This window comes from Ascaphus truei, chromosome 21, assembly GCF_040206685.1.
Source record: "Ascaphus truei isolate aAscTru1 chromosome 21, aAscTru1.hap1, whole genome shotgun sequence".
Lineage (NCBI taxonomy): Eukaryota > Metazoa > Chordata > Amphibia > Anura > Ascaphidae > Ascaphus > Ascaphus truei.
In genome coordinates, this window is record NC_134503.1 from 31,180,630 (window position 1) to 31,468,987 (window position 288,358).

The window sequence follows — 288,358 nt, forward strand, 5'->3', positions numbered from 1 at the left end:
TGCCTGGCCCAAGAAAAATAACCTTAGTCACGAGGGTGAGAAAGGTAGAGGTGTCAAACACCCCTGGAGATCCTTCAGGACACCAAACCTGGAGTCGGGGAGGGAACAGGGCATAGGGCTCGACACCCTCCACGAAACAAAACGTGCACCACTTGTTTAAGACGAAAAAGCAAAACAAAATAAACTCATTTGTTATTCTGCAATAATCCTCAGATGTCTTATTTATTCACGCTTTTCACACTCCACCCTGGGGGCTTGAAGCAGCCATGTTGCTTGTGGCAGGAAGCTCCAACCGAGAGACAGAGAGATAGACACAGAATCAGAGAGAGACAGACTGTGTAACTTTCATTCTAGCTACTACTGAAATTTGGGGGGGGGGGGGGACCTTATATTCAGGGTTGCCCTATAATCAGGCAAATACGGAAAATATATATTCACTTCCGTCTTTGACTGAATCTGTATGTATCTCAGTAATGGAAGTCTGTAGTCAGATTTTTGATGTTTAATGTTTTAACATTGGACATTTTACACATTATATACACAGATTCAAGATTAGACCCATATCCAAATGCTATAATAAATCCTGTTACCTGGTTCTCATTCAAGTATCTTGCCCATTACCTCTTTGATATGTATTTGTGCTACTGGTTCATGCAATACTTTAACCTTTTCCCATGAGTAACATAAGATCCATATTGCTGTTAAATGACAATTTTAGGTAATACCTCCTCTCCAGGTTTTTTTGTACCATATGTTTGTTATAGTATTTAATTGTGCTTATGTTCTATTATGCCTCTATCTTGTAAATGTTTCCCTGGTCAATACAGGCAGTCCTCCGTTATCAAACAGAATCCGTTCTAGCGTTGGATAGTGAAACCGTTGTAAAGTGAGTCCCATGTTAATCAGTGGTGGTGAGCATTGGATTACGCATTCAGGCATCGAAAAATGGCCCGTAAGATTGCATTGTAAATCCTTGGATATGCCGTTCATTGTAAAGTGAAACGTTGGATAACGAGGACTACCTGTACAGCTTTCATGTTTGAGACACAGGGCATCATTGTGGGATACTTTATTTTTTTTTCACATAACAGTCAATTAACGGCATCAATCAGTTTCCATTCACAATACATTGACCATGTTAGACCTGTCCCGATAATCAGTTCCTGTTTTATCCAGAACTCTCCTACACCCTATCTTGTAGATATTATATATTCAGATTCAAGATTCGATCTATATCTAAATTCTTATAGAAATCTTCTGTATTTCCTGGTTCTCGTTCAGGTATCAGGCCCTTTATCTCTTTCCATAAACCAGTAGCACAAATCCATAGCAATGCTTCAGCCTTTTCCATGTATGACTAGATACATACTGCTGGCCAAGGTACATTCTATATGTATCCTTGATTTATAGATCTTTCATGTCAGACATTGGTTAGTCTTGTGTGATACTTGTTTTTCCATACAGCCACCAATTAATGACACCAACAAGTTCAATAGTATTTCACAATACAGTCACTGTTAGACCTGTCCTGATAATCAGTTCTAGTTTTATCCAGAACCCTATCCTATATTCACTCCATTGCACTTACTCTGCCAATCCGTTTTGTGCCTTCTGTGGATATTGTCTATTTGGTGACAGCCACTTTAAACTGGGGGTATTTGAATTTCCTGTTCATCCCTCCATCTTAATACATCCTCGGTAATGAAGCACTGTGGGCAGCATGACACGCATTAGGCTACTTTTCCTGTGTGTTGGGTGCATGTACACATTATGGGTGTTTGTCAAATACAGCTTGCATATTTTTTTGCAATGCACTCAACCTGGGAACACATCTGTGACAATTTGAATTTGCCTCTTTGCACGGAGTGCTACATCTTCTACGCCAATACATAAGCTATGGGAAGCGGCAAGCATAGACGTCAGCACAAGGAAGAAAACCATGAGCCATGCGGTGGAAATCGGAAAAGTAATGGCAAGTGTATACCAGCGAGTACCACTTTTTAAAAAGTATGATTTATGGGCTATGGAGCGCCAAACCTCCTCTATAGTGCTGGAATTAAAGCATCACCATCTGCCATGTTGTTGAGTCTTCAGGACTGTCCATGGGACTCGCGCTTATGTCAAAAAGGAGCTTTAGGACATGTACAGTGTAGGCTGGGGCTCCTCCACTGGTAGTGCAGACACTGCTCCTGATAATGTCAGACTAGCTGCTTAGGCAGAAAAGTGCAGTTTTTCACATTGAAACATCATCAGTCAAGTAATTAAAATGGTACGGCTGTTCTAAAAGCTTAGGGTGTTGAAATATAGTAATTAATCTTTAAAATTACATTACAATAAGCTTGAGGCCCTTCTACACCTAAATGTTTTCTGATATGTGCCCTTTGGGGAACTAATTGAAGAGTCCTTATGTAGGGATACCCTTTCAAACGTTAATAAAATGGTGACAACCCTACCATGTCACGATATCGATTAAATGTCACCACGTTTTAAATGATCACAATCACAAGTAAACCAATGTCCATGCAAAACAAGTCTTTTTTTCCCTTCTTAAAACCAAACAAATTGAGGCAGACATTTTTTCATTTCAAATTTTTTTACATAGCATTTAAAACAAACAAATTTACATATAAATAAGAGGTTATGTACATTTATAAATTAACATTGTCAGAATTTAGTAATACAAAGATGCAAAAACATTTACAGATTCATGTATTACAGAAAAGCTAAAAAAAAAAAAAAAAAAAAAAAAAAAAAAACAAGTTGGGGTGGAATGTTTCCAATTATACCACAATGAATATCACAGTACAATGCCACAAGTATAATTAACTGGAGACAAATTAACGAGAAAAAAGGAAGTCCTGGTGGTAACCATATACCGGTGTTAAAAATAAATAAATAAAAAAAAACTGAAGGTATTTTCATGTTGAATACCTTCAGTTTACTTAATTGTTAGCATATACTGTAGATTTAAAAAAAGCTGCCCACTAACATTTTACAGGTTACAATAAATCTCCTTGGAGCTGGAACTTTATAAATTGAAATCTAAGACAGTAGAATCAGACAATACATCAAAAACAGAGGCCTACTTTGTATAAAGTGTCCGATTCTTTCAATGAAACTTGGTTCTCTTTGTAAAAACCTCTTTTTTGTTGGGTACGCATATTTAAAGCAAAAGCATATTTTAAAATAAGACGTTTTCATGTTCTGGTGTGGTGTTGTAAAGAGCGATTTACAGGTTCAAACAATCCCTATATAGTCTACAAAACTATTTGTAAACATCGAAACTTCGGAGTGGAAATTCCCCATTGTGTTCCTATGCAATATCGACAGTAATTAAGATACTACTGTATAGCATTACCATGTTGCAGTTTATATGATAAAATATGCCCCACTTGCCAATATTATAGTATATGAGAGAGGAAGAGGGAGGTTGGACGCTCTTGCAACAGTCTGACAATTGGTGAACGGTGCCAGGTTGACAATATTAACCAAGCACCGGCAGCTTTTCTGCCCGGTGGCAACACTAAACTACTCCTTTCCATATGGAACTGTGAATAGCGCATGGAAAGGATATTCCCAAGAGCTGCATTCTTGTGACATTACATCTTGGGGAACAATTCAGCTTGCGCCAAAACAGACACTACTGGCGAGGTTGGAAACCAGTATCTACACTAAAAATGGACGTGCTCCATTCTTACTAATTCAGATTGGTCTGTTCATGTTAAATAGGGAAGCTGGTTTGTATCCCTCCCCCCTGTATGTTTCAATTGCATGTTCTGGGAAATAAAAAGACCACTTGTGAGCACATTCACATGTCAGACAGGTCTGCAACTATGCCTCCCAACCCCATCATCTCTTAGCATACAATCCTTCCACTGCAGCCAGGGATTCTGGGAAATGACATGCAAATTAGCACAAATGGTTTGAAACTCCAGCATGAACCCAAAAGAAAGCACAACGTACAATTTGAGAGAGTTTATGAAGACACTGCAGCTTTAATCATTTAGTTCCCCCCCACTCTCCCCATCTTAAAGCAGCAATCTCCGCACCTTTTTTTTTTTGCCCCGTTATCCTCCCTTATATATTAGTAAGAGGGTTGTGAAACATGGGAGCCCCCAAAGAGGAGCCATGCTATTTTTAGCTTGGTGGACGCTCCAGTTCCGGACATGTTTGCCGGAGGACTTGGCGGGTTTACATCTCACTTAAAAAGGAAAAAATGATTTCAAATTTTCAGGCCAATCGGAAGCAGCAGCCTCATTGGTTGAGGCGTTCTATTGGACAGCCAGTTATATCCCCATTAAATACTAGGAAATAATAGTGGTAACTTCCCCTGCAATTCGCCTCTGGGGAAATATAAAGACAATCTTTGTAAATATTCAGTATCATTCTGTAGTTCACAATTCAGTATGATTTTTTTTCCCCCCAGAGACCAAAATGGGGTAATATCCCAGTTTCAACACAGGTGGCTCAATCAGTGGCTCACGTCTTCAACTGTGCTGGAGCTGGGATATCCCCTTTACCTGACCTGTTTCTTTTTTTTTTTGGTTGGGGGGGAGGGGGGGGAATCTTGAGAATCCTGGGGAAGGAGTTTTGCAATACGCCCCTACTGTTACATTTTACAAATTAAAGATGTATATTGATTACTGGAATTAAACTGTTGAATTTTGCAAATCAACTGATGCCATATTGCTCCCAACTTACATATGAATTAATGGCAGATAAATACCCAACCAGTCCATTGAAGTAGGAAAAAGAAACTGATGTTCCTAAAATGCGGCATACGCAACAATGATCTGATTAAAGCCAGGAAACATTTCACACCAGTGACACAACTTCAACAATGTGTCATTGAAACGTCATTATTTTACCCACGTACACATTCTGCAGTTCATTTCCACCGTCACTTTCTTGACGTTGAAACGCAAAATCATACATTTTTTTGCGGTTTTACAAATCTATATTCTGCGTCAACATCGACTTATGACTGATCACCAATTCATTGCCCATGCAAATTCAATGTCATATAGAAGGGTTAAATTAGCTGCAAGGAAGCCAGGAGCCTATATAATAGCAATGTTCCAGAGTTAATAACAGACAACCTGTATAGGACAGTATGCTTAAGGCCATTCCCGCCTTCCAGACCTCTTCCTACTCATGAATCCACGTCATCTCCCACACCTCCGCTGTCCCGAGCGCCTGCAAACAACCAACGCATAGTTTTTGCCCAAACTTTCCGCGCCTGAAGCAAATTCCTGCCATTTTTCTGTACTTCACCATTTCCCTTGCCTGTCTTTCAGAGGATAAACGGTCTCTAATTTTTGAAAACATTGTTTTGTTCTGTACCCTGAAACGGTCTTCTGCATTCCTACAAGGTTTTGCTAATCTGAAAGTCAAACTCCGCTAAGTGCGAACAGCACTATTTTTTAGGAATGCATTTTCTCGTGTTGCTCTTTTTAAACCCATCATAGGTTTGTTTTTTTTCAATTTCTTATCACAGATGAATGGAATTTAAGGCGCATCTTAAAAGCAGCTTTTTATTAAACTTTCTACGTCTCTGATACGAACGCCAGACACATTGGACCTCCCTGACTGCACTTCTACTCCAGTGTCCAAGCCTCCCCACAGAACACTGATTGTAAACTCTTTGGGCAGGGTTTCCTTTGCCTGATCATTTATCTGTTGCACTTATCCCGTCGTTTACAAAAATGTCAATACATGGTCAATTACGAAGTGCTGCGTACACAGGATTAAGTTGCTTAAGGGTGTGACAGGAAGTTACATTTTAATGGCAAAACATGTTAAATCGATGTTGATTTAGTTACATGAGGAAACCACCTGTACGTGGTATGAGGCAGCTTGGTTTGCTAGATTTTTTGTACAGCCTTCCATTGCCTTTTTTTTTTTAAATTACCAACATGTGCTTCCATGAAATCCTCCATTAGTTTGTATGATAAAAGTGCTGGCCCTCGGTGGGAATTACTGGGAAACATTGAATTACTGCATTTTTGGAATATATCCTGCACTTCCTTCTCTGGAATGTCTAATTATTAAAGAAATACTAGTAATGAATCTCCTTCATACTATTCTTCAGTGATCTCTTTTCTAAAAGAAAGTCATTGTTGCAATAAAAAGTGACCACGTTAAATGGATTACAACATTCGTTAACATAATCCACAATGCATAGGACTGACGTGGCTGTTGACCTGGAAAAAGATTGGACATTTTTTCCCCCCGTGATAAGAAAAGATGGATTAATACAATATTTAGAAACATTTGTTGGACAAATTCAAAAGTATAAGACTGGCAAGTTAAAGCCAAGGTATTTATCCTCTTCACGAAAGTCAACATTATGAAAATGTTCCTATTAGGCAATATCGTGCTTCTGATAACTACGAACATGAACCTTTATAGTGCCGGGTGCTTGCCCGGAAGGACTCCCATGTTACGTGAGCACGATGCGGCTGGCACCGTTTCAGGAAACGGAAGTGGAGTGGGCTCTGTTGGAGCACCCCCAGTAAAGCAAGTGGCTATGCCATGTCTGGCACGTTGCCAAAGTAAATATATTTCATGGAAAAAACGCAGTGGTAACTGGGAGTCCAGGTAGAATAGTTTCTAATGTTTAGCCAACAGACGTCGAACAGCCCTCCTTTCTAATTTCTCATTACAATTACAGACCACTAGAATGGGAATATGGTTAGAAGTTATGTGATGTAATTAAACAGCTCGAAGACACGAGTCTGAACGAACATTATACTGTATTTTGGACTTTCTGAATGAGAAATCTTAATTAAATTACTCTTGCATTTTAATCTCTGACCCAGGCTTTCCAGCAATGAGTCAGCAACGCCTATGACTTGGCCAGAAAAACACTGCTAAACAGCAGTTGGAAAGAAGGAATTTAATTATAGTGCCCAAAATGCACCTGAATAGAAATAGGTTGAATATTAGCAAAAAAGGAAGAGACTGTGATAGAGGTCACAGACCATCACAGAAGATTGGGTTTATGGTGCATACCTGGGCAATTAGAACTTAACTTTTATTAAGTAAAATTAAAAAAGGATGGCAAATAAGTGATTACACTTGTGCAATATACTTTATTAATTGTCAAAAAAAAGTAAAAAAATAAATAAAATTAAAAAAAAAAAAAAAACACACGGTAGGTGTAGAGCTCAGATTATCCAATGGCAAATACATACTGGCTAATAAGTCTGTTATTACACAGTGACCATCTAGGTAAGTAACCCTTATACCAATTATTTTAATAGGAACAAAGGCAAAGACATCCAATGGATCTGGTAACAAGGGACACGCTTTGTCTAGGAACATACTAGATTCAAGAGGTGTAATTGAATTCCCTGTTCACCTGAGTAAATATCTTATTTGCCAATTAAGTAACTGAACATGGAGGCAGAGATATAGAACCTGAACAAGTATGGGCAACACAAGTATACCTGTTCCTAGGTTGAGATGGTGGGGATAAGTAGCTTGTTTTCCAAATAATTTATGGAGAGCAGGCATATAGGTATGTATTAGCCTGAGGGCAAAGAGAACCTAACTAACCACCACCTTGCTGAGTGGATCACAGTTGAGAGGCAGCCACGGCAGCTCCTGATTTCAGAGCCAATAGTATACAACAATGGCGTTAGCGAGTGCCTGTTCGAAACTAATGTTGCCAATGCCTGTGAGTGCGATCAGGAATAAACAAAATTAACTTTCACTTGCCCTGTCACAAACATACTATCCCTCACTGCTTCTTACTGAGCTACTATGCACTTCCTGATTAAGACATCACACCTTACGCGTTTCGCTCGCATATGAAGCTCTGTATGTGAGCGAAACGCTTTATTAGCTCGCCGTTTATTAGTTACCAAGAAAACCATTTTGAACACAACTCTGTGGTATGGGTGCTAGGATAATCACACGTGTGCTGGTCAAATAAACGTCATAATATGAAATATTTCGGTATTTGAACATTTTGCTTGGTTATGTGCAGGTTTGTGTAGTATGCCAGTTTGCAACATACCATTTGCATAAAATGTTTGAACACTGGACCTATCCACTAAAACTGGAGTGAGGAGCAAGACTGAAGATAGGAATGACTCAAATCAAGACCTCAAAATCTAGGGACAAGGGCTCAAAGATTTTAGTTCTGTCATTGCATTGAAGAAAAACACCATTATTAGCTCAAACTAAAACCAGGGATAGCAGGTCACAAATTTGGCATAAGTATTTGATCCCCAATACCAAACACCAGTTAAATAAATAGTCAGCCATTGTTTTAAGAAAAAGAACAAGGACTAGAGAAATCTAGGAAAACTAAATACATGTCAAACACAAATTAAAACATGAGCTGAAGACCCAGCTACAGCCACGAGCAGGTTACAGTATTAATAAAATCAGTAACCCCTCAAGAAATAAAAATCTACATTTTAACATAGCTATCTTTTTTCTTTTTACAAATAGATACAAATGCTAGGTTGACATGATATATTCTACAGAATTTATACAATAATCAGGGTAGAATATTAAACCTAGTTTTGTTCACTATTTTACATCGAGCCCTGAGTTGTATTGCAACCTTCCCTTTACAAAGTATGCATACTGCCCCCATTAAATTGTCCCAAATTAAAAATGACCCTCAGACAAAATGTTCATCGTTCACATTTTGTAGTCAGAGAAATGGACTGTTTTTATGTCTAAAGGAAGAGAAAACAAAAGACTTCATATCCTACAAGTATTTCACAGGCAACTACTGATTATGGGCAAAAATGGAAGCAAAATTTAAATCTACATTTGTGTATTTCATAATACCATTTAAAGGCGTCCATATAAAAATATACTTTGTCTCATTTCCAGTCCATAGTAAGACTACACTCAATAAGTCTATAAAGAAAGATGAGAACCCTATTTAACAAGTAACGTGAACGTTATCCAAAGCTCACATCTTATGGAATTCCCCTATTCATTGGTTAGTTACTTCATGAACGGTGATCTTCTGGAAGTCTATAACATCCTGTTGGTATCAGTTGCGCACGGATGTACCAATGAATACCTGGGGGCCCCTTAGACTTTATAGTTGTGTATGGGAGTTGTGAGTGAGAGCTGACCATTTGGTGCCATTTCACTCGCATCATCTTCCAACAGACCCGAAACATCAGCATTGGGGATGCTGTCATGGTAACTGCTGAAGCTGATGTTGTCTTCTTTAAGTTCAATGGTCCAAAATGGAGCATTGAGTTTCCGGCTCTGATATTCTCTGTACGTGTACACAGCTCCAACAAATCCCATCAGCAGAACCACTACGATAATAATGACAGTCAGGATGATAATGTTGAACTGAGTCCATGATACATCCGCCAACGTGGAGGTGCTGTTATCCGAGGAGGTGGCTGTGAATAGCGTTTGTACAGTTGTTGGTATTGGAGAACTGCTTGAAACTACATTTTCCACCGTTGTTGTAATAGTAGCTGTTGTGTTTGGGGTTTCATATCCATCAGGTCCAGGCGCTGCGGTAATCTCTGGAGGAAAAGGGAGACGGGATAATTAAACGGTTAATCCTAGATCATTATCGTAGGCACTGGTTACGTTTCTTGAAAATTAAGTCTCAAATCAGAGGTAGCCCACTGAAGTCCTCAAGGGCCACCAACAGGTCAGGTTCTCAGGATATCGCTGATTCAGCACAGGTGGCTCAGTCTTTGACTAAGCCCGGAGTCGCCTATGCTGAAGCAGGGATATCCTGAAAATCTGACCTGTTGGTGGCCCTTGGGGACTGGAGTTGGCAACACCTTCCTTAAATGAAGACCCTCATAAGGACAATGCATATCTATCATGTTCATACTGCCTTTGAGCTAACAACGCAATAGCAAAAAAAAAAAAAGCCACATAAGAAGGGGAAGGGCACAGTGTTTAGCAGGGCAGTATGTATGCTTCATTGCCAATTGCCACAACATCTAGTGTGCCATATTTTTACTGGAAATCCATCCTGAATGGACAAAGTGTCACTTGGCTGTATTGTCTTCAAATATGCTTCTTGTTTGGAATTAAATGACGTCTCAGTGGTAGAAGAGGGGCACCTGGAAGGTATTGACTTCAAGACAAATTATTATAGAAATAGGTGTGAGAGAATGCCATACCACTGCTTGGAAATTTGTAAAAAAATAAATAAATAAATAAAAAAAAAATGGCAATATTTCCTCCTGGTGCTCACCCTCTGTTGATCCTGGCATCTCAAAGCTGGATCCACATAGTATAGATGAGTTGAAAGTAGAGGAAGCACACAGGAGCCTTGGTTAGAGTTCAAAACTTCTAGTTATATTAAAGCATCAGAGCAAGTGTACAATTAGTGACGTATCTGGACAACCCTGTCCATTTCTCAGACCATACACCTTACAAACCCTGTGTAACAAAACATATATAAATACCCCTGACTGTTGAAATATCACCTTACCCCAAAATACCTATGCTTACAAGCCGAGATGCCTCTATAGCTTGATTACTTCATATACCTATTGAAAATGCCCATGCGGCCTGGTGTAGATTGGCAAGACAATCAATACATTAAAGGAACGTAGCTCACAACATAAGAGTAACAAACACATGTCAGATACATCTGTGGCACGTCACTTTAGACAAATGGGGCACAATTGAGATAGAGTGACCATGTGAAACCCCTCCAGAGGGGTGGTGACAGAAATTGCTCTTACAGGAGGCGGCAAAATGGGCCTTTGTATTAGATACAGTATCCAAGGGGCATGAATGAGAGACTTGAACTTAATTGGTTCTTGGGATAAGGTCTGCCTCCATTAGAAACCCTCTCACATGCAGGTGGTTATACCAAGGACTTGGGTTTAAAATCCTGGGTACCTTGGCCCATGACTGCTAAGGGTCTCTATACGTACACATACTCTCGAATAATATCTATTCTTTTAAATCCAATCTCTCGCAGGTGGATAGATCAAAGATGCAGCTCCATATCTGCCACTCTGAACCATGACTGCTATGGATTTCTTCACATATCTACTGTCATTTCAAAATTGGTATGTATTGAACCATTTGCTGCTCTGTTTACCCACACGCCTTAAAGGGCAGTTTAAATTTAAATTCTTATAATTGGTAATGGTCTGTTTAATTTTGAAATTATCAACTATTTTGATTTGATATACGTTTTTAGGGGGCCGTTTGTCTTTAAGACGTCCATTAATTTTGCTCTATTGTATAAAGCTGTTTGTACTGTTTTTCACTTTTATGCACAACATGGTTATTAATCTCCTTTTTTTACAGCATTTGAAATTCTTGAATACTGGACTGTGGCGAAAATGGGCGTAATCAGCGCATTAATAACGGCAGTGTGCTCAGCTGGTTACCCCTATTTCGTATTGGGGATGAAGGGGTTCATTTTGCATGCACTGTACATGTCTTATTTGTCCCTCTGTCCCTTGTTGTCCCCATTTTGCAGGATTGTATGTGCTTGCAGTAGAGTACACCCCAAGCACACACATGAAAAATATAATTGTGAGATAAGGGGAACATGTATTTTCAATAAAGTGTATTTTTGCTACAGGTTTTAACAGGGACAAGCAGGAGGAAGTTTTTTTCTCCTGTCATTAAAATGCACACAAGAACCAAATGTTTTGACACCTATGAGCTGGGTCACTTTCCTATGCAAGCTTCAAAGGTAACATGCTGGGCCTACACCGGTGAGTCTCTGGAAGTTGCATATCAAAGACCCAGAGTCAGGTGGGTGTGAATTGGCCAGATGGATGCTAAATAAGAAATCCTGTTGACCCATCTGGGCTAGCTCAAACCCCTGAGTTTCCCTTCCCGCCTGAGAGAGGCCAGGTAAAGAGGGGAGTGCACCTATGCGAAGTAGCCACAGTGGCATTGTCACACATGCTCTGTGTGAACAGGAAATCCCTAGTGCCCACTCTCCAAACTGTGGGCAAGTAGGGGATTGGGGAATGAGAACTTTCCCATGAGGGGGATTGGGTGGGTATGCTGGAGATAGGCTCTCAAACCTTATATACATGCCACCCAGGCTATCCCAGTGGTCTTTCGTTTTTTATTATACCATGTGAGCGAATTTCAAACACGCTTCTAATAGCGGATAAGAGCAGCAGCACATTCTTGGAACGCAAAAAGTCTTATTACATCGGAACCAATGACAAAACTCTGCGTTAGGAGACTGTGATTGCTGGGGGTTATCTGATTAACCCCCATGACCAGAAAAGACTTTGCACATTCACAGAAGGATTGGGCTGGCAATTTATGCCCTTGTAAAAGGACAACATTTTAAAAGACAATCTTCTGGTGCTTTGCACCTTTCTGGACATTATCCCCTGTTCCTATATCAGTAAGTGTAATTATTAAGTGTATTCTGCAGTTGTCGTGTGTTTGCCTATCAAGGGAATAAATCTCAGTTTATTTTGCTCAACTTGTTTTGCTCAATTGGGATCCACAAAATATAAATTTGTTAATAAGTGCGTCCATCGTGACATGGACTGTTGCAATCATTGGAAAAGGAACACAGAAAAGCTCCACAGGGCTCCTTACAAATACTCTGAGGATTATTGACTCTTGAACTATATTTAGCACTCTACAAGTGCTATATATGCATAGTCCTGCCCTCTAGGGTATACAGCTACAATACTGGATGCATTATGTGCTCTGTGGTCTCCCTATGACTATGTTTACATGTCATGCACATTGCCTAGCAACGTGACATCGCGTCATTACGTCAGCAGCGTCATATGACGCTGTGATGCACGATGATGTCAGACGTACCAGGAAGTAATCAAGCTGTAGAGGCATCTCAGCTTGTAAGCAAAGGTGTTTTGGGGTAAGGTGATATTTCAACCGTCAGGGGTATTTATATATATGTTTTGTTACACAGGGTTTGTAAGGTGTATGGTCTGAGGAAGGGACAGGGTTGTCCAGATACATCACTAATTGTACACTTGCTCTGATGCTTTAATATAACTAGAAGTTTTGAACTCTAACCAAGGTTCCTATGTGCTTCCTCTGTCAACTCATCAAGACAAATTATTCACATTGTACACTTTATCTACCTTTACATGCGGAGAACACAGTAACATAGTAACAGGCATAACGGAGGGACCGATAAATATGGATTCAGTTACTTGGTAGTATTATTACTGGGATGAGTGGCTCGTAAAATCAATGTCTGACGTGTTGAAACGCTGATGTGGAACGGTGTATTTAGGAAGAATTTCAGTGTTAAATTAGTACCATTAAGCAATGAGAAAGATAACCAAAAGATGCAGATTTTTTGTTTATTACAGTATACCTCCAGGCCCATTAGATCTCTCATAGAAACGTAGACCGGGGGCAGATAGAACCACGCCCCCCTTATAGCCTGCCCATTACTTATAAAACCACAAATCCTATTGGATCTTTGGCTCTGATATTTAGGATGGCCTCATGCCTATGCCAAGAATGTTTTAATTCCATTAAAGCCAGAGTTCTCAACTCCAGTCTTCAAGAGCCAACAACTGGTCAGGTTCAGGATATTCATGCTTCAGCACAGATGGTTCAGTCAAAGAATGAGTCACTTGTGCTGAAGCAGAGATATGCTGAAAACTTGACCTGTTGGGGGATCTGGATGAGTTGAGAACCCCTGCCTTATTGTATTAGCCCCTACCACTTCCATTGGGAGCTATTGCACGAATCCAGCCCCCTTTGCATGAAGTACGTCCTCACATTTCCCATTAGCCTGCCACCCTCCCGCTTCAGAGCAGGACCTCTTGTTTTAGCACTTCTCTTGATCTGAAATACGCTTCCCTCTTATACTTCAAAACACTATGTGGAAGTTCCAACAATCACACTCCCTTTGACCCTAATATCCTCTAAGTCAGGAGAGGCCAACTCCAGTTCCCAAGGGCCACCAACACTTGACTGTGCTGAAGCAGGGATATCCTTAAAACCTGACCTTTTTGTGACTTTTTGAGGACTGGAGTTAACCATTCCTGCTTGAAGCTGAACGTTGGGTCCTTTAGTCTTTCCTAGTAAGTCTTGTGTTTAAAATCATACACCATTTTAGCAGCTCTTTGTACAATCCTCTCATCTGTTACATACCCCACCGCCTTCGCCCTGGACATCATTTCTTCTCCCATGTAGGAAGAGTCATGGAATGAAACAGTATGTGCGATACATCCACACTCCCACATACATCACTCTGCCATGCTTTACCTGTCTTAATGCAGTTCCCTCCCATAGGATCTCCGGTGTAACCATCCAGACACTTCTCGCACCGGTTTCCTTGCGTGTTATTCACACAACGCGAGCAGATCCCGGTCGCTGGGTTACATATTTCGGGGGTGTCTACTGGATCGACATTGCCACTGCAGTTACACTTCACACAAATTGTGTCATGATCATAATAGCCTTTATCACACTGGTTACATTTAGGGCCCATGTATCCCACGGAGCACTGATCGCAAACCACTTCAGCACTTCCTTGGAAACAAAAGAAAAAGAAAATATTTTTTATAAATGGCCAAACAGAATATTCTTCATTAAGGATGTCGCATAGATTTGCTTTAAAGGATCAATTCCTCCAACAGAAAATGTCTTACTCCTGTGCCACGTTAAATGCTCCTTTCTCCCCCAGCATAGGCTTGGAGGTCGGGGGTCTCAGGAGCTGAACCAGGGACACCCGGCTCCTGAGATACCGGAGAAAGTGCCGCCAGGTCCTCAGATACGGGGGAAACAAAACGGAGGTTTAAATTCACCCACATTACATGGGCCAATAGGAGGCCGCAACATCATTAATCACACAGGGGATTTAAACCTCCATGAAGAACCGGCGGCACCTTCTCTGCTGTGCATTGTTAAACCACAGTCATTTAGTTATAAAGTAATCATGCCATAATTAGCCAAACAGGTAAAAGTGGAGTGCGGTATGTATGTGAATGACACAGGACGCAGTGAAAATATTAACACTCCTTTTCACAGGAATCAGATAGAAATGGCTACCTGGCGGGTGATTGAATCTCATGGAGGAAGACAACTACATTGGTTATTATATATTTATTTGCCCGGTACACCATTAGTTATAGCTGTAGTAAAAGCTTAAAGTAGGAATTGATGTCAGCAGTTGGAGACATTACTTATCAGCCCCCCTGGGTACAATGTGAATGCAGAGAGCATGCGAGAGACAGGACCTCAGTGGGACTGCACCATTAATGGCCTGATATTCATGTCTTACCAAGATGGCAGGTTCCAGTGGACATGAGCAGAGAGCATGGGCACTTCACACATTCCTCTGTAAGAACACCGACTGGTCTGTAGAATCCAACTTTACAGTTCTCACATCGGTCTCCCATCGTATTACCTTTGCAAAGCAAACAATTACCTGTGCGGAAAAGGGAGAATTGCACAGTCAGCATAAAACAAGCCTCCACACAGCAACCCCACCTATCTCCTCTCTCCCAATCCTTTACAGGATTTAAACTAGGGGCCCTTCAGATCTCAACCATTTTAGCTCCAGGGACCACCCCCCAGATCAGGAGATACTTACTGGTATTACTGTCTGACTTAAATGGACTTCCAATAAAAATAGTACTGCAAAACTACAAAATGAATGCTCTGGAGGAAAAAAAAAAAAAAAAATCAAAAACAAAAAAAATCAGGGTGTCCCACACTTAGAGTGCCTCGGTTAAGATCCAGGGCACACTAGTTCATATAACAGAAACACCCAAATTGAAAGCAGCAGATTCACAGATTGCACCAGTATCACCATGTCAGCAACGCCGTACAAATAACTTACCCGTTGAGACGTCACATTTCTTGGACTGATTGTTACAATTACAAGGGACACAGGCGGACCCCTCGGTGTCTCTAAAGAAGCCATTGGCACACTGGTCACATTTCAGTCCCGTTACGCCAACGTTACACTCGCACTGTCCAGAGCTGGAAAAGAAAATAATGGGGTGTAATTGGGATACAGCTTTCTCAACATATGGAGTGAACACTGATTATGTTATATTAAACCAAAAGTAAGAAAAAATACGGTGTATATAGCGCTAAAAGTGAATATAATAAACCTTAAGTGAGGTGATATAAAGTGATTCTACACTATACAATATATAACATAGGCTGCCAGGTGATACTAACCCCAAGACACAGTTAGTAAAAAAAACAAAACATAAACAATACAGACCGGCGCCGCAATAGTCCAAAGGGGATAATAAAGTCCAATGGTGTAAATGTCTCTAGTATTGAATATCTGTAGATATGATGCGATATTCCAGCCTTCTCCAAGATGTTACTCCATATACATAATGAGGCAGATGCGGGATCCGGTGTTTTAAACCAGAATCCTAACAACCGGAACAGATACATCCTATCCTCTGCTTATGATCTGTGGCAGTCCTATAAGTAGGATTCTGGTTTTAAAACACCGGATCCCGCATCTGCCTCATTTATATATGTGTAATAAATTAACTTTTTAATATAGTCAGCCTTACTTGTTTTATGTAGTGTTTGTCCCGTTTTGTTTGTCCTGTATGTTAGTATCAGCATTGTTGCACTATGATGTGTTTTCTTTGTCTCTTTTTCTGAATATGTATATGGAGTAACATCTTGGAGAAGGCTGGAATATCGCATCATATCTACAGATATTCAATACTAGAGACATTTACACCATTGGACTTTATTATCCCCTTTGGACTATTGCGGCGCTGGTCTGTATTGTTTATGATTAAACCAAAAGTACTGAAAGGTTCAGTATTGCAGGCGTGTGGGGTGGGTGTGCATACTGAGCAAAGCTAATCTTTCAGTATACTACACCTGGGGAGCACAAATTGAGCTGCGCCCCCCTGCCAACACCCCCTCCCTGGCGTGTGGCATTAAATGAAGTCACGGAGTCACGTGACCGCCGTTTTCATGGAGACTGCCGTGTGACGTCCCCCTGCATGACAGCAACGCGTCACCGCGTCTGAATCAAGTTAAGTTTTATTGTTGCAGATGCCTCATGCGATCCCCCGGGATTTAATTTAAATTAAATGCCTCGGGGAGGAGCGCGGTACCCCTGCAAGTGTCCGCATCCCCTCCCAAAAAAATCCAGTGCCCCCTCCCCCACTTTGCGCACCGCTGTACTACACGACTTATTGCCACATACATAAAATAAATCACCTCCAGTTAGGTCCTTGTGAAACTCTTAAACGGTTTCTATAGACTAAGTTCTCTATCGAAAGTTTGTTTTTTGTAATATGCATGAATAACAAATCTGTTTAGAGCATAACCCTTTCGCTGCCAGATGGTTCCATTTGGTCACACTGGATTTATCCTTGCTGATTTTGCTTTGCATCATTTGCAGTAGAAGGGTCAATCACTCCTAGGATCAGTGTACTAATGGCCGGTCCCTATTTGGTCCAAAGTGTACTAATGGCAGTGACATGCTTAAGGGGCCAGTCCCTCTTAGGATCAGTGTACTAATGGCAATGACAGGGTTAAGGGGTCACAACTGGCTGATTGGTGACGCTTACCAAAATCAGGCAAGTATTTTAAACCAGTTATTCCCCCCCCCCCCCCCCCCCCCATCATGAGAAAACATGGGGAGCTGGGACTTTGGGAGGGGTTTCATTTCCTCTGGCAGCTTCCTTTCATCTGAGGTCACCATGTGAAACAAGAGTTTGCACAGGCAAAGCAGAGTGGGCCAAGGGTAAAGAAAACACTGCTACATCACCAATATATGCTGTTAAACGAGTCAGCACACTTAAATATTAAGGCTGTTTGAATTGTTCTGAGCTGGATCCAACAACCAATAACTGACTGATGAGACAATCGCCCTTCATTATTTCAGAAAGATAAAGCACCGGGGTGGGTCTCAACTCTAGTTTTCAAGACCCCCCACCATAAAAAAAAAGGTGAGATTCAGGATATCACTGCTTAAGCACAGGTAGCTGAATCAGTAGCTCAGTCACCTGTGCTAAAGCAGGGATATCCGTAGCCGCCATGTCCTGAGGTCTGGCTCTCCAGGGGGCCCATGTTCCGACTGGGGAACAGAAGAGGAAGACTCCCATCGCAGAGAGCCGGTGGGGTCACGATTCGCTGGAGCCGCGGCCCTTCTGCACACAAAGGGTTTAAGACATGCGAGGGTGGTTTGATTTCCTCTGGCCACGAACTTCTGTGATCTTGCAGCATTCACCAAGACCGTATACTGTTGTGTACTGTATGGAAATACAGCTGTTGATCAATATCCCTGCTATCTTCTGAACCATTCCAAGAAGCCAGGCATCTGGCCAAAAGGACATACGCCTCAGCTTCCTGCGATTACTGAAGTGCAAAAGTCAAATGTAATAATATACCCTTTGGGATATTTCCTTTGGCCTAGGAATGAGCTATAAAAGCTTTAAATATAAAATCAAAAACATATTTCCAAGTACAGCAGAAACAGAATAGGAAGCCTATTAATCACAGTTGTGAAACCTCCAAGTGGATCAAATAGGATATGAAAACGCAAGTGTTCTGTTCTTTTTCAAAGTGTTGTGAAGCCTTTGCCACCTCATTAGCGAAGTATGCAAACCCATTCAAGAGCAGGAGAACTGGTCAAAAAGGTCTTTACATCCTGTGCAGATGAAGTCCGCTCTAAACTTTAGGCACCAGTATTGGAGGTCCTCTTCCCTCCCAAACAACCGGTATAAGAGCCCTCAGTCAAAATAGTGACCCTATGACAATGCAACGACTCATCTACCCTCTCCTCCCCCTGGACCAGCAACCTACGTTTAGGGAGGTGCAGAGAAGACATGCAGAGAGAGGCATGCATCCGAAGACGCGTCCCATAATGTATTGCAAAGCCCTACACAAGGCATTGTGTGGTCACAACAACATTATCAGAGCTGTACCTCTACCACGGTCTTCCTTGACACTTGGCCTTTCCCTACACCGTACTCTGGCACCATGGTAGAAATGTTAGCCGCCACGGCGACCTCTGACCTAGAGTGGCGATTAATTGCTTCTGATCAAAACATGGCTGAAGTAGGGGCCGAGTGGTAATTTCACTGCCTCTGAAATGGGTGAACCCGGATTCAAATCTATGACCACTCTCCTTGTAAGCCACCATCTCACATGCCCCAGGCACCAAAATCAGATTATGTTGGGCAATTTCAGTCAAAAACAGATATGATAGTTCACTATTTATTTACAGATATATACTTATCCCATCAAAATCTTAAGAAAAATAAGAAATAATTGTTTCATTAAAGACCATGCCTGGTTATATACATGCTCAGGCGTATCTCTACATCTGCCTTCCCAGCCCACACAGCACTGTTATCCCTCAAATTAAAAAATAGAAAAATCTGACTATAGACTCCAGGAAACAGAACCTATGGCTATGTGGAGCCAAATGAGATAAATAATAAAGACGGTGCACCAATGGGGTTAAAATGGAGACGAACCCTGCAGTTAGTAAGAAGTAATATGAGGGGTGGAGATAAGGTACAGATCCATATACAGCAGACTTGTTGCACTGAGAGGGTTAGTTTAAATGTCTGGTGTGGAGTAACTCTTACTCACGATCAGACACCAATTCCCTCTCCTTAAAAGCAGCGTGGTGCACCCAAGATAGGGTGATCCGTGTCCCCTGTGGCGTCTCTCCGATCGTGAAGTGATGAGCAGGAACACAAATGATTAGTGATACTGCCGTCCCTAATCTATGCAGAACTCACAAGTGAGTTCTGCATAGATTAGGGGTGGCAGTATCGCTGATCATTCGGTCAAGTGCCGTCTTTGGGGTTCAGGCTACAGCCTCTGAAGTTGGAAACCACAGAACAAGGCATTTGTCAAGGATATGTGATGTATTGCCATTACTCATTCAGGACATCCGATGCAGATTTGTACAAATGGAACAAATAAAGGTGAACCCTGTGTCAGATCTCCTTGTGACCTGGAGCAGGGTCACTTTACCTCCCTGTCCTTTAAGCAACTAAAATTAGATTGTTAACTTGGGGGGGGTGGGGGGCATGCCTGCAAAATTGTATGTGCATACAACATGCACTAGCAGATATTCAGAAAGGAAGGCAAGTGGGAAATGTATGCTGAATTCGTTTTTAGCATTCCGTTGTAATTCGTATAAAACTATATACAGCTCAACCCCCTCATAACGCTGTGCTTGGGGACCAAAGACTCACACCGGGTTATAAGCGGATCGCGTTAGAAATACAGTAATGTACAATTGTATGCATTGTACAATAAGGTAGTTAAGATACCAATAATCGTGTTGTAAAGTATTCATAAATATGAAAATTGGGAGTCACGCTTGCGTCGCGTTAGAAGCGGATTCGCGTTATAACGGGGTTGAGCTTTACACATGTTCAAATATTTTTCACTGCCTATTTATATTATTGTGATTTCCAATTGCTTACAACATGCTCTGGCCTGTCACAAGCTAAATTCCCTAAATGTGTGCTCTGTATGGAACATTAAAAGATGCAGGCTCCCTCTATGCCCCATTTTGAAAGGGAGCTCCTTGAAGGTAGATTATGGTCTTTTAAAAAGGCCTGCAGTCGTGTCCCCACATGCAAACTCCCACGGTTTATGGCCACTTCTTCGGAAAAGGCCTGGTCTGCGAAGGTTTTTGGATTTCTACCGTTACTGCAAAACGTGTTGAATAAACTCCGAGTTTGGTGGATCACTGCGGTTACAGATTAAGCGTCAAGCGAGACGGGTCATCAGCAACTTTCATTTAGGTTTTAGGCTCATTTTTAGATATAAAATACGGTTTAAAAAATAATAAATAAATAAAGTGACTAGGGAAAACACGAGATGAACACAAACCTCGTCATTGCCCAGTATGCAGAAGAAAGGTTTAATAAAATGCTGAGGGCCACTTTAGGATTCTTGTAAACCCAATATACCAATTTATGGAATGGACAATTAAGGAATGTCACAAACCTCAGACGGACAATTACATGAGGCCCACAAACCATTAGGAAATAACCAACTGCACTAACCTTTGTGTTACTAAAGTACGCAATAAAGTACCCCTATTAATAAGCTGTATAAGCATTTTATGTATAGCTTGCAGTAGGTTATGATACACGTGATAATGAATAAGCACTTATGTAGGGAGTACCGTCTTATTGGATTTGGGAAACAGATTTCCGACAAGATAGTAAGTGCTGTACCTTTTTTTGCTATGACCGAGATTTAAAAAAAAAAAAAAAAAATAAAAAAAGGGGGGGGGGGGGGGGGTTATTTGGCATCTGCAAAGCTTGCCAAAAAAAACCCAGTACATTTTAGGATTAAGTACAGAGGAGCAAAACAATATTTTATTCATAAATCCTAATCTAGTTGTGTTTTGAGAGAGGGGAGGGTGGGGGGCGGGAATGTCAGATAACAGGACACTGGCAGAGACACAAAGTTATCGCGACTAAATAAAGTAACAAAATCACTCCACCGTACAGCAAATAAAAATAGAAATACCCCTTTAGCACATTCACATATCTTTGGGCTTTGGTGCTCAACAGGTCAAAAAAAAACAAAAAAAACACCATGATCTCTGGTAATTAGGACAATAAAATATTTCAACGTATCAACCAACCACAGCATATACTACTCTCTTGAGTTGTGAATGTTTTATACGCTGTGTTTAAACACCAAAGTCTTGATTTATGTTCAGATCGGATTATTATATGCCTCAGTTTTCTATACCGATTGCTAATGCATTTGTATGTACAGTATTACTGCTGCAATGTCAGTGTCACAATTTTCAAGTTACATATACTGTGGTTGAGACTTTGTAATATTTTAAACATGTAACTGTTCTATGTTTCTTGTATCCAAGTGCTTTTATAATGTAATTACCAGGTCCCCCGGCCCTTAAAGGGTTAAATTAGGCATGGGCTGTATAATGGCCCCTCTGGGGTCCCAGCAGACCCTTATCATGAAGTGACCCGCGTAGGGTGGTACGTTAACGCTGTGAAGGGCAGGAGTAAGATCTCGGGCCGTGACGTCATTCAAGGACCGGCAAGGGATTGCGACACACACACACACACACACACACACACACACACACACACACACACACACACACACATTGTGTGAGAGCTGCAGGGACCCACGAAAGCTTCTCTCCACCTCAAACCTGAGCGCCAGCACTTACACCAGATCTGACTCATTCCTGTTGGGACACTTTGTAGTTTTGTTAATGTACTTTTTCTACATGTTCATATTAAAAAATTCTCCTAGAGACATTTTTGCTCTTTTATCACCTGAGGTGCCCTAGTGAGGTTGTGACCCATTAGGCATTCACCCCAAGGGTGATTAGTTAGCCACTTGGCCACTCTCCCAGACTATTTAGGCCAGGGGTCTGCAACGTCTCAAGAAGAGCATGCATGCATACATACATACTACAAATTATTCGGAGAGCCGCAACACATGCATTAATATTAACACCCCCCCCCCCCCCCCAAACACATACATATACTGTACACACTAATAGTGTATACTGTATAAGCATTAACATACAAATATATACATACATACATACATACATACACTTCAATAATCAAAAAATAAATAGATGATACCGTTCTGTGGCTAACGAAATGCTTTTATTTGTGCGAGCTTTCGAGATACACTGATCTCTTCTTCCGGCGATGTTACAATGAATGAAGCAAGCAAAAGCTATACTGTAAACAGTGTCTATTGGAATGTTATATGTGCTGGTCCTTCCCCCGGTGTGGATGTGTTTTATGGCTGGAGGTGTCAAAAGGTTCCTGAAAGCAAGTGATGAAAGAGTGTGTATGTGTATCAGTGTGAATTAACATGAATGGAGAGCCCACAGTATATACAGTGCTTTACAAAAGGTGTGTGTGGAGTGGGAGCGGATATACATGGTGTGGGTGTGGAAATGTGAGAGTTAGTAGCATAACTAAAAGTGTGTGTGGATACTATGTGGTCCCTATTGGTGTATAGGGATGGAAAAACAGCACAGATAACATTCCAATAGACACTGTTTACAGTATAGCTTTTGCTTGCTTCATTCATTGTAACATCGCCGGAAGAGGAGATCAGTGTATCTCGAAAGCTCGCACAAATAAAAGCATTTCGTTACCCACAGAACGGTATCATCTATTTATTTTGTGATATTATATTATATTATATAATATAATATAATATTATATAATATAATATATATATAAAATGCATCTCAATAATAAGTCCATTTATTTTGTTTTCCCCCCATTGTTTTTCTGTGCAAAACTGTCATTTACACACACTACACACACACCTACACACACTACACACGGGGTAGAGTGTATATTGGGGGGGGGGGGTCATGTAGGTGTTTTTGGGGGTAGTGTATGTATGTATTGTGTATTTGTAGAACACACACACACACACACACACTGTCCTGCTGGTGGCTGTGGGAGGGGCTGGCCAGCTCTGGCTGGGCCGCTTGTTGCTACCAAGCCCGAAGTCTATCCAGCTGCTTGTCGGCCTCCCTTCTGTACTGTCCCACGCCGGGCTCTGACATCGGCTCGCGCCAGAAGTTGCAACACGCACTTCTGGCGCGCATCGTCGTGGGACAATAGACAGCAGCTTGGGGTTGGCAACCTACAGAGAGCCACATGTAGGAGCGGAAAGAACGGCTCGGGAGCTGCAGGTTGCCAACCCCTGATTTAGGCATTATTGCTTACATTGAGGACACTTCATCCAGGGAAAAAATACTCGAGGAACAAGAATATCCGTAAAGAAAAAAAAAAACACGCACATGCTTTGATTCAACGCAGTTGAATTGTGAGTACAGGCATACCCCGGTTTAAGTACACTCACTTTAAGTACACTCGCGAGTAAGTACATCTCGCTCAATAGGCAAATGGCAGCTCACGCATGCGCCAGTCAGCACGTCCTGAACAGCAATACCGGCTCCCTACCTGTACTGAAGCTGTGCGCAAGCGGGGAGACTATAGAGTCTGTTACAAATGCCTTATTTACATCAGTTATGCACGTATATGATGATTGCAGTACAGTACATGCATCGATAAGTGGGAAAAAGGGAGTGCTTCACTTTAAGTACATTTTCGCTTTACATACATGCTCCGGTCCCATTGCGTACGTTAATGTGGGGTATGCCTGTATTCACTTTCTAAACACTATTCCCAACTGTGGACAGACTGCGTGATGTGCCTTTTTTCTGTCTTTTGTTCCCCTGCATGGAGTAGACCCAAAGCAAAGATAAAAGCCGAGTGACCATTGATGCTGCAATATTAATTTTCCATGCATAAAGCTCAAGACAAGTAAAATGCGAGTGCAAATTCTGTAGACTGTACTGAAAAAGTGTGCCAGTCATGCTGAAACATATTACGCTGCATGTTTTTCCCACATATTATCTGAATCCTCCACCCGCACCCAAGAGAACCTACGCCCTTGCAATAGCCCCATCACCAGACAAACGAATGGAGAAGCAGATGAGAGGAGACCGCTAAAGAAAATGCTTTAGCACAAAGTACAAGGGCTGAAAAAAGGCACCACTGAATAACGGACACTTTAATTAGCAACATTTGTATTGATATAGATATAATGTTGGAGCCCAGGGAGATAGAGAGGAACATTCCCAGGGTCACAAGGGAAGCAAACATTGGGATCCAAAACCAAGTTTATATCGTACAAAAGGCATTAACGTAATCACCATGCTAATCCTCCAAACGTGCAGACTACCATTGGTCTTCATAGCAGGCACAAAATCTCCAATCAACCCCCCTCCCCCACAGGTCAGGTTTTCAGGATCCCAGCTTCAGCACAGGTGGCTCAAAAGCTGGGATATCCCAAAAACCTGACCTGTTGGGGGAGCTCGAGGACTGGAGTTGAGCCCCCTGAGGCAGATGATGGATCCTGAAAGGCTTTGGTCCAAATATTAAAAAAAAAAAAAAATCACTCCTAAGAGATTATTAAAATCAGCATTTATTTTGCCTGGGAGAACACATCTTATAATTATAGTTGTATAGCAGGAATCTCAGAAATTTAGCTAGAAGAAAAATAGTGTCTATCTAGTTCAACCTTTGCTAAATTCAGAGCACTGAAAAGGTATAAACAATGTATTCCCAATTAGTTTATGTGCACACAGAAAATAGAGCTTAAAGTGTAAATACATTTTGCATATTTCTTTGCGTGTGCTTTTCAGCATTAGGGTTTCCCAGACCAAACTTACAAATGATTAAATGTAAAAGAAATTGTTGGAAGAGGTTTACACGGGTGAACGTCCTCACTACCACAAATACCAATACTGGTCACAACGTGGGAATATCCTGAAGAAGTTTTCTGTATGGTCAGAAGTTTCCTGCATTTTTCACACAAATCCCAGGTGAAAAACAAACTCTTTTCGGGGCTGACTTATTCCGAAGATCTCTACAAGTGCTTCGAAAGTCCCCAATAGTGAGAACCAGAATATGCTTTACAAACATCGGCTTGTTCAAACACACACTAGAAAAATGGCCCAGCGCCGGTATCCGGCTCGCTTCTGTCATAGCTGCAGGCAAATTCATTATATACACGAGTGCACAGGACGCCCAACCAGATGTCTAAACCAGGTCAGGTTTGTATCAGCAGTGAACAATATGGTTGGGGGGTTAAAAGCGGTTTCCCCATCCCCCTATAATCCTATTTTACCCTTTAAATGCAATGTATTTTTAAAAAAAGGCGATTTATTTCTCATCTTAAAAACGCAACATGGCCAGATCAATCAATTTAAATCTGCAATCTGCTTCTCTAGAAAGATCACCCACAAAGAGGCAATTTGACACTGGGATGCTGGAAAAAAATCAAGTCTGCTCTACTTCTCCTAAAGCAGGAGTGGCCAACTCCAGTCCTCAAGGGCCACCAACAGGTCAGGTTAAGGATATCCCTGCTTCAGCACAAGTGACTCAATCAGTTCCTGCTTCAGTATTGGTGGCTCAGAGGCTGTCGATTGAAAATCCTTAAAAATCCTTTAGGACTGGTGTTGCCGCGCCCCCTCTCCCCCTCCTACTAAAATGCCTGCTCATTAGTGACCCGTGTTTCGGATTGACCAACGAATCAGAATTACTTCAAACAAAAACAAACCTGCAGATTTTGGGATCGATAGTCTTTGTTTCATCGCCAAATTTTTTTTAGGTACAGATTGTAAAAAACGCACAAAAACCATTTGCTTAGCATGATATTAGCATGTCTGCTGCCAAAAATCTATGAATTTCAGACTGTAAATAAGTAAAGACATTACACCCAGTCCTCTTCAAAACAAACATTTACAGGCAGTCACACTGACATACCATCACAATGTGCTCAGCACAATCTGACATTACAAAGACCCGTTCAAAAAATAGTTATATTTGTGTAGAACAATCAACAGCCACAAACAAATGTTATTAGATACTGCAATGAATAAATCAATTTTCCAATGTAATGTTTTTTTGTTGGCGGAAACGTATTTAATTCAGTGTGACAAGCTGCTACGTTGATGACCACTCATGTCAAGCGTGATCCAAAGGAAAGGCTTCGTTTTTACATTGTGTGATAGAGGCTGGAACCCTCTGTGGGGGCTTTAAAACCATCGCATATGCTCAGTGTGCGCAACGGCAGTAACACCAACTGCACTTGGACATCGTTACATTGCTACATAAGTTTTAACCACTTTATTACTAGAGGGCCAGCAACGCATTACTCCCCAATGGGATTTCTTGTACATACAATACTCTGCATTCATACACTTTCACATCATAATAAACACTAGGTCACAAGACAGGACCCCAGCAATGTTTATAAGAGCTGAAACATTTATCACAAGGCAATAAACCTTATGAACATTGGTGGGTCTTATGAAATCTTTGTATTATACAGTATTCTGCCTTTGTATAAGGGATTACAGTGCACCCCACTACTCATTAACAAACTGCCCTGCTCCACTCAATGTCTCATATAATATAGAATGGTTAAAGAGGAGTGTAACTCAGGGAGTAGTTAAACATACAAGTGGAAATAACAGAAGCCTGTGCAATGCTAAGGCCTGGGACATAGTTAGCGCTTAGGTGCTGCTGCTCGCTCTTGCTTGCTGCCGCTCGCTCTACCAGGAGCTTTTTGCTGTCCTGGCAGAGGAGACAGCAAGTGCGCTTGGGAGGCGGGTATCACTGTGTGTGTGTCACTTGGTAGCTGTCAGTGTGTGTGTGTGTGTGTGTGTGTGTGTGTGTGTGTGTGTGTGTGTGTGTGTGTGTGTGTGTCACTTTGAAGTGGTCTGTGTGTCATTGGGGAACCTGTGTGTGTGTGTGTATGTGTATGTGTATGTGTATGTGTGTGTGTGTGTGTGTATATTATATAATATTTTAAACATTTTAAAAAGAGACATGTGAGAATAATTATTAACATTGTGCAACTTTGATAAATATATTCACACACGTGCACACACGTGCACACACACACCTCTGTGCTGCCTCTGTCTTGTCTGGTAGTTACAATGCCAGACCGGCTGCAGACCCATTAGATGGGAGCGGTCACGTGACCGCTCCTCCGCTTCCCCGAGCGGCAAATTTCAAACTTCCCTGTCTCGGGGAAGTTTCTCAGCCTCCGCACGCATCAGCACGCATGCGGAGGGAGAAACTATAGCTGCGCTGGTAACAGATGCAGGGGCTTTGTGCATCTGTTCAGCGCGGCTCAGCGACGCCGAGTTCACTATGTCCTGGGCCTAAGAAAGAAGAACCCCCTGGTAATGGACTCAAAATAATAACTTGATTGTACAGTATATCAAAAACACAGTCTAAAAAGAAAACTTGGAGTGAGAACTCTGTAAATATTGTATACAACAGGCCTGAGTCTGCTAGGAGTGGTAATAGTATGCCAAGCTCAGTAGTTTGTGGTGAACCGCCTGTGTGCGCAGAAATAGAAGGCGATATGTACCTCAGTGATCCATTGACCGAGTCCCCACAGAGAAAAGGGATCCGTTTTCCCAGGGTATACCCAATGTTAGTGGTCTCTCCTACTTCTCCCTTGTGTGCAGGGAATGCACAACACACCCACAACAAACAGAGAACAGAATCCATACCGAACAAAAACAGGTCACTGGAGTTGAAAACGTGTGGCATAGGGCACACACACACACACACACACACACACACACACACACACACACACACACACACACACACACACACACACACACACACAGAGAGATTCAACAGGAGCGTGTTGACCATTGTATTCAGAAGTTTCAGACAAAACGCAAAGTATGGAGAGATGCATGCTGGGTGCTACCCAAAGAAAAGGTAAAAGAATGAATGGGTTTCGAAACCAAACAAAAGCCTGTGACATCACAACGGGGAAGGAATTACAATTCTGTGGGCCAGACAGATCAAAAGAAGAAATAAGTGTTGGACAAAGATGGTACTTGACTGAATTTCAATAGATTAAAAGACAAAAACCAAAAGATTGGAGGATGAAATCCCCCAAAACTTTTCAGAGTAACGAAGAGACTTGTCACGCAGTTCCCGGGAGGTCAGATCATAATTACCTTCATCCCAGCAGTATAACAGAGTTGCTCAAAGGCTTACGGTACAAAGATGGCAGTTTTCTTACCCGTCACAGAGTACGTGAGATGTTCCCTTGGCACTGCAGTTACAGGGAAGGCAAAGTCCCCTCGTTGTGTTCTGATAAAATTCCTCAGCACAAACGTCACAAGATAGTCCTACGTAACCCGGAAGACAGTCACACTGACCCGTAGCGTTGCACACACTTCCGATTGTAGTACAGTTGCAAACTACACCTGAAATAGAAGAAAATAATATATTACAGGGGGAAACGAGAGAAAATACTATGCTTCTAAGTGTAGTTTTCAAAAAGTCTTTTTAGGTGGCATCATCATTTAAGAAATAGTGTGTACTAGCAGAAACACTTAAATAGCCTTGCTTCAAAAAAATAAGCTCTGGTCAGATTCTTCCAGAAATATATTTTTTTTACAGTTAGCTATGAAAGAAAACATTACACAAATAAGCAATATATAGGACAGCCTTGTGTGAAAAACCTACACCTTTTAAATCAGTTAATACAAAAAAATAAAACAGTATGCCACCATTTAGATATAAAAAGAGACGTGTTTGTATGCAAGCTTTAACAAGACACATGCATTATACACCCACGCTCAGTACCGTGAGAAGGACGCGCCTCGTGGCTACATCAACGTTCTGAAGTTTAAATCCCACTGTCCGCTCCTTGTGACCTTGGTCAAATTGTTTGGATAAAAAAAAAAAACGTTCAATCCTTCAAGGGAGCTGGTCACACCTGACAGAGCCTGGGGAGGTTTGAAAGCTTGTATTGCTTTATTAGACCAACCTCTTAACATTTTATTAGGTTGACACAATAAAATGTTAACATACTACCTAGTAATTTATCAAATTAATTAATGGACCAATACTGCCTGAGCTCCATGGCTGAAACTCTACACCTGATACATAAAGCATGGCCCCCTGCAGACACTTACTAGAATGCTCTCCTACAGTCTCTGCACGTTCTTCCTACCTACCAATTAGATTGTAAGCTCTTCAGAGCAGGGACTCCTTTTCTTAAAATGTTACTTTTATGTCTGAAGCACTTATTGAACTGTTATTTGTATTTGTTATTTAAATGAATGCGTGTGTATTACTACTGTGAAGCGCCATGTACATTAATTATTTATATAGCATCAAGACATGCATACATAGTAGATGAGGTTGAAAAAAGACATAGGTCCATCAAGCTCAACCTATGCTAAATGTAGACAACAGATACTTTATCCTATATCTATACTTACTTATTGATCCAGAGGAAGGCAAACAAAAACCCCATTAAGGGGAAAAATTAATTCCTTCCTGACTCCAAGAATTGGCAATCGGATTAATCCCTGGATCAACATCCTTCCCATGTATACTTATTTGGTATATCCCTGTATACCTTTCCCATCTAAAAAGATGTCCAACCTTTTTTTTGAACAAATCTATTGTATCTGCCATCACAGTCTCCATGGGTAATGAATTCCACATTTTAACTGCCCTTACTGCAAAAAACCCTTTCCATTGTTGCTGGTGAAATTTCCTTTCCTCCAACCTTAAGGGATGGCCCAAGTCCTTTGTACTGCCCGTGGCATGAATAGTTCTTTTGAAAGCTCCTTGTATTGTCCCTGAATATATTTGTATATAGTTATCATATCCCCTCTTAGACGCCTCTTTTCTAATGTAAATAAATCTAATTTAGCTAGCCTCTCCTTATAAGTTAGAATGTCCATCCCCTTTATTAATTTGGTGGCTCTTCTCTGCACTCTCTCTAGTTCCATAATGTCTTTTCTTAGGATTGGTGCCCAAAATTGTACTCCATATGCAAGGTGTGGTCTTACTAATGCTTTGTAAAGGGGCATAATTATGTTTACTTCCCTTCCATCCATTGCCCGTTTGATGCAAGATAAGACCTTGTTTGCCTTTGCAGCTACTGCATGACATTGGGCACTATTGCTAAGCCTGCAGTCTACAAGCACGCCTAAATCCTTCTCCATCAAGGATTTCCCCAATATATCTCCATTTAATTTGTAAGTCGCCTTTTTATTCTTACATCCCAAATGCATAACCTTACATTTATCTGTATAAACCTCATCTGCCATTTACCTGCCCACGTTTCCAGTCTCTCCAAGTCCTTCTGAAGAGAAATTACATCCTGCTCTGATTCTATTACCTTACACAATTTAGTATCATCAGCAAAGATGGAGACTTTGCTCTCGATCCCAACCTCAAGGTCATTAATAAACAAGTTAAAAAGCAGGGGTCCCAGTACTGATCCCTGGAGGTACTCCACTCACGACTTTAGCCCAACCTGAAAAAGTTCCATTTATGACAACCCTCTGTTATCTGTCCTTTAACCAGTTTTCAATCCAGGTGCATATTATTACTGAGTCCAATTTTCTTTATTTTGTACACCAACCGTGTGTGAAACCGTATCAATAGCCTTTGCAAAATCTAAGTAGACCACATCAACTGCATTACCCTGGTCTAAATTCCTACTTACCTCCTCAAAGAAACAAATAAGGTTAGTTTGGCAAGATCTATCCTTCATAAATCCATGCTGACTATTACTAATAATTTTGTTTTCCATTAGGTATTCCTGAATATTATCCCGTATTAAACCTTCAAGTAGTTTCCCTACTATTGAAGTCAGGCTTACAGGTCTGTAATTTTCCGGTTGTGATCTAGCTCCCTTTTTAAATATAGGCACCACATCTGCTTTACGCCAATCTTGTGGTACTGAGCCTGTGAAAATGGAGTTCTTGAATATTAAATATAATGGTTTTGCTATTACTGAGCTTAACTCCTTGAGAACTCTTGGATGTATGCCATCGGGGCCAGGTGCCTTACTTTAATTTTTTCAAGTCGCTTATAAACTTCTTCCTCAGTTAACCAATTGTTCATTAATATGGAGGTTGTGGCTTCCTCCTGCGGCACTACTATTGAACTTGATTCTTCCCTGGTAAACACAGAGGCAAAGAATTTGTTTAATACCTCAACTTTTTCCTTATCTCCAATAATCTGCCTACCCATCTCACACTGAAAGGGTCCTATATTTTTCTTCTCATTTTTTGCTATTAAGGTACTTAAAGACCTTTAGGTTTGACCTTACTTTCTATTGCAATCCTTTTTTCATTATCCATTTTTGCTAATTTGATTGCCCTTTTGCAATTTTTGTTACATTCCTTATAATTCTGATACGATGTCTCCGTCCCTTCTGACTTAAAGAATCTAAACGCCTTCCTCTTCTTGTCCATTTCCTCCCCTACCTGTTTATTTAGCCACGTTGGTTTTGACTTATTTCTTTTATACTTATTACCCAAGGGTATACACTGATAAGTGTGCTTTTCTAACAATGTTTTAAAGACTGCCCATTTATCTTCTAAATTTTTCCCTGCAAAAACATCATCCCATTGTATTACTACTAGATTAGACCTCAGTTTGTTAAAATCTGCCTTTCTAAAGTTTGAAGTCTTTGTTGAACCCAAGTAATCTGTTTTTTTGATAATTTATTTCAAATGAGACCATGTTATGATCACTGTTACCAGGACTTGAATATTTGTTATTACTTCTACATTGTTTGATATGACCAAATCCAAATCCAGAACTCTCTCTCTCCTGGTTGGTTCCTCAATAATTTGGGACATATAATGGTCTTTAAGCACCCCCAAAAACCTGTTTCCTTTTGTTGTAACGCTAATCTCATTGCCCCAGTCTATGTCTGTATAATTAAAATCCCCCATTATGCAAACATGACCCAGTTTTGATGCCTTCTCCATTTGCAAAAGTATTTTCGCTTCCTCAATCTCACAGATATTTGGTGGTTTATAGCAGGGGGGCGCAAACTTTTTTCCCTGCGCCCCCCTGACGGCTGTCTCCTCGCTCCCGCGCCCCCCCCCAACCCCAACTTACCCGCGCTCCGGCGTAATGACGTCACGTTGCCATAGCAACGTGACGTCACATGACCTCGCAGCGTCATTTTGACGCCGCGTTGCCATGGCGCCGCAGGGAGGAAGCCGCCGGAGCCACGGTAAGTTAGGTTTACAGAGGCCCTGCAGCTCCCCCGGCACTTAATTTAAGTGCCTTCGGGAAGCCCGCGGGGCCTCTGTAAACCCCGCGCCCCCCGTCGGCAGTGTCGCGCCCCCCCTGGGGGTCGCGCCCCACAGTTTGCGCACCGCTAGTTTATAGCATATTCCCACAAACATTTTCTTTATACTTTTACCTCCGCTGCTAATTTCTATCCACAAAGTCTCTACATTTTCATCATGCCCTTCATAGACATCATCCCTTATAATAGGTTTTAGATCCGGTTTAACATATAAACATACTCCACCTCCCCTTCTATTTGTTCGATCCTTCCGAAAAAGAGAATAACCCTCTAAATTAACTGTCCTGTCATGAGTTTCATCCATGTTTCAATAATGCCTATATCATCATACTGCTCCCTTGCAGCTATTAATTCAAGCTCCCCCATTTTATCTGTCAGGCTTCTTGCATTAGCAAGCATGTATTTTAGTTTGTTTTCAGCCTGTACTATTATCTTATCTGCTCCTTCCTTTCTGCGCCCACTTGGTTTAGTCTTTAGAAGTTTTCTAGTATTATCTCTATTTACTATGGGTGTCTCACTGCTTGTCAAACTTGCACTTGCCCCCATTCTACCGCCATACCACCTTGTATCCTCATCTATTCCATTTAGTTCATTATCTGTTTTATTCCCCTCCCACCTCCATCCTAGTTTAAAATCTCCTCCAACCTTTTTAGCATTCTCCCCCCTAGCACAGAAGATCCCTCTTCATTGAGGTGCAACCCATCCCTAGAATATAGATGGCACCTCTCAGAAAAGGAGTCCTAGTGCTCTAAAAACCCAAACCCCTCCTTCCTGCACCACTTTCTTAGCCATGCCTTAACCTCCCTGATCTCGGACTGTCTCCCTGCGGTAGCGCATGGCACTGGTAGTATTTCAGAAAATACTACCTTGGAGGTCCTAGCCTTAAGCTTTTGGCCCAGATCCCTGTAATCATTTTTTAGGACCTTCCATCTTTCTCTATCTTTGTCATTGGTGCCAACGTGTACCAAGACAGCCGGGTCAATCCCAGCCCCCCCCCCCAACAATCTGTCTACCCGATTCGCAATGTGCCGAACCCAAGCACCCGGGAGACAAAATGTTCGGTTCATGCGGTCACGGAAACAGATTGCCCTATCTAACTTCCTAATAATGGAGCCCCATCTTTCTTTGCATCTGAGCATCCCGAGTCCCCACTGTGCTGGAGGAACTATTCCCCTGGCTGCTAGAAGAATTAGTCTCCCCCAGCCTTGCTATTTCTGCCCCAACATTCCCAATATCTTCACTCAACATGGCAAATCTATTGGGATGTGTCCGCTCAGAAACGACCTGCCTCTCCCTATTGCCCCTGCTTCCCCTTCTGTCACCCAGCTACCTACCTGCTCCTCACTAACAGCGCCACCATCTGCACCACTAGTCAAAGCAAGGGCCTGCTCAGTGAGCTCTGAACCCCTTTCAAGATTGCCAATGTTCCTCAATATTGCAAGTTCCCTCTTCAGATCAGCAATCTCTGATTCTAAAGAGACCACCTGCTCACACTTCTCACAGCGGTATGCTCCTTGGAACAGCTGCTCCAAGTGCACATACATGTGGCAAGATGTGCATTGAGTGGCATTTTCAATCCTGCTCAATCTAACAACTATGAAGTTTAGAAGTACTAACAGTAAACTGTACTTCAATAAACTATACCTTGTTTAACCGCTTCCTTGTTCAAAATGCTTCTGGTGCTAACTGCACACACTTTAAACAACCAGCACTTCAAATCAACCACACAGGTCAGTACATACATCTCTATTGCACACAGAAATCCAATGCATTTACATTTTGTCCTAATGTCATTACGTGTTCAATAATGGGATATCCACTATGCCAAACTGTTCTGAGTTACAAATTCTCTTCTTCCAGTGCTTTCTATTATATATTCCATTGTACAACCAAATTGTGTTCCAACCCCTAGCTATGTTTGTGGATAAATTATTACAGCCACTGGTACACAGTCTACACTAGACAACCTTAAAGACACCACGGACTTCTTATCCAATAGCTGTAAGATCAACATACGAGATATCGTTTGGCTCTGTACCCTAGATGTGCAGAGCGTGTACACAGCAATCCCACATGCAGATAGTTGCTGTTACACTAAGGGAGCGTTACAGATAAGCACACTACCTGGGCCACTGATAGAGTTTACACTTGCACTCTCCTTAAGACAATACAAACTAAAAATTATTTCAGATAGAATACTCTACTGTATGAACAGGTACAGGGAACGGTGTTGGGAGCAAACATGGCACCCACATACACCCACCTATTTATGGCAGACGGAGGCTAAATCTGTCTTTAAGAACATTCAGTATTCAGGCAGTAGCCACACCTGGAGGTGTTGCATTGACGTGGAAAGGAGATGAGGCGAAATGAAAATTTATGGAAGACCTAAATGGCCGTCATGACACTTAATTTCACCATCAATAGTAGAGAAACTGAATTTTCTGTTTGTTAAGCTTTCTGTAAAGGAAACAAGCTTTTTATATAAACAGACAGACTATCTCATTTACGGGCAGTTTCAACCCCCACGGATTAAAAACAGGTTTACCATTTAGCCAACTACTACGAGTTAAGCGGATAGTAAATGATCCGAAATTACTACATACCCATGGAAACTATGCAACAGAAATTCCTCACTTAGGCTACGCTTATAGTGCCGGCGATGTCCTGCTATGTCGCTGGAAAAATCAAATTGAGATTACTTCCAGCGATCGCGACCAAGCCGTCGCTCCGTCGCGTCACTGTTACTATAAGCGCATGCGACGGTGGCAATGCATTTGTTTTGATGCGGTCGCGTCGCTGTCGCAGGCACTATAAGCGCAGCCTAAGGGATATTTTTAAAAAAAACTATTGAAAACGTGCTTACAAAAAAGAGAATTAATCACGGGCAAACCTGCTTTGTCCCTAGGAGGAGGAGGAGAAGAAAAAAGAAAAAGAAAAAAGAAGTAGCGGGAATCCCCTTTGTAACTACATGCAGTGTAGCGTCTAAGGATTCTGCTCGATCTGTGACGGGTTTTGCTGCCAGTTCAGCTTTTCCAGACTGCTGTCCTTTTTTGCTCAAACTGGCCATTTTGTATACTGGCAGCCTGCTAAACAAGGCTGCAGTTCCTGGTGGGAGTCACTGAGCAAAGTTCTGCTTGCTGCAGCTCCGGTTGATCTTCGCTGTCACACATTACCCTTTCGCCTATTTGGAATCCCTGTTGCTGACCCCGGACCGTGACCCCGACCTCGCTGCCTTCCGCCTGCCCTGACCTTTTGCGTGTCGTCTGGACTCTGCACCACTGCCACCAGCCCTGACTTCTGCCTGCTTACCGGCTACTAATACTCTTACAGGACTCTGTCCCTGGGCTCTGGTCAGTTATTCTGCATCCCTTTGGGCAGTTTCAAAGAATAAGACGGAACTGCACAGAGGTTGCCACCTTTCAGGATCAAGCAAAAATTCTAGAAGAAAGATTTAAAGAAAAAAAATTATGAACCAACTATGATACAAGAAGCAAAAAATAGAGCTCTAAATCAAGATAGAATAAGTCTATTAGGCAATTCAAAAAAGAAACAAGCAAGTGATAATTTCATACCATTTATTACACAGTTCAATAGAGAATCAGGTAAAATCCAGAACATTATTCGTAGGCATTGGCATGTTTTAAAACAGGATGCTATTTTGAAGGACTACCTTCCAGAATATCCGCAGGTGGTTTTTACAAAGGCAAGAAACTTAAAAGACAATATAGCTCCAAGTGCCCTAAGAAAAGAGTTAGGTAATGTTAATAATACATGGTTACCTGGAAAACCCAAAGGTTTTTTTTTTAAGTGTGATAAATGCAAGGCCTGCAGATTTGGGGTTGACAAAACGGATACCTTTATTTCTACCAATACAAATGAAATTATAAAGATGAAGGGATTTATTAATTGCAAAACACATATGTAGTGTATATTTTGACTTGTCCCTGTAATTATCAGTATGTGAAAAGAACTATCCGCCCTTTGAGGGTGAGAATATTAGACACATACGTAATATAAGTATTGGGTTAGAAACACACAATGTGTCTCTCCACTTCAAAAAATGTCACAATTCAGACCCCTCCGGACTTAAATACATGGGGATTGAACAAACAACCCACTGGAGGGGAGGAAATAGAGTTCAGTCTTTATCCAGAAGAGAATCCTTTTGGATTCATAGGTTGAGAACGCTGCAGCCAAGAGGTTTAAATGTCGATTTTGACATAAATGCATTCTTAACCTAATTTAGAATTACATATACTTTCTAAATTCCTGAGAATTGTTGATAACTGTTAACCTTTTTTGGTTCGCTTTTATGTTTGTTTTTGTGTCTAATTATTGTATTTTTTATTCTAGATATACTCAACCTTGGATCCATTAACAGTTAATGTTATGTAGAAAGGGTTAATATCAGTGACCATCCTTTTGTCAGCGTTTGTGCAGGTTTATTAATTAACAGGCACATGTGTTGACACATGAATGGTTAATATTTTATACGACATTTTATATAAAATATGCCCTTAATACTGTTATTTACAATGTGATTTTCATGTATAATACTGTGTGTGTTTGTTTACATGGCATCATGTTTGTTATAATGATAGCCATTTATCTATGCATTATGTAATGTTAGAGTAATGTGTATGTTTATGATGATAGCCACTTCTTATTTTCTATTATTCATGCCATATGGCATATTAATGTAAATATATAATATAATGCGCTATGTTAGATTGTGCGCAATGACATCATTCATGACGTTTCGTTATATTAACCAATTGTATGGTGTTTTTTTTCTACTGTCTGCTTGTACCTAGTAGTTACAAGGGATGTTCATGTCAAGGCTCCATAAAGTTTTGGGTTGTTGATGGTCACGTGACGACGCGTCACGTGGATCGCTACGAATCCAATCACAAGATGGTGGATTTGTATGCTAAATATAGGGTAAAGATTGGCCAGCACACCTCAGGACTTTGTAAAGTTTTGAGATATTGAATATGTAAATAAGATACATGACGATGCATCACGTGATGCGTCGCGTGACGTGATGACGTTATCTATGACGCTCCGCAATTTGAAAATTAATGCGGGGGGTTATTTAAAGGAGGGAAACATAGAGGGAAGTTAGATTAGCCCCTGATAAAGACTTTGCAGTGGAAACGCGCGTTGGGTGAATCAGTGATTACTAAGAAGCCCTTGTTGATGACATCCTGAGTGGAGGACAACTTTAATCAGCCCAGTATCTGCTGTGACAGCCGTGGAGCGGATGCTGTTGCTGTAATACTTTTGTCTGACCCTATGACCCAGGGTGGTCTGAATGCTCACAAACAAAGGCACTTATGTAAGTGGAATACTTTGTGTTTTTAACATTAAAAACAGTACTATACTATTTTTGCTTCCCCTTTTTTGTATATGGACTTCCCCCCCTCTATATGGATCTGGAGTACCCGTCTGGAAACATAAGTTGGTAACTTTTAATAACCACAACGCTTTAATTTCACGTTAAACACGTGAGTGCAAATTTTATAGAACCTTCAACACTGAAATTATCTGCTGAGGGTGACAATATTGCACTATTTTGTGTTTTCACTTTCCTTTCATGTCCTGATGTGATTTGCACACCTGTTTCTCCTTCGTTTGCTGATTGAATCTGGTTTGAATTCTACATCTGGAGCTGCACTCATTAAGGATAGTATATCATCTGTGTTACTTTGATTTGTTAGTAATATTATTTGCGCTTGTTTTTCTTTTCACTAGTCTGCATCCCTACCTGAGCCCTGCGGTCCGCTTCCTGATTCAAGACGAGCACCGTCACAGCATCTAGGCATATTAAGAAAATGGTGTCTAAGAACTGGCACCTGTTAGAGAGACCACACGATAATATCCAATTTTTCCCTATAAAAGACCAAGGAATGTCAGGGATACCATTATCAAAGAGGACTCACTCAAGCAATGCAAAATCATTCCTGTCTAATTGCTCTGTTGGGACAAACCCATGTAGAAGCCATCACCAATGTAATAGCTTAGAGGTGAACATTTCGCTCGCACACAGGCAAACCGTTTAAAACAAAATGTCTTCTGTACCCAGTTAAGCTCTTATAATTTATATCCTAAAATTCCAGTGTGGCCTTTTATACATAGGCAAGACTATTAAACAGTGTTAACGAAATGGTTGCCCAACAATAGGAATCAAGAATGTGATGTCAGAGACTTCCGGTGGGCAGGCCTTAGCAATGGCCGCATGTTAGAAGCTCTGCGCAAAGCCCCCTGCATAATACCCCAAAAAACCACCCCAAAATATCAACAAAGCAGGAGGGGAGCAAGAAATAAAAACAAGGCAAACAAAAAGAACAGAGCGATTCACCGGGAGTCAGATCGGGCAGTCTGCCAGGAGGAAAGAAGGGAAAAAAAGGGAGGACCGGAGAGAGATCAGAGGCAAGCCCCGCCGGCACAGGGGTAAGGAACCAGCTGCAGGAGGAAGCAGGCTGCCGCGGACAACCCGACAGCAGAGCCAGCAAGGTGGGAGGTCTTGGAGCGGAGGGAGTCACGGACGGCAGCACAGACACCAACACAAGCAAGCTCACAGCCAACTGACACGCTGCACACCCCCCTCCTCCTCCCCCCCTCCCAGACACAAGAGACACTAGGAAGTGAGTTCTCCAGGCAGCAGTGCGAGGGAGGCTGGGGGCTGCGGCTGGACAGAAGAGGAGGTAAGGCGGGAGCCCCTGGGAATACTCCCCCTCACCCACACACCAAACAACACTGCAAACAGACCAGCTGGGCAGTCCAGGGGCAGGCAAACTTTGAACAGGGTCAGAGGGGAGACAGGAGGGGAAAACATAAGGAAAGATACAAAATGCATTTGGCTGCTACTATCCTGTGTACCCCAAGAAATCAGTGAGGGAGGCTGATACAAGCTCCAGACACTCTACGCACCCCCCCCCCCAAAAAAACCCCTGGTCTGCCACCATCTTAGATTAGGCTGCAGTGAGCTTCCTTCCCCCCCCCTCCCCCTCCCCTAGCAAAAGCACCCAGCTGAGTGCAGCATATAACGGTGTGCAGGAAAAGGTAAAGGCAACACACATCTCAAAATTGACAAAATATATAGATAAAACAAGTACCAGGATCAATAAGTAAAAAGACAAAGAAACAAAAAGAAAAACAGGTGCCCCAGAGCCACAATCGCCAGATAGATCTGAAAGAGTTAATACACCACCGATAACCCAAGAACAGGAAATGACTTCGGCGGAGGCCATAGCCAGAGAGGTGCTGAAGCTGATCTCCCCTCTCTTCGAGGAAAAAATATCCGAGCTTAAAAATGTTATACAGGAGACGCTGGCACAGCTGGGCTCGCACGGGCAAAGACTGGAAGAATTGGAGAGCAGAACCATGGTTTGTGAGACAGAAGTACAGCAGCTGCAAAGCAAGCTAGAGGCACAATTTAAAACCATAGTATCTATACAGGAAAAACTGGATGACCTAGAAAATAGAAGCCGTAGAAACAACCTGCGCATAATAGGGATTCCAGAAACTGTGAGGGGGACAGGTCTGACCCAGATGCTATCAAAATGGCTGCCGCAGGTGCTGGAAATGCCAGGCCCAGCAGAAGATCTGAAGATAGAGAGAGCTCAAAGACTAGGACCAGAAAGAAACCAAGACAAAGCCAGACCGAGACCGGTCATCGTGAGGTTCCTAAACTACGCAGACAGAGCAAACGTGCTAGCAGCCTACATAAAAAGGTCCGATCTGCACTACAAAAGGCAACAAACTACTAATCTTTCAAGACTTCTAGGCCCAAGTATCACAAAAAAGGAGAGTTCTCCCCATTATGCAAATAGTTATACCAGAAAGGGAAACAATTTGCATTACTCTACCCGGCCAAACAGTCACGGAAGGCTCCAAGACATTTCTATTTGAGTCACCAGAAAGAGCGCACGCGCACTTTAAAAAAAGTGGGACCAAATCCACGACCAAACGATTCATGAACTAAACAAAAGGCAATCTTGGCAAACCTAGGCCAGCAAAAGCCAACTAAGTCAGCCTGGTTGGTGAGAACCCACAAGAATTGCCACACAAAGCCCACAGACACAGCCGGTTGCTGCTTGTTAAGCTGGACCAAACACGACATGACAGGAAAAGTCCACCAAAAACTCAACCAAAATCGAAACTTCCTTCAACTCCAAAACACCAAAAACCTGGAGGGGGCCGCTCGCTGGGACGGCTCACCTCCAATGGAAAGCAAACAAAACAAAGATTATAACTCCACAGAAGGAATTGGATAGATGCAGCCTCAAGATGACGCTAAAGTAGAAACAGAGGATTCCCAAATCCGGATAAACGACCTCAAGATGGTCTCCTGGAATGTCGGGGGCCTGAATTCACCAGCAAAAAGAAGGAAGATACTCTCCCACATCAAAAGATCCAAAGCACAGGTGACGCTCCTCCAAGAGACACACCTCCTGAAGGAAGATACCAAAAGACTAAAAGCACCATGGATCCAAGAAACAGTTGCGGCACCATATACGGGAAAGCAAAGAGGAACTGCAATACTAAAACAAAAATGTGAAATACACCATCCATAAAACTCTGAAAGATCCAGGAGGAAGATCTCATGGTCGACATCACCATAGAAGACTCGAGACTGTTGTTGGTTAATGTATATGCTCCGAACTTGCCTAACCAATTGTTTTTCACAGATCTCTACCAAAGAATTTTGGAGTGGGACGCAGGGACCGTGGTTGTAGGTGACTTCAATGTAGTGGAGGACTGGACACTTGACAGATCAAAAAACAAAAAGGGTACCGCACCACGGGGAACTTTAAAATCCTTCAGGGAGAACCTAACACTGGTTGAACCCTGAAGAATTTTAAACCCGCTAGAAAAAGATTTCACTTTTTTTTTCACACGCACACAATATATTCTCAAGAATAGACCGGTTCCTAATCTCAACCAATTTAATGCAGAGAATAAACTCAGCTAAGATTGAAATTATTATATTTTCTGACCATGCACCAATATGGATCAACTTAAGACTCAGTAAACCCAAAAATATCTCGCGAAGCTGGCGCATGCCCAGGTATCTAGCCGACTCAGAGTTCAAAGCGTATCTACAAAACCAGTGGTCCAATTATGAGATGGACAACCAGCAGCATACTGTAGAACCCATTCTGTACTGGGAAACATCTAAAGCAGTACTTAGAGGCCATATAATTGCTTACAGTATTAGGAAAAACAAAACCCTCAACACCAAACTGAACAACCTAAACACACAGCTAACACAGGCGTTACAAATATACAAGGCAGATAACAGAACAAAATAAGAAGCAGTATTTAGAAACCAAAGAGTTGTACGAGGCACTGCTGACAAAGAGCACAAACCCAATTTATGTATCAAAAAAATAGCTATTTTAGATTGGCCAACAATTTCCCCGGTTTATTGCCCCATCTAACAAAAGAAACAAAAAGTACTAAATCAAATAGTGTCAATTAGCACCAAGGAGGGTGGCAGAACAACAAACGCCAAAGAACTTTGTGCAACATTCCTTAATTACTACAAAAAACTCTACACAACTATCTCAGATGAAAAAGAATTAGGAGGAAAAGTTATACAAGAAGCAAACCTTCCTCAGATCTCCCAAGCAAATAGAGAGGTCCTAGATAAATCTATAACAACCCTAGAAGTACAAGAAACTCTCAACACACTTAAAAATAACAATCACCAGGACCAGATGGCCTCAGCGCAGAATACTACAAATTATTAAACCCACAAATAGCAATATCACTAACCAACCTATACAACCATATAAGGGAGGAAAAACAAATACCGCAAAATTTTAATCTAGCGAAAATAATTGTCATCCCAAAACCAGGCAGGAATCTGGAACAACCATCGTCATACAGACCCATTTCCCTGTTAAACCAAGATTTTAAAATTCTAACAAAAATTTACACAAATCGCCTAAAAAATATACTCCTCTATATTATATCTCCAGAGCAAACAGGTTTTGTCCCCGGGAGACAGTCAGTTACGAGTATAAGATCAGCTGTGGCTCCGGTGGTGGCAGCAGGACAGACCAAAGGCAACAACAAATGTAAATCTCGACGCTGAAAAGGCATTCGACAAAATTACATAGGCACACATTACCAGGACTCTCCAGGCACAAAACTTTGGGGAGAATTTTACAACATTAATCCAAACTATATACAATTCCCCCAAACGCCTATATCACAGCTAATGCACTAAACTCAGAACTTTTCACGTTACAACGGGGAACAAGGCAGGGCTGTCCCCTATCCCCAATGTTATTTGATATAGCACTAGACCCCCTAATTTGACACCTAAAACAGATGAGGAATTCAAGGGCATTCAAATAGGTGGCAAAGAACTAAAAGTCGCAGCACTTGCGGACGATATGCTCCTTTTCATTTCAAAACCTCAAAAGGCAATACCCGCTATTATAGAAGCAATACAAATATATGGCAAAGTCTCGGGTCTAACCATCAACTATGAAAAATCAGAGGCACTAGCTCTAGACTGCAATCAAAAGAGAGTGGAAGGGCCCCTTCCCATTTAATTGGTCAAAAAAACACATCAAATTTCTGGGGGTACTCATCCCGAGCGATATCCATCAATTATATAATATTAACATTAGACCCCTGATAGAAAACATCACACAAACGCTCCGAAAACAGCAAAACTTAAGCGTAACATTTCTGGGGAGATGCCATCTGGTGAAGATGACAATCTTCCCAAAAATCCTATATACACACACTGCAGATGTTGCCAATTATAATAAGAGACAAAGACGAAAAAGCTCTAAACAAAGCATTTCAAATTTTTATATAGAAAAACAAAAAGCCTAGATTTAGTATGGCAAAACTACAGCAACATAAAAGAAATGGAGGTGTAAACCTCCGCTCACTTAAAATTTACAACTTGGCCGCTCTTGAGATATGTGGGAGACTGGATAAACCACACAAACTACTTCACAATATATGAAATTGACCAACAAATGTGCCCAGATATAAACTTGGCATTATTGTTACATATGCCATCTCACGAGTTCCCACGGGCCATAAAAGAGAACCCATTACTATTCAGCACATATAAAGCGTGGTACAGAGCCAGGAAAATACTATCTTTACAAAAGGAACCAATCGCTATTTCTACCGTTCACTAAAAACCTGCGGTTTCAGGAAGGGAAGGCGAATTACCTTTTGATGCCTGGGAAAAGAAGGGAATCCTTGGAATAGGGCAGCTCCTGCATAAACTAAAAATCACAGAATTTACTCATTGAAATGCACTATTGAAAAGCGCTATGTACATTAATGGCGCTATATAAATAAAGACATACAATACAATACAATTCCAGGAACTGAAAGATAAAAATACGCACTACCCAACACACAATTCTTTGCATACCTACAGGCCAGGCACTACGCGCTGACATCACTAAACGACTTACCAACAGCAGATAGAGACAATCAACTGGACGCTCTCTTCCAAAGGGCAAACTATGGGAAAATCTCAATATCAAATTGTTATCAATGTCTGAAGAAAACATTACGTTTTGATGGCAACACACCGGGAATGGGAGCTCGGTTAACAGACTGCCGAAATCTAAATATGGAGACTATCATGAGACAGTTTGGGAAATCGTTGAAAATCATCCCATCCACAATATACCAAGAAATGCACTACAACATTTTACATAGAACATATACTACACCCAAATTCAGATACAAAGCAAAATTATCTCTGGACAGTAAATGTACAAAGTGTGCAGCGCCTCAGGCAGATCTTATGCACTGCCTATGGAACTGCCCAGTGGTCCAAGAGTTCTGGTCACGAATGGGCGAGTACTGCAAAGATTCCCTGAATACAATAATCCATATAGATCCCAAATATGCGATTTTTAATATCATAAACCTAAACGCTGAAGGGGCAGCAGGGGACCAAACTGATAACAGCAAACTGAAACAAATTATAGCTATGGCCGCAAGGAAAACAATCTTGCAACAGTGGATACATAACACTCCCCCATCTCTGCAGCTGTGGAGGGAAAAAATGTTTAGTATATTCACATTAGACTGGGGAGAAGCCACAACGCAAAAAGGAAAAAAAAGCGGAATGATTCTTCCAAATCTGGGAAAGCTTCATTGCCGCACAGACGAGACAAAGACAAAAATCAAAGAAAACTTTAAACACACAACATGGTATGCAACACACACACACACACACACACACACACACACACACACACACACACAACATGGTATGCAACACACACACACACACACACACACACACACACAACATGGTATGCAACACGCACACACACTCACAACATGGTATGCAACACGCACACACAACATGGTATGCAACACGCACACACACACACCCCCCCCAACATGGTATGCAACACGCACACACACACATCCCCAACATGGTATGCACCACGCACACACACATGGTATGCAACACACACACACACACACACATGGTATGCAACACACACACACACGGTATGCAACACACACACACACACACACACACACACACACACACACACACACACACACACACGGTATGCAACACACACACACACACACACGGTATGCAACACGCACACACGGTATGCAACACACACACACACACACACACACAACATGGTATGCAACACACACACAACATGGTATGCAACACACACACACACACACACACACACACAACATGGTATGCAACACACACACCCAACATGGTATGCAACACACACACCCAACATGGTATGCAACACACACACACACACACACACCACATGGTATGCAACACACACACACGCACACACACGGTATGCAACCCGCACACACACGGTATGCAACACGCACACACAACATGGTATGCAACACACACACACACACACCACACACAACATGGTATGCAACACACACACACACACACACACACACACACACAACATGGTATGCAACACACACACACACACACACACAACATGGTATGCAACACACACAACATGGTATGCAACACACACACACACAGTATGCAACACGCACACTAACCAGGAATCCCCCAATAAGATTCTGAACACTACACCATCAATAAAAAATAAAAAAACAGACCGGGGGGGTAGAAAAGTACCCAATAGGACTGTGGACGATACCATAAGACTAGTGAAATAAATACCTCAGGATATCAGACAGAGGTGTATGGGTCGAACAGGAGTTGCGAAAAGAGTACAAACATACTGAAGGAGGGAAGAGCCCTTATATAAATGACTTGGTTAGTCTGTCAGAGGTTGAAAACAGAAGAAGCAAAGGCTGGGGTATACTATCAAGAGGGAATAAGTTGAAGCTAAAATGATATAACAGATTGACGTAGTACAAGTTAATGTTTACACGTTGAGTTGAAGGTTCAAGTGTTACTATATTAAAAATAAAAAGGAAATAATGCAAAACAAATATTGTATGGAACATAAAGAGATACCTGTATAAGAATCTGCTACATTATGCATGTTAAAAATATACTGTATGTACAAGTCTGCAGAATTTCCAATAAAAATATTTTACAAAAAAAATAAAAATAGAATGTGATGTCAGATACTTCTGTAGCACGTCACTTCAGACAAATGGCACACAACTCATCACAACTAAGGTACCAGATTATTGACCATATTAAACCATTACAGAGCGGTGGAGACAGAGAAACGTATTACAAAGAGAAGTGATATGGACCTATATACTTGATACAGAAGCCCCGAGGGGATTGAATGAAAGATTAGTTCTTGGGATAAGTTCGACTTCAGTTTAAATCCCAAATGTGCGGGGACCTGTTTAGGCATAGTGATTAGTCTCATAATACTAGCTCCCGGTCCACGACTTCTAGGGGCTTATTTTAGTGCGCTTTTTCTCTCCCCCTAAGATCAGCCTCGTTTGTGTTTTTTTCCACTGAAATCACATAGGATATGTTAACTCCATTACAAGAATCCCCTTGGTCACCAATAGTCTAATAATTCCCTTTATCACAAGTATGTGGATCATTATTCATTTAGGTTTAAATTAGTATGTACCCGTAAGTACCTGAAGCACTCTTTCCTTACAGCACCAATACTCTAAGGCTGGGATCCTGTTATTCTGGCAAGAAAACAGAGGAAATATGTGCCTTTCTATCCACTTTATTTCTGTTAGAAAACACTGAATACTATAAATGATCATTACTGAATTGGTTATGTGTATTACTGCTCTAAAACGGTGTGTATTGCTGCCCAAAGTGTATACCCTGGACCTGTTGGGTTGTATAAATTGCCTGTACTGGTATTGCAGCCCGTACTTTGCACAGCCTGCCCCAGTGCCACGTTTGTTTGGTGTCCACGTTGCTTAGTTACGCGACATCATCGCGTCACATGCATCGGCCAATGTTGCGGGATGCAATGACTTCAGAGGAGGATGGAACCGCTCCCCTTCTCATTGCACAGGTGGTGGTAATGGGCGAGTAATTAACCCCCTAGGGGTATTTATATGCGGTTGTCAGTCAAAATACACATGTACGGTCTGAGGAAAGGGCTTTGTGCCCTGAAACGTCACACTATGATTGTTTCATCCATTTGTAGAGCAAGTTTTTTAAAGATTTTTTTTTAACATTTTTGATTCCAGAGCGCTTCCTTCAAAATTGCCGACACGTACAACTTTGTGTAGCCCCGGTTCCCCTGAGCTTCTCGAGATCCCCCTCCTTGCGGGCAGCGCGGTCGCGAGTGCCGCCGGAGTCAGCGACGGACCCGCCCGCTGCTTGCAAGGGTGGGGGCCGGAACAGGGAGCGCTCCGGGTCCTGGGAGTCTCGGCGGCTCACCCGGCTAGCGGGGGCCGCCATTACAAAGGCGCGCGCATGCGCAGTGGTCGTACTTGCACAGAAGAGACTAGGGAGTTGCGGCGGCCATTAGGAAGTCGCACATGCGCAGTAAGAGCACGCACGCGGCCCCAATGCAGCTATAGCCTCCGCGGGACTGCAATTCCCATGAGGCCTAGGGAGGAAGCCCCAGGTGACCCAAAACAGCCAATAGGGCTCAAGGAATCTCAGCAGTTGCAGTTGGCAGTTGGGAGTTGGAGCTGGGGGAGTTAGGGTGTGTGCAGGGAGCAGTAGCCCCTAGCACTAGGCCTAGTTACCCCCAGAGGTCCCAGATAAGTTACCATTCCCCAGTTTGTGGTTGGTTCAGGGACAGGCCCTACGTAAGGAGATCTGCCCCTTTAGCTATTTGGTTAAGTTATGACACCCTCAGTGTCGAGCAGCCTGATTGCTGGGTCTGGGCTCAGACCCCTCATTTACATAGAGACTATCTTCGTGGAGGCCCAGCCAAGCAGTGACTGTGGCCTGCCGGCTACAGGCGGATCCCCGTCAAGGTACAGACGGTGTGGAGCTGTGGTGATATTATCCACGCTGGAAGTCACCCCACGCGTAGGAGGACATCACGTCGGATCAGACGGATCCATACCGGTTGTATAGCGGTACCCGCGGGCTGAAGCCCCGGGCAGGTATCTATAAATAGTGCACCAACACGTCCAGGGATAGCGCTATCTCCATCACACGTGGGTGGGTTTGGACATAAGGTACTCTGGGGAATACTTATGTTGATGTGTGCACCCGGAGCACTTCTATGTGTACGGCTATATGCATTATTCTGTGTGGTACAGGTACCGAAGTTATTAGTATTAGCAATAGTAAACAGTTATTAGCATACACTGTGTGAGTGTCTTATTATTGTGATTCCTGTAAGAGGACCATCCCACTCAGGTGGGAACCCTTACAGGTGGAGGCGCTGTGTACGACGAATCAGGTAACCCCAGGCTCCCAGTGGCGGAGGTTCAGGTCTCCTGTGAGCCTCAGGTAATGCACCACACCAGGTAACATAAGTGTAGATTTCCCCACATGGTCCCCATCTGCGATAGGGGGGGGGGGGAAAGGTGTTACATTTACTATTCTGTATATCAGCGGTGCGCAATATGGGGGACGTGAGATTTTCAGGGGGGGGGGGCGTGGCAGCTACAGGGGTCCTGCGCTCCCCAAGGCACTTAAGTGCCAGGGGGACCACGTGAGGCCTCTGCAGCTTCTCCTACCTCCTCTTTGGCGACGCGTCGTCGTGGTTACCGGCATCAAATGACGCTGCGGGGTCACGTGACATCACATTACAATTGTAACGTGACATCACTTGACGCCGGAGGAGGAGAGGGGGTAAGAGGCAGGAGGTAAGGAGTCAGGGGGGTGGGGGGGGCAAGTTAAAAACTTTGCGCACCCCTGCTGTATATCATACGGTGTGCTTATTCTGTAACACCCAACCCAGCAAGATAAAAAGGTGTGGAGTTTAAATGTTTACAAATTCATTTCAGTCACTTGGATGTTAATGTTTGTGCTTGCATACTAAGCGGATGCCAATTGCAGCCTCTCTTCATGTTTCTCCTCTCACTCAATATTCTATCCTTTCATATTGAAATCCCCATTTTCTTGTCAGATGAAAGAAGTTATTATGCTTGCCCTGTTTAAGGCAGAACAAAGCACAGGAAAACCCACAGTTTGTTAATTTGTCCAATTCATGTAGGCAGGCCTCAGAACACACACGTGATTGTTAGGCAAAATTCTGTTAAGAACAAAGAGCATATGCATATTAGAGACCACACGAAACCATAAAGCTCTTTGGGGGGAAACGGCTCTACAATCATTTGTAAATATAACACTGCAGAGAGAAGTTGGGCCTTGTACAGTCGGATTCTAAATGCCGACTACCTATATTCATTGCTAAAAACAACCCTCCCTCCACCGTACCATGTATTGGGCTCAGGCAATATGAAGTCACGTGAAAACATTGCACTGTAGAACCTCAAACCCGAATACTGAAAACCAGAGGCAATGTAATCAGGAGCTCAGCATTAGAATCTCGCTTACATCACCAACGCCAATGTACTCTGGAATTGAGCAACATACTACTGATATGTACACAAATCTATTAAATACATTTTAAATACTACATAGATCAGAAGAAAAAAAAAATCAGCAAATAGGGCCACATGAGTTCAGTCTTTGTAAAATCCCAATAGGACGAGTAACTCCAAGATTTATAGTTCTATTAATCCACAGGAAGCAGACACAAACCACATTAAACCATTTACCAATAATGTCTCAAAGGGAAAAATGCCTTCCCGATTCCAGTAACCGTAATTACATTTCTCCACGGATTAATGCTCTTCCTATTAACTTATTAGCCATACAGTATCTACCAATACTTATGCTTTCTAAAAAGGAGATCCAACCTTAAAAAAAAAAAGCTACCATCAGTCGCCATGGCTAGTACAATGTCACGTTATCATAGTGAATAAGTGAGGAAAAAAGTGCGCAGCTAATGTTATAAGTGAAGTGATGAATATATAAGGTAAAATACGTGACCTTAATTGAACAAATCTGAGCGTCTGCAGCTGCGGTATAGGGAGGGCTCAGGAACCCCCTAAACTAGCAGATAAAAACACAAAAAACACAGCGCACAACGCTCATAGTGCATTAAAAATTATATTGACAAACAATAAATAAGGTGAGTATTGTGCGTACATCAAGATAGTTTTAAACAAGCATTTTCGGGATATTGTTACCCAAACACCACGTGGAAGCCGGATCAGATGTCCTCGCATGTGTGTGGAAACTGGTTCCTTGGACACCGGTTCCTGTTCAGGTAAGTATGGAGTCTCTGATAGTTCTTGCTCCCATAAACGAATCAACACGTTTGCAGCTCTACCAAAGGTTGCTGCTACAAGCGGAGCTCCACGCCAGCTGAGATCCCCTCTCTCCCCTCCGTTTAGACACTTCCGGATTGGTGACGTCACCGCGGGGTTCTCGCCGATATTGGCGCCGATTTCACTGGGTCAGCTCGCCGTACTGGGGCAGTACAGTTGACCTCCGCATGAAACTTGAACATGCGGAGGAAGAAACTCTCTCCTGTATCCGTCAGAGAGAGGAAATGGAAAGATTTTCTGTTTGAGAAATATAGATATATAAACTTAATGATTGGTGCCAGTTACAGTAAGAGCTCAGGATGGTCAGCCTCACCTGAGCTCTTACTGTAACTGGCACCAATCATTAAGTTTATATATCTATATTTCTCAAACAGAAAATCTTTCCATTTCCTCTCTCTGACGGATACAGGAGAGAGTTTCTTCCTCCGCATGTTCAAGTTTCATGCGGAGGTCAACTGTACTGCCCCAGTACGGCGAGCTGACCCAGTGAAATCGGCGCCAATATCGGCGAGAACCCCGCGGTGACGTCACCAATCCGGAAGTGTCTAAACGGAGGGGAGAGAGGGGATCTCAGCTGGCGTGGAGCTCCGCTTGTAGCAGCAACCTTTGGTAGAGCTGCAAACGTGTTGATTCGTTTATGGGAGCAAGAACTATCAGAGACTCCATACTTACCTGAACAGGAACCGGTGTCCAAGGAACCAGTTTCCACACACATGCGAGGACATCTGATCCGGCTTCCACGGGGTGTTTGGGTAACAATATCCCGAAAATGCTTGTTTAAAACTATCTTGATGTACGCACAATACTAACCTTATTTATTGTTTATGTCAATATAATTTTTAATGCACTATGAGCGTTGTGCGCTGTGTTTTTTGTGTTTTTATCTGCACGTTATCATAGCCCTTCCTACAAAAAGAACCCTTTGCAGCAGTTCCGAACCTTTAATTACCCTGTGCACCACGCTAGAAAATATTTGCTCCGCAAACCCCTAATTAATAAATCTTATTGCAGACTATTGACTAACAGACCTGTGTGACCGATTCCAGGCAGTATGGTATCCTGAGCTCGTGCAGGCAGCATGCGAGGGAAGGGGGGGGGGGGGGGGGTTTAGCCATCACACCCTGTGGGAGCTTCCAAAGTCTCGCCCCACAAAGCCTTGCTGCTGTGCATGCCAAGCATTATGGAAGCTTGTGCTGTGACAGCTATACCACGCACACAGATGCAGTTTGGGCCCAATTGCACAGTCCCCACCCGAGCTCAGAAACCCAGTATACGGGCTGGAATCCGACTCTACACATTTTGGAGAACCTCAAGGTTTCTGAACCCCGTTGTGAAATCACTGATATAAGATTTTAGGGAAAGTGAATGACAGTTTAAGATGTGACCGCTTCAGAAAAGGCAGAGCAGTATAGCGACAACCCTTGTGGATAGCAACACCCCTTCACCCGCTATCCACTTGCCCTCTGATCAGCTATAAGGAGAAGCTCATGGATTCATATGGCATCAAATGTAGAAAAAAAAAAAAAAGTTGTTTCCAATTAAATTAACTATTTAGGCATTACCCCTAATTTCCAGAGGTACATCACAATAAATCTCATTATAAATCTGTTAATATAGTGGGACATGCTTTGTTATTGCCCAGTTCTGGTTTACTCTAGTTTACAATAGTAATGGAATTAGGAATGGATTTAAATCTCATGTAGAATTGGGGTGTGCGGCATCTGGAGCCGTGTCGCCATGGCAACGTGGAGTAAAATGACGACACTGGTCACATGGCAATACGTCGCGGAAAAGGTATAGTGGGGTGCACAAGCCGCAGAAGGGGGGGGGTGGGGGGCAGGGGGTTAGGAGAAAGAAACCAGGCAGAGGGGTGCAAAGCCTTAAGTTCATTGAAAGGTTAAATGTGATATTCACTAGCTCCGTTTAGGACTGAGCCAAGACAGGACTTCGATGGACAATGGACTTCTGCATCTCCACAAACATAGCCTCAGCTGTCACATTTCAGCAGTCTTAAAACGCTGCGTCATGTTTACATTATTCCTCAATGTTATCCCAAATGTGCGAAAAGGGATCACATACTGCCCACTGTTCAAAGCTCCTGCACCCCAATAGGAAGCGGTGACGTAATCCTGGTGCTGAAATTAATGAGATTAAGTGTCACCCTGCTTTAATCTTTTTAGGGGAAAAGGGGAAACCTGTTTGGATTGCCGCTTTAAATCCAGACAAGAGTAAGAACGTACAAATATCCAGATCTCTCTTCACAGGTCTCTTTAGCAAACAGTCAGCATTAAAAAAACAAAAACATATTGTTCCTGGCTTTTAGGTGTAGCCTAGCTGTGGTAGTAACCAGAGCAGAGAGGGGGGGTCTGGGAGTGGAAACAAAATAATGCAGAGCCTTCTCTTTCCCAGAGAAGTGTTATCCGTTTGAACTGGGCAGAGCATGTCCAGCCTGTGAACGGACATCCGTGTCTGGGGCTAAAGTCTAATTAACTACTCTCTGGTCAAGGTAGTCGGTAATAGCTCTGATTTCCAAAAAGGTGACCAAATAAGCCAAGCACTATGGTGCCGGATACATTATGACATCCTTTGTAATTTTTTGTTTTTAAAAGGAGCCATCCCTGAACTATTCTACATGTGTTACATAGTTACATAGTAGATGAGGTTGAAAAAAGACATATGTCCATCAAGTTCAACCTATGCTAAATTTAGACAACGTATACTTTATCCTATATCTATACTTATTGATCCAGAGGAAGGCAAACATTTTTTATAAATCAGTTCTCGGTAATACTTCCCACTTGTTTTTTCAATTAAACATTTGTTTTAATATACTGTACTTAGCATCCTTTGATTTCAATAGCAGGTATTAGCCACCTCCCCAGCAGTGCAAGATTTTTGCAACACTTTCCTGTATGATAATTGTTGCCAATATCCCCAGCAGTTTGAGCTGCAAATTGTAACAATAGATAATGTTACCGTAGTCATTATAAGAATACATTGTAGCTGCAGAGTTACCCTGACTGAAGGATTGATTTGAAACTGAAAAGGCAGTCGTTTAGTGGGAAGCAGGATTTTGCTGATCGCTCACGGGATAACTAATGTATCGGCAGCCTCGGTAATTCGTTTTCAATAAAAAAAAGGTAATCAAAGGATGCATATATTAATTAAAAAAAATTTTTTTTTTAAAAAGGCAAGTCTGGGTGGTTGCCGCCTTTTTACCAAAATATCACACCGATTTTTGTACGAGTGAAAAAAACCCAGAGTGGAGACTTGGGAGCGTTTCCACAGACAACAGCCCCCTCATTACGAGTGTGGGATAAAGGTAGAGGAAGTTAGTGATTGACACCCCTCCCCTATTCATGGGAACCTGAAAAAAGGGGATTTGTGCTCCGTTTCTAATAAGCAAAAGTAACCACGAGATTGGTAGCTGACCAAAAACATTATAACCAACAGACAGTGTATGTTCAACAATGTACACCCCCGATACCCTGCTCGCCAAAGCACTAACTCCACTTTATAACACTCCTGAAAACACACTTTAAACCTGATTGGCTTACTGTGCTTTCCATTCGAGGCAAAGAGGTGAGCTGGTCTCATAACTAAAGGTATATTTCACTTGTAAAGCAGCATTTCTGGACTAACATTTCCCCCAAACTGTACCATGTTAATTTCAGCTCCAGGGAAGGTACCGAAGGTTACTGTCACCTCCAGGGGAAACAAAATGGAAGTTTAAATCTACAGGCATACGGGCCAACAGGAGGACGCATCACTCCGTCCTACTGGCCTGCGGGGGATATACACCTCAATGAAGAACAGTGGCATCTTCTCAGGTTAGATCTCCGGAAACTCCCCTCTTCCCAAATTTGGGGGGCGTGGTAGGAATGGTGGCGAGCCTGGGGCAAATTACGGCTTTAATATTCTTACGTCATGCAACACAAGACCTTATGCAGAGAGGAACACGGAGTCCGACGATGCAGGCAGGAGTGTAGTCCCAAAGCAAGAAAACTTCCCAAATTGCAGTAGTCTGACAAACAAACAAACATTACTTTTTTGACCTTCAACACAATTAAGAAGGAAAGAATGCATCAAATTAAACTGCTCCACTCCTCCTACAAATCCCAAACCGCTCCCCATGTGTCTTATTTAAGGATACGCTTCTCCAAAGCAGATGCTTTTTTGCAAGAATGGCATTTTGTTGCAACAGTATTAATATCCGTTACAAAAAGTCTTGCATCTGAGGTGTCACTAAACAGAACTGAGCACATAGGAAGTTGCTGAAGAATTTCTCCTTCCCCAATATGTTATGTGCACAGTCATAGCATACAAGGTTGTGGGATTGCTGCATGTATAGGTGAAGGGAGAAGCAGTGCTTAGTGCCTGTTGGCTGGCGTTCAGATACATGGGTGCACTCACGTCAATGCCATCATCACTTCCGGGAGCGGACATCTCATTTTTGTTCTTTGTCTAGGTGTTGCGTCAATCCCTATAACCTTTAGGATGCCCAAGAACATCTTCTCCCTTCCCAGGCAGATTGAGCTGTGGTTCTTTGGGAGCCGTGAATGCAATCTGAATGGAAGAGGAAGACTTTCCCTTCGGTTTGAGATGCCATGAGGCAGATAATAACCTTGTTATGGGGACTGCGCAAGCCTTTCAGCCCACAATGTTAATTGATGGGCCAGCCATTACCAAAACCCTTCAGATGCATATCTGATGCCAGCTACAGTGCTCATTAAACTCTAAAATGATAAGGTGTGTTATTATATCAACGCTCTGTAAACCCATAACAGAGTGGTTAATACAGGTACCCATGATAAAGTGCAGTCTACCTGAACGGGCAAACAGAAAAAGCAAACCGTGACTAGATCAGGCCGCAAAGAAACACTGAAGAAAAGATGCAATCATGACGCAGCATACACATGATCCAATACCTGGAAACCAGAGGTAATCCCTCCTAAAAATCAAAGCAGAGAGATGTTTAAGGGGTCCCATCTGGGCGATTGATGCCTTTTTTTAAAAATAACTTTAGGTTTGTAAAGATGGTGGCGAGTGGAGACTTGGGAGGAGTGCGATTTCCTCTGCCTTTTGATGCCAGTGTTCAACAAGAGTTTGCACAGCCAAATCCTGACCCCTCCCCCCTTATCACTCTGCCCTGACTCCACCCTCCCCCCCATATTGCCAGACACTCAATCTAGTGTGTTCTTTATCGTTGGCTGTCAGGCAATATGCTTTTCTAAAAACTAAAAAGGAAAGGCACCATGGCTCCATTTGTTCAGGAAAGCCAGGTAAACGGTTCAATTCTTCAAAGGTTTTACCAGCTTGCACCTTTAAGCAGAATAAGACATTTGGTCACGGCCATTACGCTGCAAATGGCCACCGACACTTCGCCACAACTCACCCCACCGCCGACCAGCAGCTTCTAATGTAAATTTTATTACGATTTAGGATAGGGGGTTCATTTAAGGGGTTTTAGCCCAAGAGTGTTTTATGCTAAGGCACTTGCCTTAGTGGCGAATTGGCTGGTGGCAAAAGCGGGGCGAGTCGCAGCAAAACGCCCGTGACAAATGTCCTATTCCCCCCTCTGCTTGCAAGTTCCAAAAGGCTTGCAAATAACCCCCACTTGTGCGCACATTCATGTGTCCGACAGGTCTGCTACCCAGTCTTTCCCATTATCGCTTCGCATACAATACTTACACTGCAGCCAGGGATTCCAAATAATGACATGCAAATGTGTCACTTTTTGCTTATTGCCCATTTTAACACGGACCCCTATTAAAAAAATAAATAAAGTATGCTTGCCTTCTTACACAGCTTTTCAGTACAGCCTGGGTTAAAAATATGCATAGCTCTGACCGTGGCATTTACAGACTGACACCAGACCAATGCAGTCCCCAGTAGCAGCAAACCACTCGGTCACAGGAAAAAGCATTTCCACTTCGAACAAACCAGCGAGCCTCTGAAACTTCACACCACCACCACTTTACTTTATACCTGCTTGCAAGAAGATAACTATGCTGTAGTTACAAGGAGAGCACATGCTCCCTGCCTACCGGATACAGAGCTGGTCCTCACCAACAGATCAAGGACATCTTCCTTCTACAGCATATGGTTGAAGCCATCGACCAGATGATTCCTTCAATATCATCGTTTCGCTTTCTTAGCAGAAAATTACTGCAGAACAAGACTAGGAACGTCTTTAAAACACTTAACCACAAGTTATACAAACCTCTTCTACATTGTGAATGATGGACTGTCCGTTAAATATACACATTTACTTTGAAAGACAAAAATATTGTAAAGTATCTCCATTGGGTTGAACATTTTTGGATCAATTTCCCGCACGTGCCGATTGAATTCAGGCTAAATAATCCTTCCTGATTTGTACTCGATTTGTCACATTTTAGTCTCACAATCTGCAAAATGACTACACTTTTATTTAAAGTTCAGATTACTATTACTGACTTGTTGAGCGGTGTTACAAGCCACCAGAACAGAAGCCTAAAATAAGCATATCGCTTCACAGAAATCTGAATGAAGAGAGACAAAAAAGGATGAAGACCATATCTGAGAGAGAGGTAGAATTCTAAAGAATTAACAGCTGATAATTGATGGAGGGATAGATACCTCCCTGGCGACTTGTGGTCCTGAAAACTTACACTCTAACCAGGAGTTAGCTCTTAAAGGCATCACTTCTACCTTACTTCATTCTGTTTCTCTAAATCTATATTTGGTGACCAGAAGCGAAGTGGACGCAAGAAAACCTAAGCACACAATCAGCAGTGTTAAACATGCAGTCCCACCTAAGACCAATATGAAAAAATTAGAAATGTTTTAAAAAAAGTAAATTGTGTCCAATTGAACTTGAGGGAAAAGGGGAAGAACAAACACCTAGAAGCATGTTAAATAATATTGTAAAATCAATTTATAAATAGAATATATGTGGTCATGGTTTGATGGGATTCTCCCTTGTGACATCCCGGGTGTTGTTACAAGACTTTGCACAGGTAAAGACCCCTTCTCTAAGGTTTGAGGAAGTACTTGACCGAACAAGCAGATGCTCCAATCAGACGCCCTAATATCTTCCACCCCGAGCATGCCCTGCTCTACAATAAAAAAAGCATTGCGCTCCATCTTCTCATATTTCCATGGTAACCATTAGATGGCTTGGAGCTCTGCAGAGCTTCATTTTAACCTCCCGGGCCAAGGTGTGCATTTTTAAAAAGAAAACCACATTAGAAATGGCAAAAAAAGTATACTTTAAAGTAAAATGTAAAAAAAAAATGCAGGAGAATAGCACAGACTACCGCTTTCCCTTTACAAAGCCGGACTTGCGTGTTATGCTCGCAGACTGCTCCAATGTTACTCTCGAGAACACGGATGTTTAGAAAGTAGAATTTGTTGACTGGTCTTACCAACAAACCATGGATTCTGGATACATTTAATCTTACAAATGCGCTGGCTTCCAATTAATACAGAGGTGGCCAACTCTAGTCCTCAAGAGCCACCATTTTCAGGATATCCCTGCTTCAGCATAGGTGGTTCAATCTTTGACAGCACCACCAGTGCTGAATCAAGGATATCCTTAACCTTACCTGTTGGTGACCCTTGAAGACTGGAGTTGCCCACCTCAGAATAAGTAGATCAAGCAAGTAATACCCGGAACTCAAATAAACAAAGTTTATAAACAGGAAAGACAGCCCCAGAGGGTAATCCGGTTATACAATACTCCAAGCAGTTGCGCCTTGATGTCCTCTCAGCCCTGCTCCACCTCCAACAATACTGGACTGTGATGTAACTGATGACAAGACTAGTTAAGACAGCAAAATGTGCATGTAGATAATTACTAGCCCTTCTGTCTTCTGATTCTTGTGGACGGTACAGTACAGTACATACCTGTGAGCACATGACATGCATATGGGACAGGGGCTAATACACAGCTCTCTTGCTGGCCCACTTTTCACCTTCCGCAAAGATCCTTCATGAGGCTGCGTCCATAGCACGGGAAGCCGTGCTGAGGCATGCGGACGCTCCGCGCTGAGCCCCTGCATCCTCAATGAGGATGCCTTGAGAGGGGGCTCACGCGAGCGTCCGCAGGCGTGCTGACGAGTTGGAGGTTTCAGCCGAGCGCCAAGCTGTTTTTCAGCGCGCTGTCGGCTGAAAACCTCCAATCACAGCACAGCAGCGTCAACGTCACGGCGCCGTGATGTCGGCGCCGTTACATTGACGTCAGTGCGTCGCAGGCGATTGGCCCAGCGACGTCACTGCCCCGCCTCCAACCACCTCCCCCCGGCTCCCTTCGCGCACGCTGGCTCGCCTGCAAGTCCGTGCAATCGCGCTGACTGAAGCAGGCGAGCCTCAGCGTTAGCGCGCCTCCGCTCTCCCCACACCTCTATGGCCCGGGCCTAATGTGCAATATCTATCTATTGCCATATACCATCTGACACGAACAGCACACAAGTGAGCACGTGACTTAGATGTGCAACCAGGGTTAATACACTACTGTAGCCAACTCGCCTTTCTCCACCGCAAGGTACTTCAATTAGTTAATGTTAACCCCTTAATTGCAATCTTGTCTTCCACCACCCAAGAAATATTCAAAAATATGAAATTATATCTGCCAGGGTCTCAGGTCTCTGTTTATTAAAGAATAACTATGACCTTAAAGCTGCAGACCAAGCAATATCCTACATGTGTTTTTTTTTTAATAAATCAGTTCTGTACTATGATAAAGTACTCGTAACATTTAGAAAAGCAAATATCTGAATTATATTTGTAATGTATAATATAACAAGCATTTTTTGTTTCCATAGCAACCATTTACAAAGTCACATCCCTTTTCTATTCTGAAACAGGCTCTCGCACCCTTTTTTGAGCCCTGCCCGCTATAGCAGTGCACCAATTGTATCTAGTGACTGCCTGGTCACAGGATCTTCCCCACAGGACTTTGCACCTTTGGTCCTCATCTGCTGCACAGACAGCCATTTAGTGAACCCCTGAGCCAAATAACCGATCGATCACAGGAGAACGGGTCGATCGACAACTTAACTAATTACTTAGCATTGTATTGAGGCACATATTAAAGGGGGGAGGGGGAGAGGAGAGAAGAGAAAAAAAACAACCACATTGCAGCTTGGACTGCTGCTTTGACACAAATCTGTTGTAGCAAAATGTGTCCAAAAATGTACTTTACTTTTTACACAGCATGCAACAGCTCAATAAGAGCACAAAGCATCACTAAGGCCTGGGACATAGTACGGTGAGCCTTGCTGAGCAGATGCCCTGCATCTGTCATCAGCGCGGCTTTAGCAGCCGCTTCCGCATGCGTGCGGGGCTCAGATATTTTGGAGACACAGGCAAATGTTAAATTTGCCGCTCAGGGGAGCGGAGGAGCGGTCGCGTGACCGCTCACATCCAATGGGAGCGAGGGACTAGCCCCGCCTCGCCTCCGTTCCGCCTCCAAAGCGTGCTCACTGCCTCGCCTGCCAGGACAGAAAAAAGCTCCAGTTTGAGCAGGCGAGGCAGAGCAGGAGCGCGGATCAGCGCGGCCCGAGGCACCAGGCCCGAGGCCTTATTAACGTTTGGCTTTAATATACAAAAATACAGTGCTGTGGTTACAGAAATATTACTACAAGAACATAGTTACAATAAATGCAGACTTTTCATTTTAAGAAACTGGATTAAAAAAAAAAAAAAAACATCCCTGTGTTACCACACGTCAGAAATTTTTTCCAGAGGTCACTTGAGCAGAAAGGTGAAAATGTACGTGTCTGATCCCAAACACGCCTCTATTGAATTCTGTTTTTCTATTAAAAAAAAATGTCAACATGTATGCCCAGACCTTCTTGCATTGAAATCCATATATGTAAAATCAGCAACTTGGGTGACATTTATAGAAAAACCTGGCATGATGCCAAGACGACTGCGGCACCACAAAAATATAATGAAGCAAAGAGGATGACAAAAAACGATTGTTAAAAAAATAATAAAATATAAAATAAAAAAAAATCCTCATTTGAATAATCTTAACAGTTTTAATAGAATTTAAATCCATACCTTTTAGAAATGCATAATGATTTCTCCAACACTGTCACTTTCTGGTGGTCAGAAAACAAGGGAACAAAAACGATATTTTGATTGTATATGAATCATTGTGAATTTATAAAATGTATGGATTCAAATTCTATTAAAACGGTTAAGATTATTCAAACTAAGAATGTGGTGATTGTTAATGGGCCAGTGGCAACCTTGTAGCTATACATCCACATAGGGGGTTCATGCCTGCAGCTATAAATCCACATAGGGGGTTCATGCCTGCAGCTATAAATCCACATAGGGGATTCATGCCTGCAGCTATAAATCCACATAGGGGGTTCATGCCTGCAGCTATAAATCCACATAGGGGGTTCATGCCTGCAGCTATACATCCACATAGGGGGTTCATGCCTGCAGCTATACATCCACATAGGGGATTCATGCCTGCATGGGTCTATTACTCGTGAATCAGAATATATTTTGCTTATTATTTTTACTTTAATATATGTTATTATTAAGTGTATATTGGTGCAAACTTTGTTTGCATTAATATATTATATCTTTATATATAATTTCAATGTCACTGTACATCTATATGAATAATGGTGGTGTAAAGAGTTCTGTTAATGTTATTTGAGTTAATCCTACCCCTATTAGTATATTTTGTAATCACTGGATTTTTAATATATTTCTTACTCAGTCTATATGTTTAGTAACAATTTACCAAGCATATTTCCTTGAATGTGCTTTTCTGACATATGGACTGTGTTTTAGTAAAGTTTTGTGTTCAGATCAATATAGTTGTTGTTTTATCAAACAGGGTTGACATGACGACGCTTTTGACGTCATCACATTGGTGCGTATGGCGGGAATCAAGGAATTCAGTTCCGGGTTCGGCGAGCATACAAAAACCCTTAGAGGTAAGATCACATCCACTTTGAGAAAGCCCTTTTGGGTGAAAACACGTCAGTGTAGTCTCTCCATTTTACAATAAATCGTTTTTTGTCATCCTCTTTGCTTCATTATACAGCAAGGCCCCGCTTCTCGGCACCCCACCGATACAGAGAATGGGGCCGCCATGTCGGCAGAACCGGCCGATACGATGTCATGCATGCGCAGAACGGACCGGTCCATGGTCGCGCAGGCGCAGACTGATGCGCATGCATAGTGCGGCACATTGCCGGTCTGCGCATACGCACATAACGAAAATCGCCGGTTCCGCATTCCGCCGATTTTTGCTTTGCGGTGGGTTCTTAAAACGGAACCCGCCGCATTACTGGGGCCCTGCTGTATTTTTGTGATGTAGCAGTCTTGGCATCAGGCCAAATTTTTCTATTTGCTCTTTCCTGTGTGTGCAAAGCATCAGTTTAAACTACCCTGCAAGTGAAAAACACCTACTGCTGTAGATTCCACTAAGGAGTAACATGACATCTATTTGTGAGTATCAATCCAAGAATACTTGACTGTCTTTGTAATATAGGAGGTTCTCTCTATGTGTTGGGACAGTTTTAAAAGGTGCAAGATATACTCTAATTAGGGTGGGACCGTAGTCCAATGCCAACACCTCCAGAAGACTACTCTCACATCTCATTTGATTATATGCATGCTAAAGGGTTTCTGCATTATTGCGTATCAATTCTTATAGAAAGTATACTGGATAAACTATTCTTTTATTTGGAAGTGAATCCCATATTTTTGGAGCCCCATTTTTTTCCTCCTTTCTTTTCAGGTTAGGAGATATCATCCCATTGGGTGACATTTATGATTTAAGGGGGAATTTTTTTTTTTCTTCCAACGTTTAAAATCTGATTAAAAATATATAAAAACACTCAACTTAATTTCCCGAATACTTCAGATGCCATCTTCACGGTTGCGTCTGTGCTCTCCACATGCACCTAAAATTTGACAACCTAACGTCTACTTTCGCAGGGTAAACAGTTCTGCCTTTTGGCACCTCTCACTCATGCAGTGTGTGGTTTGATTTGACAGATAATCCATACGGTTATGATTTGCCAACAGGCCAATTTTTTTATTATTATTTAAAGTCCGCCAACTAAGTCATGACCTGTTTGTCACCTCTCTCTGGGATACACAAGTGATAACTAAAGACTGTTTTCTTGGAGGCTGACAGCCCAGGATCTTGCCATCATCCCATGCCTACAAATCTCCACATTTCACTTTGCGAGTCATCCGTGAAACCCCCCAATTAATCCCTCTTTGATTAAGCCTCTATATCAGCACAGACACAGGAAGGGTCTTGACCTGTCAAACACAATATCTTGTAAGTAAGACAAACTGTAACCAGATTAAAATACTAAATATTCCTCGCCTTTTTATAGCATGACTAATCGCAATCTACTCCAGCCTCAATGTCAAACATCTCCAACCACAGTCGCTGCCTCCCACTCGTTAGGAAAATCGGAAACGTATGCATTTTACATTGGCACAAATACAGGAGCAATCTCACATGGATTAAGCCATACTCTGTATCAAAATGTACTCTCCCAGTTCCCCATACTGAATATTTTGGGGTCCGATTCCCTCACTGATCCCCTTTGAACGATGCCCTTATCGAGAGTAGCTCTAATAAGAATAGGGTGGGCTTCAAGTCTTCATTATAAATGAAATGTATAATTTCCACAGAAACAAAGGAAACCAATTTGCTGCTTTTAACATACTTCGATTAGTTGAATTGTGAGATGTTAAATTGTTTACAATTTTTTTTTTTGGCCAGCTGTGTGAGATTACACCTTTAATAAAAAAGAGGGTGTAGTCCACCTTCAATCCCAGCGGTTTCAATGGTACAAAGGGTGTCCCTTTTCAGCGCACGGTGTCCGCACCCCACAATCAATACCCTGCTGTGCCACACCTCCTGACTGTTCGTACAGAACACAATAATGCTTCTGCTACAATGAAAGAGAAAGGTTGGCTCCATCCGAGGAGACAGAAACAAAAGGAGAACCAGGGTGGGGCAGAAACCCACTGACGTTTTCTGTGTGTCTTTGCAATTATTTTCTCTCCTCACCATGGAGTTAACACGGTACCCTGCAATTACACTGAACAAAAGACAGACTACGCCATTCCCAACCCTCATCACACATACTCCACTTCTCTAGCAAAAAGGGCTGCAAGAAATACAGTGCAGGTCCCTTTGGAAGAGTTGCCAAGCTGTCAGCATCACAGTAACTTAACAGCTGCACTTCTCAAGTAAAGTGCATGTAATTTGCATTAAACTACCAGCTGATGACAACATTGTAGGGACAAAAGGATGGAAGTAAAGTGGATGGGTGTAACCTGGATTTTACACACACCTTTATGGAGAGATGTGTTCACTAAACATGCATTCCACACCCCACTGCTAAATATTCTAGCTATGCAACGCACCCATATATTGCTACTGTATATGCATACACCCTCTCACACAATGGTAGATTTAGAATGAAAGAACACCGGCTTCAGCTCAGCCAGAACCTCTCACCCCGTGCCAGACAGAAAAGTCAGAAGATTGAAGACAAATCAATCAAATGTTTGCTCAGACTTTGATGGTGTTTATGTAGGTGGCTTCAGGGTAACCAAATGTTCTGAGAATAGTGAGGGACAGAGCAGTAATTAGGATTTATTGTCTCTCGTTTGCATAAAACCATTTAGCAAAGGGATTGATTAGATCAGGGGTTCTCTACTCCAATCCTCAAGAACCCCCTGCCCCCTCCCCCACCGTAACAGCTCAGGCTTCCAGGATATCCCTGCTTCAGCAGAGGGGGCTCATCCTGAAAACCTGATCTGTTGTGGGGGGGAGGGTGTTGATGACTGGAGTAGATAATATTTTACCTCCACTGTACACACAAACCCCAATACGGGGGTGGGCGCAGCTAGGGCTGGCTGGCCAGTTATACAAAACAGAATATATAATGCCTATTCCCGACACCAGAGACTAACATTTAGAAATGGCACCAACATTTTGGTTTTAGGAGAGGCTGCAGGTTTAAAACTATATGTCAGCTCTAAAAGTCTCAGGGATTGAAAGGGTTATTATAATCTGCTAGCTTTATCCTTCTTATATGAGCTGTTCCAGTACTGAGAGAATTAACTCACTATGCTAGTTGTAATCTTTATTTACTTCTGTTCTCAGATTGTCTTTTATACAATAGCACAAGAGCAGTAAAATGTCCCAAACAATACAGCTACATGCTCTTGATAAACATTCCTTGTATTTCTCTTTGTAATGTAGAAGTAGAAACTGTCGGCCAAACACAAGCAAGATGTAGTGATTTACTAATGCTTTGTCCAAAGACACAGATGCATAACCTCTACAGAAACTTGTTATTTCTCATTGTTAAACATGATATGTTATGTATTAACATGCCCTTGGTTTTCTGTATAAATGTTGGGGCACAACTGAATAAAAACTTTGAAGTGTGGAAGCAGCAGCCCTGTTGTCTGACTCCTATCTTCCCGAGCTCGTATTTGTCTGTGTTTCGGAGACTGCTAAACCAGTGCTGTCCAAATCTCCCTAGGTTGAGTAAAGTGATTCCTACCAAAGTGAAAAAGTAACGCTTTCAGATGGTGGCGGGAATAGGCAATATATACAGTCCTCTGTTATGTGTAACGTGCCAGCCAGCCCTAGCTGCCCCCACCCCCCCACCTTGGTTTTGGGTTTTCTGTCTGGACAGTGGAGGTAAAACATAACCTAATTCAGAGTTTCTCTATTCCAGTCCCCAGCAGATCAAGTTAAGGATATTGCAGCTTCAGTACAGGTGACTCTGTCAAAGACTGCACCCCGTGCTGAAGCAGGGATAGTCTGAACTTGACCTGTTGGGGGTTTGAGGAGTGGGAGTTGTGCACCCCTGATCTATTTTACCAAAATAACAGATGGAAAACAGAGAACCCAGGCACTAACCTTAACCTCTAAATCCAACAAAAGAATGAGTAAAAAACGTTACCAACATATAGTAAAAAGGTCTCTCCAGGCAATGAGAGATGACCTATGAAATCCCTTCTGCTTCAACCCCGGGAGGGACCATCCAATACCCTTAGCATAAGATAAAAACAGGAAACAGGGGGAGCAAGGGGTTAAGACAATCAAATACCCCAAAAATGATAAGAATTGGACTTCCAAAAGGAGGATAAGACCTCCTAAGGGAGAGGGGGGAATGGGGATATATAAAAATGGAGTACACAATACTTACACGGCCTAGTTTAAGTACGGATACTGAGTGTGGTATCTGTGGGGGTCCCACCCGTCCACACCGGTCAACACGACAGGGATCAGGTGTTGCTCGTAGGCAGGGTTCTGGCAGAGGAATTCCTCCGCTTAGCAAAAGCGTCCTGATTACTCCCAAGTGTGGCAGAGTAAATCGGGATGCTTTTGCCAAGCGGAGGAATTGACCGGTGTGGACGGGTGGGACCCCCACAGATACCACACTCAGTACCCGTACTTACACTAGGCCGTGTAATTATTGTGTACTCCATTTTATTTTTCCCCAGTCCCCCCTCTCCCTTAGGAGGTCTTATCCTCCTTTTGGAAGTCCAATTCTTATCATTTTTGGGGTATTTGATTGTCTTAACCCCTTGCTCCCCGTTTCCTGTTTTTATCTTATGCTAAGGGTCTTGGATGGTTTCCTGTTTTTACCAAAATAACAGCTTTAATTTAAATGGATATTCTGAACAGATTTAAGCAGTCACAGCGAAGCGTTACCGTTTGTGTATGGGCAACAGGGTATATTTCTTATGTGAGAAATAGCCTGGAAAGTAGATTGTTGGTCTATATGTTGTCCGTCGAGCTTTCGCATTTCCCCATTTTTTTGGTGAAGGTATAACAGGAGTAGAGAGGGAGGGCACGGCAATTTCTGAACATCAGGTACATCGCACAAATCAGAAGCGTTCACATCAAACCGTTCCCAAGCTTCAGCTTTCCATGTTTACAAACTAGATTTGAAAATCTAATTAAAGCTGCAGTTCAGTCAATATCCCGCATGTGTGTTTTTTTAATAAATCAGTTCTGTAGTAAGAAAAAATACTTTAGCATTTTCTGTTTAAAAAAATAAACAACTTTGAAAGACCAATTTTCTTGTATTCTATTTTAACAACCATTTACTAAGGCACTGCCCCTTCATGCCCTGTCACAAGCCCTTGCACACCCCTTTGTCAGCCCTGCCCACCCTCTTGCACATGTCAGTGCAGGAGTGCTCATGAATATTCATGAGCTTCCACTGAGTGACAGAAGCAGAGGAAAAACATATCCCTTATCTAAAGATGTTGCCAAATTTCACCGATCAATACATGGAGAACGAATTGACTGTCAGCTATACAGTTCTTTAGGTAATTAGAGATTGCCCACATGAAACTATTGAATTAAAACAATAAACTTATACTAATACTGTCTTAACACACATTCCCAGCTAGCTCAAACTCCCACACCCACCACATCATGAATATATATTTGTCTCAAAAAAAAAAAAGTGTGCTACTGGGCGTGACAAATGTATACAACAAAAGACAGGGGTGTCCAATGCTACATCCAATTGACAAAACATATAAAGTAATAAGTATAAAGTTTGAATACTTCAATAATATTAATAATATTTACTTGGTTATTTAGTTAAACCCTTTGGCCAAAGCGTCATAAGCCTGCATACCACGTCAAGGTAAACCAAAATTAATGCAGGTCCTACACTACACTGTGAACCCTTCCCTTTACCTCTGTATGAGGGGAAAGAACCATAGTAGATTCTGTTCTTTGCAGACAGTTATAATGGAGGTAGGTGGCACCTCCCCCCAGAGCTCACTCCTCCTCACCTTTTTAACTTGGGAGGACTTTACAGTTTGCTGCAAAGAACAGAAGGGTTCACAGTGTAGTATAGGACCTGCATTAAAATTTGTTTACCTTGACGTGGTATGCAGGTTTATGACGCTTTGGCCAAAGGGTTTAACTAAATAACCAAGTAAATATTAAGTATTCAAACTTTATATGTTTGGTCTATTGGATGTAGCATTGGGCACCCTGTCTTTTGTTGTATCCAGCCAAAATGCTGCTGCAAGAATCATTTCACTTTCTCCACAGAGAAAAGAAAGAATTGCCGGCGCCAAATCAGTCCTTTAAATAAGAATAAATCCGAATAAAGACCAAACCGTCTCTTGCAAAGTCACAAAAGTGTCCTTGAGCAAACAGGCAGTGAAGGGGTCAACGAACGTCTCACACCAAAAGATATTGCACTATCATTTGGTGTGAGCCGTTCGTTGACCCCTCACTGCCTGTTTGCTCAAGGACACTTTTGGGACTTTGCAAGAGACGGTTTGGTCTTTATTCGGATTTATTCTTATTTAAAGGACTGATTTGGCGCCGGCAATTCTTTCTTTTCTCTGTGGTTCATTTTCTGACTGTACAGTCAGTATTTGCCAGGCTGCCTGCAATATTTATTTCAAGTATTGTCATTATTTATATTTTTTTAGCGCTGTTTTGCACCGTCTTTTTTCGTTAAATTTCACTTTCTCCAACTACAGTCCCTGCTCATCTCCTCCTTAAAGCTGCAGTTCAGTCTTTTTTTTTTTTTTTTACATTTATTTTTTTACTTCAATAGTTTTGTGTGCAATCTCTAATTACCTAAAGAACAGTATAGCTGCAGCTCAATTCGTTTTCCATGTATTGATAGGTCGAAATTTGGTGACATTAAAAGCTGGCATTTGTTTATAATCTGCTTGACTGGCAGTGGAAGCTCATGAATATTCATGAGCATTCCTGCACTGACAAGTGCTAGAGGGAGGGCAGGGCTGACAAAGGGGTGTGCCAGAGCTTGTGACAGGACATGAAGGGGCAGTGCTTTAGCAAATGGCTGTTAAAATAGAATACAAGAAAATTGGTCTTTCAAAGTTGTTTTTTTAAAAACAGAAAATGCTAAAAGTATTTTTTCTTACTACAGAACTGATTTATTAAAAAAAACAAACATGCAGGATATTGACTGAACTGCAGCTTTAAATCCCGCTCCTGGCTTCCCACACAATTTTGGATCACTTACAAAGTTCTCATCCTTCCCTTTAAGGCTCTCCACTCATATGCTCCTCCCTACATATCAGCTCTGATCTCTCGTTATACCCATGCTCGTCTCCTGCGCTCTATCCATAACCGTCTCCTATGCACCCCTTTCACCTCTCTCCAGCTATCTCACCTTAAACATTTCCCTCACTGCCCCTTACCTGTGGAACTCATTCACACTCAGTTTACGCCAAGCACCTTCTCTCCCCACCTTGAAGACAAAACCTTAAAACTCACCTCTTAAATGAAGCATCCCAATAGCCCAGACTCATGCCTACTGTCCCACACTAACAGTCACTTCTACCACCCATTATGCCCAAGCACTGCCATCTACTGAACTTATTACCTCACCAGCTGGCTATAAAAATCTGCCAACATACCACTAAGGCTGCGCTTAGTGACAGCGACGTCACGTCAAAACAAAATGCATTGCCGCCTTCGCGTGTGCTTATAGTAAGCGCGACGCGACGGCTTGGTCGCGATCGATGGAAGTCATCTCTATTTGATTTTTGCAGCGACCGCAGCCTGACGTCACCGTCGCTGTCACTATAAGCGTAGCCTTAGGCTACGTCCATAGTGCAAGTGACGGAACGAGCTACGTAGCTCACGTCGAAACAAACACCAGGACTACATTGTGTGAATACATCGTGCGTGCGTGCGTATGCGCTACGGGGAGACCAGCGCTTCGCGCTACAAACAGGTTTGTATTTCCCACCCAACGGTCGGGATACGTGAGCGATTCGTCCAATGAGGGAGAACCAGCTCTGTGACATCACGGCCACTCCCCCCTGACGCCTCTGCCTGCAGGACAGGATATATCTCCTGCAACAGGCGAAAGTGCGCAGCGTCGAGGAGCGTGGAAGCCAGCGCCTTCCACTATGGACACAACCTTAGAGTGTAAACTAACCGGGGCAGGAATTTTCTTTCCTATTGCCTGACTTTATTGCATTTATTATAATTCCCTGTCCTGTATTGGCTCTTTGTAAAGCACAGAGCACACTGTGGGCGCTATATAAATAAAGACATACATACAATGTGAAACAGGTTTGAATGGAAGGAAAAGTAGAGGGAAGTATTAATTCTTGGAAGCAGTTTGTAACCTTTTTTAGTTTGAGTGGATTAAATGATTCCATAACTAACCCTGGCATTACAGATTCAAAAGCTGTAGCCGGGCCAGAACCTGTCTGTTTTTCTGCTGGCACATCCGATACCTCTCGGGGCAAATACAAGGAAATAGTTAGGCCAGGGGAAGCCCACGCCAATCTTCACGGGCCACCAACAGGTCAGGTTTTCAGGATATCCCTGCTTCAGCATAGGTGGTGCAGAATAACTGAGCCAACAGTGCTGAAATATACTGAAAACCTGACCTGGTGGCCCTTGAGGAATGGAAGTGCGCAACGCACTACACAGCTATTCATAACTTTGGCTGGAGATTTAAAAAAAAAAAAAAAGAAAAAAAAAAGGATAATATTATACACATTTTATTGGAGTTAAAAACAACATCAGATACATTTCCCAACGTAAATGAGAGTGAAGTACTTATACGTCAATCAGCAGTCCACACCGACCACATTTTTTTGCATTTTTTTTACTTGGAATGGGCGAGAAATTATTATTACCAGTATTCGTGACGTCACGGCATGCAAGCTATTTTATCTGCTCTGAATAATAAGCCTTGCACTCATTAGGAGGCCATTTAAATGAGTAACGAACATTAGGTATTGCAGTGGTGACCAGTTACATTGCAAATAAATTCCATTATAATAGATTCAAATTGCATACAAGGCGTGCATAATAAATTGAAGCCTAAAAATACATGATACAAAAGGCATTTTCATAGACAAGGTGAGTAAAGGCGACCATGGTCAAAATAGTGTTCATCACGGAGAACAGGTAAACGGGGCGCAGACTGAAAAATGTGCGCACCCCTATGTTAGAGCAAAAATATATAATACAGATCAGGAGTGGCAAACCAGTCCTCAAGGGCCACAAACAGGTCAGGTTTTCAGGATATCCCTGCTTCAGCACAGATGGCTCAGTCAGAATGACAGTCACCTGTGCTGAAGCAGCGATATCCATAATAACTGGTCTGTTGGTTGCCTGCGAGGACCGGAGTTGGCCACCGCTAATCCAGACCATGGAAAGCTTGTAGGGCCGGTTGGAAAGCACTGTCCTCGAACTATTTCAGGCCTGCACAAATCCAGTCCTCGAGGGCCGCAAACAGGCCAGGTTTTCAGGATATCCCTACTAAAGCACAGCTGGCTAAATTAGTGGCTCGGTATGACTGAGCCACTAATTGAGCCAGCTGTGCTGAAGTAGGGATATCCTGAAAACCTAGCCTGTTTGTGGCCCTCGAGGACTGGAGTTGTCCAGGCCTGAACTAGAGTGTTATCCATAAGTCAGGACAGACAGAGATATTATATAGTCAAATATAGACTGGTCACAGCGCGTTCACTCATTAAACCATGCCCCCCGCATGACAAATTACTGGTAATAATTTTTTTTTAAAACACACTTTTTTTTTTTTAAACCTGTTCACCATCCTACCCGAGCCAGTGTATACTTATAATTACTGTATTCAGTGCTAACCAATTACGACTCAGCTTTGTTTGTAATATTATTATGTGAACAGAAACATTTATGGCAAATACAAGCTAAGCAAACTTCTGACTTAATTACAGAATTTTTTTTTTTTGTATATAATTTATCTTACACACAAACCTGGGTGGAATTGCTGCACTATTGTTTTTATTTATTTATTTATGAATAACCATAAAACTTGTCAGTGTTTATTTAACAATCCACACTTTGGCTGTATAAAAAATTCTGACCAAATGCATTAGTCCAGGTTATGCAGGTCCACAGGCAAAAATTACCCACATTAATGTGAAACGCCAAGAAGAAACAGGAAGTTTGTCCATGTGCTATAATTAGAACTGTATCAGAGACATGTCACTGCATGTAATCTATTTTATCTGCTCTGAATAATAAGCCTTGAACTCATTAGAAGACCATTTAAATGAGTAACTAACATTAGGTATTGCTGTGGTGACCAGTGACATGGCAAATAAATAAATTCCACTACAATAGATTAAAATTGCATGCAATGCGTGCTTGCTAAACAGCCTAAAAATACATGATACAAAAGGCATTTAAACAACACTAGACAATGTCAGATTACACAATTAACATTTCACATCGTGTACATAATTGCAATCCTGGCTGCTCGTTAACAATGGTTTTAAATATTTTTGATATGATTCAAAGCAGGGCGTCCCCGGAACTAAAAGTGCAATATTATTAGCTATTGGACAGAGGTTTAAATGCCATGGGCAGGGGTGGCCAACTCCAGTCCTCAAGGGCCACCAACAGGCTAGGCTTTAAGGCCATCCCTGCTTCACCACAGGTGGCTCAGTCATTAGGACAGCACCATCTGTGCTGAAGCAGGGATATCCTGAAAACCTGATGGTAACCCTGGAGGACTGGGAGTTGGCCATTCCTGTCCTGTCCTAGGAGAAACACTGATAACGTCGCCGGGGCGCATCTGAGGAACCAGGTGAGTTTTACTCCGTGGATCACACAGTTCAAATCATCTTAAAAATTTTTTTTAATACAAATAGGTCAAATAAAAAAAAATGACTGGGTTTCTTTAAGTACTAGAGGTAGACTTTATACTCCAAGGATAAATTAATCTTTAGGATTGTACAATAGACATGAGAAGCTACCAGTTATACACTACCAACAAAACGCTGCAGCTCTCATGGTGTGGTGATGGGAATCTCGCCTCTTCAAAAACTTTACTTATGGGATATTATATTATGTGGGTTATTACAGAACAAATAACCCCTTTGCTGACAGAAATGCAATGTGAAGGTGGCGATATCCAGCAGTTCAAATAAGAGGAAATACTGCATCCCAGCAAAAAAAAAATTAAAATAAATAGTACCTTTTAATAGTACACGAATTTGGAGAAAATGGAAATTAATTTAATCTCAGTTATTCAGAAAATGAGAGATTACATTTGAGTAGGATTCGTTGTACACAAGTGGCCAAGCCTCACTCACGTGGACTAAGGCCTGGAACCCGCTGCCTACTGCAGCGCCCGCTGCACGGACGAGAGCACTCAATGGCGCCGGGCCCGCAGCGCTGTGGCGAGAGTTGCTCCTGCTCTCAATAGAATTGAGAGGACTCGCGGCGGAGCGATAAGCCACGCCTACCGGTGGTTCAGCCAATGAGGGCGAACCTGCCGGGTGACGTCAAGGCCGTGCCCCCGTCACGCCCCCCCCACGGTCTCTTCCTGCAGACCAGGGAATCAGCTGCACGCGCCGCCAATCTCGCGGGCGCGCGTTGCAGCGGAGTTACCGGGGCCTTAGCCTTAGGCCTGGGACATAGTTAATTGAAGCTCGCTGAGGCGGGCTGAGCCGCGCTGAGCAGATGCACAAACCCCCTGCATCTGTCATCAGCGCGGCTATAGTTTCCCTCTCTGCATGCGCGCTGATGCGTGCGGAGGCTGAAAAAATTGGAACAGACAGGGAAGTTTCAAATTTGCCGCTCGGGGAAACGATGTGAGCGGTCACGTCCAATGGGAGCGAGTGACTAGCCCCGCCTCCCGCTCCTGACACGCCTCTGCCCCGCCCCCAGAGAGCGCTCACTGCCTCGCCTGCAAGGACAAGAAAAAGCTCCATTTTGGAGTAGGCGAGGCAGAGCAGGAGCGTGGCTCAGCACTGTTTAATCCTCTATGTCCCAGGCCTTAGTTTCCTGCATTGAACCGCACTGGCAATGGCTTTATGAATTACACTATTGTATAAAGTTTTTTTTTTTTTTAATATGTTTAATCGCAGAGAACCCCAACGCTCACTTACCCATCTCTCTCCTCTCGGATTATAAAAATCTACTCTACCCGTGTACATTACCGTCATTTGATAACAGCCTTCACACCAAAGTGCAGAATATGTTGCAGTGTTTAAAATAAGTAATAATGCTAATAGTCCAGCACATGTTGACAGCTATGAAATAATATTCTAGCTACAGCTCCAAACAAGTTACATTTTGGGATTCTAGGCCATGATAACATAATTGTCACATAATTACAATATTCTCTCAGACCTCTCAACAGGGACTGCCAGCCTCGTGTGGTTGGTTTTCCTTACAATGTGTCAGCGAACAAAAGCAAAAAAACGCACAGGATCTACATAGCACATATTGACAGGTTGTTTTGTAATCGTGGCCTAGGTCCCCGAGGACAGGCGAGAGAGAGAGACCACACTGGTATTGGAGAGTCAGACCCTGCAGATAGTCGGAATGAATGGAATAATCAATACATGGAAAATAATCTCCCCATGAGCGGGACCTATGCGAGTGGAAATCGGACTGTGAGTGCAGCAAACAAGACTCGCTCACCCAGCACAGCTACTTTGGCATGTGTCAAGACACAATCCAGTTGGGCGCCAACAAGCGAGACGCGTGAACCGAGCTAGAATACCGCCATGAGTGAGACTTGCTGCAAAATGACTGCAGCTGCCTTGTAATAAAAAACCACTGCTGAAGTGAATTAATATCCCTGAGGCTGGCTGCGAGTGAGTGAGACTCGCCACCAGTAATCCCGAAGGAGGTACACCATTACTGTATATGCATAGTGTCATGTGAGTGGACTTGCTGTAGCTGAACACAATTACCTGAGACAGGGTGTACGGGGGTAGTTATTTCCGAATGGGTCATACTTCAATGATGCTGTGACCAGGTAAGACTCAAATAAAAAATTAAGCAATAAGAGCCTGCGCCATTCATGGGTGTACTACAGCCCCCCACCTGGATTTATACATAATGTTAATGGATGTCTCACACACAAAATATATATATATATATATATTATATATATATATATATATAATCCTGGTGCCGTTATTTAGAAGGCTTCCGACTAGTGAGACTCCATTGAAGCACACCGGGTCAGTGAGAAAACATCACAGAGTACCTGCAGATGAGTAAGGCTGCGTCCCCGCTGGCGCTGACCGCACTCATGCTTTAAAGCGGTGACGTCACCAGCTCTCCAAGCATGAGCGCCAGATGTCCTTGCTATTTCAGAAGCTCGTGGGGGGGGGGGGGCGCTTTGCGCTTTGCAGGCAAATTGAGCACGCTCGAAAGCTAAAAAAAAAATTTGTTTACCCAAGCGTGTGTGCCTGTGCATGAGTGCGAGCGTGGATGCGACGATCCACATTGACTAAGGTAAGCGTGCTCAGCGCCAGCAGGGACTCAGCCCAAGACTCCAGTGGAAGCAATATTTTGTTAGGTCCAGGCCAGTGAGTGTAGTAGCTATTAACCAAGTAGAGCCACCGATACTAAGAATGAGTGAGCAACACTCACCAGTAGATAGTGAGAGCACTTCATTCTCAGTGACCCGTTTCAATCTCCTTATTAACCAGACTCGCTCACAATGACTATAATGAAACTCACTAAGCGAGTGGATAATGCACCACAGACTGGCAGCGGTCTCATAACGGAGTGAGACTCGGTCATCTGCCGAGTATTACTCTCACCATACCCAGAGAGTATTACTCTCACCATACCCAGAGAGTATTACTCACCATACCCAGAGAGTATTACTCTCACCATACCCAGAGAGTATTACTCTCACCATACCCAGAGAGTATTACTCTCACCATACCCAGAGAGTATTACTCTCACCATACCCAGAGAGTATTACTCTCACCATACCCAGAGAGTATTATTCTCACAATGACACGCTACCTCCTTATATGTATGAATGGGGGACCCCCCTCTCTCACTCACCTCCAGTCTCTGCGCTGCTCCCCGGGTCCGCTGCCGGGGAGGAGAGTACCGATCGCGCACTACCACCCGGTGCTCTGCTAGATAGTACCCCCGGTATGCTCGGTGTTGTCCCCGGTATGCTTGGTGCGGTCCCCGGTAGAACACCCGGTATGCTCGGTGCTGTACCCGGTAGCGCCTCCGCTATGCTCGGTGCTGTCCTCGGTACGCTCGGTGCTGTCCCTGGTAGTGCCCACGGTGCTGTGCTCGGTAGTGCCCCCGGTACTGTGCTCGGTAGTGCCCCCGGTGCTGTGCTCGGTGCTGTGCTCAGTAATGCGCTCGGTGCTGGTGTCCCCTGTACTGTGTCCGGTGTCAGGCTCCCGGTTCCCTCTCGGCTCAGCGCGCAGATAAGAGCCAAGAGCAGAGCGAGCCCGGCGCGGGCCTCCATCCTCTTCCTCAGGATCCCGCGCACCGCACGGCCCCCGGGCCTCCCCGCTTCCCGCGCCGCATCCCTCCAAGTGACAGCCCGCAGCGCAGCAATCCTCTACCTCAGCGGTCACCTGCGCCCGACTGACAACCACCGCGTCCAATCACAGCACCGGACTCAAAGCTTCGGCCAATGGGTATCGGACTACCTCGAACCGCGGTGACGTCAAAGATATTTCAGCATCCTCTCTCTCTTCCCCCCACCTTACATCCTAGCAGGTCACCTGCGCTTCACTGACAGTCGCCTTAACCAATCACAGCCCAGCGTTCAGCAAACACGAGGATGAATCAGCCAATACACGAAGTGCTAACTCAAGGAACGTCGGAGCCCTCACAGTGCATCCCTCCCCCTCCAACCACCTGCTCCGGACTGACAGGTGCTGTGCCCAATCACGGCAACGTTGTCCAACTCCTATGCACGGATGAGCCAATTATGATTTCCCTGTGACTTGAGAGCCCTCCCTGCCTAGCCGGCCGGGCTGAAGCGCGATTGGCGCATGCGCAGAACGAAATATTCGCTGCAATTGTGTCTGTGGTAGCAGCGACTCATTCACTTACAGTGCCGCCATTTTAAAGCCCCACAATTGCCAACACTGAAGTTACCATGAATTGAAAGAACTCCGCCATGTAACCTATTACAATTTATTTATAGTAGGTGTCACTGCCCAGGGTACACATTTTGAGATATATATATATATATAATCCTATGAGAGACTTTCGTCTAGGGTTGCCAGGTGGCTTCGCCAAAAATACTGGACACAACGGTAAAAGGTGTGACGCAATATGCCCACACACACACACACAGCTCCATGCTCTTTCCTCCTCTCCTTTGCCCCACCCCCAAGCTTCTGACACCTCCTCCTGATTACCCAGCAGCCGCCAATCAGGACAGAAAAAGCTACCCAGCTCCTTACCAACAGCCCTGCTCTCCCTGCTCGGGGAAATCCTGAGGCCCCCCCAAGCCGGTCATTCACTATGTCCAGAGAGGTAATACCGCTATACACATACACGTCCAGAGAGGTAATACCAGGCACATACATGTCCAGAGAGGTTATACTGCTATACACATACATGTCCAGTATTACCTCTCATTTTATACTGGACAGAGCGTCCAAATACAGGACAGTCCGGTTCAATACTGCACACCTGGAAACCTTATCCGCATGAAACCTATATGTAACCCCAATATTCACAGTGTATATATGCTATTGTGGGGCCTGTGATTGTCCTCCCTTAGTACACCATAATTGGACCTCTTTCATATGTTAATAGACCAATGGGAATATTCCTATTTTTAGCTCCTCTATCAGATTTGCGCCGTTTGGACATTTTTTTGTGGATTTTTGAGAAGGGAATGAAGTGTGGGGAATTTGTCACTTTTGTTTTTCTATTCTTCTTTTTAATCACATTCTCTGGGAAGATATTATTACTTAGGCTGCGCTTATAGTGCCAGCGACGCCGCGTCAAAACAAATGCATTGTCGCCGTCGTTGGCGCTTATTGTGCAAGCGACCAAGCAACAGCGCTACCAAAAATCTGGTAGTCACTGTTATTTGATTTTTTTCGGTGACGGTCTCTCCTTGTGGCCAATCAGAGAGCTTTTCCGTCCCTCTGCCTTCCCCTTTTGTGACTTCACTGGTCTTGTAGCCAGCGGCGTCGCCTAAACTTGAATTACAACTATTGCAACGGCGATGGGTGACGTCATCGGTCACATCGCCGGTACTATAAGCCCAGACAAGATATTTTTTAACAGAGTTATTTGAAATTCAAGATTTAATATTAGGAAATCCTTGAAAGCGCCATGTTTCCTTTATATATATATATATATATATATATATATATATACTGTATATATATATATATATATACTGTATATATATATATATATATATATATATATATATATATATTGTATTGCCCCTAGTTCCCTGATACCACATCTGTATAAATTCACATACTTTTGTTTGCCCAACACAGACCTTCGAATTAGCAAGACTGTTGATGCGTGAATTCTGCAGAACTGAATGTAAAAGGTGCATGCGATCATTAACAAGGTAAGACTACCCCCTCGCACCTCGGTCAGGCATATTGATTTGGAAAGTGCAGGTGTGGGGTTGTATCAGAAAGACGGAATTATTTGTCCGATTTGGGTGTTGACATTTTTAATTCGGCATGCAGGATGGATTGGAGCGGGCTTTCGATTGGTAGGGTCATCAAAGCCAATTTAAGGTCTGGAATGGTAGTGTCCATGGCAGGATGCGGTCTTGCCAGGCTGGGCTTTAGGGTGGTCATTGAGATTTTTAATTGGAGGACATCACTCCAGAGAACAGGGTGTGGAGGGCTGATCTGGGTGTTGCTGGGTTGAAGGGCCTGAAGGTTGTCCTCCTTGGCTGGTAACAATGATGAGCCGTGTCTTGGAGAGTGTACTGCCAGTCTTGTTTTGGCAGTGGTTTATTTCTTGGGGAGCGGTCATTGTATACCTATGCCTGAGTTATTCTTCAAGGTTCAATCTTGCAGGCCAATGCTGGTTGTTTGTAATCTGTTTTAATAAAGCTATGGCCTTTTTCTTATGTGTCTGTTTATTTTTTGGTTTTGGTAGGCACTTGGGTTGGTGGTAGTTGAGAGGTTGTCAAGGTCCAGGCAGGTCCTCTTGCGGCATTCTAAAGTTAAGCGGTCCCCTGCAAATATTATGGGGAGGGGGTTCGTGACTGTGCGCTGCAGGGGTTTAGGCTGGGCAGGTTAGGAATAATGGGGGTTTGGGTTAGACTTGCAGACACACTTACCAGGACACCCTCCTACTGACTCCTAATGTTACTTTTATGTCTCAAGCTGCTTTGAGCCCTAAGCGAAGGGCATCCATGACCAGGGGGCCAGGCTCAACTCTTACCTTTATGTTGGGTCTCCCTGGCCTCTCTCCACAACCCCCGCCTCCGTGCGATGGAGGTGACGCAGTCGGGGGGGGGAGGGGGGGAGGGACCAGGGAGGTTATTTAGGTCATCTGGCAGGGCGTGTACTCAGTCTGGGCACTTATACCCACAGCTGGGATTTGGGACGTGCAGGTTAAGCGGGGGGTTAAGTGCAGGGTTGCCACCACTCGGCCACGTATCTCTGGACTACGGGTTTACCTGAAAAATCTCTGTGCGGCATCTCCCCCTGCAAATCCAGTCAACATGGCTGCGCAACAACAAATGGTACCGCGTTGCCATGACAACGGGGTGCTACGTGACATCACGGCGTCCCGTGACACCCATTGCCATGACAACCACATACTACATGACATCACGGCATCAAGCGTCATCACGTTGCCTTGACAATGGGGCGTCATGTGATGCCTCGGTGCAATAAGCCGTCTTTTTGTCATGGCAACTTGACTTCATGTTGTCATGCTGACTGAACCTTGCAGGGGGAGATGATGCCGGGAGATGCCGCCCGCTAAGAGAAATAAATATATAAATAAGATAAATAAATGTAAAAACATTTATTGAAAAAAAGTCTCTGGGTTTGCCTTCAATAGATGGTGGCAACCATGGTTAAGTGGAGCAGGCTGTGGGGTCACAGCTGCCAGGGGCCCCTGGAGTGGCGAGCCCTGGGGGGTCTGCACAGGCCCAGCAAGGGGAGGAACCTGCGGAGGTTAATGTGGCAATGGTTTTAGGCTTGGCCGCAATGTTAAGGGGTGTACATCAAGCCCTTGAGGCGAAAGGGGGGATCCCTCTTGAGAGGGGTCAGGCAGCGGTTCCCAATATGGCTGGGCTGGGTTCATCCTTAAGGGTGGCGGTAGCATGGGGTGCAGGGGTAACACAGTCAGTGGCTGCCAGCTCGACACCGGCAGGGGCTATGTATGTCGTGGGGGCCAGCCAAGCTTCAGCAGGGGTCATGCAGTTTGCGATAGCCAGCCCCGGCTCCCGCAGTGGTGGTGACGGTACCGGCAGAGAGGTTGGGACCGTGACGGCGGGAATGTACATACACGTGCCATGCCAGCCCTCTGGGGATGCATCTGTTAGCCGAGGTGAAGGATATCATTTGGGCGGGGAGTATGTTGAATTGCTACTTCAAACCATCCTGACTTCGATGCCGTGACTAGAGGTTCTGTTTAGGTCCGATGGGGCACACTTGCCAGACATTGGTTTCGATGTATTTAACAATACCATGCAAGATGTGCTAGTGGCGGGTCTGGCGGTACGGGGCTAGTTTAATGGGAATTAAATATCCCTATAGATGGCGGCATGGGGGGCAAGTGTTCTTATCCTTGCCAGAAGGGGCTCCGTACTTGGTAATGCCCAGTGGGAGTGGTGAGTGGGCGGGGCTCATTTAAATGTGAGTTCCGGGAGCCCAATCGCGTCAACGGCCTGGTCACGTGGCCCCAGCTTGGGTGTCACGGGTCATCGGTTCAAGGACCTTTGACCTTTAACCCTACAGTATGAGCGAGCACTCTGTAAGGGGGTAGAACTTACAAAATTATTTAATGGTTAAATAAAAAGCCGCAGCCTTTTACCTCCAGACCTTGTCTTGCAGTTATTTATCTGGGGAGCTCCCTCGCAGTCTCCCGGGTCAAACGCGTATTCCCATTATGTGTCATATTATTATGTCACGTGTGTTACTGCTGTGAAGCGCTATGTACCTGGATGGTGCCATATAAAGATATAGATACATGCATACTACGGTTAACTAAGGACTTGGGAACAGGTGGTCAGTTTACACAAGCTAGCATGGATGGAGGAGAAGGGGACAGGGGTGATGTGTTAGGGACTCGGTGGGAACCTTCCGTTTAGGTCCTGTATTTCACCACCCCGTTTTTTCCCTTTTATGGTTTGTTTTGTACTTTTTTTTTTTTTTGTATATTTTCTTTAACATTTTTTATTAAAGAATTATTACAAAACAAGAGAAAAAATAAGATAGACAATAAATAAATATACACGTTGTTTTTATAAATGTCTATGTTAAGAAAGGCAGTGTATTGGGGAGATGCGAAGGTCGTTCTCCTTTGTGGGAAGCCATGGTGAGCCGTGGAGTGCTGTCAGGCTGGCTTCGGCGGCGGCTTATTACTTGGGGTGCGGCCACGTTTTTTATTAATCCTTTAAGGTCCAGCTCCTCTAACTGCTCTCTATAACGCCTCTATAATTTTCCTATACCCACCTTTAAAATCGCCCACTGGCGCATGCTGAGCAAAGTTCGCACAAAGCAGCTTGATGCATGAATTTAAATTGACTTAGAGTCAAAATGACACTCACCTCCGTCTCTCCTCCATCTCTCTGACATGTCCCTCTCAAAGACTACAATGGAGTCTCTGAAAAAAATCTGCAGTTTTCAAGTAAAATATATTTTGATCCTGAAACCCCAAATCGCACTGATTTCAGTTCGTGGAGATTGACATTACTGTATATGATCTTGTGTATGGCTCTTGCTGGTATCGAAGCTGAAATCTTTTTCTCTAAAATGTTTCTAATTTCCCTTTTGGGTTTTGGCTGGTTCAGTCTGCTGCCGACAGGATGTTGACATGAGGGAAATTGTGATCAGTGTGATCGTTTTAAATGAAGCTACCAGACGGAAGTTCCAGAATTAGCTTAACCTTGATCTGTCTTCAACAAAACCAAATAATCTAATCAACCAGACAACGGGTTACCTTATTGCTGAATCTCTGCTGTGTAATCTTGAAGTCTGCATAAAAGGAATTAGGAAATGGAATCTTTATCCTACAAATGTAGTTATATTCCAAGAACAAAGGGGTGGAAAGTCTACTCTTCCAGAGGTTTATACCCACATTTGGTGCTCTTAGCTACAGACTCGAACTGGCCTCTGTATAACCGGTTGGTCGGCCAGCATCAGGTGGGACCTCAAAGTCCACACTAATTAAGTCTTCAAGAATTACTCTCGAAAGCTTAGAAACACAGAATTTGATGGCAGATAAGAACAAATTGGCCCATCTAGCCTGTCCACCTTGCTAAGACTTGGGAGACTGGCTGAATGTCCCATGGTAATCTGAATATAAGCGAGGGCAAATCTGTGTTTCCAATTGTATAGTATGAGTTTTTCTAAGGGGTTTATCCTATATCAGGCGAAGTGACCAATTGGGCAGTTCACGGACAAAATACCCCATTGTATTCAATGGGGAACTGTGTCTGAAAATGACCAGTTCGTCCGCTTTGGCTGATATAAAATAAGCCTCTATGTGTGTATGTATGTGTTCAAACGTATATGCATTTATGCATATGTAACCCCCCTTTCGGGACTACTAGTTAGTATAAGGGGTTAATATCCTTAATGGGTTAACTGTGTGGGATCACTCAGGTTACTCCCCTGCCCATCATGTGGTGTAGGATGTGACCAGTTATATCACTATAGGGAGATAGAAGGGTCTTTATAGATCTTCCCTATGTTCTAGAAACAGGTTCCTCAGAGTTCAGAGTGAAGTCTCACCATGAGTCTTGTAAATAGGTTTGTGTGCATAGTTATGTGTACTAAGCATGTCTTGTCACCATTTATTGTTTTCAGTTAAGGAACGTGCTGCATATAGTTAGAGCCGATAGTAATGGACGATGATTGTTCTCAGTCGGGATGAGGAGTGAGCATGTGCTTAATATGAGTTCTCAGAGTAGTAACTCCTGAGCATAATCGGATCTGCCCCACCGGAAGGTCCTTAGTAAACATCCAATCCAATATGCATGGTTGAAGTAGGCTGCACACAGAGTGCTGTATACTGCTCTGTGTGGACTGAATGTATTTCCACCATAGGCCAAATTGAGATGGGGCATTATTGACACTGGTTTGAGATTGCCAATCTAACTTTTACTAAGGAGAACTAGAAACAGTACCTCCCCAGTGTAGGAGTGAGGGCTACAAGGGGAAGGAGCACAGAGTAATCCTATTATTTGACACCAGTTAATGTCTGAAGTGAAGTCTGTTTTTGTGTGGTGAGAATTATTAACGGATGTTAATAAAGCTCCTTAGCTCATACCTGAGCTGAACTAGGAGACAGAGCAGAGATTCCTTAGTCCACAACTGGGCTGAACCAAGGAAGGACAGATGTCTTGAGCGACCAGCTGACCACAAGACAAAGGGGACAAGATTCTAAACTTGGAGCCTGACATTGCCTGTGCACACAAGGGTGCGGTTCCAAGAGAGCAGAGAAGCTTCCCCTACAGCAGCCCAGCTAACAGATAAGACTTTTAATATAAGACTATTATCTATGTCTATGTGTATTGATAAATGTCTCCATGATTTGGGGCTGGTAAACAGCTTAGCTAACCAACCCAGTCAGAGAGGGCTGAGCTACATGTGTAGATAGTCTCCAAAGCAGAGATAGGTTTTTTTGTTTGGCTTATTTTCTTATGTTGATTTTTGCTGTGTTTAAAGCGACAGGCACAATAAAGCCTTGTTTTAATATCACCGTAAAACAGTCTCCATTGTGTACCTCTGCACATGTCCTCCTACATATGGTGTCAGAAGTTTGGGATGAGAGGTGGCCTTTGAAGTTAAAAGTGCCGGAGATTTCCTGTGGAATTTTTTTTTTGTGCTTTCTGCCTACAAACAGCTTGAGCAACATAAACAATCACATGCAGCAGAGATCAGAGTTAAGCGACACACCCAGGCAGGAAATTTACACTGCACTGAAACTCACAAAACCACAGATGGACTCTTTTCCCCAATCGCAAGAGGAGAGAGAGAGACTGCTGAAGCAGGTAAACCTTATTTGCCTATCACAATAAAGTGTAATATGGTCATTGAAATAGGGGTTTTGCCTTCCAGCCATAGTCAGGGTTCAAGAAGTGAGTTAACCCTTAAAAGGGATAGGCGTTTGTTGTTTTCAAATGTTTCGCTGAAGCAGTGAATACAGATGGTGACCCACGAGCGGTACTGATTCTGCAAATAAAGGTTGCCACACCGCATAGGACTACCAGCTATGAATGGAGTATATGCAGAAAAGTGTGAAAATTGATGCAAGACTGTGCTGAAGCAGGGGAATTTTCAGCAAACAAATGCTGAGTGTAAAATTGCCCTACCGGGGAAAAAGGGATTGCTGAACTGTGTAAAAGGTATTCCAAAGCCAATTGCTGAGTGTTGAGTCACCCTGCCGGGAGTGAAAGAAATATTCCACTGCAAAGAATGTTTTTTTTTCTGCAAGTAAAAAAGTCTGCCTATGTATCTTGGGAGTAAAACAGGCACCCAAAGTGTGAAGAGTGAATGCCATAATACCCAAAGATGAGACTGAAAATTACTGAACTTAAGCAGAAAACCAAATTCTGTTGCTGAAGCGGAGGGATTGCACATAGCAAGTAAATAGTGTAAAGCAAATGCCTTTGCTGAAGTCAGAAAATGGGCAGCTAGCAAGCACTGTATTTAAAGAAATAGAACCCTGGGAATTTAAAATGGCCACCAAGCTGAAGTCAAATACAGACTCTGTAAAAATAGGGAAGAAAATGTGTTCCTGGTGTAAAGAACCCCACCACACGGAGCAGTGTCCCTTCAGGCCTTATTCAGACGACGAGAGTGAATGCATGCACAGTAATGCTAATATTGTAAAACTTACCCAAGGGAAGAAAAAGTCTACAGAGAGGCCTGTGAGAGCTACGACCTCTACAAGCAAAATATGCCCACCTGTAGGACTACAACCATTTGGGGTTCTAGCAAATACACTGGCAAGAGCTGCAATAGCGCCTCCTGAGGTCAGGAAGAAAAATACACCTGATAGCCCCAAAATGGAGGACAAGATACAGCGTTCCTGTAATGAACCCTACCCCACGGAAGAGGGGCCCTTCCAGTCCAATGAGGAGGAAGACATCTCTTATGGGGAACCCAAACCGAGTCACACCCACAATACACCCCAAGAATGGTGGGGGTGCCTGAACTCGGTACGAACCAAAAAGTCCGCTCCCTATGATGACGAATATGATCAGCAGTTGCAAGAAAAGCCAGGTGGATCCAGTGATGCTGCTAAAATTTCAAATGAAGATGGAGACCCCAGTATCCTTGAGGGGACGGTGTCATCCAAAACAAAAAGGCGAAAAAAGAAAAAGAAAAGCGGTTCTTCACTTACCGTGGAAGGAACAGACACATCTGCAGATCTTTCGAAGGAAAAGGGGGTCCAAAATGCCCTGCAGCCTAGAGAAAACGGAGAAGTCGTCCTGCAAGGTCTGCATACGCACCTCCAGTATACCGAGGAGAAGTAGCAAACGCTGCAGGAAGAAAAGCTGCAGGCTGCTAAAGAGGTACAAGCGCTGCAGGAACGTCTGAATACCCAGTACGTCCCCACAGAGCAGTATGAGGAGCTAAAGGCCACGCTGCATGTCTTCAGAGCATCATTGGAGACGGAGCTTCGATACCAGGTGACTCTGTATGAGAGGGAGCGTGAGAAGGCTCAGAAACTGGAGCAAAAGCTGGAGAGACAGAGAGACTGTTCCATTCCCTTGAGTCAGTACACCAAGGAGAAAACAGACGCAGCGGCAACCTTGACGACAAAAATTACAGAGCTCCAGAATATGAAGGAGACAGTGATACAGACTCAGAGAAAGCAAAGTGCGCAGATAAATTCCCTGAGAAGAGACTTGCAAGACGCACTCAAACAGGTTGAGACTCTGCAGGCCAGTAACTTACAGATTCCTCCAATACGGAAAAAGGTATTGGCTCTGCCCAAGCACCGGTATCCCACAGTAACTAATGCCTGTGAGGACAAGGGTACAGTGAGAGTTGGGGACTCCACGCACCTTCAAAACAAGATTACGAAGTTTGAGCCACCTAAGAAAGCACTAGCCAAACCTACAGCTGCCCAACAGGCAACAAACAGAGGTAGGAGTGCAGAATCAAAGCCAGAAGAATCCTTAGCTGAGGAAGCTGAAAAGATAGGACGTTCTCTGGAAAGGGAGGTGGAGGTGCAACTCAGTCCCAAAGAAGCTGAACTGGCGACTCCATTGTGTGGAGGAGGTGCAGAAAGACCGCTTCAAGAGTGGAAAACTCTAGGGGCTAGTCCTAACTGCTCTACAACTGTTGTCATACAGTTTGTCTACAAAAAGAGGAGTGCCCGACGCAACGGAAATCTCATGATCGCGGACTCGGTAAAAAGACTTTACTTGGAAAAAGTCCTCCTCGAGCGACTGAGGAGTGCTGATCTCAAGCACCTTCGGGAGGAGACAAAAATAAACTGGAGAAAGGGCTCCAATCCCAGCGGGACAGAGGGTTCTCTTCCTCCATCCACTCTCATTCAAGTCACAGAAAGATCTCGAATGAGAGTGGAAGGATGGACATTGGCCGTGGTAAGCCCGAGCTTCCCATAAACAGGGGAGGTATGTTACAGGGGACTTATCCCTGTTCACAAATGTGCCTCTAATCCAGCAGTGTGGTGGTTAACTGCTGGTAGGCAATTAACTAACACCACCTGGCTGATTACAGGTGGTAGAAAAAGCCTGCCTTTGAGACAGGAAGTGAGACTCCTTTGCTCACACCTGAGCTGAACTAGGAGACAGAGCAGAGATTCCTTAGTCCACAACTGGGCTGAACCAAGGAAGGACAGATGTCTTGAGCGACAAGCTGACCACAAGACAAAGGGGACAAGATTCTAAACTTGGAGCCAGACATTGTCTGTGCACACAAGGGTGCGGTTCCAAGAGAGCAGAGAAGCTTCCATCAAGGGCAGCCCAGCTAACAGATAAGACTTTTCATATAAGACTATTATCTATGTCTATGTGTATTGATAAATGTCTCCATGATTTGGGGCTGGTAAACAGCTTAGCTAACCAACCCAGTCAGAGAGGGCTGAGCTACATGTGTAGATAGTCTCCAAAGCAGAGATAGTTTTTTTTTGTTTGGCTTATTTTCTTATGTTGATTTTTGCTGTGTTTAAAGCGACAGGCACAATAAAGCCTTGTTTTAATTTCACCGTAAAACATTCTCCATTGTGTACCTCTGCATATGTCCTCCTACACCGCCCATCATTAATCTATCTGCATATACACGTCCAGCCTGCACCTACCTAGCACCCTGACTAGGTATGAGAAACTGACCCAGCCAGCACCTACCCAGCACCCTGACCAGATATTAGAGACTGAGCTCAGCCTGCACCTACCCAGCACCCTGCCCAGGTCTGAGAGACTGAGCCCAGCCTACACTGACCCAGCACCCTGACCAGGTCTGAGACTGAGCCCAGCCTGCATTGACCCAGCACTCTGACCAGGTCTGAGAGACTGAGCCCAGCGTTGCCATGGAGAAGCGTGAACTGAAGCCAGTAAGTAAATTTACAGCAGCCTCGCGCTCTCAACTCGGGGCCTCTGTAACCGCCACCCCCCCCCCAATAAAGTCTTGCTTTCCTCCCTGGGGGGCCCGCCCCCCCAGTTTGCGCACCGCTGTATTAGTGAATGCATATGTAAATGTACGCATGTATGCACAATTTAATGCATGTCTGAACCTGTGTATTTATTTAATGTAAAATCTATTATAACCTTTTTCTCCATAATGGCCTTATAATCTGTTTCCCTCAAGAACACTTGATATCCCAGCCTGTCACTGCTTACTTATGTGTTATATGAATGTCCGGCATAAAATGTTATATGTTCATACATACCCAACACTTATTGTGAATTAGCCTACATTATCTCTTTACCTGTTACTTCTGTCTGAGGTGTCCTTTTAGTGTAGAGTTTATTTTTAATCAAGAAAACATTCTTTATAGGCTCTTCAAGCTATGATCTCACAACAATGAATGACCTAACCATTGACTGACTCCGCTTGTCAATGACTTTGGGAGAGCTATTATCACACTTCTTATTTTGAGATGTCAAGAATGGAGTGGGTCACTCCCTATCTGCAAACTTTGTTCAAGCAACCTGCCAAAAGCATGTTTTCCAGTGTTGGAAACAGGGTGTAAGAGGTTGTAAATAGAGAATAAGCAATTAATAGTCTGTTTTCACATGACCAACCGAGTATGATAGAACATGAATATTTTTTTTCCACTGAATTCTTAAATTGACGTTTTTCCAAAATATAGAATTTTAAACCCACTCTGAGCTAGGCCCCTTACCAACAACAAACATAATAAACAAAGGGTAAACGTAGTAAACAAAGTGGAGGTCAGTTACCTTGTTCTTGCGTAGGATTCTGTAAGTCGTTGTGCAGGGTTTCTCTCCATAGTGGTCCACTACCTTACAGGCCAAAGATAAGTAGTTCCTCTGATCTCTCCAGCAGTCCAGAGTGTTTTCATGGACCAGAGATCCCCTTGCAGTGAATGCTGCAGGCTTTTTAAAGGACCTAACCAACCAGCTAAGCAGGTTAATTAGGACAGTCTGATCTGAATTAACCTGATCAGTGCGGGGCCCAAGTTCTCCACACAGGTTTTCCTGCAAATCTACTAAGACAGGGAAGGCACCCTGTTGCAGTTCCAAAACCTACTTCATCTCATAGTCACATCATGAGATTCTGGGTAAGGACATTGTTACGATGAGGGTTGATCGGACTACCAGGGAATGTACAATCACTAGACAGAATGCAAGTGTTTAATAAACCAAAGTTTATTTAGATGGAGCTAAACGTGAAACACACAGTACAACATGTACAAAATACTTACCCACAACGGGAATATGGGGAAAACTCCAGGTTAGCTAAGTGGAAGGCGCTGGTGAAGATGTTCCTCCGGGATCTTTCACAGGAGAAGCAGCAAGAAACATCCATGTTAGTCTCAATCACTGAGACTAACACACTGTACAGGGTCTAGCCAAAGACCACTGCACTTACAGCAACTCTGCAAGAAAAGTCACCAAGATTAACGTTAGAAATCTGGTGGGCGGCACTGGTTATACTTTTTTCCCACTCGAAGCTGCCGGGGAAAACAATACACTTGATTCAGCATCCATAGTTTCTCCCAGTGGGGCGCTGATTTGCCTGGGCTCTGCACACGGCCGCGGTATAGTGATTCAATTACCGGGGTGCCATGGACCCGGAAACAGAGGGGCGACATGTCCAAACATGGACATGCCTATCCCCAGCATAGACCACCGGATACATGAAGCATAATACACATGGGAAGCAGAGCTGCCGGGGTAAGCACTACATTACAGTAACAACTCACCGTCGTTCTCACACAAAAAGAGGGTCTATGTGAGCCCAACCGTCCCAGACACTAAGGCTCAGGTTCATTAAGGCATATATAACATGGCGGGTTAAGTAACCCGGTAATCACAGAGGAAAATAATGCAGTGTTAATCATGGCTTACTTTAGCTGAAAGATTGGTGTCAATTTTTACACCCGGTATATAAAAGTGGATGCAAATCATAGTCACCTCATATTCAATAAACAATGCTATGGTTAATACTGTGAAATAACCCAATGTTATTTAATTCATATCTAATTCTGGCGTCATTGACAAATCTGCACAGATCCAATAGATGTATTGTAAACTGTTTATAATACATCTACTGGATCTGTGCAGATCCGACAGGGTGAGCAATGCAGTTGCCCTGGTCCCCGTGCCTTCGGGGCGAGCCCCACGCTCTCTCTTACTGTCGGCACCGGGCTCCAACATCCGCCCGACCAGAGGAGGGAGCTGGAGGAGGGAGCGCAGGACCCCCAGAGAGGTAAGGGGGAGAGAGGTGTATGCATGTGTTGGGAGTGGGGGTCTTATCTTCTCTGAAACGGCCCTCCTGCAGTATCGTGTCATCATGTTGACCTGACGTCAAATTACGCTGCGATGTTACCTATCAATGTGTTTCCATGACAACGTGACATCACCTGACGCCACGTTGCCATGATGATGCAACATCACATGACGCCGTGACATCATTACGCCACTACGCTGCAGGATGAGGGCCGCACTTCAAAGAATTGCCTGGGCCGGCGAGGTAAATACCCATACATATTACAACAGGTGAGGGGGGGGGGCCGCTGCCAGCGTGCCACCTTGCACCCCGCAAAGGGTACGGCATTGCCCTGTAACATGTTATAAATGAAGGCCTCGGATATAATACATGCGCGTGCGACAGAACGTTTGACGTCACACGGGGGCGTGGTGAGGGCGTGACGGAAGTGTGCCTGTGACGTCGTGTGAGTGGTTCGCCCTCATTGGCTGAACCGCGCACGTGACCCGGCCTTCGCGCAGCCAAATAAAAAAATGTCGTCTCGCCAAGCATCGCCCGCCTCGTCGTTCTTGCGCACGGGCGCACTACTGCCATATGCAGTGCCTTCTTGTTTTTTGTTTTCGGCGTGCGTGGCATCGCTCATACTATGGACGCGGCCTTAAAGGAGCACACAGGGATTCACAAAACTATCAATAGCGCATCAAAGCCGCAATCCCAATGTCAGAAAAATACTTCATCCGTTTCAATGGTGAGCTCCTACCTCTTGGGTAACCGTAATAGCACCAGCTTATGCACCTTATTCTCCCCCTTCCCCCTCCCCCCCCCAAGTAGAGATGGGCAAAGGTGTGGAAATCAGATTCTCTGGTTTTCTTCCCATTTCTAAAAAAAAAATTTTTGGTAAATTCTCAAATATTTTTTGAACGTCCAATAATTTTTACAGAATATTTGAACAATCTCCAATTTCCATATTTCTTTCCAGTTCTTTTTAAATTTTTAACCAATTTTTGAATATTCTACAATTTTTGAAGTGAAACTTCTTTTGTGGCACCTCATTCCTAATGGGACAAAAATGGATTGTGGGGATAGAAAATGAAACGGATGTGACGTCAAAGTGCTGACGTCACAGTGCTGGCAGTTGAGGCCAGGATGTGTTCTGGCAAATCATATGCCGCCGGCGCCGCTCCTAACCATCTTTGCTCCCCCCCAAACGGTCCCCCCCACCCGCTCAGCATTTACTCGCCGCCGCAGCTCCTAACGAGCTCTGCTCCCCCCACCCGCTGACATGCGGCGGCGGCAGCGCTAGCCCTCAAAATTTAATTGCCGCCACTCCCTGCTGACCACCCTCGGCCGAGGCATGGAATGGGGGGGGGGGGGGGGGTAGAGTGAGCTGCGTTCTCCACAGCACCATCAGAAGGGGATCGCTGCAGCGCTCCCCTCGAAGCCAGCTCCCGCTGACGATGACGCGCTGCCCCCCTTCCCCCGCCGACACTGCCTCTGCCCACGCAGCACTTCCGGAGGGGGGGGCTTTATTAAGGTATCTGCCCGGTGCCCGGTGTGGCCGCGTCTCGCCGGGGGGTGGGGGGGAGGAGAGACTCAGGCAGAGCCGCCGCGGATCCGCAGCTCTGCCTGTCTGTGAGGGGGGGTGTGTGAGGGGAGGAGGAGAGTTTAAGGCAGAGCCGCCGCGGGTCCGCAGCTCTGCCTGTCTGTGAGGGGGGGTGTGTGAGGGGAGGAGGAGAGTTTAAGGCAGAGCCGCCGCGGGTCCGCAGCTCTGCCTGTCTGTGAGGGGGGGGGGGGGAGGGGAGGAGGAGAGACTCAGGCAGAGCCGACGCGGGTCCGCAGCTCTGCCTGTCTGTGAGGGGGGGTGTGTGAGGGGAGGAGGAGAGTTTAAGGCAGAGCCGCCGCGGGTCCGCAGCTCTGCCTGTCTGTGAGGGGGGGGGGGTGTGAGGGGAGGAGGAGAGACTCAGGCAGAGCCGACGCGGGTCCGCAGCTCTGCCTGCCTGTGAGGGGGGGGGGGAGAGACCAAGACAGAGCCGCCGTGGGTCCGCAGCTCTGCCTGCCTTTGAGGGGGGGGGGAGTCAGGAGAGAGGGGGCAGGACACAGAAAGAGAGACACACATATACTCACAGACACACACACATACATATATACACACACACACACACACACTGACTGACACACATACACACACACACTGACTGACACACATGCACACACACTGACTGACACACATGCACACACGCTGACACACATACACACACACTGACTGACACACACACACACACTGACTGACACATACACACACACACTGACTGACACACATAGACACACACACACACTGACTGACACACATACACACACACACACACACTGAATGACACACATATACACACACACACACACTGACTGACACACATATACACACACACACACACTGACTGACACACACACACACTGACTGACACACATACACACACACTGACTGACACACACACATACACACACTGACTGACACACACTAACTGACACACATACACACACACACACGCACACTGACACACATATGCACGCACACTGACTGACACACATACACTCACTGACTGACACACATACACTCACTGACTGACACACATACACTCACTGACTGACACACATACACTCACTGACTGACACACATACACTCACTGACTGACACACATACACTCACTGACTGACACACATACACACACTGACTGACACACATACACACACTGACCGACACAGAGAGACATTCACACAACACAGAGAGAGAGACATACACTGACACACACACACATTGACTGACACACACACACACACACACACACACACACACACACACACACACACACACACTGACTGACACACACACACACACACACACTGACTGACACACATGCAAACACTGACTGACACACATGCACACACTGACTGACACACATGCACACACTGACTGACACACATGCACACACTGACACACACACTGACTGACACACACACTGACTGACACACACACACACACACTGACTGATACGCACGCACACTGACACACATACACACACTTACCGACACAGAGAGACATTCACACAACACAGAGAGAGACATACTGACTGACACACACACTCACACACTGACTGCCACACACACACACACACTGACTGACACACACACACATTGACTGACACACTGACTGACACACATGCACACACTGACTGACACACATGCACACACTGACTGACACACATGCACACACACTGACTGACACACATGAACACACTGACTGACACACATGAGCACACTGACTGACACACATACACACACTGACTGACACACATACACACACTGACTGACACACATACACACACTGACTGACACACATACATAATCTCTGACTGACACACATACATACACAAACATACATACATACTCTCTGACACAAATACATACTCTCTGACTGACACACATACATACTCTCTGACTGACACACATACATAGTCACTGACTAACACATACACTGACTGACACATGTGTGCCGAGCACGCGCGTTATAAGTCAATTTCTGTGACAAAAGTCAAAGAAGTTTCACTTACTATGCGCGTGCACAGCACACACAGCTTTTTTTTGAAGTTTCCCTTTTTTCCACCTTCAAATATTCTCCCATTTCGAATTTTTCCCATTTAAAAATAAAACCTAAAATAGGGACGACTTTTTCGAGAACTCCCCAAAACAACCAAATATGTATGTAACTCTCCCTGCCCGGCTATAAGGGAGTTTACGCAAAAGTCTTTGCCATTGGCCACTCAGGGTGCATAACCTTTGTCAGGAGTATTGATCAATGCAGGCTGGGTGTAATTGCAGATGGTAAAAATGGGCACCAGGAACTTTATAGTTAAAAACAGGACAGGCTTTATTTATACATTTTAAGTTGCAACTTTTCCGGGTGCATCCCGGAAGAGGCACATTCTTTGAACTGGTTACAACATCAATACCAATATAATAGATCTTCCCTTAGTACTGCATTGCTATTTATTCCAGTGTCCCTACTTGGGATATCCTGAATATCCCCTCTGGGGATAACGGAATGCTTGTTTCTGTATTATTTCACTCTCTTTCACGTTATCTGAATGGGATAACAGAGAGCTTTGTTCACTTTTCCGGACTTATTTACTTCCCATGGGGTTGCTCACCACAAGCAGGGCCGGTTTTACAAATGTTGCGCCCTTAGGATCTCACCTTTTTGCCACCGCCCTCCTCATTCAGTGGCACAGCGTCATTGTCACATGGTGTCAAATGACGCCGCAACGTCATGTGGAGACGCCTTTTTTCATGCCACCGTGACTCTGCGTAGTCATGGCAATGCATCGGGTGGCTACATGGTACCAGTCTTACGAAATCTTCCAGAGGTGGCAAATGGAAGTGGCGGGCCGCTGAGATCCCACCCCCCTCTAATTTTACCACCCTACTCCCGGGTCTAGGGGACTTATTGGGTAATACGGGCCTGATCACAGGGACATTATATCTTACATCATTCCCTTGCGGGTGCTCACCACAGGGATACTCTGGGCCTCATCACTCCCTTGCGGGTGCTCACCACAGGGATACGCTTGTCCTCATCGCTTCCTTGGGGGTATTCACCACAGGGACAAACCTTCAGGCGCCTACCTGCTTCCCTGTCAGGATAGGCCCAGAGTTAGAGATTGGGCAACTCCTACTGGACACAGGTCTCCACTTTCCTCGTAGTCTGTACTTATATTCATACTTACTCTAGAGAACCCAACTACTGTACAAGGGCACTTCCCTATCAAAAAACAGCAAAAGGGCGACCTACCCTATACTATTTATTTACATCCCTATATACAGGTGAGACCTCTCCACTGTTTCTCTTCCGGAGGTCTGCGGGTGGTATCCTCCTGCTCTCCTAGTTGTCATCTCCCCGTCACTCCATGTCTCTGGGCAGAAAAGGGGCAGAGCTAATTATATGCCTTCTCATTGGCAAACACCTTGTCTAGAGGGGCACACGTTTAGCATATAACTCCTTTAACCCGCATAGTAACCCCATCAAAGGGGGTGTGGGGGGAGGAGGGGGGGTTACATTTGAAAATACGAACAAATGCCATATTCACAGCACATATAAAAGTTGGTGAACAATTCATCCCCCAGGGCCAAATTCACGACCCTCCCTTTGAATTCTCCGAGGCAGCTTTGCACTGGAAAATGCCGCCAGAATGTCAGAAGCCAGATTTTTATACATGATCCCTCTGTCTGCACACACTATTTTAGGGGATGGGTACACAGCACTCTGTGTCTTTATTTCCCAGCGTATCTGCTCAGATATCCGGCTCTGTCACTATCAAGTGGAAAGAAATGAATTCATTCCATGCAGTTCCAGCCAAACAAATAAAGCCGTTTCTGGGGGATAAAAAGCCATCTGGTTTTATAAATGGTAATATGGAAGATTCCTTTTTGGTGCTGGAGGTCCCGCACCGTGTGATCATATTTTGTACCATTTTGCATGCCTGAAAAAACTGCTACTTTTTTATTTAATGCAGTTACACTTTTAATGAAAAACGTATTAATTTTTGAATGCCTCTCCCTGTTACAAAGTAACAGTAGATTAAATTGAAAAAGGGTCGGTGTCCATCAAGTTCAACCTTTGCTACATTCTAATTGGGAGGGATACTTGTCCTATATTTCTAGTTCTATTGATCCAGAGGAGCGCAAACAAAAAAGTCCAGTGAAACAATTGCCAATTATTTCTCATAGGGAGAAATAAATTCCCTAGTTATGGCAATCAGATTTCTCAGTGAATCACCACCCTTCCAATGTTTAACTTATTTGGTGTATACACATACACCTTTCCTTTCTGAAAAAAGATGTGTGAACTTTTCTAAAAGATATCGGGGGGCTATTTACGTAGCAGTTTTAGCGTTCGCATGCTTATCGAAAGCATGTTTGTAGTACTGTAAGTATGAAATCCTGAAGAAGTCACATTCTTGTGACGAAACGCGTTGGTCCACGCACAGTGACGCTCTTGACAGGACGTGAGCAGAGAGCAGGGAGCACGCTGGAGGAACAAGCTGCTGTTTTTATACTCAGCCAATGCTGTTTAAGCTCCTTTTGGGACTTTTGTGCATTTTCAAAGAGCTCTCATCATCATTTGACTTAGAGTGCGGTGTTGGGTTATGGTTACTCCTGTATGTTCCCGCGAATGTGGCGTCCTGTGTTTTCAAGAGTTTTATTTTTACACGCCCTTTATTAATCTCTCCTTGTGTATACTGGAACCAGGGTCACGTATGATGTATGAATAATCCCAGTTAGCTTAACTCATGTCTTCCCTCTTCCAAAGCATCACAAGTCCTGATTGTCTTTCTTAACTTTATTGCAGAAGGAGAAAACAAAGGGGTGCTTGTAGGTGTAATGTGAGTAGAAAGAGCTTCTCTATCTGGAATGCTTCTATGAGGTAGACTATGGTAAAACAGAAAGGCCTTGCCAGGGTAGTAGCAAGCAGGTCTGTACTCACTGTGTTCTTGGGTGGAAAAGGAAGTGAGGAGCAAGGATCACACTAGAAGTGAGATGGGACAAACTAACTGTCAGCAAGGCAGGGGGAGGGCAGAATAGCCCATTCTGAGAGAGATCTCAGAGGTTGCTATAGCAACTCACAGACCTCATGAACAGAGGCAGAAAATGCAACATATTGATACATCACACAGGCACTGTGTGTGTGTGGAACAAATACATGCAGCTGAATTTAAGGAACTGACAAGCAGAAGCTGCAAAGAAGGGGGGGGGTGATCAGAGAGAGCAGAAATGGGCTTACTTGTTCCATGACACTCCCTGTCTGATATCTGGAGATAGCACTATATAACTGGAATATGTGGATCATATGTGCAATGCATGACAAAGATAACATCGTATTCACAAAACAATGCAAAAGTCCATGTCCACACACAGGATGTGATACCGCCCGGTATCACTGGCTTCAAAGTCCCTTGGCAAAGGTTCTTTGGCAAAGGATGCCAAGCGGATGCACCGGTCCAGGTTAGCTGGGTGCACCACAATGTCTTTCGCAAACGTCTCTGGTCCTGTTTCTTAGATCTATGAGAGAACAGTCCTTTTATTTCCGTAGTTTTCTCTACAGAGGGCATCACCTTGTGGATGTGCCAGTCGTGATAGTCTGTCACTCTATCACCTGGTGTTTGACGGATGGTAATGGCTTCTGGCTCCTTGCGAATCAGCACTCCTGGAAGACTGTCTGACAAGTCTGGTCCAGTGAGTAGGGCGTCGTTTGGAGAGGCTTCCTGGTGCTGAGCATTGGAGCTGAACGTTGCCCAGATCTGACCGGGTTTCTGATGGTGGTGGACACCAGATGATGGAAGGTACCGACATTCTTCACCTTCCTTCAGTGAGGGTGCTGGCTTAGCGTGGCCGCTAAGGAATGCCTTCTGGATGAAGGCCACAAAGTTATGTTTGGTCTCCGGTTTCCTTTGTAGGTCGCAGCAGATCGAAGTGAGCCTAGAGATGGCATGTACTCTGTTGTTTGGGAGGCATCTTTTCGGTGAACGGAATGGTAGCGGGGTCACCCTAATGCCTGATCTGTCCTTGAAGAGCTCCTTATTCATTAACTTCTGGATTTCTCCATCTTCCATCGATGGTGCTTGTTTGTTACCGTCCCTTGTTGTCTGGAACGCTGTGCACCCTAGGCCGTTGGAACGTTTCTCTTGCACGAGAACGTCTCCACGTATTTTGGTGAAAAGCCTTTTGTGTCTCTTTGTTAACTGCCGTCAGGAGGTTGCATACTCCCTGGACATAACGAAGAACAGTCTCTTTTGTCCTTGTAAATCCCTTTATGAAATGTCTCTGCGACCGTCTCTTTTTAGACGTGTGAGAGGACAGTCTTTTTGCCCCTATGGCTTCACCTGCAGGGTGCAATCTTTTGTGGCTATGCCAGCCGTGGCAGCTGGCTGCTCTGCCACTTGGTATTTTGCGGAGAGGAAGGACTGTACGTCTTAGCTGGGCCATTGCTCGCAGGGGAACCGTCCGATTGTTTCTTTTCCTTTGGACGATCCTTTTGTCGGTCACCTTCAGGAGGTTACTTTCGTCCTTGAGTGGAGTCGACTCATCATCCTTAGTGGTCTGGACTACTGAGCATCCTAGGCCATTATCACATTCCCCTGATGCGAAGATGGTTTTGTTGATCTCAGGGGTATGACCTTGTCTCTTCTCCTCACTTGGCCTTCCTGTCACTTGGAGATGGCCAAGACATGGTCCGGAGGGGGATGTGTGTCCGCATTCTGTTATCACCGTTCTGCGGGCGTCAACATAGTCTGGTTCGTGTCCTTTATTATGTGGCAGGACGGCCTCACTGCGGGGTCAGTAAGACGCTAGACACGATGGGAGACTTTCAACTATAGTGGTTTATTAGCCACAACCAAAATAAAGTACGGGTGCACTGTCCCTTTAAAAACTACTTTCTAGAAATTAAAGCCTATTCCCGTTAGGGAAACTAACTCACTTCTTGAGCCCTTACTAACAGGGCAGCCAGCTAATCTGGTTATGCCCAAAACATATGCTACACAAAGTATAACCAATAAGTATAGTAGCAAAGTCTTATCTGCAATGCAGCTCCAACAGCAAACAGGAACACGGTTCAGAGGAGCAGGCTGTGTCCAGCCTCGCAGCAATCTGTATCTTTTTCCTGGGTTGGGGTCCCAGCTGGTCCCAGCAGCATAGCTCCTCGCAGGACTGGGGGACCAGAGCAGCAGCTATGGCTTCCTAGCCGGGAGAGGTCTCTCCACCCTCACGTATAAAAACAAGCTCACCTTGTGTGAGCAACTTCCTGCTTTTTAAAGCACTTGTTTCCCTGATGAGTTCAGCCCCTGTTTAATCCGTCTTCGGCTGTGCTTTCTCTGTCTGAGGAGATTAACACTCTGTGAACTGGCTGCAGCATCTCCCCATTCACTGTTCCAGCCTACTGAGTCAGTGACTCTGTCACATATCCCTCTCCCCAGCGAAACATTGTCCTGTGGAGCGGCCCGTGCACCATTCCCGTGCACCGCATCTTTGTCAAAAATGTCTGACGTCGGCCCTTCCCTCCCCCTTTTTTTTTTCTTACCTTCCAATTTAGGCATTTTCCTTTTGGGGTAATTACCAGGCCATCTGGGCTTGAGGACTGGTACCTCACTATCTCCTTGTGTTGTGCCAGTTTAAGGTTGATGCTCTACTTTTGTTGTGTCTCTTCTTGCAAAGGTTCCTGAGCATCCTGCTGTCTATTGGCTCTCTCTGCCAGGACTCTACGCCACGCTGTGACTTTGATCTGCAAATCCTGAAGATGCATCGTTCTCTTGTGCTCAGAGTCTCCCTTACTCTGTAGAAGACCCTTGACCTCGGTCAGCTCATTGCATACACTCGCCAGTGACTGTTTGGCCTTCTCTTGTGAGGATAGCAACTCTGTTTTAGCGGTTATGGCTTTTGGACCTTTCTCCCTCAGTGTACCTTCAGTGTTAGGTTCCACAATATTTATCCTTAGTACTTGAACTTGGTCGGGATTCTTATTAACCCGAAGTGCACCCCATGGCACCTCTCTTTTACCATCAGCAGACTCATAGGCTTGGGCCTTTCTGTCTTGACTCTTTAACTTACTCTGTTGAGAGAGTCGCTGGACAATCTGTGCGGTCTTTCGCCTCATATGATCACGGGCACACTTCCATCTCATTCGTGACTGTCTCTTCACAGTGGCTGCCCTCATGGCAAGGAACCCACTTTGGGTCCCCTGGGCACTGTAGTATGATTGGATTCTTACTGTTCTTCTGCATCGCCACTTGGCCTTCGCCTTCCGTGCTTTGTGGAAAGTAGACTGTAGTACTGCAAAGGTAGCACGGTCATGCTTCCTGGTGCGTCTCCTTTGCTTTATCTCTACCGCCACCTTTTCCTTGGACTGCTTCAGTGACCCAAACGTCTGTCTTGGGGTTGTAAGCTTTTCCACCAGCTTCATCTGAGAAACCTCCTGCTGGGTAGCTGTAGAGTCCAACGTAGCGTCCCGCTTAATCTTCCGAGCCTCGAGCTCCTTGCCTAGGTCACACTTTTGTTTCTCCGCCATCTTGCGGCCAGCACACTCAGACTCCAGGTCCTTCCTCAGGTCTTGAAGCAGTCCTTATGCCTTTCTTCTTTCACTCAGTGCGGCTGCTAGTTCATCTTCTTTAGATTTGAGTCGCGTTTCTACATCTCATAGCAGACTCAAAGCAAGGCTTAAATCTGTCTCTGTTTCTTTATTCTGGACCTGCAGCTGCTGGTGCTCCTCACGGACCTTGTCCAGCTCCAGCTGTAGCCGGGCCCCCTCAATGGTCGTGTAGTCCAGCCGCCTGTGGATATCAGCCATCTCGGTTTCATGGTGCAATGACAGGCAGGCCACCTGACGGACGGACACCTCCTCCCTCTTGGCGCTGCATCTCGCGCTCAGCCATCTGCATCTGCAACTCTTCAATCTGATGCTGCCAGTCCCCTCTCAGGGCCTTCACCTCTTCCCGGTGCTTACTCTGGGTTTGCATCAGTGCCTCCTTCATCTTTTGGAGCTCTGCAGTTCTTGTTGCTAGGATCGCTGCTGCTTCTGTTTTCCAGGCGTCTTTCTCCTTGGTATACTGACTCATTGGGATGGCACTGCCTCTCTGCTTCTCCAGCTCTTGCTTCAGTCTTTGGACCTTCTCATGTTCCCTCTCACACAGAGTCACCTGGCTTCTAAGCTCCGCCTCCAGCGATGCTCTTGTGGTGCTCAACGTGACCTTCAGCTGCTCCAGGGCGAGGCATTCTTTTTCCAGCATTTTCTCTGCATTCTTCAGTGTAGCCTGTACTTCTAATTTTTCTTGCGCCAATTGCGTCTTCAATTTCTGTGCTTGGTGAAGCTTCTCAGTCCCATCACTGACCTGACCAGTCAGGTTTAAAACCTCTTCTTTCAGGTGTACATTCTCCATTTTCACAGTCTCTATATCCCTTAGGACCGTCTCATTGGCTTTCTTCAAAGTACCCAGCTCTGTAGTTAGACAGTGGCCCTCCTGGCGTGAGAGCTCCAGCTCTGTTTTGAGCATGCAAGCTTCTTGGTGAGAAACTTCTAAGTCTTTGATGAAGTTTTGCACATCTCTCTGGGACATCTGATAGCATAGTTTCCAGTCAGGACTTGTTCTGTCTGATTCCATGGTAGCAATTGCGGTGTTGGCCTTATCCAAACTTGTCGTCAGCTCCTCCAACTCACTCCATAAGAGACGGTCTGTTTTCTTTAACGCCTCATATTCTTGTATACCTGGGAGTATTCACCTCTGTACCTCGGCGTTCGCTTCTCGCTCCCTATTCAATTGCTCCTGCAAGACATCATAATCACGGTGGGCAGTTTGGAGTGCAGAAATTAAGGCCTCCTTGTCCTTTGCCACCGTTCCTGTGACAATTTTGCCCATCACTCCAGTCTGCAGCACATCTCGGTGCCTTGCTGACTCCTGTTGTCCTGGTTCATGCCGGGCCCAGCATACTGAATCCTTTAGAAAGTCACCTGGTTTCCTTCTAGCCGGCACGGCTCCGAACTCCTGATCACCAACTCCAAGGTTATGGGGTCCTGCGCTCTGGACACTGGTCACTTTTGCAGCTTTCATCTGCGGGTACGTCTCTCTTCTCGGGGCCACATATGCGTCGTCATCATAATCATCATATGGCCTGAAGGGACACTGTTTTGTATGGTTATGTGCATTGCAAAACTGACACTTGACGGTGGCCATTTTAAAACCCTGTTTTGTTTTTTTTCACACCCGACGAGGCAGACTTTGCACAACACACATAAGTTGTACGTGCTTTACAACCTTTGAACCTTCTGGGTTTTTCTTAGGGCAACATCTTTGCTAAAATCCATTTTCATTTTCTTTTATGCCAGATAGGGCAAATTTTACACACAGCACTTGCTAGCTGCAAATTCACTCGCTTCAGCAAAAGGCATTAGCTTTACAAGGCAATCCTTTCATACCCGATGGGGCAAACTTTACACTCAGCGCTTGCTAGCTGTAACTTCAATGCTTCAGCAAAATAACGCTTTTTTTTCCCGCTTGAGTTTAGTGTCTCAACACATCATCTACTGACCCCCAGAGGCATAGCATCCCACTTCTGACACCACCTGTGGCAGGACGGCCTCACGGCGGGGTCAGTAAGACGCTAGACACGATGGGAGACGTTCAACTATAGTGGTTTATTAACCACAACCAAAATAAAGTACGGGTGCACTGTCCTTTTAAAAACTACTTTCTAGAAATTAAAGCCTATTCCTGTTAGGGAAACTAACTCACTTCTTGAGCCCTTACTAATAGGGCAGCCAGCTAATCTGGTTATGCCCAAAACATATGCTTCACAAAGTATAAGCAATAAGTATAGTAGCAAAGTCTTATCTGCAATGCAGCTCCAACAGCAAACAGGAACACGGTTCCGGGGAGCAGGCTGTGTCCAGCCTCGCAGCAATCTGTATCTTTATCCTGGGTTGGGGTCCCAGCTGGTCCCAGCAGCATAGCTCCTCGCAGGACTGGGGGACCAGAGCAGCAGCTACGGCTTCCTAGCCGGGAGAGGTCTCTCCACCCTCACGTGGAAAAACAAGCTCAACTTGTGTGAGCAACTTCCTGCTTTTTAAAGCACTTGTTTCCCTGATGAGTTCAGCCCCTGTTTAATCAGTCTTCAACTGTGCTTTCTCTGTCTGAGGAGATTAACACTCTGTGAACTGGCTGCAGCATCTCTCCATTCACTGTCCCAGCCTACTGAGTCAGTGACTCTGTCACAATCAGTACACACGTTGCCACTATCACCCATCCTAGGTCAAGTCTTTGGGCGAATGGTGCGTTGTGGGGTCCGTTGCGCTGTTTACGGACTTTGTGCACCCTCAAGATGTCCCTACCGAGCAGCAGCAAGATCTTAGTGCCTTGTTCTACCGGCGGGATGTAGTTGGCTATTCCTCTGAGGTGTGGGTGATGGCTTGACACGTCTGGTGTGGGAATTTCGTCCCTGTTTGCAGCCATGTAGTTGCACTCGATGAGTGTGGGGAGAGCTATCTTCACTCTGTTGTTCACTGAACGTATAATGTAGCCATTCGCTCTTCTCCCTGTTGTCTCAGTTAACCCTACACAGGTTCTGAGGTTGTAGGGTGAGGCATTGTCTTGCGCGTTGAATAAGTTGAAGAATTCCGTCTTCCCCAATGATCTGTTACTTTGATCTTTGAGGATTGTATACATCCGAATAGCCTTGTCAGGTTGTCCCTGGGGGTGCACTGTGATAAGGCATATTTTGGAGCAGGACATTTTGTCACTTCCTTTTCCGCAAACCTCGGTGTGCTGAGACGTGACAGATGTTGGCTCTCCTTCTCCTTCCTCCGCTACGGAGGATGGGTTGTTGAGTTGGTGGAGTGTCAGTGCCTCTGGATGTAGAGATGTTACGTGCTTGTCACTTTTGCACAATGCACATTTGATGGCCTCTTTACAGTCTTTGGCTAGGTGAGTCATGGAATCGCAGCACCTGAAGCAGACTCCGAATTCTTCGAGTAACTTCTTGCTTTCCTCTAGCGACTTCATCCTGAACCCAAAGCATCTGTTAAGTGGGTGTGACTTCTTGTGTATGGGACATTCCCTGTTTGGGTCCCTTGGTTTCTCGTCTCCGGCGACCGACTGATCGGAAGTTGATTGGGTCGTGGGGGACACGTCCGTCCTGTGGACCGAGATGGGTGTTCGAGTGTTACCGTATCTCGTCATTGGTCTCTCATTCCTCATGTCGTTTGCACTGTGTGTGGTCTGCGCACCCAAGATGAAACTGGGATCGTTTCTTGTCCTCGCCGCTTCGCGGATGAAGCTCAAGAAGAATGAGAAGGGAAGGAAGGCGACTTGCTTCTCCCTTTTGTATTTGGAGCCTTGTGAAATCCATCTTTCTTGGAGATTGTAAGGTAGCTTCTCCAAGATGGGTCTCACTCCGCGAGCTGAGTCTAGGACGTTGAGACCTGTTAAGGAATGGTCTTTTCTTGCAAACTCCAGCTCTTGCAGCAGGTCCCTGAGCTCTCGTAACTTCGAGTAGTCTTTAGCTGTGATCCTGGGAAAGTTGTTGACTCTCTTGAAGAGTGCATCTTCGACTGCTTCGGGGCTACCGTAGCACACTTCTAGCCTTTCTCATACTAGGTCAAAACCTACTTGGGGGTGGTTCGCGTTTGCCGTCCCGAGTCTCTTCGCGTGTTCCCTGGATTCTTTCCCCAGCCATTTGGATAGCAGGCTGAGCTCTTCCCTTGCTGAGAAGCCCAGGCTCTTGATTGCATCCTTGAACGTGAGCTTCCACATTCGGTAGTTCTCAGGATGGCCGTCAAAGTTGGTAAGTCCTGTTTGCACCATGTCACGCCGGATCATGTACTTGCCCATGTCTGTCAGGCCTGAAGCATCGGCATAATGGTCGCGTTCTGAGGTAGCTACCGGGAGGGTCCTTGCGGTCGCCTCTTCCTTGGCGTGGAAGTGTGATGACTGCTGGTCAGTGTTAGGGGCTGTGTTTTCCCGTGTGGGTGTACCTGGATTGCGAGCCTGTTGTAGTGCATCTGTGTGCGCGCTGGCGTGTGGATCACTGTTGCGGCTGTGGTATCCCAGGTAGCGTGTACCCTTAAAGGAACAGCGTCTTCTCCACGTGTACCTAGCAAGTCTTCGGTGTCTGTGGTATCACTCCCGTCGTGTTGAGATGGTGCACTGGTGTTTACACTGAAGAGGTTCCTCACATAGTCCTCAGTGCATTGGACTGGATCCTCTGAGGCTATCCGTCTGTACGGTTGCTCCCAGTCGTCCTGTCTCGCAGCTGCTTCTAAGACTTCGGCTTAGGCTATGGCGGCGTCCTCTTCTTTGCTTAGAGCTTCTAGATCCGCGTCCAATTCGGCCCTTCTGCATGCAGCAGCATTAGCGGCGGCGGTGTTGGCAGCGGCGGTGGTGGCAGCGCCATTGGCGGTGGTGGCAGCGGCGTTCTGCTCCTCCTCTTCTATGCGCGCTCTTTCTGCCCTTACGGCTGCCTCTCTCCAACCATATTCGGCTCTGGCACGTGCGGCCTCTGCGGTGGCTCGCGCCTTGGTAGCGCTTGTGCTTGCGTTGAATGCGTTAGATTGCACTGACTTGGCTGACCTTGATGTGCGCTTGGATGTGCTGGAGCGTTGTGATGCGGTCTCCAGCAATAGGTCTTTTCTCTTACTCTCGGCTTCCGTGATAGAAGTTCGCACGCGCTGTCACGTGTCAAGTCAATATTATGCTGTAAGTCCCTTTCTTGCAGGCTTTCGCCAGTGTTAGCCCTGGACAAGTAAGTGACGTATGCCTCTGACAGCTCTTGGTAGCATGAGTGATCTAACTTTAATTGAGTTATTGCCTGCTCGAGCTGTTGTACATAATTGCCAGCGCCGGTGACATTGTGTATTCCAAGTGTGGTAGTTTCCCAGGCCTTCTCTAATTTAGCGAGGTGCGCTTCAATGTCAGTCTCATATTTTTCGCGGGCCTTTTGTGTCAGTGTGACTATCCGTTTAGGCCTTGCATCTGCCTGCGCCTGTTGCAGTTGCGCAGCGGCCTCTGTGTCTGAGTGGTCACTCTCCTTCCTTGTGTCTGGTGGGGATCTGAGTTCTGCCATGCTGCAGGTGTGTGTAGGCCTTTAGCCAGTGCATGTGGCGTGCGGTCTGTTAACTGCGTCAGCGATGGGCGACTGTCTCAGATGATGTCGAGCGGTGTCCTGCAGCGTTCAGCGTAGGGGTAGCTGTACTCACAGGTGTCCGATGGCTCTGACCCATGTCCTGGCGAGTGTTTGGTGGCGTGGCCCTTGATGGCGCTAGCCGTGGGGATGTGCGCAGGGGTAGGTGAGATGGTAGCTCCTCACTATGGAGCTGTGCAGAGGGTGAACTCAAACAGTATAAGGTAATCAAAGTTCTGTGTAATGTGCACTGTCTGACTGCAGTGCTGCTGCCTTGTGTGAAGTTGCAGGCTCTGTGAGCAGTATAAATCTGCTTGCTTGTTTGTAAGGCTTGCTGTAGAAAGTCTGTGCTCTTTATTAGCAATGTAAAGCTGCTTGCTTGTCAGTGTGCAGACTGCTCTGTATCAGCATAAAGGCTGTGAGTGACAGCTCGGCTGAGCATAAGCTTCCTGTTCCTGTGCTTACCCCTCCTGTCTCCTAGATATCCTGCCTTGTCTTGCTTGATCTCCCGTTCTCTGGAACTCTGACCTTGGCTATCCTCGACCCTCCGCAACTCTCCTACCCCGAACTCGGCTCTCGGACCTCGACCATTCTACCTTCTCCAGCACCGACCTCAGCGACTAGTACCTCCTACGTTCCGGACTTCTCCTACTCTCACCTTGGCAAGTATTACGACGACTCTACCCTCTCCACTCCTGACCCGGTGAGATCAACGATCCACACTCCTGACCGGACCCCCATGCCTGTCGGTAGTGTTATCCCTACTCCCACCTCAGTACTGAGGGTTTCATTTTGTTTGTGGTGAGCACAGCGTGACAGTATGCTCAGCCCCACAAACATAGACCCCTCTGAGGTGGGAAACATCTTGGCGTTGCATGCCACCATGTTTTCCAAACTGGAGAAATTCTTGGATCAGTTCAGCCGCCGCATGGATTCCTTACAGCAGGATCTTCGATCCCTTACGGTGCAGGTGCAAAATATCTCCGCTCCAACTCCCTTGACTCCTCCCACTGAGCCATTAGTAGGAGCTTCGTCTTCGGAACCCCGACTCCCAACTGATATTCTGGAGACCCCAGGGAATGTCGCGGTTTCTTAAACCAATGCTTCATCCAATTCGAGATGACACCCTCTCGATTCCCTTCTTCCAGATCCAAAATAGCATAAATTGTCTCCCTACTTACAGGTGATGCCTTGGCGTGGGCCTCCCCCATCTGGGAGCAGAGGACCGACCTCACACAGGATATCGGACGATTCGCCAAGGAATTTTGTCGTGTCTTCGACACCCCTGGGCGAAGAGTGATGGCTGCCTTTTCCCTCTTTTCACATCACACAAGGGAACCGCCCAGTAGCCAGGTACACTCTGGAATTTTGCACCATTGCCTCAGAGACGGGCTGGAATAAGGAGGCTCTGTCGTACAACTTTTGGCAAGGCCTCTCGGAACCGCTCAAGGACGAACTTGCTGCTCAAGAACGACCGTCCGAGTTGGGGAGCTCATTGCGCTTTGCATTCGCGTGGATCAGCGCCTCCAGGAGCGAAGAGCAGAACGTTCATGTCACCGACAGCCTCCTATCAGACCTCATGCCTTCCATCTCTCCGCTTCAGAACCCCTTACCTCTGATGCTCCGGAACCCATGCAACTAGAAGGCAACAAGCTATCTCCTTCCGAGAAACAGCGCCTTCGCTCCTCCGGACTCTGCCTCTACTGCGGCAACCCCGGTCACCAGTCCCTTCGCTGTCCCCTCAAGTCGGGAAATGCCAGCTCCCAATGAGACCCAGGGGAATCTCATTGGGAACACTCTCTCTCTCCCCCATTAAAAAAGAAAAAAATCCTCCCTAGTAGGACCTTGATTCCCGTTTCCCTTAGTACCGAGACCTCTTGCATCCCAGCCTTGGCCTTCATCGACTCCAGGTCTGGAGGCAACATTATAGACCAAGAATTCGCCAAGGAGAACAACATTCTCCTCATCAAGAGGAAGAACCCTGTGGGGTTAGAGGCTATCGACGATCAGCCACTTTAACCGGCTTTCATTGTCCTTCAGACCATCGAACTGTCTCTCTTGGTTGACGGTACCGACATGGAGAGGATTTCCCTTGACGTCATCCACACGCCCTCCGTAGAGGTTATCCTGGGGCTTCCGTGGCTTCAACGCCATAATCCTCTCATCAACTGCATGGACAAGGGATCCATCACTTGGAACGCCCAGTGTGCCACGTTCTGTGCTCCTCCGGTGCAACAGATTTGCAGCTTGAAGACACCCTGTAGAGGAGCAGTCCCCCTTACCTGAGGTCTACCTGAATTTCCGTGACGTGACGAATCGCAAAACCGCAAAGCGGATACATTGTCTGAAAAAGAGCTTTCATCACTGATTAGTCAAGTTCAACGTCAAGTGGCATGGGAATCTTAGGTTCTAGGGCACCCAGAAAAAAATTTCTTTTTGCCCCTAGTTCCTAGGCCTCCCCTCACTCAACCACCACCGGGTCCCAGAATCCAGGATCCCCGGAAAGGGTCGTGCTGGCAGAGCGGGTCGCGCCATAGGTTCCAATGGCGGCGGCAGAAGCAGCACGAGAAAACGGCTAAGTCCGAAACCCTACAAATCATAAGCCCATATCTCCGGTTTTGGAGAGTCCAGAGGGCCATGGTTTGGGGTGCCTGTAGTCACTGCTCCGGCATGGCTGCAGAACCATTCCTGACCCTCTCTGACCAACCCGACGGAGTATGGACCACCATAAAGGTTTGTGAGTTTTTCCCATAGACTTCAATGGCGGCCGGTTCCCATTGACCGGCTATGACGGAGAAACCCCATAGGCTTCAACGGCGGCGATGCCCCGTTGAAAGTCTATGGCGGCAGACTCCCATAGCCGCCAATGGCGGCAGATTACCATTGAAACTCTATGGTGGCGGAGCCCGTTGTTTTCAATGGGGATTTAGTGAAAAACCGTGATTTAATTTACAGCGGAGATTTTTGTATTAAAGTATGAAACGGTTTAAGTGGTATTTGTGTAACTCCGGTTTTGAAGGTCGCAGCGGGCTGAAACTTGGACCATATGGTGTCCCAGTTCCGGCATTAAGATCTGGAAAGTTTGGACCCACTGGACCTAACGGAACCGGATATTTTAATATGTTTGTGTTTTAACTTTAATAGTGTATTCCAAAGCGGGGATACACTCCCGCGAAGATTCCAAAACACAAAGGAATGCAAATGGTCAGGGGGGCGACCCAAAGTCTAGGAACCAAGAACTGATCAAAAGACTCTGCCACTCTAACTGTTTACATGAGGGCTGAGAAGCATACAACTGGAGTGGTTTGTAAGTGTTATATCTTACACCTACAAACAAAGAAGATCCTGCCAGATACTTCATTTGGTAGACTGGCCGGCGCCCCTGATTTAAATGTGGGGCTACAGAAATGAGACCCTCAGAGTCCCAGTGCGCATGGGCTAACTAGCTGGGGGGCATGGGTTAAACTGTGTTCCCACGTTAGAGATTGGATACAGATAATTGTTCTCCAATGGTCTGTATTCAATGTTAAGAATAGGGTTACAAAGGTATATAAACTGTTGTCAACCCTACAGTCTTTGTCTTCTAATTACATCTTGATTGTCACCTGATTGCTGGAGAATTGCTATCTGATACTTCTTCAACCCCAACCCTAAGTAAGTGTTATCTTCTTGCCTGTTAATTGTACTATTTTGCTGTGTTCACCTATTTAAGGAATAAATATACTTTATTATATTTATTTATTTATAAAATATTTTACCAGGAAGTAATACATTGAGAGTTACCTCTCGTTTTCAAGTATGTCCTGGGCACAGAGTAAAACAAATAATACATGGTTACAAGTACAGTTACATAAATGAACAGGGTATACATTATATACAAGACATTGCGTGCACAGTTAAAGAAAATATATATTATGAGCGTATGAAACAGTTACAGACCAGGTTAAAATGTGAGACAGCCTTAGATTTGAAAGAACTTAAACTAGTGGTGGATGTGAGAGTCTCTGGTAGGTTGTTCCAGTTTTGGGGTGCACGGTAGGAGAAGGAGGAACGTCCGGATACTTTGTTGAGCCTTGGGACCATGAACAGTCTTTTGGAGTCTGATCTCAGGTGATAAGTGCTGCATGGGGTAGGGGTGAGGAGCTTGTTCAGGTAGCTGGGTAGCTTGCCCATGAAGAATTTAAAGGCAAGACAGGAAAGGTGAACTTTGCGCCTAGACTCTAGTGTTGACCAATCTAGTTCTTTGAGCATTTCGCAGTGATGTGTGTTGTAGTTGCATTGGAGAACAAAACGACAAATTGAATTGTAGAGGGTGTCAAGTTTGCTAAGGTGGGTTTGAGGTGCCCAGCCATATACTATGTCTCCATAGTCAATAATTGGCATTAGCATCTGCTGTGCGATACGCTTTCTGACCAGGAGACTTAGGGAGGATTTGTTCCTGTAAAGTACCCCTAGTTTGGCGTAGGTCTTGGTTGTCACTGTATCAATGTGCATCCCGAATGTTAAGTGGGAGTCAAACCATAAGCCCAGGTATTTAAAACTAGTGACAGGTGTTAGGGTGGTGTTAGCGTTGGTTCTAATCAGGAGCTCAGTCATATCTAAGCCTCATTCAGTTCAACCCAGTTATTTTGTGTATATTATATCTTGTCATAAGTTACAGTGACACTGATATTTTCGTCAAAGAGGTCTTTCGTCTTCATGGAGTTCCATTAACCATCGTGTCCGATCGGGGTCCCCAATTTATTGCCAAATTCTGGCGTGCTTTTTCCCAAAGGCTAGGCATCTCTCTACATTTTTCCACTGGGTACCACCCACAGACCAATGGTCAGACGGAGAGAACCAACCAAACGCTGGAGCAGTACGTACGCTGTTTTATCTCGGATACACAGGATGATTGGGTGGATCTTCTCAACTGGGCTGAATTCGCCCACAACTCCCTACGGAATGAATCCACTCAAAATTCACCTTTTTTCGTCAACTTTGGTTTCCATCCATCCGACTCCCTATCAACACCTCACCTTCCGGTGTTCCAGCTGCAGACGAACGGATCATGTCCTTACAAAGATCATGGAGAGGAATCCAGGAGAGCCTTCAGACAGCCATCTCCAGACAGAAATTCCAAGCTGATCGCCATTGTCGCAGGACTCCTGAGTTTAAACCAGGAGACAGGGTATGGCTTTCATCAAGGAACATTCGACTCAAAGTACCCACTCTCAAGTTAGCACCTAAATACCTGGGTCCTTATCCCATTCTGGAAAAAATCAACCCTGTGGCTTTCCGCCTACAACTTCCACCCGCTATGAAGATTACATCCATCTTCCACGTATCACTCCTAAACCCTGCATTCCAGAGTACTCGTTTCCCAGATCCTTCTACCTCTCCTCCATCCCCTCGACTCATACAGGGTCAACAAGAGTACGAGATCCAGACCATTCTTGACTCAAGAATTTCTAGGAAAACTCTACAATACTTGGTTCACTGGAAGGAATACGGACCTGAGGAACGATCCTGGATCCCTCACCATCATATCCATGCTCCTGATCTCTTCAAAAGGTTCCATCAGAGGTTTCCCCTCAATCCTTACCGGAGTCGCCCGGAGGTCGCTTCTGAAGGGGGGGTACTGTCAGGAGCCAGGTGCCACACGCCGCCGCACGCAGGTGCACGGCTCTCCTGCCTGCTCCTGCGCCCCTTGCCGAGACCCCGGACTCGCGCAGTCTCACGCGCGCTCCCGCCCCCTCCACACATGCGCGCGGCTCTTCCTTCCACCGGACGGCGCCACCACGCGGGCGCACGCATGCAAATGCCACAGCGGGAGCCCCCACCTCTGGATTGTGGCGCGCATCATCTGCGCGGCACACGCGCGTGATGCACGTGCAACGCACCCGAGCTCCGTGGCAACAGAGCCTGATTGCTCCAAACACCTCCACGTGGCTTTCCTACCTTAGCCTATTGCAGGCTCCGCACTGGCACTCCCCGGTTCTGCCTCCTCCTTGGATTGGACTGCTTCACCTATTTAGGCTCAGCTGTACCACTGGCACGTCGGCTGAGCATAAGCTTCCTGTTCCTGTGCTTACCCCTCCTGTCTCCTATATATCCTGCCTTGTCTTGCTTGATCTCCCGTGTACTGACCTTGGCTTGCTTTTGGACCACCGCTTCTCCGGAACTCTGACCTCGGCAATCCTTGACCCTCCCCAACTCTCCTACCCCGAACTCGGCTCTCGGACCTCGACCATTCTACCTTCTCCAGCACCGACCTCAGCGACTAGTACCTCCTACGTTCCGGACTTCTCCTACCCTCACCTTGGCAAGTATTACGACGACTCTACCCTCTCCACTCCTGACCCGGCGAGATCAACGATCCGCACTCCAGACCGGACCCCCATGCCTGTCGGTGGTGTTATCCCTACTCCCACCTCAGTACCGAGGATCTCGTCTTGTTTGTGGGGAGCACAGCGTGACATTATGATGTCACGACGCCATGGTATCATGTGACCTAGCAGTGTCATTTGATGCCATGTTGCCATGGCCACTGAGGCCTTCACGCTCCACTGGCATTTAATTTAAATGCCTTCGGGAAGAGCGTGTGAACTCTGTAACCGCAGCGCCTCCCGCAGAGAATCTTGCGTCCCCCAGTCCAATGTACCAGCACAGCAGTTGAATAAAAGGGGTCATTTATTGGTCTTGAATGCAGACAAAATGTAGACAAAAGCCCAACATTTTTGGATCCTAGGTGGACTTTTCTCAAGGTCCCCTGGGGACCGATACTCATTTAGTATTAAAGCTGCAGTTCATGCAATATCCTGCATGTGTGTTTTTTTAAATAAATCAGTTCTGTAGTAAGAAACAGCAGGGGAGGGGTAGGGAGTAATCACAAAACCATACTAATTGGGTTATTAAATAAATAGATAAATCAGGTAATCGAATAGTGGATGCAAACTGTGAACTGAAAAAGTGAATCAGAAAAAGGAAGGGAACAGAGTGATTGTGACCCTCAAAGAATTCACTAAACTGCACTCCACTAAGTGTAAAAAATAGCTTTTATTAAGTTTACTTAAAACATATATTACCAAAGAATCGTGTAACGTGAATTAAAATTGAATTAAATCAACAATATCGAGCATCTATGTCATCAAATAGATATAATTAAACTATCCCAATTACCCAGCTAGTGATGGTGGGATATAGGTGGCATATGATGCTATAAGTCAGGGTATAACCCCCTCTGGATCAGCTTGCAGACTAGATGGTAAATTTATAGTCAGCGAGAACAAATGAGTAATAATGGAAGAATATCCAATACTCCTAGTCTAAAGGTATATTGTTACACACCTCAGTAAGTTACTGATTAGTTTGAGTGGTGCATATGATGTGAGTGAAAACCTGACACTCACAGCAGCAATAGTGGTGAATTCACAACACATACACTGCAAAGACACATAGGACACTAGGTAGGGGCAATAATAGCAAAACTCACTGACTAGAAACACTGGACTCTAATTAGCCAAGTGTAAGGATCTGTACATACTGAACCAGGAAACTACAAACACTGCATTAAAACATCTCCAAGTAGGAGACTGACAACATTGTGTGTCCAAAAATACTTTTAGCATTTTCTGTTTTAAAAAAAACAACTTTGAAAGACCAATTTTCTTGTATTCTATTTTAACAAGCATGTCGGTTCCTATAGCAACCATTTACATTCCCCAGATTTAAAGATGTCGCCAAACTTTGCCGATCAATAGATGGAGAATGAATTGACCGGCAGCTATGCAGTTCTTTAGGTAAGTAGAGATTGTCCACATGAAACTATTGAAGTAAAAAAAAAAAAAAAAAAACGCAAGCTTGAACTGCAGCTTTAATAATAATAATAATAATAATAATAATAATAAAAGTTCGGGCTTGGTAATAGTGTTATTAACCTGTTGAGGCCCTTCCAGCACTCTGATCACGTGAATGCATCTCCAAAAAAACACAAGGTAATATAGGAAACAACCCCCATCTACTGAATCTCCCATCACAGACTCCATGGGCAATGAATCCCACATTGTAACTTCCCTTACTGTAAAGAACCCTTTCCTTTGTTGCTGGTGAAATCTCAGCTTTCTCCACTCTCAAGGGATGACCCTGTGTCCTTTGTACTGCCCTTGGAATTAAAAGTGCCCTTAAAGTTTCTTGTATTAAGAAAGTGCAGAATAAGTGAGTATTCAGTATTAGGTGACACCTTTATTATTTGGACTAACAATTGTTAGTCCAAATAAAAACAGTATCACCTAATACTGAAGTACTCAGTTACTCTGCACTATCACCACTGGACTACTACTGTTATTTCTACTTAATTTATTGTATTGAGAACAATGCTGTCATAATAGAATACTTTTTAAAGGGCATTTCTACATTTAACAGCAATTTGCCCAGAATGACATAAAAAGGGCATATTTGGCCCCCGGAATTCACCGAAAGGTTTTTGAGGGCGTACAGCAGAAAATCAAAGGAAAACTTCAAATTCTCTCATGTTTTTCAAATCAGGAAATGCCAGCACTCATTACTGCTTCTATTTCATAATGGGATCAATAGAAACCTTGTACATTGAGGGTGGAGGCAGAGACAGCAATTTGCTGAACTTCAACCAAGTTTTTGTTCATGTGTTAAGAATTGTGAATAGAGGCTTTCTCTTAAGCCTAACACAATATGGTATTTGATATGCCACTTGTTTAGCCACGTCTTAAGAGATTTCTAATTTAAGATCAACTTCTCCACATCAACTCTTCCCCACAACAATATAGCATTTGCTGTCTGAAAAATTCAAATGCGTGCATTCCCATTTAGAAAATAGGGTTAAAATCTGCGTCGTATGTATGGAGACTTTATACATACTGTATGACACACAATGCGCTTTTTGCAATGATTTTTATCGCATCATTTTGATGTAATTCCCCCCCCAGCCCTCTTGTGGGTTTACAAGTGTACTATATGAAGTTAATGGTGATGTAGCAGATTCTGAGCGCCACCCTGTGGTGACAAAGCAGAGTATCAATTATTAGCGTAATATTAATAGTTCATATCTGTGCGCCAAAACAAATGAAAAAATAATTTCTGACACAGCTGGAGTAATTTGAGTTTAGTATATAGGTGCACATAATCCCAATCGCATATGACATGCGCTAATTTTGTGCTAGCAGTGTGTGAAGCTTGGAACATAGGCTCTATAATCTTGGGGTTGGTATTTTAAGATAAATTCGCGCTTGCTTTATTTTTGAAACATTAAACATGTATTTCTTTTAGTAAAAAGAAAATGATAAAGATTAAGATAAATTGGCAGATTCGTATGTCAATGGTTGCCATGAGGAGATGGCAGAAAGACATTGATACAAGACTGGAGGGACAGGAGGACAGGAGAGGTCGATTTGGGTATCATCAGCATAGAGGTGGTCGTGAAAAATGAATGACTGTTTTCATTCTTCAGGGTAAGGGGAAAAGAGTAGAGGTCGTAGAACAGAGCCCTGGGGTACACAAACCCGGGAGTGGGAACGGAAGCGGTCAGAAAGAGGACAATGTTACGCAGGCCAATTTAATGGAGGGTGTGTAGGGGATGGTATAACGGTGCTCGTCTCAGGTCAGGAAGTGGACCCGCAGGGCTAAGGTAGTGGTATATAAAGTCACCGACTAGAGCCAAGGGACAAAGTCCTTTTAGAAGGTCCCTCTGAAGACCGAAACGTCGGGATACTTTAGAGTTCTATGGCGTTTTTGTTATTTCATTCTTGCCGGTGCCTGTATTTGGTGTATTTGACATTGTGACAGGGGGAATTGACTATCCCAACACTATTGGGAGACCTATGTATAGGTCTGGAGTCCATAAGTGAACTGGTTAATCCCAGCTGCCTCGTTAATGGGCTTTAGGAACCCAGAGCTCCCACTTGTTCCTGGTTCCTGTCTGAATCAGAGAAGCACATTCTGAAACGCTGGAGGGGAGACCAGTCTGCAGCAAGGTCTGTCACAGTGGGACACTTACCCTTGTTCTTTGTTTTTTTCTTGGACTTGAATCGCCCTTTCTGGGAAAAGGGCAAAGCCCTGTTTTGGACTATTGACCTGGACTGTTGTCATGGAACAAGTAAGCCCATTTCTGCTCTCTCTGATCATCCCCCGCTTCTTTGCAGCTTCTGCTTGTCAGCTCCTTAAGTTCAGCTGCATGTATTTGTTCCACACACACACAGTGCCTGTGTATTACGCCGGAGTAGCCCGCAGACCAGACCTGTCCCTAGAACTAAGGTGGCAGGTATGAATACACACACCGACAGAGCGAGGGACGTGTCCGGGTTGTGGTATTAGATGGTGCCAGACCAGATGGGGTGTATTGCGTGAATACTTGCCTGTACCGTTTTCCCAGAAGAATGGTCATTGCCGTTGCCGAGATCAGGGGTAGGAGACGTATGGAGGGATCGAGATGAGTGCCGTGGTCGAAGGGAGCCAGAAGGTACGTAAACAGGAACAATCCGAAGTCGAGAGCCAAAGGGGGTAGTCTGCCAAGCCGCGTCAAAACCGAGAGAAACAAAGAACAAGCACTGTGAAACACCCATACAAAAACTATGACGAGCAAGGAAGCACAGAACAGAGAGGGTATATAAAGCTGGAACAGCCAACCAGGAGAGGGGGCGTGCCTGGAGGAGCCCAGGGAGTTTCAGTGCATTGGCTGCTGTTCTTAGAGCTCAGGTGACACTCAGCAAGAGCCAGATTGTAACCATGCGGTGTTTGGGGGCAGAGCCTGAGTGGGGATAAGTTCAAGGGCTTTTGTGTGTGCACTGTAAGTCCGACGTGTGCATGAGAGGAAGCAACGTGGGGTGCGCACGTGCGTGCGGGGCGGCGATTCCGTGCCGACGGCTGCGGCGCAGAGCGTGGAGGAAGAACCTCGTGGGGTGTCCCACCATGCCGAGGGGTAAGTGATGAAGCTGAAGGGGGCTTGCGTGGTTGTAGTGGAAGAGTCTGAGCAGTGTAAGGAGAGAGCCGTGAGCTCCGCCTGAGGCGCTGTGTGCTCACATTCCTAACAGTACCCCCCTCTTCAGGATCGGCCTCAGAACGATCCAAGAACAGCTTGTCCGGAAATTTCCTCCTAAAAGTCTTCAGGAGGCTGGGCGCATGGATGTCTTTGAGCAGAACCCAAGACCTCTCCTCGGGTCCGAAACCCCTCCAGTGGACCAAAAACTGAAGCTGCCCCCTGGAGATGCGGGAGTCCAGTAAGGCTTGTACCTCGTATTCCTCGTTATTGAGTACCGTGACTGGATCTGGCTTGCTGGTCTGTTTAGAAAAGAAACGATTGGCAATGTGGGTTTTAATAGCGAGGCATGAAAAACGTCTGGGATCCTCATGGAGGGTGGTAGTTTAAGGCGACACGCCACTGAGTTAATCTGCTCCACGACGGGAAAGGGTCCCAAAAACCTAGGAGCCAGTTTAGGGGAAGGGACTCTCAAGCGGATGTTTCTTGATGAGATCCATACTAAATCCCCTGGCTTGTAGTTGGGTGCCGGCCGACGGTGGCGATTGGCCTGAAGTCTAGCAGTATCGGCGGCCTTGTGGAGAGACTTTTGTACCTTGGACCAAATGTCTTGGAGAGTGGAAATCTGTTCGTCTACCGCCGTTACCCCAGAAGCCAGATTGGAAATGGGTAGGCAGGGAGGGTGAAACCCATAATTGACAAAAAATGGAGATTCTCGGGTGGATTCACTTCGGGCCGAATTGACCGCGTACTCTGCCCACGGGAGGAGTTGGGACCAATCGTCCTGGGAATCGGAGATGAAACATCTGAGGTATTTCTCCAGCGACTGGTTAGTTCTCTCTGTCTGTCCATTGGACTGGGGGTGGTATGCAGAGGAGAAGGAAGAGACAATTCCCAGTCTTTTAGTGAAGGTCCTCCAGAACTTGGAGACAAACTGGGATCCTCTGTGTCTTGTTCTGGGCGCATACAGGACAAGCGCGAGTGTATTCCGCAATGTCTTTAGACATACTGGGCCACCAAAAGTTCCGACGAATTAAGTCTAACGTCCTTCTGAAGCCCGGGTGACCTGCGGGTTTAGAAGAGTGTCCCCAATCTAGGACCTCTGGAATGAATCTGGGCGAGACGAAGAGCCTGTTAGAGGGGATCGCCGTGTTTGAAGGGATCTGTTGCTGGTCCCTTTTGATCTTGTCTAGCGATTTGAAGGTGGAAGTAGCCAAAATTCTTTCGGAAGGTACTGCACCGACACACTTTATTCGAGCAAATACCCAGTATGTACCTGGCAGATACCTGGAATGCGCCGCTCCTCACCTCTGACAAGCCCCGTTGCGTTTGCCTTCCCAGCCTGGGTTCATGCCTGGCTGACGGGCGGCTGATCTGTTAAATGATAATGATTAGGATTTAATAGGCTGCAATGCTTCGCGTGTCTACCAGATGGCATTAATTCATGAATTGTAATGCAGTATATATATATATACTGTGCAGTATTGCAGCCAGCGGGAATAAAATGCTTCAATCCCTGCCTGGAAAATACCTCAATGCACTCGGGCAGAAAACAGTCACAAACCTCAATACACCCGGGTATACCCGAATTCGTGGGACTAGCCGAGCTCGAATAAAGTGTGTCGCCAGTGTAGGATAGGTTCCAAAGTTGCCTCAGGCCTGTCTTCCGAGGAGTATTGTCTGGACAACGCATCTACCTTCACGTTCTTCGTTCCCGGGATATAGGATAGGTGATAGTTGAAGCGAGAGAAAAAGAGTGTCCAGCGAGCTTGTCGAGGACCGAGGCGACGTGCTCCTTCGATATAAAGTAAATTTTTGTGGTCCGTTAAAATAGAAAATGGCTTCCTTGACCCTTCCAACAGATGTGTCCACTCTTGTAGTGCCATTTTAACGGCCAATAACTCTCTGTTGCCAACGTCGTAATTCCTCTCGGCAGAGGAGAATCTCCTGGAGAAATACGCACAAGGGTGAAGTTTATCCTGGGGCGAGTACCTCTGTGATAGTACAGCCCCTGCACCGCAGTCCGATGCGTCAACTTCTATTACAAAGGGAAGATCCATGTTGGGGTGGCGCAGGATCAGTGCCGTGACGAATGCCTCTTTAAGGGCCTGGAAGGCGGAGATAGCTTCGGCGGACCAGGCAGAAGGGTCAGCCCCTTTCCTAGTCAACGCCGTGATGGGGGCCATTCGAGTGGAGAAATTGCGAATGAACTTCTGATAGTAGTTCGCAAATCCTAAAAAGCGCTGGATAGCCTTGAGAGTTTCTGGTCTGGGCCATTCAGTAACTGCCTGGAGTTTACCTGGATCCATCAAAAAGCCTTCATCCGAAATAATGTAGCCCAGAAATTGGGTAGAGCGTTGATGGAAGGTACACTTCTCTAGTTTGGCGTACAGGTGATGTTTGAGTAGACGTGAGAGGACGTACGAGGTGTGACGAATGTGATCCTGGAGATTCTTGGAGAAGATCAAAATGTCATCTAAATAGACAATAACAAAGATGTTGAGCACCTCCCGAAATACGTCATTAATAAAGTCCTGAAAGACAGCCGGGGCGTTACATAAACCAAAAGGCATGACGAGGTACTCATAATGCCCACAGCGGGTGTTAAAGGCCGTCTTCCACTCGTCGCCCTGCCTGATGCGGACCAAGTTGTAAGCCCCACGGAGATCCAATTTGGAAAATATCTTAGCCCCACGCAGTTTATCGAAGAGTTCCGTGATCAAGGGGAGAGGATAGCGGTTCTTGATGGTGATACCGTTCAAGCCCCGGTAATCAATACATGGCCTCAGAGTACCATCCTTTTTCTTCACGAAGAAGAACCCTGCTCCCGCCGGGGAACTGGAGGGCCGTATGAATCCTTTCTCAAGATTCTCCTTTATGTAGTCTTCCATGGCTTGAGACTCAGGTATCGACAATGGGTAAGTCTTGGACTTGGGCAAGGTGTATCCTGGGACCAAATCGATGGGGCAATCGTAGGACCGATGAGGAGGCAATTGTGCTGAGCGGACCTTGTTAAAGACCTTGCAGAAAGGGTGGTACACAGGGGGAGGAATGGAGTCCTGAATCATTGTGTTAGCCAAGAGTTTGGGAGACTTCCCTGACCTCGGTTTCCAGGTGATGGGGGTAGGTGAGACCCAGTCAATTGGAGGGTTGTTCTTCTGCAACCAAGGTAGCATGGATGGCGTCAAGGACCAGGGTCTCGCTGTGGGAGGAGGTAGATAGGAGGAGAGGTACGGTCTGTAGCGAGATAACGGCTGGAGACAGCGACCGACCGTCAATCCCAACCAAGGCAATAGGTTGGGCCTTCTTCACCAAAGGTATCCAGTTCTTTGGCGAAAACAAGGTCTACAAAGTTTCCTCCAGCACCGGAGTCGATAAAGCGCCTGCGAGAGAAATAGGAATCGTAAGTTTCTTAGGCAGTGCCTCCTTGGGGAGGGGACGAGAAGAGATAACACCCAGTGAGAGCCCCTCCATACTCACTGAGTGTTCCCATTTCCCGGACGCAAAGGGCATGCACGGACCAGATGTTCAGGGGATCCACAGTAGAAACAGAGTCTGCCGGCGTAGCGGTGTTGTCGTAGTGGATTCCGGATCTGTTGCACCCCTAATTGCATTGGCTCGGGAGGCACCAGTGCCAGCTGCTGCGAAGGAGGCGGTCTAGGAACCAGAGGAGAGTTGGGGAAGGGTGCTCGGAAGGTTCGTGGCCGGGCATGCTGATGCTCCGAGCGTCGTACCTGGATGTGTTGATCAATGCGTACGGCCAAGTCGATGAGCGCCTCCAATTGGTCTGGCCTGGGTTGCCGAGCAAGATCGTCCTTGATGGACTCCGAGAGACCTTGCCAGAAGACGGAGACGAGCGGCTCTTGTCCCTAGTTCGTCTCGGCGGCGAGTGTGCGAAATTCCACCGCATACTGTGTCACCGATCTTCGCCCCTGAGTTATCTGGAGGAGGGAAACAGACGCCATCTCCCGGCGTGCAGGGGAATCAAAGACTTGTCGGAACTCACCCTTGAAGGCTATGTAGTCTTGTGTCAGATCCGGGCGCAACTCCCAGACTGGCGAGGCCCATGCCAGCGCGGTGCCCGTCAGTAGGTTGTACACGTAGGCTATCTTCTTCCGACCGGTGTCGTACTGAAGGGGTGCCATTTCAAATTGAACCTCGCACTGGTTAAGGAAACCTCTGCACTCCTGCGGGTTGCCAGCGTACGGCTTGGGAGGCGGTATCTTCACGTCCTGACTGCTGGGTCTGACTGGTTCTGCAGCCTGTGGAGAAGAAAGAGGAACAGGTGCTTCCGGTACCAGAGCCGAAAGTTTGGCCATTTGGCGTGCTAGGGCCACAATCTGATCGGCCATGGCCTGGTTTTGCTGTATCAGCGTAGAGATTGCTTGCCTCAGTTCGGCCTGGTCTGCGTCTTGTGGGCTTGTCATAATGTTACGCCGGGGTTGCCCGCAGACCAGACCTGTCCCTAGAACTGATGTGGCAGGTATGAATACACACACCGACAGAGCGAGGGACGTGTCCGGGTTGTGGTATTAGATGGTGCCAGACCAGATGGGGTGTATTGCGTGAATACTTGCCGGTACCGTTTTCCCAGAAGAATGGTCGTTGCGTTGCCGAGATCAGGGGCAGGAGACGTATGGAGGGATCGAGATGAGTGCCGTGGTCGAAGGGAGCCAGAAGGTACGTAAACAGGAACAATCCGAAGTCAAGAGCCAAAGGGGGTAGTCTGCCAAGCCGCGTCAAAACCGAGAGAAACAAAGAACAAGCACTGTGAAACACCCATACAAAAACTATGACGAGCAAGGAAGCACAGAACAGAGAGGGTATATAAAGCTGGAACAGCCAACCAGGAGAGGGGGCGTGCCTGGAGGAGCCCAGGGAGCTTCAGCGCATTGGCTGCTGTTCTTAGAGCTCAGTGTAAGGAATCCGCTCCACGGTTTACTGGTTACCTTACCTTGCAGACCGGTGCAGTTCTGGAACAGCTTTCCTGAGGTTTGCTGCAGCCTGGATTCACTCAAAGCAATACACACTCTCTCTGGTATCTACTGCAGCTGTGCAGCCTTTCATTGCAAACTATACTTGCATTCACTCATTAGGGGCAGTACCTTCACACCCCCGCCGGGGATTGGCCCGCTGGCCTTTAAGTATTGCTTGCCCATAATGCTCCTCGCCGAGCATAGTCCTAACTGGATGTCATCTGTTTTGCCACAAGCTCTCGCTTGTTCCCCTTTGCTGATACCAGGTCACGCCCTGCGTCCTTCAGCTTCCTTCAAGCCGCTTGTTCTCCCATGCTGATTCCAGGTTACGTCCTGCATCCTTCAGCTCCCTTCAAGCCGCTTGTTTCCTTGTGCTGATACGAAGGTATTCCCTGCGTCCTTCAGCTTCTGTTCCCCTGTGCTGAAGCAGAGGTTTCGTCCCTGCGTCCTTCAGCCTCCTGGATTCCTGCACTAAAGTAGAGGTTCGTCCCTGCGTTCTGCAGTCTCCTGGATTCCTGCACTGAAGCGGAGGTTTCCCTGTGTCTACAGTGTCCTGGTTCCTGCGCTGAAACAGTGGATTCCCTTGCCCGCTCAGGACTTTTGCGTTGTAGCACTGGTGCACCCGTACAGCAAGACGGTGTGCCATTCTGGTCTGCCTACCATCTCCTGTGACCAGCACCATGGGCCATGGTCGTCGCTCGCGCAAAGGCCAACCCCGCGCTCCTAAGCTGAAGCGGGTCTCTCCTATCTCCTTGTTGCCAAACTCCTGCATGGACAATGTTTATCCTGACGTCTCCTGTTCTGATCCTGGCTTGTACAACGACGACGCTGTCTTCTCCAATCCTGATCCTGCGACATACGACTACGAACTGCGCAACCCGGATCAGCCTGCGCGGTCTCAGGTCGGTGCTTTTACAACCCCACCTCAGCCCCGCGGTCCGACCCTGGTTTGTGGCGAGCAGAACCCTGACACTCAGGTGACACTCAGCAAGAGCCAGATTGTAACCATGCAGTGTTTGGGGGCGGAGCCGGGTGGGGATAAGTTCAAGGGCTTTTGTGTGTGCACTGTAAGTCCGACGTGTGCATGAGAGGAAGCAACGTGGGGTGTGCACGTGCGTGCGGGGCGGCGATTCCGCGCCGACGGCTGCGGCGCAGAGCGTGGAGGAAGAACTTCGTGGAGCGTCCCACCATGCCGAGGGGTAAGTGATGAAGCTGAAGGGGGCTTGCGTGGTTGTAGTGGAAGGGTCTGAGCAGTGTAAGGAGAGAACCGTGAGCTCCGCCTGAGGCGCTGTGTGCTCACATTCCTAACACTGTGTGATGTATCACTATGTTGCATTTTCTGCCTCTGTTCATGAGGTCTGTGAGTTGCTATAGCAACCTCTGAGATCCTTCTCAGAATGGGCTATTCTGCCCTCCCTCCTGCCTTGCTGACAGTTAGTTTGTCCGATCTCACTTCTAGTGTGACCCTTGCTCCTCACTTCCTTTTCCACCCTGGGTACAGCATCTGCCTGCTACTACCCTGGCAAAGCCTTTCTGTTTTACCGTAGTCTAACCTTACGCAAGCATTTCTGACAGAGAAGCACTCTCTACTCACACTACACCTACAAGTACCCTTTGTTTTCTCCTTCTGCAATAAAGTTAAGACAGACAATAAGGACTTGTGATGCTTTGGAAGAGGGAAGACATGAGTTAAAGCTAACTATTCATACTTCACACATGACCCTGGTTCCGGGATAACTGTTCTAAATAGTTTTTTTTTGTTACATTACACCTATGCTGAATGAAGCTCTATTTGTGTTCTATGTTTTTGTGGCTGAATAAACAAGCCTATTCAGATAACCCATGTGCTGTTGCGTTGTCCCGGCAACATATGGTGTGAGAGATTGGATTCTGAGCAGCCCCTGCTGATGCCCAAAGGGGACGCAGGACCAGTGTGTAAACTACAACCCATTCACGACCACCAAGCCCTACAAAAAGATCAGACGTTCCAGCAACAGAGAGGTCCTGCACATTCCAAGCAATTCCTATAGAAGTTTCATGACTTCTTCAGCTTATTGAATCTTATTTTTTTTTAAAATTGGAATGGCACTCCCAAGATTTTCTCGTATTATCGTACGTATATTTATCTGTGTGCTCCTCTCAGACTCCGCGTCCCGTAAGAAGTCTCAGACCTCCGCAGCTCGGCTGTCTCCTGAATTAGTTGTTTAATACAAGGTTGATGTAAAGTTTTGATAATGTTTATAGAAAGTTTATAATGTTTATAGAAAGTTTATATAGGTTAAGATGTTATTAACTTAGTAAGGGAAACCCTGCATATATAAAAAAGTGTATGTTAGATATTTTGTAGATGATTTATTATAGAATAAGTGGAACCGCTCTTTGGGATTACAATGGCATTAGAGGGTTAACCGTGTGGGCCCACACAGAGATAACGCCCCTTTTCCTATCACCAGGCAGAATCATATTTTTTAATGCAGCTTGAATAAATCATACTTTTATTGCCACATGACCTGCTCTTTGTCGCTGTGCACCACAAACTACATTTTGGATTCTCTTGGACTTCGGACGCGGTTGCACGCCTGAGGACCTGCAGGGAAACAACAGTGAGTACTCTCATTTTTTATGGGCCACCCTAAGGAGAGTAGAAGTGACGACACCCTCACTAGACATCTCCAGGGATTATTGTGTCAATATATGTGAAATTGGAATTTGAGAACTGCACTTCAGCCATTTATATTCCCCGTGCATGGTCACCTCTGCATATATGAACTTATATAAAGGGACCAAGCATTTGAGCTCCTACAGAAACCTATACATACAGAATCATAGCTCCACACACTTCGACCCAGTGATAGGGATGTAATAGCAGGATACATATAGTATGGAGAGGGATCTAGAAGGTCAGGTCCCCGGAGGAGTTACAGGTGAGGGATCACACAGGGAATAGTGTCTATAGGTTTATAATATAGATATGTCTAGTACAGTATATGGTAAGAATCCATCTTATTATGTTATCGTTAGGGGCAGTGCCCTGTTTAGATAGCTTCCTCAGGAATGGCTCCACATGGCTCTTATGATTCATTGAAGGGTCCATAGCTGACTCTTACCCAGAAGGCCACGAGATGGCACTCAGTACCCGAGACGGGGATAAGGCCCGACCGGGGCCCAATGGAGATGGAGCACTATTGACCCTACACAGCAGAGGGATTACTCAAGTAATAGGGATTAGTCAAGCCTCAGCACTTCCCTAGCAGGTTGAGATTGGGGGTAGCTAGGGAAGAGGATACAGATAGCACAAGCCGATAACAGTGACGAGACTATACACAAAGTGATGTATACTGTGTAAATGAGACTTTATCAATGGGGATAAATAGAGCTGCTATTGTATGAATAAAGTCCCTGCATTACCAACGCCCGGCTTGCACTAACCCAGCACCTGACAAGGTACACAACGTCCGGCCTGCACTAACCCAGCACCCTGACAAGGTACACAACGTCCGGCCTGCACTAACCCAGCACCCTGACAAGGTACCCAGCGCCCAGCCTGCACTAACCCAACACCCTGACAAGGTACCCAACGCTGAGCAAGCCACTTAAAGAGACATTTGATGTAAACTCCCTTGGAGCCGGGCAGGCAGGGAGGGTTACATAAGGTAGTTAGATAGTTATACAGTTGGAAGTGTATATTTAAGAGGGGTGAAAGTGTAATTCCCCACACAAAGAGGCACATGTTGTATATATGACCGTTGCCAGGTGACCATTCTTGTCCAGTCAGGATTGCCAAGTGATGTCATCTTTTGAATGGTAAAGATCCTGAGGGGTCAGCTGAAGAGACAAGACTGACACAGGACTCACCCATTGACATGAATTTGATGAGTTGTAAATAAGTTATTGAAAGTGCTAAGTTTTCCTCCTGCCCCTTCTTACTTGGTATTGTATTGTATGTCTTTATTTATATAGCGCCATTAATGTACATAGCGCTTCACAGTAGTAATACACGTGGTAATCAAATAAATAACAGATAATATAAATAACAGATCACGGGAATAAATGCTTTAGACATAAAAGTAACATTAAGGAAGAGGAGTCCCTGCCCCGAGGAGCTTACAGTCTAATTGGTGAATTTGATTGATTGTTTTGATATATGGAGGGGTACCTCCCTCTTCCAAGATACCAGTATACATGATATTCCCCTCTATTATCTGCCTAAGAATGCAATTTATTAACAATTATTCATTTAGTAGCCTAGAGACCCCCCCTGGCTTCCCATATCCCCCCCTATAACACAGTGGAGATGGAGAGGAGCACAATAGAGAGGTTATTTAGGTCCTGGCAGGGGCAGGAAGGCATTCCACACCCTGCCAGAAAAGTTCACGCCCACCTGGCACACCGTCACTCACCGTCACACGCTTGTACGTGTTGAACTTTAAATATATATATATATATATCATTGAGAAACAAAAGAAACAAGAGATAAATGATGGGAAGATTTGAATGTCTGTTACTGTTTTTGAGGTGGGAATTTCGGGGTGCTTGCCTCTGTGTCTGAAGCAGCACATAAAAGGAGTGTAGGAGTGTGTGTGTGTGTGTGTGTTACACGGGGGGGGATGTGTGAGTGTGGATAGTGTGTGTGTATGTGTGTCGTAGGGTTGCTAGGTGTCCGGTATTGAACCGGACAGCCCGGTATTGAACCGGACAGCCCGGTATTTGAGATAATACCGGACATGTATATGTGCGGGGGGACGGGACATGTATGTGTATGCCGGTATTACCTCTCTGGGCATGCATGTGTATGCCGGTATTACCTCTCTGGGCATGCATGTGTATGCCGGTATTACCTCTCTGGGCGTGTATGTGTATACCGGTATTACCTCTCTGTACATGTATGTGTGTGGGGTGGACATATATGTGTATGCCGGTATTACCTCTCTGTACATGTATGTGTGCGGGGGGGGGGGCATGTATGTGTATGCCGGTATTACATCTCCGGACATGTATGTGTATACCGGTATTACCTCTATGTACATATATGTGTGCGGGGGGGGAGGCATGTATGTGTATACCGGTATTACCTCTATGTACATATATGTGTGCGGGGGGGGGGGGGCATGTATGTGTATGCCGGTATTATGTCTCTGGACATAGTAACTAATCGCGGGATTTCCCCTGAGAAGGGATAGAGCAGGGCTGCTGCTGCTAGGGGGCTGGGCAGCTTCCTCCACCCTGATTTGGCTGCTGCTGTGTAATGCAGCCAATCAGGAGGAGGTGGGGCCAAAGAGCAGAGGAAAAGCATGTAGCAGAGAGAGGTGAGTCTGTGTCCTCTGTGTCCTGTCTCCTGTGTGTGTGTCCTGTGTCTCCTACCTGTGTCCTCTGTGTATTTGTTCTGTTTTTCTGTTTTGTCCTAGTGTGTGTGTGTGTGTGTGTGTGTGTGTGTGTGTATTTGTACTTGTACTGTCGTGTGTGTGTGTGTGTGTGGGGGGGGGGGTGGTGAGAGAGGATGAGGGGAGGGGGGTGAGAGAGGATGAAGGCAGGGGGGTAGAGGATAAAGGTAGGGGATTAGAGGATGAAGGGAGGGGGGTGAGAGGATGAAGGGAGGGGGTGAGAGAGGATGAAGGGAGGGGGGTGAGAGAGGATGAAGGCAGGGGGTGAGAGGATAAAGGTAGGGGATGAGAGGATGAAGGGAGGGGGGTGAGAGGATGAAGGGAGGGGGGTGAGAGAGGATGAAGGGAGGGGGGATGAGAAAGGATGAAGGGAGGGGGAGTGAGAGGATGAAGGGAGGGGGTGAGAGAGGATGAAGGGAGGGGGGTGAGACTGGCTCTGAGATACTACCTGCTGGATCCAGCTCCCTCTTCCGAATGGCGTGGCTCGCAGCGCACACAAAGTATCTATTCCCTGAGCAGGGGAATCCTCGAGCCCTATTGGCTGTCGTGGGCCATGTGTTGTACATAGAGTTGCCAGGTGTCCGGTATTGAACCGGACGGCCCGGTATTTGGTTACTCTGTCCGTTAAAAAATTAGAGATAATACCGGGCATGTATGTGGGCAAAGGGCGGGGTGGGGGACATGTATGTGCCACTCTAAGCATGCACCAATTTGCAGTATTTCATATTCTATTTCCTAAAGAAATCCTCTGAAGGGGGGGGGGAAATGTGTGAGTGTGTGACAGAGGGGGAAATGTGTGAGTGTGTGTGAGAGGGGGAGAGTGAGTGTATGTGAGGGGAAATGTGTGAGAGGGGGAGTGTGGGTGTGTGTGAGAGGGGGAGAGTGAGTGTATGTGAGGGGAAATGTGTGAGAGGGGGAGTGTGGGTGTGTGTGAGAGGGGGGAGTGAGTGTGTGTGTGTGTGTGTGTGTGTGCATGTGTGTGGGAGAGGGGGAGGATGTGTGAGTGAATGATTAAGAGAAGGTGTATACAGTATTTGAGAGAAGGGGGAGAAAAGTGTTTGTAACGGGATGGGAAGTGTGTGACACAGGGGGAAATGTGTGTGTGTGTGAGAGGGGAGAGTGTGTGTGAGAGGAGAGGGGAGAGTGTGTGTGTGTGTGAGGGGAGAGTGTGTGTGAGAGGAGAGGGGGAGAGTGTATGTGAGTGTGTGTGAGGGGAGAGTGTGTGAGTGTGTTAGAGTGTGAGTATGTGAGAGGGAAAATGTGTGAGAGGGGGAGTGAATGTGTGTGTGTGTGAGGGGGGAGTGAGGGAGAGGGTGTGTGAGTGAATGAGTAAGAATAGGTAGAAGGAGTGGCTCAGAGAGTAAAGACTCTGACTCTGGCAGTGAGTTTGAAGCAGGGGAACCTGGTTCAATTTCTGGTGTCGGCTCCTTGTGACCTTGGGTAAGTCACTTTATCCACCAGTGCCTCAGGCGCAAAAAAAACCCACCATAGATTGTAAGCTATGTCTGCAAAATGTCTCTGTAAAGCGCTATGTAAAATTATCAGCGCTATACAAGAAAAAACAATTATTGTTAGGTGTGGGGGAGAGAAGTGTGTGTAAAAGTGTGGGAAGTCGAGAGAGGGGGAAGAGTTGAGGTGGGGAATGAGAAACGAGGAAGGGGAAGAATGAGGGAAAGAGGTTGAGGGAAAGAGGTTGAGGAAAAGAGAGACGAGGAATACAGGGTAGCAGGAGAGAGAGAGGGGGAAGATAGAGATGGAGTGAGTAAGGAGTGCACGTGTTAGAAATGAATAATAAGCTGATATTGAAAACTGTTCTATATAATGATGCTGCGTATTTATAGAAAATAAATCCTTTGAGTGCTGCACGGTTTAATATCTATACACTGGTAATTAACGCACTGTGGGAATCTGTGTTATAAAATTGGAGTATCGCCCGTGTATATACACTTAGCATCACTTACTCATGCCTCGAGCCAGTCACCTCCTCCAAGAACCATGCCAAACAACTTCTTCGGAGAGAAAAAATGGTCACAGTTTTATTATAATAAAAACCTTGTAACACAACATGATAAACACAACAAAATCGGGGCCCATTTGTCCCTGGATCTAGCTACTCTCTTCCAACCTGCCGCCACCCCGTGAATCATGAAATCCTTCGTAAAATCCCTCTCTCCTTCCAATTTTAAGAAAAAGGAGTGTCCTGCCAAAAACATTGCCACCCTTGAAGCTGAACCCCCCAACTCCCGAGTTCTTATAAGCAATCTCAGCAACCTATCCTTAATCGCCGTCAGCTTAACGGCCTCTACTCCACTCTTTTCCAACTCCTCCCCTAGCATCTACTGTAGCATCTGCTATTCTGTTTTCCACGTCCTCTTCACTGCTTTCCTTACCAGGTCCCTGGCCCTCTTAAAAGACGCATACAGGATCCTACACAAGGTTGTGGAAGAGCCACGGTGCTATCTCATCGACGTTCACCAGTGTCCTCGCTCTTCGCCCCAGTCTCTCCATCTTCTCCCTTTCTAAATCCACCCTTACCCTTTTTTAAAGACTTCAATGCTGGGTGGCAACCCCCGCAGTCACTGCACTCGTGCTTAGATTGACACCCCAACCCCACTTACACTGTCCCTCCTTAAATTGTCAGCATGTCCCCTTCGTAGTCCCGGTCCGACTGCCCACCATACTGTAAGCTGCCGGCCCCCATCTGAAAGCAGGTAGTCTTATAAGGTATCATTTTGGACATCCACAGTTCCATATCCTTCACATCCCGTGATGTTTGTGAACCGCCTTTTTCTGCCTAATGTCCCTATGGTACAGCTGCAGCCGCCAGTTTTAGACCGTTTGCCATGGAAAATCTGTGGCTATCTCGCAGTAACACTGCGAGATTTATGCAGCCAGACTAATGCCCCTGCTGTGTTAATCCGATGGACCATTTAAGCCTGCTCTGGACCATCTCACGAGTTACTCCAAATGGTCACAGATTCTCCATGGCAAGTGGTCTAAAACCGGCAGCTGCATCTGTACTGTCACCAACCATATCCCCCATAACATTGCTAAGGTAATGTCAGGATCCAGGTTTATAAGTATTGTCCCCGGTGTCTTGCTGGCAACGTGCAGTCTCTTTGCCGCTCAAGACATCTGTTTGTTCCACAGGTCAGCCCAGTTGTGAACTAGGGAACTCTCTGTCTTTCTGCTTCCTGGGTCAGCTCACATGTGAGCTCAGGAAGAATCTCCTTTCCTGTCTCAGAGGCAGGCTTTTCTGACACCTGTAATCAGCCAGGTGGTGTTGGTTAATTGTCTACCAGCAGTTAACCACCACACTGCTGGATTAGAGACACATTTTTGAACAGGGATAAGTCCCCTGTTACAGAGACACAGGAGAGAGATTCCTTAGCTCACATTTGGGCTGACATAAGGAGAAGGAGGACTGCAGAGATTTTCCTTAGCCCACAACTGGGCTGACCTGAGAAAAAGATGATGTCTTGATGCACACAGGACTGTATGCTGACAGCAAGACAAGGGGACAAGACCTCTATACCTGGACATGGACATTTCCATAGCACACAAGGGTGCTGACCCAGGAGAGCAGAGAGGCCTTCCCCTACAGCTGACAGAAACAGATAAGAGACTTTCTTGTCGTACTGTTGTGTGTATATATATATGTTTGTTTGGGGTGATAATCAGCCAAGCTACCCACTCAGTTAGAGAGGGCTGGAGTAAAGGTTTAGTTATTTCTCTAAAGCGGAGTAGGCCTTTATTTTGTATCTTTTTGTATGTGTTGCATTGTTAAAGGAACAGGCGCAATAAAACCAAGATTTAATTTCCCCCTAATCAGCCTCCATTAAATGTACCTCTGCACACGTCTCTTACATGGGCACAATCACATGTCTCAGACAGGTCAAAAACCCTGCCTTTCCCCATTATCTCATCATACGATGCTTCCATTGCATCCAAGGATTCTGGGTAATGAGATGGAAATGAGCACTCACAGTGTATCTGTAATGCTTGCGCTCACCACGAACAAGGCGGGACCCCGGTACTGAGGTGGGAAAGTATAAAACTGCGCACCCACAGCAGCGGAGGCATGCCTGGAGGGTGGATAGTCAGCGTAGCCGGGTCTGGATTGGAGACAGTGGGTTAGTCTTGATACTTGCCGAGGTCATGGGGAGGAGCCAGTAGGATAGTCAGTGTCCGTTATGCCGAGGTCAAGGGTTGGAGCCAGCAGAATCGTAGAGTGTCTTATAGCCGTGGTCAGGGATGGAGAAGAGCGGGTAGTTAGAGGCAAGATGGGGTCGTTATCCAGAGAGGGGTCCAAAGTCAAGCTGGGTCGGTACATGTGAGATCAAGCAGCAAGGGAACAAGGCAAGGCAAGGCAGAGGCTAGGAACAGAACGGGAAAGCACAAGGCTGCCACGAACTATGCTCAGCAATGTTGGACTGAGAGAGCTGGGTAGATATAGGAGAGCTGGGCGAATCAGACAGAGGGGAGGAGCGGAGGCGTGGTCTCTGCGGAGGCAGAGATTGGCTGCAAGGTGCAGGGGACAGGTGGGAGAGTTTTGCCTCACAGCTGCGGAGCGGTGCATGATGTCATGTGTGCGCGCTGCGTGTGACAGATGTGCGTTACGGGCAGGGGGCGGAGCCAACCTCCATGGCTTGGTACAAGGAGCTCCGTGTGCGCGCGTGCAATGTAAGCGGACCGGAGGTGTGTGGAGCTTCAGGTAAGGAGGGAACATGCCGCGGGGGATGTGTTCCCCGATTCATTACAGTATCACCTTTTACACTGAAACCCATAGCAATAGTTTGGTGTTCATGAAATGACTGAAATAAAAGAACTTGCAGCAAAATTCACATGGCCCCTTCACTGCCTGAGAGGTCAGCAACCAATTACGAAAGGTGGTAAAAACATATATACTATAACATACTAATGATCTATTTTCCGAAAGCCACTGAAAACTCCTGCCTAGTGAAATAATGACAATTCTTATCATATAATTAAAACAACACCACAAATTGGAGTTTATGATGATGGATCTGGTAAGTTTCCTATTATGATGTTATGTGAAAGGTGAATGATATGATTTAAAAATAAATCTGCTCCGCTAACACTAATAAGATATTTTACTACTTAGTGTGAGATATGACAGCTGAAGGATGAATGTTAACTCAGTACAAGGAGAAGCAACATGGGGAATTATTTTATATAGAGAGAAGTATAATTGTTCATAGATATCCACTTTCTGTTCACTTAAGTTTGAAGGACTTAGACAACCATTTGGCGGGCGTCCTCCCTCCACTTAAGCCCGGAACTAGGGAGTAAAGAGAAGGAGGTTGGTCCCTGAGAATTCTTTGGGATTCAGCAAAGTAAGCTTAAGGTCCACATTCAGAGTCCATCATTTCAGTAGCTCTGCTCCAAAGCTTGATGGGTAGTCTGAGGGGACAGTATTCAAACTGCTCCCTCTCCATAAGGAAGGATGAATCATGCCTTCAAGCCAAATGTGCAAATCTGCCACATAAATATTGAAAGATGTGGGGTTTAAAAAATAATAATAATTGTGCTGATATTTGTTGTTTCCCACCTGTACACCAGGGAATATTTGCTGCTTTGCCAAATGTATCAAATGTAAAAACAGTTTTAGATTTCTTTTGATTTTATAGGTTGATTCCGTATTATAACACAAACCGTCTTCTGGGATGATGAACACGTCGGACAATTTAACGAGCTGCCAGACGCCGGACGTCCATATTTGGATCCCCATCTTCCTGAGTTTTCTGTTCTGCATCGGTTTTTTAATGAACTGTATCAGTTTATATATATTTTGGTTCCGTATAAAGCAATGGAATTCCTTAATGATCCTTCAGTTCAACCTGGCCATCTCTAATGCCATCATCACACCAGTGGCTCCTCTAATTATTATATATTCATTGACTCACCACTGGCCCTATGGAACATTCGTTTGCCAGTTTAAGGTCTTCTTATTCAGCGCTCACATATACGGAAGCATATATTTCCTCACCTTAATCAGCATTCACAGATACATCACAGTTGTTCACAGAGTAAAAATAACTGTTTTTAACAGAAACTCGTTCATCACAAAAGTTTGCCTTGTTGTCTGGGGGTGTCTATGTCTTCAAGGGTTTCCATTTTTCTTCACCATGAAAAAATCCGATGTTGATGGAGCCACCAAATGTCTCAGCTTTCATCAAAATGAACTGGCTTTTCTATTCTTTGTTTGGAACGGGGTCATAATATTTACTGGGCTTCTAATTCCTTTTGGAATAGCCATAGTTTGTTACAGCCTGTTGATTAGATATATTCTCAATGTGAATCCCATTAATTCTCTAAGCAAAGTTATGATGTCTAAATCCATACAAACAGTAAGTGTTTCACTGGTTATATTTATTATCTGTTATGTTCCAATACATATCCCAAGAACAATAGGAGTTACTATTAATTTGTTTTTTCCATCGTACTGTTCTTTACTGGAAAGGATGGAGGTTGCCTATTATATTACCTGGATGTTATTAGAAACAAACTGCTGTATTGATCCGGTATTGTACTGTTTTGCATCAAAAAAGTTTAAGAAAGTCTTTATGAACTCATTTGTTTATATGCGCTCTTTAAGGGGGGATCAGCCTGACACAATGGACAATGCACGGCATGTCCATGTAGAATCAGGGTCAGGGATATCTTCAGGAAACCCTCAGTATGAGCCAACACCAACTATATATGCAGATGTATCAATCTCAGGAGGAGAAGGTTGTGAGTAAGAAGAAACTATCCAGCTCTTAAGCGCCAAAAGACACCAAGGCTGAGCAAATATGGCCCTTTAGAGCCCAATAGAGTAAACAGGCTGTAAGGTGTCTTCCGGCATGGGGAGGTCTCTTATGGAGCCAGATGTTTTAGTAAACATGGCTCTATACCATACCATGGTTTCTCATATATTTCAGTGTTTGAAAGTTACTAATATTGCCTCAGAAAATAGTTGAAGTGAGGGAGGGGTTATGGTGCAAATTCTATATACTCAGTAGCGGCTAATCAGATTTATGTGTATATTTATCATAAATAGTGTACATTACAATAAAGCAAATGGTTCCTATTGCTGGCAGTGATGCCTTTTAATGGACCCACATTATAGTTCTTAATTTTGGCATAGTCATAGTTTGTTGCAGTCTGATATCAATGGGGATTTCCAGCTGAGAATGGCCCAATGGCCGCTTTTGAGTATATAGAATTTATGCGTAAGCTCTTGGGCTCAGTTCCAGCCACAGGTTTTTTTTATCATTGATATCGTTTGGAAAGTTCTTTATCTTTTTGCAGTTTTGATATTGATAACAACATCTCCATTCTTTATATAGAAAATATGTTACCAGGAAAAAAATACAGTTACTTCTTGTTTTCCAGTATGTCCTTCCTTATTGAGGCTGCCAAAAACCTGGCGATTATGTTCCACTTATAGGGGGGTTCATGAATACCACTGGCATATGATTGCAGAGCGCTTTGTGTTTGAAAGTCAGCATGTATAACCAGGGCCGCCAACAGAAATAATGGGGCCCGGGACAAATGTTAGGAGCATGGCCCCCCCAACCCATAGCGTACCGTCTATGGATTTTTTTTTTTTTTAGCGCGCAACTTTTATTTAACCACCCAATACATATAAAAAATACACCCCCAATACAAAAAAAAATCAGACTTGTGGATGGGGGGCCGTTGGCTGCCGCCAATTGGGGGGGTGCCGGGGGCTGCCAATGGGGGGGAGGTGCTGGTGGCTGCTACTGGGGGGGGGTGCCGGTGGCTGCTCCTGGGGCGGGTGGGGGCGCCGGTGGCTGCTACTGGGGGGGGGGAGGGGCGCCGGTGGCTACTCCTGGGGTGGGTGGGGGCGCCGGTGGCTGCTACTGGGGGGGGGGGGGGCACCGGTGACTGCAGGATGGCTTGGGGGGTGGGAGGGGAATGGCGGCTAGGGTTGCCAGGTGGCTTGTCCAAAAATACTGGACAAAATGCTAAAATATGCGAGACCCTCTGTAGGAGGACATGTGCAGAGGTACACAATGGAGACTGTTGTAAGGTGAAATCATAACAAGGCTTTATTGTGCCTGTCGCTTAAAACACAGCAAAAAAACAACATAAGCGAAATAGTGAGCCAAACAAAGAAAACCTATCTCTGCTTTGGAGACTATCTACACATATAGCTCAGCCCTCTCTGATTGGGTTGGTTAGCTAGGCTCTTTACCAGCCCCAAATATACAGCATGAAATAAGGAGATATAGAAAGTCTTATAAATGAAAGTCTTATCTGTTTCTTGTGGTTTGGAGGGAAAATCTTCTCTGTCCCTGGTTCAGCTCCCTTTTCCTCAGGGTGTGTCAGCATTCAGGTTTAGAAGTTTCCCCTGTGTCTTGAAAGCAGCTCTGCTATTTCTTCTGGCAGGGCTCAAGACAAGCGTCCCTTCCTTGGTTCAGCCCAGTTGTGGACTAAGGAATCTCTGCTCTGTCTCCAAAGTTCAGCTCAGGTGTGAGCAAAGGAGTCTCACTTCCTGTCTCAAAAGATAGGCTTTTCTAAGCAATCAGGCAGGTGGTGTTAGTTAATTGCCAACCAACAGTTAACCACCACACTACTGGATTAGAGGCACATTTGTGAACAGGGATAAGTCCCCTGTTACATACCTCCCCTGTTTGTGGGAAGCTCGGGCTTACCACGGCCAAAGCCCATCCTTCCGCTCTCATTCGAGATCTTTCTGTGACTTGAAGGAGAGTGGATGGAGGAAGAGAACCCTCAGTCCCGCTGGGATTGGAGCTCTTTCTCCAGTTCACTTTTGTCTCCTCCCGAAGGTGCTTGAGATCAGCACTCCTCAGTCGCTCGAGGAGGACTTTTTCCAAGTAAAGTCTTTTTACAGAGTGCGCGGTCATGAGATTTCCGTTGCGTCGGGCACTCCTCTTTTTGTAGACAAACTGTATGGCAACAGTTGTAGAGCAGTTAGGACTAGCCCTTCGAGTTTTCCGCTCCTGAAGCGGTTTCTGCACCTCCCCCACACAACGGAGTCGCCAGTTCAGCTTCTTTGGGACTGAGTTGCACTTCCACCTCCCTTTCCAGAGAACATCCTATCTTTTCAGCTTCCTCAGCTAAGGATTCTTCTGGCTTTGATTCTGCACACCTACCTCTGTTTGTTGCCTGTTGGCAGCTGTAGGTTTGGCTAGTACTTTCTTAGGTGGCTCAAACTTCGTAATCTTGTTTTGAAGGTGCGTGGAGTCTCCAACTCTCACTGTACCCTTGTCCTCACGGGCATTAGTAACTGTGGGATACCGGTGCTTGGGCAGAGCCAATACCCTTTTCCGCATTGGAGGAATCTGTAAGTTACTGGTCTGCAGAGTCTCAACCTGTTTGAGTGCGTCTTGCAAGTCTCTTCTCAGGGAATTTATCTGCGCACTTTGCTTTCTCTGAGTCTGTATCAGTGTCTCCTTCATATTCTGGAGCTCTGTCATTTTTGTCTTCAAGGTTGTCGCTGCGTCTGTTTTCTCCTTGGTGTACTGACTCAAGGGAATGGAACAGTCTCTCTGTCTCTCCAGCTTTTGCTCCAGTTTCTGAGCCTTCTCACGCTCCCTCTCATACAGAGTCACCTGGTATCGAAGCTCCATCTCCAATGATGCTCTGAAGACATGCAGCGTGGCCTTTAGCTCCTCATACTGCTCTGTGGGGACGTACTGGGTATTCAGACATTCCTGCAGCGCTTGTACCTCTTTAGCAGCCTGCAGCTTTTTTTCCTGCAGCGTTTGCTGCTTCTCCTCAGCATACTGGAGGTGTGTACGCAGACCTTGCAGTTGGTTCTGCAGTCGGTGGTCTGCTTCAAACTTTTCCTTGACTTCGTCTGTCAACTGAAAATTTTCTTCTTTCAGTTTTAAGTTTTCTCTTTTTAATCTTGAATTTTCTCCTTTTTCAGTCTCTGTACTATTCAGGGCCTCCTTGCAGTCCTCCTTCCATTTACGCACATCTGCTTTGAGAATGACAATCTCCTGGCGTGAGACTTCCTTCTCTAGGTTGAGGGTCTGAAGCTCCTTCTGAGAGACTTTGAGATCTGTATCAAGATTGACAATAGTTTCTTTAGCAATGTCCAGCTCCTCAGTGAGACTGTGTAGTTCCTTTCTGGAAACTTCCAGGTCTGTGTGGCAGCTGTTGGTCTCATGATGTGAGGCATCCAGTGCTCTGCGGAGTGTCTGAACCTCTTTCTGAGATACGTCCACCTCTATCCGGACACTGTTGATCTCCTGTTGTGAGGCATTCAGCTCTATGCGAAGAGTGTGAACCTCTTGCTGGAAGACTGTCATCTGCTTCAGTGCCTCCTCATACTTCCGCTTTAGCGTAGCCACCATTTTATCAGATTGGCTCTGCTTTTCATCCATGGCGGAAATAGTAGCATTTGCAGTATCTAGCTCAGTCTTGAGATCGTCCAATTCTGTCCTGGCTAAAGAGTAAATTGTGAGCACATCTTTCTGTAGCTTCACGTTATTTTCCCGTAGCTCCGTGTAACCATCTTTCTTTTGTTTCAATTGTTCACGGAGTATATCACAGTCACGCCTGGCATTTTTCAGGGCATCCTCTGGGCTGGTCAAGGGATTGACACTCACTGGTTCCGACTCCGCTTCCCTGGGATGGTTGGTTGAGGGTTCCTCACTGTTGGCACCGGACAGACACTTCTTTGGGGTACACGACTTCTGCCTTGGGCCCTCTGGATATTCGGTTAACCGCGGGACGAATTCTCCATTTTCTCTAGGTTGCAGGGCAACTCGGCCCCCCTTTTCCTCCACAGGGTCTGCGGACGTGTCTGTTCCTTCCACGGTAAGTGAAGAACCGCTTTTCTTTTTGCGCCTTTTTGATTTGGATGACACCGTCCCTTCAGGGATACTGGGGTCTCCATCTTCATTTGAAATTTTAGCAGCGTCACTGGATCCACCCGGCTTTTCTTGCCACTGTAATAGCTGACGGAAATATTCGGTGATCCACTGCTCCCGCTCTTTCTCCTGCTGATCATATTCGTCATCAAAGGGAGCGGTCTTTTGGTTTGTGCCGAGTTCAGGCACCCCCACCATTCTTGGGGTGTTTTGTGGGTGTGACTCAGTTCGGGTTCCCTGTAACAGATGTCTTCCTCTTTATTGAACTGGAAGGGTAGGGTTCATTACAGGAACGCTGCATCTTGTCCTCCATTTTTAGGCTATCAGGTGTAATTTTCTTCCTGACCTCAGGAGGCGCTATTGCAACTGTTGCCACTGTATTTGCTAGAACCCCCAATTGTGGAAGTCCTACAGATGGGCATATCTTGCTTGTAGAGGTCGTAGCTTTCACAGGCATCTTTGTAGACTTTTTCTATCTTGGGTAAGTTTTACAATGTCAGCAGTACTGTGCATGCATTTTCTCTTATCAGGTATACAAGATGTGCAGTTGCTATGTAAAAACGTCTATTTGCTTTACACCATTTACTTGCTAGGTGTAATCTCTAATTAGGTATGCTGAATGTGTAGTTGCTAGGTAAAAACTTCCGTTTGCTTTACACCATATACTTGCTAGGTACAATTCCTCCGCTTCAGCAATAGAGTTTGGTTTTCTGCTTGAGTTCAGTAATTTTCAGTCTCATCTTTGGGTATTATGGCATTCACACTTCACACTTTGGGTGTCTGTTTTGCTCCCAAGATATATAGGCAGACTTTTTTACTTGCAGAAAAAAAAAACATTCTTTGCAGTGGAATATTTCTTTCACTCCCGGCAGGGTGACTCAACACTCGGCAATTGGCTTTGGAATACCTTTTACACAGTTCAGCAATTACTTTTTCCCCGGTAGGGCCATTTTACACTCGGCATTTGTTTGCTAAAAATTCCCCTGCTTCAGCACAGTCTTGTATCAATTTTCACACTTTTCTGCATATACTCCATTCACAGCTGGTAGTCCTATGCGGTGTGGCAACCTTTATTTGCAAAATCAGTACCGCTCGTGGGTCACCATCTGTATTCACTGCTTCAGCGAAACATTTGAAAACAACAAACGCCTATCCCTTTTAAGGGTTAACTCACTTCTTGAACCCTGACTATGGCTGGAAGGCAAAACCCTTATTTCAATGACGATATTACACTTTGTGATAGGCAAATAAGGTTTAGCTGCTTCAGCAGTCTCTCTCCTCTTGGGATTGGGGAAAAGAGTCCATCTGTGGTTTTGTAGGTTTCAGTGCAGTGTAAGTTTCCTGCCTGGGTGTGTATCCCTTTAATTCTGATCTCTGCTGCAGGTGAATCTTTGTTTTTGTTGCTCAGGTTTGTTTGCAAGACTGTATGCAGGCAAAAGCACAAAAACAAATTCCACAGGCAATCTCCAGCCCTTTAAACTTCAAAGGCCCCTCTTATCCCACTTCTAACACCATATGTAGGAGGACATGTGCAGAGGTACACAATGGAGACTGTTGTAATGTGAAATCATAACAAGGCTTTATTGTGCCTGTCGCTTAAAACACAGCAAAAAACCAACATAAGCGAAATAGTGAGCCAAACAAAGAAAACCTATCTCTGCTTTGGAGACTATCTATACATATAGCTCAGCCCTCTCTGACTGGGTTGGTTAGCTAGGCTCTTTACCAGCCCCAAATATATAGCATGAAATAAGCAGATATAGAAAGTCTCATAAATGAAAGTCTTATCTGTTTCTTGTGGTTTGGAGGGAAAATCTTCTCTGTCCCTGGTTCAGCTCCCTTTTCCTCAGGGTGTGTCAGCATTCAGGTTTAGAAGTTTCCCCTGTGTCTTGAAAGCAGCTCTGCTATTTCTTCTGGCAGGGCTCAAGACAAGCGTCCCTTCCTTGGTTCAGCCCAGTTGTGGACTAAGGAATCTCTGCTCTGTCTCCAAAGTTCAGCTCAGGTGTGAGCAAAGGAGTCTCACTTCCTGTCTCAAAAGACATGCTTTTCTAAGCAATCAGGCAGGTGGTGTTAGTTAATTGCCCACCAGCAGTTAACCACCACACTGCTGGATTAGAGGCACATTTGTGAACAGGGATAAGTCCCCTGTTACATACCTCCCCTGTTTGTGGGAAGCTCGGGCTTACCACGGCCAAAGCCCATCCTTCCGCTTCCTGTTACACCCTCCCAATACATATTAAAAGTACTTGACACCCTCAATAGTGAAGAAAAAAATGTGGACTAGCGCTAAAGTGTAATACACAGTGTGATATTAAAAAACTTATAATAAAGGATGGCTGCCCGGTGATACTGCCAGTACTAACAGAATAAACCAAAATAAAGAAAAACCTGGCGCCAAATAGTCAGTGGAATGTCCTGTACTCCTCAAGGGATCCGCACACTTGCTCGACAGACCATGCAAAGAGAAGAACACAAACAAACAAAAATCATAGCGCAACACTGTAGGGTAAGCAGTACTGCACTAATACACACAAACAGTTAAGAATCCTAGCGATTATTAAAATATTTATTTATTAAAAAGAACTATGCCAAGACCGACAATGGCAAATACAAGGAACCGCAGGTCATCCGGAGCACAAAAATTGGAGCCCTACTTACATACAGCAAGGTTTAAGCTCACATGGTAGGAACAAGTCCTAGGTAGAGATGATCTCCCTGGCGGGTGATGCCTCTGCTCCACTGCGGCTCAGACACCAGTCAGTCCTTACGATGGTAACCGGAACAGCTCCGGACGTGGGGGCTGGTGTGCGGGGTCCACAGCTCTGCACCGCGTGTAGACACACGCCTCACTTCCTCCTACGGAGCAACAGGAAGTCTCTGCGCGCCCGCGCGCGATAGTGCCCGTTGCCTTAAAGGAACAGCTGGCAGGCTGAAGGGAAAGTTGGGCTCCAAGGCCAATTGTCCTTAAACGTCCAAAGTCAGTCAAATAGTGGCTGTGCCACTAGCCCTACGCGTTTCGTAGATGTCACTCTACTTCCTCAGGGGCTGAAAACAATGATACTTGGTGACACATAGATATACCCTAGCCAATTAAAATTAATTGATCGTTTATAATTAAAACAGCCTGTATGTCATTAGTACCAAATCACTACATGGACTCTTAGACATACATGACATCAAACACATAAAAAACACATAAAAAACACATATAAACAACAGTACCAGCATATGTCAAAACATGTATATACCCTAATGTCATATGCATATTAGTAAAACCTACAGAGGTATGAAGATATTCAAACTCTCCCCTTGGGTATAGTTAATTGCTACACAAACTCCTTTTGCTTTTAATTTAACAGGTTCTGCACTAGTCACTGACACAAAAGTTAACTCTCTCCTCGCTTTTATCACTAGACCAATCTATTTCCCTAGAAAAGAACCCAATTCAAAATCTATGTTAAGACCATTGGGGGACAGGGTCTTCAGTTCAAAGATCCAAAAGGCCTCACGTCTGTTTATATGTTTAATAGTGTCCCCACCTCTCCAATCTGGAGTGCATAACTCAATGGGTTGACAGACCAGGCCCTTTGGGTCTCTGCCGTGATGCAACAGAAAATGGTGGGACACACTGTGCGTTGTTAGGCCTTTCTTTATATTATAGACGTGTTCATAAATACGTCTTTGAAAGGTTCTACCAGTGCGTCCCACATATTGCAAGCCGCATGGGCATTGCAATACATAAATTACAAATTGCGATTTGCATGTGATGTGCGACATAATCTTGTATATTTTATCAGTAACATTAGATCTAAACTCAATGTTACACCTACTGTATTTACATGCTATGCACTTATTGCATGGTTTGAACCCATTAGGACCCTTGGTGGTTATCATTTTATCCTTCCCTTGATGTAACGGACAACTGGGTGCCAATTTATTTTTGAAATTATTTGCTTTTTTAAAAATAATGGAAGGTCTCGGAGTTAGTACCTGTGAAAGTGTAGCGTCCTGTAGCAAAATTGGCCAGTGCTTGGCAAAGATGTTTCTTATTCTTGGGGCCATAGCGTTATACTGGGTAATGAAAGAGATGTTATTCCTTCCTTGATCTAACCCTTTCTCTTTATATTGAAGGAGCTTATTCCTGTCCATATCTTGGACCAGGGATATTGTGCTCTCAAGTTCTTCAATAGGGTAATTCCTTTCAAGAAATTTTTCTTTAAGTTCATCCGCCTGTACCGCAAATGATTCCAAATTTGAGCAATTACGCCTCAGCCGGATGAACTGCCCTTTGGGGATGTTCTTAATCCATTGCGGATTATGGTGACTGTTGGCATTGACATAATTGTTGGCCTGTACGGGTTTAAAATATGTTTGTGTGTGTATTTGATCATCGGTGATGTTGATATTGAGATCTAAGAAATTTATATTGTTCCTATCATACTGGCAAACAAATCTCAAATTTCTTTCGTTCGCATTAAGATATAAAATAAATTCGTCTAATAACTCCAAATCCCCAAGAGGTTATTTGGAATAATTGCCCATTTGGTGCCAACCTCGTGCTCTGGCGGCGCTACATTGATGACGTTATTTTTATTTGGGATGGGGATTTGGAGTTATTAGACGAATTTATTTTATATCTTAATGCGAACGAAAGAAATTTGAGATTTGTTTGCCAGTATGATAGGAACAATATAAATTTCTTAGATCTCAATATCAACATCACCGATGATCAAATACACACACAAACATATTTTAAACCCGTACAGGCCAACAATTATGTCATGGCCAACAGTCACCATAATCCGCAATGGATTAAGAACATCCCCAAAGGGCAGTTCATCCGGCTGAGGCGTAATTGCTCAAATTTGGAATCATTTGCGGTACAGGCGGATGAACTTAAAGAAAAATTTCTTGAAAGGAATTACCCTATTGAAGAACTTGAGAGCACAATATCCCTGGTCCAAGATATGGACAGGAATAAGCTCCTTCAATATAAAGAGAAAGGGTTAGATCAAGGAAGGAATAACATCTCTTTCATTACCCAGTATAACGCTATGGCCCCAAGAATAAGAAACATCTTTGCCAAGCACTGGCCAATTTTGCTACAGGACGCTACACTTTCACAGGTACTAACTCCGAGACCTTCCATTATTTTAAAAAAAGCAAATAATTTCAAAAATAAATTGGCACCCAGTTGTCCGTTACATCAAGGGAAGGATAAAATGATAACCACCAAGGGTCCTAATGGGTTCAAACCATGCAATAAGTGCATAGCATGTAAATACAGTAGGTGTAACATTGAGTTTAGATCTAATGTTACTGATAAAATATACAAGATTATGTCGCACATCACATGCAAATCGCAATTTGTAATTTATGTATTGCAATGCCCATGCGGCTTGCAATATGTGGGACGCACTGGTAGAACCTTTCAAAGACGTATTTATGAACACGTCTATAATATAAAGAAAGGTCTAACAACGCACAGTGTGTCCCACCATTTTCTGTTGCATCACGGCAGAGACCCAAAGGGCCTGGTCTGTCAACCCATTGAGTTATGCACTCCAGATTGGAGAGGTGGGGACACTATTAAACATATAAACAGACGTGAGGCCTTTTGGATCTTTGAACTGAAGACCCTGTCCCCCAATGGTCTTAACATAGATTTTGAATTGGGTTCTTTTCTAGGGAAATAGATTGGTCTAGTGATAAAAGCGAGGAGAGAGTTAACTTTTGTGTCAGTGACTAGTGCAGAACCTGTTAAATTAAAAGCAAAAGGAGTTTGTGTAGCAATTAACTATACCCAAGGGGAGAGTTTGAATATCTTCATACCTCTGTAGGTTTTACTAATATGCATATGACATTAGGGTATATACATGTTTTGACATATGCTGGTACTGTTGTTTATATGTGTTTTTTATGTGTTTTTTATGTGTTTGATGTCATGTATGTCTAAGAGTCCATGTAGTGATTTGGTACTAATGACATACAGGCTGTTTTAATTATAAACGATCAATTAATTTTAATTGGCTAGGGTATATCTATGTGTCACCAAGTATCATTGTTTTCAGCCCCTGAGGAAGTAGAGTGACATCTACGAAACGCGTAGGGCTAGTGGCACAGCCACTATTTGACTGACTTTGGACGTTTAAGGACAATTGGCCTTGGAGCCCAACTTTCCCTTCAGCCTGCCAGCTGTTCCTTTAAGGCAACGGGCACTATCGCGCGCGGGCGCGCAGAGACTTCCTGTTGCTCCGTAGGAGGAAGTGAGGCGTGTGTCTACACGCGGTGCAGAGCTGTGGACCCCGCACACCAGCCCCCACGGCCGGAGCTGTTCCGGTTACCATCGTAAGGACTGACTGGTGTCTGAGCCGCAGTGGAGCAGAGGCATCACCCGCCAGGGAGATCATCTCTACCTAGGACTTGTTCCTACCATGCGAGCTTAAACCTTGCTGTATGTAAGTAGGGCTCCAATTTTTGTGCTCCGGATGACCTGCGGTTCCTTGTATTTGCCATTGTCGGTCTTGGCATAGTTCTTTTTAATAAATAAATATTTTAATAATCGCTAGGATTCTTAACTGTTTGTGTGTATTAGTGCAGTACTGCTTACCCTACAGTGTTGCGCTATGATTTTTGTTTGTTTGTGTTCTTCTCTTTGCATGGTCTGTCGAGCAAGTGTGCGGATCCCTTGAGGAGTACAGGACATTCCACTGACTATTTGGCGCCAGGTTTTTCTTTATTTTGACACCCTCAATACATATAAAAAAAATACTCCAACCCCCCCAAATACATATATAAAATACCCCAACCCCCCTCCCAATACATATATAAAATACCCCAACCTCTCCCCAATACATATATATAATACCCCAACCTCCCCCCAATACATATATAAAATACCTCAACCTCCCCCCAATACATATATAAAATACCCCAACCTCCCCCAATACATATATAAAATACCCCAACCTCCCCCCAATCTTAATATATAAAATTGAAATTTGTGAGGTTGGTGCTAGATGTGGTGAATCTGATTGGTCCTCAGCCTCTGGCCAATCAGATTGGTCCGTATCCCTGCCCTCTATGACGTCACCCAACTGCCACTCTCTTCTCCTCACACCTCTCATTGGCCGGTGTGGGGACACACACACACCACCTCCCGCCCAGGTAAGTAAGTAAACTGCCGCCTCACACCCCTGCGCCTCCAGCCTTCCCACTCAGCTCACGCCCCTGCTGGCGGGCCGCCGCATCAAACTCCTGCGCCTCTCCTCCCAGCTCACACCCCTGCGGCCGGGGCCTCAAACCCCTGCGCCTTCAGCCTCTCTTCCCGCCTTGCCTCCCAGCTCACACCCCTGCCGCAGGGCCGCCGCCTCACACCCCGGTGCCTCCCGCTGCCTCACACCCCGGCGCCTCCCACCTCAAGCGGCGGAACGGACAGCTGGGAGCGGGAGCAGGCAGCCCACCCCCTCACCCGTACCACACCACCCCCTCACGCGTACCACACCAATTGCAAACACGCTGCCTCGCGCCTCAGATCCGCGGGGGAGCGCACGCCGCGTGCACGCGCCTCCATCTGATGAACATCCCCAGCAGACGGAAGGTTCCAAGGGTGGGGGGGTGAACGAACGACCGGCCAAGACAGCGAGGGAACGGCCGGACGGGGGAGCAAGCGGCCGCAGGATACATTAATTGTCACTTAACTCCCAACCCTTCTCCTCCCTCCCCCCCTTCACCTCCCCCCCTTCACCTCCTACCACTTCACCTCCCTCCCCCCTTCACCTCCCTCCCCCCTTCACCTCCCTCCCCCCTTCACCTCCCTCCCCCCTTCACCTCCCTCCCCCCCTTCACCTCCCTCCCCCCCTTCACCTCCCCCCCTTCACCTCCCTCCCCCCCTTCACCTCCCCCCCTTCACCTCCCTCCCCCCCCTTCACCTCCCCCCTTCCAGGGGGGAATCACAACCCTCCCGCCCTCCAGTGAGCCACTGCTGCAATGGTGGTGGGGGTTAATGCAGTGAAGGAGTTCAAAGCTTCTCAGGAAGCACACAAGGAGATCCTAAAAATGGGAAAAGGACCATAGATCACTACGAAGTTCGCAGTCGCGGCCGAAACGCATAGGGCTGATGTCACTAGAGTCTCGTGGTACTTCCGCATCACTATTGGAGAGACTTTCATTGAACTTTTTAGGAGCCTATTGATTGCCTGTTGTCTGGCGGAGGACCCCGCGGTTAAGCCTGGACTGTGCCATTGACCAGCTAGCACAAGCTTTCTATGCTATGAGAGACGCCATCTGCCCAGTGTGATCGCAGTGAGTTGGTTGGGTTCCCATAATCCATCTACCGGCTGGGCATTCGAGGCTCCTTAAAGATACCTTTTATGTGAATATTGCATATGTATTTCTTGTAAGTGTGCATTGCCTACCACCTATTTTTAGGGGGTGCACTTTTTTCTTTTCCATTTCAGTTGTGGAAGTGAATCCTCCTTTGGATTCGGCTGCCCCCCGCTATAACAATTGGTGATTAGCTTCTCCCTGGTTTGAAGCTTGGAATATTACCTGGACTATCAAGTTTGCTTAATTGTTTTAATTTATTTATATATATTTTTCTGGGTCTTATTCATATTTTTATGTTTAAGATTTGAGGACATTTCATTTATGGTATTGCGCTGTTGTGTTGTGTTTTTATATATATATATATATATATATATACTAGCTGATATACCCGGCGTTGTCCGTGATGTAATGTTCTGGCTCCCCCATCCTCCCTCTCAACTCCCTTCCCCCCGTCTTCACAGCTGTTCAGAGCTGCGCTCCCTCCCCCACTGTTCACAGCTCCGATTTCCCCCCCCATTCAATGCTTTGTTTCCTGCCTCCCCCCCTCCGTTTACAGCTCCGTCCCCCCCCTCCTGTTCACAGCTCTGTGCCCCCTGTGTGTTTGGCAGCTGAGCTGACTGAGGGGGGAAGTTTGTGCCAGTCAGTGAGTGTGTGTCAGTCAGTCAGTGAGTGTGTGCCAGTCAGTCAGTGAGTGTGTGTCAGTCAGTCAGTGAGTGTGTGTGTCAGTCAGTGAGTGTGTGTGTCAGTCAGTGAGTGTGTGTGTCAGTGAGTGAGTGTGTGTGTCAGTGAGTGAGTGTGTGTGTCAGTCAGTGAGTGTGTGTGTCAGTCAGTTAGTGTGTGTCAGTCAGTCAGTGAGTGTCAGTCAGTGTGTGTCAGTCAGTCAGTGTGTGTGAGTCAGTATGTATTTATGTGTGGGCTTCCCCCCCCTCTCTCCTGACTCCCTCTCCCCCCCCCTCCTGACACCCTACACCCCTTGCTGACTGGCGGTGGTGCGCTAGTGTCGGCGGCGAGTGGACAGGTGAGGCACTGCTGAGATGGGGGGGGGGGGTGGTAGTGGTGGGCTCAGAGGCGGCTGCAGTGGTGTTGTCCTTCCCCCTCCCCCCCGCATCTGTGTCGGCAGCGGGTGGGAAGGAGGTGAGGTGCTGCTGAGAGAGGGTGGGGGGGGGGTGGGGCAGAGGCGGGTGTCGTCGGCGGCAGTGGTTTCCCCTCCCCCGCGCGGAGCTGTGTCGGCGGCGGGTGGGGAGGTGAGGCGCTGCTGAGAAACGGTGTGGTGGGGGAGAGGCGGCTGGTGGCGGCGGCGGTTCCCTTTCCCCCCAAGAGGAGCTGTGTCGGCGGTGACACTACCCGCATGCTGCTACTGGCCGGGGCTAGGGTCAGCCTGGTGGATTCCCTGGGGGGAGCCGGCGGGGAGGTGAGCTGGGTGAAGAGGACAGTGTGTGTGTGTGTGTGTGTGTGTGTGGCAGTTGGGTGAGGCCGAGGGGGAAGGTGAGCTGCGGGTGAGAAGGAGAAGAGAGTGGCAGTTGGGTGACGTCATAGAGCCACGCAGGCCAATGAGAGGCATGCGGGTGGGGCAGGGATACGGACCAATCTGATTGGCCAGAGGCTGAGGACCAATCAGATTCACCACATCTAGCACCAACCTCACAAAATTCAATTTTATATATATAGATATATATATACAGTGCTTGACAAATCACCAAAAATCTACTCGCCGAACCAAAAAAATCTACTCGCCACCTAGCCCTGCCCCTAGCCCCACCACCCCCACCCCCAGTCCCACCTTTTAAAAAAAGAAATTGAATAGCGAGAGAGAGGGTGACAGAGAGAGAGAGGGTGACAGAGAGAGAGAGGGTGACAGAGAGAGAGAGGGTGACAGAGAGAGAGAGGGTGACAGAGAGAGAGAGGGTGACAGAGAGAGTGGGTGACAGAGAGAGAGTGACAGAGAGAGAGAGTGACAGAGAGAGAGAGAGAGAGTGACACAGAGAGGGAGAGAGTGTCAGAGAGAGGGAGTGACGGAGAGGGAGTGACAGAGAGAGAGAGTGACAGAGAGAGAGTGATACACAGAGAGAGTGACAGAGAGTGAGAGAGACAGAGAGAGAGAGAGGGTGACAGAGAGAGAGAGAGGGTGACAGAGAGAGAGAGGGTGACAGAGAGAGAGAGGGTGACAGAGAGAGAGAGGGTGACAGAGAGAGTGGGTTACAGAGAGAGAGTGACAGAGAGAGAGAGTGACAGAGAGAGAGAGAGAGAGTGTCAGAGAGAGGGAGAGAGTGTCAGAGAGAGGGAGTGGCAGGGAGAGGGAGTGACAGAGAGAGAGTGATACACAGAGAGAGTGATACACAGAGAGAGTGACAAAGAGTGAGAGAGACAGAGAGAGGGTGACAGAGAGAGAGAGAGGGTGACAGAGAGAGAGGGTGACAGAGAGAGAGAGAGGAGGTGATAGAGAGAGGGGTTGATAGAGAGAGGGTGACAGAGAGAGATAGGGTGACAGAGAGAGAGGGTGACAGTGAGAGAGGGTGACAGAGAGAGAGGGTGACAGAGAGAAAGAGAGGGGTGACAGAGAGGGCGAGAGAGAGGGGGTGACAGAGAGAGAGAGAGGGTGACAGAGAGAGAGAGAGGATGACACAGAGAGAGGGGGGGAGAGAGGGTGACAGAGAGACAGGGTGACAGAGGGTGAGGGGGGTGACTGACTGACTGGGGGGGTGACTGACTGACTGGGGGGGTGACTGACTGGGTGGTGACTGACTGACTGGGGAGGGTGACTGACTGACTGGGGTTGTGACTGACTGACGGGGGGTGACTGACTGACAGGTGGGTGATTGACTGGGGGGGGGGACTGATGGGGGGTACTTCTGGTGTCCTACACACACACACACACACACACACTACACTAGGCAGCTTTGGATGTGAGTGACGGTTGTGGGGGAGGAGAGAGAGAGAGGAACAGAGATTGAACAGAACCGGAGTTATGGGTTCTATGTTTCTGCTCATTCTAACTTAGCCGTTTTTACCTTGCGGCTTTTACCTCCGCCACTAGAATCAATGGTGCAAACCTCGTAGCGAGCGCGACCCTTTACCGGGGTCATTGATTGTCCGACCCGGTTAGGGTCGAGGAGGGGGTTCCCAGGATCTAGGGGCAAAAACTATTTTATTCCAGGGTGCCCTAGAACCTAAGTTTCCCACGCCAATTGAATCTGAACTTGACCGGGATTGATCAAAGCTCTTTGCAAGATAAAGTTTCTGCTTTTGCGGTCTGCGGTTTGGATGGCTGCCAACCTGTTCCTGGAGGTCTGAGTCGAGGAATCCCCATTGAAATACATTGCTCCATTGACTTTCAATGGGGAACCGCCGCTCCTCCTCTCGGGCACCACCTACAGGTCTTCTACGATATCGGGCCCAAATCGCCAAAATCTCCATAGGGTTACATGGGGCTGTAATGGCGACCTATGGAGAGACTGCAAAAGCAGGAAAAGGGACAAAGGGCCATAAACACAAAATTAACATTAACCCTTTCCCTCCCGACTGGATCCCACTGTAAGTGTTGGTGTAAACACTGAGATGGGGAAAATACACATTCACAGGGGGATATTCATTTGGTGCTGAAGAAGGGCCATAAACACAGTACTGGACATCATTCCAGTTAACCCCTCGCCTCCCAGGTGAGGGCAGGGGGTGGCCAAATGGGGTGTAACCCCTTTAATACCGGGCCAAACCCCCTCTCCCACGACACACATCAAAAGTCAATGAGACTCTCTGCCAGGGAAGGGCCCAAGCAGACTTTATATATATTTCAGATTCCTTTTTTTAAAATAGGTTACTAAGTAGAAAAAAATCACACAAATGTATTCCCTGTACATGAGGGGATAATCCTCTTACATAGTTACATAGTTACATAGTAGATGAGGTTGAAAAAAGACATACTGTAGGTCCATCAAGTTCAACCTATGCTAAATTTAGACAACAGATACTTTATCCTATATCTATACTTACTAATTGATCCAGAGGAAGGCAAACAAAAAACCCCATTAAGGGGAAAAATTAATTCCTTCCTGACTCCAAGAATTGGCAATCGGATTAATCCATGGATCAATATCCTTCCCATGTATACTTATTTGGTATATCCCTATATACCTTTCCCATCTAAAAAGATGTCCAACCTTTTTTTGAACAAATCTACTGTATCTGCCATCACAGTCTCCATGGGTAATGAATTCCACATTTTAACTGCTCTTACTGTAAAGAACCCTTTCCTTTGTTGCTGGTGAAATTTCCTTTCCTCCAACCTTAAGGGATGGCCCTGAGTCCTTAGTACTGCCCGTGGGATGAATAGTTCTTTTGAAAGCTCCTTGTATTGTCCCCGAATATATTTGTATATAGTTATCATATCCCCTCTTAGACGCCTCTTTTCTAATGTAAATAAATCTAATTTAGCTAACCTCTCCTCATAAGTTAGATTGTCCATCCCCTTTATTAATTTGGTGACTCTTCTCTGCACTCTCTCTAGTTCCATAATGTCTTTTCTTAGGATTGGTGCCCAAAATTGTACTCCATATGCAAGGTGTGGTCTTACTAATGCTTTGTAAAGGGGCATAATTATGTTTACTTCCCTTCCATCCATTGCCCGTTTGATGCAAGATAAGATCTTGTTTGCCTTTGCAGCTAGTGCATGACATTGGGCACTATTGCTAAGCCTGCAGTCTACAAGCACTCCTAAATCCTTTTCCATCAAGGATTCCCACAATATATTTCCATTTAATTTGTAAGTCGCCTTTCTATTCTTGCATCCCAAATGCATAACCTTACATTTATCTGTATTAAACCTCATTTGCCATTTACCTGCGCATGTTTCCAGTCTCTCCAAGTCCTTCTGAAGAGAAATTACATTCTGCTCTGATTCTATTACCTTACACAATTTAGTATCATCAGCAAAGATGGAGACTTTGCTCTCGATCCCAACCTCAAGGTCATTAATAAACAAGTTAAAAAGCAGGGGTCCCAGTACCGATCCCTGAGGTACTCCACTCACGACTTTAGCCCAACCTGAAAAAGTTCCATTTATGAAAACCCTCTGTTGTCTGTCCTTTAACCAGTTTTCAATCCAGGTGCATATATTATTACTGAGTCCAATTTTCTTTATTTTGTACACCAACCTCTTGTGTGAAACCATATCAAAAGCCTTTGCAAAATCTAAGTAGACCACATCAACTGCATTACCCTGGTCTAAATTCCTACTTACCTCCCAGAGAAACAAATAAGGTTAGTTTGGCAAGATCTATCCTTCATAAATCCATGCTGACTATTACTAATAATTATGTTTTCCATTAGGTATTCCTGAATATTATCCCGTATTGAACCTTCAAGTAGTTTCCCTACTATTGAAGTCAGGCTTACAGGTCTCTTCTAAACCAACCAAGTTACAGGTCATCGTAACTATTCCAGACTGGCTCCATAGATCAATTCATTTAACCTAAACTGGTTCTTTTAGCAGACCACAACACTTGTGTGTTTGAGCAACAAAGCACAGTCCATATCCCCACTCTGGAGCAAAGTTCATTCTTGCAACAACATACTGACATATAACACATACAAATACAAGATGGATTCCGCACACTGCTAACAATTTCCTCTCCATAGACCCCCCCTGTCCTTTTCAGTAATATGAATAGTAAATTCATTTCAGCAATATTACTTCTTCAGTCCCTTCTCTTATAGTGTTCGAAATCTTTAGTGAGAAATGTATTACTTTATTCTTAGAAAACACTATGGGGGTCATGCACTAAGCTCCAATAAGTCACTTTTAGAGCGCAAAGTGCTCTTAGAACGTGATTTTTAGCTCAACCCGATGCACTAAGCAACGCAAACAGGCACTTTGCCCTCTAAAAATTACTTTTTTCAGGAATTTTTTCTAAGTCTAACTTTGCTCGTTCGCAACCCTGTTTGCGTTAAATTCTGCCCTTAAGCGGGATGCACTAAGCAACGCAACCTTAGCAAACGCGAAAGTTGCGTTGATCAGAACACGTCTGGTCAGAGTAGACGCAAAGAAATCTGGACTTAGAAAAAATTATTGCTTTTCATTTTTGCATGCGCAAAACCCATGCAACAGGCCGGCGGGTGTCCCCGGCTGACCCCGCGGGGGTCCCTGAGGGAGCCCGGGGGTCACGCAGTGTCCCCGGCTGACCCCGCGGGTGTCCGGGGGTGGGGGTGCCCGGCTGACCAAGCGGTGGTGTCCGTGGGAGTGCCGGGGTCCCTGCGGGTGTCCGGGGGTCCCCACGGCTGTCCTGGGATCCCAGCGGGAGTCCCGGGGTACCCGCGGGTGTCCCGGGGTACCCACGGGCCTGCGGTACCAATGTTGCACCTCCAAAAATAATAAACAATAATTTTACTAAATACACCCCCCTAACACATACTATACAGTAATGGACAAATTTACTATTATCCACATATGGATAATACTGCATTTGCCCATTTTAAATACATATAACATTCAATAAATACAGTAAAAACATATTACACTTACCTTTTACAGGCACCCACGATGAAGGCCGTCTTCATCCTCATCTTCATCCTGCCCATGCCCCTCCGGTGCTGCAAAACATGCACAACAATCACAATAGCCAATGTAATGTCCCCTAACCCTTAATCACCATAGCGGTTATTAACCGCTACAGTCATTAAGGGGTTAACCCACCCTCACCCACCACTCGAGAGGCCTACATACCCTCCCCCACTAACCCCCCACCCCGTGAGGCCTAACCACCCTCACTCACTACCCAGCCGGGAGGCCTACCCACATACCTTTGGGGCCAATACCCCCTCCCCCTACCCCAGTACCCACAATAAAAACAACACACAGCCCCACAATAAACATCATTCTATTTATTAAATACATAACCCACCCCCTGTGCCTCCCCATAAATACATGATTTATCATTTTACATACAGGGTTCATACCCCAGGCCCACGCGACTCCCCGGTGGGCCTGATGGGTTACCTCACAGACCTACAGGTTACCAGCATCTTGTTTCATACAGGTTCTGGAGGCCTGTTGGTGGGTCCTGCCAGGCGCCATGGCCCACCAGGTGGTCTCCGTGGGTCACCGTGGGCTCAATTGGGTCCCCATGGTAGGCCTGCAGATGTCTGGGAGCCCCAGGTCAGACCCACAGGTGTCTGAGGGGCCTTGGGTGGTTCCCACGGGGGTCTAGCGACCCACGGACTATGGGTCCGCGGTGCCCCCACAGATGTGGGGACACCGGTTCTTCCCCGCAGATGTCCCCCATGGACCACGCAGCCTGGTACCCGTGAGATACCCGAGGATACCTCAGGTGGTCTCCAGAGGTCTCACGCAGAACCAAGGAACAAACCCTGAATGTAAAATAAATAAACCGGGCCTATACATTAAATACATACATGCACCCCCCCCCCCCCCAACACATACAGTACAATAATGTGCAAAATAACTATTATCCAGATATGGATGATATATTATTTGCCCATTATGAAACATATAAAACATGCATAAATCAAAACATGACATTTTAATCTTAAAATCACCACATTGCATATTACAATAAATCCAGCATTGATTGTAAATATAAGCCAATGTGAGAAAAAATGGGGGTGAACCCCTGGTGGTGCTACAAATATGCCAGGCAGTTAGTGACAAATAAGCACATAATAAAGAACCAAAACTGAGTAGATAAACGGTGAGGGTGTCTCCATTAATGTGCCGATGGTATGTGCGTGCCTGAATACCCCCACCTCACCTGTTTGGAGCCGTTGGAAACGATTTCCCCACGCCGATGGTACACACCCCCCCTGGGAGGAGGAGATAGCTGGTATTGAACTCCTCAGCTGAACGTGCGGCAAACCTGGTGAAGGAGACTGACAGATGTAATGGAGCCCTGCAAGCAGAGTCTCTGGCCGTCTGACCGGGTGCCTGCTGGAAAACTCCTGATGAACCGGTCCGTTGCTGCAGGGGGGTAAGTGGCGGCTGTTGGTGGGGAGGACGACGCACTCAGAGCCTCCAAATAGGGTCCGTCATTGCTGGAATCTCCCGGAGCAGGTGAGGGAAGGGGTTATCGGCTGCACACTGGCAATGACTGAGACACATGCAGCTAGTGAAGGAAATCCTCTCGAATGGATCAGCTGCTCCGTGTAGGAAGTGCCAATGCGTGCTACGATGCAAGGAAGTCAGAGAATAGTAGTGAGAGAGCAGAGCACTGCCAAAATGATGAAGAGGGCTTAGATGCAAAAAAATATTTATTTATTAGGCATAATAGCCAAAAAAGGGCAGACACACTAGATTAAAAAACTCTGACGCGTTTCCCGCCGTGGAGGCGCTTTATCAAAGAGTACTACTGCTCCATGGGAGTCGGGTTATATAATGGTCAGAGGCTAATGCACGCCCACAATGAGGTCAGCGTTAAATGGTATAAGCTGAAGAGTATGCGTAATCAAATGAATCCTCCGCCCTGTAAAATCTACCCCCAGGAGAGCGTCCAAAGCCTCTGAGCATCACCAAGTCCAATGGAGCTTAACAATAAACAACAATTGACAGATTAACCAATCATCAAAGTGGAAGACTAATATCCCAACCAAACAATACTATATAACATGTAGTCAAGGAAAAATAAGTATATCTAATGACAAATAAAGTCTATAGATAGGTGTATACAATAGTGTGATATATGTATATGTGAAAAATTAATAATATTATCCCTTAATGTATAAATGTGATCTAATATAAATGTGATATAGTATGTGAAAAGATAAAGAATGATAAGTGTGTATAAATGTGTAAATAACCAATAAGTGTGTGATAAAATTAATATTAGTCTTACCAATAAATGTGTAAAAATGAATACAATAAAAGTAATAATAAGAAAACAATATGATAAAAAACCCCAATTAAAATATAATGTGTTATTTAATGGTCACCAATGTATATAATGAAGTGAAAATTTCCTGTCTTGAATTAATATAAGTGTTAAGTATAAGAAAAATAATCTGAAATTTAAATACGATAATAATGAATATATGATTTATGTATATATAATAAATATATGTATAGTATTTAAACAGATGTATAAATCCAAAAATCACATGAAAACAAATGAAAATCATAATATAGAGACAATTCATAAGTGTAAATTACAAATTCAAAAAATGTAGAAGGATATGGCTATAATTTAGTCATATAAACAAAATATCCAGATATAATAATAATTTAAACATGAACATAATAATAGAAACATATCTTCAAAGAAGTATACAAAATATAAAGAATAGATATCTTATTTCATAAATTAACCATTGAAAAGGTTAAACAGAAATGATAGAATGGGAACTGTAACACAAATATATAATTTATAAAAAATGCTTCAATTCCCAATCAATGTTTAAGCCAGAAGGTTGCATTGTATCTAGGCTGTACATCCAGAACATTTCCCTCCTATTCAACATGCCCAATCTATCACCTCCCCGAATTGGGGCATGTATGTGATCGATACCTGAGAATGTGAAATTTTTTATGGTCCCCTTTGGGCAAGTTTAAAAGTGTCTCGAGACTGGATGAAATTGGTCTTGTTTGATAATTGCACGGACATGTTCCATAATTCTAATTTTGAGGGGTCGTTTAGTGCGACCCACATATCCCTTCTCACACCCACATCTTAGAAGATATACAGTGTAACTAGAGTTACAATTGATGAAGGTGTGTATAGTATGTTCTCTTTTGGGGTTAATGCAAATGACATTTTTTCTTTTTCTCGCAAACTTGCATACCCCACAGTGTCCACATGAGAAAAACCCTTTTGGTATATTTCGTATCTTACTTCTGTTGATCCTGGAATCAAACAGGCTAGGGGAAAGGAATGTGCCCAATGACTTGGCCTTTCTGAATACAAGTTTTGGTTTATTAACAAGAACTGAAGTCAAATCTTTGTCTAGTTTCAAGATATCCCAATGTTTATAGATAATAGATCGTATGTGATTTGTCTGCCTGCTCTGTTGTGTAATAAACAATGGTGTTGTTGCCTTATCATGTTTTGGTCTCTTTTTGGAGGAGAGTAAAAGATCTCTTCTATCTAATGTTTTGACAGTTGCATGAGCTTCAATAATGTCATATTGATTATAACCTCTAGATAGAAATCTTGTAATAAGATCTTTAGATTGTACATCGAATGATTCCTCAGTAGAACACAATCTTTTTAGTCGTGTAAATTGTCCTTTGAGAATGCCCTTTTTAAGAGATTTAGAATGGTTACTATCTGCTCTTAGGTAGGAATTACGTGCATTTGGTTTCCTATAAATGTCACTTTGGATGCTACCCCGCATATCGACATACAGCATTAAATCCAAATAATAAATGTGATTCATGTTCTCCTGATATGTGAAATGTAAATTGTGATCATTGTTATTAAGTGAGTGGATAAATGTTTCTAAAGATGTGAAATCACCATCCCAAATAAACAGAAGGTCATCTATGTAGCGTTTGTAAAATTTAATCTGGTGCCGAAAAGTGTTTTTATCACTAAAAATAAATACAGACTCCCACAACCCCATAAAAAGATTTGCATACGAAGGTGCGAAAGAAGTGCCCATAGCAGTGCCCCGAGTTTGTAAATAAAATTGTGAGTCAAAAGAAAAATAATTGTGAGTGAGTAAAAAAGTGATGGAATCTAACAGAAAAGTACATAGTGCTGGTGATAAATGAGAAGACCTTAGATAATGCTGTACGGCGAAAATGCCCTGATCATGTTTGATGATGTTGTAAAGAGAGGTCACGTCCACAGTCACCCATCTATAACTCTCTCGCCATTGTACTCTGTTGAGATCAAAGATTAATTGACTGGAGTCTTTCAAAAAAGATGGAAGTGACTGTACAATAGGTTGCAAATATGCGTCTATAAATCGAGAGAGCCCATCTCCCAAAGATCCAATGCTCGCCACAATGGGACGTCCCGGAGGGTTTGTGAGCGATTTATGGATCTTTGGGAGATGGTGAAAGATGGGGACTATGGGGTTAGGGGAGCATAGAAATTCAAATTCTTTTTTGCTTAGTACATAAAGTTCTCTACCCAGGAGCAGCAAATCATTCTTCAATGCATGAGAGAAATTGGTGGTAGGATCCGCCAATAATTTGCAATATGCTTGACTATCTGATAACTGTCTTAGGGCTTCCTGCCTGTAATTCTCAGCTGATTGTACAACAATCGCACCACCCTTGTCAGCATTTTTGATGACAATGCTTTTATCCTCTTTTAGGATTTGTAATTCTTGTAATTCAAGGGTAGTGAGATTGTTGCTACTAAAGGGGTCATGTTTACAATTCTCGGCTAGAATCCTCAGATCTTTTTCCACCAATCTTTCAAAAGTGATTATGGAGGCACTTTTAGAACCATAGGGACAAAAAGTAGATTTCTTCCTAAATGTGGTATGTTCAAAGCTAAGGAAATTAGAAAGAGACACATCCTCAACATCATTCTCCATTTCTTGTTCCATACACAAATCTTCTAAATCAGAGATCATGCAATAATCTTTAAATGTAAAATCAGAGCAAGCTTGTTCTGTTGGGTCATCTCCCCTGCGAGCAGGAGTTGACTCCACAGAATTACATATAATGGGTTCAGTATTCCTAGAACTATTACAAAAGAATTTTTTCAATGACAGTTTACGAGTGAATCGTTGTAGGTCAATATAAGTATCAAACAGGTCAAAGTCACTTTGAGGGGCAAAATTCAGTCCTCGATTGAGTAGGGACAATTGTCCTGGTGTCAATGTCTTATGTGAGATATTAATGACATTACAATCTTCAGGGGTTAGGTGTATTTTTTCCTCTTGGCTGCCCCTCTTGTTCCCCCTCTTCCTCTTTGACCTCCTTGTCCTTGGTAGTTTTTTGACTCCTGTGGTCTGCTAGATTGGGAAAAATAACCTGATGTACTGGGTATGGCGTCATCTCGTACTGTATGGCCCATAGGGCTTTTTCCTCTCCATGTGTCTGATGTAATATCAAAGGACACTGATGGGTATTTGTTCTCATTCTCTGAGGTATCAGATTCATAGCTAGAAGTGTCAGTATATTTTGACTTTAGTATGGATTTTTTCGGCGTACTGGATGTTTTATCCTTGTGTGCATGCGGATATGAGGGGGTTCTGGATCTACCTCTGTTTGAATTGGGGTTCCCAGGGCGGAGGATTCATTTGATTACTCATACTCTTCAGCTTATACCATTTAACGCTGACCTCATTGTGGGCGTGCATTAGCCTCTGACCATTATATAACCCGACTCCCATGGAGCAGTAGTACTCTTTGATAAAGCGCCTCCACGGCGGGAAACGCGTCAGAGTTTTTTAATCTAGTGTGTCTGCCCTTTTTTGGCTATTATGCCTAATAAATAAATATTTTTTTGCATCTAAGCCCTCTTCATCATTTTGGCAGTGCTCTGCTCTCTCACTACTAAATATAAGCCAACAAGTCAGCAGCTACACAAATGTATATGAAATGTCACACAATTGCATTGAGTGTGTACATGATGCAATTAATCTGTGCATCATGTAACACTATGCAAAATATATGTAACAATAAAATACACTATGAACAATGTCCCCTAACCACCAATGCCATCATAAAAATCAATTAGAAACTAAGCAACATCAATACAATTAGCATCAATCAATTAATCCATTTCCTCAAACAATTACAAAACAATAAAAATCAATTATACAATTCCTTATTCAATTCCTAAAGCCAAACCATTGCCAAAACAATTCTAATTGAAAGTAACCACCATCATTGTAATCTAAGTACCATAAAGATGCCATTACAATTAACCTGTAACTAAATACAAATTACATTATTCACAACAATGACAAAATAAAGCTGATAAATACATTAGCCATACATGAAAAGAACATAAACGTTAGCAAACAATCAATTATTATCCCTGTATGTCTAACCATATAGATAGATATACATAACATACAGGGGCAATAATATAGCATAAAAAACAAAGCATTTACATACAAAAATCACATACTGCACCGACACACTTTATTCGAGCAAATACCCAGTATGTACCTGGCAGATACCTGGAATGCGCCGCTCCTCACCTCTGACAAGCCCCGTTGCATTTGCCTTCCCTGCCTGGGTTCATGCCTGGCTGACGGGCGGCTGATCTGTTAAATGATAATGATTAGGATTTAATAGGCTGCAATGCTTCGCGTGTCTACCAGATGGCATAAATTCATGAATTGTAATGCAGTATATATATATATACTGTGCAGTATTGCAGCCAGCGGGAATAAAATGCTTCAATCCCTGCCTGGAAAATACCTCAATGCACTCGGGCAGAAAACAGTCACAAACCTCAATACATCCGGGTATACCCGAATTCGTGGGACTAGCCGAGCTCGAATAAAGTGTGTCGCCAGTGTAGAATACACCCATTCAGTATCCGTGAATATATGTATATACATAGCTACATTCACGAGCATTAAATGGGACTGAAAAAATAAAAGACGAATCAAAAATCAAAAAAACCTGTAAAAGTTAAAATAATAAACTTTTCTTTTGTTTACTCACCATTAGATGTCCACTCACCGAAATCCAGGCGACCCGGAAGCACAGGAACCAATCCACAGGTAAACCATAAAATAATAAACCCTTACAAATCCACGTCTGTGTCTCCTTTCTTCTATTTGTAATCTTCCCGTCTGTCATGGGTCTTCTTTTCTTCTTTGTGGTCTTCTCCGTCTTCTTTCGTCTTCTTCCGTCTTCTTATGCCATGCCCTTCTTCTCTACTTAGGAGGGGAGATGTTCCCTCCTCGGCGACTAGCTTCAAAATGAGGCGACATAGGCTTTTATAGGCCTATGACGTCACATTTTGGTCAAATGTTTCCCACGGTCCTGATTGGGCCGTGAAAAACATGTGATTTGGCCGGAAAAAAAAAAAATGATGACGTCATTTAAAGGCAATGAAAGCACAGCAAATCAGAATGGCTGTGCTTCAATTGCCTTTAAGATGACGTCATGAAAAAAAACATGGCCGGTCTCACATGGTACGGTAGTTAATCAGAGCGTGGGAAATACATCCCAACTCTGATTGGCTCTACTACCATGTGACAGGCTTTCAATAATGTCACATCCGTTCTCCCCCAAGCCTCTGTCACGTGGTCTACTAGAGCCAATCAGAGTTGAGATGGAGTTCCCATGCTCTGATTGGCAACCGTACCATGTGTCGCCGGCCATGTTTATTTTCATGACGTCATCTTAAAGGCAATTGAAGCACAGCCATTCTGATTGGCTGTGCTTTCGTTGCCTTTAAATGACGTCATCATTTTTTTTTATCGGCCAAATCACATGTTTTTCACGGTCCAATCAAGACCGTGGGAAACATTTGACCAAAATGTGACGTCATAGGCCTATAAAAGCCTATGTCGCCTCATTTTGAAGCCAGTCGCCGAGGAGGGAACATCTCCCCTCCTAAGAAGAAAAGAAGGGCATGGCGTAAGAAGACAGAAGAAGGCAGAAGAAGACTGAGAAGACCCCAAAGAAGAAATGAAAACCCAAGACAGACGGGAAGGATTATAAATAGAACAAAGAAGACACAGACGTGGATTTGTAAGGGTTTATTATTTTATGGTTTACCTGTGGATTGGTTCCTGTGCTTCCGGGTCGCCTGGATTTCGGTGAGTGGACATCTAATGGTGAGTAAACAAAAGAAAAGTTTATTATTTTAACTTTTACAGGTTTTTTTGATTTTTGATACATGTCTTTTATTTTTTCAGTCCCATTTAATGCCCGTGAATGTAGCTATGTACAGTGGCGACCAACTTTATTCTAACTCGGCTAGCTCCGCGAATTTCAGAATATCCCGGTGATGTGCGGTTTTGTGTCGTTTTCTCCCGGGGTGTATTGCGTTATTTTCGCGGCTGTGATTTAACCATTTTATTCCCGCTGGCTGCAATACTGCAATGCCGTGTAAAACCGTATGGGGGCGTTTGCGAGCTGTTGTCTTTGAAGCCGAGAAATTCATGAATTGTAATGCAGTATATACTGTATATATACAGTATATACTGTATAACAACAACCCCTATAACCCCTAACATACACATACAGTACTGTATATGCACATCAATGATACTATAGGCCATCCCCTGGCGAGATGTGTTTGCAGCAGAGAGAGAACCGCTGCTCTCTCTGCGCAAACATCGGCACATTAAAAATTATTTAAAATACATTTTTATTCATAGTGTAGATGTGCAGGGGGTCTCCGGAGCTGAACCGCATTGGTTTCAGGTCCGGGGACCCCCTGCTCCCTGAGATACAGGCCCCTTTATGAGGTGCCGGTATCACTCTGCATTTAAAGGTCCCGATCACGTGACCGCGGCATGTCAACAAAGCAGAGGGATACCGGCACCCTCTAAAGGGGCCTGTATCTCGGGAAGCAGGGGGTCCCCGGACCTAAAACCACAGCGGTTCAGCTCCGGAGACCCTCTGCACATCTACACTATGAGTAAAACACACTCATTCCTTACCTTTGCGGCTATGTGCTATGGTAACGAAGCAGCATGACTGTATTTTTAATAATATTGTACAGTGAGCAGGGGGTTGCCTGAGCCACAAATCAAAACTCAGGGGACCCCCTGCTCCTGCACAATATTATTAAAAATACAGAAATGCTGCTTCATTACCATAGCTGATAGCCGCTAAGGCAATGAAGGGGTAAACCCACCTTGCCCGCTTTATTGTGGGTAGCGGGGGTGGGTGAAGGGGGTATTTGGCCCTTGGTGTGAGTTTAGGTCTTGCGGGGGGTTGCGGGTGCACTTAACCCCTTCACGGCCGTAGCAGTTAATACCGCTACGGTCATGAAGGGGTTAACCCCTCCCGCTACCCCCCGCAAGCCCTAAACAACCATTGTTGGGGCTAATACCCCCTTCACCCACCCCGCTACCCACAATAAAAACAATTCACAAACAGCAGCCGCCCAAAAAATAAATAAATAAATCTAAATAAATAAATAAATACATGAATATAAATAAATACATTTAAAATACATTTTTATTCATAGTGTAGATGTGCAGAGGGTCTCTGGAGCTGAACCGCGTTGGTTTCAGGTCCGGGAACCCCCTGCTCCCCGAGATACAGGCCCCTTTATGGGGTGCCGGTATCCCTCTGCATTTGAAGGTCCCGATCACGTGACCGCGGCATGTAAACCAAGCATAGGGATACCGGCACCCCATAAAGGGGGCTGTATCTCGGGGAGCAGGGGGTCCCCAGACCTAAAACCAAAGCGGTTCAGCTCCGGAGACCCCCTGCACATCTACACTATGAATAAAAATATATTTTAAATGTATTTATTTCTATTCATGTATTTATTTAGATTTATTTATTAATTGTGCTGCTGCTGTGTGTGAATTTTTTTTATTGTGGGTAGCGGGGGTGGGTGAAGGGGGTATTAGCCCCAACGGTGGTTGTTTAGGGCTTGCGGGGGGGTAGCGGGTGCACTTAACCCCTTCACGACTGTAGCGGTATTAACTGCTACGGTCGTGAAGGGGTTAAGTGCACCCGCAACCCCCCCGCAAGTCCTAAACTCACACCAAGGGCCAAATACCCCCTTCACCCACCCCCGCTACCCACAATAAAAACAATTCACGCACAGCAGCCCCACAATTAATAAATAAATTTAAATAAATAAATAAATACATGAATATAAATAAATATATATGTATGTATATATATATATATATATATATATATATATATATATATATATTTATATATATATATATATATATATATATATATATATATATATATATACAGTGTTCGACAAACCTATACATTTGCACGCCTCGGGCAAGTGGATTTAACATCATGGCGAGCTCCTATTGGCCCAAGCAGCACACGTGTGGTACTAAGTGGCGAGTAGATTTTTTTGTTAGGCGAGTAGATTTTTGGGTGATTTGTCGACCACTGTATATATATATATATAACAACAATCCCTATACATATATATATATATATAGTATATACACACACATGATGAACCAATATACAAATAAATGTAGAAGGGTTATCAAAACCATACTGTACTACAAATAACACTTCTCCATACAGACAAATCACTTCATTACAATGAATTTCCTTTAATAAACCTAACTGATCTTACAATCTAAATCATCAAATGCCAATGAAAAACCTCACATTCCAATCAATACATTGTATTTACATTGTATTTATGATGCATACAATCTATGCACCATATACATTCTGCAAATGAATGTGAACAATATCATTGCAAGCTAAATACAAATACTGTACTCCAAACAAGTCAACTATTTTAACCAATCAAGTAAACAAAAATCAATATATAAGTACCAACCAGAAAACAAAATGTAAAACCAAGGCTAACCCTTACAATACCAAGGATTACATCTATCTAATTGTAAAAAACATTATACTGTACACACATTGAAGCATTGCAATAAACAACATACAGTACAGTACATCCCCTGTATCTCCCTGCCTTGAGTGTAATCTGTTTAAAGCCCCCTCCCCCCTAATGTTTCTGTTAAATCTCCCTGCCTTGAGTGTAATCTGTATAAAGCCCACTCCCCCTATTGTGTCTGTTAAATCTCCCTGCCTGTGTTGCTGTGAGTGCAGTTTATGTAAATGTGGGGAGGTGGAGTGGGTTATAACCTCACCTCCTTGACTGTGATCTGTGTAAAGCCTCCTCCCCCTAATGTGTCTGTTAAATCTCTCTGCCTGTGTTGCTGTGAGTGCAGTTTATGTAAATGTGGGGGGGGGCCCTATGTGCATACTGTGAGGTCTAACCACCCTCACCCACTACCCACATACCGTTACCCCCCCCCATCCTGGCCATGGCCCCTCCGCTTCTGCAAAACAGACACAAAAATTAAAACATCCAAAGTAATGTCCCCTAACCCCTTAATCACCATAGCGGTTATTAACCGCTACAGTCATTAAGGGGTTAACCCACCCTCACCCACCACTCGGGACGCCTACATACCCTCCCACACTAACCCCTCACCCCGTGAGGCCTAACCCCCCTCACCCACTACCCACAAGGGAGGCCTACCCACATACCGTTGGGGAACCCCCACCCCCAGTACCCACAATAAAAACAATAGTGACCCACAATAAACATAATTATATTTATTAAATACATTACCCACCCCCTGTGCCCCCCCATAAATACAAGATTTATTCTTTTACAAACAGGGTTCATAACGCAGCCCCACGCGAGTCCCCGGTAGGCTGGCGGGGCACCTGACAGACCTACAGGGTACCAGCAGCCCTTTTCAAACAGGTTCTGGAGGCCTGCTGGTGGGTACCGCCAGCACCATGGCCCCCAGGTGGTCTCCTTGGGTCACCGTGGGCCACAATTTGGTCCCCACGGTAGGCCCAAGGATGTCTGGGAGCCCCGGGTCAGACCCACAGGTGTCTGCGGGGCCTCGGGTGGTTCCCACGGGGGTCTGGGGAACTCACGTGTGCTCAATATGGGTCCGCGGTGCCCCCACAGAAGTGGGACCACACATCTTCATCCCCGCACCTACGGGTCGGCGGTGCCCCCACAGAAGTGGGACCACACAGCTTCATCCCCGCAGACTACGGGTCCGCGGTGCCCCCACAGATGTGAGGCCACCGCTTCATCCCCGCATGTGTCACCCGTGGAACCACCAGCCTGGTACCCGTGAGATACCCGAGGAAACCACAGGTGGTCTCCAGAGGTCTCACGCGGAACCATGGAACAAACCCTGAATGTAAAAAAAATAAACCTGGCCTATACATTCAATACATACACCCCCCCCCCCCCAACACCTACAGTACAATAATGTGCAAAATAACTATTATCCAGATATGGATAATAGATTAATTGCCCATTATTAAAAACATTAACTAGCATATTCAAATAAATAATAAAGTGCTACTGACCTCATCAAGAAGAAGTCTCCGTCGCCAGCAACATTCTTGTCTTGTCCACAAAATACATTGCCAAAACAAAGCCAATACATTGCAATTACATTCAGATATCAATTAACCCCTTAAACACCTTATCGGATAATAACCGCAAAGGTAATTAAGGGGTTAAGCCACACTGGCCCGATACCCACCCTTCACCCATGAATTTGTACAGTTGCTTCATCATGCAACTATATATACAGTATATATATATACAGTGTTCGACAAATCACCCAAAAATCTACTCGCCCAACCCAAAAATCTACTCGCCACCTAGTCCCGCCCCCAACCCCGCCCCTAGTCCCGCCCCCAACCCCGCCCCTAGTCCCGCCCCCAACCCCGCTTTAAAATAAAATATATAAATAAAATACATTTAATAAATTCCTAGTCAGAACAACATTCGTTTTTGACATAAATGTATTTATTGTATTACATTATGGTGAAGAAAAAAAATGTGGACTAGCGCTAAAGTGTAATACACAGTGTGATATTAAAAAACTTATAATAAAGGATGGCTGCCCGGTGATACTGCCAGTACTAACAGAATAAACCAAAATAAAGAAAAACCTGGCGCCAAATAGTCAGTGGAATGTCCTGTACTCCTCAAGGGATCCGCACACTTGCTCGACAGACCATGCAAAGAGAAGAACACAAACAAACAAAAATCATAGCGCAACACTGTAGGGTAAGCAGTACTGCACTAATACACACAAACAGTTAAGAATCCTAGCGATTATTAAAATATTTATTTATTAAAAAGAACTATGCCAAGACCGACAATGGCAAATACAAGGAACCGCAGGTCATCCGGAGCACAAAAATTGGAGCCCTACTTACATACAGCAAGGTTTAAGCTCGCATGGTAGGAACAAGTCCTAGGTAGAGATGATCTCCCTGGCGGGTGATGCCTCTGCTCCACTGCGGCTCAGACACCAGTCAGTCCTTACGATGGTAACCGGAACAGCTCCGGCCGTGGGGGCTGGTGTGCGGGGTCCACAGCTCTGCACCGCGTGTAGACACACGCCTCACTTCCTCCTACGGAGCAACAGGAAGTCTCTGCGTGCCCGCGCGCGATAGTGCCCGTTGCCTTAAAGGAACAGCTGGCAGGCTGAAGGGAAAGTTGGGCTCCAAGGCCAATTGTCCTTAAACGTCCAAAGTCAGTCAAATAGTGGCTGTGCCACTAGCCCTACGCGTTTCGTAGATGTCACTCTACTTCCTCAGGGGCTGAAAACAATGATACTTGGTGACACATAGTCTAACCAGCTCCTCCTGAGCTCATATGGAACAGTGACCCCTGGTGGGCTCCCAAGCAAGGTGCGGTGAGTGCTCCCTGCGCTGTGTTCCTGCTCTTCTCCGCTGGCAACCTGCTTCGCTGCGATCCTCTGCAAGTGAAAGGGTTTTCCAGTGGCTGTCCCGCAGAGTTTACAGATTAAGTCGGGGAAAGAAGAGATAGACACAGAGGAACATGTGACCCCAATAATGGAAGAAATAGATGCATTTCCTGTTTCTGGTTTCCCTGTGGATATACTGGAGAGTTTAGAGATTAAGTCAGAGAAAGAAGAACCGAACGCTGAGGAACATCTGACCCCAATAAAGAGTGAAACTGTTCCATTTCCTGTCGCTGCCCCTGAGGAAGTAGAGTGACATCTACGAAACGCGTAGGGCTAGTGGCACAGCCACTATTTGACTGACTTTGGACGTTTAAGGACAATTGGCCTTGGAGCCCAACTTTCCCTTCAGCCTGCCAGCTGTTCCTTTAAGGCAACGGGCACTATCGCGCGCGGGCGCGCAGAGACTTCCTGTTGCTCCGTAGGAGGAAGTGAGGCGTGTGTCTACACGCGGTGCAGAGCTGTGGACCCCGCACACCAGCCCCCACGGCCGGAGCTGTTCCGGTTACCATCGTAAGGACTGACTGGTGTCTGAGCCGCAGTGGAGCAGAGGCATCACCCGCCAGGGAGATCATCTCTACCTAGGACTTGTTCCTACCATGCGAGCTTAAACCTTGCTGTATGTAAGTAGGGCTCCAATTTTTGTGCTCCGGATGACCTGCGGTTCCTTGTATTTGCCATTGTCGGTCTTGGCATAGTTCTTTTTAATAAATAAATATTTTAATAATCGCTAGGATTCTTAACTGTTTGTGTGTATTAGTACAGTACTGCTTACCCTACAGTGTTGCGCTATGATTTTTGTTTGTTTGTGTTCTTCTCTTTGCATGGTCTGTCGAGCAAGTGTGCGGATCCCTTGAGGAGTACAGGACATTCCACTGACTATTTGGCGCCAGGTTTTTCTTTATTGTATTACATTATACTACAATTAGTCCTTGTTACATGTGTGTGTGTAAATGTCGGATCTAGAAATAAAAGCCAGGTGTGAATGACTAGTTTCCTGAACCCCTTAACCAATGTCTGGATGTCCCCGCTTCACAATATCTAAAGCAGCAATCCCACCTGGGATCTTACCTGATCCGCAGTCCCTCAATGTCCAGGTACGCTCATTCCCGCAATGTTATACATTGGGGAGGTGTTCATTATCTGTCTTCTGGGTTAGGGGGGGGGTTCCGATGTCTTCCGTGTGAAGCTTGAGCCAGATCTGGAAGAAAGCAGTATAGGGTAGTTAAGATTTCGGTGTAGTATAGGGCAGTTAAGATATATAGGGTAAATAAGAGATCCAGAGTGTGAGTGACAGAGAGAGAGAGTGTGGGTGTGACAGAGAGAGAGAGTGTGGGGGAGAGAGAGAGAGAGAGTGTGGGGGAGAGAGAGAGTGTGGGGAAGAGGGAGAGAGCGTGTGGGGGAGAGGGAGAGAGAGTGTTGGGGAGAGGGAGAGAGAGTGTTGGGGAGAGAGGGAGAGAGAGTGGGGGAGAGAGGGAGAGAGAGTGTGGGGGAGAGAGGGAGAGAGAGTGTGGGGGAGAGAGGGAGAGAGAGTGTGGGGGAGAGAGGGAGAGAGTGTGGGGGAGAGAGAGAGAGAGTGTGGGGGAGAGAGAGAGAGTGTGGGGGAGAGAGAGAGGGGGGGGGAGAGAGTGGGGGGAGAGAGAGTGTGGGGGAGAGGGAGAGAGAGTGTGGGGGAGAGAGTGTGGGGGAGAGAGAGTGTGGGGGAGAGAGGGAGAGAGAGTGTGGGGGAGAGAGGGAGAGAGAGTGTGGGGGAGAGAGAGAGAGTGTGGGGGAGAGAGGGTGGGGGAAAGAGAGAGAGTGTGGGGGGGGGAGAGAGAGAGTGTGGGGGGGAGAGAGAGAGTGGGGGGAGAGAGAGAGTGGGGGGGAGAGAGAGAGTGTGGGGGAGAGAGAGAGTGTGTGGGGGAGAGAGAGAGTGTGTGGGGGAGAGAGGGAGAGAGAGTGGGGGAGAGAGGGAGAGAGAGTGTTGGGGAAAGAGAGAGTGTGGGGGGGAGAGAGAGAGTGGGGGGGAGAGAGAGAGAGAGAGAGAGTGGGGGAGAGAGAGAGAGAGTGTGGGGGAGAGAGAGAGAGAGTGTGGGGGAGAGAGAGAGAGAGAGTGTGTGGGAGAGAGAGAGTGTGGGGGGGAGAGAGAGCATGTGGGGGGGAGAGAGAGCGTGTGGGGGGGAGAGAGAGAGAGTGGGGGGGGGAGAGAGAGAGTGTGGGGGGGAGAGAGAGAGTGTGGGGGGGAGAGAGAGTGTGTGGGGGGGAGAGAGAGTGTGGGGGAGACAGAGGAGAGAAACGGTGGGTGACACACACAGAGGGTGGGTGATACACAGAGAGAGAGGCTGGGTGAGTGACTGGCTGGTTGAGTGGTTTGCTGGGTGAGTGGCTGGGTGGGGCAGGGGTGACTGGGTGGGTGAGTGACTGACACTGACTGGGGGTGGGGGGTGACTGACACTGACTTGGGGTGGGGGGGTGACTGACACTGACTGGGGGTGGGGGGGTGACTGACACTGACTGGGGGTGGGGGGGTGACTGACACTGACTGGGGGTGGGGGGTGACTGACACTGACTGGGGGTGGGGGGTGACTGACACTGACTGGGGTTGGGGGGGTGACTGACACTGACTGGGGGTGGGGGGGGGGGTGACTGACACTGACTGGGGGTGGGGGGGGTGACTGACACTGACTGGGGGTGGGGGGGTGACTGACACTGACGGGGTGGGGGGGGTGACTGACACTGACTGGGGGTGGGGGGGTGACTGACACTGACTGGGGGTGGGGGGTGACTGACACTGACTGGGGGTGGGGGGTGACTGACACTGACTGGGGGTGGGAGGTCACTGACACTGACTGGGGGTGGGGGGTGACTGACACTGACTGGGGGTGGGGGGTGACTGACTGACTGGGGTTGGGGGGTGACTGACACTGACTGGGGGGTGACTGACAGGGGGGGGGTGACTGACTGACTGGGGGGAAGGTTACTGACTGGGGGGGTTACTAACTGGGGGGGGTGACTGACTGGGGGGGGGGTTACTGACTGGGGGGGATTACTGACTGGGGGGGGGTTACTGACTGGGGGGGACCTCTGGTGTCACACACATACACATACTCCCATACACACATACATTCATTCACACACACACACATTCTCACACACACACACACATACACATTCTCACACACACACAGTTGAGGAAAGGCCGCGACCAGCACCACGCAAATCCCCCACCCACCCGCGCCCATCTCCCGCTCGTGTGGGGGGCAGGCCGACATCCCCCCCCCCCAATCAGCAGGGTGGGAGGCACGTGGCGAGGTATCCCCCACTGGGCGCCCCAGGTGACAGTCAGCCCCGCCGTGGCCGCCACTGCCCTGCTCCCCTCGCCGGCATGTCACAGTGCCTGGCCAAGCTGCAGGCTGCTTCTTCCCCCCCAGCCCGCGGCGGCATGATGCTCGTGGCGGTGGCGGGGGGGGCCAGGCCGACATCCCCCCACCTCATGCGGCGGCTGCGCCATCATGAAGGTAGGGGACGCATGGGATGCACGTGGTGAGGGCCGAGCCCCCCCCCGCAAGCCAACCGGGCTGCAGCAGTGGGGACCTCCCGCCCCTGACATCGATCGGTGGATCGAGGGGAAGGGGACAGGAGGAGGGGAAGGGGACAGGAGGAGGGGAAGGGGACAGGAGCAGGAAGAGGGGAAGGGAGCAGGAGGAGGGGACAGGGGACAGGAGCAGGGGACAGGAGCAGGGGACAGGAGCAGGGGACAGGAGGAGGGGAATGGGACAGGAGCAGGGGACAGGAGAGCTTCCGCGGTGGGGAGTAGGGAGCCATGTGGGGACCAGGGGGATCGCAGGGAAGGAGCAGAGGGGCCGCAGCATGGAGAGTACTTACCCTCCAACAGAGCTCCAGGCAGAATGGCCGCTCGTTTTCAGCGCGAGCAGGGAAATTTCAGCGCGAACGGGGGAATTTAAAAAAAAAACACGTGTGCTGCTTGGGCCAATAGTTACTCGCCCGGGGGTTAAATCCACCCGCCCCGGGCGAGTAAATGTATACAATTGTCGAACACTGTATATATATATATATATATATATATATATATATATATATATATATATATATTGTGACAGAAACCAGGGGATGGTAATAAATTCCGTATATAGGGCTCCCAGGATACTAGACAGTTTCTATCCTGTTTGGCCTGGGAGTGCAGCCTTATAATACATACACTCCATCCCACAGTTTGGCAAGCGCTGGAACTGAGGGATGAGAGATCCAGACCAGAGTTTGTCTGCTGCCTGATTTCTGTCACCTGTCATGCTAATTAGGAATCAGGTATGAAAGACTGATTTCCTGTTTGCTCTGGTCTCCCCACAAGAGCCAGGAGGCTGGAAGGCTGCTGAACTACAGAGGGGAGAAGCCTCTTCCCCAAACAGGTTCAATCTTTCTGTTCATTTGTGTAAGACTGCAAAAGTACCGTGTTTTGATGTTGGAAGTGGAAAAGCCACTTCCAACCCTGAGTCAGGGATATCTAAGTTAAGTTATCGCTCAGGTGAGCAGCTTTTGTTTTGATCTGTTTTCTGTTGTATGCACTGTGGCAGTCTCAGTGCCTGGGACTGAATAAACCAGGCATAGCCTGTTTAAAGGAACAGTACGTGACGCCTCATCATTTAACCTACCCTAAAAGACCGTGTTCTAAACAGTCCCGGACAAACGACGGAGCCCCGGAGTAAGCCGTTTGTCACATATGGTGGAGAATGCGGGCAGAACACTAGGGGGTCTGCGGGTTGAAGAACTTTGAAAAAAAAAAAAAAAAAAGTTTTTTCATCCTCTGCAAACAAGATGGAAGACGTGGTGGGTGCGCTGGTACGCAATGTCGCTGCCCAGAAAGACGCGAATGAAACCCAGCAACAGCTGTTAATAGCCCAGCAAGAAACTAATGCAAACCAGCAGCAGACGAATGCAGCCCATCAACAGCTGCTAATAGCCCAGCAAGAGATTAATGCCAACCAGCAACAGGCGAATGCCAACCAGCAACAGGCGAATGCAAACCAGCAACAGACGAATGAAGCCCTGCAAAACGCGAATGCAAACCAGCAAGAGACAAACCGCTTGCTGAGAGAGGAGCAACAGCGGTTCGCTCAGGGCTTACAGCAGGAACTCGAGATCCTGAGGGGGACTATCAGTAACCTTCCACTGGCAGCGGCAGCCCCAGTACCGAAAATGACCAGGGCAAGCCACTACCTTCAGAAGATGGGACCCTCGGATGATGTGGAAGCCTATCTTCTCACGTTTGAACGCACGGCACAGAGAGAGGGATGGCCAGAAGCTGAGTGGGCTGGTCTAATCGCACCCTTCCTAAGCGGCGAACCCCAGAAGGCTTACTTTGATCTAGAGCCAGCCGAAGCTAACGTCTATGCAAAATTGAAGTTCGAGATCCTCGCCCGCCTCGGCGTAACCACGGCTGTTCGCGCCCAAAGGTTTCACGCATGGTCCTTCACGATGGATAAAGCCACCCGAAGCCAGATGTATGACCTCATCCACCTCGCCCGGAAGTGGCTACAACCCGAGATCAACTCAGCCAGCCACATCGTGGAACGGTTGGTCATGGACCAGTTCTTGAGGAAACTTCCCTCTGCCTTACGCCGTTGGGTCAGTCGGAGTGACCCCCACAATGCGGATGAGCTTGTGGCCCTCGTAGAAAGGTACAATGCAGCAGAAGAGCACCCGCAACCCACAGTCGTGGAGCAACCCCACTACCCGAGGTTCCAGGACTCTTCCAGAGACGGTAAAAGGGTACCGGGGTTAAGGGGCGCTGAAGAGCGGCGACCACCTTCACGCAGCACCAGCAACAGTGGTTCGCACACTAAGGGCAATAGCCAACATGGGGAGCCGGGAAAAGGCTCTAAGTGGGACACAGACTATGTACCTAAATGTGTAAATTGTCATGAGAGGGGCCACACAGCAAAAATCTGCCCACTAAATGATGAGCCCATGCAATGCAACAGCGTGGAACCTTATTCGCTGTTGTCCCAATGTATGGGCCCTAGCCCAGAGGACCCCTTGAATAACCATCTGTGGGCATTTGTAAAGGTTAATGGTAAGAGGGTTCGGGCACTTCTTGACTCTGGGAGCATGGTCACACTAGTGTCCGAATACCTCTTGCCCATTAAGAAGAAACAGGGAAACAGTTCACAAAGAGTGGCAATTTGTTGTATACATGGGGATAATCATGAATATTCCACTGTTGATGTTTTTTTTGAAACAGAGTTTGGTTCTTTAGATTTCAAGGTGGGTATTGTACCCAAACTGGCACATGATGTGTTAATAGGGACCGACTTTCCCCATTTTCTAAAAATGTGGTCCCCCGCTCAGAATAGCGCCCAGAGTTCAATAGCGGACCATAATGAAGTATTAGAAGAAACAAATCCTTTCCCTTTTTCAGAAATGGAGGTTGACGAGGGCCCAAATAAGAAGGGGGAAAAGGAGGAGTGCTGTAAAATTCCCTTCCCCATCACTACTTTGGTAGGGAATACCCCAAATCAAGATGTTGAGCAGACACTTACCACCCCAGAACCGGATAAGACCCTCGCTGACATAGAGGTCAGTCCTGGGAGTTTTAAGAAGGCCCAGTGGGAGGACCCCACATTAGCGGTAGCAAGGGGAAATATACGGGACCAGAATAGTACTCCTGGCCAACCAGATAGGTCACGTGCTTACCCCTACTTCGAGGTAGAGAACGACCTAGTATATCGGGTTGATAAAAGGAAATCAGTTACAACTAAACAATTGTTGGTACCACGGACATTCCGTAACGTAGTATTACACCTCGCACATAGTCATCCATTGGGGGGACACCTAGGGGTGGAAAAGACAAAAGAAAAGGTTTTCCGAAGCTTCTATTGGCCTGGGGTTCTGGCAGAAATTACGAATTATTGTTCCTCATGCCCAGAATGTCAGATCACCGCCCCGTTCAAGGCGTACCGCAGCCCATTGGTACCCCTTCCCATAATAGAGGTACCATTTGACCGGATTGCTATGGATCTAGTAGGACCCCTAATAAAGTCTGCTAGGGGACATCAGCATATATTGGTAATATTAGATTATGCCACCCGATATCCGGAGGCAGTTCCCCTACGTAGCACCTCAGCTAAAAACATAGCAAAAGAGTTAGTAGTTCTGTTTTCCTGGGTCGGGATTCCTAAAGATATTCTATCTGACCAGGGAACACCATTTATGTCCCAAGTAACGAAAGAGCTATGTAAACTCCTAAAAATCAAGCATCTCAGAACCTCAGTCTATCATCCACAAACAGATGGTTTAGTGGAAAGGTTCAATAAAACCTTAAAGAGCATGTTACGGCGGGCGGTTGATAAAGATGGGAAAAACTGGGATTGTTTGTTACCGTACCTGTTATTTGCCATTAGGGAAGTTCCCCAATCATCCACTGGCTTCTCCCCGTTTGAACTATTGTATGGCCGACACCCAAGGGGCTTACTGGATATAGCCAAAGAGACTTGGGAACACGAGGTTACCCCTTACAGAAGTGTAACACGAGGTTACCCCTTACAGAAGTGTAATAGAGCATGTTGCCCAGATGCAGGACCGCATTGCTGCAGTCCTACCCATAGTGAGGGAACACATGGAGAAAGCTCAAGAAGCACAGAGGAATACATATAATAAGGGTGCTAGGGTCAGAATTTTTTCTCCAGGTGATAGGGTACTAGTTCTGGTTCCCACCGTGGAGAGTAAATTCCTTGCTAAATGGCATGGGCCATATGAGGTCTTGGAAAGAGTGGGAGAAGTAAATTATAAGGTAAGACAGCCAGGTAGGAGGAAACCTGAGCAAATTTACCATATAAACCTACTCAAGCCCTGGAAAGATAGAGAAGTCTTGTTAACCCTAGTACCCCCAGGTCCGTCAGAGAATCAAGAAACTGACCCAGAGGTTAGCATAGCTGAAACCCTGTCTGTTCATCAGAAACGAGAGGTTCAGAATTTAGTGAAAAGAAACAAAGAAATCTTCTCTATACGGCCAGGTAGAACTAGCGTAATTGAACATGACCTAGTCTCTGAACCGGGGGTCCGAGTTAACCTTAAACCGTACCGAATCCCAGAGGCCAAAAGAAAGGCTATAAGTTTAGAGGTTAAAAAAATGCTAAAACTAGGTGTAATTGAGGAATCCCAAAGTGGGTGGAACAGCCCTATAGTCTTAGTCCCAAAGCCAGATGGTACAACAAGGTTTTGTAATGACTACCGGAAACTAAACGCGGTGTCAAAATTTGATACTTATCCTATGCCCAGGGTAGATGAACTTGTAGAGAGACTGGGCAAAGCCCGATATCTCACAACCCTAGACCTAACAAAAGGGTACTGGCAGGTTCCCCTCACAGAAAGGGCAAAAGAAAAGACAGCCTTCTCAACCCCAGACGGCCTCTTTCAGTATAAGGTGTTGCCTTTTGGCTTACATGGAGCTCCCGCCACATTCCAAAGAATGATGGATAAAATTTTAAAACCACATGCTCGGTATGCTGCCGCCTACCTGGATGATGTGGTAATCCATAGTGAAGATTGGCAATCCCACCTTCCAAAGGTCCAAGCTGTGCTTGACGCAGTCCGGTCTGCTGGACTAACTGCTAACCCCGCTAAATGCACTATTGGTCTGGAGGAGGCCAAGTATCTGGGATATTCTATTGGCAGAGGTTTACTCAAACCCCAAACACTCAAAGTGGAGGCGATACAAAATTGGCCAAGGCCAGTTACAAAAAAACAAGTAAGGACCTTTTTGGGGTTAATTGGGTACTATAGAAGGTTTATTCCCAATTTTGCAACTAAGGCAACCCCACTAACTGACCTCACAAAAGCAAGAGGACCGCTAATGGTAAAGTGGTCCCCCGAAACCGAACAGGCCTTTAGAAGCCTGAAAGAAGCTCTCTGTGCCCAACCAGTGTTGGTCACACCTGACTTCTCCAAAGAGTTCGTAGTCCAAACCGACGCATCTGAGGTAGGGCTGGGGGCGGTACTCTCCCAGGAGTCTCAAGGTGAGGAGCACCCCATCCTTTATTTAAGTAGGAAACTAAATCCCCAGGAGAAAAATTACTCCATAGTAGAGAAAGAGTGTCTCGCAATAAAGTGGGCTGTAGAGACGCTCAAATACTACCTGTTGGGGAGAAAATTCCGGTTGGTCACAGATCATGCACCCCTTACCTGGATGTGTCAAAACAGGGAAAAGAATGCTAGAGTGACCAGGTGGTTCCTAAGCCTACAACCCTTTAAATTTTCTGTGGAACACAGGTCAGGGCACAAACATGGCAATGCTGACGGGTTGTCAAGGATGCACTCCCTAATATCCATGGTCGCTCATCCCTCGAGGTCTGAGCTGGGGGGGAGGATATGTGACAGAAACCAGGGGATGGTAATAAATTCCGTATATAGGGCTCCCAGGATACTAGACAGTTTCTATCCTGTTTGGCCTGGGAGTGCAGCCTTATAATACATACACTCCATCCCACAGTTTGGCAAGCGCTGGAACTGAGGGATGAGAGATCCAGACCAGAGTTTGTCTGCTGCCTGATTTCTGTCACCTGTCATGCTAATTAGGAATCAGGTATGAAAGACTGATTTCCTGTTTGCTCTGGTCTCCCCACAAGAGCCAGGAGGCTGGAAGGCTGCTGAACTACAGAGGGGAGAAGCCTCTTCCCCAAACAGGTTCAATCTTTCTGTTCATTTGTGTAAGACTGCAAAAGTACCGTGTTTTGATGTTGGAAGTGGAAAAGCCACTTCCAACCCTGAGTCAGGGATATCTAAGTTAAGTTATCGCTCAGGTGAGCAGCTTTTGTTTTGATCTGTTTTCTGTTGTATGCACTGTGGCAGTCTCAGTGCCTGGGACTGAATAAACCAGGCATAGCCTGTTTAAAGGAACAGTACGTGACGCCTCATCATTTAACCTACCCTAAAAGACCGTGTTCTAAACAGTCCCGGACAAACGACGGAGCCCCGGAGTAAGCCGTTTGTCACAATATATATATATATATATATATATACACACAGAGAGATATATGTGTATATATATATATATATATATATATATATATAGTATATACACATACATGATGAACAAATATACAAATAAATGTAGAAGGGTTATCAAAACCATACTGTACTACAAATAACACTTCTCCATACAGACACACTACATTACAATGAATTTCCTTTAATAATCCTAACTGATCTTACAATCTAAATCATCAAATGCCAATGAAAAACCTCACATTCCAATCAATACATTGCATTTACATTGTATAAATGATGCATAAAATCTATGCACCATATACATTCTGCAAATGAATGTGAACAATATCATTGCAAGCTAAATACAAATACAGTACAGTACCTCCAAACAAGTCAACTATTTTAACCAATCAAGTAAACAAAAATCAATTAGCAATCATTATTTACATCCCTAAACAATTGACAGTCCATCCCAAACAATGAAACAATTAACTAATTCACGCCTCGAGCAGAACAATTCAGCATGTGAAAAAATATAAGTACCAACCAGAATACAAACTTTAAAACCAAGGCTAACCCTGAACACAAGCACACAATATCAACAATTACATCTTTCTAATTTTAAAATACTTTAAACACACAATAAAGCATAGCAGCATAGACAAATTAATTTAAAACACATGAAAGAAAGCTTTTAAAACAACATCATTTCTTACCCTGTATGTATATATCTCTCTAGACATATATACATACATACATACAGTTGCAAGAAATGATATACCACAAAAAAAAAATACACGTTAAAAAAGCTTTTAAAAAAATTAACAAGTTAAATAAAATACATTTCTTTAGTTCACTTACCATTACTTGCCCCCACCGACTCCCGTTGTGCACCTTACTCACGAACCAATCCACCAGGCACAAGAAACCATAAAATAATAAACCATACAAAAAAATAAACATTAAACTAAAAATCCAAATCAATCCACGGGTCTTCTATTTGTAGTCCATCTTCATCTTCATCTGTATTCTTCTTTCTTCTATCTTCTTCCGGGCGGGGCAGGGTCTTCTTTCCATCTTCGGCCATGCCCGGGTCTTCTTTCTTCTCCGGAGGTCCTTCCTCTGCGGCGTCTGGCTTCAAAATGAGACGACATAGGCTTTTAAAGGCCTATGACGTCACATTTTCGTCATATGGTTCCCACGGCCCTGATTGGGCCGTGAAAACCATGTGTTTTGACCGATAAAAATAAAAATGATGACGTCACTTAAAGGCAATGAAAGCAAAGCCAATCAGAATGGCTTTGCTTCAATTGCCTTTAAGATGACGTCATTAAAAGAAACATGGCCGGCCTCACATGGTATGGTAGCCAATCAGAGCGTGGGAACTCCATCCCTACTCTGATTGGCTCTAGTATACCATGTGACAGAGGCTTGGGGGGAGAAAGGATGTGACGTCATTGAAAGCTTGTCACATGGTACTAGAGCCAATCAGAGCGTGGGAACTCCATCCCTACTCTGATTGGCTGTAGTACGTCACATCCTTTCATTATTGTACTGTAGGTGTTGGGGGGGGGGTGTATGTATTGAATGTATAGGCCAGGTTTATTTTTTTTACATTCAGGGTTTGTTCCGTGGTTCCGCGTGAGACCTCTGGAGACCACCTGTGGTTTCCTCGGGTATCTCACGGGTACCAGGCTGGTGGTTCCACGGGTGACACATGCTGGGATGAAGCGGTGGCCTCACATCTGTGGGGGCACCGCGGACCCGTAGTCTGCGGGGATGAAGCTATGTGGTCCCACTTCTGTGGGGGCACCGCCGACCCGTAGGTGCGGGAATGAAGATGTGTGGTCCCACTTCTGTGGGGGCACCACGGACCCGTAGTGAGCACACGTGAGTTTCCCAGACCCCCGTGGGAACCACCCGAGTCCCCGCAGACACCGGTGGGTCTGACCTGGGGCTCCCAGACATCCTTGGGCCTACCGTGGGGACCCAATTGTGGCCCACGGTGACCCAAGGAGACCACCTGGGGGCCATGGTGCTGGCGGTACCCACCAGCAGGCCTCCAGAACCTGTTTGAAAAGGGCTGCTGGTACCCTGTAGGTCTGTCAGGTGCCCCGCCAGCCTACCGGGGACTCGCGTGGGGCTGCGTTATGAACCCTGTTTGTAAAAGGATAAATCTTGTATTTATGGGGGGGCACAGGGGGTGGGTAATGTATTTAATAAATATAATTATGTTTATTGTGGGTCACTATTGTTTTTATTGTGGGTACTGGGGGTGGGGGTTCCCCAACGGTATGTGGGTAGGCCTCCCTTGTGGGTAGTGGGTGAGGGGGGTTAGGCCTCACGGGGTGAGGGGTTAGTGTGGGAGGGTATGTAGGCGTCCCGAGTGGTGGGTGAGGGTGGGTTAACCCCTTAATGACTGTAGCGGTTAATAACCGCTATGGTGATTAAGGGGTTAGGGGACATTACTTTGGATGTTTTAATTTTTGTGTCTGTTTTGCAGAAGCGGAGGGGCCATGGCCAGGATGGGGGGGGTAACGGTATGTGGGTAGTGGGTGAGGGTGGTTAGACCTCACAGTATGCACATAGGGTCCCCCCCCCTCCCCACATTTACATAAACTGCACTCACAGCAACACAGGCAGGGAGATTTAAAAGACACAATAGGGGGAGGGGGCTTTATACAGATCACAGTCAAGGAGGTGGGGTTATAACCCACTCCCCATCCCCATATTTACATAAACTGCACTCACAGCAACACAGGCAGGGAGATTTAACAGACACAATAGGGGGAGGGGGCTTTATACAGATTACACTCAAGGCAGGGAGATTTAACAGAAACATTAGGGGGGAGGGGGCTTTAAACAGATTACACTCAAGGCAGGGAGATTTAACAGAAACATTAGGGGGGAGGGGGCTTTACACAGATTACACTCAAAGCAGGGAGATACAGGGGATGTACTGTACTGTATGTTGTTTATTGCAATGCTTCAATGTGTGTACAGTATAATGTTTTTTACAATTAGATAGATGTAATCCTTGGTATTGTAAGGGTTAGCCTTGGTTTTAAATTTTGTTTTCTGGTTGGTACTTATATATTGATTTTTGTTTACTTGATTGGTTAAAATAGTTGACTTGTTTGGAGTACAGTATTTGTATTTAGCTTGCAATGATATTGTTCACATTCATTTGCAGAATGTATATGGTGCATAGATTTTATGCATCATAAATACAATGTAAATGCAATGTATTGATTGGAATTTGAGGTTTTTCATTGGCATTTGATGATTTAGATTGTAAGATCAGTTAGGTTTATTAAAGGAAATTTATTGTAATGTAGTGTGTCTGTATGGAGAAGTGTTATTTGTATGTAGTACAATATGGTTTTGATAACCCTTCTACATTTATTTGTATATTGGTTCATCATGTGTGTGTATATACTGTATATATATATATATATATATATACAGTGGTCGACAAATCACCAAAAAATCGACTCGGCGAACAAAAAAATCTACTCGCCACCTCGTACCACACGTGTGCTGCTTGGGCCAATAGGAGCTCGCCACGATGTTAAATCCACTCGCCCGTGGCGTGCAAATGTATAGGTTTGTCGAATACTGTATATATATATATATATATATATACAGTATATATATATATATATATATATATATATATATATATATATATATATATATATATATATATATATATATAGGGATTGTTGTTTTATATATATATATATATATATATATATATATATATATATATATATATTGCAGAAGGAAAAAGAGCCCCAATAAAAGCACTCAAGTATGCCTCACAATACAAAACCAAATGTTTATTAGAAAATGTCACAGAACATAAAGTAAAATTAAAAGCACAAGAAATTAAAACACGGCATGGATCCCCTGAGTAGTGCAAACTTGATTTAAACTCTAATCAGGGAGTCACCCTGAAGGACAAATCAAAAGGTCTAAATAGACAAATAAGTACTGACAGAGTACCTGACAAGGTGGATAATACAAAGCTATCAACAGGCACAACTCAGTGGTAGCATAAGGTGGCTCATACAGTGCGTAGCAAATTGCTACTGTCTCCCTAATTCAGGGGACAAGTATATAACAGTGTAAAATCAGCAATTGCACAGTGTACATGCATTGATAATCACAGAAAAGCCCACCTTAGTCTGCTATAGCAATAAATGGATACTTCACCTTATGTCAGGTACTCAGCAAGGTCTGAGGAGGAATCAAGGAGCAGAGCTCAAAGCACATCAAAATGTCCCAAGGGGGGGACAAAACAGGGGATCCTGCCAACTGGACCTGCTCCTACGCGTTTCGGCCTTAGCCTTCAACTGGGAGTGGTACAGTGGGCAGTGAAACATGCACCTTAAAAAGAGATTTAATTAGGCTAGTTATAGTAAGCACCTGTGTTGATTATTGTATAACACATGTAATGGGGAGTAGACTACTTCATTAACATAATCTGTCATAGGGGCATCACGGGCTGAGAACCAATAATAGGGATGGGTTTCCTAAGTACTTACCCATAAGAGGGCAGTTCTGGCAAAATCGGAGTATCAAACTGATTGCTGCGCATGCGCGTGACGTCACGAGCGCGCGACTAGACAAAAGATGTCGTCTATTATGTGTCATCTAGAGGCTGGTTTAAGGGAAAAGCATAAGTGACTGTGGGCAAGAAAACGTGTATCACGGATGCAGATGCGCATGACCGTGACGTCATACGTCTGCGTCCCCGGCGCCCACGCTTTGTCATCAGGGAGATGGCAAATACTACTGTTAGTAGCCTCCAAATTCCTGACTGCGCATGCTTGCCCTTAGTAGCGTGAAATAGCGCGATCTATGGGCTGAGAAACAAGTCAGAACGTAACTTGCACAAGTGCTGCATATACATCTCACTGATCTGGCAAAAAGAATAAACTTATCTTAAAGCGACATTACCAGCAGTAAGTGAGGGACATGAATAAACTTTACATGATTCTTGTGTGATCACTATTTAGAGCAGTTACATTTTCTATCATACAGGATGATTATTACAGTTGTAAATGTAAGGGTTGTAAATGACAAAACTTCTTGAACCAGAAAATACTTTTGCATAAACATGCATATTAGATGACTGTTATAATTAGGAACATAATGGTTGTTGGTAATGATATTTTTTGCACAAAAAATTGCATCAACATGCATTATGACAAAAACTGAATAAACAGCTATGAGGTCTCTGTTGCAAAAAATATCTGTGCTGCACAAAGCATCTTTACCTCCATCCCAAGGAGTAATATGATTTAAACATAAGCCATGGTTGTCAATATATAAACAGCTTAATATTGCATATTTCAAAGAGATCTGTATATCACCGTCTCCGTACATACTGTAATACACTTTAATCTATCCTGCCACTTCTCATAAGTTTCCTCATATTTCCTTCTGCAATATCATATGCCCTTATAGCACCACCGACAGATGATTACATCTTTATGTTATTGTCGGTTTAACAGTTGCCATTATTTGCCACATGGATGCGGGGTCATTTCTTTCTCTCACAAATTATCTATTAAACTAACTTGGCTAGTTTCTAGACCTCTGCTCCTGTGACTATTTTTTGTCATTGTCACAGAACATAATTTTAATGGATTTTGTGGGTAGTGAAGAACGCCGCCGTGCATATGCCAATGAGGCATTTAACATTAATACACCTGATATTTTTCTAAACCCACCCTCACAAACAACAGGGAATGGTGATAAAATCAAAACCCTTAAACAGTTATCCCAAAAAAGACTACGGTCCTGGTGGAACAAAACCGCCTTAGAAAAATATCTGTTATACCAGTTCATCCCAAGGGGGTTAAGAGTGCAAACCTTCCCCTCATTTGAATTCACGGACATTTCACTCAAAAATAAATGGGAAGAAAGCTTAAACACCTGCTCATTTGCACTGTTAAAAATACTTATTGAACATGACCAAGCACGTGTAAGAGAATTGACTGTTGAAATTGATGCCATTGAGAAAGACTTAACTGAGGCAGAAACTATTCAGCTCAAACATATTGAAAAAGATCTTGATAGGTTTGAAAAAGACCTGATTGCATTTAAGAAAACAAAGTTTGACCGTGACCAAGAAGATTATAAAAATAACACGGTCTATAAGTGGCATAGTAGAAATAGATCTACTAGAAATAGAGGTTCCTACAAAAAGTCTCATAAGAAAACTAATTCAGTCTCCATTTCCTCTGGGGTATCTGCATCAGATTTGGAACTTTCAGATGCAGAGAGTATCCCATCTGTTTCAAATCATGATAACCGGTTACATTTTTTAGATCCAGGTACCAAGACACCGGTCATAGAAGGAGGACAAGGAGGGGAACAAAGAGAGTTAAGGGGACGAAAATTCGTCACACACAAAACGAAGTGAGTAATACAGATATTAATACGGATATCGAGATGACAATTGTCAACCTATCCGATATTATTCTCACTGACAACCAAACCTCAATATTGCGACGAGGACTTTCTTTTGCTCCCACATCCTGTATGGACCACTTTGAGTGGATAAAGGATCTGAATTTATTTTGTAGGAAACTTCTTTTGTTTAAATTTTTTGCCAAAGATCGTGATGTCACTAATGATAATGTTGAATTTGTACACTTAAGCACACAGGAGAATGCTCAGTTACAGGACTTGGAATCCTTGTTTCAAGAACAAGGAATTATGCAGATTGAGGAAAAGGACATCCTAGCGCATTGGAAACCACAGTCGATATTCTGCCCCCCATGGCAGACGTGTCCTCCAGTAGAGGTCTATTTAAAACTGGTTACAGAGGACTTCAAAAAGATCAAGACAAGGATGGAAGATGCTAACCTTACGAAATCTGAGCTGACAGCGATTAAAGAACTACAAGCCATGCGAGAGATCGTCATCAAACCCAGTGACAAAGGCGGCAATATAGTCATCTGGCCTGAGGTGATGTATGAAAAAGAAGCATATAAACAATTAAAGAACACTGTATGTTATGCGGAAATTGCATCAGACCCGACAATCCGCTACAAAGCTGAGATTGATCATATATTGAGGTCTGCGGTGCTAGATGAATACATCACTGATCGCAACTGTCAGGCCCTTACCACCAAATTCCCCAGAGTCCCAACATTTTATCTTCTGCCTAAGGTGCACAAGAACCCGACCCACCTCCCGGGAAGGCCCATAGTGTCGGCATAGGGGGATTATGTGAGCCCATTTGCCAATTTATTGACTCTTTTCTGCAACCGTCAGTGGAGACTCTGCCATCCTATATTAGGGATACAATGGACGTGTTGGCGCGCTTGGCCTACATCACGGTCGACGAGGAGACGCTACTTGCGACCTGTGATGTAGAGTCCCTTTACACTTGTATAGACCACGAGGATGGTTTGCGCGCCACACAGTTTTATCTGTCCATGCAGAATGTCTCCGCTGGCTTGATGGACCTGCTCCTGAGGTTATTGAGATTTATTCTTACTCATAACTATTTCATCTTCAGGGGCAGGTACTATTTGCAGAAAAGAGGCACTGCAATGGGCGCCACGTGTGCCCCCTCGTATGCAAATCTCTTCCTGGGTTGGTGGGAACGGGAGATTGTGTTCTCGGAGGCAAATGTTGAATTCACGCAACATGTGTTGTTGTGGTTGAGATACATCGACGATGTGCTGATCCTCTGGCAGGGGACAGCAGCTGGGTTCAAGGGCTTCGTCGATGTGCTCAACCACAACGACATGAACATCAAATTAACATTTAGTTGCAGTAAGACACAGGTTGAATTCCTTGACCTTTACGTGAATCTTGGGCCTGACGGTACACTATACACCGACATCTTCCGCAAAAAAACATCTACGAATGCCATACTGCATGCTTCTAGTTTCCACCCGGAACATCAAATTAAAGGCATCCCCACCAGTGAATTCCTGCGCTTGAAGCGCAATGTCTCCACAGATAGGGGTTTTTGTGAGAGAGCAGGAGAGATGAGGAAGAGATTCTCACAGAGAGGGTATAGCAACAGATGTGTAGAGAAGGGCTATAAGAAAGCACTTAATACCCCCAGGGAAACTTTGCTTTGTCCAAAAACAAAAACTAATTCAGACCATCAAATTCGTTTTATTGGCACGTATGACAAACAGTGGCAACAGCTACGCCAGACACTGCAAAGTCATTGGAAAATTCTAATGACTGACCCTGACCTTAAAAGGAAACTGGGTGATAGGGTGACAATGACAAGTCGCAGGTCTCCAAATCTTGGAAATAAACTTGTGGCAAGTCATTTTGTTTCAACTCCCAAGGAAATATTCCTCACCACGACAAAAAGAAAAGGCTTTACGAAATGTAAAAACTGCTCTGCCTGTCGATACATGTGTCAGACAGATGTGTTTACAGATTCCAACAAAATTAAACATTTTAACATCAAGGATTGCCTCAACTGTAGGTCAAAAGGAGTGATTTATTGTCTAACGTGCCCATGTGGTCTTCCGTATATTGGGATGACCACAAGAGAACTCAGATTTAGAGTTCTCGAACACGTTAGAAACATAAAAAATGCCTCCAAAGATCTTTTGGCCTTCAAGAACATAACATCAGTTGCACGGCACTTCTGTCTGACACATGCATCTGACGTCACATTGCTACAGGCATTTGCGATAGAAAAAGTGATCCTTGGATTGAGGGGTGGCGATTTGGAAAAGGCACTCCTACGAAGGGAGTCCAGGTGGATCGTTCAGGTAGACTCAATGATACCACGAGGCCTGAACGACTACTGAACTGTCGCTTTAATATGTTTATATAGATAACACCATTAAGGTTCCTACGCTGTTCTATGCATACCCATTTAGAACTTTCCATTTTCAAAGTGTTGTGATAAGAATCTCATGCACCTTCCTCTTTCTCCCCTTTCTTCCTCTCTTTCCCCGCCTATATTCGATTACAGAGTCCTGGGTTTGTTCCGCATGAGTTCAGCACTAGGATTTGATCCATATTACATCTCAATCTGCATAATAAATTCGATTGTAATAAGAGTCCAGTTTACAACGATGAGGATCATCAGGAATTTTGGGAATGAGGAATACATCAGCCAAGAACTGACAACATTGGATCCAAATTTAAAAGTACCCTACCAACTCTGTCTAAACTTCAGCGTGCTTCGCATGGGACATTTGAGAATTTTAAATGATTCCATTTTGTTTGAAACTTACTATCAGATCAGAGTGGAGATTCTCTGCAACAAAAAGGAACATAAAGATAACATGAAAAGACAAAAATACTTTTACAGTGCCATAGACGACAATCAAGAACGTGGAAATTAATCTATCAAGCTATTATTAAATTATCACAGAATGTACGTTTGAGTACGGACCAGGATTTGTGACTATATTTAGGACGGAGACAACGTGTTGTCATGTGAAATGTCACATACATCCAAGGACTATATTCATACCTTTTGTGCTATGGACTTTATCATACTATCAATTTTATTGTCACAAGTATGCTCTATGATATCTTATGAGGAAACTTATGAGAAGTGGCAGGATAGATTAAAGTGTATTACAGTATGTACGGAGACGGTGATATACAGATCTCTTTGAAATATGCAATATTAAGCTGTTTATATATTGACAACCATGGCTTATGTTTAAATCATATTACTCCTTGGGATGGAGGTAAAGATGCTTTGTGCAGCACAGATATTTTTTGCAACAGAGACCTCATAGCTGTTTATTCAGTTTTTGTCATAATGCATGTTGATGCAATTTTTTGTGCAAAAAATATCATTACCAACAACCATTATGTTCCTAATTATAACAGTCATCTAATATGCATGTTTATGCAAAAGTATTTTCTGGTTCAAGAAGTTTTGTCATTTACAACCATTACATTTACAACTGTAATAATCATCCTGTATGATAGAAAATGTAACTGCTCTAAATAGTGATCACACAAGAATCATGTAAAGTTTATTCATGTCCCTCACTTACTGCTGGTAATGTCGCTTTAAGATAAGTTTATTCTTTTTGCCAGATCAGTGAGATGTATATGCAGCACTTGTGCAAGTTACGTTCTGACTTGTTTCTCAGCCCATAGATCGCGCTATTTCAGGCTACTAAGGGCAAGCATGCGCAGTCAGGAACTTGGAGGCTACTAACAGTAGTATTTGCCATCTCCCTGATGACAAAGCGTGGGCGCCGGGGACGCAGACGTATGACGTCACGGTCATGCGCATCTGCATCCGTGATACACGTTTTCTTGCCCACGGTCACTTATGCTTTTCCCTTAAACCAGCCTCTAGATGACACATAATAGACGACATCTTTTGTCTAGTCGCACGCTCGTGACGTCACGCGCATGCGCAGCAATCAGTTTGATACTCCGATTTTGCCAGAACTGCCCTCTTATGGGTAAGTACTTAGGAAACCCATCCCTATCATTGGTTCTCAGCCTGTGATGCCCCTATGACAGATTATGTTAATGAAGTAGTCTACTCCCCATTACATGTGTTATACAATAATCAACACAGGTGCTTACTATCACTAGCCTAATTAAATCTCTTTTTAAGGTGCATGTTTCACTGCCCACTGTACCACTCCCAGTTGAAGGCTAAGGCCGAAACGCGTAGGAGCAGGTCCAGTTGGCAGGATCCCCTGTTTTGTCCCCCCCTTGGGACATTTTGATGTGCTTTGAGCTCTGCTCCTTGATTCCTCCTCAGACCTTGCTGAGTACCTGACATAAGGTGAAGTATCCATTTATTGCTATAGCAGACTAAGGTGGGCTTTTCTGTGATTATCAATGCATGTACACTGTGCAATTGCTGATTTTACACTGTTATATACTTGTCCCCTGAATTAGGGAGACAGTAGCAATTTGCTACGCACTGTATGAGCCACCTTATGCTACCACTGAGTTGTGTCTGTTGATAGCTTTGTATTATCCACCTTGTCAGGTACTCTGTCAGTATTTATTTGTCTATTTAGACCTTTTGATTTGTCCTTCAGGGTGACTCCCTGATTAGAGTTTAAATCAAGTTTGCACTACTCAGGGGATCCATGCCGTGTTTTAATTTCTTGTGCTTTTAATTTTACTTTATGTTCTGTGACATTTTCTAATAAACATTTGGTTTTGTATTGTGAGGCATACTTGAGTGCTTTTATTGGGGCTCTTTTTCCTTCTGCAATATTATATGCCCTTATAGCACCACCGACAGATGATTACATCTTTATGTTATTGTCGGTTTAACAGTTGCCATTATTTGCCACATGGATGCGGGGTCATTTCTTTCTCTCACAAAATATTTATATATATATACATACATACATACATACATATATATTTATTTATATTCATGTATTTATTTATTTATTTAGATTTATTTATTAATTGTGGGGCTGCTGTGCGTGAATTTTTTATTGTGGGTAGCGGGGGTGGGTGAAGGGGGTATTTGGCCCTTGGTGTGAGTTTAGGACTTGCGGGGGGGTTGCGGGTGCACTTAGCCCCTTCACGACCGTAGCAGTTAATACCGCTACGGACGTGAAGGGGTTAAGTTCTCCCGATACCCCCCCGCAAGCCCTAAACAACCACCGTTGGGGCTAATACCCCCTTCACCCACCCCTGCTACCCACAGTAAAAAAAATTCACACACAGCAGCAGCACAATTAATAATGGTGTGCCGGTATCCCTCTGCTTGGTTTACATGCCGCGGTCACGTGATCGGGACCTTTAAATGCAGAGGGATACCGGCACCCCATAAAGGGGCCTGTATCTCGGGGAGCAGGGGGTCCCCGGACCTAAAACCAACGCGGTTCAGCTCCGGAGACCCCCTGCACATCTACACTATGAATAAAAATGTATTTTAAATAATTTTTAATGTGCCGATGTTTGCGCAGAGAGAGCAGCGGTTCTCTCTCTGCTGCAAACACATCTCGCCCCCGCCGGCCTATAGTATCATTGATGTGCATACAGTATACAGTACTGTATGTGTACAGTACTGTATGTTAGGGGTTATAGGGGTTGTTGTTATACAGTATATATATATATATATATATATATATATACAGTGCTTGACAAATCACCCAAAAATCTACTCGCCGAACCAAAAAATCTACTCGCCACCTAGTCCCGCCCCTAGTCCCGCCCCTAGTCCCGCCCACAACCCCGCCCCTAGTACCGCCCCCGCTTTTAAAAAAATACATAAATAAAATAAATTGAATAAATTCCTAGTAAGAACATTCGTTTTTGACATAAGTTTATTTATTGTATTACATTATACTACAATTGGTCCTTGTTACGTGTGTGTGTGTGTGTGTGTGTGTGTATGGTAGAGAGAGATTGAGTATGTGTGTGTGTGTTTGTGTGAATAAATGTCAGATCTAGAAAAAAAAGCCAGATGTGAATGACTAGTTTCCTGAACCCCTTAACCAGTATCTGGACGTCCCCGCTTCACAATATTTAAAGCAGCAATCCCGCCTGGGATCTTACCTGATCCGCAGTCCCTCAATGTCCAGGTACCCTCATTCCCGCAATGTTATACATTGGAGGGGAGGTGTTCCTTACCTGTCTTCTGGGTTGGGGGGGATTCCGATGTCTCCCGGGTGAAGCTTGAGTGAGATCTGGAAGAAAGCAGTATAGGTTATTTCGGTGTAGTATAGGGCAGTTAAGATATACAGGGTAAATAAGATATCCAGATCGAGAGTGTGAGACAGAGAGTGTGTGAGACAGAGAGACAGAGAGGGGAGAGAGACAGAGAGGGGAGAGAGACAGAGAGACAGAGGGGGGAGAGACAGAGAGGGGAGAGAGACGGAGAGACAGAGAGGGGAGAGAGACAGAGAGGACAGAGACAGAGAGGTGAGAGAGACAGAGAAGGGAGAGAGACAGAGAAGGGAGAGAGACAGAGAAGGGAGAGACAGAGAAGGGAGAGACAGAGAGGGGAGAGACAGAGAGGGGAGAGACAGAGAGGGGAGAGACAGAGAGGGGAGAGACAGAGAGGGGAGAGACAGAGAGGGGAGAGACAGAGAGGGGAGAGACCGAGAGACAGAGAGGGGAGAGACAGAGAGACAGAGAGGGGAGAGACAGAGAGACAGAAAGGGGAGAGACAGAGAGGGGAGAGACAGAGAGGGGAGAGACAGAGAGGGAAGAGAGGGGAGAGACAGAGAGGGGAGAGACATAGAGACAGAGAGGGGAGAGAGACAGAGAGGGGAGAGAGACAGAGAGGGGAGAGAGACAGAGAGGGGAGAGAGACAGAGAGGGGAGAGAGACAGAGAGGGGAGAGAGACAGAGAGGGGAGAGAGACAGAGAGGGGGGAGAGAGAGAGGGGGGAGAGAGAGAGAGGGGGGAGAGACAGAGAGGGGGGGAGAGACAGAGAAGGGGGAGAGACGGGGGGGTAACTGACTGACGGGGGGGGAAGGCAACTGACTGACCTGGGGGAGTAACTGACTGACTGGGGGGGGGGGGGGGGGATGACTGACTTTGACTGACTGGGTGACTTTTGACTGACTTGGTGACTGGTTGGGGGGGTGGGATGACTGACTTGGTGACTTGGTGAGGGGATGGGATGACTGACTGGGTGACTGGGTGGGGGGGTGATATGACTGACACTGACTGACTGGGGGACTTTTGACTGACTGGGTGGGGGGTGGGGTGACTGATTGGGTGACTGTGTGGGGGGGTGGGGTGACTGACTGGGTGACTGGGTGGGGGGTGACTGACTGGTGGAGGGGGGGGGTGACTGACTGGGGGGTTACCTCTGGTGTCCTGCACACACACATTCTCTCTCTCCCATACACACACACAAACACTCAAACACACACACACACACACACACACACACACACACACACACACACACACACACACACACACACACACACACACACACACACACACACACACACACACACACACACACACTCTCTCTCTCTCTCTCTCTCCATACACACACACACACACACAATCTCTATCTCATACCCATACACACACACAGGAAGGGACCTGCGCCGGAGGGGAGAGAGAGAGGGGGGAGGGGAAACACCCCGCTACTTCCTCCCGCCCCGCGCGAGCAGCGGGAGCACCGAGGGGAGAGAAACACCGGCAACTGCAGTATCTTCAGACCCGCGCGGGCAGCGGGAACACAGGATGGGGGGGGGGGGGGGGAGAGAAACCACCGGCAACTGCAGTATCTTCAGACCCGCGCGGCAGCGGGAACACAGGATGGGGGGGGGGGAGAGAAAACACCGGCAACTGCAGTATCTTCAGACCCGCGCGGGCAGCGGGAACACAGGATGGGGGGGGGGAGAGAAACACCGGAAACTGCAGTATCTTCAGACCCGCGCGGGCAGCGGGAACACAGGATGGGGGGGGGGAGAGAAACACCGGAAACTGCAGTATCTTCAGACCCGCGCGGGCAGCGGGAACACAGGATGGGGGGGGGGGAGAGAAACACCGGCAACTGCAGTATCTTCAGACCCGCGCGGGCAGCGGGAACACAGGATGGGGGGGGGGGGGGGGAGAAACACCGGCAACTGCAGTATCTTCAGACCCGCGCGGGCAGCGGGAACACAGGATGGGGGGGGGGGGGGGAGAAACACCGGCAACTGCAGTATCTTCAGACCCGCGCGGGCAGCGGGAACACAGGATGGGGGGGGGAGAGAAACACCCCGGTTACTTCAGTATGTGACCCGCGCGGGTAGCGGGAACACAGGATGGGGGGGGGGGCGAGAAACACCCCGGCCACTACAGTATGTGACCCGCGCGGGTAGCGGGAGCACCGGGAGGAGGGGAGGGAAACACCCCGGCTTTTGCAGTATGTTGAGACCCGCGCGGGCAGCGGGAACACCGGAGGGGGGGGGGGGAAGGAAACACCCCGGCTTTTGCAGTATGTTCCGACCCGCACGGGCAGCGGGAGCACCGGAGGGGGAAGGATGTATCAGTGTATACTGTATATAAATATTTAAAGTGCATTAAATTCCCCCCACCTGAAGCATCTGTCCAAACTCCTCCATGGCTGGATCAGTAAATTGTAAATTATAGGAGCTGACAGAATTATACAGCAGGATATGAGGAGGAGGAGGAGCAGCAGCAGACGCGCATGCACGCACGCACTCAACCCCCCCCCCCCCATTACTTACCCATGCAGAAAGGGCGGTTTGAAGTCCTGGCAACTCCATCCCGCGTCACAGCCAATCAGCTACGATTTTTTTTTTTTCAAATTTTTTTTTTTTTCTGAACAGGGGATTTTTTTTTTGCAGAGCAGGGGAAAGGTTACTGGCCACGAGCCAATATCCGATCGCAGCTGGCGAGTTGGCGACCGGGTTTGTCGAGCACTGTATATATATATATATATTATATATATATTGCATTACAATTCATGAATTTATGCCATCTGGCGGACACGCGAAGCATTGCAGCCTAAAAAATCCTGAACCATTATCTATTAACACATCAACCGCGCATCAGCCGGGCATGACCCCTGGCTGGGAACGCGGAATGCTCCGGGTCAACAGCGTGGCATTCCAGGAACCAGCCAGGGACAAACCGTTGATTTATTAGAATAAAGTGTGCCACAACTGTATGTACATATATTCACGGACACTGAATGGGTGTATTCTATGTGATTTCTGTATGTAAATGCTTTGTTTTTTATGCTCTATTATTGCCCCTGTATTTTATGTATATCTATCTATATGGATAGATATACAGGGATAATAATTGATTGTTTTGCTAATGTTTATGCTCTTTTCATGTATGGCTAATGTATTTATCAGCTTTATTAATCATTGTTGTGAATAATGTAATTTGTATTTAGTTACAGGTTAATTGTAATGGCTTCTTTATGGTACTTAGATTAGATGATGGTGGTTACTTTCAATTAGAATTGTTTTGGCAATGGTTTGGCTTTAGGAATTGAATAGGGAATTGTATAATTGATTTGTATTGTATTGTAATTGTTTGAGGAAATTGATTAATTGATTGATGCTAATTGTATTGATGTTGCTTAGTTTATATTTGATTTTCATGATGGCATTGGTGGTTAGGGGACATTGTTCATAGTGTATTTTATTGTTACATATATTTTGCATAGTGTTACATGATGCACAGATTAATTGCATCATGTACACACTGTAACAGGGGAGTTATCCCTGTTCAGGTAATGTGCCTCTAATCCAGTAGTGTGGTGGTTAACTGCTGGTAGTCAATTAACAAACACCACCTGCCTGATTAGATTTCTTAGAAAAGCCTGTCTTTTGAGACAGGAAGAGAGACTCCTTAGCTCACACCTGAGCTGAACTTGGAGACAGAGCAGAGATTGTCCTTGACTCTCACAACTTGTCTTGAGCCCTACCAGAAGAAACAGCAGAGCTGCTTCCAAGACAAAGGGGACAAGATTCTAACCTGGAGCCTGATATTTCCTGTGCACACAAGGGTGCGGTTCCAAGAGAGCAGAGAAGCTTCCCCTACAGCAGCCCAGCTAACAGATAAGACTTTCATTTACAAGACTTTTTATATCTGTTCATTTCATGCTATATGTTTGGGGTGGGAGACATGCTTATCTAAAGGGAGTGGTGGATTGCATAGTATTTCACTAGAAATACTCCCAAGTGAATAGAAGCTTTGTTTACCCATTGTTTGGAAGGTTTCCTGATGTTAAGGAAACAGGCGCAATAAAAGCCTTATTTAATTTCACTATAACCAGACTCCCTTGCATACCTCTGTGAGCGTCCGCCTACATATGGTGTCCGAAGTGGGACGAGAGGTGGTCTTTGAAGTTAGAAAGGACCGGAGATTTTTTCTGTGAATTTTTTTTAATGCTTTTTGCCTACAAACAGTCTGAGCAACTTAAAAAAAAATCTCATGCAGCAGAGACCAGAGTTAAAGTGATACACACCACGGCACTGAAACTTACAAAACCACAGATGGACTCTTTTCCCCAATCCCAAGAGGAGAGAGAGAGACTGCTGAAGCAGGTTAACCTTATTTGCCTATCACAATAAAGTGTAATATGGACATTGAAATAGGGGGTTTGCCTTCAAGCCATAGTCAGGGTTCAAGAAGTGAGTTAGCCCTTGAAAGGGATAGGCGTTTGTTATTTTCAAATGTTTAGCTGAAGCAGTGAATACAGATGGTGACCCATGTGCGGTACTGATTCTGCAAGTAAAGGCTGCCACACCGCATAGGACTACAAGTTGTGAATGGAGTATATGCAGAAAAATGTGAAAATTGATGCAAGACTGTGCTGAAGCAGGGGAATTTTCAGTAAACAAGTGCTGAGGATAAAATTGCTTACTAAAAAAAAAAGTAATTGCTGAACTGTGTAAAAGGTATCCCAAACTGTGAAGAGTGAATGTCATAATACCCAAAGTTGAAACTGAACTCAAGCAGAAAATCCCATTATTTGGCTGAAGCAGAGAGATTAGACCTAGCAAGTAAATGGTGTAAAGCAAATAGACATTTTTACCTAGCAACTGCACATCCTGTATACCTGATGAGAGAAAATGCGTGCACAGTACTGCTGATATTGTAAAACTTATCCAAGAAAGAAAAAGTCTACAGAGATGCCTGTGAGAGCTACGACCTCTACAAGCAAAATATGCCCACCTGTAGGACTACCACAATTGGGGGTTCTAGCAAATACAGTGGCAACAGCTGCAATAGCGCCTCCTGAGGTCAGGAAGAAAATTACACCTGATAGCCTCAAAATGGAGGACAAGATGCAGCGTTCCTGTAATATACCCTACCCCACGGAAGAGTGGCCCTTCCAGTACAATAAAGAGGAAGACATCTCTTACGGGGAACCCAAACCGAGTCACACCTACAAAACACCCCAAGAATGGTGGGGGTGCCTGAACTCGGCACGAACCGAAAAGACCGCTCCCTATGATGACGAATATGATCAGCAGGAGAAAGAGCGGGAGCAGCAGATCACCCAATATTTCTGTCAGCTAAAGCAACTGCAAGAAAAGCCTGGCGTATATAAGGAAGCTGCTGAAGTATCAAATAAAGAAGAAGACCCCAGTATTCCTGATGGGACGGAGTCATCCAAAACAAAAAGGCGGAAAAAGAAAAAGAAAAGCGGTTCTTCACTTACCGTGGAAGTAACAGACACGTCCGCAGACCCTGTGGAGAAAAAGGGGGACCGAGATGCCCTGCAGCCTAGAGAAAATGGAGAATTCGTCCCGCGGATAACCGAATATCCAGAGGGCCCAAGGTAGAAGTCCTGTACCCCAAATAAGTGTCTGTCCGGTGCCAATAGCGAGGAACCCTCAACCAACCATCCCAGGGAAGCGGAGCCAGAACCAGTGAGTGTCGATCCCTTGACCAGCCCTGAGGATGCCCTGAAAAATGCCAGGCGTGACTGTGATATACTCCGTGAACAATTGAAACAAAAGAAAGATGATTACGTGGAGCTACTGAAAGATAATGCTGAGTTACAGAAGACGGTGCTCGCAATGTACTCTGCAGCCAGGACAGAATTGGACGATCTCAAGACGGAGCTAGATACTGCAAATGCTACTATTTCTGCCATGAATGAAAAGCAGAGCCAATCTGATAAAATGATGGCTACGCTAAAGCGGAAGTATGAGGAGGCACTGAAGCAGATTATAGTCTTCCAGAAAGAGGTTCACACTCTTCGCATAGAGCTGAATGCCTCACAACAGGAGGTCAACAGTGTCCGGACAGAGGTGGACGTATCTCAGAAAGAGGTTCAGACACTCCGCAGAGCACTGGATGCCTCACATCATGAGACCAAGAGCTGCCGCACAGACTTGGAAGTTTCCAGGAAGGAACTACACAGTCTCAGTGAGGAGCTGGACATATCTAAAGAAACGATTGCCAATCTTAAGACAGATCTCAAAGTCTCTCAGAAGGAGCTTCAGACCCTCAACCTAGAGAAGGAAGTCTCATGCCAGGAGTCTGTCATTCTCAAAGCAGATGTGCGTAAATGGAAGGAGGACTGCAAGGAGGCCCTGAATAGTACAGAGACTGAAAAAGGAGAAAATGTAAGATTAAAAAGAGAAAACTTAAAACGGGAAGAAGAAAATTTTCAGTTGACAGACGAAGTCAAGGAAAAGAATGAAAAGCTACACGAGGTTAAGGAAATAAATAGACTTTTGGAAGGGTAGAAGTTTGTAGCAGAGCACCGACTGCAGAACCAACTGCAAGGTCTGCGTACGCACCTCGAGAAGGCCGAGGAGAAGCAGCGAACTCTGCAGGAAGACAATCTGCAGGCTGTTAAAGAAATTCAAGTGCTGCAGGAACGTCTGATGACCCAGTATATCCCCGCAAAGCAGCATGAGAAACTGAAGGCTACCCTGAGCGTCACCAAAGCATCGCTAGAGGCCAAGCTTAGAACCCAGGTGACCCGGCACCAAAGGGAGCACAAGAAGGTCCAGAAACTAAAGCAAGTAACTGTGGCCCGAGCAAAGAAATTCATAGTGCTTCACAATGCAATAAAAATGTGGAAGCAAGCTCAGAGAAAGCAAAGCATGCAGATAAATTCCCTGAGAAGAGACTTGCAAGACGCATTCAAAAAACAGAGATGTCTCACGGATGAGATTACAGTCCTACAAGGACAAGTACTGACCCTGACTAAGCATCAGTATCCCACAGCCACAAAAACCCATGAAGACAAGGGTACAGTGAGAGCTGGGAATACCACTCATCTGAAAGACAAGGTTGCAAAATTTGAACCACCTAAACAAGCACTAGCAAAACCTTCAGCCACCCAACAGGCAACAAAAGAAGGTACACGTGCTGAATCAAAACCAGAAGAATCCTTAGCTGATAAAGCTGAAAAGATGGGACATTCTCTGGAGGTGGGTGTGGAATTGCAACTTAATCCCAAAGAGGCTGAACTAGCAACCCCATTGAGTGGGAAAAGGGCAGAGAGACAGCTTCAAGAGCGGAAAACTCAAAGGGCTGTTTTTAAACGCTCTGCAACTGCTGCCATACAGTATGCCTACAATAAGACGAGCACCCGACGCGAGGGAAATCTTATGACCGCGCACGTAGCAAAAAGACTATACTTAGAAAAAGTCCTCCTCGAGCGACTGAGGAGTGCTGATCTCAAGCACCTTCGGGAGTAGACACGAATAAACTGGAGAAAGGGCTCCAATCCGAGCAGGACTGAGGGTTCTCTTCCTCTCTCATTTAAGTCACAGAGATATCTAGAATGAGAGTGGAAGGATGGGCTTTGGCCGTAGCAAGCCCGAGCTTCCCACAAACAGGGGAGGTATGTAACAGGGGAGTTATCCCTGTTCAGGTAATGTGCCTGTAATCCAGCAGTGTGGTGGTTAACTGCTTGTAGTCAATTAACAAACACCACCTGCCTGATTAGATTGCTTAGAAAAGCCTGTCTTTTGAGACAGGAAGAGAGACTCCTTAGCTCAAACCTGAGCTGAACTTGGAGATAGAGCAGAGATTGTCCTTGACTCTCACAACTTGTCTTGAGCCCTGCCAGAAGAAACATCAGAGCTGCTTCCAAGACAAAGGGGACAAGATTCTAACCTGTAGCCTGATATTTCCTGTGCACACAAGGGTGCGGTTCCAAGAGAGCAGAGAAGCTTCCCCTATAGCAGCCCAGCTAACAGATAAGACTTTCATTTACAAGACTTTTTATATCTGTTCATTTCATGCTATATGTTTGGGGTGGGAGACATGCTTATCTAAAGGGAGTGGTGGATTGCATAGTTTTTCACTAGAAATACTCCCAAGTGAATAGAAGCTTTGTTTACCCATTGTTTGGATGGTTTCCTGATGTTAAGGAAACAGGTGCAATAAAAGCCTTATTTAATTTCACTATAACCAGACTCCCTTGCATACCTCTGTGAGCGTCCGCCTACACACACTCAATGCAATTGTGTGACATTTCATATACATTTGTGTAGCTGCTGATTTGTTTTATATTTACAATCGATGCTGGATTTATTGTAACATGCTATGTGGTGATTTTAAGATTAAAAATTCATGTTTTGATTTATGCATGTTTTATGTGTTTCATAATGGGCAAATAATATATTATCCATATCTGGATAATAGTTATTTTGCACATATTGTACTATATGTGTTGGGGGGGGGGGGGAGTGGGGTGGATGTATGTATTGAATGTATAGGCCCGGTATACAGTATTTATTTTACATTCAGGGTTTGTTCCTTGGTTCTGCGTGAGACCTCTGCAGACCACCTGAGGTATCCTCGGGTATCTCACGGGTACCAGGCTGCGTGGTCCATGGGGGACACCTGCGGGGAAGAACCGGTGGCCTCACATCTGTGGGGGCACCGCGGACCCGTAGTGCCCACCCGTGATTCCCCAGACCCCCGTGGGAACCACCCGAGGCCCCTCAGACACCTGTGGGTCTGACCCGGGGCCCCCAGACATCCGCGGGCCTACCGTGGGGACCCAATTGTGGCCCACGGTGACCCGCGGAGACCACCTGGTGGGCCATGGCGCCTGGTGGGACCCACCAACAGGTCTCCAAAACCTGTATAAAACAAGTTGCTGGTAACCTGTAGGTCTGTGAGATGACCCGTCAGGCCCACCGGGGACTCGCGTGGGCCTGGGGTATGAACCCTGTATGTAAAATAATAAATCATGTATTTATGGGGGGGGGGGCACAGGGGGTGGATTATGTATTTAATAAATAGAATGATGTTTATTGTGGGGCTGTGTGTTGTTTTTATTGTGGGTACTGGGGGTGGCAGGAGAGGGTATGTGGGTAGGTCTCCCGGCTGGGTAGTGGGTGAGGGTGGTTAGGCCTCGCGGGGTGGGGGGTTAGTGGGGGGAGGGTATGTAGGCTTCCCGAGTGGTGGGTGAGGGTGGGTTAACCCCTTAATGACTGTAGCGGTTAATAACTACTATGGTGATTAAGGGGTTAGGGGACATTACATTGGCTATTGTGATTATTGTGCATGTTTTGCAGCACCGGAGGGGCATGGGCAGAATGAAGAGGAGGATGAAGATGGCTTTCATCGTGGGTGCCTGTAAAAGGTAAGTGTCATATATATTGACTGTATTTATTGTAATTTATATGTATTTAAAATGGGCAAATGCATTATTATCCATATGTGGATAATAGTAATTTTGCCCATTACATTACTGTATGTGCTAGGGGGCGGGGGGGATGTGTGCTGTTTATTGGGGGCAATTGTCCCCAATAAACATGCTAATGTGTTTTAACCCCTTCATTGCCTTAGCGGCTATCCGCTAAGGTAATGAAGCTGCATTAATGTACATTTTAATAATAGTGTGCGGGAGCAGGGGGTCCCCTGAGCTGAACCGCATTGGTTTCAGCCTCAAAGACCCCCTGCTTCCTGAGTTACAGGCCCCGGTTTGGGGCATCGGTGCCAGTGTGGACGCCATCTTTATACAGGCCACATCGCGTCTTGGACGCTATAAAGATGGCGGCGACACTGACACCGATGCCCCAAACCGGGGCCTGTAACTCGGGAAGCAGGAGGTCTCTGAGGCAGAAATCAAAGCGGTTCTGCTCAGGGGACCCCCTGCTCCTGCACACTATTATTAAAATTTACATGAATGCAGCTTCATTACCTTAGCGGATAGCCGCTATGGTAATGAATGATTATTTATTGTTATGTGTGTTTTAATACTAGTGTAGATGTGCAGGGGGTCTACTGAGCTGAACCGCATTGGTTTCAGCCTCGGGTACCCCCTACTTCAGGAGATATGGGCCCCTTTATGGGGTGCCGGTATCCCCTGCAGAATTTAAATGTCCCGGTCACGTGACGCAGGAGCTTTAAAGTGCAGGGGATACCGGCACCCCATAACGGGGCCTATATCTCCTGAAGTAGGGGGTCCTCGGACCTGAAACCAATGCGGTTCAGGTCCTGAGACCTCCTGCTCATGTACACTATAATTAAAATTTATTTATTTAGTGTACGATCGCCTGTAACAGCCTTGCATGGAGATACAGAATCTCCATGCAAATGTTACATGCGGCTTTTTTGTTCTATCAGCTAGCGTACGTAAAGGTTAAGAACGCTAGCAGGGGGAAAAAAGCATCACGTACGCTGTGGCTGTTCTGAGCTATTTTGAGCAGGTACGTTAAAAAATGGCCTCAAGGCCTTAGTGAATCGCGTCCCCGGCTTCACTTTTTAACGAACCTTTTTTTTGGCCAAATCAGAACGCAAAGCCATTGAGCTTTGTGCATAGCCCCCTATATCTTTTCATTGTGGAGGGTATTTCTTTGATGTAACCCTTGATCCATTACCTCAATCCTTTGGAGTCTCACCCACTCCTTATCTATTCACAATTTTTTTGTCTTGTCTTCTCAGTCCTGTAATTTTAATTGCAACTCATCTAGAGAGATTTCTGTATCACCATAGTCCAGTTCCATTGCTTTATTTGTAGCATCTTCTCAGAGGGGCATGGAGGGAATAACTTATGAAGTCATTTTGGCAATGATTCATTTAACGCAAAAGATGACTTTGACAGGGTAAATAAAAGCCACCAGCTATATGCCTGGAAAACCTATGTCTAGTCTGCAGTGCAGCACTGACTAGGTTAACTTCAGCTGGGAACCTCAGGACAATTAGTTGGAACCCAGCTGCCTAATCAAGGTGTGTTAAAACCCCAGGCTGTAGACACATAGAAGCTGGCTGTTGAGGAGAGAGGAGTAAGCTGCTGAAGAGATTACTGATACAAGGTCTGATTAGAAAAGTAGATGAATTGTGAACGGTCTGTCCCCTGCATAGAAAAAGGGTAGCTACCTTATTTATAGACTGTCTGCTAAAGAGAAACTGTTTCGTTTTGTTTGCTGATGAAAAGCTATTTTTGTTTTTGTGTGCTGTATATCTTTTAAGGCTAAATAAATAAGCCTTGTCAAGAAACCCACGTGTGTAGTTGCATGTACCCTGCAACATATGGTGTCTGAAGTGGGATGGATTTTTTCAAAAGGCTCCTGCAGTTAAAGGGCCACACACACACACACACACACAAGAATGGAAGAACTTTTGAAAGACTTTCTGTGCGAGCAGACCAGATAGCAGGGACTGTTAATGCAGGAGCAGGCCCGGCTGCAAGCGGAGAGAGATGAAAGACTACAAGCAGCACAGGATGAGCGGATTGCCAAGCTGCTGACCCAATTCCAAGGGTTTGCCAGTGCAGAATGGGCAAGCAGACCCCCGATACTCCTGAGGAAAATGGCTCCGAACGAGGATCCAGAGGCTTTTTTACTGACATTTGAAAGAGTCGCCGAAGCTCAGGGCTGGGCTGCAGATCGCTGGGCAACTGCTTTGGCCCCGCTCCTCATAGGAGAAGCCCAGGCCTCATATCAGGGCCTCCCTACAGATCAGGCAATGGACTACCGACAAGTAAAAGCCGCCATACTGGATCGCTTAGGTCTGACCCCAGAGACCTACCGGCAGCAGTTCCGGAACATGAAGTACACCAGTAAGATGAGACCCCGGGTCCTCGCTCAGCGATTATTGGACTTGTGTACGCGCTGGATACCACCCGAGGAGTGCACTAAGGAGGCAATTCTTGAGCAGGTGGTTTTGAAACAATTTCTACAAATAATACCCCCTTCCGCACGCTCATGGGTAAAACGCCACGCTGCTGAAACCCTAGCTTTGGCGGTCCGACTCGTGGAGAACTTCCTTGGGGCTGAGCAGCAGGTGAGTGTCCTGGACCCGACTCCACCGGCACTTGCGGACGCCAAAAGAGGGAGGTCGGATCAATGGGGAACCTATGGCCCGTCACACAACCGCCAAATCCAACGGAAGGAGCAGTCGTTCCAGCAAGGACGGAGTCCAAATGCTGTTCCCCGCCGAGACCCTCATCTGCTTCCGAATGTTGGCTCGTCGCAAAATGAGAGGAACTTCCGAGGACGTCGCCCACAGGACCCACCAGATGCCTGGTCTCCAGTAACCGGTTCAGCGGAGCCCTATCCACAGCCCCCTCCTGCGAGGGAACCCTCTCCATGTTCCGCCTGCGGAGAACAAGGCCACCGGTATGTGGACTGTCCACAGATGGATTGCTCATTCAGCAGAACCGTCGCCTCAGCTTTTACTGGGGAAAATTACAAGCCCTGGGTACTTCCAGCCCTGATTGGGGGAAAAACCGTCCAGGCCCTTGTAGATTCGGGCTCTGGGAAAACTCTGGTCCTCCAGGAACTGTTACCGCCTAACGTGTGTTCTTTTGACTCCCCATGGAGCATAGAATGTATACACGGCGATGTAAAACGCTATCCGACGGCCAAAATCCGGCTACAGGTAAAAGGTCAGGAGGCTTACCTCGAAGTAGGAGTCGCTCCTTGGCTCCCTGCCCCCGTTGTGCTCGGTCGGGACTGGCCTTTCTTTTCGGACCTAATGGCCCCAGTCTTTCACGAGGAGCCTCCTTCTAGGGCTCAGGAGAACCCTGGCAAACTGTTCCCCTTCTCGTCAGACCTTTTTCCCAGTAGACACCGGGTTCAAAAAACTCTGAAGCAAAGACGCTTGGACAAACAGGACTGGTTGCAGAAATCTGGGTCTCAAGGTGACCATTCTAGTAGTCAGAGGTCACAAGTGATGGCTGGGGATGGCCAAAGGGGAGGGGATATGGGCCCTGGAGATTTAACAGACCTGTACCTCCCTGACTTTCGCCAGAAGCAAAGGGAAGACCCAGTCCTTGCTAGACAGTATGACATGGTGGTGAAAATTGATGAACAGATTTTAGATGCACAGGGGGTGATAGTATTCCCCCATTTTGAGCTATCAAAGGATATCCTATATAGGGTGAATAGGCAGACACAAACAGGGGAGGTCACCAGACAGATATTGGTTCCCAAGGCGTTTGTTAAATCTGTATTCACTCTATCCCATACTGTCCCTTGGGGTGGTCACCTGGGCAGGGATAAAACATTGGACCGTATTTCATCTCGATTCTATTGGCCAGGGATGCATAGTGATATTGCTAAGCTATGTGCAGCATGTCCGGAGTGCCAGCTAACTTGTCCAAAAGGACAAAAACCAGCCCCTTTGGTTCCTCTACCCTTGGTGTCAGTTCCCTTTGAGAGGATTGGGGTAGACTTGGTAGGACCTCTAGAACCTTCTGTGAAAGGACACAGGTTTATCCTTGTAATAGTTGATTATGCGACAAGATATCCTGAGGCGTTCCCCCTGAGAACAGCAACGGCGAAGCAAGTAGCCAACAAGTTGTTGGAACTGTTCTCACGGGTTGGACTTCCCCAGGTTATGTTGACAGACCAAGGTACAAATTTCATGGCTAAACTGATGCAGGATGTCTTAAAGTTACTAGAGGTCAAGTCTGTTCGGACATCGGTCTACCATCCACAGACTGACGGATTGGTGGAAAGATTTAACCGAACTCTAAAAGGGATGCTGAGGAAATTTGTAGATTCAGAGAAGAGAGCCTGGGATGAACTTCTCCCTTTTCTGCTGTTTGCAGTGCGGGAAGTTCCCCAGGCCTCCACGGGATTCTCTCCATTTGAATTGCTCTATGGCCGCCAACCCCGGGGTATCCTAGACCTCCTAAAGGAGTCCTAGGAGGAACAGCAGTCCCCTTCTAAGAATACCCTGCAATATGTACTAGACCTTAGGAAGCGCCTAGATGTGGTCGGCCATTTTGCCAGGGAGAATCTTAGATCAGCCCAGGACAGTCAGGAGAGACATTACAATCAGAATGCTCGCATGAGAGTGTTTCACCCAGGAGACCAGGTGATGTTATTGTTACCCAGTTGCGAGAGTAAACTCCTGGCCAAATGGCAGGGCCCATTCGAAGTACTCCGCCGTACGGGTGATGTGGATTACGAGATCGCTCAACCAGGGTCCAGGAAGGGTAAACAAATTTACCATGTGAACTTGCTGAAACCGTGGAAGATGCAGCGGTCTCTATACATCCACCCAGTGGAGGAGGAAACGGACTTGGGTCCTCAGCCTCCACGGGAGAACATTGTGAGTGATGATAAAATCCCAATGGGTAAACAGTTGTCCTCTGAACAAAAAGGGGACTTGTTAGCAATAATTACACAATTCCATGATGTTTTTTCTGACTTACCAGGACAAACTAACTTAATCTCCCATACAATCGAGACAGCACCTGGGGTAAAAGTACGTTCCCGTCCTTATAGGTTGCCTGAAAGTCGTAGGGCTCTGGTAGAGAAGGAGGTACAAGACATGTTACACTTAGGAGTGATTGAGGAATCATGCAGTGAGTGGTGTAGTCCACTAATTATGGTCCCTAAACCTGATGGGAAGGTAAGATTTTGTGTGGACCTCCTAAAGGTCAATGCGGTATCCAAGTTTGACGCATATCCGAGGCCAAGGGTGGACTAATTAATTGACGCCCTTGGTAACGCGGAATATATATCCACGCTGGACTTGACAAAAGGATAATGGCAAATACCCTTTGAGGAAAAGTCCAAATGCAAAACAGCCCTTGCCACTCCCATGGGATTATACCAGTTTGTGACAATGCCATTTGGACTGCATGGAGCCCCAGCCACATTTCAGAGACTCATGGATAAGGTACTGAGGCTCCATAGGAATTATGCCGCAGCCTACCTAGATGACATTGTCATTTATAGTAAACACTGGCGGGCCCATCTAAATAGGCTGAAAGCGGTCCTCAAATCTCTAAGAGAGGCAGGGCTCACAGCCAACCCTAAGAAATGTGCCCTGGGTAAGGCGGAAACTAAATACTTAGGGTATGCAGTGGGAGGTGGAAAAGTAAGGCCACTAGCCGACAAGGTAGTTGCCCTGAAAGAAGTTCCGACCCCCCAAACAAAAACGCAGGTACGCTCTCTGCTGGGTTTAGCAGGGTACAGCCGGCGGTTCATACCCAACTATTCGGAAGTGGCAGCCCCTTTAACGGACCTCACAAAAAAGTGTGGCCCTACACAAGTGGTGTGGTCAAGGGATTGTCAGAGAGCCTTTGAGGACATAAAAAGGTGTCTATCAGAGGGTCCCATCCTTAGAAGCCCAGACTTCAACAGCCCTTTTATAGTGCAAACAGATGCATCAGAGATAGGGCTAGGGGCAGTGTTGTCACAACAGTTTGAGGGAGTTGAACATCCTATCCTTTTCCTGAGTAGGAAATTGTTCCCAAGGGAAAAAAACTACTCAGTGATTGAGAAAGAGGGCCTCGCAGTAAAGTGGGCAATCGAGGCTTTGAGGCATTACCTGGCAGGAGTCCATTTTACTTTGGTGACGGATCATGCTCCACTGAAGTGGTTAAATAGTATGAAGGATTCCAATGCTAGATTGACTAGGTGGTATATGGCCCTCCAACCCTTCTCATTTCAGATTCAGCATAGGCCGGGAAAAGATAACGCAAATGCTGACTTCTTTTCTAGAGAAGGGGTGGATGGTCGGGCTTCAGCCGTGCGTAGCCCCAGCCACACACTAACAGGGGAGGAATGTGACAGGGTAAATAAAAGCCACCAGCTATATGCCTGGAAAACCTATGTCTAGTCTGCAGTGCAGCACTGACTAGGTTAACTTCAGCTGGGAACCTCAGGACAATTAGTTGGAACCCAGCTGCCTAATCAAGGTGTGTTAAAACCCCAGGCTGTAGACACATGGAAGCTGGCTGTTGAGGAGAGAGGAGTAAGCTGCTGAAGAGATTACTGATACAAGGTCTGATTAGCAAAGTAGATGAATTGTGAACTGTCTGTCCCCTGCATAGAAAAAGGGTAGCTACCTTATTTATAGACTGTCTGCTAAAGAGAAACTGTTTTGTTTTGTTTGCTGATGAAAAGCTATTTTTGTTTTTGTGTGCTGTATATCTTTTAAGGCTAAATAAATAAGCCTTGTCAAGAAACCCACGTGTGTAGTTGCATGTACCCTGCAACAATGACAATGAACAGTACACAATAACACAAACACAGATAATCAGACCTCGCACAAGTTTTGCTCCTAGGGATCCAAACCAGCCTTCCAGCCCACGCACTCAAGTCTATGGGATGATTAACCTATCTTCTCATTTCTGTACTGCTGTTCTCATAGCAGACACAGATCTAGAGATATTCTATAATACATCAGGGACATAGGTGCAACATTACTAAGGTAAGGGAACAAAGGGAACCCCCCTATAATGCTAAGGGGCATGTGGACACAAACATAGCAAGAGATAGTATACTGTAAATAGCTAAGGCAGCATGGTGAACTAGTGGCAACTAAGCATTTCTATCAATATACAAATAGCCACTAACATTAACCCTCCCAGTATCCACTGATTTTGTGAGGGATCCCCAATTATTGTATATAAGACAAAATTTTGGCACCACTTGGTAAAAACGTGTGATTATGCATAGAAAAATTATATGTATGTATGTCCTTATTTATATAAACCGCCATTAGTGTACATAGCGCTTCACAGTAGTAATACACGTGACAATCATATAAATAGCAAATAATACAAATAACAGATCATGGGAATAAGTGCTTCAGACATAAAAGTACCATTTTGGAAGAGAAGTCCCTGCTCTGAGGAGCTTACAATCTAATTGGTAGGTAGGAAGAATGTACAGAGACAGTAGGAGGGAATTCTGGTAAGTGCATGCAAGCTTTATGTATCATGTGTCTAGTTTTATCTACGGTGCTACTCATATGCTTCTTTAAGCAAGTGCGTTGTCTTAAGGTGGGTCTTAAAGGTGGATAGAGAGGGTGCTAGTTGGATATTGAGGGGAATGGCATTCCAGAGGTGTGGGGCAGTCAGTGAGAGGTTTAAGGCTGGAGAGGACTTTATATACATAGGGGGTAGAGAGAAGACATCCTTGAGCAGAACGCAAGAGTTGGGATGGAGCATAACGAGAAATTGGGGCTGAGATGTAAGGGGGGGCAGAAGAGTGTAAAGCTTTAAAAGTGAGGAGGAGAATTGAGTGTGAGATGTGGGATTTGATAGGAAGCCAGGAGAGTGATTTGAGCAGGGGAGACGCTGAGACAGATTTAGGAAAGAGCAGAGTGATTCTGGCAGCAGCGTTTAGGATAGATTGTAGGGGAGACAGGTGAGAGGCAGGAAGGCCAGACAGCAGGAAGTTGCAGTAATTGAGACGGGAGAGAATGAGGGCTTGTGTCACAGTTTCTGCATTCGAGCAACAGAGGCAAGGGCGTATTGGGGGAAGAAGAGAGGAGAGGCCGCGCGACCGAACACCACCACCACTGCCCCGCTCCCCCCCTGCAACCATCTCCCGCCCTGCGCGTGCAGCCACAGGACCGTGGGTAAGCGGAGACCAAGGGGGTAAGGGGGGACACCCCCGCTACCATTTCCCGCTCCGATGGGGATCGGCAGGAAGCTGGGGTAAGCGGGGACCGGGGAGAGAAGGGGGAACACCCCCACTACAAGCCGGGACCAGGGAGAGAAGGGGAAAACCCCCCACTACAAGCCGGGACCAGGGAGAGAAGGGGGGAAAACCCCCACTACAAGCCGGGACCAGGGAGAGAAGGGGGGAACACCCCCACTTCAAGCCGGGACCAGGGAGAGAAGGGGGAACACCCCCACTACAAGCCAGGGCCAGGGAGAGAAGGGGGGAACACCCCCACTTCAAGCCGGGACCAGCCGTCACTGATGACTGAAGGGAAGGTGTACCCCCTCTTCCAATCCTTTTCCTGGAAGATTGCGTTCTCGATCTCCTCCACAAAAACGAGCAGTAAGAGTGTGACGTAGCTATGACGTCATGAGGCCTCTGACGTCAGACCCTACGGCGCAGTAGCTACATCCCAAAATGTTAACACCTGTGAAGATGTAAATCTGGTCTCCACAGGTAAGAGAGAATACTATGCTGAAATTTAACATTCCTGAGAATAGATTGGGATATATTTAAGGGGAAGTGAAATTCTCTTGTCAAGTGATTTCTGTTAATACCCCGTGTAAGTTCCTATTCCCATTGTTTCTCTTGAACAGGTAGTTTTGGAACAATTCCTACAGGTGGTAACCCCTCCCGCACACTCCTGGGTAAAACGCCATGCTGCCAAAACCCTAACTTTGGCTGTCCAGCCCGTGGAAAACATCCTTGGAGCCGAGGACCAGGAGAGTGTGCAGGGTCCAACGGCACAGACTCCACTAGTTCCAGCGGATGCCCAAAGAGGGACGCAGGACCAGTGTGTACAGTGTGTAAACTACAACCCATTCACTCACGACCACCAAGCCCTACAAAATGATCAGTCGTTCCAGCAACAGAGAGGTCCAGCACATTCCAAGCAATTCCTATAGAAGTTTCGTGACTTGTTCAGCTTATTGAATCTTATTTTTTTTTATTGGAATCGCACTCCTAAGATTTTCTAGTATTATCGTACGTATATTTATCTGTGTGCTCCTCTCCTCGCGGCCGCTTCTCAGACACCGCTTCCCGTACGAAGTCTCAGACCTCCGCAGCTCGGCTCTCGGCAGTCTCCTGAATTAGTTGTTTAATACAAGGTTGATGTAAAGTTTTGATCATGTTTATAGAAAGTTTATATAGGTTAAGATGTTATAAACATAGTAAGGGAAACCCTGCATATATAGTAAGTGTATGTTAGATATTTTGTAGATGATTGATTATAGAATAAGTGGAACCTCTCTTTGGGATTACAATGGCATTAGAGTGTTAACCGTCTGGGCCCACAAAGAGATAACGCCCCTTTTTCTATCACTTGGTGCTTGGTAACCAGGCAGAATCATAGCTCCACACACTTCGCCCCAGTGATAGGGATGTAATAGCAGGATACATATAGTATGGAGAGGGATCTAGAAGGTCAGGTCCCTGGAGGAGTTGCAGATGAGGGATCACACAGGGAATAGTGTATATAGGTTTATAATATAGATATGTCTAGTACAGTATATGGTAAGAATCCGTCTTATTATGTTATCGTTAGGGACAGTGCCCTGTTTAGATAGTGTCCCCAGGAATGGCTCCACATTGCTCTTATAATTCATTTAAAGGCAGCCTGTGTTCTGAAGGGGCTCCCCAAGCTGCAGCCCTATTGGAGGGTCCATAGCTGACTCTTACCCAGAATGCCACGAGATGGCACTCAGAGATTACTCAAGTAATAGGGATTAGTCAAGCCTAAGCATCTCCCTAGCGGGCCGAGATTGGAGGGTAGCTAGGGAAGAGGATACAGATAGCACAAGCAGATAACAGTGATGAGACTATAAACAAAGTGATGTATACTGTGTAAATGAGACTTTATCAATGGGGATAAATAGAGCTGCTATTTGTATGAATAAAGTCCCTGCATTACCAACGCCCGGCTTGCACTAACCCAGCACCTGACAAGGTACACAACGTCCGGCCTGCACTAACCCAGCACCCTGACAAGGTACACAACGTCCGGCCTGCACTAACCCAGCACCCTGACAAGGTACCCAACGCCCGGCCTGCACTAACCCAGCACCCTGACAAGGTACCCAACGCTGAGCATGTCAATTACAGAGGCATTTGATGTAAACTCCCTTGGAGCTGGGCGGGCAGGGAGGGTTACAGAAGGTAGTTAGATAGTTATACAGTTGGAAGTGTATATTTAAGAGGGATGAAAGTGTAATTCCCCACACAAAGAGGCACATGTTGTATATGTAGCCCTGATTGGTTTTGGGCTATAGGTCTGCCCTCCTTCTGGCAGTAATCCCTAGTAAGGGTAGGTTTGCCAGGAGTAATCATGGGTTTTCCCCACACCTTGCAGTGCAGTGAGTCAGAGAAGGTAGAGCAATCAGGCCTTGTGTCCAATCAGAGGCACAGGGATGGTTCCTACTGGATTTGTACTTAAGGCACTGTACTTCCTGTATTTAGTCAGTTATCTCTACCATTGAGAGAGACAGGTTGACCTTAACCAAGCTGTCAGGGCTCTGGCAGTTTGAGGCCCTCCCTTAAGGGAAAGGAGGGAAACCGTTTCCTCTTATTCCAGCAGGGGATGAGGGAAGAGCGTGGACTGCTCCTGGTGGCCAGTGGCTGGGAGTGAGGTCCAGGGACATCCTGAGGGTGGAAGCCTTGTAAATCTGAGATCTGACTGCTGTGCTGAATAGAGAGTGAATAAAGAGACCGTGTTTTACTATACTTCTGTCCTGAGAGTGAAGTCTATTGGGAAGAAGGAAAAGAGATTCTCCTACAGAGACTTCTCCCCATACACCTGGGGGCTGCAAGAGATGGAGGCCCTGTCACCGTGAGGACGATTTGGGCAAGACCCCAGAAGCATGTCCTGTCTTTCCCCTATAACACCATGCGGGAGACTCAGGGCCCCCTGTTACCAGCAGGTTTGCAGCACACTCAGATTAGTAACCAGCACAAGTTTCTCCAAGATAGGCCCTATGTGAGATTGTGTGGGGGAAACAGGGTTACATATATATGACCGTTGCCAGGTGACTATTCTGGTCCAGTCAGGGTTGCCCAAGTGATGTCATCTTTTGAATGATAAAGATGCTAGGGGGTCAGTTGAAGAGACAAGGCTGACACAGGACTCACACATTTACATGAATTTGATGAGTTGCAAATAAGTTATTGAAAGTGCTAAGTTTTCCTCCTGCCCCTTCTTACTTGGTGAATTTGATTGATTGTTTTGATCTATGGAGGGGTACCTCCCTCTTCCAAGATGCCAGTATACATGGTATTCCCCTTAATTACCTGCCTTAGGCTGCGCTTATAGTGCCTGCGATGAGACGGCGCCGTCACGTCGCGGCAGAACAAATGCATTGTCGCCGTCACGTGCTCTTATAGTGCACGTGACGGTGACAAAGCGACGGAGCGACAGTGCTACCAAAAATCTGGTAGTCACTGTTATTTGATTTTTTCGGCGACGTGTCCCCTTGTGGCCAATCGGGATCTTCTCCGTGCCTCTGCCCTCCCCTTTTATGAATTACAAAATTCCCAAAACTGAATTACAACTCTTGCAAATGGCGATGGGTGACGTCATCGGTCACGTCGCCCGTATAAGTGCGGCCTAAGAATGCAATTTATTTAAAAAATTTCATTTAGTAACCTAGAAACATCCCTAGCTTCCCCTATCCACCCTATCCCTCTCTGTAACACAGTGGAGAGGAGGAGGAGCCCAATAGAGAGGTTATTTAGGTCCTGGCAGGGGCAGGAAGGCATTCCACACACTGCCAGAAAAGTTCCCGCCCACCCGGCACACCGTCACACACCGTCACACCATCACACCCTTGTACGTGTTGAACTTTAAAAATATATCATTGAGAAACTAAAGAAACAAGAGACAAATGATGGGAAGATTTGAATGTCTGTTTCTGTTTTTGAGGTGGAAATTTCGGGGTGATTGCCTCTGTCGCTGCAGCTGAGGGGGTAAGTGCGCGGTAACCTTGCCAGACGGGGCTCTATCGTTCGGTAAATCCCTACGAAGGCTGTGAGTAGCGAGTGGGCAGGGCTCATTTAAGCGTGTCTTCCTGGGGCCGGGCTGGGGCGTTGCCCGGCTTGGTGGAAGTTGCGGGCCTTCGTTGGGTACCTTTGGCCCTTGCCCGGTGGTTGAACACTCTGGTAGGGTTGGCACTTAATCGAGTGATGTATTTTAATTAAAACCGCAGCCTTTGTAACTGCAGACCTTTGTTTGTGTTTATTTATGTAACGGCTGGACCCCCCTTGTCTGACCCACCCAATCTCACATTGGCCCGTGTGGTCTAACCGGTCCCCATTACAAGGTCGTGTGTGGTGGTGCACCTGCAAGTAACAGGACTCTTGAGTCTCCCGCTTGGTGTTATAAGAGGATATCATCAGGACAGGTATCTGAGGTAGTGGGTACGAGTCCAACTTACTTCACGTGCAGCGCCTCCACCTCATCAGGATCTATGCTTCCGCAGGGAGATGGTCCTGGTGAGGAACTCCTTCTCGGTGGTGACTGCCACTGTTGAGTAATCTCACACTCACACAGTGGGGGTTTCGTTGAACAAGGCATCTTTATTATAGATTTGGATGTAGCAGACTGCCCCATGCAGCTGCCGGCTCTAGCCGCACATCTCTCCGTGCTGTCCCTTTGCCAGGTACGCCCTCCCGTATTGAAGTGGGATTCCCTTTCTCCTAGGGAGATCACCACTGCGCCAGGTCCCTGGACACAGTGTGGCTTAGACAGACTTGATTGGTCACTCTGCTACCGCTAGGTACAGCACTAGGGTCACAAAAGTATTCCTCCAATTCCTTATGCAGGAAGATACATTCTACCAGATGCTTCTCTGCCAACCTTGCAACAACACTAACTGACAGTGTTGTGCCCTTTATACTTCAGGGGGCAGGCGCATCTCTGATGTCACTATCCAGGGACTCAGAGCATACAGCCACTCCCTTCCTTACACAGGGCACCACACCTGGGTGTGAGGGAAAACCTCCATAACTACTGCTGGCAGGCCTGTACGTACCAGGACTTACTGCCAACAGGGAAGATGTATGCAGTCATTATTATGCATGGCTACATATATTATAAGTGTTATTATGGGGATAGGTATACATGGGGTGGAAGTCCTGGGGGGCACCATCACAGGCTCGAAGGTCATGTTTTCATATTTTTTCTCCTCAGAATATTCAGCACAATGTAAAATTCTTACATGAAGAAACTATTATACAGGACATGTGAGTGCACCAGTCATTGTCTCTGTGTCTGAAGCAGCAGAAAAGGAGTGTGTGTTTGTGTGACACGAGGGGGGGGGGGGTGATGTGTGAGTGTGGAGAGTGTGTGTGTGTATGTAGGGTTGCCAGGTGTTCGGTATTTGGTTACTTGAGAGATAATACCGGAGATGTATGTGTGTGTGTGTGTGGGGGGGGGGGGGGGGAATGTATGTGACTGGTATTATGTCTCCTGACTTAGTAACCAATCACATAATTTCCCCTGAGAAGGGAGAGAGCAGGGCTGCTGCTGCTAGGGGGCTGGGCAGCTTCCTCCATCTTGATTGGCTACATTACACAGCAACAGCCAATCAGGAGGCGGTAGGAGCCTGGGGGTGGGGCCAAAGAGCGAAGAAAAAGCATGGAGCAGAGAGAGGTAAGGCTGTGCCCTCTGTCTGTGTCCTGTGTGTCCTGTCTGTGTCCTGTCTGTCCTGTCTGTCCTGTCTGTCCTGTCTGTCCTGTCTGTCCTGTCTGTCCTGTGTCTCCTGTGTGTCCTAATTGCATGGATTTGTTCTGTTTTGTCCTAGTGTGTGTGTGTATTTATACTGTAGTGTGTGTGTGTGTGTGTGTGTGTGTGTGTGTGTGTGTGTGTGTGTGTGTGTGTGTGTGTGTGTGTGTGTGTGTGTGTGTGTGTGTGTGTGTGTGTGTGTGTGTGTGTGTGTGTGTGTGTGTGTGTGTGTGTTTTCTCTGGCTGTCCTGTGGGGGTGATAATGACAGTGAGGGGGTTGGAGGTGAGAGGATGAAGAGAGGGGGGTGAGAGAGGATGAAGGGAGGAGGGGGGGGTGAGTGGATGAAGGGAGTGGGATGAGAGAGGAGGGAGGGAGGTGAGAAAGGATGATGGGTGGGGGGGGGGGGGTTGAGAGGATGAAGGGAGGAGTTGGGACAGGATGAAGGTAGGAGGGATGAGAGAGGATTAAGGGAGGGGGGATGAGAGAGGATGAAGGGAGGGGAAATGAGAGAGGATGAAGGGAGGGGGGGGGGGGGTGAGAGAAGATGAAGGGAGGGGGTGAGAGGATAAGGGGAGAGAGAGGACGAGGAGGGGTGCAACAATGTAGGAATTTGTGGGAGGCGCAGTAAGAGTATGACTGCAGGTCAGTTATTTATAAATCACCTGACCTTTACGTCATTTGTTCTAAATTTCACTCCAAACTTGCACCAATTTGCACTATTTCATTTCCATTTCCTAAAGAAATCCTCGGAAGGGGGGCCTCCCACCCAGGGGGGCTCCCTCCCACCCACTCCGTCCCACCCACTCCCTCTCAAGACCCCTCTCCAGATTTTTTACGAAACAGAATTTAAATTGGTGCAAATTGGTGAATACTTGGAGTGAAATTTAGAAAAAATGACGTCAGGTCTTTTCTAAATAACCTTCCTCACCAATGATTCTCATGTGCGTTGCACCTTTCACCGTTGTGTACAGAATTTTTGGGCAAGCCACATTGCAACTCTGTGTGTGTGACAGAGGAGGGAATGTGAGTGTGTGACAGAGGGGGGGAAGTGTGTGACAGAGGGGGGAAGTGTGTGACAGAGGGGGGAAGTGTGTGAGAGGGGAGAGTGTGTTAGTGTGTGACAAGGGGGGAATGTGTGAGTGTGTGAGGGGAGAGTGTGTGACATAGGGGGGAAATGTGTGTGAGAGGGGAGAGTGTGAGTGTGTGTGTGAGAGGGAGGAGTGAGTGTGTGTGGGTGTGTGAGAGGGGGGAGTGAATGTGTGTGGGAGAGGGGGAGGGTGTGAGTGAATGAGTAGGAAAATGTGTATCTGAGAGAGGGAGGAGTGTGTAAAAGGGTGGGAAGTGTGTGACAGAGGGGTGAGTGTGTGAGAGGGAAGTGTGTGTGTGAGTGTGTGTGAGAGAGGAGATTGTGTGAGAGGAGAGAGGGGATAGTGTGTGGGTGTGTGAGGGGAGAGGGGGAGAGTGTGATTGTATGTAAGAGGGGAGAGTGTGTGAGTGTGGGGAAGAGAGAGGGGGGAGTGAGTGTGTGTGTGTGTGTGTGTGTGAGGGGGGAGTGAGTATGTGTGTGAGGGGGAGGGTGTGTGAGTGAATGAGTATGAAAAGGTAGAAGGAGGGGCTCAGCGAGTAAAGACACTGACTGACAGTGAGTTTGAAGCTGGTTCAATTCCCGGTGTCGGCTCCTTGGGAACTTGGGTAAGTCACTTTATCTCCGTGTGCCTCAGGCACAACCCCCCCCCCCCCCCCCATAAATTGTAAGCTCTATGGGGCAGGGACTGTGTCTGCAAAATGTCTCTGTAAAGCGCTATGTAAAATTAGCAGCGCTATATAAGAACAAACAATTATTATTAGGTGTGGGGGAGAGAAGTGTGTGTAAAAGCGTGGGAAGTCGGAGGGGGAAGAATGAGAGAGAGAGAGGGGGAAGAATGAGAGAGAGGGGGGAAATAGAGGATGGCAGGGGAGAGAGAGGGGTTATAGAGAGATGAGGAAGATAAAGAGTGAGGGAGGAGTGCATGTGAGAAATTAATAATAAGCTGATATTGAAAACTGTACTATATAATGATGATGAGTATTTATCGAAAATAAATCTTTTAGTGCTGCACCGTTTAATATCTATACACTAGTAATTAACACACTGTGGGAATCTGTGTTATAAAATTGGAGTATCGCCCGTGTATATACACTTAGCATCACTTACTCATGCCTCGAGCCAGTCACCTCCTCAAAGAACCATACCAAACAACTTCTTCGGAGAGAAAAAACGGTCACAGTTTTATTATTGTAACGGTACGAGCCCTGCCCAATCTCATATGGGCCCCTATGTGTATACTCTGGCCCCAGTTACATATCTGTGTCATGTAATAATAATAATAATAGCATGTTCTTGTATAGCGCCGCTAGTTTTACGCAGCGCTTTACAGAGACATTTTGCAGGCACAAGTCCCTGCCCCATGGAGCTTACAATCTATGTTTTTGGTGCCTGTGGCACAGGGAGATAAAGTTACTTGCCCAAGGTCACAAGGAGCCGACACCGGGAATTGAACCAGGCTCCCCTGCTTCAAACTCGGTGCCAGTCAGTGTCATTACTCACTGAGCCACTCCCACTCACCTGCTGGCTCACAGGACTCCTGAGTCTCCCGCTCATTGGTAATGGGGATTTCACCATGACAGGCGTCTGAGGTAGTGTGCTGAGTTCTACTCATAGTTGGTACAGAGCCTCCATCCCCTCCAGACCCCCACGATAGCAGGGAGGAGTTTCTGGAAGAGAACTCCTGGGTGCTTCTTCTCCCTGAGTAACTCCATTCACAGGCAAGAAGGGTCTCTTAATCAGTGGCATCTTTATTTTCATGGTACATGGCAGACTGCCCATCATAGCGGCCGACACTTAGCCGCACATCATCATGTTGTACCGCTTAAGGAAGGTGCTTCCTGATTCTGTAGTTTGCCAAATATGTCTCTTCCACCTCTCACCTAAGGGAGACTACCAGCTGTGCCAGAGCCCTGGACACAGTGTGTGATCAGCTTGTCACTCTGTCACTTGACACTTACACTTGATTCTCTGACAGACAGACTTGAACTACTGCAGACACACACTTGACACTCAAGCAACAACTAACTTTAGGAAGTGATGCGTAATATATAGGTTCCAGAAAGACCCACCTCTGTGTCACTAACAGTGGACACAGAGCATGCTGTCACTTCCTTTGCTACACTTACACATCACAGGGGTTGAGGGCAAACCTCCATGATGACTTCTGGCAATCCTGCCCTCTTAACAGGAGTTACAGCACAGAATGAGAGAGATATACTGTATAACACCAATTTTACACAGGGCTACAATATAATAAAAACCTTGTAACACAACATGATAAACACAACAAAATGGGGGCCCACTTGTCCCTGAATCTAGCTACTCTCTTCCAACCTGCCGCCACCCTGTGAGTCATGAAATCCTTCGTAAAATCCCTCTCTCCTTACAATTTTAAGAAAAAGGAGTGTCCTGCCAAAAACATTGCCACCATTCAAGCTGAACCCCCCAACTCCCAAGTTCTTATAAGCAATCTCAGCAACCTATCCTTAATCGCCTTCAGTTTGACAGCCTCTACTCCACTCTTTTTCAATTCCTCCTCTAGCATCTACTGTAGCTTCTCACTCTGAACTCATATGTTATGGTCCTGTAAGGTATCGGGGAACACGTCCCTTGCGGCGTGTTCACTCCTTACCTGTGTCCGCATAAACCTCTGCGCTGGCACCGGAGCGTGCACGCACCCCCGCTCTGACGTGCGGGCACACGCAGCTCTTCTAGCACTGCCACGGAGCTTGGCTCCGCCCCCCGGACACGCCGCGCTTCTCTCGCGCGCGGTGCGCTCACGTGATGTCGTGCACCGCTCCCCAGCTGCACGGCAACTAATCCTTTGCCAGTTGTCTCCTGCAGCCTTGGGAGTCGTGACTCCGTTTCCGCCTGCTGTCATATTGGTTCCTCCAACCCATTTATATCCTGCTCATGCTCAGAGTCATTGCTGAGCATAACTAGTTGTAGCCTTGAGCTCCTGCGTCTGTTTTGCCTTGCTCCTTGTCTTATTCCTTCCTTGCAGTTTGATTCTACGTGTACCGACTCGGCTTGACTATTGGACCCTCTCTGGATATCGACCCCAGCTTACCCTCGACTACTCGCACCTCTCCATCCCAGACCACGGCTTTCGGATATTCTACATTCACCCTGCTCCTACCCCAGACCCCGGCTTAACGGATTTCGACTATTCTAACCTCTCCATATCTAGACCTCTGCAAGTATCTGGACTAACCCTCTCTCTCCAACCCAGACCCGGCTAAGCTGACAATCCATCTTCCAGGCACACCCCCGCTGCTGTGGGTGTGTGTTTCTATTCTTCCCCACCTCAGTCCCGGGTTCTTGTCTTGTTCGTGGTGAGCGCAAGCGTTACAGGTCCAAACATTTGAGGACCAACAACCTCAGCAGCCAGACCACCACCGAGGATGAAGCCGATATCCCATTTTATGGCGGCCACCACTCCTGTATTATTGGTCCTAAAGATGACCTCCCTGTTAGCCAGTTCGGTCCCCCAAAGCTTCATTGGTACCAACAGCAGAAAGAGCTGCAGGAAGGTCAGGTTCTCCATAATCTCTGCTCCGCCATCACAAACACCAATCATCTCCCAAAAACACCATAGGGAGGATTCTGGTAGTAAAATTGAGGTGACCAAGCTGGGACTGGAACCATCTCAAGGTGGCCTTCTTTAAGCTGATGAATTTCCTCTCCAGCACCCTCGGCTCGACCAGTTTCCTGGGCGGAAGACGATACTCCATCTTCACCATATCGATCTCAGTTCCCAGGAAGCTGATGCACAACGCTAGGCCCTCCGTCTCTCTGGCCAGTGGCATCCTGAAATGGGCCTGAGTTCCTGGAACTCTCCCATACGTCGGATCCGCCCCTTCCCACAAATAAGAAATTGTCTAGATAATAAAGTATGCACCCCACTTTATCCACATCCTTTCCAAGAATGAACTGAACATCTTAAAATAGAAGCATTGAATATCCCATTGGGAGGCAGAGCTCCACAAAGAACTTCCTCCCCCCCCCCCAACATGCACCCTAACAGATGGAAACACGGGTAGCAAATGAAACGCGGACTCTGTGTCAGCCTTCGCCATCCATGTCCTCGCCCTGCTTCCCTTACCAGGTCCCTGACCTTCTTAAAAGACGCATACAGGATACACAAGGTTATGGTAGAGCCACAGTGCTATCTCATCGACGTTCACCAGTGTTCTTGCTCTTCGCCCCAGTCTCTCCATCTGCTCCCTTTCTAAATCCACCCTTACCCTTTTTTAAAGACTTCAATGCTGGGTGGCAACCCCCGCAGTCACTGCACTCGTGCTTAGATTGACACCCCCAACCCCACTTACACTGTCCCTCCTTAAATTGTCAGCATGTCCCCTTCGTAGTCCCAGTCCGACTGCCCACCATACTGTAAGCTGCCGGCCCCCATCTGAAAGCGGGTAGTCTTATAAGGTATCATTTTGGACATCCACAGTTCTATATCCTTCACATCCCGTGATGTTTGCAAACCGACATTTTCTGCCTAATGTCCCTATGGTACAGTTGCAGCCGCCAGTTTTAGACCGTTTGCCATGGAAAATCTGTGGCTATCTCGCAGTAACGCTGCGAGATTTCTGCAGCCAGACTAATGGCCCATCAAATTAACACAGCGGGGTTCCCTGCATTTGAATGGGACTCACGCTGTGTGAATCCTACCGGGCTGCGAGTCCCATTCAAACGCAGGGACCTCCGCTGTGTTAATCCGATGGGCCATGTCTGCCTGCTCGGGACCTTCTCACGAGTTACTGCGGGTTAGCCACAGATTCTCCATGGCAAGTGGTCTAAAACCGGCAGCTGCATCTGTACTGTCACCAACCAAATCCCCCATAACATTTGTAGGCTTCCCAGATTGTATACATGTACTTGAAAAGCACCAAGCAATGCTTTGGATTCTTTTCACCAATTACACTAGCCGGGTATCGCGAAGGCTTTCAAACCAGTCACCAAATGACTTTGGGGCCTGCGCCTCACTTATTCGGCCTCCTCCTTCTCATTTTTCTTTTTCTTTGACTTCGCCAGCTCCTTGTAGTCTGGCAATACTGTCAGAAAATCTACATACTCCTCTTTGCATGCTCGCTCTTAACTGCCACCGCCAAATGCTAAAGATAGGTAAGCATCCCTAAAACTCGACTCCTCCCTTCTTCTTTCCTTCTGCTGGTGCCGTCATGTCGTGGAACCCCCCCACTACCACCACCACTTCAGCTCCCCTCAGTTCCCCTGGCCACTGCCCCCCGCGACCACCATACTACTCCTTCCTCATAAATGCCCCCACCACCGGCGGGGCCACCTGCCTAATGGACACTGCCTCCAATGCTTTCCCTTGCCTGGGAATTCTCCCTGTATCGCGTCACCCTGCCCCCTATACCCATACCACAGTTCGCCCTCCCTTCACAGTTCCCAACCCACCCTGCCCTTGTTCACTCTGCTGCACCCACTGCAAAAAAACTCCCCCAGGGCCCTAAACATATCTCCAACTGTTGCCTCCCCTGACCCAGAACCCCCCCACCTGTGCTCCTCCCACCCTTCTACCAACCTCCACAAAAACCTACTAATCTTCCTACATGCCCTCCTCGGCACGTCCCATGGTACAAACCCTGTACAGGCTCCCTCCCACCCCCCTCCCATAGAGGTCCAGGGCTCTTTTTACCAGCACACTGCAGAGAGGAGCCAGCATGAAGACCCTGGGAGGAGCTGTCCTGGGGCCGGTATCTCATCTCTGCAACCGGCACGAATGTTTGAAATCTGACAATTGCCTTCCTGACCCCCGGTCAGCCACCACCTGTCGTGTCTGCAGCTTAACCACTTGTATGATGGGACAACGGTGTGAATGGAGCGAGTTTGGGGACTTATGGAAGACATGCAGATACACGCATGGATGTTCTATCTTTTTTGTATATGGACTGGCGAGTTTAATGTTCCATATCAACTTTCCTTCTCTCCATCTCTATTATGTTCCTGTTCTTCTTAAGGTATATTAGATGTGCTAAATCATTTCTGCACTCAGCAGGGAAAATGTTACATCCACTTCTTGTCACTTCCTCCTCAGATGGAATATTTAGGTGCTGTTTATTTGAGCTCATGCTGGCAGTTGTTAAGTTTCTCTGTTTGCAGATTGTAATATTTATTCATGTTGACTACCACTAAGAAGGGAACATCAGGGAGAAGCCTCGTACAGGAACTGGAAATGCAATGACTGCTGTTTCATACCATTGGTTTTACACAGACAGCTTATTGCTCCCGTTGTCTTGAATCTGCCAAGAATTGAACAGGTTAGTACTTTACTATTCTAAGTAATATCCTCACAGCCCTTTCAGATACTAATATCATGCTTGTTTCATTGTAGTTTGTGTCCTGCTATGTCTTTTCTTTCCTTTACTAGCCACAATCAGAAGTAGTGTGATGTATTATTGTTATACATGCCTTTGTGTAATAGGAAGATTAGAGTTTAATGAAAAATGTACTAACTTGCAACAAACTGTTTCACCTTTTACACTAAATAAAAATATCACTTATGTTATGGGCTGTAACAGGGACATATCCCTGTTGAAGAAACTATCTCTAAAATCCAGCAGGGGTCTGGTTAAGTGCAGCAGGTAATTAACTAGACTCCACCTGGCAAATTAAGTGTAAAAAGCCTCATGTGAGACACAGGAGAGATATTCCTTAGCTCACATTTGGGCTGAAATGAGGAGGACTGTAGAGATTTTCCTTAGCCCACAACTGGGCTGACCTGAGGAAAAGATGATGTCTTGATGCACACAGGACTGTATGCTGACAGCAAGACAAGGGGACAGACCTCTATACCTGGACACAGAGAGTGCCATAGCACACAAGGGTGCTGACCCAGGAGAGCAGAGAGGACTTCCCCTACAGCTGACAGAAACAGATAAGAGACTTTCTTGTCGGACTGTTGTGTGTATATATATATATATATATATATATATGTTTGTTTGGGGTGGTAATCAGCCAAGCTACCCACTCAGTTAGAGAGGGCTGGAGTAAAGGTTTAGTTATTGCTCTAAAGTGGAGTAGGCCTTTATTTTGTTTCTTTTTGTATGTTTTGCATTATTAAAGGAACAGGCGCAATCAAACCAAGATTTAATTTCCCCCTAATTGGTCTCCATTAAATGTACCTCTGCACAAGTCTCTTACATGGGAACAATCACATGTCTCAGACAGGTCAACAACCCTGCCTTTCCCCATTATCTCATCATACAATGCTTCCATTGCAGCCAAGGATTCTGGGTAATGAGATGGAAATGAGCACTCACAGTGTATCTGTAACGCTTGTGCTCACCACGAACAAGGCGGGACCCCGGTACTGAGGTGGGAAAGTATAAAACTGTGCACCAACAGCAGCGGAGTCACGCCTGGAGGGTGGATAGTCAGCGTAGCCGGGTCTGGATTGGAGAGAGTGGGTTAGTCTTGATACTTGCCGAGGTCATGGGGAGGAGCCAGTAGGATAGTCAGTGTCTGTTATGCCGAGGTTAAGGGTTGGAGCCAGCAGAATCAAGTGTCCTATAGCTGTGGTCAGGGATGGAGAAGAGCGGGTAGTCGGAGGCAAGTCAGGGCCGTTATCCAGAGAGGGGTCCAAAGTCAAGCCGGGTCGGTACACGTGAGATCAAGCAGCAAGTTTACAAGGCAAAGCAAGGCAAGGCAAGGCAGAGGGTAGGAACAGAACAGGAAAGCACAAGGCTACCATGAACTATGCTCAGCAATGTTAGACTGAGAGAGCTGGGTAGATATAGGAGAGCTGGGCGAATCAGACAGAGGGGAGGAGCGGAGGCGCGGCCTCCGCCAAGGCAGAGATTGGCTGCAAGGTGCAGGGGACAGGTTTGAGAGTTTTGCCTCACAGCTGCGGAGCGGTGCACAACGTCATGTGTGCGTGCTGCGTGTGACGGACGCGTGTCACGGGCAGGGGGCAGAGCCAACCTCCGTGGCTGGGTACAAGGAGCTCCGTGTGCGCGCATGCTCTGTAAGCGGCGCAGAGGTGTCTGGAGCTTCAGGTAAGGAGGGAACAAGCCGCGGGGGATGTGTTCCCCGATTTCTTACAGTATCATCTTTTACACTGAAACCCATAGCAATAGTTTGGTGTTCATGAAATGACTGAAATAAAAGAACTTGCAACAAAATTCACATGGCCCCTTCACTGCCTGAGAGGTCAGCAACCAATTACGAAAGGTGGTAAAAACATATATACTATAACATGCTAATGATCTATTTTCTGAAAGCCACTGAAGACTCCTCCCTAGTGAAATAATGACAATTCTTATCATATAAATAACACAACACCACAAATTGGAGTTTATGATGATGGATCTGGTAAGTTTCCTATTATGATGTTATGGGAAAGGTGAATGATATGATTTAAAAATAAATCTGCTCCGCTAACACTAATAAGATATTTTACTACTTAGTGTGAGATATGACAGCTGAAGGAGGAATGTTAACTCAGTACAAGGAGAAGCAACATGGGGAATTATTTTATATAGAGAGAAGTATAATTGTTCATAGATATCCACTTTCTATTCACTTAAGTTTGAAGGACTTAAACAACCATTTGGCGGGCGCCCTCCCTCCACTTAAGTCCTGAACTAGGGAGTAAAGCTTGATGGGTAGTCTGAGGGGACAGTATTCAAACTGCTCCCTCTCCATCAGGAAGGATGAATCATGCCTTCAAGCCAAATGTGCAAATCTGCCACATAAATATTGAACAATGTGGGGTTTAAAAATTAATAATAATTGTGCTGATATTTGTGTTCCCCACCTGTACACCAGGGAATATTAGCTGCTTTGCCAAATAGTGAGAAAAAACTGTGTTATCAGATAGCGCTTAAATCTACTTCTTTGCAAAGTGGTATAGGGGTATAAATTAATTACCCAAAATATGGTGCTTTAATGTGCTCAAAATAAAATCCACTCAAATAGTGATCTTTGTGCTTGCAATTAAATAAAATACAGACTTGATCCGATGCTGCTCAACCCTTGATTGGGATTGCTTTCTTAATCCACAATTTGCATTGATGTCCAGGAAAATCAGGGAGCGCAAGGTCATGTGAAATATAAAACATATATGTAGACGGACGTTCACAGAGGTACACAATGGGAGGCTTTATAAGGTGAAATTATAATTGGCTTTATTGTGCCTTTTCCTTTTCATCAGGAAAGTATCCAAACACAGGGGGGGGGGAACAAAGCTTCTATCCACTTGGGAGTATTTTTAGTGAACTCCTATGCAATTAATTCACATCTCCGTTAGTTAAGCAATTCTCCCAACCCCAAACACATAGCATGCAATAAGCAGATATAAGCAGTCTTTTAAGAATGAAAGTCTTATCTGTTAGCTGCTGTAGAATAAGCTTCTCTGCTCTCCTGGAACCGCACCCATGCGTGCACAGAAAATATCAGCATCCAGGTTTAGAAGTCTTATATATAAAAAGTCTTATCTGTTCCTTGTGGTTTGGAGGGAAAATCTTCACTGTCCCTGCTTCAGCTCCCTTGTCTCCAGGGTTGGTCAGCATACAGGTTTAGAAGATTTCCCTGTGTCTTGAAAGCAGCTCTGCTATCTTTTGGCAGAGCTCAAGACAAGTGTGTCTCCAAGTTCAGCTCAGGTGTCAGCTAAAGAGTTCTCACTTCCTGTTTCAAAAGACAGGCTTTCTAAGCCATCTAATCAGGCAGGTGGTGTTTTGTTATTTGACTACCAGCAGTTAACCACCACACTGCTGGATTAGAGGCACATTACCTGAACAGGGATAAGTCCCCTGTTACAATATACAAATAGTGCAATATGTCTTAAGTCTTTTTGTTTTCAATACATTTTCAAAACCCTGATCCAATTTATACTCACAGATTTCTGTGGTAAGATGTGCATAAAGGTTTCTTTATCTTCCAATCTTTATGGTGTTGTGTCATCTGTGGAACCGCTTAATGGTAAAAGGTCCTCACCACATATACCGGATTGAAAGAAGAGGAACAAACATAGTGCAAAATTGCAAAACACTTATTTTATCTGCATGAACGGGTAAAATTACACTCACATGGTTTCTGAAATTATATGCGCAGATAGATCAAAACATGATCAAACAGCCGCCGCGGAGGTTGCAGAGTGGTCTCCCTGCTCGATGCTCACAGTACACTGTGATGTCTGCGTCTTTCGGCTCCCTCACTTCCGGGTACTATCCCCGGATGTAGACCCTGGAGGTTCTCTGAAATGAACAGCTGTTTCTATATGGAGTCTCCCCCTCGGTCTCTGCTGGGCACTGGAAACAAATAACACTCTACGCGTTTCTCCTCCTTGGAGGTTTCATCAGGAGTGTTTTATGATGGCAGATTGACTCCTGGGGAAGCAAACAAGTGAAACGCGTAGAGTCAGAGTGTCTGCTTGGGAGAACTGGAACTTGGAAGCACGGGCATTCGGAGCTGTACCCAGAGGCAAGGTGTCCTTCCGCCCTCACTTGTGACGTCGTCCGGAAGTGACGTATGCGGAAGGGCCAGCTGAGACGCGAGTGGGATATACAGCTGTCTCCACCGGCGCAGTGCTCCATTATATCGGCGGTTCTCTCCAATGAATTTTGTAATATGGAAAATGTGAGTTTGTTACCTTTTATCCTAAATCTTTGAATATATTTGTGAAACATTACACACTATTGTGGTATCTTTCTCTCATTGTATATCTGACGACTTCTAACCATACATACTGAGGGATATCCTGTGACTACACCATCTCTCTACAAAAGGGCTCCAGTCAGAGAGAGACGTATCTCTGACACACCTTCTTTACCTGGAAGTTTTGTGAGTGCAATCTCCTTAGAGCCTCATTATTTATTTAACCACTGGCATATACCATCTGCACTATTCTGTTTTCTTTCATTCCACATATTATTGGATATATTCAGCGCTCCTCCCCCCAAAGAAGAAATCTGTTACCATTGGGACAAAGAACAGTCCCACCTGGATGTTGAGCAGCTTCATTTTACACTGTATATATTGTTCCATTATTTTTTCTTCACTATGGGTTGGTGAATGACATTGGTTGATCACGTATTTAAAGTTTTTTCACTGTGCACTTTGCATTTTTATTACATTTATTCATTATCACTTTTTATCACTTTAGAAGCGCCCAGTCCACTCCCCCTTTTTCCTAACTGCATATATACCTAACCTGCGTTGACTATTGGTGGGATAATCAACCAACCACAATGTGCTAATTTGAATAATAGCGCATATAATCACCCATATGAGTGCCTTAATACAATTTTAACCTACAAACTGAACATGTTTGTAGTCCAAAAAAACATAATTAACAAATTATGTATAAACAATGTTCTAATAAAAAATATAAAATGGAATAAAATGAAGGATGTTGGTTTTAGTCTGTAAATATAGAAAATAGAAATTAGGGACTGGACAAATGCATACAAACAAGGCGTATATATTTAAAGGAGTATATATTTTAAGGAACACAGAGTATGGGTTTAAAGGAACACACTTATATCTAAGTCAACATTTAGACCTGAGGGGGACAAAGTCTTCAATTCATAGATCCAAAAGGATTCTCTTTTAATTAAAACTTACATCTCTGTCGTTCCCCCCCCCCCCCCCCCCCCCCAATGTGACAAAACCTGTTCTATGCTCATATATCTAAGTCCAACTGGATCTGCATTGTGGACATTTAGAATATGTTTAGATACATTATGTGTGGTCCATTTCCTTTTAATATTCCCAATATGCTCTAGAGTCCGGGTTCTAAGAGGGCATACAAGTAGGTAAACTGTATTTAGATCTACAATTGATATGTTTTTTTATGTTATAATTTCTGCCTGTTGTATTTGATGTGAATGTGTCACATGAAATGCCTGGTTGACAGGCTAGACAATTTTTGCATACAAAAAAACCTTTTGGAAGATCTAACCATCCTTGCGAATGCAATTTGAATACTTGAATATAGATGACATTTTTTTTTCCATCTGGAAGGGACCCATTGAGGATCTTGACAGTTTCCTTATATTCTTGAATGCAAATCAAGTCAATTTGAAATTTACCTCTGTAATTAGTCATTCCTACGTCAATTTTTTAGATTTAACAATTTATATTGAGGGAAGTGAAATAAAAACGAAAAATTATTTTAAAGAGGTGGATGCCAATCATTTCATTCTTCCATCAGCTGTCCATAATTTTTTTGACCATAAAAATTGGGTCAAAAATATTCCCATAGGCCAATATAGGAGAATCAAACGTAATTGTACAGACGACCACACTTTCCTAGAACAATCAGGGGTTTTAACTAAGAAATTCATGGATAGAAAATATGATAACTTGGGTTCAAAAAACAGATTACTTGGGTTCAACAAAGACTTTAAACTTTAGAAAGGCAGATTTTAATAAACTGAGGTCTAATCTAGTAGTAATACAATGGGATGATGTTTTTGCAGGGAAAAATGTAGAAGATAAATGGGCAGTCTTCAAAACATTGTTAGAAAAGCACACTTATCAGTGTATACCCTTGGGTAATAAGTATAAAAGAAATAAGTCAAAACCAATGTGGCTAAATAAACAGGTAGGGAAGGAAATGGACAAGAATAGGAAGGCGTTTAGATTCTTTAAGTCAGAAGGGACAGAGACATCGTATCAGAATTATAAGGAATGTAACAAAAATTGCAAAAGGACAATTAAATTAGCAAAAATGGATAATGAAAAAAGGATTGCAATAGAAAGTAAGGTCAACCCTAAAAAGTTCATTAAGTACCTTAATTACAAAAAATTGAGAGAAGAAAATATAGGACCCTTTCAGTGTGAGATGGGTAGGCAGATTATTGGAGATAAGGAAAAAGCAGAGGTATTAAACAAATTCTTTGCCTCTGTGTTTACCAGGGAAGAATCAAGTTCAATAGTAGCGCCACAGGAGGAAGCCACAGCCTCCATATTAATGACCAATTGGTTAACTGAGGAAGAAGTTCATAAGCGACTTGAAAAAATTAAAGTAAATAAGGCACCTGGCCCCGATGGCATACATCCAAGAGTTCTCAAGGAGTTAAGCTCAGTAATAACAAAACCATTATATTTAATATTCAAGGACTCCATTTCCACAGGCTCAGTACCACAAGATTGGCGTAAAGCAGATGTGGTGCCTATATTTAAAAAGGGAGCTAGATCACACCCGGGGAATTACAGACCTGTAAGCCTTACTTCAATAGTAGGGAAACTACTTGAAGGTTTAATACGGGATAATATTCAGGAATACCTAATGGAAAACAAAATTATTAGTAATAGTCAGCATGGATTTATGAAGGATAAATCTTGCCAAACTAACCTTATTTGTTTCTCTGAGGAGGTAAGTAGGAATTTAGACCAGGCTAATGCAGTTGATGTGGTCTACTTAGATTTTGCAAAGGCTTTTGATACGGTTTCACACAAGAGGTTGGTGTACAAAATAAAGAAAGTTGGACTCAGTAATAATATATGCACCTGGATTGAAAACTGGTTAAAGGACAGACAACAGAGGGTTGTCATAAATGGAACCTTTTCAGGTTGGGCTGAAGTCGTGAGTGGAGTACCTCAAGGATCGGTACTGGGACCCCTGCTTTTTAACTTGTTTATTAATGACCTTGAGGTTGGGATCGAGAGCAAAGTCTCCATCTTTGCTGATGATACTAAATTGTGTAAGGTAATAGAATCAGAACAGGATGTAATTTCTCTTCAGAAGGACTTGGAAAGACTGGAAACGTGGGCAGGTAAATGGCAAATGAGGTTTAATACAGATAAATGTAAGGTTATGCATTTGGGATGCAAGAATAAAAAGGCGACTTACAAATTAAATGAAGATATATAGGGGGAATCCTTGATGGAGAAGGATTTAGGAGTGCTTGTAGACAGCAGGCTTAGCAATAGTGCCCAATGTCATGCAGTAGCTGCAAAGGCAAACAAGATCTTTTCTTGCATCAAACAGGCAATGGATGGAAGGGAAGTAAACATAATTATGCCCCTTTACATAGCATTAGTAAGACCACACCTTGAATATGGAGTACAATTTTGGGCACCAATCCTAAGAAAAGACATTATGGAACTAGAGAGAGTGCAGAGAAGAGCCACCAAATTAATAAAGGGGATGGACATTCTAACTTATGAGGAGAGGCTAGCTAAATTAGATTTATTTACATTAGAAAAGAGGCGTCTAAGAGGGGATATGATAACTATATACAAATATATTCAGGGACAATACACGGAGCTTTCAAAAGAACTATTCATCCCACGGGCAGTACAAAGGACTCAGGGCCATCCCTTAAGGTTAGAGGAAAGGAAATTTCACCAGCAACAAAGGAAAGGGTTCTTTACAGTAAGGGCAGTTAAAATGTGGAATTCATTACCCATGGAGACTGTGCCGGCAGATACAATAGATTTGTTCAAAAAAAAGGTTGGACATCTTTTTAGATGGGAAAGGTATACAGGGATATACCAAATAAGTATACATGGGAAGGATGTTGATCCAGGGATTAATCCGATTGCCAATTCTTGGAGTCAGGAAGGAATTCATTTTCCCCCTTAATGGGGTTTTTTGTTTGCCTTCCTCTGGATCAATAAGTAAGTATAGATATAGGATAAAGTATCTGTTGTCTAAATATAGCATAGGTTGAACTTGATGGACTTACGTCTTTTTTCAACCTCATCTACTATGTAACTATGTAACTATGATAGCATAAGTATTACACAACACCATAAAGATTGAAAGATAAAGAAACCTTTATGCACATCTTACCACAGAGAAATCTGTGAGTTGGATTTGGGTTTTGAAAATTTAATGAAAACAAAAAGACTTAAGACATATTGCACTATTTGTATATGTTTTTTATTTCACATGACCTTGCGCTCCCTGATTTTCCTGGACATCACTGCTTTGCCAAATGTATCAAATGTTATAAAAACAGTTTTAGATTTCTTTTGATTTTATAGGTTGATTCCGTATTATAACAAACCGTCTTCTGGGATGATGAACACGTCGGACAATTTAACGAGCTGCCAGCCGCAGAAACTCCATGCTTGGATCCCCATCTTCCTGAGTTTTGTGTTCTGCATCGGTTTTATAATGAACTTTATCAGTTTATATATATTTTGGTTCCGTATAAAGCAATGGAATTCCTTAATGATCCTTGAGTTCAACCTGGCCATCTCTAATACCATCTTCACACCAGCAGCTCCTCTAATTATATATTCATTGACTCACCACTGGACCTTTGGAACATTCGTTTGCCAGTTTAAGGTCTTCTTATTCAGCGCTCACATATACGGAAGCATATATTTCCTCACCTTAATCAGCATTCACAGATACTTCACAGTTGTTCACAGAGTAAAAATAACTGTTTTTAACAGAAACTCGTTCATCACAAAAGTTTGCCTTGTTGTCTGGGGGTGTCTATGTCTTCAAGGTTTTCCATTTTTCTTCACCATGAAAACATCTGATGTTCATGGAGCCACCAAATGTCTCAGCTTTCATCAAACTGATATGGCTGTTCTATTCTTTGTTTGGAACGGGGTCATAATATTTACTGGGTTTCTAATTCCTTTTGGGATAACCATAGTTTGTTACAGCCTGTTGAGTAGATATATTCTCAAAGTGAATCCCATGAATTCTCTAAGCAATGTTATGATGTCTAAATCCATACAAACAGTAAGTGTTTCACTGGTTATATTTATTATCTGTTATGTTCCAGTACATATCTCAAGAACAATAGGAGTTACTATTAATTTGTTTTTTCCATCGTACTGTTCTTTACTGGAAAGGGTGGAGGTTTCCTTTTATATTACCTGGATGTTATCAGAAACAAACTGCTGTATTGATCCGGTCTTGTACTGTTTTGCATCAAAAAAGTTTAAGAAAATCTTTATGAACTCATTTGTTTGTATGCGCTGTTTAAGGGGGGATCAGCCTGACACAATGAACAATGCACGGCATGTCCAAGTAGAATCAGGGTCAGGGATATCTTCAGGAAACCCTCAGTATGAGCCACCACCAACTATATATGCAGATGTATCAATGTCAGGAGGAGAAGGTTGTGAGTAAGAAGAAACTATCCAGCTCTTAAGCTCCAAAAGACAACAAGGCTGAGCAAATATGGCCCTTTAGAGCCCAATAGAGTAAACAGGCTGTAAGGTGTCTTCCGGCATGGGGAGGTCTCTTATGGAGCCAGATGTTTTAGTAAACATGGCTCTACACCATACCATGGTTTCTCACATATTTCAGTGTTTGAAAGTTACTAATATTGCCTCAGAAAATAGTTTAAGTGAGGGAGGGGGTACGGTGCAAATTCTATATACTCAGTAGCGGCTAATCAGATTTATGTGTATATTTATCATAAATAGTGTACATTACAATAAAGCAGATGGTTCCTATTGCAGGCAGTGATGCCTTTTAATGGACCCACATTATAGTTATTCATTTAGGCGTAGTCATAGTTTGTTACTGTGATATCAATGTGGATTTCCAGCCGAGAATGGCCCAATGGCCGCTTTTGAGTATATAGAATTTACCCCTCAGTGGTGAAAGTGTTGGTTATCAATGCGTAAGCTCTTGGGCTCAGTTCTAGCCTCTGGTGTTTTTATCTTTGAGATCGTTTGGAAAGTTCTTTATCTTTTTGCAGTTTTGATATTAATAACAACATCTCCATTCTTTATTTAGAAAATATGTTACCAGGAAAAAAATACAGTTATTTCTTGTTTTCCAGTATGTCCTTCCTTATTGAGGCTGCCAAAAATCTGCCGATTATGTTCCACTTACAGGGGGGTTGCATGAATGCCACTTGCGTATGATTGCAGAGTGCTTTGTGTTTGAAAGTCAGCATGTACATCTAAGACATTATGATCTGGTTGCGTTTGCTATTGTGAAATGGAAGTCAGCAGTTACATGGCTCCAAATATAATTGATTGTCTAAAGTTGTGCCAGGACTAGCTCTGCTTCCTCAATATGTATATACATTCAGTTTCCCTATACGGTAGTTTCTCACTTTCTCACTTTAGCAAACGCCTTTCAGGGAGCAGTCTGTGGCCCCTACTCCAAATTCTGGGAATACGTCTTTCCGCGCTGGAGAAGGGTTTAGCCACTCTCAGCTGAACTTCTCTCCGGCACAGGGAAGACGGCTTCACAGCATATTGAATAAAGGCCTATATTTTATGGTAGCTGTGCACACATGGATGTGCTTCTTCACTAAAAGTGCTGATATACCCGGCATTGCCCGGGATGTAAATCCGTAATAGGAGGTAGTATTAGTTATAAATAGGGGAACAATAGGATGACTATTTGGTAGAGAGGTTGTATAATAATGTTGAAAAGAAACATGGAAGAAAATGTAATATGATGTTGTTGTTGTTTAAAAATGGTTTATTGTAAACACACCACAGTTCAATGTAGATTTTGGTGATATAAGTGATGTAAAAATGTGAGGTGTGTGTCCCGCTAGGGTGTGAGGCGGCGGGTGGGTGTTCAGTACGGGTGACGGGTGGGTAGTGAGTGCTGGGTGGGGGTCCCGCTAGGGTGTGAGCGGGTATGAGGTGGTGGGTGTCTGGTGAGTGCGGGCGGCGTCTGATCAGTGATGTCAGTGCGTAGGGGTGTGAGTGCGGTGGGTGGGTGTGAGGCTGGAGGCCGCGGGTGGGTGGTGAGTGGGTGCGGGGGCTGGTCGGTGTGTAGGGGCGGAAGGCGGCAGGTGTGTGTCGAGTGTTTCGGGTGGGTGAGAGGCGGCGGGTGTCTGTTGTGTGCGGGCGGCGGGTGGGTGAAAGGCATTCAGGTGAAAGGCAGAGGCGACGGGAGTGTGGGCGGCGGGTGGGTGAAAGGCAGGGGCCGGAGGGCAGGTGGGTGAAAGGCGGGAGGGTGGGCGGCAGGTCGGTGAAAGGCAGAGGCGACGGGAATGCGGCCGGCGGGTGGGTGAAAGGCAGGGGTGGGAGGGCGGGTGAAAGGCAGGGGCGGGAGGGCAGAAAGGCTGGAGCGGGGGGAGGAAAGGCAGGGCTGGGAAGACAGGGGGGCGGGAAGGCAGGGGCAGGTGAGTGAAAGGGAGGGTTGGAGAGGTGAGAAGGAGGGGCGGGTGGGTGAAGGGCAGGGGCGGGAGGGTGGGCGGCAGGTGGGTGAAAGGCAGGGACGGGAGGGTGAAAGGCAGGGGCGGGAGGGCGAGCAGTGGGTGGGTGAAAGGCAGCGGGTGAAAGGAAGGGGCAGGAGGGCGGGCGGCAGTTGGGTGAAAAGCAGGGGCGGGAGGGTGAAAGGCAGGGGTGGGAGGGCGGGCGGCCGTTGGGTTAAAGGCAGGGGCGGGGGAGGGTGAAAGGCAGGGGTGGCAGGTGTGCTGGCGACGGGTGGGTGAAAGGCGGGCGGGCGGCGGGTGGGGAAAGCAGGGGCGGCGGGGCGGCAAGGCAGGGGTGGGAAGGCAGGGGCGGTGCGCGGGAAGGCAGGTGCGGGTGGGCAAAAGGGCGAAAGGGAGGGGGGTGTAAGGGAGGGGAAGGTGGGTGAAGGGCAGGGGCAGAAAGGCGGGTGGGTGAAAGGTAGGTGCGGGAGGATGGGCGGCGGGTACATGAAAGGCAGAGGTGGTGGGAGTGTGGGCAGCGGATGGGTGAAAGGCAGGGGCGAGGTGTGAAAGGTTGGGGCGGGGGGGTGAAAGGCAGGGGCAGGGGGGGTGAAAGGCAGGGGCAGGGGGGGTGAAAGGCAGGGGCGGGGGGGTGAAAGGCAGGGGTGGGGGGGTGAAAGGCGGGGGGCAAAAGGCAGGGGCAGGAGCGTGAAAGGCAGGGGCGAGAGGGGGTGAAAGGCAGGGGCAGGGGGCTGAAAGGCAGGGTTGGGGGGGTGAAAGGCAGGGGCGGGTGGATGAAAGGCAGGGGCGAGGGGGGTGAAAGGCGGGGGGGCTGAAAGGCAGGGGCGGGAGGGGGGGAAAGCTAGGGGCGGGGAGGATGACATAGGGGGGTGTAAGGGGAGGGTGGGCGGCAGCCTGTAGACGGGCGCCGGGCGGGAGAGTGGGAGTGGAGAGAGGAGACGGGCGGGATTGCGGGAGAGAGGCAGCGGTTGTTCGGGAGAGGCGGCGGCCATGCGGGAGAGAGGCGGCGAGCGTGAGTGTGGAAGAGAGGTGGCGGGCAGGAGTGCGGGAGAGGCGGCGGGCTGGAGTGCGGGAGAGAGGTGGGTGGCGGGCGGGAGTGCGGGAGAGAGTCGGCGGGCGGGAGTGCAGGAGAGGAGGCGGGTGGGCGGGAGTGCGGGAGAGAGGTGGGTGGCGGGCGGGAGTGCGGGAGAGAGTCGACGGGCGGGAGTGCGGGAGAGAGGCGACGGGCGGGAGAGAAGCGACGGGCTTGCGGGAGTGGAGAGAGGCGGCGGGCGGGAGTGAGGCTGCGGGTGGGCGGTTTCCTCACTGCTGTCGGGTTGCAGGCGGTGTCCGCTGGCGGTGCACATGTGGGTAGCCAGTGGATCAGAGGTGAGGGTGGTGTGAGTAATATGGAGTGTGTAGCCCAGGGATTGATGTAACACCACCCCGCAGGCCAATGAGAGCGAGAGCCGTGGGCGGGCAACAACCAATCACAAAACGCAGAAAGCTACAGACAACACTTTCAGTTTTATATATATACAGCAGCGGCAGCTCTTATTCGAGCAAATGCCGCTGGCTGTATGAGGCTGGGAAGCGGGTAGCCGCGGCGCGTGGCGGCGCACTGTGACGTCACAGTCACAGGCGCGCCCGGCTTCCCCGGCTTCCCCAGGCTGCCCCGACACCCCTGGACATCAAATTAAGGTAAGCGGGGGTGCGGGGAAGCAGAGGGGCAGAGCAGAAGCCGGGCTCGGGGTCCGGAAGGATAGTAAATTGCGCGCGAGGTGGAGGGGGGGTGCGTGTGGGAAACGCGGCGGCGCGCGGATATTACTGGCGGCAGCTGGGGTAGATCCCGGCATGCCGCCGGCATTTAGTGCGATAAAGTATGTCGCTACTGTAGATATACAGGCAGTCCTCATTTTATGACGTTTCATTTTACGTCGAATGGCTTATCCGATGCTGTGCATTGCATACCTATGGACATTTTTACGACGCCAAAATGACCTATCCGACGCTCTTACGATGCTTTGCAAAGTTGCAACATTTTGCAAATCAGAAGGTTGCAGGTCAGGGAAATCACCCAGATCAGTCTGTGTGAAGGTTCAGTATTTTATATTGTTGGTATATTGTATATATAGCTGTATGCTCATCTGCATGTCTTAGGCAGGTCTGCAACCCCGCCTTTCCCCATTATCACCCAGCATACAGCACTTCCACTGCAGCAAGGGATTCTGGGAAATGACATGCAAATGAGCACACAGTGTCACTTTTTGCCTCAATAACCATTTTTAACATGGTTCCCTATAGGCTTAAGCTTGCTGCATGGTCACAGCTTTGAGCACAGCCAGGGTTAAGGTGCATACCCAGAAAACCACCCACAGACAGCTGTTTCGACCTTGATGGGTCTCATCAGTGTGGGGTTGATTTTACTGGGAATGCAAGAGAGGCTATGGGATAGGCTATACCATAATACTGAGTTAAGTTATGGTGAGTAAAAAAAGTGACAAAAACCCTCCACAGGAAAGCAAATATGCAAATATAGCTGTATGCTCATCTGCATGTCTTAGGCAGGTCTGCAACCCCGCCTTTCCCCATTATCACCCAGCATACAGCACTTCCACTGCAGCAAGGGATTCTGGGAAATCAAAGCTGTGACCATGCAGCAAGCTTAAGCCTATAGGGAACCATGTTAAAAATGGTTATTGAGGCAAAAAGTGATCTCCTGATGAAATCACTTTATGTGAAGAAACGCGTAGAGAAGAGCGTTTTTTAGCTGCTGTCACACCGGGATATACATTTTGACTCTATCCTCACTGCCCACCTCATTACGGACTGCCTTTGGGAGTGCAGAGAGACTTCTCTGATCAGCCCCTGCATCGTGGGGTCACGGACTGCAGACCTCATATCCGGATACACTAACATTGTGGAGGACTTCCGGGTCACATTGTGGAGAGCTTTTTCCTGTATCCCCTGCTGGATGTCGGTTCAGCAGAGCTGAGAAAACCCAGACAGAGAGAGGGCGCGCCATCCAAGGCACAACGTGGGCGGTTGGCGAATGAGTATACTCATTATATGCATTTATTTATCCTGTGTTTGTGAGTTCGCATTTGTTGGTTTTATTCATATTCATTTTTATTAAATTGTATTTTTTCATGCTGCACTAGGATCGGGCGCTTTCTTTTCTTGTTGTTCACAGATTTCTGGGAGTTCGTTGGTCCTTGATGAGAGCAGCCAGATCCTAGCATGGACCCTTGGTTTGGTTGATATATTTTTACATTTTTCACATTTTTCATTTTTATTTTTATTTTTATCTTTGACACACTTAGTGTCATTTTTTCTGTATTTTTCCATTCATCATTCATTTAGTATCATTCAGGAGGGATTCATTAGTGCAGTAGTCATAACTACCAACACATGCCATTTTATTATATTTGTATTGTTCACTGGCATATATTTGTGTTTACAGCAGCTTTTTAAACATTGGCACTCAGCATTTTATTATAACATATTGCATGTATTTTTATTAGTGTGAGTCAATCATCCATAATACTGTTGCATTCACTTTTGCCATTCACCTTTGCTATATCCATTTAATACAATCATTTGGTAATTAGTCTGATTTTACACCTGAGGAGCGCAGTCTATTCTTTGTTTGTTATACATATATATATATATATATACATATATATACATATATATACATATATATATACATATATATATACATATATATATATACATATATATACATATATATACATATATATACATATATATATACATATATATATACATATATATATATACATATATATATATATCATACGAACCAGCCCAAAGACCAGTAAAGAGACAGCAACCAACGAGGTGTAATCCAAAATAATCTGTATTGAAAAGAACAGATACACGAAAGCCAACGTTTCGGTCTCTCAGGGAGACCTTCCTCAGGGCCGTGCAAACACCACACTAACAGTGACCCTACTTATATACCCACACCCCTAGTGCAACCAATTAAACATAATCAATCACCAGCAACCTGTCATTATTTACCTGTTGTGCAGCTGAGCACCATTTGGGAACAACCAATGCCTGGACCAGAAGGAGCCATGCGGATCCACGAGCAGGGAAAGGCAATATATTAATCAAAGGCAGCCAGCTCAGACATCTGCGTCTGACGTCCTGGAACCACGAGCAGGGAGATCTATCTCGTGATCCAGGCTGCCTGCTCTGATGTCCATAACCTGCGACCAGTGTCGGGAGCTGTAGCGCGTCACCTGACTAGCCTGCGCGTCATAGGGCAAAGGGTGAGCCGGGGAGCCAATGGGAAACATCACTGCGCATTGGAAAGGCACGCAGTACCCTAATGGAGGAACCCTGGCAACCAAGGACGCCAGCACACAGTCCGCGCAGGCGCAGTAGTGAATACTGATAGAGAGGGCAGCGCTGTACCCACAGCACCAATACAAGGCAGACACACGAGCCAAATCAGCCTGTGGCTGAAGTTAAAGCCACAAGAGGCAGTGGTGAAGGTACCAGGGGTCCCAGCTGCACCCAACAAAATAAAAATGACAATAAAAACAAGGGAGTGACAATGTGCAAGGGAAGTGAAGCTATGGAAGGAAAGTGTCCACACGTCAAAATAAACATGCAAACATAAAAATAAACATTCAAACATGATCAAACATCAAAGCAAGTAAAAATCAATGCGCAGGTAAGCATAAACAATTTACAAAAAACAGCCCAGTTTTAGCTCTTCGTTCAGTCCTCCTGGTGCCATGGTCCGCAGTTCATAAATGAGTCTGGCCTCCTGTTGTAGCAAGATCTTGCCCCTGTCACCACCACGCGTAGGAATAGGGACCTGTAGGATAGGCATGCATCTTAGCGTTGCTAAGGAGTGTCTATGTTCTTTAAAATGTCTCGCGACGGGGAGACATTTAAGATCCATGTCATCGCCACCAGTCCCTAGGGCTTTCCTGATCGTAGTGCGGTGCATGGCCATCCGCTCCTTCAGCATCCTCACAGTTTTTCCAATGTATAGGAGTCCACAAGGGCATCTGATGTAGTATACCACGAATTTGGACTCACAATTAAGTGCCTGTTGAAGTTTGATAGGAATGCCACTGTGGGGATGATTGTAGCTGGGGCCCAATTGCATGAACTGGCAGTTAGTACAGCCATGACACCGATATGAGCCTGGTTTCTTGGCCAACCAGGTCTTGGAGGTGGCATATTTCTCTATTGGATCCGATCCTGTCACCATGTCACCAATACTTGGGCCACGACGAAAGCAGAACAACGGTGGTTCCTTGGCACATTTGCCTATCCTCTCATCATTTTGTAAGATCCGCCAATTCCCCCGGATGCATCGCTTGATGTCATTGGAGGCGGTGCTGAAAGTGCTGACTATGTTGAGTCTGTTGGTCTCCGGCTTTTTGGACACTGATGTTAGCAATACACTCCTGTCAACCTGTTCCACCTTTTGTAAGGCGTATTAGATGTCCTTTTCACAATAGCCCCTCTCTCGGAAGCGGGCAGCCATCTGACCCAAAGCCCTTTCGGTCTCCGCTGGATCTGTTGTAATCCTCTTCACTCTTAGAAGCTGTGAGTAGGGGAGACCCCTTTTGAGTGGCAAGGGATGGTGGCTGGATGCACACAGCAATGAATTCTTGTCAGTGCTCTTCCGGTACAGTTTTGTAGCCAACGAGCCCCCAGATTTATATACAATCGTGTCTAAGAAAGCAATCTCTTTAGAGCTGTGACTGAGGGTGAAGCGTATGGTGGAAGGAATGTTATTCAAAGAAGCCACAAACGCTAGCAGGTACTCTTCGCTGCCATCCCACAAGATGAACACATCATCAATGTAGCGTAGATATTTGACAATGTGGTGTCCATAAGACACATCATGGAGTATATGGGTCCGCTCGTACAGGTCCATGAACAGATTCGCGTAGGACGGCGCCATGTTTGACCCCATGGCCATCCCTGTCAGCTGTAAGTAATGATGTTTCTCGAACCTGAAGAAGTTTTTATGTAGAATAACTTCAATCAATAACATGAGAAATTCCACAGGGGGACCCTGTTGTACACCAGATATTTCAAATTTGGCGCGGACTGCTTCCAGGCCCTCCGCATGGGGAATGTTGGTATACAGACTAGACACATCTAGCGTGGCAAAAATGTAGTCAGATGTATCAATGGATATGTCACCGAGCTGTTTAATGAAGTCTGTAGTATCCTTAATGTATGAACCCATGCTGGCCACCAGTGGCTGTAGGTAGAAATCCACAAATTGTGAGAGAGGGTGGCATAACGATCCACGGGCTGAGATGATGGGTCTGCCTGGAGGTGCCACGCAGGACTTGTGGATTTTGGGCAGAGTGTATAGCACTGGCATCACTGGATGATCTTGTGTCAAGAATTTGCTGGTCTCCTCTGTGATCCAAGTGTTATTAAGACCAAGTTGGATAATTCCATCAATTTCCCTTTTGTAGGCTGTCGTCGGGTCCCCAGGCAAACGTCTATAGTGATGTGCTACCAGGAGCTGTTGTCCAATTTCTTCTCTGTAGTACTGATAGTTGAGGATCACTATCCCCCCACCTTTATCCGCAGCCCTGACAATGATGTCTTTATTGTCCCGTAAAGTTTTGAGGGCAGCTCGTTCATCACTGGACAGGTTATTGAAACTCGTCTTGTGGTTCTTAAGGATATTGCGAGAGTCCTTAGTCACCAGATTCATGAACGTGGCAATGTTCGGATTGGTGGAGTGAGGATCAAATGTACTTCTAGGTTTAAATGGATTCATCTCGGTGCCCCCGGGTGGATCGTTCAGTCCACTCTTGGAGAAGTAGTCTTTCAACTTCAGATGTCTGTGTAATCTGTACATATCGACCTCCCATTTGAAGGCATCTTGGGTGTGGGTAGGCACAAAGGAAAGGCCTTTTTGTAAAATACTGGTCTCAGCACTTGATAGTGTATAGTCCGACAGATTGTATATCACCGTCTCACCGGCTGTGTCTTGGATTCCCTTGCCGTTTTGCCTACGCGTACGGGATATCGCCGATCTCCGGCCACCTCTCCTGTTGTTTCTCCTTGGGTAGCACCGTGTGGGGGTATTCTGGCCCGACCCCCATCTCCTGATCCTATAAAAGGTTCCATAGGGGCGCTATCCGGGGCATCAGATTGGTCAGTATCGCTGGTGGTATATCCCATTTTGCCAGCACCACTGCGCTTGGACCGTGGCTGGTAACGGCGTTGTGGTCCACTTCTGGCACCTTTGGTCTCTCCAAGGCCTAGTAGCCACCGGTAGACATTCCTCTCCTTGTAGTCTGTAGTCACCTGTCGGAGCTTCTCCTTTTTGAATTTAATAAGGTTGTCCCGATATGTATCCACCGTGGTTTTAATTTTGTCAGTCCAGTCCGTGCCTGTGTCCGCCGCTAGGATCCCCCCATGCTTGGTGTCTATCAGCTCTATATCCTTATTGATTTTTGCAATTTCTTTACTTGATTGGTCAATGACCAGAATCATCAGGTCGAACGAGCACTTATTTAAAATGGCTATCCAGCGCTTGCAGAACTCCACATCATTCCTACCTATAGTGGGTTGGTTTTTCACCCTGAAGCCTCTGGGCAGCATCCTCTCCTTGTGATAGTGGGATAGGGTGACCCCATGTAGGAAAAAATCCACTTCACGCTTCTTTAATTTAATGAGATAATTGAAGATGTCCGCTGCCTTGTCTGGCCCCACCACGGATTCAAATGACTCCGCAAAGCGGATCTGTGCCACCTCTGCATCGCTGAAGCCAGCCACATCCGATAAGGAAGAAAAAATTCCTGTGATATCAGCAAATTCCTCCATAGCATATATATATACAATGTCACATATAGATAATAAAGATAGAAAAATGGCTGTTTCCGTCAATTAATACCCTTCCCCACTGCGCCACAGTTGAGAAGGAAAATATTCAAGTACGTAGGTGCACAACTCATAAAGAATAAGTAACATAAAGCAAGCAGTCAGCACTCTAATGTAAGGCAAAAGGCAGTTGCTAGTCCCATAGGGATCCACATATCATACGAACCAGCCCAAAGACCAGTAAAGAGACAGCAACCAACGAGGTGTAATCCAAAATAATCTGTATTGAAAAGAACAGATACACGAAAGCCAACGTTTCGGTCTCTCAGGGAGACCTTCCTCAGGGCCGTGCAAACACCACACTAACAGTGACCCTACTTATATACCCACACCCCTAGTGCAACCAATTAAACATAATCAATCACCAGCAACCTGTCATTATTTACCTGTTGTGCAGCTGAGCACCATTTGGGAACAACCAATGCCTGGACCAGAAGGAGCCATGCGGATCCACGAGCAGGGAAAGGCAATATATTAATCAAAGGCAGCCAGCTCAGACATCTGCGTCTGACGTCCTGGAACCACGAGCAGGGAGATCCCTCTCGTGATCCAGGCTGCCTGCTCTGATGTCCATAACCTGCGACCAGTGTCGGGAGCTGTAGCGCGTCACCTGACTAGCCTGCGCGTCATAGGGCAAAGGGTGAGCCGGGGAGCCAATGGGAAACATCACTGCGCATTGGAAAGGCACGCAGTACCCTAATGGAGGAACCCTGGCAACCAAGGACGCCAGCACACAGTCCGCGCAGGCGCAGTAGTGAATACTGATAGAGAGGGCAGCGCTGTACCCACAGCACCAATACAAGGCAGACACACGAGCCAAAACAGCCTGTGGCTGAAGTTAAAGCCACAAGAGGCAGTGGTGAAGGTACCAGGGGTCCCAGCTGCACCCAACAAAATAAAAATGACAATAAAATGACAATAAAAACAAGGGAGTGACAATGTGCAAGGGAAGTGAAGCTATGGAAGGAAAGTGTCCACACGTCAAAATAAACATGCAAACATAAAAATAAACATTCAAACATGATCAAACATCAAAGCAAGTAAAAATCAATGCGCAGGTAAGCATAAACAATTGACAAAAAACAGCCCAGTTTTAGCTCTTCGTTCAGTCCTCCTGGTGCCATGGTCCGCAGTTCATAAATGAGTCTGGCCTCCTGTTGTAGCAAGATCTTGCCCCTGTCACCACCATTATTGCGAGAGTCCTTAGTCACCAGATTCATGAACGTGGCAATGTTCGGATTGGTGGAGTGAGGATCAAATGTACTTCTAGGTTTAAATGGATTCATCTCGGTGCCCCCGGGTGGATCGTACACTACATCAGATGCCCTTGTGGACTCCTATACATTGGAAAAACTGTGAGGATGCTGAAGGAGCGGATGGCCATGCACCGCACTACGATCAGGAAAGCCCTAGTGAGTGGTGGCGATGACATGGATCTTAAATGTCTCCCCGTCGCGGGACATTTTAAAGAACATAGACACTCCTTAGCAACGCTAAGATGCATGCCTATCCTACAGGTCCCTATTCCTACGCGTGGTGGTGACAGGGGCAAGATCTTGCTACAACAGGAGGCCAGACTCATTTATGAACTGCGGACCATGGCACCAGGAGGACTGAACGAAGAGCTAAAACTGGGCTGTTTTTTGTAAATTGTTTATGCTTACCTGCGCATTGATTTTTACTTGCTTTGATGTTTGATCATGTTTGAATGTTTATTTTTATGTTTGCATGTTTATTTTGACGTGTGGACACTTTCCTTCCATAGCTTCACTTCCCTTGCACATTGTCACTCCCTTGTTTTTATTGTCATTTTATTGTCATTTTTATTTTGTTGGGTGCAGCTGGGACCCCTGGTACCTTCACCACTGCCTCTTGTGGCTTTAACTTCAGCCACAGGCTGTTTTGGCTCGTGTGTCTGCCTTGTATTGGTGCTGTGGGTACAGCGCTGCCCTCTCTATCAGTATTCACTACTGCGCCTGCGCGGACTGTGTGCTGGCGTCCTTGGTTGCCAGGGTTCCTCCATTAGGGTACTGCGTGCCTTTCCAATGCGCAGTGATGTTTCCCATTGGCTCCCCGGCTCACCCTTTGCCCTATGACGCGCAGGCTAGTCAGGTGACGCGCTACAGCTCCCGACACTGGTCGCAGGTTATGGACATCAGAGCAGGCAGCCTGGATCACGAGAGGGATCTCCCTGCTCGTGGTTCCAGGACGTCAGACGCAGATGTCTGAGCTGGCTGCCTTTGATTAATATATTGCCTTTCCCTGCTCGTGGATCCGCATGGCTCCTTCTGGTCCAGGCATTGGTTGTTCCCAAATGGTGCTCAGCTGCACAACAGGTAAATAATGACAGGTTGCTGGTGATTGATTATGTTTAATTGGTTGCACTAGGGGTGTGGGTATATAAGTAGGGTCACTGTTAGTGTGGTGTTTGCACGGCCCTGAGGAAGGTCTCCCTGAGAGACCGAAACGTTGGCTTTCGTGTATCTGTTCTTTTCAATACAGATTATTTTGGATTACACCTCGTTGGTTGCTGTCTCTTTACTGGTCTTTGGGCTGGTTCGTATGATATGTGGATCCCTATGGGACTAGCAACTGCCTTTTGCCTTACATTAGAGTGCTGACTGCTTGCTTTATGTTACTTATTCTTTATGAGTTGTGCACCTACGTACTTGAATATTTTCCTTCTCAACTGTGGCGCAGTGGGGAAGGGTATTAATTGACGGAAACAGCCATTTTTCTATCTTTATTATCTATATGTGACATTGTATATATATATGCTATGGAGGAATTTATGATATCACAGGAATTTTTTCTTCCTTATCGGATGTGGCTGGCTTCAGCGATGCAGAGGTGGCACAGATCCGCTTTGCGGAGTCATTTGAATCCGTGGTGGGGCCAGACAAGGCAGCGGACATCTTCAATTATCTCATTAAATTAAAGAAGCGTGAAGTGGATTTTTTCCTACATGGGGTCACCCTATCCCACTATCACAAGGAGAGGATGCTGCCCAGAGGCTTCAGGGTGAAAAACCAACCCACTATAGGTAGGAATGATGTGGAGTTCTGCAAGCGCTGGATAGCCATTTTAAATAAGTGCTCGTTCGACCTGATGATTCTGGTCATTGACCAATCAAGTAAAGAAATTGCGAAAATCAAGAAGGATATAGAGCTGATAGACACCAAGCATGGGGGGATCCTAGCGGCGGACACAGGCACGGACTGGACTGACAAAATTAAAACCACGGTGGATACATATCGGGACAACCTTATTAAATTCAAAAAGGAGAAGCTCCGACAGGTGACTACAGACTACAAGGAGAGGAATGTCTACCGGTGGCTACTAGGCCTTGGAGAGACCAAAGGTGCCAGAAGTGGACCACAACGCCGTTACCAGCCACGGTCCAAGCGCAGTGGTGCTGGCAAAATGGGATATACCACCAGCGATACTGACCAATCTGATGCCCCGGATAGCGCCCCTATGGAACCTTTTATAGGATCAGGAGATGGGGGTCGGGCCAGAATACCCCCACACGGTGCTACCCAAGGAGAAACAACAGGAGAGGTGGCCGGAGATCGGCGATATCCCGTACGCGTAGGCAAAACGGCAAGGGAATCCAAGACACAGCCGGTGAGACGGTGATATACAATCTGTCGGACTATACACTATCAAGTGCTGAGACCAGTATTTTACAAAAAGGCCTTTCCTTTGTGCCTACCCACACCCAAGATGCCTTCAAATGGGAGGTCGATATGTACAGATTACACAGACATCTGAAGTTGAAAGACTTCTTCTCCAAGAGTGGACTGAACGATCCACCCGGGGGCACCGAGATGAATCCATTTAAACCTAGAAGTACATTTGATCCTCACTCCACCAATCCGAACATTGCCACGTTCATGATTCTGGTGACTAAGGACTCTCGCAATATCCTTAAGAACCACAAGACGAGTTTCAATAACCTGTCCAGTGATGAACGAGCTGCCCTCAAAACTTTACGGGACAATAAAGACATCATTGTGAGGGCTGCGGATAAAGGTGGGGGGATAGTGATCCTCAACTATCAGTACTACAGAGAAGAAATTGGACAACAGCTCCTGGTAGCACATCACTATAGACGTTTGCCTGGGGACCCGACAACAGCCTACAAAAGGGAAATTGATGGAATTATCCAACTTGGTCTTAATAACACTTGGATCACAGAGGAGACCAGCAAATTCTTGACACAAGATCATCCAGTGATGCCAGTGCTATACACTCTGCCCAAAATCCACAAGTCCTGCGTGGCACCTCCAGGCAGACCCATCATCTCAGCCCGTGGATCGTTATGCCACCCTCTCTCACAATTTGTGGATTTCTACCTACAGCCACTGGTGGCCAGCATGGGTTCATACATTAAGGATACTACAGACTTCATTAAACAGCTCGGTGACATATCCATTGATACATCTGACTACATTTTTGCCACGCTAGATGTGTCTAGTCTGTATACCAACATTCCCCATGCGGAGGGCCTGGAAGCAGTCCGCGCCAAATTTGAAATATCTGGTGTACAACAGGGTCCCCCTGTGGAATTTCTCATGTTATTGATTGAAGTTATTCTACATAAAAACTTCTTCAGGTTCGAGAAACATCATTACTTACAGCTGACAGGGACGGCCATGGGGTCAAACATGGCGCCGTCCTACGCGAATCTGTTCATGGACCTGTACGAGCGGACCCATATACTCCATGATGTGTCTTATGGACACCAGATTGTCAAATATCTACGCTACATTGATGATGTGTTCATCTTGTGGGATGGCAGCGAAGAGGACCTGCTAGCGTTTGTGGCATCTTTGAATAACATTCCTTCCACCATACGCTTCACCCTCAGTCACAGCTCTAAAGAGATTGCTTTCTTAGACACGATTGTATATAAATCTGGGGGCTCGTTGGCTACAAAACTGTACCGGAAGAGCACTGACAAGAATTCATTGCTGTGTGCATCCAGCCACCATCCCTTGCCACTCAAAAGGGGTCTCCCCTACTCACAGCTTCTAAGAGTGAAGAGGATTACAACAGATCCAGCGGAGACCGAAAGGGCTTTGGGTCAGATGGCTGCCCGCTTCCGAGAGAGGGGCTATTGTGAAAAGGACATCCAATACGCCTTACAAAAGGTGGAACAGGTTGACAGGAGTGTATTGCTAACATCAGTGTCCAAAAAGCCGGAGACCAACAGACTCAACATAGTCAGCACTTTCAGCACCGCCTCCAATGACATCAAGCGATGCATCCGGGGGAATTGGCGGATCTTACAAAATGATGAGAGGATAGGCACATGTGCCAAGGAACCACCGTTGTTCTGCTTTCGTCGTGGCCCAAGTATTGGTGACATGGTGACAGGATCGGATCCAAAAGAGAAATATGCCACCTCCAAGACCTGGTTGGCCAAGAAACCAGGCTCATATCGGTGTCATGGCTGTACTAACTGCCAGTTCATGCAATTGGGCCCCAGCTACAATCATCCCCACAGTGGCATTCCTATCAAACTTCAACAGGCACTTAATTGTGAGTCCAAATTCGTGGTATACTACATCAGATGCCCTTGTGGACTCCTATACATTGGAAAAACTGTGAGGATGCTGAAGGAGCGGATGGCCATGCACCGCACTACGATCAGGAAAGCCCTAGTGAGTGGTGGCGATGACATGGATCTTAAATGTCTCCCCGTCGCGGGACATTTTAAAGAACATAGACACTCCTTAGCAACGCTAAGATGCATGCCTATCCTACTGGTCCCTATTCCTACGCGTGGTGGTGACAGGGGCAAGATCTTGCTACAACAGGAGGCCAGACTCATTTATGAACTGCAGACCATGGCACCAGGAGGACTGAACGAAGAGCTAAAACTGGGCTGTTTTTTGTAAATTGTTTATGCTTACCTGCGCATTGATTTTTACTTGCTTTGATGTTTGATCATGTTTGAATGTTTATTTTTATGTTTGCATGTTTATTTTGACGTGTGGACACTTTCCTTCCATAGCTTCACTTCCCTTGCACATTGTCACTCCCTTGTTTTTATTGTCATTTTATTGTCATTTTTATTTTGTTGGGTGCAGCTGGGACCCCTGGTACCTTCACCACTGCCTCTTGTGGCTTTAACTTCAGCCATAGGCTGATTTGGCTCGTGTGTCTGCCTTGTATTGGTGCTGTGGGTACAGCGCTGCCCTCTCTATCAGTATTCACTACTGCGCCTGCGCGGACTGTGTGCTGGCGTCCTTGGTTGCCAGGGTTCCTCCATTAGGGTACTGCGTGCCTTTCCAATGCGCAGTGATGTTTCCCATTGGCTCCCCGGCTCACCCTTTGCCCTATGACGCGCAGGCTAGTCAGGTGACGCGCTACAGCTCCCGACACCGGTCGCAGGTTATGGACATCAGAGCAGGCAGCCTGGATCACGAGATAGATCTCCCTGCTCGTGGTTCCAGGACGTCAGACGCAGATGTCTGAGCTGGCTGCCTTTGATTAATATATTGCCTTTCCCTGCTCATGGATCCGCATGGCTCCTTCTGGTCCAGGCATTGGTTGTTCCCAAATGGTGCTCAGCTGCACAACAGGTAAATAATGACAGGTTGCTGGTGATTGATTATGTTTAATTGGTTGCACTAGGGGTGTGGGTATATAAGTAGGGTCACTGTTAGTGTGGTGTTTGCACGGCCCTGAGGAAGGTCTCCCTGAGAGACCGAAACGTTGGCTTTCGTGTATCTGTTCTTTTCAATACAGATTATTTTGGATTACACCTCGTTGGTTGCTGTCTCTTTACTGGTCTTTGGGCTGGTTCGTATGATATATATATATGTATATATTAGAGAAAAAGAGAAAAGAAGCGCCCGATCCTTGTGTAAAATTAGATGAACAAAGTTTTAATATCTCATGGACAAGACAAATGCACACTTACAATTTGTCTGATAAAATAAAGCATGTTATGGGATCTGCCCATGCACCAACTGAGGACTCCTCAGTCTCTTCTTTGTGTGTGAGTGTCAGTATTGGCTCCAAAAAGGATGTTGCTGTCAGCTGCTGTCTCCAGGGGAGTAATCCTTGGTGTTTGTGAGCACTCAATCTCCACATGCAGCCGCCATTTAGCCTTTCTTCTCACACTTGAAACCGGAAAAAAATCTTCAGGCAAGTCCTTGTCCTAATAGCAATCATAATGTACTGGCAATTATGCATAAATGGCGGCTGCATGTGGAGATATATGCATGTGCATGTGGAGATATATATATAAAACATAATACTGAGTTAAGTTATGGTGAGTAAAAAAAGTGACAAAAACCCTCCACAGGAAAGCAAATATGCAAATATAGCTGTATGCTCATCTGCATGTCTTAGGCAGGTCTGCAACCCCGCCTTTCCCCATTATCACCCAGCATACAGCACTTCCACTGCAGCAAGGGATTCTGGGAAATGACATGCAAATGAGCACACAGTGTCACTTTTTGCCTCAATAACCATTTTTAATATGGTTCCCTATAGGCTTAAGCTTGCTGCATGGTCACAGCTTTGAGCACAGCCAGGGTTAAGGTGCATACCCAGAAAACCACCCACAGACAGCTGTTTCGACCTTGATGGGTCTCATCAGTGTGGGGTTGATTTTACTGGGAATACTGTATGGGCGGCGGGGGCGAGATGTGTTTGCAGCAGAGAGAGATCCGCTGCTCTCTCTCTGCGCAAACATCGGCACATTAAAAATTATTTGAAATACATTTTTATTGATAGTGTAGATGTGCAGGGGGTCTCCGGAGCTGAACCGCGTTGGTTTCAGGTCTGGGGACCCCCTGCTCCCCGAGATACAGCCCCCTTTAGGGGGTGCCGGTATCCCTCTGCTTGGTTTAAAGGGCCCGACCACGTGATCGCGGCCTGTAAACCAAGCAGAGCAGAGGGATACCGGCACCCCCTAAAGGGGCCTGTATCTCGGGGAGCAGGGGGTCCCCAGACCTGAAACCAGTGCGGTTCTGCTCTGGAGACCCTCTGCACATGTACAGTATCAATAAAACACATACAGTATACAGTATAAATAAACACTCATTCTTTACCTTAGCGGCTATGCGCAGGGACCCCCCCTGCTCCTGCTCAATATTATTAAAAATACAGAAATGCTGCTTCATTACCATAGCAGATAGCCGCTAAGGCAATGAAGGGGTTAACCCACCGTGCCCGCTTTATTGTGGGTAGTGGGGATGGGTGAGGGGGGTATTTGGCCCTTGGTGTGAGTTTAGGACTTGCGGGGGGGTTGCGGGTGCACTTAACCCATTCACGACCGTAGCAGTTAATACCGCTACGGTCATGAAGGGGTTAAGCCCTCCCGCTACCCCCCCGCAAGCCCTAAACAAGCACCGTTGGGGCTAATACCCCATTCACCCACCCCCGCTACCCACAATAAAAAAAATACACACACACAGCAGCCGCCAAAAAAAATAAAAATAAATCTAAATAAATAAATGACAATAAATACATTTGAAATACATTTTTATTGATAGTGTAGATGTGCAGGGGGTCTCCGGAGCTGAACCGCGTTGGTTTCAGGTCTGGGGACCCCCTGCTCCCCGAGATACAGCCCCCTTTAGGGGGTGCCGGTATCCCTCTGCTTGGTTTAAAGGGCCCGACCACGTGATCGCGGCCTGTAAACCAAGCAGAGCAGAGGGATACCGGCACCCCCTAAAGGGGCCTGTATCTCGGGGAGCAGGGGGTCCCCAGACCTGAAACCAGTGCGGTTCTGCTCTGGAGACCCTCTGCACATGTACAGTATCAATAAAACACATACAGTATACAGTATAAATAAACACTCATTCTTTACCTTAGCGGCTATGCGCAGGGACCCCCCCTGCTCCTGCTCAATATTATTAAAAATACAGAAATGCTGCTTCATTACCATAGCAGATAGCCGCTAAGGCAATGAAGGGGTTAACCCACCATGCCCGCTTTATTGTGGGTAGTGGGGATGGGTGAGGGGGGTATTTGGCCCTTGGTGTGAGTTTAGGACTTGCGGGGGGGTTGCGGGTGCACTTAACCCATTCACGACCGTAGCAGTTAATACCGCTACGGTCATGAAGGGGTTAAGCCCTCCCGCTACCCCCCCGCAAGCCCTAAACAAGCACCGTTGGGGCTAATACCCCATTCACCCACCCCCGCTACCCACAATAAAAAAAATACACACACACAGCAGCCGCCAAAAAATAAATAAATAAATCTAAATAAATAAATGACAATAAATACATTTGAAATACATTTTTATTGATAGTGTAGATGTGCAGGGGGTCTCCGGAGCTGAACCGCGTTGGTTTCAGGTCGGGGGACCCCCTGCTCCCCGAGATACAGCCCCCTTTAGGGGGTGCCGGTATCCCTCTGCTTGGTTTAAAGGGCCCGACGACATGATCGCGGCCTGTAAACCAAGCAGAGCAGAGGGATACCTCTGCCTTTGTCGGCCAAAACACATGGTTTTCACGGTCCAATCAGGACCGTGGGAACCATGACGCAAAATGTGACGTCATAGGCCTTTAAAAGCCTATGTCGTCTCATTTTGAAGCCAGACGCCGCAGAGGAAGGACCTCCGGGAAAGAAAGAAGACCAGGGCGTGGCCGCAGACGGGGAGAAGACCCCGCCCGCCCCGCTGGAAGGAGATAGAAGAAAGAAGAACACAGATGAAGATGGATTACAGATAGAAGACCCGTGGATTGATTTGGATTTTTAGTTTAATGTTTATTATTTTGTGGTTTATTATTTTATGGGTTCCTGATCGTGGATTGGTTCGTGAGTAAGCTGCGCAACGGGAGTCGGTGGGGGCAAGTAATGGTAAGTGAACTACAAAAAGAAATGTATTTTATTTAACTTGTTAATTTTTTCAAAAGGTTTTTTAACATGTGTATTTTTTTTTTGTGGTATATCATTTCTTGCCACTGTATGTATGTATGTATATATGTCTATAGAGATATATACATACAGTACAGTACAGGGTAAGAAATGATGTTGTTTTAAAAGCTGGATTAGATGTGTTTTAAATTATTTTGTGTATGCTGCTACAGTATACTTTATTGTGAGTTTAAAGTATTTTAAAATTAGATAGATGTATTCCTTGGTATTGTATTGTGTGTTTGAGGAAGGTCAGGGATAGGCTTGGTTTGTAAAGGTTGTATTTTTGTCGGTACTTATATTTTTTCAAAGGCTTAATTGTTCTGCTCTAGGCGTGAATTTGTTAATGGTTTTATTGTTCGGGATCTAGTGTGAATTGTTTAGGGATGTAAATAATGATTGCTAATTGAGTTTTGTTTACTTGGTTGATTAATTTGCAGAATGTATATGGTGCATAGATATTTAGGCATCATTTATATTGGAATGTAAGTTGTTTAAATGGCTTTTCAGAGGTTTAGTAATGATTTAGATTGAGAGATCAGTTATGAATATTAAAGGAAATTGATTTTAATTTAGTGTTTATGTATGGAGAAGTGTTTGGTTGTAGGACAGTACTTTTGATAACCCTTCTACATTTATTTGTACTGTATATTGGTTTATCATGGGTGTGTACAGTATATAACGTGTGTATATATATATATACTGTATATATATATCTCTCTCTCTTTCTCTCTGTCTCTCTGTAATATATAGTTGCATGATGAAGCCACAGTACAAATTCATGGGTGAGGGTGGGTATCGGGCCTGTGTGGCTTAACCCCTTAATCACCTTTGCGGTTATTATCTGATAAGGTGTTTAAGGGGTTAATTGATATCTGAATGGAATTGCAATGTATTGGCTTTTGATTTTTGTTTACTTGGTTGTAGGGCAGTATGCTTTTGATAACCCTTCTACATTTATTTGTACTGTATATTGGTTTATCATGGGTGTGTATATAACGTGTGTATATATATATATATATATATATATATATATATATATATATATATATATATATATATATATACTGTATATATCTCTCTCTCTTTCTCTCTGTCTCTCTGTATATATATACAGTATATATATATATATATATATATATATAGTTGCATGATGAAGCCACAGTACAAATTCATGGGTGAAGGGTGGGTATCGGTCCTGTGTGGCTTAACCCCTTAATTACCTTTGCGGTTATTATCTGATAAGGTATTTAAGGGGTTAATTGATATCTGAATGTAACTGCAATGTATTGGCTTTGTATTTGCTATGTATGTTGTGGACAAGACAAGGATTTTGCTGGCAACGGACACTTCGTATTGATGAGGTCAGTAGTACTTTATTTATTTGTATATGCTAGTTAATGTTTTTAATAATGGGCAATTAATCTATTATCCATATCTGGATAATAGTTATTTTGCACATTATTGTACTGTAGGTGTTGGGGGGGAGGGTGTATGTATTGAATGTATAGGCCAGGTTTATTTTTTTTACATTCAGGGTTTGATTCCGTGGTTTTGCGTGGGGCCTCTGGAGACCACCTGTGGGTATCCTCGGGTATCCCAAGGGTATCAGGCTGGTGGTTCCACGGGTGACACATGCGGGGATGATGATGTGTGGTCCCACTTCTGTGGGGGCACCGCGGACCCGAAGTGAGCACCCGTGAGTTCCCCAGACCCCGAGGGAACCACCCGAGGCCCCGCAGACACCTGTGGGTTTGACCCGGGGCTCCCAGACATCCTTGGGCCTACCGTGGAGACCCAATTGTGGCCCACGGTGACCCAAGGAGACCACCTGGGTGCCATGGTGCTGGCAGGATCCACCAGCAGGCCTCCAGAACCTGTGTAAAAAGGGCTGCTGGTAAACTGTAGGTCTGTCCAGGTGCCCTACCAGCCCACCGGGGACTAGCGTGGGGCTGCGTTATGAACCCTGTATGTAAAAGGATAAATCTTGTATTTATGGGGGGGCACAGGGGGTGGGTAATGTATTTAATAAATATAATGCTGTTTATTGTGGGTCATTGTACTGTTTTTATTGTGGGTACTGGGGGTGGGGTGTTTCCCCAACGGTATGTGGGTAGGCCTCCCTTGTGGGTACTGACTGGGTGGTTAGGCCTCACGGGGGGGGGGGGATTAGTGTGGGAGGGTATGTAGGCATCCCGAGTGGTGGGTGAGGGTGGGTTAACCCCTTCATGACTGTAGCGGTTAATAACCGCTATGGTGATTAAGGGGTTAGGGGACATTACTTTGTATGTTTAATTTTTGTGTCTGTTTTGCAGAAGCGGAGGGGCCATGGCCAGGATGGGGGGGGGGGTAACGGTATGTGGGTAGGGGGTGAGGGTGGTTAGACCTCACAGTATGCACATTGGGTCCCCCCCCCCTCCACATATTTACATACACTGCACTGACAGCAGGGAGGGAGATTTACTGGTAACAGAAACATCTCTCTGCCTTCAGTGTAATCTGTTTAAAGCCCCCTCCCCCTAATGTGTGTTTCTGTAAAATCTCTCTCCCTTCAGTGTAATCTGTTTAACAGAAACATTAGGGGGGAGGGGGCTTTAGGCCTTTACATCTCTCTCCCTTCAGTGTAATCTGTTTAACAGAAACATTAGGGGGGAGGGGGCTTTAGGCCTTTAGGCCTTTACATCTCTCTGCCTTCAGTTTAATCTGTTTAACAGAAACATTAGGGGGGAGGGGGCTTTAAACAGATTACACTGAAGGCAGGGAGATACAGGGAATGTACTGTATTGTTCATCATGTACATTGCAATGCTGTGTATAATGTATAAGGTTTTTTACAATTAGATAGATGTAATCCTTGGTATTGTAAGGGTTAGCTTTGGTTTTAAATTGTGTTTTCTGGTTGGTACTTACAGTATATATTGATTTTTGTTTACTTGATTGGTTAAAATAGTTGACTTGTTTGGAAGTGTTTGTATTTACTGGTAGAGTAGCTTGCAATTATATTGTTAACATTCATTTGCAGAATGTATATGGTGCATAGATTTTATGCATCATTTATACAATGTAAATGCAATGTACTGTGTGGATTGGAATGTTATGTTTTATATTGTAAAATCAGTTAGGATTATTAAATGGATTATTATTATTGTCTGTATAGAGAAGCATTATTTGTAGGACAGTATGATTTTGATAACCATTCTACATGTATTTGTATATTGCTTCATCATCTGTGTGTATATATACTGTATACTGTATATATCTATATATCTATATATATATCTATCTATATATCTATATATCTATATATATATATATATATATATATATATATATATATATATATATATATATATATATATATATATATGTATACAGTATATATATACACAGTATATACTGTATATGTATAGGGATTGTTATTATATATATACTGTATATATACCCAGTGTATATTTACAGTATATATTTATTTCTCTTCATGTATTTATTTATTTATTTAGATTTATTTATTAATTGTGGGGCTGCTGTGCGTGAATTTTTTTTATTGGGTGTGAAGGGGGTGTTTGGCCCTTGGTGTGAGTTTAGGACTTGCAGCAGCAGCACAATTAATAAATAAATCTAAATAAATAAATATAAATAAATACATTTAAAATACATTTTTATTGATAGTGTAGATGTGCAGAGGGTCTCCAGAGCAGAACCGCACTGGTTTCAGGTCTGGGGACCCCCTGCTCCCCGAGATACAGGCCCCTTTAGGTATTAGCCCCAACGGTGCTTGTTTAGGGCTTAGGGGTTATATATATATATAATCAAAAAATAAATAGGTGATACCGTTCTGTGGCTAACGAAATGCTTTTATTTGTGCGAGCTTTCGAGATACACTGATCTCTTCTTCCGGCGATGTTACAATGAATGAAGCAAGCAAAGGGTATACTTGAAAACAGTGTCTCTTGGAATGTTATCTGTGCTTGTCCCCCCGGTGTGGATGAGATTTATGGCTAGAGGTGTTAAATGGTTCCTGAAAGTAAGTGATGTAAGAGTGTGTGTATCTGTGTGAATATAAATGAACAGAGAGCCCACAGTGTATACAGTGCTTTACAAAAGGGGTGTGTGGAGTGGGAGTTAATATAAATGGTGTGGGTAGGTGTGGAAATGTGAGAGATAGTAGCATAACTAAAAGTGTGTGGATACTATGTGGTCCCTATTGGTGTATAGGGATGGAAAAACAAGGAGTATTGGTATGTGTAAGAGACAGCTGTGTGTGCATACATATAGCACAGTATGTACAGACATGGTCTTTAGCACTCATGGGAAGAGAGTTCACTTGTGTCAGTAATGACTCATAAAATTTCGATCTCTGTTTAGGCCACCGTTAAGTGTCCCGAATAGTTGCATAAATTTGTATTCATGCAACCATCTCTCTGTCGGTGTTTTAAGATTACCTTTGAGTATGGCAACCCTCAGATCGTTCATCTTATGGCCAGAGTCAGAGAAATGTTGCCGACAGGACTGTCTCTTGTTCCGCGTGTGATGCTGTGGCGATGCAGGTTCATTCTCTTGTTTAGCCCCTGCCCCGTCTCACCTATGTAGTAGCAGCCTCCTGGGCATTTCATGCACAGGATGAGGTACACGACATTGCTGGAGGAACAGGTGAACCTTCCTCTGATTTTGTATTCCCGATTCCTGTGTGGTATTTGTATTGTGTCCGCTGTGTAGAGCATTGCGCAGGTTTTGCATCTTGGGTCCTGGCATGGTTTCGTCCCGCATTCAGTTGTACTGCTGAATACTTTACTCCTCACCATAATATTTTTGAGATTATTACGTTGTCTGTATGATAATAAGGGTGCTTCAGGGAAGACCTGTTGCAGTCTTGTGTCTTCCTGGAGGATGGGTTGTAGTTCCCTGGCGATCTTGCGTAGGGCTCCTAGGTGTATATATATATACAAATACAATATACCAACAATATAAAATACTAAACCTTCACTAAACAGTGATTGCCAAATCACCCAAATATCTACTCGCCGAACCAAAAAATCTACTCGCCACCTAGCCCCGCCCCTAGCCCCACCCCCAGTCCCGCCCCTAGCCCCGCCCCCAGTACCGCCTTTAAAAAAATAAATTGAATAGAGAGAGGGTGACAGAGGGAGAGAGAAAGAGAGCTAAAGAGAGGGTTACAGAGAGAGAGAGGGTGACAGAGAGAGAGAGAGAGGGTTCCCTTTGTTCCCTGACCTTAGTAATGTTGCACCTTTGCCCCTGATGTACTATAGAATATCTATAGATATTTGCCTGCTATAAGAACAGCAGTACAGAAATGAGAAGATAGGTTAATCATCCCATAGACTTGAGTGCGTGTGCTGGAAGGCTGGTTTGGATCCCTAGGAGCAAAACTTATGCGAGGTCTGATTATCTGTGTTTGTGTTATTGTTGTACTGTTCATTGTCATCTTTTGCGTTAAAGGAATCATTGCCAAAATGACTTCATAAGTTATTCCCTCCATGCCCCTCTGAGAAGATGCTTCAAATAAAGCAATGAAACTGGACTATGATGATGCAGAAATCTCTCTTGATGAGTTGCAATTAAAATTACAGGAATGAGAAGACAAGAAAAAAAAATTGCGAATGGATAAGGAGTGGGTGAGACTCCAAAGGATTGAGGTAACGGATCAAGGGTTACATCAAGGAAATACCCTCTACAAGGAAAAGATACCGTGTTTTCCAAGAATAAAGTTATACATTTCTCACTAAAGATTTTGAAAACTATAAGAGAAGGGACTGCTGAAGTAATATTGCTGAAATGAATTTACTATTTATATTACTGAAAAGGACTGGGGGGGTCTATGGAGAGGAAATTGTTAGCAGTGTGCGGAGTCCATCTTGTATTTGTATGTGTTATATGTCAGTATGTTGTTGCAAGAATGAACTTTGCTCCAGAGTGGGGATATGGACTGTGCTTTGTTGCTCAAACACTCAAGTGTTGTGGTCTGCTAAAAGAACCAGTTTAGGTTAGATGAATTGATCTTTGGAGCCAGCCTGGGATCTATAAGATGACCTTTAACTTGATTGGTTTAGAAGAGGATTATCCCCTCGTGTACAGGGAATGCATTTGTGTGATGACATTATTTTCTCCCTAGTAACCTATTTAAAACAAAGGAATCTAAAATGTATATAAAGTCTGCTCGGGCCCTCCCTGGCAGAGAGTTTCATTGACTTTTGACTTTTGATGTGTATGATCATTCTCTGTGCTGTACGTACGTACAGGCAATAAACTTCTCATTATCAACGACAATATATATATATATATACACTGGCGACACACTTTATTCGAGCTCGGCTAGTCCCACGAATTCTGGTATACCCGGGTGTATTGAGGTTTGTGACTGTTTTCTGCCCGAGTGCATTGGGTTATTTTCCAGGCAGGGATTGAAGCATTTTATTCCCCCTGGCTGCAATACTGCACAGTATATATATATATACTGCATTTTAATTCATGAATTTATGCCATCTGGTAGACACGCGAAGCATTGCAGCCTATTAAATCCTAATCATTATCATTTAACAGATCAGCCGCCCATCAGCCAGGCATGAACCCAGGCTGGGAAGGCAAACACAACGGGGCTTGTCAGAGGTGAGGAGCGGCGCATTCCAGGTATCTGCCAGGTACATACTGGGTATTTGCTCGAATAAAGTGTGTCGGTGCAGTATATATATATATACACACAACAGTGACAAACAGTAGAATGCAACAGGTACATGTATACAGTAAATATGAAATGTACATATTTCTTATATAACAACATGTATATATATACAAGCGGCCCTCAGTTATCCGACACAATGCGCTACTCAAAATGGCGTCGGATAGCGAAGCGTCGGAAAGCAAATCACATTTTCCCAAAAGAACACTGTTTAAATGGAAGGTTCCGTTCCTGAAGGCATTTTTAACACTAAAATACACTAAAAGATGGTCTAAGAAAACTCCTAACAAATCTATACTAAAGAACAGACAAGTCGAGACTTCCAGTTTTGACTCAGATGTATCTGATCATGAATCTAGATCTCATTCGTTTTCTTTTGAAGGTTCAATAGATTATACACGAGACACAAGGGGTTCATCCAAACATGATTGTGACGGGGGAGGGGTGCCAAGCAAGTAATAAAGGGGTCATCCCCATTAGATACCCCCTTCCACCGTCTGGGAAGTGAGGGGTTAACCAGAAATGTACGTATAATACATATGTTCCCCTGCTTCATAACCAAAAGGTATGTCCCTTGGTTATCCAATTCCCACATTTAGAGGCAATTAATGTATTTTTATTCCCCTGCCTCATGGCAAACTGTTTTATTTGCTAGATGTGTATATTGGTACAAATTATTGGAGTTTGTACCTTTGCAGTGTATGCAGCAACCACATACACTGGGATCTATGCGGGAGGGAAAGGGTTAATGTTAATTTTGTGTTTATAGCCCTTTGTCCCTTTTCCCGCCTTTGCAGGCTCCATTTTGCAGTTTCTCCATAGGTCGCCATTGGGGCTCCATATAACCCTATGGAGATTCCGGCGATTTGGGCTGATATCGTAGAAGACCTGTAGGTGGCGCCCGAGAGGAGGAGCGGCGGTTTCCCATTGAAAGTCAATGGAGCCATTCATTTCAATGGGGATCCCTCTAAGCCGACCTCCAGGAACGGGTTGGCAGCCATCCAAACCGCAGACTGCAAGAGCAGATACATTATTTGAAAGAGTTTTGATCACTCCCCGGTCAAGTTCAGGGTCAATTGGCGTGGGAAACTTAGGTTCTAGGGCACCCAGGAATAAAATTCTTTTTGCCCCTAGACCCTAGGAAACCCCTCACACGATCCCAACCGGGTCCGAGAGTTAATGACCCGGGTAAAGGGTCGCACCATAGACTCTAATGGCGGAGGTAAAAGCCGCGTGTAAAAACGGCTAAGTCAGAGAGAGCAGAAACATGGAACCTATAACTCCGGTTCTGTTCTACCTAGAGGGCTGACATTCGGCCACCATGTAGTCCTAGTTCCGGCAGGATTGCATGGCAAATACCGACCCTCTCGGGGCAACAGAACGGAGTCAGGGTAATTGCAAAGTTTGGGTTTCTGTCATTGACTTGCATGGCAGAAAAAAGCCTTGTGTTCCAAAAGTGCTTTTAAACTGTAATTATGTAACTCCGGTCCGGTGGGTCGCAGCAAGCTGAAACTTGGCCACCATGGAGAGTCCCCTCCGGCATGAGGGTCTGGTAAGTTTCGACCCGCTCGGCCCAGCCAAACAGATTTTAATATATATATATATATATTAAGAATTGTATTGTGTTTCAAAGCGGGGATAAAAGCCTGCGAAAGTCACTGGCTCTGTTTAATGTTAATGCTCAGGGGGCTGACCCATTGTCTAAAACAGACCCCCTGATCAAAGGCTCAACCACTCTGGTTGTATACATCAGGGCGGAGAAACGCAGGACTTGAGTGGTCTGTAAGTGCTATAATTCACACTTACAGACAAAGGATTTCCTGACCAGATCCAAGTCTGATAGACTTGTAGGCGCCCTGACTTTTGTGTGGGGCTAAAGAAATGAAACCCCAAGGGCCAGAGGTGCGCATGTGCCAACTAACTGGGGGCATGATCTAACAATGTTCCCACGTTAGCTGGCAAGGAGGGATTGGGTGCAGATAATTGTCATCCAATGTCTTGCACTCAATGACAGGGTATAGGACTGAAATCACATATAAACCAGTGTCAGCCCTATGCTCAGCGTCTTCGATTTTACCAACTACTTGATGCCTGATTGCTGTATGAATTGCCAATCCTGTACCTGATTGCTTCATTACCCAACCCCTAAGTAAGTGCTATATTTGTCTGTTATTTGTATCATCTTGTGTGTTTACCTATCTAAGGAATAAACTATCTTTATTATATATAAGTCGTGTTCAATTCAACCCAGATATTTGATTTATATTATAACCCTGTACTAGCTGCCGTGACAATGATAATAGAGCTTCCCCTTCATCAGCTCATTCCAAACTTCCCAGGGCCTCAGGTCAATCCTCCTCTGCTTTTTTACAAATGGGGCCAAAAAGCAGGGGCGAACCCGGAGATCAAAAAGGAAACGAGGAAGGAAGGGGCAGATCCAAGAGGAAGAAATATGAGTAACAGCTTTGGATAATGTTATCAACTTATCAGGAGTTGTACTTACTTTAGACCAATTGACACTCCTTAATAAAGGTTTGGGTTTTGCTCCCTCACAGGACTTTCATCTGTTCCAGACAGTGATAGATCTTCAGAGATCTACAAGAAAATTATCTTTGAAGAAATTATTTGGCTCTAAGAGCGGATCTGAGGTTTTGGATAATCCTCCATCTAGTTTAGCTCCTTCTGCTTTACAAATTGATGGCTTAAAAAACTCTAGCATTGATAACACATTTAACTTTAAAGAGTGTTGTGTATTGTCTGACATGAATACCTTGCTAGAATGACAGGGGGAATCCTTAAACACATTCTCACAGCCATTTTTTGGCAGTCATGATTCAGGCCTTCGCCAAAAATCTATCTTCTTTCCTAATTACAACAGGGGGCCTGCTATCATTACTTTTGAGCGTCTGGTGGAACGTGATTTACGTTTGTTGCCACAAGGGTTTTCATGTTCTCATGCACAGTCTAATAACCTTACATACACAGAAATCCAACAATTGGATCAATTGAAAAAGAATCATAATATTATCTTGAAGAATGCTGATAAGGGTGGTGCCCTGGTTGTTATGTCTACTGAACAATATAAAAATGAAGCATTAAGGCAGCTACGGGACACTACCACTTATCAGCATCTTAAATGTAACCCAACTTCCAAATTCATTAAAGAACTTGATGAACTTATTGAAATTGGTAAGATATTGACTGTTACTAATCACAAAGAGCGTGATTATTTGAGCTGTCCACATCCCGTGATACCGGTATTACACCATCTCCCAAAGATCCATAAATCGCTGGTCGACCGTCCTGGACAGCCAATTGTGGTGAGCATTGGATCTTTGGGAGATGGTTTATCGCGGAATGTGGACAGCTTTTTTCGAGGGAGACAGGGCGGGAGACACACACACACTGACACACACCCACTGACACACACACACCCACACTGATACACACACACACACACAGAGATACACACACACACACTCACAGACACACTAATACACACACACTGATACACACACACTGATACACACACACACTGATACACACACACACACACTGATACACACTGACACACACTGATACACACACACACACACACACACACACACACACACACACACACACACTGATACACACACACTGATACACACACACACTGATACACACACACACACACACTGATACACACTGACACACACACTGATACACACACTGAAACACACTGATACACACACACACTGGTACACACACACACAGATACGCACACACACACACACACACACACACACACACACACACACACACACACACACACTGATACACACACACACAGACTCATACACACACAGTGGAGTACAGACAGAGGCAGCCACGAGCAGGCAGCTCCCCGCCTCCCCCTGCACCCACCCCCGCGCCCATCTCCCGCACCAAGGGGGGGGGGGTTGCGCTGGGATACAGAGGTACAAACTGCTGCCCCCCTCCCTGGCGGCCTGCCACGGGTTCCCGGGGCAGAATGGGGGGACACCGCGCAGCCACCACTGCCCGCCCCCGCGCCCATCTCCCGCACCAAGGGGACCAGGGGGGAAAGGGAGCGCCAGGACAGGAGGCAAAGGCACCAAAACCCACCTCCTATCCCCTGGGCGGGTAGAGGGGGGGAGACACTGCGCAGCCGATAGAGGAGCCAGGAGCGGGAAGAGACAGAAACACACCACGTGTGCTCTGCCGAAGGAAGCTGAAGTCCCGCCCACGGCACCCTCTGACCTGCAGCCAATCCCCTGCGGCCCGGCCGGCGTTCTAAGTCCCGCCCCCCGGCAACCATTCATTCAACATAGGAAAAAAATCTTACCTGTTCCCGCACGGCATCCTCCTCACTGCCGCCGCCTCGCCGCATACCGGGACCAGGGCCAAAACCCGGGACAAAACCCGGGACAAATCCGGGACAGACAGGGAACTGGGACAGGACACAAAAAAATGGGACTGTCCCGGCAAAAGGGGGACAAATGGTCACCCTACTCCCTGTGTAGTCCAATAGTCATGGTCCTAAACCAGTTGGGAAGGTAAGGTTTTGTGTAGACCTCTGAAAGGTAAATGCGGTATTGTCAGGAATCCACTCCTGGCTTTTCTCGTTGCCTTGCAGGGTGCTGTTGTTCTCACTAATTCCCTCTTTGCAATCAACAGAAGCTGTGTGGACTATCACTGCAACCTAGCCTTGTACTCACTCATTGGAGCAGTGCCCTCACACCCTCCTCCGGGGATTGGCCCGCTGGCCTTTAAGTACTGCATTCCCACAATCCTTCTCTGCCTAGCATAATCCTTCTTGGACGTTACTGTGTTCAGCCACAAGCCCTTGCTTGTTTTCCTCGTGACTAATCCTGTGGAAGTATTCCAGCATTAGTTCCAGTTTCTTCCAGGCCTGCTTTTACTTCGCTGAGGCCTGTGTTTCCTGGTTCCTGGGGCCAGCTGCTCTCTCTCCATTGCAGAGGCCGTGTCCTGGTTCCTGTGCTGAAGCTGTGGATCTCCAGCGTTTACTTCAGCTCTCTGTTCCCTGAGGCATGCTGCCCTTCTCATAACAGAGGTCTGTCTACTGGTTTCTGGGGCCTGCTGCTCCCTCTCCATTGCAGAGGCCGTGTCCTGGTTCCTGTGCTGAAGCGGTGGATCTCCAGCGTTTACTTCAGCTCCCTGTTCCCTGAGGCCTGCTGCCCTTCCTCTGCAGAAGCCTGTCTTCTGAGTCCTGAGGTCTGTAGCTCTCTCTCCTCGCACAGACCCATTCTGGACTCCTGAGCTGAAGCATTGGTTTACCAGTGCTGCCTGGCGGTGTGCCCACTCTGGTCAGCCTTCTCCTTCCTGAGACCGGCGCCATGGGCCGTAGACACCACTCGCGCAAACCCCATTCCCGACCTACAGCAATTACGCTGAAGCAGGGGGACCTGCTTGATTTCCTGTTGCCGACTCCCTGCTTGGACTACGTTTACCCTGATGTCTCCAATCCTGACCCTGGCTCATCCACTGACTACGCTGTTCTCTCCAATCCTGAACCCAGCCTGTTCGACTATGAACTTCGCACTCCGGACCAGTCTGCGCGGTCTAAGGTCGGTAATTTCATAACCCAGGCTCAGCCACACAGTCCGGCCCCGGTTTGTGGCGAGCACAACCGTAACAGGTATCCAGGTTTGATGCATACCCGATGCCAAGGATGGATGAATTGATTGACGCTCTTGGTACGGCGGAGTATATATGAACGCTTGATCTCACAAAAGATACTGGCAATACCTTTTTTAGAGGAGGAGTGCAAGTTCAAAACCGCCTTCGCCCCTCCAATGGGCTAATACCAATTTGTGACGATGCCATGTGGTCTGCATTGCGCCCCAGCCACTTTCCAGAGACTTGTGGATAAAGTGCTGAGACCTCATAAAGGTTATGCCGCAGCGTACCTGGACGACATTGTCTTCTACAGCAAACACTGAAAAACAGCTGTTTTCTGTTTTATTGTATTCATTTAAAAAGGCCCAAAGCCTGCCATAGAGTTTTCACATGGAAACTTCTGCTTGTTGTTCTCACTTTCTCACTCTAATATGCATCATAGAGTAGTTTTCCATGCATATTCCAAAGGATCTAATCAGGCAAAATAAATGTGTGACCCCCTGCACATTTACACTATGAATAACATTTTATTAAAAAGATTTTTTTTTTTTGCCGATATTTGCGCAGAGAGAGTGGCGGATCTTTCTCTGCTGCAGGCTGATCTCGGCAGGTTATCGCCAGGCAGACTGTCTCACCACCGGCAACTCGGCGTGTTTGGCAATGTTGCTCTCGCAGTGATTCGCCAGGGATTCGGCCCTTCCTGCATACTGCGAGGGCAACACGCCAAAAACATGCCGAGTTTGAACCCCTGTCGAGAGGGCTTTTTCGGCGCTTACTGCACGAGGCCCTTAGTAACCGATCACATACTTTCCCCTGAGAAGGGATAGAGCAAGTCTGCTGCTGCTAGGGGGCTGGGCAGCTTCCTCCATCCTGATTGGTTACATTACACAGCAACGGCCAATCAGGAGGAGGTGGTAGTAGCCTGGGGTTGGGGCCAAAGGAAGAAGAAGCATGGAGCAGAGAGAGGTGAGGCTGTGTCCTCTGTGTGTGTCTGTGTGTCCTGTCTGTGTCCTGTATGTCCTGTGTCTCCTGTGTGCTGTCTCCTGTGTGTCCTGCCTGTCCTGCCTGTGTCCTGTGTGTATTTGTTCTGTTTTGTCCTAGTGTGTGTGTGCGTGTGTGTGTGTGTGTTTTCTCTGGCTGTCCTGTGGGGGTGATAATGACAGGGGGGGGGTGAGAGGATGAAGGGAGTGGGGGGTGAGAGAGGATTAAGGGAGGTGAGAAAGGATGATGGGTGGGGGGGGGGGGGGTTGAGAGGATGAAGGGAGGAGTTGGGACAGGATGAACGGAGAGGGGATGAGAGAGGATGAAGGGAGGTGAGAAAGGATGATGGGGGGGTGTTTAGAGGATGAAGGGAGGAGTTGGGACAGGATGAAGGGAGGGGTTTGAGAGAGGATGAGAAGGGGTGCAACAATGTAGGAATTTGTGGGAGGAGCATTAAGATCAGTATTGCTCGCCATGTACAGTATGACTGCAGGTCAGTTATTTATAAATGACCTGACCTTTACGTCATTTGTTCTAAATTTCACTCCAAACTTGCACCAATTTGCACTATTTCATATTCTATTTCCTAAAGAAATCCTCGGAAGGGGGGCTCCCTCCCACCCACTCCCTCCCACCCACCCCCTCTCAAGACCCCTCTCCAGATTTTTTACGAAACAGAATATAAATTGGTTCAAATTGGTGAATACTTGGAGTGAAATTTAGAAAAAATGACGTCAGGTCTTTTCTAAATAACCTTCTTCCTCACCAATGATTCTCACGTGCGTCACACCTTTCACCGTTGTGTCCAGAATTTTTGGACAAGCCACCTTGCAACTCTATGTGTGTGTGACAGAGGAGGGAATGTGAGTGTGTGACAGAGGGAGGGACGTGTGTGAGAGGGGAGAGTGTTTGAGAGGGGAGAGTGTGTGACAGAGGAGAGTGTGTGACAGAAGGGGGGAATGTATGAGGGGAGAGTGTGTGTCAGAGGGGGGAAATGTGTGTGTGAGAGGGGGGAGGGTGTGTGAGTGAATGATTAAGAGAAGGTGTATGCGAGAGAGGGGGGAGAAAGTGTGTAAAAGGGTGGGAAGTGTGTGACAGAGGGGGGAAATGTGTGAGTGTGAAAGAGGGGAGAGTGAGTGTATGTCAGAGGGAAAATTTGTGAGGGGGAGTGTGCGTGTGGGGGAGCGGGGGAGGGTGTGTGAGTGAATGAGTAAGAAAAGGTGTATCCGAGAGAGGGGGGAGTGTGTAAAAGGGTGGGAAGTGTGTCACAGATGTGTGAGAGGGGTGAGATGGAAGAGTGTGTGTGTGTGTGTGTGTGTGTGTGTGTGTGTGTGTGTGTGTGTGTGTGTGTGTGTGTGTGTGTGTGTATGTGTGTGTGTGTGTGTGTGTGTGTGGGGGGGGGGGGGAGAGAGGGGTGAGTGTGTGAGGGGAGAGGGGGGAGTGTGAGTGTATGTGAGTGTGTTAGAGGGGAGAGTGTGAGTGTGGGGAAGAGGGGAGAGTGTGATGTATGTGAGAGGGAAAATGTATGAGAGGGGGAGTGTGTGTGTGTGTCTGAGGGGGGAGTGAGTGTGTGTGTGAGGGGGAGGGTGTGTGAATGAATGAGTAAGAAAAGGTAGGAGTGGTTCAGTGAGTAAAGACACTGACTGGCATTGAGTTTTAAGCAGGGTAACCTGGTTCAATTCCTGGTGTCGGCTCGTTGTGACCTTGGGTAAGTCACTTTATCTCCCTGTGCCTCAGGCACAAAAAAAACCCACCATAGATTGTAAGCTCTGTCTGCAAAATGTCTCTGTAAAGTGCTATGTAAAATTAGCAGCGTTATACAACAACAAACAATTATTATTAGGTGTGGGGGAGAGAAGCGTGGGAAGCCTGGGGAGAGAGAGGGGGAAGAGTTGAGGTGGGGAATGAGTAACGAGGAGGGGGAAGAATGAGGAAAAGAGGTTGGGGAAAAGAGAGAGGGGGAATAGAGGGTAGCAGGAGAGAGAGAGGGGTTATAGAGAGAAGGGGAAGATAAATAGTGAGGGAGGAGTGCATGTGAGAAATTAATAATACACTGATATTGAAAACTGTACTATATAATGGTGCTGCGTATTTATAGAAAATAAATCCTTTGAGTGCTGCACGGTTTTATATCTATACACTAGTAATTAACACACTGTGGGAATCAGTGGTATAAAATTGGAGTATCGCCCGTGTATATACACTTAGCATCACTTACTCATGCCTCGAGCCAGTCACCTCCTCAAATAACCATACCAAACAACTTCTTCGGAGAGAAAAAAACGTCAGTTTTATTATAATAAAAACCTTGTAACACAACATGATAAACACAACAAAATGGGGGCCCACTTGTCCCTGGATCTAGCTACTCTCTTCCAACTTGCATCATGAAATCCTTCGTAAAATCCCTCTCTCCTTCCAATTTTAAGAAAAAAGAGAGTCCGCCAAAAACATTTGAACAAAACGAGGAATGAACCTCAAACTGGTGCTCTATCAATAGCAATAATGCAGTAAATGTATCATTTAGTAAACATCCTCTTGAATCCCTCGGTTGTATCAGCGTGTAGGGGTAAATAAACTGGATTGGCTTAGAAATGTCCTTGGTGTGTTTATAATGGACTCACCCAGCTAATAAGCTGATAACAGTCCAAAGTATCCCTGAAAGCGTCGCTGCAGTACGTCTCACAAGATACTCACAGAGTCTTCAATAGCTTCCCTCCGCATCCTGTGTCCCACACCTTGACCGATCAGCTGGCCGGTACTCACTGTCCGTGTCCGCCTGTTGTTGCTGATTAGTGCCAGAGCGCCCCCTGTAGAACGCCGATACTGCGTGCTCCAGCCGATAGGTAATGCAGAAAAAACAGTGGGAATGGCGGTCACAGCTCTCCGAACTCAGGAATCAACCAAGCGCAGTAAAGGTAAAAAAGCTGTGTGTGCTGTGCACGCGCATAGTAAGTGAGGGGTGCGGCGGCGATTAGGAGCGGCGCCGGCGGCTATCGCCGCCGCCACATGTGACAGGGGGCGTGTGAGCGGAGCGGCGTCCATTACGTGACGTCACTTCCGTTTCACATTTCGCCCCCCATCTATCCAGTTTTATCCCATCAGAGGTGCCACTAAAGAAGTTTCACTTCAAAAATGATTTATTCATCCAAATGGAAAAAAGACATACACAGAGTGTATAACTCTGATGCCTTTCGTCTACGTAGGGAGACTTTATCAAAGAGTAAAATACACTTGCACTTAAATAGGTAAAGCTCTAATCTCATTGGTTACAATATACAAGGTGGATTGGACAATCTACACCTGTTGTATAATAGATGTAATCATAGCCCCGATGGAGCTGCTCTTGGTACATAATATAGTAATTTAAAGAAAGAAACCACCCTAGAAAAGGAAAAAAAAAACTATACTATGGATATCTAAAAACACATTTAATAAAGAGAAAATAAAAAATAATAAATAATGAATAAAATAGAATTAAAAAAAAAACAATAAACCATAATAATTATATAGTAGAATTTAAAGATATATTAATACAAAATCCCTTGATAATGAAAATAAAATAAAAAGAACATGTGTATAAGCTAAGACAAAAAAATATATATATATGTAGCCCTCTTTCCTACCGCTCTAGAGTGACTACTGGTACTGCACACACCTGCTGGCTCAGGGAGACCTGGGCCTCCGCTAACTGGAAGCCTGGGGTAATAATAATAACCTTGGCAGCGCCTCCACTTACCCAGGATCCCCAATAAGTGAGATTCCCCTAGGCAAGAACAATAGTAACACACATCAGATTGTAACAGTTTACTCATACGCATTGGTAGAACCTTATCTTATAGTTATAGCAATAATACACATAGGATATAGCATTAACCGAATGACATGCAATATAACACTTGTGGCTCGGCCACTCCCCTAAAGAGAAATGTCACTTTCCCGTCACCGCGTGCACCCCACACCATGTCCACATATATTCTATATATATAGGCTTAGTCCTTTGGTCACTCAACCTGGTGTCCCCAAAGAGTCCTCCCCCAAGGCGGGATCAGCGCCTGTTGGTACCGGTGTTGGTGCACTTAGTAAATACCTTCCGGTCACTCCGGTGACTGGCAACAAACTTCAAAAAGGATCCGCCGATCCAGCGCAGTCTCTCATGACTGGATGATGTCCAGCAGCTTGGGCCAAAATGACTGTCACCACCGCAGCTCCGCGACACTGTGTCCCTATCTGTATATACAGTAAGTGACTAGGTGTCGCTATCTATATAGGGCGTCCCTGCAGCACCACAAGCTTATGGTGACTCAGGGTATACACTGGGACCTGAGGGGAAATCTGGCCTACGCAGGTGGGTCACTGACCCCCTGCACACACTACCTCTCCCCTTGCTCCTCAGGTGCCCTCTGACTAGCGTGGTCTCTCCCCCACACTTCCCTTTCCTGCCTGTCAGCAATCCCTGTAATCATATTCGCTCCCTGGCGTCAGGTGACTTCGCTGAGGCTCCTGGGGGTTGTAGTTTACTGCTGAGCCTCGCTGTAATTGGCCAGCCGTTCGCGCGCTTTGCACTGCACATACGCGAACTCTCTCCGCTTTGACAGTCGCTCCTACTATTGCACAACAACATGGTGGCGCCCTGTTCTGCCGGCCCGCTGCGGAACCTTCCGAACACTCCCTCAAGAGGCACACTGCAGCGAAGGTAGAGGGCAAACTGAGACATCCCTACATATATATATACACATAAAACCACTGTAAACAACCTGCCATGGAAAATTAAATATAAACTAGTTAAATAAGTAAGTAGAAAAATGAAGAAAATAAATATAAAAAGAATATCACACATATATACATTATAATAACAATAAAGATCAATAATAAATAATGAATAATACAAATAAACTATAATAAAGGCATATCTTATACGAATAAAAACTTAGAACCGAGGACAAATGCAACATACATATAATATACCATGAGCACTCAAAGGGGTCTCAATCATATAGAAAATGCTTAAGCTCCCCCAGCGTCTCAGCATTGATTGGGAGATTAAGCATTGCTTGAAGACCCTGGGAGGAGCAGTCCTGTGGCCGGTATCTCATCTCTGCAACCGGCATGAATGTTTGAAATCTGACAATAGCCTTCCTGACCCCCGGTCAGCCACCCCCTGTCGTGTCTGCAGATTAACCACTTGTATGATGGGACAATGGTGTGAATGGAGCGAGTTTGGGGACTTATGGAAGACATGCAGATACACGCATGGATGTTCTATCTTTTTTGTATATGGACTGGCGAGTTTAATGTTCAATATCAACTTTCCTTCTCTCCATTTCTATTATGTTCTTCTTAAGGTATATTAGATGTGCTAAATCATTCCTGCTCTCAGCAGGGAAAATGTTACATCTACTAGTCTCTTCCTCCTATGATGGAATATTTAGGTGCTATTTATTTGAGCTCATGCTGGCTGTTGTTAAGTTTCTCTGTTTGCAGATTGTAATATTTATTCACGTTGACTACCACTAAGAAGGGAACATCAGGGAGAAGCCTCGTACAGGAACTGGAAATGCAATGACTGCTGTTTCATACCATTGGTTTTACACAGACAGCTTATTGCTCCCGTTGTCTTGAATCTGCACAAGAATTGAACAGGTTAGTACTATACTATTCTAAGTAATATCCTCACAGCCCTTTCAGATACTAATAGCGTGCTTGTTTCATTGTAGTTTGTTTCCTGCTATGTCTTTTCTTTCCTTTACTAGCCACAATCAGAAGTAGTGTGATTTATTATTGTTATACATGCCTTTGTGTAATAAGAAAATTAGAGTTTAATGAAAAATGTACTAACTTGCAACAAACTGTTTCACCCTTTACACTAAATAAAAATATCACTTATGTTATGGGCTGTAACAGGGACATATCCCTGTTGAAGAAACTATCTCTAAAATCCAGCAGGGATCTGGTTAAGTGCAGCAGGTAATTAACCAGACTCCACCTGGCCAATTAAGTCTGTAAAAAGCCTCATGTGAGACACAGGAGAGAGTTTCCTTAGCTCACGTTTGGGCTGACATAAGGAGAAGGAGGACTGCAGAGATTTTCCTTAGCTCATAACTGGGCTGACCTGAGGAAAAGATGATGCTTTGATGCACACAGGACTGTATGCTGACCTCAAGACAAGGGGACAAGACCTCTATACCTGGACACAGAGAGTGCCATAGCACACAAGGGTGCTGACCCAGGAGAGCAGAGAGGACTTCCCCTACAGCTGACAGAAACAGATAAGAGACTTTCTTGTCGGACTGTTGTGTATATATATATATATATATATGTTTGTTTGGGGTGGTAATCAGCCAAGCTACCCACCCAGTTAGAGAGGGCTGGAGTAAAGGTTTAGTTATTTCTCTAAAGTGGAGTAGACCTTTATTTTGTTTCTTTTTGTATGTTTTGCATTGTTAAAGGAACAGGCGCAATCAAACCAAGATTTAATTTCCCCCTAATCGGTCTCCATTAAATGTACCTCTGCACACGTCTCTTACATGGGCACAATCACATGTCTCAGACAGGTCAACAACCCTGCCTTTCCCCATTATCTCATCATACAATGCTTCCATTGCAGCCAAGGATTCTGGGTAATGAGATAGAAATGAGCACTCACAGTGTATCTGTAACGCTTGTGCTCACCACGAACAAGGCGGGACCCCGGTACTGAGGTGGGAAAGTATAAAACTGCGCACCCACAGAAGCAGAGTCACGCCTGGAGGGTGGATAGTCAGCGTAGCTGGGTCTGGATTGGAGGGAGTGGGTTAGTCTTAATACTTGCCGAGGTCGTGGGGAGGATCCAGTAGGATAGTCAGTGTCCGTTATGCAGAGGTCAAGGGTTGGAGCCAGAAGAATCATAGAGTGTCCTATAGCTGTGGTCAGGGATGGAGAAGAGCGGGTAGTCGGAGTCAAGGCGGGGTCATTATCCAGAGAGGGCTCCAAAGTCAAGCCGGGTCGGTACACGTGAGATCAAGCAGCAAGGGTACAAGGCAAAGCAAGGCAAGGCAGAGGCTAGGAACAGAACGGGAAAGCACAAGGTTACCATGAACTATGCTCAGCAATGTTAAACAGAGAGCTGGGTAGATATAGGAGAGCTGGGCGAATCAGACAGAGGGGAGGAGCGGAGGCGCGGTCTCTGCGGAGGCAGAGATTGGCTGCAAGGTGCAGGGGATAGGTGGGAGAGTTTTGCTTCGCAGCTGCGGAGCGGTGCATGACGTCACGTGTGCGCGATGCGTGTGACGGACGCGTGTCACGGGTGGTGGGCTGGGTACAAGGAGCTCCATGTGCGCACGTGCTCTGTAAGCAGCGCGGAGGTGTGTGGAGCTTCAGGTAAGGAGGGAACACGACGCGGGGGACACGTTTCCCGATTCCTTGCAGTATCACATTTTACACTGAAACCCATAGCAATAGTTTGGTGTTCATGAAATGACCGTGACAAAATAATATTACTGAAATGAAGATACTGTTGATATATGACTGAAATAGACTGGGGAGGATTGAAAGTGATGTTCAGTTTCCATTTAGTAAAATCTGTTGTTTTCAGTTTCCATTTTGTGTGAAAGAATGTGTATGTGGTGTGTAGATTTCGCTTCTAAGTAGATTTACGACTGTGACTAAAGTAACCCCCAAATAAAAGAACTTGCAGCAAAATTCACATGGCCCCTTCACTGCCTGAGAGGTCAGCAACCAATTACGAAAGGTGGTTAAAAACGTATATACTATAACATACTAATGATCTATTTTCCGAAAGCCACTGAAGACTCCTCCCTAGTGAAATAATGACAATTCTTATCATATAAATAACACAACACCACAAATTGGAGTTTATGATGATGGATCTGGTAAGTTTCCTATTATGATGTTATGTGAAAGGTGAATGATATGATTTAAAAATAAATCTGCTCCGCTAACTCTAATAAGATATTTTACTACTTAGTGTGAGATATGACAGCTGTAGGAGGAATGTTAACTCAGTACAAGGAGAAGCAGCATGGGGAATTATTTTATATAGAGAGAAGTATAATTGTTCATAGATATCCACTTTCTGTTCACTTAAGTTTGAAGGACTTAGACAACCATTTGGCGGGCGCCCTCCCTCCACTAACGTCCTGAACAAGGGAATAAAGCTTGATGGGTAGTCTGAGGGGACAGTATTCAAACTGCTGACTCTCCATAAGGAAGGATGAATCATGCCTTCAAGCCAAATGTACAAAACTGCCACATAAATATTGAAAGATGTGGGGTTTAAAAAAATAATAATAATTGTGCTGAAATTTGTTGTTTCCCACCTGTACACCAGGGAATATTTGCTGCTTTGCCAAATGTATCAAATGTTGTAAAAACAGTTTTAGATTTCTTTTGATTTTATAGGTTGACTCCGTATTATAACACAAACCGTCTTCTGGGATGATGAACACGTCGGACAATTTAACGAGCTGCCAGCCGCAGAAAATCCATGTTTGGATCCCCATCTTCCTGAGTTTCGTGTTCTGTATCGGTTTTATAATGAACTGTATCAGTTTATATATATTTTGGTTCCGTATAAAGCAATGGAATTCCTTAATGATCCTTCAGTTCAACCTGGCCATCTCTGATGCCATCATCACACCAGTTTCTCCTCTAATTATTATATATTCATTGACTGACCACTGGCCCTTTGGAACATTCGTTTGCAAGCTTAAGGCCTTCTCACTCAGCACTCACATATACGGAAGCATATATTTCCTCACCTTAATCAGCATTCACAGATACATCACAGTTGTTCACAGAGTAAAAATAACTGTTTTTAACAGAAACTCGTTCATCACATATGTTTGCCTTGTTGTCTGGGGGTGTCTATGTCTTCAAAGTTTTCCATTTTTTGTCACCTTGAAAACAACTGATGTTCATGGAGCCACCAAATGTCTCAGCTTTCATCAAACTGATATGGCTTTTCTATTCTTTGTTTGGAACGGGGTCATAATATTTACTGGGCTTCTAATTCCTTTTGGGATAACCATAGTTTGTTACAGCCTGTTGATTAGATATATTCTCAAAGTGAATCCCATGAATTCTCTAAGCAAAGTTATGATGTCTAAATCCTTACAAACAGTAAGTGTTTCACTGGTTATATTTATTATCTGTTATCTTCCAATACATATCCCAAGAACAATAGGACTTACTGTTAAATTGTTTTTTCCATCTTACTGTTCTTTACTGGAAAAGATGGAGGTTGCCTATTATATTACCTGGATGTTATCAGAAACAAACTGCTGTTGGGATCCGGTATTGTACTGTTTTGGTTCAAAAAAGTTTAAGAAAGTCTTTATGAACTCATTTGTTTATATGCGCTGTTTAAGGGAGGATCAGCCTGACACAATGGACAATGCACGGCATGTCCAAGTAGAATCAGGGTCAGGGATATCTTCAGGAAACCTTCAGTATGAGCCAACATCAACTATATATGCAGATGTATCAATGTCAGGAGGAGAAGGTTGTGAGTAAGAAGAAACTATCCAGCTCTTAAGCTCCAAAAGACACCAAGGCTGAGCAAATATGGCCCTTTAGAGCCCAATAGAGTAAACAGGCTGTAAGGTGTCTTCTGGCATGGGGAGGTCTCTTATGGAGCCAGATGTTTTAGTAAACATGGCTCTATACCATACCATGGTTTCTCACATATTTCAGTGTTTGAAAGTTACTAATATTGCCTCAGAAAATAGTTGAAGTGAGGGAGGGGGTACGGTGCAAATTCTATATACTCAGTAGCGGCTAATCAGATTTATGTGTATATTTATCATAAATAGTGTATATTACAATAAAGCAAATGGTTCCTATTGCAGGCAGTGATGCCTTTTAATGGACCCACATTATAGTTCTTCATTTAGGTGTAGTCATAGTTTGTTACTGTCTGATATGAATTGGGATTCCCAGCCGAGAATGGCCCCAATGGCCGCTTTTGAGTATATAGAATTTACCCCTCAGTGGTGAAAGTGTTAGTTATCAATGCGTAATGTATCAAATTTCTTTAAAACAGTTCTAGATTTCTTTTGATTTTATAGGTTGATTCCGTGTTATAACATAAACCATTTTCTGGGATGTTGAACACGTCGGACAATTTAACGAGCTGCCAGCCGCAGAAACTCCATGCTTGCATCCAGATCTTCCTAAATTTTGTGTTCTGCATCTTGGGCTCAGTTCTAGCCTCAGATTTTTTTATCATTGAGATCGTTTGTAAAGTTCTTTATCTTTTTGCAGCTTTGATATTGATAACATCTCCATTCTTTATTTAGAAAATATGTTACCAAGAAAAAAATACATTTACTTCTTGTTTTCCAGTATGTCCTTCCTTATTGAGGCTGCCAAAAATCTGGCGATTATGTTCCACTTACAGGGGGGTTGCATGAATGCCACTTGCGGATGATTGCAGAGTGCTTTGTGTTTGAAAGTCAGCATGTACATCTAAGGCCAAGTCCATAGAAGGACAAGCCGCGCTGAGCCGTGCGGACGCTCCGCGCTGAGCCCCTGCATCCTCAATGAGGATGCCTTGAGAGGGGGCTCACGCGAGCGTCCGCAGGCGTGCTGAGACTTTGGAATTTTCAGCCGAGCGCCAAGCTGTTTTTCAGCGCGCTGTCGGCTGAAAACATCCAATCAGCCTGAAGCAGCGTCAACGTCACGGCGCCGTGACGTTGACGTCAGTGCGTCGCGGGCGATTGGCCCAGCGACGTCACTGCCCCGCATCCAACCACCTCCCCCCGGCTCCCTTCGCGCCCGCTGGCTCGCCTGCAAGTCCATGCAATCGCGCAGACTTCAGCCGGCGAGCCTCAGCGTCAGCGCGCCTCCGCTCTGATCAAGCCTCTATGGCCCCGGCCTAAGACATTATGATCTGGTTGCGTTTGCTATTGTGAAATGGAAGTCAGCAGTTACATGGCTCCAAATACAATTGATTGTCTAAAGTTGTGCCAGGACTAGCTCTGCTTCCTCAATATGTATATACATTCAGTTTCCCTATACGGTAGTTTCTCACTTTCTCACTTTAGCAAACACCTTTCAGGGAGCAGTCTGTGGCCCCTACTCCAAATTCTGGGAATACGTCTTTCCGCGCTGGAGAAGGGTTTAGCCACTCTCAGCTGAACTTCTCTCCGGCACAGGGAAGACGGCTTCACAGCATATTGAATAAAGGCCTATATTTTATGGTAGCTGTGCACACATGGATGTGCTTCTTCACTAAAAGTAGCGCAACAACCATATGAAGTATACCGCTCACTAATAAGTATAATTAACACTTGTATGAATTTGAGTTTAGCCTAAGGTATCAAGGTAGATACCGGGTGCTACCTATGTGCTGATTTGAAATGTATTTTCAAAAAGGGAAAGAGGCTTTATGTTGTAAAGCCTTTCCCCAGCCAGAAGCACATTAGTGGTGCACACCTAGGCTGTTAAAACGTAACATTTATTTATGCTATGGTTAAAATAATGGTACACATATATAATAAACTTAATGTCAAAAATTCAACTGTGTGTATTGTATTCTTAAAAGCTTTGTTGGTAAAGGGGTGCAAATATAGGACTCAGTTAGGAATACATATCCATCTGCATTATATTGGTCACAGGATATTTATATATAATAATCCCACAACGATGGATAAATGTATTCCACTGTATACAATTACTGGGATTGGGTTGACAGGAATAATTCCCAAACAGATTAGCCCTACCACAAATTTATTAGGTTACTATTTGTCTGGGGTGATAATGTCTATTTGATGGTCCTGATCGTATGACAATAAATATTGTAAGTCAGACAGTGGGTGATCAACACAGCATACCTAATTGCTCACCATAGACTGTCTATTTGTGCATATACACATTGGTATAACTGCTAGTAGTGCCTGATGTGGTTTTATTAGTTACTAGATAATCTCACTATACAGTATATAAACGCCATAAACATCATGGCACAGTTCTAACATCACTGTATAATTTTACACTCATCTACTTGTAATATAAAGATTAGTACTTGTAATAGATAGAGTGACCAGTGCCCTATATTCAAGTGCAATGCACAGCACAGTAAATGGTGAGAGGTAAGTGGATTAATCCCATGCTGGTGACCCCTAATAAACATTTATTCAAATGCAATAATGTCATAAGAACAATAGACTAATTTCTCTCCCAATAGACCGCCCTAATAAAGGGTTGGTAAGGTATTCAGTGACATTTATATATTCAAGCCAATGCTTGCTGTATATACCAAAATCCAGACAAAAGTAACACTGATAGAGGCTAATAACAATCTAGTAACAATGTAGCACACAGCGGTGCTTGCTAGCAGCTCAAGTATAGGGGAACAGATGCCCAGCAATGGGGGTGGGGGTTAATACAGTGAAGGAGTTCAAAGCTGCTCAGGAAACACACAAGTAGATCCTAAAAATGGGAAAAGGACCACAGATTAAATGGGGTCTGGGCCTTCACAGCATGTATGATAACAGATAGATTAGGTCAGGCCTGCACAACTCGTAAAGCGAGACGGGCCGAACTGCTCCAAGGGAAAAAAAATTGGGCTGCACGGGTAAAATCATCATCATTGTCATCATCATCATCTCTCCTCCAGCACCTCTCATCATCCTCATATATGTCCCCCAGCACCCCTCATCATCATCCTCATATCTCCCCCAGAACCCCTCACTATCAACCTTTGCGATACTCCCCATGTATCTCTCATACACCCATTTCTTCCCCTCACCCACACACATAATACTCCCCCTCCACATCAAACACACAATACCCCCCGTGACAAACGGCTTACTCCGGGGCTCCGCCGTCTGTCCGGGACTGTTAGAACACGGTCTTTTAGGGTAGGTTAAATCAGGGGTGAGCAAACTTTTTACGCCGAGCCCCCCTTTTCATCCATAAAATTTCTCGGGCCCGCCCTGCCTGATGTAATCAAAATCACATGAAAAAAAACCCTTTATTAAACGGTATACAATATAAATCCAAATATGTTTAAATACTTACATATTTCAACAGCTCGTGCTTGCAAAATTAGGCTGCGTCCACGCTGCCGCTGAGAGCGGTGACATCACCAACTCTCCAAGCATGAGCAGGGTGTCGTACATAATTTTGCAAGCGTGGATCGGGGCTATTTGTGTGTGTTTGTGTATGGCTGTGTGTGTGTATTGACAGCTGCTGAGCGCACTTCAAAGTCAATTTTGTTTGTTTCCCCAAGCGCCAAGCTTGGGAGAGCGTACGTGCACAAAGGCAATCCTTTGGGGGGGGGGGGGGGGGCGGGCATTCATCCACCTCTTTGCTACCTCCCTTCCCTCTCCCCCCCCCCTTTTTTTTCTTCCTTCCCCTCCCTGCTTTTTGTCTTGCTATCCCCAGCGTCATCCAAACTCCTACCTACAGTATTATTTATTTTTTTCTGTTTTCAATGTTGTGTTTTCACTTTCTTTTTTATTATTTCTGTGCATTCATAGTATGATTGATATAGTGGCAGCCGACCCTCTCACTTGCAGAGGATTGCAGCGAAGCAGGCTGCCAGCGGAGGAGAGCAGGAACACAGCACTATTGGGCAGACACCGGAAGGAGGGGCGTTTGACTTCACCGTGCTTGGGCGTGCTCCTCCTCGTACCTCCGAAGCCCCTGCGCGTGCGCTCACACACCATCACGTGGCCCCACCTGCACTCTCCTGTTCAGCCACCCACACACATCTTCGGCTGCCCGTCCGTGCACATCTTCTTGGCCGCCCCTCGCGCACAGCTTTTTCGTCCTCCCGCGCACAGCGTCTGCCGGCCCGCGCACCCAGTTTTTGACACACCCAGCCTGCGCCCCCCTAAATAATCTTGCGCCTCTTTGCCCACCCAGTTTGCCCACCACTGCATTACAACACACACACTCTCTCTCAATCACCACACACACACACACACACACACACACACACACACACACACACACACACACACACACACACACACTCAATCCCCCCCCCCACACACACTCAATACACACACACACTCAATCCCCCCCCCACACACACTCAATCCCCCCCCACACACACACTCAATCCCCCCCCCACACACACTCAATGCCCACACACAATCCTCCCCCCCCCACACACACACATACTCAATCCCCCCCCCACACACACACTGAATCCCCCCCCACACACACACTCAACTCCCCCACACACACTCAATCCCCACACTGAATCCCCACACTCACACACTCAAACTCCACACACACACACACAATCCCCCCCCCCACACACAATCCTCCCACACACAAAATCCCCCCACACACACACACAATCCCCCCCACACATACAATCCCCCCCCCCACACACACACACAATCCCCCCCACACATACAATCCCCCCCCCCACACACACACAATCCCCCCCCCCCACACACACACACTCAATCCCCACACACACACACAAACTCAACCCACACACACACACACACACACACACACACACACACACACACACACACACACACACACACACACACACACACACACACACACACACACACACACACACACACACTCCTCCCCCCCCACACACACACACACACTCAATCCCCCCACACACACACAATCACAATCACCACACACACTCAAATCCCCCCCCCCACACACACACACAATCCCCACACACACACAATCCCATGCACACACACAATCTCCCCCCACACACACACGCACACTCAATCCCCCCCACACACACACACTCAATCTCCCCCCCCCACACACACACTCAATCCCCCCCACACACACACACTCAACCCCCCCCTCACACACACACTCAATCCCCACACACACACTCAAATCACACACACACACACAATTTCACCTGGGGGCGCGACATGCTCCGATCCCCCAACCCCCCATGCTGCTGAAAACCGGTGCGGGAAGCAGACAGGAAGAGAAGGAGGGGCTGTCTGTGTGCAGAGAGAAGCCCCGCCCCTTCTGCAAGACACAGACACATAGACGCAGCAGCACGGAGCTTCTGGCCGTCCGTGCACAGTTCTGCCCGCCCCCAGGTTTCCCTGCAAGCATCCCGCGCCCCCCCTACATAATCTTGCGCCCCCCAGTTTGCACACCGCTGGGTAAAATGACGAGGCATCATGTGCTGTTCCTTTAAAATGGCTATGCCTGGTTTATTCAGTCCCAGGCACTGAGACTGCCACAGTGCATACAACAGAAACACAAGCAAAACAAAAACCTGCTCACCTGAGCGATAACTTAACTTAGGTTTTCCCTGACTCAGGGTTGAAGTGGCTTTTCCACTTCCAACAACAAAATAAGGAACTTTGCAGTTTTAGACAAAAAAGAGCAGAATGATTTAACCTGTTTGGGGAGAGGCTTTTCCCCTCTCTGCTTCGAGCAGACTTCCTGCCTCCAGGCTCTTGGGGGAGAGGGAAGAGGAACCAGGAAATCAGTCTTAAATACCTAATTTCTAATTAGCAGGACAGGTGACAGAAATCAGGCAGCAGACAAACTCTGGTCTGGATCCCTCATCCCTCAGTTCCAGCACTTGCCAAACTGTGGAATGGAGTGCATGTATTATGAGGCTGCACTTCCAGCCTAAACAGGATAGAAACCGTTCAGTATCCTGGGAGCCCTATATATGGAATTTATTACCATCCCCTGGTTTCTGTCACATATCCTCCCCCCCAGCTCAGACCTCGAGGGATGAGCGACCATGGATATTAGGGGGTGCATCCTTGACAAGCTGTCAGCATTGCCATGTTTGTGCCCTGACCTGTGTTCCACAGAAAATTTAAAGGGTTGTAGGCTTAGGAACCACCTGGTCACTCTAGCATTCTTCTCTCTGTTTTTTTTTCTTCAACTTTGTCTTTATTAGTTTTTTGTGCATACATACATGGGAGAAAGTAATGTCGATAACTGTCCACAGTAGACACAGAACTGCCTGAGACGTACCACACAGAACGGACACGGGGAGACAACATGAGAGAGGTGGAGGGGGGGAAGGTCAGGCGATGAGTATCCATTTTTGCATTCTTGAGCCACGTCCATCAAACACTAGCTCCGTCCGTAGTGCAACACCCTATTATCTGCACGAGCAATACTGCGTCCACTCTTTTAGCAACACCCAGAGGGATCTACCTAGGCGGGTGGGTCCTCCCTAAAGTCAGCCCGTCCTGTCTGGCTCCCAATTACTCATCAAAGGAGAACTCATTTACTTCAATCAAAGCCAGATTGTGGCATCATTCACCCCCTGAATATCTGTCTGGGCCAACCAAGGCAACCAGACCTTTTGGAATTTATCACCCGAATCGTTAACTAGGCTTGTTAACTTTTCCATGCGGCATATGAACCAAATTCTGTTCCTGATCTTTGCTAACGAAGGAATTGCGTTCTGATTCCACAATGCTGCGGTCTCGCACCTCATAGCTGTAGCAAAGTGTGTGATTAATTTGTTCCCCGAGCGTGAAACCTCCTTTGTGGGTTTGCCTAACAAGAATAGCCACGGGTCAAGCTGAATTTGGAGGCCCAAAAAGATCCTCTGTAGCCAATCTCGAATCTGGGCCCAGATAGGCACTCTATTCGGGCAAGACCACAGCATGTGTACCAAATCCCCCCGTTCCCCGCACCGCCTGGGGCAGAGCGGGGAAGAGCCCGGGATAAATTTTGCCAGACTAACTGGGGTGAGATACCAACGTAACATTACCTTATATGAGTTCTCCTTTAATGTCGTGCATATGGAGCTGCTAGCTGCGGCCTTAAAAACCGCTGACCAGTCCTCGTCCTCTAGTGTGCCCTGTAAGTCCGCTTCCCACTGAACCATGAATCTGGGTTTGTCAGTCTCGTCTTTGTCGGTACCGACCACCTCTCTGTATAAGGTAGAAATCAGTCCCCGCGTGTCTGCACCTCTCACGCAGAGCTTTTCAAAATTTGTCAACGGTGGTCTCACCGGGTGTGCGTTATAATATGCCCGAACCTGGAGGTACCTAATAAATTCTGTGTTGGGTATGCCGTTTCTGACTTTAAAAGCTCAAAGGATTTAATCTTGTCACTGTCCTCCAGGTCCTTCAATCGTCTAATCCCCAATTTGTGCCACAACGGGAAACTCTTGCTTGCTAGGCCCGGAGCAAAATCTGGGTTGCCGTATAGGGGAGCCATCAGTGTATGTTTGGAGGTTAGCGAGCGACTACTTTTGGATGCCTCCCAGACCGAGATCGAGTTGAGTACAGAGGTTAGTGGATTGAATATATCCTTTACCCGTGTCCTCGGGTACCAGATTAGGTCCCTGAGCTCAAGCGGGGCACACATCTCCCTCTCCAGCGCCACCCACCGCCTGAGCTCCCCATGCCATTGCGTGATTTGGCACAATTGCGCCACTTTGTAATAGGATATAATGTTCGGGACAGCTAGACCCCCCGCCTCCTTAGGCTTCTGCATCATTTTGGCTTTTATCCATGGTTATTTACCATTCCAAATAAAGTTTGAGATTGACTTTTGAAGCCCTTTAATGTCCGCTCGTACCACGGGTATCGGAAGAGTTTGAAATAGATATAAAATACGGGGAAGGATGTTCATCTTGATGCTACAGATCCTACCCATCCATGAGATACCATATGCCGCCCAGTCTTGTAATTCTTTTTTAAGAGTCTTCAATAGACTGGGATAATTTGCGTGATACAAGATAACCTATCTTTTTTGTGATATGCACCCCTAGGTACCTTATGGATGTAGGTCGCCACTTAAACTCAAAGTTGAGTTCAATCAGCTTCTCCGTATCTCGTGGGATGTTGAGGCTTAGAGCCTCCGATTTTGTCTGATTTATTTTAAACCCAGAGATGCGGGCAAAACGCTCTAGAAGCTCGAACAGGTTAGGTAGCGAGATGAGCGGCTTAGTGAGGGTCAGAATAATGTCATCTGCATACAAAGCCACTTTGTGTTCCCGCGAGTGGATTAGTACTCCAGAGATATCAGCGTTACTTCGAATTTGTGCTGCTAGTGGCTCGATACATAAGGCAAACAGCAAGGGCGAAAGCGGGCATCCTTGCCTCGTGCCACTTTTAATTTGAAACAGCTCTGAGGGGAACCCCTGGTGAACCACCCTCGCTGCTGGCGCGTTGTACAACGCTTTTATTGCCCGAAGAAATATGCTTCCGAACCCAAATGCCCCAAGCGTGGACTCCAAGTATGGCCAGTCAATCCTGTCGAAGGCCTTTTCCGCATCTAAGCTTAAAACTACGCTCCAGATCCCATTGGCTCCTACGAAATCTATTATATCTATAATCCGTCTGGTATTGTCGGCCGCTTGTCTATTTCTAACAAAGCCAACTTGATCCGGGTGGATTAACCTCGGCAGGATGACACTTAAACGGTTGGCCAGCAATTTGGAATAGATTTTAACATCTGTATTAATCAATGATATCGGCCTATAACTTTGACAATTTGTGGGGTCCTTGTCCCCTTTATGAATCAAGGAAATCGACGCCTGGAGCATCTGCTCTGCGAATGGCTCTCCTGCTAATACTCCGTTAAACAACCGGAGCATGTGTGGAGCTAAGACTCCTATAAATTTTTTATAATACAAGTTAGAGAACCCATCCGGGCCGGGGGCTTTAGATGACTTTAAATTTTTGACCACTGCTGCTAGTTCGTCCCCTGTGAAGTCGCATTGGATTGCCTCTCGCTCCAATCTGTCCAGTTGTGGCAGAGCTGCGTCCGCTAAGAATTTCCGCAGATTACTGCTTGTCTTAGCGTTATGGGCCACCTTCTCCCCATTGTATAGCTGCGCATAAAACTTTTCAAACTCCCCCACTATAACTTTAGGGTTAGAGGAGACCCGCATCTCTGCGGTCCTGATAGAATGTATATTAAAATTTGGCTTCCTGTTGCGGAGTCTGGTGGCTAACATAGTGTCCGGTTTATTAGCCTTCTCAAAGAACTTCCTCTGCGTCCAACTCAGGTCTTCCCTCCGGCAGCTATACCTATTAGTACCCCCCGCATCGTGGCCTTGTGAGCCTCCCACAACGTAGAGTGGGAATCCACACTGCCTAGGTTAGTCTGAAAATAACTTAAGATTTCATCTTTGACTAGCTGCTTGATATCTGGTATTTTAATTAAAGATTCATTTAGCTTCCAATTTGCTTCTGACGTAACAGTCCCAATTTGTATGCATCTTAGCTCTACTGATGCATGATCCGACCATGTAATGTCATGTATATTGGTGTCGGAAATCTGTGGGACCATTCTACCAGAGACAAAAAAGTGGTCAATCCTACTGTAGCTGTCATGAGGGTGGGAATAAAAAGTGTAACTACGGTCCCCCTGGTGTTGTTCTCTCCATATGTCTAAGAGACCTAATTGCCTTAATACTTTCAGTAAGGGGCCATTCCCTTCCCTCCTCAGGGACTGCTGGGGTGTGGAACGATCTACCCTCGGGTCCATTACTTTATTGAAGTCCCCTGCTAAGACTACATGTCCTTCCGCCCAACGTTGGAGCGTCTGGAAAAATGCTTCAAAGAACTGGGGTTGACCCTCGCTGGGTGCGTACACGCAAGCCAGTGTCAGTCTACTTTGTTTGAGGAGGCCTACTAAGATAAGAAATCTCCTCTTTGGGTCTCGTTTTATCTTCTCGATGTAAGGAATCGGGGGCCACATCCCTTGTGGTGTGACCCCTCCTTACCCACTACCAGTACTGCAGCGGCTGCTGCCCCTGCCCCCCGTCGCCACCCATGCCGCCGCCCAGTGCATACCTTGAACTCTGCCGTCGCCATCTTGGATTCTGGCACTGGTGTTACAGACTCTCAGCTGTGCTCCACTACTTCCTGGTCTCTCAGCCACTCACGAGCAGCTCCTCGACACGCCTCCACCATGCCCCTCGTCCGGATTGGTCACTGTCGCTTTAAATATTCTGCTTTGGCTTCACTTCCTTGCCGAGCATAGATCCTTATGGGATGTTACCTGTGTTTCTGCCACAAGCCTTGTTCTTTCGTTACGTATCTCTGTTTTTGTTCCAGTTCGTTGTACTCGTCCAGTTTCCTCCAGGCCTGCTGCTGCTACGCTGAGTTCCTGAGTTCCTGGTTCTTACAGACCTGCTTCGTTTGCGCTGTAACACGGGGTTACTAGTGCTGCCTGGTGGTGTGCCTATTGTGGTCAGTCTTCCCTCTCCTAGACCGGAGCCATGGGTCGTGGACGCCACTCGCGTAAACCTCGTTCCCGTGCAGCGATTGCACTGACGCAAAAGGACCAGCTTGATTTCCTGTTGCCGACTCCCTGCTTGAACTACGACTACCCGGATATCTCCTACCCCGACTCTGGCTTGCCCAACAACTATGCTGTTATCTCCAGTCCTGAACCCGGCCTGTTTGACTATGAACTGCGCACTCCGGACCAGTCAGCGCGGTATAAGGTCGTGATTTCATAACCCAGCCTCAGCCCCGCGGTCCGGTCCCGGTTTGTGGCGAGCACAATCGTGACATTCGACTTGAAAGGGAGTTTTATTATGAAACAATATGGCTACACCTTTTTTTTTTCCCCCGTCGAGGACAGATATACTTGCTTAAAGTGCTTGTCTAGAAACTTTGGGCTACTACGGGAGCTGAAGTGGGTCTCTTGTAGGAAGACCACGTCTGCCCTTCTACGTTTAAATTCCGAAAAGGCAACTTTCCTCTTGTTTGGGCTATTGAACCCCTTGGCATTCTGGGATAAAAAAGTTACCGCCATATCTTAGAGTGGAGTGTGCTGATAAGCTTACAGTAGATCTCGTGCTTACCTAGGAGAAGAGCAACATGAGGGCCTCTTGGACTGTGATGATGGCTCCTGCGGACCTTCTCTCTCTCGCCTTGGAGGTCTGGGACGGGGGACGGGAAGGGAAAAACACAGACACAGAAAACACACATAAACAAAAAGAATCGTGTTGGTCCCACCGGACCTCGGGTTCGTCGCCCGGGAGAGACTCTCCCTATCTGGACCCCCCTCCCTCCTGATCCAGCTCCATGGCCCACAACTCCGGCCATGAATACCCGGCACTTTGCCGGGGAGGCAGGCTAGGCCCACATCCCCCGTGCCGACGCGCATGCCTACGGGTAGAGTGGCAACCACCCCCCTCCCGCCGTCAGCCGCATGTAATGAAAACCAAAACTCCAACTGCAACAATATCTATAACTACACCTACAGCTACCCTCACCCCCTCTTAATAGCTACCCTTACAAAAACTAAGCTCTAATCCCCAGAAAACTACAACGAAGCCCCCTCGCTCCCCATTGACGGATAGGATACCCCTAAACAGATAAGCAATCTTTTCTTCTGGCCACATTTTTAGAGTTCACTATGCACCCTGCAGTCTCTGCCTTTTTCCCGCTTGATTCCCTCCCCCTGAACCATAGGCCACCGCTAGCCACCTCCCCTCCTCCCTCCTCTGCCTAAATCCCTGATCTAAGCTGGGGTTCCGGCAAAAATATCCTGCCGCGAGAGTTCACCATTAGTCCCGGACAACATTCTCCTCCTCGCTCCCTCCCGGATCCCCCTTACGCGTCTCCCCAGCGGTGGAGTTCGCGCACCCCCGCCAGGAAGTATCGTGCTGCCCCCGGACTGCCGCGTCCCATAGTCCGCCTTCCTGGTTTCCGCTGTTCCCGGCGTGCCTCTCGTCCTCGCGAGACCCGGCCAGGTGACGTCATCTAGCTGGGCGAGGCGGACTCAGTCGGAGGCTGATCCTCGAAGGAAGAGGGTGGACCCGTAGGCGGATCAGTGGGCGGACTGAGACAACGGAGCATTTACTCGCGCCAAAAAACCTGCCGCCATGAAGTTCTGCGCGCCCTTCCTGCTTCTTCATCTTTCCACAGTAAGTCTGAAGCGGCCATTTTAGGGTCAGGTACCCAGGGAAAGTGGCATAAGAGATATCCAGAGTTCCTGTCCATATGTTCGTGCCATAGGAGTGCAGGGTACCCCACATCGGGGGTTATAACTTGTGCAGTATAGGGGTTGAACCGGGGAAGGCTTTATTAACCAACTTTGACGGCATCGTGCCGCAACTTCAGCTTCTAGGAGGCTTAGGGGCTTTTGTCACCTTCTCCCTCCTTCTCCTTTCTTTTGTCTTTCGGGGAGGAGGATTCCGACCGTCCCCGTGCCGCACCCGACGAGCCTGTCTTCTGGATCACCGGTAGAGCCGTGTCTGAAGCCCCCTTTATCCCCAGCTTCTTTAGGAAGGCCGTACTTTCGGAGGGGTGCTTCAACACGTGTGAGCGGCCATTTTTCAGTACTACCAGGGCAAAAGGAAAGGTCCACCGGTACCGTATTTCTCGGTCCCTTAGTGCTTTGGTAACGTGAAGCACTGCTCTCCTGCGGGCAAGGGAAGGGGGGAGATATCCTGAAATACTGTGAGGGTGATCCCCTCAAAGGTGATGTGAGGGGTGACCCTCGCAATCCTGCTCACCTCCTCCTTAATTTTAAAATAATGTAGTCGGAGAATGATGTCTCTGGGGGGGTTTGTAGGCAGAGGCCTTGACCTTAGGGCCCTGTGGCACCGGTCCATCAATAGATCTGATTCCGACTTGCCCGGAAGAATGGACGACATCCACCTGCTCAGCAGGGCCTCCGGATCCAGAATCTCTTCAGGTATCCCCCGGACGCGTAAGTTGTTGCGCCGGTACCTGTTCTCGCAGTCTTCCTGCCGGGACTCTAATTCAGCGATCCTCCCCTCTAGGGCTCCCATCCGCGTGTTTGTCTCCTGATGGCACTTGGAGCTCTCCTCCATACGATCCTCCAGCTCGCTTGTGCGGTTCCCAATCTGCAGGATATCCCTCTTGAGCCCCTCCACCTCCCCTCTAAAAAAGGCCTTTAAATCCACCAGAAGCCGTGCAATTTCCTTTTTTATTATTTTGGAGTGGCCCGCTGTAGCTCCCTCCGGTTCCTGGGCTGAGTCCGAATCTGAGACCGCTGAGAGCTCCGCTTTTCCGGCCCTGCCCGAGCCTGTAAAATAGGAGCGCACATCAGATTTGCGCCGGGTCTTCTGCCGCACTGCTGCCATGGCTCCTCCGGTAAAGTTTTATAATCTGAAGAGTATCGGGGGCCCCTAAAGAGTATTTTGGAGTCTTGGAGATCGGTTTAATATTGCTTTATTTGCTTTAAACTGCTGACGGTTGGCGGAGCTGTAAAGTTACACCACCATCTCCATCCCGTCGCGCATGCGCATCTTCTTCTCTCTGTTTTGACACATCCAGTTGAGGGGTGCATGATCTGTGACCAACCAGAATTTTCTCCCCAACAGATAGTATTTGAGCATCTCTACATCCCACTTTATTGCGAGACACTCTCTCGACTATTGAGTAATTTTTCTCCTGGGGATTTAGTTTCCTACTTAAATAAAGGATGGGGTGCTCCTCACCTTGAGACTCCTGGGAGAGTACAGCGCCCAGCCCTACCTCAGATGCGTCGGTTTGGACTAAAAACTCTTTAGAGAAGTCAGGTGTGACCAACACTGGTTGGGCACAGAGAGCTTCTTTCAGGCTTCTAAAGGCCTGTTCGGTTGCGGGGGACCATTTTACCATTAGCGGCCCTCTTGCTTTTGTGAGGTCGGTTAGTGGGTTGCCTTAGTTGCAAAATTGGGAATAAACCTTCTATAGTAACCAATTAATCCCAAAAAGGTCCTTACTTGTTTTTTTGTAACTGGCCTTGGCCAATTTTGTATCGCCTCTACTTTGAGTGTTTGGGGTTTGAGTAAACCTCTGCCAATAGAATACCCCAGATACTTGGCCTCCTCCAGACCAATAGTGCATTTAGCGGGGTTAGCAGTTAATCCAGCAGACCGAACTGCGTCAAGCACAGCTTGGACCTTTGAAGGTGGGATTGACAATCTTCACTATGGATTACCACATCATCCAGGTAGGCGGCAGCGTACCGAGTATGTGGTTTTAAAATTTTATCCATCATTCTTTGGAATGTGGCGGGAGCTCCATGTAAGCCAAAAGGCAGCACCCTATACTGAAAGAGGCCGTCTGTGGTTGAGAAGGCTGTCTTTTCTTTTGCCCTTTCTGTGAGGGGAACCTGCCAGTACCCTTTTGTTAGGTCTAGGGTCGTGAGATATCGGGCTTTGCTCAGTCTCTCTACATGTTCATCTACCCTGGGCATAGGATAAGTATCAAAATTTGACACAGCGTTTAGTTTACGTTAGTCATTGCAAAACCTTGTTGTACCGTCTGGCTTTGGGACTAAAACTATAGGGCTGTTCCACCCACTTTGGGATTCCTCAATTACGCCTAGTTTTAGCATTTTTTTAACCTCTAAACTTATAGCCTCTCTTTTGGCCTCTGGGATTCGGTATGGTTTAAGGTTAACTCGGACCCCCGGTTCAGAGACTAGGTCATGTTCAATTACGCTACTGTAGTTCTACCTGGCTGTGTAGAGAAGACTTCTTTGTTTCTTCTCACTAAATTCTGGACCTCTTGTTTCTGATGAACGGACAGGATTTCAGCTATGCTAACCTCTGGGTCAGTTTCTCGATTCTCTGACGGACCTGCGGGTACTAGGGTTAACAAGACTTATCTATCTTTCCAGGGCTTAAGTAGGTTAATATGGTAAATTTGCTCAGGTTTCCTCCTACCTGGCTGTCTCACCTTATAATTTACTTCTCCCACTCTTTCCAAGACCTCATATGGCCCATGCCACTTAGCAAGGAATTTACTCTCTACGGTGGGAACCAGAACTAGTACCCTATCGCCTAGAAAAAAAATTCTGACCCTAGCACCCTTATTATACGTATTCCTCTGTGCCTCTTGAGCTTTTTCCATGGGTTCCCTCATTATTGGTAGGACTGCAGCTATGCGGTCCTGCATCTGGGCAACATGCTCTATTACACTTCTGTAAGGGGTAACCTCGTGTTCCCAAGTCTCTTTGGCTATATCCAGTAAGCCCCTTGGGTGTCGGCCATACAATAGTTCAAACGGGGAGAAGCCTGTGGATGATTAAGGAACTTCCCTAATGGCAAATAACAGGTGTGGTAACAAACAATCCCAGTTTTTCCCATCCTTATCGACCGCCCGGCGTAACATGCTCTTTAAGGTTTTATTGAATCGTTCCACTAAACCATCTGTTTGTGGATGATAGACTGAGGTTCTGAGATGCTTGATTTTTAGGAGTTTGCATAACTCTTTTGTTACTTGGGACATAAATGGTGTTCCCTGTTCAGTTAAGATCTCTTTAGGAATTCCGACCCGGGTAAACAGAACTATTAACTCTTTTGCTATGTTTTTAGCAGATGTGCTACGTAGGGGAACTGCCTCCGGATATCGGTTGGCATAATCTAATATTACCAATATATGCTGATGTCCCCTAGCAGACTTTATTAGGGGTCCTACTAGATCCATAGCAATCCGGTCAAATGGTACATCTATTATGGGAAAGGGTACCAATGGGCTACGATACGCTTTGAACGTGGCGGTGATCTGACATTCTGGGCATGAGGAGCAATAATTTGTAATTTCTGCCAGAACCCCAGGCCAATAGAAGCTTCGGAGAACCTTTTCTTTTGTCTTTTCCACCCCTAGGTGTCCCCCCCAATGAGTGACTATGTGTGAGGTGTAATACTACATTACGGAATGTCCGTGGTACCAACAATTGTTTAGCTATAATTGATTTCCTTTTACCCGATATACTAGGTCATTCTCTACCTCGAAGTAGGGGTAGGCAAGTGACCTATCTAGTTGGCCAGGAGTACTATTCTGGTCCCGTATATTCCCCCTTGCTTCCGCTAATGTGGGGTCTTCCCACTGGGCCTTCTTAAAACTCCCAGAACGGACCTCTAGGTCAGCGAAGGTCTTATCCTGTTCTGGGGTGGTAAGTGCCTGTTCAACATCTTGATTTGGGGTATTCCCTACCAAGGTAGCCATGGGGAAGGGAATTCTACAGCACTCATCCTCTTTCCCCTTCTTATTTGGGCCCTCGTCAACCTCTATTTCTGAAAAAGGGAAAGGATTTGTTTCTTCTGTTACTTCGTTATGGTCCGCTATTGAACTCTGGGCGCTATTCTGAGAGGAGGACCACATTTTTAGAAAATGGGGAAAGTCAGTCCCTATTAACACATCATGTGCCAGTTTGGGTACTATACCCACTTTGAAATCTAAAGAACCAAACTCTGTTTCAATAAGAACATCAACAGTGGAATATTCGTGATTATCCCCATGTATACAACAAATTGCCACTCTTTGTGAACTGTTTACCTGCTTTTTCTCAATGGG

At 45.6% G+C, this 288,358-nt stretch overlaps 4 protein-coding genes across 12 annotated transcripts; 3 read left to right on the forward strand and 1 right to left on the reverse strand.

The window, feature by feature from the left end:
• Positions 1-2,612: 2,612 nt before the first annotated feature.
• MEGF9 (multiple EGF like domains 9) lies at positions 2,613-75,677 on the reverse strand. The gene is made up of 8 exons (XM_075579492.1): positions 75,591-75,677; positions 75,254-75,312; positions 38,390-38,439; positions 28,564-28,750; positions 15,785-15,927; positions 15,224-15,370; positions 14,206-14,472; positions 2,613-9,518 (listed from the first exon to the last, which is right to left on the reverse strand). Exons 1-8 carry the CDS (start codon positions 75,675-75,677, stop codon positions 9,064-9,066), a joined length of 1,395 nt encoding a protein of 464 aa, XP_075435607.1. The 3' UTR covers positions 2,613-9,063.
• A 399-nt stretch (positions 75,678-76,076) lies between these two features.
• On the forward strand, positions 76,077-133,697 carry LOC142472370 (P2Y purinoceptor 4-like). Of its 9 annotated transcripts, none has more exons than XM_075579454.1 (5): positions 76,085-76,702; positions 77,692-77,768; positions 112,687-112,760; positions 123,396-123,545; positions 131,975-133,697. In XM_075579454.1, the coding sequence occupies exon 5, from the start codon at positions 132,011-132,013 to the stop codon at positions 133,085-133,087; it is 1,077 nt and encodes a 358-aa protein (XP_075435569.1). In that variant the 5' UTR covers positions 76,085-76,702; positions 77,692-77,768; positions 112,687-112,760; positions 123,396-123,545; positions 131,975-132,010; the 3' UTR covers positions 133,088-133,697. The 9 variants fall into 9 exon arrangements, 8 of the variants coding, with proteins under 8 accessions (XP_075435570.1, XP_075435571.1, XP_075435569.1 ...); XM_075579457.1 differs by lacking the exon at positions 112,687-112,760 and having other exon boundaries at positions 76,085-76,486; positions 76,589-76,702; XM_075579459.1 differs by lacking the exon at positions 112,687-112,760 and having other exon boundaries at positions 76,085-76,486; positions 76,592-76,702.
• Positions 133,698-219,017: 85,320 nt separating this feature from the next.
• On the forward strand, positions 219,018-229,708 carry LOC142472414 (P2Y purinoceptor 4-like). Its single transcript, XM_075579505.1, has 2 exons — positions 219,018-219,263; positions 227,941-229,708. Exon 2 carries the CDS (start codon positions 227,975-227,977, stop codon positions 229,046-229,048), a length of 1,074 nt encoding a protein of 357 aa, XP_075435620.1. The 5' UTR covers positions 219,018-219,263; positions 227,941-227,974; the 3' UTR covers positions 229,049-229,708.
• A 32,373-nt stretch (positions 229,709-262,081) lies between these two features.
• Positions 262,082-273,636, forward strand: LOC142472371 (P2Y purinoceptor 4-like). Its single transcript, XM_075579462.1, has 3 exons — positions 262,082-262,121; positions 267,621-267,779; positions 270,537-273,636. Exon 3 carries the CDS (start codon positions 270,573-270,575, stop codon positions 271,647-271,649), a length of 1,077 nt encoding a protein of 358 aa, XP_075435577.1. The 5' UTR covers positions 262,082-262,121; positions 267,621-267,779; positions 270,537-270,572; the 3' UTR covers positions 271,650-273,636.
• Positions 273,637-288,358: the final 14,722 nt, after the last annotated feature.

What these genes read in the sequence shown, in the direction of transcription:
- MEGF9 (XM_075579492.1), bottom strand. Translation starts at nt 75,677, where the DNA reads ATGGAGGCCCGCGCCGGGCTCGCTCTGCTCTTGGCTCTTATCTGCGCG. An exon ending in AAGCGGACCGCAGGGCTCAG is followed by an intron (nt 28,751 to 38,389) that starts GTAGGGATGCAG and finishes CTTCTATTTCAG; the next exon opens with GTGTAGTTTGCAACTGTACT. An exon ending in TCTCACGTACTCTGTGACGG is followed by an intron (nt 15,928 to 28,563) that starts GTAAGAAAACTG and finishes TTTCTTTTCCAG; the next exon opens with CTCTGGACAGTGCGAGTGTA.
- LOC142472370 (XM_075579455.1), top strand. Translation starts at nt 132,011, where the DNA reads ATGATGAACACGTCGGACAATTTAACGAGCTGCCAGACGCCGGACGTC.
- LOC142472414 (XM_075579505.1), top strand. Translation starts at nt 227,975, where the DNA reads ATGATGAACACGTCGGACAATTTAACGAGCTGCCAGCCGCAGAAACTC.
- LOC142472371 (XM_075579462.1), top strand. Translation starts at nt 270,573, where the DNA reads ATGATGAACACGTCGGACAATTTAACGAGCTGCCAGCCGCAGAAAATC.